The sequence below is a fragment of the Bos taurus genome, chromosome 21 (assembly GCF_002263795.3).
Source record: "Bos taurus isolate L1 Dominette 01449 registration number 42190680 breed Hereford chromosome 21, ARS-UCD2.0, whole genome shotgun sequence".
Classification (NCBI taxonomy): domain Eukaryota; kingdom Metazoa; phylum Chordata; class Mammalia; order Artiodactyla; family Bovidae; genus Bos; species Bos taurus.
Window position 1 is genome coordinate 2,754,075 of NC_037348.1, and position 288,358 is coordinate 3,042,432.

The following is a 288,358-nucleotide window of genomic DNA, read 5'->3' on the forward strand; positions in this document are numbered from 1 at the left end:
TTCTTTCTGCAATGAGACATTAAAGAACCCGAGCTTCAGTAAGTCCTGAGACCAGGTGTGTGATTTCAACACACACAGTGGGTTGAAGTCCCAGTCTCGGTTTTGGCTGGCTTCAAGTCCTGGCCGGTGGGTTCAAGTTGCATCTGAGGTGCACAGTTTCAATATGTGTAAGGAGTGATAATTTGGCCTCTAATTCCAATATTCATTCTTTTTAAAAGTTCATATCTTATTGCATTACCTCAAAATTCCAGGAAATATTAAATAATACTGGATTATAACAGGAAACTTTCCTTTGTTTCTAACTTTCTAAAGGAATGCCTTTAATGTTTTAGCATAAACGTTAGTACTTGGAGTCATCAAACATTTCTTGAGTGCGTTCTAAGAGTTAGGTTCTGTGCTAGTGTCGAGGGTGTAAGGTGAGAATGACATAAGATCTGACCTCCAAGAACTTAAAATTGGTTTGGCTCAGACAGTAAAGAATCTGTCTGCAGTGCAGGAGACCTGGGTTTGACTCCTGGGTTGGGAGGATCCCCTAGAGGAGGGCATAGCAACTCCAGTATTCTTGCCTGGAGAATCCCCATGGATGGAGGAGCCTGGCAGGCTACAGTTCAAGGGGTCAGAGTCCGACAGGACAATGTCAAACACTTGGTCCAGCCATTTTGTCACTAAGAGCAGAGGCAGCCTCATTTTGGATTTGTGAATAGGATTGGGTGACATGACATGTATTTCCTAGGACTCTTTATTTATTAATTTATTTATTTCTGGCTGCACTGGGTCTTCGTCGCTGCCAGTGGGTTTTCTCCAGGTTCGACAAGCAGGGGCTACTCTCCGTTGAGCACACAGGCTTCTCACTGTGGTGGCTTCTCTTTCTGCAGAGCACAGGCTCGAGGCACGCAGGCTCCGGTAGTTGTAGCACGTGGGCTCAGTAGTTGTGGCACAAGGGCTCCAGAGCACAGGCTCAGTAGCTGTGATACATGGGCCTAGTTGGTCTGCAGCATGTGGGATCTCCCCTCACCAGGGATGGAACCCAGGCCTCCTGCATTAGTAGGCATATTCGTAACCACTGGACCACCAGCGAAATCCTCCCAGGGCTCTTTTGAGATAATCATGGAGTTCATCTCTAGGATGATTATTTGAGATCAAACTTAGCTATTTGCAATGTATTATTGCTTCCCTTGAGAGTCCCTTGGACTGCAAGGAGATCCAACCAGTCCATTCTGAAGGATATCAGCCCTGGGATTTCTTTGGAAGGAATGATGCTAAAGCTGAAACTCCAGTACTTTGGCTACCTCATTCGAGGAGTTGACTCATTGGAAAAGACTCTGATGCTGGGAGGGATTGGGGGCAGGAAGAGAAAGGGACGACAGAGGTTGAGATGGCTGGCTGGCATCACTGACTCATTGGACATGAGTCTGAGTGGGCTCTGGGAGTTGGTGATGGACAGGGAGGTGGCACCCCATTCCAGTACTCTTGCCTGGAAAATCCCATGGACAGAGGAGCCTGGTGGGCTGCAGTCCATGGGGTTGCGACTGAGTGACTTTACTTTCACTTTTCGCTTTCATGCATTGGAGAGGGAAATGGCGACCCACTCCGGCGTTCTTGCCTGGAGAATCCCGGGGACGGCAGAGCCTGGTGGGCTGCCGTCTATGGGGTTGCACAGAGTCAGACACGACTCAAGCGACTTAGTAGCAGCACCAGCAGGGAGGCCTGGCGTGCTGCGATTCATGGGGTCGCAAAGATTCAGACACGACTGAGCGACTGAACTGATTGTAGGCTTCTAGAAACATTCCTTATCCTTTGGGCAGCTAACAGCCAATGCCCTTTATGATGCTTTTTCCTCTGAAATGGCCTTGATAGGCATAGTCACACACTGTCTTTCTGGATCATTCCATTTCCCAGGAGGAAGTATCTATGGAGGTAAAACGTCTTTATTTTTGGCTCTGCTGGCTCTTTGCTGCTTTGTGGGAGCTTCCTCTAGTCGCGGCGAGCAGGGCGACTCTTTGTTTCGGGGTGCTGGCTTCTCACTGTGGTGCCTTCTGTTGTGGTGAAGCACAGGTTCTGGGCACACAGGCTTCAGGCAGTTGTGGTGCATGCGTTCAGTTGCTCTACAGTTTGTGGCATCTTTTCAGACTAAGGATCAAACCCATGTTCCCTGCATCACAGATGGATTTTTACCCACTGCTCCACCAGAGAAGTCACGGTAAGATGTCTTTGGAAAGAAGGCAATTCTGAGGGCAGAAAAGTCTGGAAGTTGAGATTTTGAACTCTCAGATACTGGTGGCTCAGATGGTAAAGAGTCTGCCTACAATGCAGGAGACCCAGGTTCGATCCCTGGGTTGGGAAGATCCCCTGGAGAAGGAAATGGCAATCCACTCCAGTACTCTTGCCTGGAAAATCCCATGGATGGAGGAGCCTGGTAGGCTACAGTCCATGGGGTCGCAGAGTTGGACACGACTAAGAGACTTCACTTCAGTTCTTCTTGTACTTTGTACTAACAATCCTTAATTGAGGAAACAGTAGAGTTGTGCATCTTCCCAAGGAAATTCTTTTCATATGTGTTGCTCCAAAAACAGATCAAGTAACCTCAGGCATGGGGGTGGGGATGGGTGAAACGGGATCACTTGCAGTCCTGGGCATTGATGGCTGCTGAAATCCCTCCCCTTCCTCTCCTCTCTTACCCCTCTAACAGACTCAGATATTACTGAGTATCCACATAGGCAGCCCTGGTAGCTGGAGGGAAGCTGACCTCTCTCCTAGCTCCAGCTTGGAGCCCATCAGGACATTCCCCACAATTTGCCAGTAACTGGCTTAAGACTGTCCTGCAACCCAGGAGAGGTCCAGAAAACCATGTCTGCTCAGTATGTGGAGAGTGACGCCTTCTCCCCTCTGGAGCACGATGTGAGCACTTGTCCTGGGATGGTTCTAGCCATGTTATCACAAGGAACAGAGCCAGCCTCGGGATCGCGCTGTCCTCAGAGAGCTGAGCACTGGAAGGAAGGGGAAACCGAGGTCTGAGTTGGGTGTCCAGTTGCCTGGGGGCCCACTTCTCTGGCCTTGCAGACGAGCCATCTTCCTTTCCATCTGATCAGATGAGGCATGTTTTCTGCCTTGTGCAATGAGCCACATACACTGGAAATGCCATTCTACCTGGCATGCTATGCTCAGAAACTGCATAGTCTTGAGATCCTCCAACCTCTGCACACCGCTGCTCTGGGAACAAGCTCCGCGGGGCCCTGAGCAGGAGCACATCTTGCTCACTTCACGCCCCAGAGCTGAGCAAGCAGGCAACTCACAGTGGCTGCAGAGCCAAAGAGAAGGTTCTGAAGAGGAAATACTACATAGCTGCCTCAAATTCTTATCATCTCCTCCTTCCCTTTCTCTCTGTTTAGAGAGATGGCAGTAGTGACTCATAAGACAAAAAGGTAAAAAGCCCAGCCTCTTGGCAGGAAGCGTCTTGTAGGTGCTGATGCTGGTGCAGGTATAGCCCGTGTCAATGTCCCAGTGTGCAGCCTGCATGTCACCCAGCTGTTTCCTTCATGGAATCTAAAAGAACCTGCCATGAAGAAGTGTCCCAGAGTACTCAGAACATGTTCTGTTAGTGCAGCAAAGAGCAGGACCCTACAGGGTCTTCCTGGGATGGACCCCTCCCCATATCCTCTGCTGTAGCTCCTCTCTGAAGTACTTAGATAATAGTATCTGATGCATATTTCCTGAGTTTTTCAGATGCTGGAACCACCACCAGATGGAAGAAATGAACTGCTTGATGACCATGAGCCTCCAGACTTTCTGGCACCTAAGGACTGATCACCATCAACCAATTAGGGAATTGTCACAGCTGATCACAGACCCTGGGATGCCCCTTCCTCACGTGGCCTTTAAACACGTTTTGTGGAAATCCTTAGGGGTGTTCATGGTATTTTTGAGCACAAGCCACCTGATCTCTTTGCTTGGTCTGGCAGTAAACATTTCTCTGCTCCAAACTCCAACATTTTGGTTTGTTTGGCCTGCCTGCGTATTGGGCACATGAACAGGTCTTTAGTAACATTAGGTAACATATTAATAACATCACACAAAAGTGGCAACTGGACTTATCTCTTTGCAAAGTGAAGGCTGTTTATTGCTTATTATGATTTTAACAGGCAAGAACCTACATATGAATTATAACACCTACAGGTGATCTTTACCAAATGCCTGCATAGAAATGAATGTTGGAATGAATTCTGTGTGTGTCTGCTATCCCAGAATTCTCAATTTCCCTTTCCTGGTGAAGCAGAGATCCAACCCTCCTAGCAGTGGGACTGACAGACAGACAGTGAGGATCTCCGCCAAAGCCGCGTGTGTGCCCGTCACCTCCCCCCACCCCATCCACACTACCCCCCAGGGTTCACTGTGCTCATACATGTTTACACTCAGGGAAAGCAAAGGTCACACATACTGAAGCAAACCAAACAGACCACATTTTCTTTAATAAAATGAGATGAAAAAATAAATATAAACACACCTTTTCAAGTGTCACCCTTCTTTAAATTTTTATATAAGATAAAGCTCTTATTTTTCTTTTCAGTATACTCTACTTAAAATTTTTAAAAAATAAACTTTCTTTTTTCGGTACCTTTCATTTCCTGTGTCAGCCTCGGAAATATATAAAATATACCTCACTAGAACTCTGTGCAAATAATAAACATAAATAATATTAACATCTTTCAAAAAAAAAAAAAAAGAGCATTTCAAGGTTTTCCCTCTGCATTGCCAGCCGTGCTTCTTGGAAGGGGATCCTAGAAGCAGTCTGTGGTCTGCCCGCTCAAGTCACACAGGTCCTGGTCGGGCGGCGCGGAGCCGGGCAGGAAATCACTGTCGCGCTTGTCCATGGGCAGACCGCTCCGGGAGAACTGCAGGACGCTGCCCAGCCCACTGACCAGAGACAGCGAGGACATCCAGTTGAGGGAGCTGAGGCCGGGCACGCTGAAGACGGATGGCAGGGGGGCTGGCCGGCTGGCGCTCATGGGTTTCATCCTGGAGCCCCCCGGACAGCCCTCCACGGCCACCGGCCCTGGTGAGGAGGACCGTGAGGGCTGACTGTCCAGCCTGTCCGGCAGGGTGCCCTCTCTCCATGGCATGCCCATGTCCACCGCGCTGGGCTCCCCACCAGCCTCGGGGGAGCAGGCCGGCTGCCACGTGCCCTGAGACACCTGTGAGCTGCAGTCCCGTGAGACAAACCGCGCCACACTGACGCTCCTCTGTCCTGGTAGCTTGGTCCTTGCTTCTTCTGGGATATGCCCCTGAGCAGAGGTCTCTCTGGGAGCCCTGAATTTCCCAGGGGACCGCTTGGCTAACTGGCGTCCCAGCTGCAGTGGGGTAGGGAAAAGGGTCCCCTGCAGGGCTTTGAAAAACAACCTGGAAAGAACATACAGAACACAGTCAGCTACTGCTGCCGCGAAGCCTTTGAGCTTCTGAGATTCGAATGGTGCAGGAGCACAGCAAAGACAGTGTTTTCCGAGCCCATGTGGGGCCAGAAGCCCACTGTCCCAGACACCTACCTGGGCAGCAGAGCAGCCACGGGCGCTAGCAGACAAATGGAGTAAAACACGGGGTCGCCCATTAGCGTCTGCATGGTCCAGTAGGGGTTGGAGGGAGGGTAGCATGTCGCACAGGAAGCGTTGTAAATCAAAGCCACGGTGAAAAATAAAACGACACTGAAGCCACAAGCCGTCCAGTTGAGCCAGGTCTGTGGGGTAAAGAGTAAAACAGGGCTTCTGTTTCAACAAAAGTGCACCGGTCCTCCTAGAGCAGGCGCAGTGTTCTCAGAGGGCACAGTGGGAACAGGGTGGGTCAGCGTGAACACAGGCTGGGCGATGGAAGCTAGGGGCCAGGGGAAGGAGGGTTAAGCAGAGCTGGGTTGAGGGGCTTGGGTGGGCAGGAGCCCAGTGCTGCCTAGGACAGGCACGGGCTTAGGCTGGAGCTGCCCCCAACCCAGGCTTGGGTCCATGTGACCGGCCCGGGAACCCGGTTTGTTCTCATCACAGAGAGGCTGGCTTTGCAAAACCCTGCTCAAGCTAACGGACTGGGCATGTCAGTGAGGGCTCACAGACCAGCCCCCTTCTGGGTCAGTCCCACGGTTCTCACCCAGGTCTTGGTCTCGATGCCCAGGTGCAGGAGGAATGTGAACAGGGCGACGGCAGTGATGGGGGTGCCCCAGGTGAAGATGTCTGTGTCGGAGTCGTAGTAGGCCTGAAAGACAGCGGGGTCATCTGTCTGCATGTCACTGGATGAAGCTGGCGGGAAAGGCCTGGCCAGGGCCCAACTTACCAGGTAGGGAATGAAAAAGCACACGAGGCTCTGGAAGGCAGCATCGGCCATGTTTAACCAGAATGTGCGAGGCCGATATTCCTGAGACACAAGAACAAGCACAGGGATTACAGGGATGGCCTCATCCCTTCACACGGTTTTCTAGTCCCCCCCGGGGCTTGTGAAGGCACAAGCCGGGCACCCCAGGGACACTTGCTAACTCAGGCCTTGGACAGGGAGGTCCCGAGGGCTGGGGCTTGGTGGAAAAACACTACGGAAAGGCTCACAAGGGCCCTTGAGGCTGAGTCGGTCACTGACAGCCTCTGGGTCTGCAAGGCCCATTACAACAGGAAAAAGAGGAAATGCATTCTAAAATCCCACGAGGAATTTCCCTAAGCCAGGGACTAGAGCATGCAATTCGGGCAGCCTCTCCAACCTGAGTCCTTCTACTTTGCCAGGGCTTTGCTTCCCTCTGTTGGTGGACCCCCTAGAATGTTTCTTAAACATGAGTTGTTTTAACATTAAATCACGGATGTCTCCTAATGTTAAAATCAATTAGCTGCATAGAAAAGGCAAAAATGACTTTGAAATGGACTAATCAAGTCTTCCTTGTCTGGGTGCCCACGTCTGTATCTGACCCTGCTGAATTCTGAGCTGCAAGAGCGAGCACTGGCCCACAGGACACTCAGAGCAGATAAGACAAGGGTTTACCAAGCATTGAGGAAAGGCAGCCCCTTCCTGTTAGTCCCCAGAACAAACTCACCCAGGAGGTGAGACCTGGCTGAGTACACGCGTGCCTCCAGGTGACGAGCAGAGACCCTCATCTACCTGACCCTCAGGAGCCCCCGTCCCAGGCTGCCCATAGGAAGTCTGACTTCAGCTGTGTCTGACTCTTTGCCATCCCACGAACTGCAGACTTCCGGGCTCCTCTGTCCAGGGAATTTTCCAGGCAAGAATACTGGAGAGGACTGCCAGTTCCAACTCTAGGGGATCTTTTCCACCCAGGGATTGAACCCTTATCTCCTGTGTTTCCTGCATTAGCAGGTGGATTCTTTACCACTGCGCCACCTGGGAAGCCCAGTGGGAAATCAGCACTTCAGTAAATCAGGTCTGAATTATTTATAGACCACTGTGGGAGATGCAGGGCTCTATTCCCTGGGCACATGTATAGTTCCAATCAGCCCAAGAGAAGCACTGACGTGGCTTTCTTTACTGACCAGCAGGGACAGCTGGGAGTCAGCATGCTAATCTATGCAGTGTATTGATGGAAACATGTTTTTACATTATCTGTTTGTGTTCACTTGGTTTTCCCAGGGTTTCCCTATGGGTTTATCTTCTCATTAATCCCTATTCAAAGGAAATCACATTTCTTTTGGGGATGTTTTAGAAAAATCCCTGCTCTTCCTACAGTCATCCCACATGTCCTTGACTTGGATTTCAAATGGGCTTTCCTTGGGCTCCTGGAACCTCTTAGTGTAAAGACAGTTTTCACCTTGGTATACTTTCATAAGAGCTTCCCAGGTGGCTCTAGTGGTAAAGAACCCGCCTGCCAGTGCAGGAGACACAGAGCTGTGGGTTCGATCCTGGGTGAGGGAAGAGCCCCTGGAAGAGGGCATGGCAACCCACTCCAGTATTTTGCCTGGAGAATCCCAGGGACAGAGTCCTGTAGACCTTGGCAGGTCATATAGTCCATAATGTTGCAAAGAGTCCGACATGACTGTAACAACTTAGCACACATGCACGCATAGTTTTAAAAAAGTCTTTTCTTTCTCTCTTTTTTTAAGTAAGCTTTAGGTAAACTGATATATAGAAACTATACACAGTTTTAATGTAAACATTTTGATGAGTTTGGGCGCATATATACACCTCTGATACCATCACAACCAATCAACTCTTTCTACTTAAATCCATTGTCAAATTCTATAGACAGAATTCATTGTTTTCCTCTCACTGGTCAGATTCTAGAGTTTTAACTCCTTCAGTGTCCATTTTTTTTAGAAGATTTTATTTTTAAAATTTTATTGGAGTATAGTTGTACAATGTTGTACAATGTTGTGTTAAGTTTCAGGTACACAGCAAAGAAATTCTGTTTTATATACACACACACACACACACACACACACATTCTTCTTCAGATTCTTCACCCCCATAGGTTATTACAGAATACCAAGTAGAATTCCCTGTGCTACACAGTAGGCCTTGCTGGTGATCTGTTTTATATATAGTAGTATGTGTATGTTAAGGTCCCAAGCTCCCAATTTACCCCTCCATGCCGTATTTCTCCTTCGGTAACAAAAGTTTGTTTTCAAAACCAGTGAATCTGTTTTGTAAATAAGTGCATTTGTATCATTTTTAAGAAGTGGATTCCACACCTGAGTGATCTCATACGGTATCTCCCCTGCTCTGTCTGCCCAGGGTGTCCACGGAAAGGGCGGCGCGGGCCGGGGCTCACCTCCATGTTCTGGCCGCTCCGGTAGAGCTGCGGCTCGGCAAGCAGCACATCGGCTGGCACATCCTTGTCCAGCACCCCAGTCACGAGCTGGGGGAGTGACGAGAAGAGCAGGTTAAAGAATATCAGGTACCACTGATCAATCATGGCAGATGCAGAGAAGCCACAGTAGAACTGGAACCAGAACAGGAGGCCGACGAACATCTGTGGTCAAAGGAAGGGTGGGATGGCAATTCTCATCTGCCCGCGGACTCCCATCCCAGGGGCCCAAGAGCTGCCCTTGGGCTCCCGTGATTCCCATCCCAGGCAACCAAAAGCCGCCCGGCGGACTCCCTTGACTGCCATCCCAGGGGACTGAGAGCCATCCCGTGGACTCCTGTCCCAGGTGGCCAAGAGGCTCACCGAGTCTGGCTGGAAAGACTGAATCTGTGCTCGGAGACTGTCTCCAGAAACGGCTCTCACCTTGGTGCCCTGTCTCTCCCTCCCCCCTGCATCCCTCCAGCATCCAAAGGGCAGCAACAGCAGCTGGGGATTCCCACCAATAGCCCTCGGAGGGATGCCGTCTTGTGGTCAAAAGGCCACAGATCATAAGAAAACAAAATAAAGCTCTGGCAGAGTCTAGGGTGGCTCACGTCAAGAGGGCCAGCCGGGTACATCACCCACTGCCAGGCTTCTTTCCCTGTGCTCCTCTGGGACCACACCCTGGATGCTGCCTTCCTCTCTTTAATGAGGACAGTGTACAGTTACTGACTTCAGTGGAGGGGAGGAGGCACACACAAGCAGGGTGGTAATCGCGACTTTGACTGAGCCCTGGCCTCTGCCGGGTACTCTGCCGTCAGGGTGAGCTACAGGCATTCCTGCTGGTCCCTACGGCTATCCCAAACAGGAAAGCAAGGTCCAGAGAGGTGGAGGAACCTCCTCCCATGCCCAGCGTGAGGACCTGGGTGAGCCTCTTCCCACTGTTACTGAACATCCTGATACTACATGGGGGGGGCGGTGGCGCTGGCAGCTTAGCGACTGCAAGGCATTCTGACACTTACTAGCTATGCAAGCTGGCACAGATAATTTAGCCGTTCTGCCTCAGTGACCTTGTCCACGACACGGGCACACCAGCGGTACTCAGCTGTGGGCTGTGGTGAGAATTAATGACTAACGCACCTTGAAGCACTCACAAGAGCTCCCTACATGCTGAGATGCTCATCAGCGTCATCTGTGGTTGCTACTGTCAGGAGAACAGCTATTTCCTTCGTCTGAGGCTCAAGCAGGGCCGGCGTGCTCACCCCATTTACAGGAAAGGAAACTAAGGTCCAAGGTGTCAAATGACTGGACAGTGGTCACTGAATGAGTAACAAACCCATCTTGATCAACCACTCGAGGGTCTTGGCCTGGAGGAGCCACGCTGGAAGAAAATTCTCTGCTGGACACCGCAGACAGTGGCCTTGGGGTGGGTTCTGGAGCTGCTGCTGTGCACATTTCTGACCTTGAGGCAGTCACTTAACCTCTTTGAGCTAGATCTCAGAGACGTTTCTTGACCTAAAAAATGGCTTGTTCCAATGATCAGGAAAAAAAAGTCTACACTGGTAACACCTCTAGTGACCCAGATCTTCCAAACCTTGTTTCAGTCTTTGCCCTAATGCAACTCTTCCCCTCCACCCTGAAAATTGACAAACTTGGCTTCTTCACTAACTTTCTTCCTTTTTTCATACCCACACTTGCTTATGGCTTGTCTATCTCCTCAGGTGCAGCCTAGTGACTCATCAGTAAGCAAGTGGAGTCAAAGAGGAGAAAAAGTACTTAGATAATTGAGATTTTTTTTTTTTTATGTAGTACCCAAAGCCTTCTCAAACCACTGTTACTATGGAAACTTTCCTTCTCTACTCCTTACTGGAAGGCAGGCGAACTTATTCTGAAAATAAATGAATTTCTCAATTTGGGAGGCAGAGTGATTATTTCTGAACTTCTCAAGTAGATTAAGTGCCTGTTCACAGAGGCCTTGAATCTGACACAGAATAAAAAGAGGCCCCTTCTCCTTCCTTCGGAGAAGGCAATGGCACCCCACTCCAGTACTCTTGCTTGGAAAATCCCATGGATGGAGGAGCCTGTTAGGCTGCAATTCATGGGGTCACTAAGAGTCAGACACGACTGAGTGACTTCACTTTCACTTTTCACTTTCATGCATTGGAGAAGGAAATGGCAGCCCACTCCAGTGTTCTTGCCTGGAGAATCCCAGGGACGGGGGAGCCTGGTGGGCTGCCGTCTATGGGGTCGCACAGAGTCGGACACGACTGAGGTGACTTAGTATCTCCTTCCTTGCCCCCTTCCAGAGGGCAGATTCGCTGCAGCAGACAGGAGGCACTGTCCATTCCGGTAGCCACTCTGGGTCTCTTCTGCAACTGAAATATTGAATGCCTCCTCCTCAGTCTGAGAAGTTTTTGTTAGGAATTACAGAGAGCAGAGTTCAATTCCTATGTTCTGTTTTGTTTTCAGATAAAAAAAAAAAACAAAATCCAAAGGAGGCAAATAACTTGCTCCAGATTGCACAGCTAATGACTGAGAGAAACGGGGCTGGGATTCCAGCCTGCCCAGCCCCACTCACCTTTACTCAAAGCACCACCTACACCTTCGGGGGCTGGGAGCCTCTCGGTTTGCAACTCTGTGCGAGGAGGGGTAGGTGCTGGGGAGGCAATGCCAGGGAGTCAGTAGCAAGGGGATCTGATGAGGTCAGGGACAGCATAGCACAGCACAGCACAGCCCTGCATGGACTGTGTCCCAGGCAGAACCCAATCTGAATTAATTTCCAGGACCTAACCTATAAAATTAGACATGCTCTTGACTTTGGAGCTATGGATCCAGCAGGGCAGATCTACAGGACTACTCTGAAGAGTCAGCTACCCCAAGAGTTTACTTACTTTGTCTCCTTGCCTCGTATCAGAGGCAAGAGGGACAAGCAGCAATCCAGCAAGTTCTCAGCAGAGTGTCTATACCTCACAAGTAGGGTAGGGTCCTAAGATGGCCATGTGGTCCATCCTGGAGGCTATTGCTGCCACACAGCTGTCTGCCAAGGACACAGTAGTGAAGGAACTAAGAATTAAATATTAGGGTCAGCAGGAAATAGACCAGGGCCCTGAATCAGAGTCCCTGAAGAAACAGAACTGTCCTGAGCCAAAGAGGTCTGCGCACAGCCTGAAAGGTCAAATACAGAATGAGTGGGCCTGAGGGGCATCTACCTGCCAGCACAGAGGGTGGCAGCCCCCTCTTGCTGGCCCAGGGTGGGCCTGATTTTTGCCATTTATTTCTACTTCATTAAATCTGGGCCCAAAGCTTCAATGTCATAATTGCTATATCAAAGTCCATTTGTATCTGAATAAACAAACTGCTATGAAATCAGTTTAGCTCACAATAAAATTTTTACCATTTCACTACCTCATTGACTGGTTCTGTAATCCTAGATTTATAAGCAAAAGTATTTTATTTATGTATTTATTGAGATGGTGCAGCGGGCTCGGTGTGTAGTAGAGTGTAGCAGAGTTGTAGAGGAGTGTCAGTGTCTAGTGCGGAAGTTTCCTGAATAGGAAACTATGGTAAAACATGTTGACGCCTGTGGTTGATGAATGAACACAGAAGCAACGATGTAGCCATAGGCATATGTACACTCATGGCGGCCAGAGGGATGAGGAAAGGCTTCTCGAAGACAGTAGGCAATCTCAACAGCCTGCTTATCATCAGGGTCACAGCCCAGCTGAGTCCTCTCATGCTGACCCAGGACTGCCAACCACACTTCCACTCATCAGATGAGCCCATGTGCTTTGAGAGGGCACCGATCAGAGCATCCTGTCTGTGGGCACCTCAGGAGACCATTCCTGAGAGAGACAGGGACAGAGCAGTAAAGGGCCTGGAAACTGGAGTTGGCTGGGTGGAGGCAGAAAGGAGCCTCGATCACTCACTGACTGAGGACTTCATGCAAACCCCCGGACCCCACGGTCACTCTACTTATTATAAAGCTGCAAGTGGACTTCCTCCTTGGATCTACCTGCTTCCATGCTCAGAGCAGCAAGTGAGTTAAGACTTCTGAGACTGAGGGTGCAAAGGCAGACCAGGCCTGGGAAAAATCCACAGAAGCCAAGTGGGGTGGAACCAACGGGAGGCTGTGGGATGGCCTGCAGACCACGTTCAGTTAACAGTCCTGTGAATCTCATGGATTTCACATCAAAAATCCTCGACACTGGCATCAAATACATACTGTGTTTTTGTAGAAGAAGTACAGCACCATGTTGGCAAGCCGGGAATAGCACCAATGTCCGTGAACGATCAAGAGCCTCTCGAGGTATCGGAACTTGGGCACCGCGAAGTCGCTGGCCATCACTGCCTTGAGAGGGAGAGAGTGCCAGTTGTTGCTGCTGCTTCACTGCGCCTGAGGTCCATCTTAACTCCCCCCAAACACAAGGCGCAATGGGGATGCAGAAATCCAGTCTGAGCTGGCTGTTACCACTGTCTCCAGGATGAACGCTTGCATTTAAGAAAAATCCAATACCGACTACACTGTAGTTTAGGGATACTGCTCTAGAGGACATATTTAAGATTTCAAATATATGTAACTGATGGATTTGTAAAGTTTTGCTTTTTCTTTCCCATGTTTTTTTTTTTTTTTTTAAGCAAATTAAAAAAAAATGTGGAGATGTATGAAATTTCCCTGCTTTTTCCACTCTCTGATGTTTTATTCATCTAAATCATATTAGGATCCCAACCCAAAGATGAACCAAAGCTGCCCCTAAGGTATGCCTCAGGGACAGACAGACAGCTGTCCTGCAAGGTGTCCTCTGGGTCATTCTCCCCAAGAGCCACGGGTGATGAGCAAGGCCAGGTCCATGGCTGCCCTGCCTGCCAATCAGCCCAGTCTCAGGATTCCCACTGTAGGGCACTGGACATGGTCTAAAAGGACAGTGGGATGGACGGCAGGCTTCCTCTGCAGACAGGAAAGAGCCCAGGGGAGGAGGCTTGCCTTTACCTCACTGAACACCACATTCTATACAATTAAACTAACTGAGCCAGACAGTGCCATCCTAATGACAATGTCTGTGTCCAAAATAACTTGGAATACATCATTATTTGGGAATGAATTTTATTACTTTGGGGAAAAATCCACAAAAATGTCAAAGATACATTTTTGCTTATCTTTGAAGGTTATTCCACACAAACATTTAAGTCTGCTTTTCAAATTTTACAGGCTTCCCTTAAATATCACTTAGAAAAGAGCAGGTGATGATACTGTCCCATTTGCGAAACAGAGAAACATCATTACACATGACAGGAAAAAATGAAGCCTTAGAATGTCTTCTTTCTGAACCCAAAAGTAAGGATCTGAAAGCAAACAGTATCTTTACCCCTCTTCCTGTCAACATGTGGGAGCCTTAAGGGTTTTGTGCATCTGCTCTTCCTTCATTTATTCCACAATTCATCCTCTCAAAAATCATGTATTAAGACCCTCCAGTTGCCAGACACAGACTTGGAGACAGATACCGTCACATGTGGTCCCTGTCTTCAATATCCTAACACTGAAGGGTTAATGTTGAGTCAGAGTTAAGGAGAAGCCCCGGGGGTGTTTGGGAAGCAGCCCTGACCTTGAGAACCGCAGGTATGCCCCTCCTTCCAGGCCCCGCTGGCCTTTCCTCCACCCTGCGGCCCAGCTTCCCGCCTCCACACCCTGAACACACCACTCGCTCCCCCAATCACAGTGGCCTCTCCAGTGTTCCCAGCTGTGCAGAGCCTCCCATCACATCCTCAGCAGGGAAACTCATGTTGCTCTTTCACAGCACTCACAACAACTCAATTATGACCCCTGGTGTAAGTTAGAATACTTTTCTATCTTCCCTTTCTGATCTTTCTGAATATTCCATGAGACCCTGCATGGTAGACGCTGTGATCACCCACAGCCCTGGTTCCCAGTCAGCACCCATGGAGTGCTCAACAAACATGGTTGACCAGATGACTCCTCAAAGACTGGGTGTATGAGAGCCACAGAATTTCTTTTGTCCTTTCTGTTCCCCTGCCTGGGACACCTTTTTCACCCTGGCTGAGCTGGGGAGCTACAACTACCATCACTTTACCTCAGACACTCAGCTTGGACTCCTCGGGTCCCTACAGCCACAGCGCCCCACACAGTGTGTCTTCCAGGGAGCTCCGCACAACGTCCCCTTGCTTACTGGACTGACTAACAAGCAAGCGGGGCCACATTCCCTGGGGAACCTGAGCCCTTAGAACAGTAGGAGAACATGTCGAGTCTTACCATCACTTTACATGATGCGCCCTCAATAAAGAAGTATGCTGCTGCTGCTGCTGCTAAGTCGCTTCAGTCATGTCGGACTCTGTGCGACCCCATGGACTGCAGCCTACCAGGCTTTTCCGTCCATGGGATTCTCCAGGCAAGAACACTGGAATGGGTTGCCATTTCCTTCTCCAATGCATGGAAGTGAAAAGTGAAAGTGAAGTCCCTTAGTCGTGTCCGACTCTTAGCGACCCCATGGACTGCAGCCTCCCTGGCTCCTCCATCCATGGGATTTTCCGGGCAACAGTACTGGAGCTTCAAGTAAATACAAGTCATGTCCACTCAAAGCTAAGTCTCAGTAAGATCCCCTACAGTCTGGCTGATCCCCACACCTCCTTCATGGCTCACTGAATCCTCTAGCTCCTGCCCTGAGGCCCTCCAGTGGATACAGCTCATGCCCTTCCTCACCAGCATGCTCAATCTTAGAGACCCTGATACAAAGTGGACTGGCTGCATTTCTCTGCACGTGTGGTTTACAAGCACTGCCCTGGGTAGGTTTTCATCCTAGGAAATGAGTGCAAAGGAGGCCATGCTGAAAAAATCAGATGGAATTAACTATTTTTCTCATTCATTCAATAGACATTTTTGAGCTCCCCCATGTGATGTCACAGAGAAGGCAACGACAACGCATTCCAGTACTCTTGACTGGAAAATCTCATGGACAGAGGAGCCTTGTAGGCTGCAGTCCATGAGGTTGCTAGGAGTCGGACACGACTGAGCAACTTCACTTTCACTTTTCACTTTCATGCATTGGAGAAGGAAACGGCAACCCACTCCAGTGTTCTTGCCTGGAGAATCCCAGGGATGGGGGAGCCTGGTGGGCTGCCGTCTATGGGCTTGCAAAGAGTTGGACACAACTGAAGCGACTTACCAGCAGTGGCGGCATGTGATGTCACTGGGAGGAGGGGCAAGGATGAGTCCCAACTGGGTTCCATTTTCAGTTTTATGGAGGAAGAAAACATGTATAGTAACATAACCCAGGTCAGACGAGACGCAGGAGAGTTATGTGCTGAGGAGGAGCCCAGGATGGAGCAACTGTGCTTCTAGCTCAGGAATTTCCAGCAAACTGTGATTTCAGTGTCAAGTGAGAAAATCAATGAACCTGCACAAGCATGGCACATATGTGTGCTCAAAAGCTAGTTACAGGGTGAATACATCAATGAACAACTGATGACCAAAGAGTGAACAACGTCTTGATTTTTAAAAGAAGACAACTGGATAGACTGTTCCCAAAAGTTTCCACCAAGTTAAAAATACTGTGATTCAAACTTAATCAAATGTAGAACTGCTACATCCCAAAGAAGTACATTTATAATGAACCCATTTATTCATCATCTGGATCACGTGAGGAGAACCAACACAATGGCAAATGAGAAACACAGAGATGAATTTTCACATGAGTGAGGACGGCTTTCCTCCATCTTCATGGTGACACCAAGACACAACAGTCCTATGGTAAAGCCCATGGTAACACTGATGTTCAGGAGCAATAAAAAGTGCCTTGCAGAGACGATCCACTACAGGCCACCTTTCCACAGAAACAGACTGACAGGCATATTCACTGCACGGCTTCACTAACATGAAGAGCCACGTGCCACCTGGTCTACTGCCGGCTTAGCAGCAGGCGAGCACCAGCTGTACTAAGATCCAAGCCTTCAGCTCTGCAGGACGGCTCACAGGGAGGCCAGCGCGGCTCCCAGTGGGAGCCCTTTGGTTGCCCAGGACAGCCCCCTGTCCTTACCTGCATGCCCTCCTGGCCTGAAATTCCCACGCCCACGTCTGCCACCTGGATCATGCTGACGTCATTGGCTCCGTCTCCTAGAACAGCACAGGCAGGGAGAATCGTGAGCTGAGATGTACATGATTAAACAGGCTTGGTGGATCTTCCCGGGACTCTGGTGTGAGCTGCGAACTGTGGAGGGTCCTAGGGAGGACTGAGGAAGAGGCAGTGCAGCCCCTGCCCCAGGGGAGCTGGGTTATGCAGTCAGAGCAAACCTGGTGGGAGGCTTGGACCCACCAGTCACACCAGGAAGAATCTGAGAAAGCAGCAGCCAGCGCCCCTTTCCAGTTAGGACACGTTCCAAGCTACTGGCTCAGACACCAGTAGAGCCCTTCACGGGGCATCTAGCACAAAATAGGATCACCACCTTCACTGTTACTTCCTGACCCACTCTAGGCTTTGTCACACGGCAGTCAAGGCTACTTCTATTCATACTCCTGTGAGTGGTTTTCTAAACTGCATAAAGGAGGTTAAATTCTGCCCAGCAACTGTGGAACTCTGTTTGCACACTCAAGTCTGGCTAGCTTGTTAGTTACTGTGCCCACCCTTGGGCTCTCTGAGCATGTAATTAACGAGACCATCTATGTATTTAGTCAAATTGCTGATAGAAAGTGTGTAGGAGCACAGGGTCAGAGCTCTTAACATCTTTGGGGAAAGACAACCGGAGACTTAAAGTCATTATCATTCAGTGAGAGTGACTGTTCTTGGAACAGGGTGGCAGAAGGGCCCACATCACAGAATACCTCCCCCATTTCAAACACTTAAGAAGTATAGGTATATAAAGTCAGAGTGACTCAGATGGATGTCTTTCCTCTGTGTTTCCTCTGTTCTTTACTGCACAGGGCCCAACCTGGAGAATCAGTATTTGCCCAACTGAAATTCTGTGAAGCAATAACCTCTGCAGCTCTTCCCAGAATGTCCCATTTAAAATGAGATGTGTGGGCAATGATGCTCTCGGGATTATTAATTGCTAGATATCCAGGTCTAGGTCATATTCATGCCTTAACTCATAGAAAGAAATAAACTAAAAATTGATGGGTCTTTACCTTTCCTTTCCCTTTTGAGATTCTGTTTTGTTTTTTCTTTCTAACCAGCCTTTTTCTTTTCCCAGTTTCCTAAGTGAATGTCACACACCAGTGATGTGGTGGCTGAGTGAGCCAGGCCCTGACCAGGCAGTGAGAATGTGCTGTATCATGTTCAGGGTCTCACACCCGGCCCACTGGGGGATGCTGACCTCATGTTACAGTTAAGGCTGGAGCACAGAAGAGCAAAGTTACCGGTGAGGGCGCAGAACCAGACTCAAACTCCTCAGCTTTTGCCTCCAAACACCTGCTCAGAGAGACGTAAAGGCCTGTCTGGGCACATGAGGGCAAAGGTGGTCCTGGCACAGCCTCCCTGAAGAGGGGCCATCCTAGAAGATCTGCCTGTCTTATCTCAGCTGGAACCAAGTGGCTGTGGGTGAACACACCTCACCCCCCTCAGCAGTTACCATGCCCTGGGGATGTGCAGGTCCATCTCCATGACAACCATGCTAAGGCCATCACCAGCCTCAACTATCCTGATGAGGTGACAGGGTGGCAATTCCTACATCACCAAGGGTGGGGGGCTACCACAGACCTCCTGTAGAAAATATGGTAATTAATACTGATTGGTGAAGAAGCTTTATTTCAGAGCAAGCTCTCATTTAGGTGTGCATTCTATATGCAGGAAGACCAAACTATTTGATATCGGGGAATCCTGGGGACCACCCCTTTTCCTAGGCTACCTGCAGTCTCTCCCAGCTCTCCCCAGCAGGTGGGGCTGCCACGTCCCTGAACCTCCCTGGAGATTGGACTTCAATCAGAGTGGGTGAGGAGACAGGTGGGTGCGGGTGCAGACTGGAGAGGAGCCTAGGAGGCTTGCCAGGCCAGCAGTCTGCAAGGAAAAGCCACCATCAGACACACAGTCCTTAAGGAAATGATGCAAAATTCAGCAACTATTCAGAGCTTAGGAGGAATGTTTTAAAATTAGATGCTGGTCTTGAAACAAAATCATCTCCCAGGTGGCTCAGATGGTAAAGAATCACGCTGACAATGCAGGAGACCTGGGTTCGATGCCTGGGTGGGGAAGATCCCCTGGAGAAGGAAATGACAACCCACTCCAGTACTCTTGCCTGGAGAATCCCATTGACAGAGGAGCCTGTCCACTGGCGGGCTGTAGTCCATGTGGTCACAAAGAGTCGGACACAACTGAGTGACTAACACTTGAAGCAAAGTTCAGCAGACAAGAAGTGATGGGAATTCCGATCACCATGGAGTCTCTGGGTCCTGAAGCGTGATGAAGTTGGACCCCAGGTGGCTCATGGCCATCAGAAGCACCTACAAAGGGCCTTCTTCCTAAGTTGGCCTGGGGTCAGGCTTAGAGTGCAGGCCTCTGCTGAGGCCAAAGCCACAGGACAGGACTCTCCTGTCTCCCCGGAGACAGTAAGAAGCTCTAACTTTTTAATTTGACACTGAATTACTGACTTCATAATATGTAGCTATATCTGTTGCTAGTGTATTTTGTGGCTTTCAAATCCAAGCTTTATATTTGGAACAGACTGCCAATTTTATTGCACAGAGTGTGATTTTATAAATAGGAAAAAGAGAAAGAAAGCGTTTTCCCACCCTAGAGTATAGTATGGAAGGGGTAGGAAATTCAAGATGCTTCAAGAGGAGGCAGCTGCACAGGAGGAGGCTGTCCGGCCTGGATACTTGCCTATGGCCAGGGTCATGGCCTTGAGCTTGCTCCTGACCAGTTTCACCACCATGCTCTTCTGCAGGGGGGTTGAGCGACAGCAAAGGACAGACCGGCACTGCTTAGCAAGGAAGAGGAATTTGTCCTCCAGGTTCTTCTGGAGGGCGTAGGCCAGACTTCTCCCATCGATCACGAGGCTGGGGCCAGAGGCAGTGGCTTCGGAGGGTGGACATAGAGGGGCGAAGCCCACGCTGAGGCTGCCAGCGGTCCTCTGGGGGCTGCGGGACTGCACATAGCGCAGGCACTGGTCCAGCAGGGCCTCGCACGCCTCCTGAAGTGGACAGAAGAGGAACGCACGGGTCACTCATCCATATCACCCCAGCGACACATCTGAGACTCTGCCGGGACCCAGGCTGCAGTCCTGGCCCAGAAGGGCACCCTCCTGCACCTGGAAAGTCAGAGGAAGTGGTCGACTTTCAGCATGAAAGAGTCTGGGTGGGTTTAGGGTTCCTATTAGGATTCTACTTGATTCCATTATACCGCGTAGAGCTAAGCACAGAGAATCTTCACTTTGGGAGGCCTAGCCAGACTGTGGTGGAACTGCTAGCTGGTCAGGCCATGGGAGCTTTCCAGGCACTTCCCCACGGTCCTCAGAGGCCCTTACTCAGAACTTCTTGTTTTCTAGTGAGCTACCAAGAAGAGCTTCTGCTGTGATTAGCTTCAAAAGAAGTGTAATCAGAGTCCCTTTAAGCTCTCCAGTTAACCAGGGGAAAAAAAGCCTAATTTCTGAGGCTTTGAATTGGCAGTGCCCTTCCAAAGCTGTATCTGAATCCCAGAAAGGATAGGGAAACTTCCTGGGGAGACTGCAGGGTCAGGGCACAGAGGCATGGGAGGGACAAGTGTTTTTAAGAATGAATAAACTCCAGGAACTCCACTGGTTCCTGCTCCTCCATGGACAGAGAGACCCAGGTTAGTGAGCAGCTTCACACATGGCACTGTGGGAATCAGGTGTTTCCGATAAGCACTTACTGAGCACGCTTTATATTGAGAAAAGTGGGCGAGACGCAGAACAGAAGCCTGAAAAGATGCAGCCATTGACTTTGGGTGATGGGCCAAGAAGCGGGACACACACATAACCCCACGACCACAGCAAGTCACTGTGCGGGACACACGCATAACCCCATGACCACAGCAAGTCACTGAGCAGAATGCACAGTGTGCCGGATACGGGGCAGGGGGAGCCTTGCTCTAGGGTGGGGCTGGGGGGTTGGTGGTGCCCGGGAAGGCTTTACGGAGAAGGCGGGTCCCCACAGCAAGACCAATCCGGACGCTCAGGTCCTAGCACAAAGCCCTGGCAAGGCAGAACGGAACAAGCGGATCCTGCCCCCACCCCGGAAGCCCGCGGTGGCACCCGGACAGAGTCACCGAGTGGCGCTGAGGACTCAGAGTAAACGGCAGCGGTCAGGCTGGGGAAGGAGACCGGTACTCTAAGCACGCGGACGTCTGGACAGAAGCTGGAAGCGGGACAAGAAAGCTCCAGTGCGAGGAGAAGACCTCTACTTCTGGCTTGAAAACCAGAAAAGAGAACTTTCCGTGCTCAGGGCAGAGGGAGGAAACCCCATTTTTATTTATTTTCCTCGATTCTCTTGAACGCAGCGCCAGGCGACTCTGCTCCAGGGCAGCAGCAGGAACAGCAACAGTGGCAGGGCTGCCTGTCGCTGGGGACTAAAGGAGGCTTCCCTCTTCTCAGACCAACTGCGGCCCCGGCGGCAAGGCGGCCGCTGCCCTCCTTCTGTCTGTCCGACCACCACCTTGGCCCCGGAAGTCAGTGCTGAGACACAAAGCAGATCAAGGCAACTCAAACACTCGCCTTTCAGCCAGAGGGAGTCCCAGAGAATCAGAAAGTAGTGGAACATTGTTAGGAGTCAGGAGCTGGGCAAAAATATGAGACAGATTCTAACAGCTTGGCAAAGGCTAAACAAAAGCGACACTGAACCCAACACCCCCAGGCTGTTTGGAGCCTGCAGCCTGCACCCAAGAAGACTGATTACCGGCCTTAAAAAAATACACATTCTCCATAGAATTTAAAGTGACCAGAGGGCCATCTGGGGCTTCCATGATAGCTCAGTTGATAAAGAATCCGCCTGCAATGCAGGAGATCCCTGTTCGATTCCTGGGTTAGAAAGATCCCCTGGAGAAGGGATAGGCTACCCACTCCAGTATTCTTGGGCTTCTCTTGTGGCTCAGCTGGTAAAGAATCTGCCTGAAATGCAGGAGACCCCGGTTTAATTACTGGGTTGGGAAGATCCCCTGGAGAAGGGAAAGGCTACCCACTCCAGTATTCTGGCCTGGAGAATTCCACGGACTGTATAGTCCATGGCGTTGCAAAGAGTCAGACACGACTGAGCAACTGTCGCTTTTACTTTCAGAGTGCCATTTAAAATACCCACAATGCAACTCCAAATTTATCAGCAGATAAAGAGCTAGGAAATTCTCAGTGCTGTGGAAAAAGAAAATCTACTGAAGTCAATGCCAAGATGACACATATACTGGAATTATCTGAAAGAGACTGTGAAACAGTCATTAAAAAGGATTCCAAGAAGTAAGAAATAATTCTAGAAATGAATAGAAAGTCTCAGCAAAAAAGGTAAGATGTAAAGAATAATTAAATACAAATTTCAGAACCCCCAAAACACATTAATCAAAATGTAAAGCTCACTGGATTCCACTTATGTATCCATCATTGGATTACATAAATAATTTATGTAATTTCTCTGTGCTCAAGGAGGGGTATTATAACCTCACATTCTGTAAGTGGGAATATGCACAATGACTTTCTTTCAAAGAGGACAGTGTGAAATGGGTGAAAAGAATTGGCTTATGGTGGAAAAAACCAGACAAAATTAACATCCACAGTAATACGCCATGTTGATAGAATATGCTCTTGACATGATGTGACGAAATGAAGAAAATGACCTTTTGTCTGTGGTCTTCTTCCCCAAAGCTCGTAACTTTAATCAAGAGAGAGACATCAGACAATTCCCCATATAAGACATTCTACAAAACATCTAACTGTATCTATCCTCAAAACTGTCAAGGTCATCCAGAAGAAAGCCTGAGAAACTATTGTAGCCAGTAAGAACCTGAGGAGACATGGCAACTAAATGTAATGTAGGTCCCGAATGAGATTCTGGAAAATAAAAAGGACAATAAGATGAAGATTAAGACAATCTGAATACAGCACAGACTTTAGTAGCAACTGTATACCAATCTCCATTTATTAATTGCAAAGATGTTAATAATAGGCAAAATTAGGTGTAGGTGAAACAGTACTATCTTCACAATTCTTTTGGTAAATTTAAAACCATTCTATATAAAAAGTTTATTAAAAAAACCCACTGAGTGAGCTCAATGGCAGAATAGAAATAACAGAAACAAAAGCCAGTGACCTCAAAGACAAGAGAAATTATCCAATTTGAACGAGAGAAAAAAAATTAAAAACTGAAGAGTGCCTGTGGGACCCTTGAGAAAATATCAAAAGACATGTCATCAGTCTTTGAGAAGAAGAGGAGAAAGTGCACTGCAGAAAAAGTGTTTGAAGAAATAATGGCTGAAAACTTAACAAATCTGGTGAGAGACACAGCCCCAAAGATTCAAGAAGCTTAGCAAATACCAGAGTATAAATCAAAAGAAATCGATGCCCAAACATATCATAATGAAGCTGCCTAAAACTAAAGAAAAACACTGGAAAGCAGCCAGATAATGCTTCACTAGCTATGATTCAAATGACTGCTGATTTCTCACTGGGTACCGTGGTGAAATAAGACATTCTCTGATGAAGAAAAGCAGGAGCATCTGCCAGCAGTGGACCTACTCTAAAAAACAGATGAAGTTCGGGAGTTTGGGATAGGCTTATACACACTGCTGTATTTAAAATGGATAACCAACAAGGACCTATTGTATAGCACATGGACCTCTGTGCAATGTTATGTGACAGCTTGGATGGGAGGGGCATTTGGAGAGAATGGATGTGTGTATATGTATGGCTAAGTCCCTTTGCTGTTCACCTGAAGTTATCACAGTGTTTATTAATCAGCTGTACCCCACTATAAAATTTAAAAAAATAGAAGTTCCCCCTAGGAAAGGGGAATTGTGCCACAAGGAAACTTGAAACAATGGAAATGTAAGAAGAGCAGCAAAAATTGTAAATATAATTTAAATAAATATAATCTAACTTAAGTAAATATAACAGACCATTCTTTTCCTCTTGATGTCTTTAAAAATCTGCTTTTAGATTGAAATGAAAAAGTATATATCATCTGATGAGGATTTCAATATATGCAACTGTAATATATAAGATAGCTACATTAGGGGGAAGAGTTGAGGGAAACATGGAGTGATAAGATTTCTTCATTCCACTGATTGGAATGAAGTAGACTGACAACTTACATACGCATAGTATGCTGCTGCTGTTGCTAAGTCACTTCAGTCGTGTCTGACTCTGTGCGACCCCATAGACGGCAGCCCACCAGGCTCCCCTGTCCCTAGGATTCTCCAGGCAAGAACACTGGAGTGAGTTGTCATTTCCTTCTCCAATATGCATAGTATAAGCCTAGTAAATACACTAAAAAAGTTAAGTGATGTCAAAACATAAGATAAATTAAAATGGAATACTAAAAAAATGTTCAAATAGCTCAAAAGAAGGTAGAAAAAGGAATGGAAAAATAAAAAACAGAATAATAAAACAAAAGATAAAATAGTAGACTTGCATCCAAACATATTGATAATTAGAATAAATGTAAATGATCTAAGCATACCAGTTAAAAGGAATTGTCTGAATATATGAAAACATGACCTATTGTCCAAATGTAATGCCACATTACATTACAATGCTTCATTTCAAATGTAATGCTACAGGTAGATTAAAAACAGAAGGATCAAACAAAGCATGCTATGCAAACAGAAATCAAAATATATGGAGTGACCATTTGGGGACAAAATAAATTATTTCAGGCTTTTCAGGTCATTCAGTCTCTGTGACAACTACTCAACACTGCCATTATAGCATGAACACAGCCTAAGATTGTATATTAAAACACAGAGAAGGCTGTGTTCAAATACAGCACCATAAAAACAGGCAGTAGGCTGGATTTGAGGCATAAGGCAGTTTTCCAATTCTTATTATAGAAGAAGTACCATCTCTCAACAGGAGTTAATTGACCCACCAGCCAACAACATTATAGAACATACATTCTTTCCACGTGCATATGAACATTCACCAAGAAAGACCACACCCTGGGTCATTAAAAAATGAATATAAAAGAATAAAAAGCACATTCTACACAGTGGAATATTACTCAGCCATAAAAAAGAACACATTTGAGTCAGTTCTGATGAGGTGGATGAACCCAGAACCTATTATACAGACTGAAGTGAGTCAGAAAGAGAAAGATAAATATCATATTCTAATGCACATATATGGAATCTAGAAAAATGGTTAGAATCTATTTACAGGGCAGCAATGGAGAAACAGACGTAGACAACAGACTTACGGACATGGCGAGAGGGGCGGAGAGGGTGAAATGTATGGAAAGAGTAACATGGAAACTTACATTACCATATGTAAAATAGATAACCAACAGGAATTTATTGTATGTCTCAGGAAACTCAAACAGGGGTTCTGTATCAACCTAGAGGGGAGAGAGATGGGAGGGAGGCTCAAATGGGAGGGGATATATGTATACTTATGGCTGATTCATGTTGAGGTTTGACAGAAAACAGAAAAATTCTGTAAAGCAATTATCCATCAAAAAAATAATTTAAAAAAACTGAAAAAAAAAAAAGCATATTCTATGACAAGAATGGACAGAAATCAACAGAACAGGTATAAAATAGAAATTGATAACAGAAAGCCAATAGGAAAACTCCAAACACTTGGAAATTAAACAAAATCAGTTCAGTTCAATTGCTCAGATGTGTCCAACTCTTTGTGACCCCATGGACTACAGCACATCAGGTTTCCCTGTCCATCGCCAACTCCCAGAACTTACTCAAACTCATATCCATAGATTAGGTGATGCCATCTAACCATTTCTTCCTCTTCTCCTCCTGCCTTCAATCTTTCCCAGCATCAGGGTCTTTTCCAGTGAGTTAACTGTTAACTCTTCGCATGAGGTGGCCAGAGTATTGGAGTTTCAGCTTCAACATCAGTCCTTCCAATGAACACCCAGGACTGATCTCCTTTAGGATGGACTGGTTGGATCTCCTTGCAGTCCAAGGGACTCTCAAGAGTCTTCTCCAACACCACAGTTCAAAAGCATCAATTCTTCAGCACTCAGCTTTCTTCACAGTCCAACTCTCACATCCATACATGACTACTGGAAAAACCATAGCCTTGACTAGACAGACCTTTGCTGGCAAAGTAATAAGCTTTGCTTTTTAATATGTTGTCTAGGTTTGTCATAGCTTTTCTTCCAAGGAACAAGTGTCTTCTAATTTCATGGTTGCAGTCACCATCTACAGTGATTTTGGAGCCCCCCAAATAAAGTCTGTCACTGTTTCCACTGTTTCCCTATCTATTTACCAAGAAGTGATGGAACTGGATGCCATGATCTTAGTTTTCTGAATGTTGAGTTTTAAGCCAACTTTCTCACCCTCCTCTTTCACTTCTCTCTGCCATAAGGGTGGTATCATCTGCCTATCTGAGGTTATTGATATTTTTCCCAGCAATCTTGATTCCAGCTTGTGCTTCATCCAGCCCACCAATTCTCATGATGTACTCTGCATAGAAGCTAAATAAGCAGGGTGACAATATACAGCCTTGATGTACTCCTTTACCGATTTGGGACCAGTCTGTTGCTCTGTGTCTAGTTCTAACTGTTGCTTCCTGACCTGCATACAGATTACTCAGGAGGCAGGTCAGGTGGCCTGGTATTCCCAGCTCTTTCAGAATTTTCCACAGTTTGCTGTGGTCCACACAGTCAAACGCTTTGGCATAGTCAATAAAGCAAAAGTAGATATCTTTCTGGAATTCTCTTGCTTTTTCAATGATCCAACGGATGTTAGCAATTTGATCTCTGGTTCCTCTGCCTTTTCTAAAACTAGCTTGAACATATGGAAGTTCTTGGTTCATCTACTGTTGAAGCCTGGCTTGGAGAATTTTGAGCATTACTTTGCTATCATGTGAAATGAGTGAAATTGTGCAGTAGTTTGAGCATTCTTTGGCATTGTGTTTCTTTGGGAGTGGAATGAAAACTGACCTTTTCCAGTCCTGTGGCCACTGATGAGTTTTCCAGATTTGCTGGCATTTTGAGTGCAGCACTTCCACAGCAAAATCTTTTAGGATTTGAAATAGGTCAACTGGAATTCTATCACCTCCACTAGCTTTGTTCGCAATGATGTTTCCTAAGGCCCACTTGACTTTGCATTCCAGGATGTCTGGCTCCAGGTGAGTGATCACACCATTGTGGTTATCTGGGTCATGAAGATCTTTTTTGTATAGTTCTTCTGTGTATTCTTGCCACCTCTTCTTAATATCTTCTGCTTCTGTTAGATCCCTACCATTTCTGTCCTTTATTATGCCCGACGTTCCCTTGGTATCTCTGATTTTCTTGAAGAGATCTCTAGTCTTTCCCAGTCTGTTGTTTTCCTCTATTTCTTTGCACTGATCACTGAAGAAGGCTTTCTTCTCTCTCCTTGCTATTCTTTGGAACTCTGAATTCCAATGGGTTTATCTTTCCTTTTCTCCCTTGTCTTTAGCTTCTCTTCTTTTCTCAGGTATTTGTAAGGCCTCATCAGACAACCATTTTGCCTTTTGCATTTTTTTCTTGGGAATGGTCTTGATCACTGCCTCCTGTACAATGTCACGAACCTCTTTCCATAGTTCTTCAGGTACTATCAGATTTAATCCCTTGAAACTATTTGTCACTTCCACTGTACAGTTGTAAGGGATTTGCTTTAGGTCATTCCTGAATGGTCTAGTGGTTTTCCCTACTTTCTTCAATTTAAGTCTGAATTTGGCAATAAGGAGTTCATGGTCTGAGCCACAGTCAGTTCCTGGTCTTGTTTTTGCTGACTGTATAGAGCTTCTCCATCTTTAGCTGCAGAGAATATAATCAATCTGATTTCAGTGTTGACCATCTGGTGATGTCCACGTGTAGAGTCTTCTCTTGTGTTTTTGGAAGGTGTTTGCTATGACAAGGGCATTCTCTTGGTAAAACTCTGTTAGCTTTTGACCTGCTTCATTCTGTACTTAAGGCCAAATTTGCCTGTTAATCCAGGTAGCTCTTGACTTCCTACTTTTGCATTCCAGTCCCCTATAATGAAAAGGACATCTTTTTTGGGTGTTAGTTCTATAAGGTGTTATAGGTATTCATAGAACCATTCAACTTAAGCTTCTTCAACATTACTGGTCGGGGCAGAAATTTGGATTACTGTGGTATTGAATGGTTTGCCTTGGAAACGAACAGAGATCATTCTGTCATTTTTGAGACTGTATCCAAGTACTGCATTTTGGACTCTTTCGTTGACTATGATGGATACTCCATTTCTTCTAAAGGATTCTTGCTCACAGTAGTAGATATAATGGTCATCTGAGTTACATTCATCCATTACAGTCCATTTTAGTTCACTAACTCCTAAAATGTCGACGTTTACTCTTGCCATCTCCTGTTTGACCACTTCCAATTTCATGGACCTAACATTCCAGATTCCTATGCAATACTGCTCTTTATAGCATTGGACTTTACTTCCATCACAAGTCATCCACAATTGGGTGTTGTTTTTGCTTTGGCTCTGTCTCTTCATTCTTTCTCGAGTTATTTCTCCACTGATTTCTAGTAGTAACATGTTGGGCACCTACTGACCTGGGGAGTTCATCTTTCAGTGTCCTATCATTTTGCCTTTTCATACTGTTCATGGGGTTCTCAAGGCAAGAATGCTGAAGTGGTTTGCCATTCCCTTCTCCTTGAACCACGTTTTGTCAGAACTCTTCACCATGTCCTGCGCATTTTGAGCGGCCCTACACAGTGTTCTCATTGTTTCCTTGGGTTTGACAAGGCTTGGTAGTTTATTTTAATAGTTTTAATAGATTGGTTAATCTGCCCTCTGATGGAGAAGGAAAAGAGGCTTATGGAAGGTTCCTGATGGGAGAGACTGAGGGGGAAACTGGGTCTTGTTGTGATGGGCAGGGCCATGCTCAGTAAACCTTTAATCCAATTTTCTGTTGATGGGGGCACTGAGTGCAGCAGTGCATGCAGGGGGCCTTTTGAAGGAGGTAGCTATTATCTTTCATCACCTCCACCATAGTTTGGCCTCAGGTCAAACAACAGAGAGGGAACACAGCCTGCCCATCAACAGAAAATTGTATTAAAGATTAAACAAAATAATGCCTATTTTAAGACTTATTTAAAAACTCACAAGACAGTATGGTATTGAAGAAGGGATAGATACAGGTATGGAAAATAATAGAAATCTAAAAATAGACACACAACAAATAGGAGCAACTGATTTTCAACAAAGGTTTAACAAAGGTTTTTAACAATTTAGTGGAGAAAAGACAAACTGTCCACAAACAGTTCCTGAATAACTGGCCAGCTACATGCAGAAAAACACAGTTTGATGTAAACCTCATACATTACACAAAATTCTACACAAAACAGATTGTGTCTAAAGGTGAGATGCTACACTATAAACCTTTTAGGAGAAAACAAAGGTGAAAACTCTGTGATAAGGCACATCTTACGTGTGATACCTACATGATCCATAAAGCATGACCCATAAAGGCTGGACTTCCTCATCCCTTGGAGAAGATGTTCCAAAGAAGAGTCACTCTGGAAGAGCCTGTGGGAGGAGACTCACCCTCTACGTGGGGGGATTTCAGTCAAGAGGTGAGGAATGACAACCCAAGTCCTGCTGGGGCATTAATGAGATAACACGTGCTGTCTTGGGAATGCCAATGCCGAATGGACAGCTGCCCTCGCTCCATGAGACCTCATGAGACACTCTGATACTGCTGGCTGGACAGTAGCTCAGGAAAAAGCTGGTTGAACTCTGCATTATAAAGCTCAGAAGTGTTCCTGAGAAGTCCCAGCAAATCCCACATCTTCCAAGACAATAAGAAACACAACACAGGTATAAACAGAGGTGAAGAACAAAGGCCCACCTCACAGCAAGTGCCAGAAATGGAAGGCATTCCTTCCTGCTCCTCTCTGGGGCAGAGGGGTGTGTGGTTTGCCTCGGCAAAGCAGGCTCCCTAACATCCACCTACCTGGGATTCAGCATTCAGGGTGATGACTTCCTCGTCATGGTCCAGAAGTTTGCAGGCATGAGCGATGTTAACGGCCGTTTCCTGTTTGTCGCCGGTGAGAACCCAAATCTGCAGACCTGCTTGACGCAGTTTAGCAATGGTTTCGGGCACTCCATCCTGCAGGCGGTCTTCAATCCCGGTGGCACCTGCTCAAAGGTACCAGTGTAGGTGAGGCCCTGCTTCCGGGCCCCTGCCCTGACCAGCATGAATACTACACTCCAGCTCAGCAGAGGTGCTGGCCCCACCCTGAAGATTGGACCCTGCTGAGGTCCATCTTCTTTGGAAGCACTGGGGTGATTCCTCATTCAGGATATGGGGGTACCTTCACCAACTCTTGACTCCATACAATAGGGACAGCTGGGAGCACTAAACATTAATTCTCTGGACACTGAACAGAACACCTCCAAGGCTTCCTAACATGCAGTGAACTTATAACTTACAGATAGCTTGGAAATAAAGCTTGTGGGGAGATGGTGAGAATGACCATACCCAGAGGGATGAAAAGTTTTCAAGCTTATCCATCCTGCAGAAAGCTTCTGGTAAATGAGCCCACAGTGATGGCTCTCAACAGTGTTTACCATTAGCTGTTGAAACAGACCACAGAGGCCCATTATTTGTTGAAAGCAACATTATCCTGAATATGCTTTTTCCACAAACATAAAAATTAAGGAGCAGATTTTTCCCACGCAAGTCTCAGTATTTTAGGAAAAATACACCACTTAGTGCAGAAAAGTGTCCTCTAGGCCAGCCTGGTTTTCCTGATTCCAGCTTGGTGAGATGGTCTCCATCTTTCTTTTAGAAGTGCAGCATTGCCTGAGGCCTCCTTGTCAGCCTTGCCTTTCTCTTTTATGCATGCTGTTCCCTGTGCTGGGATGCTGCTATGGACTGAAATGTCTGTGTCCCTCCTAAAAGTCCATAGGTTGATGCCCTAATCCCCAGGGTAATGGCACTAGCATCTGCGGCCTTTGGGAGGCAATTAGGTCATGAGAGTGAGCCCTCATGAATGGGATTAGTGCCTTTATATTGAAAGATATGAGAGAGTTGACTTTTATGTATAAAAGGCAGCCCTGTCTGAGTCCAACAGTTTCTGATTGTTCCTGGGATGGAGGGACCATTTTAAGCATCAGTTGTTGAGAAACCTTGCTTCTTATCTCTATTTTTGGTGGGAAAGCAGGGTTTTAGGGGAAGAAAGTCTGACATGGTGCCCAGAAAGGTGGCACAGGGAATCACCCAAAAACTGACCAGAGAGGAGAATGTTCAATGGAGCATAGCCCCGCCCGGGGGGTGTGCTAATGTCAGACCAGTTGTTTTGTTGTTTAGTCACTAAGTCATGTCTGACTCTGCTGCAGCCCTCTGGACTGTAGCCCACCAGGCTCCTCTGTCCATGGGATTTCCCAGGCAAGAATACTGGAGTGGGTTGTCACTTCCTTCTCCAGGGGATCTTCTAGACCCACAGATCCAACCTAGGTCTCCTACATTGCAGGTGGATTTTTTACTGCTGGGCCACAAGGGAAGCCCAGTGTCAGACCAGCGGGGTACTTAATGAAGACCAGTGTGTGCAGAGCTGCTGTGGACTAGAGCCAGGGTACCTCTCTGCCAAGGATGCTGCAAACTCCACCCCGCCCTACAGGACACCAGCCGGCTCGAGAACATAATTACCCAACAAATGCAGATTCGTCTCCAGGCGAATGGCGGACTGAAAGAGGAGCTCCTCCCGGTTGTCCACAGCGGATTCTGCCTCCAAGTGGCTCTGCAGCCAACAGGCATACTCTTCCTTACTCAGAACCTGGGTGAGACCCGCTGATGAGTGCATGGGCCGTGCCCCGCTGCTGGCTCTGCCCCTCCGTGGAGCTGCCTACTCACCCTCTTGGCAATGCACAAGGTGCGCAGGCCCTCCACCGCATACAAGTTGAGGTAATTCTGGGTCTTGCTGCGGATCTTCATTTGATGCCTCCCTCTGGCGTCATCTAAGTTGGAAGTAGGAGAAGAAAAAAAAAAAAGAGTGAGAACAGAGCCCAGTGGAATGCCCTGGTTCCCTCAGATGCCAGGTCTGCTGAAATCAGTCTGCAGTGATGGTCACTGCTGAGGTTTCCACAGCTGAGAGCTCAGCACCATCAGGGTCTAGTTGGGAACTCTTCCCATCCAGGGAGAGAAGAGAGCTGCATTTTCAAGTCTGAATCGCAGCTCACTCCAGTATTCTTGCCTGGAGAATCCCACAAACAGAGGAGACTGGTGGGCTACCATCCATGGGGTCGCAAAGAGTCGGACATGACTGAGCGACTAACACAACACAATACCACAAAACAACCAAGCTCAGGGAGACAGCAAGTAGAAAGCTGGTTGCCAGGGGCTGGGGGAGCAGGGGAGGAAGGAGCTATATAGAGCATCAGTTTTGCAAGATGAAAATTCCTAGAGATCTGCTGCACACCAATGCGAATATACCCAACACTACTGAACTGTACACTCAAAACTGGTTAAGATGGTAAATTAATGTTATGTTGTTTTCTTTAACCATAATTTTGAAAAAGGTATGAAATTAGCTATCAGCTAGTAAGAGATTTCCAAACATTCACCCTTTCCTGTTTTCTGTAGATCCAGGTGCAGAACAGACCTGGCTGTTTATTACCAGACTGCAGAAGTGCTAACCCTGAGCCTTACCACTGTGGAATCCATGGCAAAGTGACATACACCTTCTTAACTCCAATGTGTTCTCGGGTTAATAATTGTTAGTGAGAGGTCAGAAGACTCTTTACTTTGTGCATGATAAGAGTATGAGTGTGTTATGGAGTCAGTGGCCCTCCCCATTCTGTCTCACTGTAGCTGGCTGCAAGCGGAATGCTGGCCAGAATTTTGTTCCAATTAATTAGGCAGGAATGTCACAGGAGTAACCTTTCATTATGATTTACTCCAACACCTCCAGTAAGAGGTGCCCAGAAAACACGTGCACCACTAGATTTAGCAAGCACCTGTTTTACTACTTGTCAATAGTATACACGTTCAACAAACATAAAGTTAGACGTTATTTTAAAAAGAACCTCGTCAGACTTCTGGTTCAAGACGGCAGAGTAGAAGGATGTGCACTCATCTCCTGGGACAGCACCCAAATTGCAACTAGCTGTTGAACAACCATTGACAGGAGGATGCTGGAACCCACTAAAAAAAGACATCCCACATCCAAAGACAAAGAAGAAAGCACAGTGAGATGGGAGGAGGGGCACAATCACAATAAAATCAAATCCCATACCTGCCAGATGGGTGACCCACCAACTAGAGAACAATAATATCATAGAAGTTCTCTCACTGCTGTGAAGGTTCTGAACCCCACATCAGGTTTCCCAGCCTGGGGATCTGACAAAGGGACTGGGGATCCCCATGGAATCTGACCTTGGAGGCCAGCGGGATTTGACTATAGGACTTGCACAGGACTGGGGGAAACAGAGACTGCAGTCTTACAGGGCACGAGCAGAATCTTGCATGCACCAAGACACAGGGGAAAGGAGCAGTGACCCCAAAGGGGACTGAACCAAAACTACCTGCTAGTGTTGGAGGGTCTTCTGTGGAGGCATGAGTCAGCAGGGGCTCCCCACAGGGCTGGGGGCTCCAGCAGCATCAGGCCAGGAAGGGCCCCCTTGGCGTAAACCCTCTTGGAGTTCTCCCTACCATGGAGCCTGTAAAGAGGGCTGGGTTATCTCAGGCCAAACAACTACCAGGGAGGGAGTGAAACCCCACCCATCAGCAGATTCTTGGATTGCAGCTTAGAGCAAGGGCCTGCCCACCAGAGCAAGACCCAGTTTTTCCCACCACCAGTCCCTCCCATCAGGAAGCTCACACAAGCCTCAGCCGCTTCCATCAGAGGGCAGACAGAAGAAGCAAGAAGCACAGAACCAGAGTAACTGAAACACAAACCACATCACAGAAGGTGAATCAGCATGAAAAAGCAGAGAGTTATATCCCAGATGAAGGGACAAGAAAAAAACCCAGAAAAACAACTAAATAAAGTGGAAATAGGCAACCTTCCAGAAAAAGAATTCAGAGTAATGATAGTGTAGATGATGCAGGATCTCAAAGATCGAGCAGATGGAAGAAATGTTACCAAACACTTAGAAGAACTAAAGAACATACAAATAGGGATGAATAATATGCTAGAAGGAATCAAGAGCATAATAAGAGGCAGAAGAATGGAAAAATGACCCGGAAGAAAGAATGGTGGAAATCACTGTCACAGAACAGAATATAGAAGAAAGAATGAAAAAAAAAATATGTAGACCACCTAAGAGACCTCTGAGACAGCATTAAATGTGCCACCATTTGCAGTATAGGGGGTCCCAGTAGGAGAAGAGAAAAAGGACCTGAGAAAATATTTGAAGAGGTAATAGCTAAAAATGTCCCTAACATGGGAAAGGAAACAGTCAACCAAGTCCAGGAAGCAGAGAGAGTCCCAGGAAGGATGAACCCAAGGATGAACACACTGAGACACACAGTAATCAAACTGACAAAAATTAAAGACAAATACAAAACATTAAATGCAATAGGGGAGAAATGACAAATAACGTTCAAGGGAACTCCCATCAAGATACCAGCTGATTTCTGAACAGAAACTCTACAAGCCAGAAGGGAATCACACGATATATTTAAACTGATGAAAGGGAAGAACCTACTACCAAGAATACTCTACCCAGCAAGACTCTTGTCCAGATTTGATGGGGAAACTGAAAACTTTCCAGACAAGCAAACGTTAAGAGAATTTAGCGCCAGCTTTATAACATGTTCAAGGAGCGGTAGCTGCAGGGGCGCAGGAGGGCCTAGAGGAGCTATTCCACATTCAAGGTCAGCAGGGGTGGTGGTGAGGAGATACCCCTGGTCCAAGGTAAGGAGCAGCGGCTCCGCTTTGCTGGAGCAGCCATGAAGAGATACCCATGTCCAAGGTAAGAGAAACTCAAGTAAGATGGTAGGTGTTGCAAGACGGCATCAGAGGGCAGACACACTCAAACAATAATCACAGAAAACTAGTCAATCTAATCACACTAGGACCACAGCCTTGTCTAACTCAATGAAACTAAGCCATGCCCTGTGGGGCCACCCAAGACGGGGGGGATCATGGTGGAGAGGTCTGACAGAATGTGGTCCACTGGAGAAGGGAATGGCAAAACACTTCAGTATTCTTGCCTTGAGAACCCCATGAACAGTACAAAAAGGCAAAATCATAGGATACTGAAAGAGGAACTCCCCAGGTCAGTAGGGGCCCAATATGCTACTGGAGATCAGTGGAGAAATAACTCCAGAAAGAATGAAGGGATGGAGCCAAAGCAAAAACAACACCCAGTTGTGGATGTGACTGGTGATAGAAGCCAGGTCCTACGCTGTAAAGAGCAATACTGCATAGGAACATGGAATGTCAGGTCCATGAATCAAGGCAAATTGGAAGTGGTCAAACAAGAGATGGCAAGAGTGAACATCAACATTCTAGGGATCAGCGAACTAAAATGGACTGGAATGGGTGAATTTAACTCAGATGACCATTGTATCTACTACTGCAGGCAGGAATCCCTTAGAAGAAATGGAGTAGCCATCACGGTCAACAAAAGAGTCTGAAATGCAGTACTTGGATGCAATCTCAATAATGACAAGAATGATCTCTGTTCATTTCCAAAGCAAACCATTCAGTATCACAGTAATCCAAGTCTATGCCCCAACCAGTAACGCTGAAGAAACTGAAGTTGAACAGTTCTATGAAGACCTACAAGACCTTTTAGAACTAACACCCCAAAAAGATGTCCTTTTCATTACAGGGGACTGGAATGCAAAAGTAGGAAGTCAAGAAATACCTGGAGTAACAGGCAAATTTGGCCTTGGAATACGGAATGAAGCAGGGCAAAGACTAATAAGAGTTTTGCCAAGAAAACGCACTGGTCATAGCAAACACCCTCTTTCAACAACACAAGAGAAGACTCTACACATGGACATTACCAGATGGTCAATACCGAAATCAGACTGATTATATTCTTTGCAGCCAAAGATGGAGAAGCTCTATACAGTCAGCAAAAACAAGACCAGGAGCTGACTGTGGCTCAGACCATGAACTCCTTATTTCCAAATTCAGACTGAAATTGAAGAAAGTAGGGAAAACCACTAGACCATTCAGGTATGACCTAAATCAAATCCCTTATGATTATATAGTGGAAGTGAGAAATAGATTTAAGGGACTAGATCTGATAGAGTGCCTGATGAACTATGGAATGAGGTTCCTTACATTGTGCAGGAGACAGGGATCAAGACCATCCCCATGGAAAAGAAATGCAAAAAAGCCAAATGGCTGTATGAGGAGGCCTAACAAATAGCTGTGAAGAGAAGTGAAAAGCAAAGGAGAAAAGGAAAGATATAAGCATCTGAATGCAGAGTTCCAAAGAATAGCAAGCAGAGATAAGAAAGCCTTCCTCAGCAATCAATGCAATGAAATAGAGGAAAATAATAGAATGGGAAAGACTAGAGATCTCTTCAAGAAAATTAGAGATACCAAGGGAACATTTCATGCAAAGATGGGCTCGATAAAGGACAGAAATGCTATGGACCTAACAGAAGCAGAAGATATTAAGAAGAGGTGGCAAGAATACACAGAAGAACTGTACAAAAAAGATCTTCATGACCAAGATAATCACGATGGTATGATCACTCACCTAGAGCCAGACATCCTGGAATGTGAAGTCAAGTGGGCCTTAGAAAGCATCACTATGAACAAAACTAGTGGAGGTGATGGAATTCCAGTTGAGCTATTTCAAATCCTGAAAGATGATGCTGTGAAAGTGCTGCACTCAATATGCCAGCAAATTTGGAAAACTCAGCAGTGGCCACAGGACTGGAAAAGGTCAGTTTGCATTCCAATCCCAAAGAAAGGCAATGCCAAAGAATGCTCAAACTACCGCACAATTGCACTCATCTCACATGCGAGTAAAGTAATGCTCAAAATTCTTCAAGCCAGGCTTCAGCAATACGTGAACCGTGAACTTCCTGATGTTCAAGCTGGTTTTAGAAAAGGCAGAGGAACCAGAGATCAAATTGTCAACATCCACTGGATCATGGAAAAAGCAAGAGAGTTCCAGAAAAACATCTATTTCTGTGTGGATCACAATAAACTGTGGAAAATTCTTAAGAGATGGGAATACCAGACCACCTGACCTGCCTCTTGAGAAATCTGTACGCAGGTCAGGAAGCAACAGTTAGAACTGGACATGAAACAACAGACTGGTTCCAAATAGGAAAAGGAGTACGTCAAGGCTGTATATTATCACCCTGCTTATTTAACTTATATGTAGAGTACATCATGAGAAACGCTGGGCTGGAAGAAACACAAGCTGGAATCCAGATTGCCGGGAGAAATATCAATAACCTCAGATATGCAGATGACACCACCCTTATGGCAGAAAGTGACGAGGAACTAAAAACCCTCTTGATGAAAGTGAAAGAGGAGAGTAAAAAAGTTGGCTTAAAGCTCAACATTCAGAAAACAAAGATCATGGCATCTGGTCCCATCACTTCATGGGAAATAGATGGGGAAACGATGTAAAGTGTCAGACTTTATTTTTTGGGGCTCCAAAATCACTGCAGATGGTGACTGCAGCCATGAAATTAAAAGACGCTTACTCCTTGGAAGGAAAGTTATGACTAACCTAGATAGCGTATTCAAAAGCAGAGACATAACTTTGCCAACAAAGGTCTGGCTAGTCAAGGCTATGGTTTTTCCTGTGGTCATGTATGGATGTGAGAGTTGGACTGTGAAGAAGGCTGAGCACTGAAGAATTGATGCTTTTGAACTGTGGTGTTGGAGAAGACTCTTGAGAGTCCCTTGGACTGCAAGGAGATCCAACCAGTCCCTTCTGAAGGAGATCAGCCCTGGGATTTCTTTGGAAGGAATGATGCTAAAGCTGAAACTCCAGTATTTTGGCCACTTCATGCAAAGAGCTGACTCATTGGAAAAGACTCTGATGCTGGGAGGGATTGGAGGCAGGAGGAGAAGGGGACGACAGAGGATGAGATGGCTGGATGGCATCACTGACTCGATGGATGTGAGTCTGAGTGAACTCCGGGAGTTGGTGATGGACAGGGAGGCTTGGGGTGCTGCGATTCATGGGGTTGCAAAGAGTCGGACACAACTGAGCGACTGAACTGAACTGAACTGAAGTGAACTCATAACAAATGCTAAAAGAACTTCTCTATGCAGGAAACACAGGACATGGAAAAGACCTACACAAAATAAATCCAAAACAATTAAGAAAATGCTAATAAGATCATACATATTAAATTAAATTATTAAAATTAAATTAAATTTTCTTCAATGTAATGGATTAAATGTACCAACCAAAAGACACAGACTGGCTGGGCGGATGAAAACTTGTATGTACATGCATGCACTTATCACATCACTTTGATCCCCCAAACTGTACGTAATTATTTTATATTGTGAAATTAATCATGTTTATATTGTTACGTTAATAATTTCAAGAAATATATATATTAAGAAAAAATTAAAATAAAAATTTTTTGTCTGGCTATTGAATGTGATAACTAATAAACATCTTTCACTATTGTGATCAAGTAACTATCTCACCTAACACCACTGTATCATAATTGGTCAACAGAAAAATAACAGAACTCAATATCACGAAAACTACCATTTAATAGAAAAACCTGTAATCACTTTTTAAAGTCCAGATGCATATCAGAATTATCTGGAAATTTTTCAAAAAATACAAATGGTCAGGTATTGCTTTTTTTTTTTTTCTCCAGAGCTCCAGATATGTTTCTAGTGAGCAGTCATGTTTAAAAACAACTTGGCTATACGATATTTTACTTTTATCCAGTTTGTTTTACTTTTTCTATTTCATAGTCAGTGCTTCCATTTCATTTAGTTTATGTTTTCCAATTTCTCCATCTCTTCTTTTTGTGTGTTCTTTTTAAGCCTTTATCAAGTATAGTAGAAAAGCTTTTGTATACATATATATAAATAATATGTATAATATACATATTATAGAAAACTTCAAATTTTTGCCTAAAAAATGTACGACATTTTGATTTCACTTGTTTGACTTAGTATGAATAGAATGCTAGATTTCTAATTTAAAAAAATAGATATTCAACAAGCAATAAAGGTTTACTGTATAGCACAGGGAACTATAGTCAATATCTTACAGTACCTATAATGGAAAATAATTTCAAAGATAATATATGTGTATAACTGAATCACCTTGCTGCACACTTGAAACACTTAATTCAACTATATTTCAATAAATATATATATTAAGAAAAAATTAAAATAAAAAAATAAAAAGAAACTCATCGTAGTTTTGGCTATTTTTAATATCACGTGTTGAAATGAGAATTTCACATAACAAAACCTCATGAAGAGTAATCAATTTATAACATAGAAAAAAAAATTTATCATCCTAAAAACACAAGGTGTTTACTTATATACAGAAATCCTTTTGAATTTCTGAAAGTCAGACGTTTTACATAAAGCCTTGATCATATAGAAAGCATATGCAAAACATTAAAAAAAATGCTTCAAGTGTCTAGAACTTAAAATTGTTTCATGATCTATTTACAGAAATATTTTTCAAAAGACTAGTAATATAATAGTCTATGGTTTACAGTATTATTTTGCAGTGTTTGTACACTGATTCATAGAATACAATATTTTCCACAATGAAAAATATTATTTGACTTGCCTTTAAAACTATCTGAACTTTATTTTGTTTCATTAGTTGAGGATCTGTGCAAGGTAGATCAACATAACGTCCTAATTTATACAGTGATTTAGAAGACTTTTGCTGTAATAATGAGAGAAACTTGTCAGGTAAAACCTAGATAATTCTACATACTCTGAGGAATACATGCCATGGTTGCCCTTGCTTGTAAATATGTGGAATGTTTCTAACTGCCTATAAGCTTGTATTCAAATGCAATACTGCGTTTACTAGTATATTTGTTTCATTAGTAGGCTAGTTATCTGATCTCTAAGATAATGTTGGATGAATACACTTAACACTACTGGGAAAAAAAAAAGAAATCTAGGACTTCCCTGGCAGTTTGGTGGTTGAGAATCTGCCTGCCTGGGGAAAGCTGACTACAGGCCCAGTCAGCTCTCTGATATAGGACCTGGGAGAAACACTCTTAACCTTCTAGATCTGTGCTCTCCATGGAGAAGACAGTCCCCTTAACAGACCAAAGACTGGTCCCTTGGGGGGGAAAAATCATATTACAAATAAAGCACAGATATATGTATAGTACATAAATAAATATATAGCATATCCATGGCATTAAAATGGAGGAATAGTTAGAAAAAAAAATCTAAAAAGACTCCTTAAGGGGGCAATAATGAAAAAAGAGTGAAAAAAAAGGAACACTGTCCTACATTGCTTTGCTTAGGAATATATATTTCCTGAAAAGATGACATTGAATGTCATGTTAATCTTGAATAACTCCTGTTATTTACTCCTGTAAAATCCATTTACTCCTGTTATTGTGATAGTATTATTCCAGATTCTGTCTATAATTTGAGCAAGGACACGTCTAACCAAGAGACTCTGGAATTAACACTAACAAAGTGCTTGAGCTGTCCAAAGGGCGAGGGGAAGCTTGCACACCAGGGAAGGAGCAGGGGCTGTGATGCTGCTGTTAGCTACAGTGGCCCAAACAAAACTAGCGTGAGAGAAGGCAGGGTGGGCACTGGGGACCCAGGATGCCCTGGACGGGGGTGAGGTTACACACCACACTGACATGTTTCTGTGCAGGCTGAAGGCCCCCCAGCCCAGCAGGGAGAAGTGGTGACTGCCACACCTTGCCCATCCCCTCTCCTCTACACCTGCCCTCGGAGGAGGTGGAGTCATCACAACATCTCCACACAAAGTGATACGTGGACTGAACCTCAGGTAAGTGAACCTTAAGAAAAAGAAACCAGAGAGAAGGGAAGGGATCCAGCTTATACTTTATACCTGGAACACACCAGACACTGTGCTGGAGCCTGGACAGGGGTTCCTGGGAGGTCAGCATCCTGATTTCCTTTGTACAGATGGGAAAAGAGGCACAGGGAGAGTGACATGTCCAGGGTCACCCCAGCCATAATGTAGACTTGGGATTTGAACAGAGATCTGTAGGTAACGGGTGGGTGGAGTCCCTGCTTGCTACCCGATCCCACATAACGTACTGCCAGGGCAGGTGAGATGCAGCCACATCCTGCGAATACGGCACAGTGCCCATCCACAGTCAGCTGAGCCTCCATGTGCCTTTTATGTAAAAGTTCTGTGAGCTCTCTGAAGAAGGTATTGGACACTCACATGCCCCCCTCACTTTATCACGTGCACAAAGTAGAGCAGCCTGGCCATATACAGGACTGCTCTGCTCCATACCCCGCCCACCCCACACCCACAGTGAAAGCAGAACGATTTATGCACAACGTCAAGGTGTCACTGATAACTTCAGGACCACCTCAGAGCCATCCCTTTTCTTGAAAAACCACTGGGGGCTCCGAATATCCTGAATCTTAAATTGCCTGGCATCTGTATGTAGCTATGACCTATCCAAACCTATGTGAAGGGCACACTGCTTGGAAATTCCCAAAGGAAGGCAGAGATCCACAGAAACTGCTTATTTTTCAGGTGCCCCCTTCAATGTCATGGTTTGGGCACCACCGTGATTTGATCTGTTTGCTCCATGGTACAATGTATGGAAGGCTCTGTTTCTCATCTGTGGTTAATGACTCCCAGAGACCCAAGGAGGAGGCTGGTGCAAACAGGAAGGCTACACTGGGGCTGCAGGACCATGTGGAGAGGTCTGGGAAGCTCCTCTGCAAGTCGTCTGCTAAACAAAGTTCTACCTTCTATAACAGTGGTTTCTGAACTACTCTTCTTCAACCTCAATGTAACATGGAAGTCTAGTGTTGCAGAGAAAAGTCAATTCTAACTTCATGTTGGAACTACTTCTTTGACTTGCTTTTTGTTGCTTTGCTGTTAAAATCATACATAATGGCCTGGCTCCAGAGGACCCTGCCCCTCTGCCTGACTGGTAAACTAGTGTCTTTGTTCAGCTCAAGAGAGATAATCTGACCCTGCCCACCGGTGAATGGACACAAGGAACAAGAGATTAACACATCCCTTCCCAGATACTGGCCATTCTCAGAGACATTTTGCAAGACTAATGGCCCTTTAAACTTCTCTTCTTCTCCTCTCTCTCTCTATTCTGCCTTTCGACTTTAGTTCCTTACTGCTTCTCTCTCTGGTTCTATAAAAAAAACCTGGCATCCAGGCCCCAACAACACGGTTATTTTGAGACATTTGTCTGCCATCTTCTCGGTCTGCCAGCTTTCTGAATAAAGTCATAACCCTTGCCTCCACATCTCCTCTTTCGCATTCATTGGCCTGTTGTGCAGTGAGCAGAGCGAGCTTGGACTCAGTCAAACTAGTGCAAAAGAGGCCAAGATGAAGCTTATTGGCCCAAAGTTTTCCCGAGGCCAGCAGCCCCCACTGCGGGCTGAAGTCACCCCACAGATGGCTAAAAATCATGGCCGGGGCCTCACAGATGCCCCAGGTCCAGGCAATGAGAGGCAGAAAGGAGCCTTTTGGGGCTTCTAGTGTCAACGCTCTTAATCTTCATCCCCAGAGCCAGACCTGATGCAGGGCCTCACCCGCAGGAATTTCAGACCTCAGAGAACTTCTGAGGCAAGTTCAGGCTCCAAAGCTCCCCATCCGCTGGATCCTCCCCCACCCTCCATTCTAGCCCAAACCCTTGAGAGCAGGAAAAGGCCCCCCACAGAGGCGAAGCTCCGCTGTGGGGAGGGGCTGGTTTCTCAGGAACCGCGGTAGCGGGGAGCTGCCCGCGGGCACAGGTACCTGTGGAGCAGGGGAGCAGGAGGTCCATGACCACCGAGTCGGCGCCCTTGGTGTACACGTTGATCTCATCCGTGAGGGGGTGCCTGATCACCACCGACATCCTTTTGCGGATGGAGTCGAAGCCCAGCGTGTGCAGGAGCTCGAAGGTGAGCCTGCCCAGGTGGGGCAGCTCCACTGACACCTGGTCGTGCAGCCGGCCCACGAGGGCGCAGCTGTAGGCGCGGGCGGCGTGCACGAGCGCTGCCTCGTCGGGACTCTCGGCCTCGTAGCGCAGCTCCGCCCCGGGCTCCGGCCCCGTCGCGGATTGCTCTGCAGCCCAGCTGTCTGCCGCGCTGCTGTAGCCGTTGCTGGCTAGGCACGGGGCCCCGGGGCCCAGCCTCTCCTCCAGCCTCAGCAGCGCGCCGTCGTTGGCCATCGTGGACAGAAGGCTGGCCTTGGGCGCAGACTTGGCGGCCATGCTCGCGCTCCCGACGCTGCTGCCGCCCAAAGTCAGGCGACTGGGCGTGAACCTCCGGAGGAAATCTTCGATGGTCTTCACTGGGGACTTGAGCTCGAAGCGCACCCTCACCTGGCAGGGCAGAAATCAGAAGGTAGGTGAGGCATCTCCCCAGAGGCCTCACCCCAGCCCCTACAGGGCTGCCCTCCAATTCCCCAGGGGGTGCTGAACGTGGATTTCCCATTTCCCTCTGAAAACTGCAACCAGAGCCAGCATGTCTTCCTTGAGACCACCCCTTGGCTCTCCCCGGCACCTCAACACAGGTTCTGCCACATGCATTCTTTCAAAATGTGACTGATTGTAGTGTAGGCACTGGGCACTGGGTGGCCCGTGATGCCCAAGACTAGACTTTGGAACTGTCCCCTTATGGCGGTTCCCTTGCTCTTCAGAAACTTCCCAGAAGTGGGCCTCCCACTGCCTGGAACAAACCTTGCCTTTTTTTTTTCCAATTAAAAAAATCATTTAACAAAATTTAGACATTCCTTTGGAATTACGTCCATAAAAAATTTAAGTTTACACAGTATTTCCCAAACCCCAAAGAAGCTTTCCTAGAGACACGTTCACATGCAGTCTGAGGAGTCTGCTCCCTGCATGGAGCTCATGCTCCATGTGAGCTCCATGTGCTCCATATGTGACCGTGGGCACAACACTGTTCAGTCACGTTGGAGTTTCTCTTACTTACTCGGTAACTGCAACAACACCTGGGTCAGTCAAGTAGGGTCTAGCCTAGAAACCAGATGCCTCTTCAGCACAGTGCTCCAGAGGAGCTGAGGAAGGTGGAGGAAGGGCCCCATGGGATGCGGACGCTGCTGACAGCTGAGCGCCAGCAGGAAGCTATGCCATCCAAGGCTGGCAGCATAAGCCTGTGGTCTCTCAGTGGCAGAGCCCGTTTGCTTGAGACCCACTGGGCCCCTGGGGCTTCCCCAGGTGAGTGAGGTGTGAGAAGAGCCTGGAGGGGTCCCACTGCTGCCAAACATGCTGCCGCCGCCACAGAAGCAAGAGGTCCTTGTTCTCCCTTTGTCACCCCCAGCGGCTTCACCAGCAGAACCTGCTGGCAGGGCTGGACTGAGGAAGGGGCCTGGGAGAGTCAGGGGCGACGTCAGGAGACAGGCCTACGGCGTGCATCTCACCCAAGAACCTTCACGTGTGTCCACTTAGAGTTGTTTGGCTGTACACGCTCAGCCATGCTTAGGTGCACCCTCCCTCCGGGTCCACCTGGAGGAGTGCTTGGCTCAAAGAGGCGCCTTTCACACATGAAACGCTCCTCTCTTTGGAGAAAATCTTGATGTTAACCCAAACAAAATCCAACTTGGGTGTTGTTATGTTTCCACCACCTTTAGTAACTTACCACTGATTCTCAACCACTTTCTGAACGCTGGTGTTTTAACAACCTTTGTTAGCATCACGAATGTTTCCTGTGTGCCAAACCCTACTCTGAGACCTTTCCCTAAATCCCAGCATCGCCCCCACACCCCAGAAGGGGAGTCTGAGACACAGGAGGGGACTGGCTTATAGTGATGGTTCAAGTCCAGGCAGCTCCTCCCTGGGCCCCAGCCTGTCCTCTGCACACTGAGGCTCTGGTCAGCACGGAGGCAGCCAGCACCCCCACCTTAAGCCCCGCCTGGACTCTCTGTCCCTGTCTCACCCCAGGCTTGGTAGCCATCTCTGGCTGGCTGTCCTCTTCCTCTTGACCACAATCCTGGCGTCTGCCCACCACAGTCTGGGGATGTCCCCACAGAGCTGTGGGGCTGGTGTGCCCCGTCTGAAGCCCTCAGTGCACCCCCAAAAGCTGAGAGTGGTGCGCAGTGACCCAGGCTCCCTCTCAGGAAGACAGACACCGCATCCAGGCCCAGGCCTCTGTGGGCTTCCAGGACGGAAGCTCCCGAACTTGCCTTTTGTCGTGGCTGATCCGGGGACGTGACCACCACTGTGTTGCAGATGGTGAGCGCAATGAAGAAGTCAAAAATGTCAGACAGCTCGGGCGAGAGGTGGTCCAGCGGGTGCTCCTGATGCCTCGCAGAGGCCAGGCACCTGCCGCACTTGTGCACCTTCTCCAGCAGCTTGGGGTCGGGCGTTACGTCCTTCTCCTGAGGAGGACACAGAGGCCGGGGGTCAGTCTGATCCAGGGACTGGCCCACTGCTCTTTTGGAGCTTGACTATTTAGGGCACCTCGATTTTACCAGAAGCTGTAAACAGACCTGCACCTCACACATACCCATCACTTTATAATGACAAATTATATATCATCTTAATTGTGTAAGAATATACAGTCTACAAATAAACTGAAATGCATATATTTTTATATATAAGAAGGTATATATGTTGTTTATAAAAATACCTCCAAGAATATATATTACAAAGTAACATATCTTACTCAGAAATATTTGGAGAAATAAGAGAATCATAGGGAAAATATAGCAGGTCTCTATTACACCACCTCATAGTAATGTATACTTTTTGAAAAACATTCTTCTCTGCTTTTCCTTTGTCTTTTTTTCTATAGATTCACGTTTTAATCAAAATACTTTATATGTAAATGGCAGTTTCCATTTCTACAAAAACATTATATCGCCTCAACTTTACCAGGCCTTTAACAGCCTTTTGAAAACATATTTTTTAACAGCTTCAAAAGAGACATAATTTACTTGACCATTCCTTTATCACTGGGTATATTTCTTCACTGTTTTATTGATGTAAATGACACACTAATAAGCTTCTATGCACAGAAATTATTCACTAAATCAGTAACTACCTAGGTCAAAGAGTTGTTGTTTAGGTGCCAAGTCGTGTCTGACTTTTTGGGAACATTTCATATATTTCTGACCCATACTGCCTCCAAAATTGGTATCAGCAAAGGCTGGGAGAGATTTCCATCATAGTCTCCCTCCTGCCTGGGGTGAGAGCTCCGTGTCACATACCCCATGCAAACCCACCCACCAGTGACCACAAGTCTACCACGAGTCTAGGTGACCTCTGTGGCACCTTCTGTACAGGTTTCCAAGAACATAAAAGAGTAAGGCCACCATACATGAGCAGAACGGATTCTCCCTCACTGAAAGGATCTTTCAGAGGTTGTCACATGCACTTCGGGAAATTTCCCTACCAGAGAATGGTCCATAAATGTTTGGGCGGCTGACAAGGCAAGGGATGGATTTGGGCTCATCTAATTCAAACTCTTTTTCTTAAACTTGGATTTTTTCAGAGCTGTCATCTCGCCCTGCTGTTGTATTCATCTCGTAGGGCAGGACAGACTTCGTGTCCCCCACCCTAGGGGTCACTTGCGGTTCCCAGCCTGAGAAGTCTGCTGTGTCAGTGCTTCAGGAAAGATTCCGTGGAGTAGGGAGAAGACACTGGCCAGAAAAACACTCCCTGACTGAACAGAGGAAACCCCACATGCAAGAGCAGATGCCTTCGGTGACAGGGGGTGGTCACAGGAGGGCAGGAGGACTCACCATGGGGCTGCTGAAGGCTGTGAGCTCGGTCAGCATGCTGACGCGCCGGGCCTCCGCGCGGCTGCCCGTGCGCCGGTGCGCCCTGCTGCTCTGGCTCTGGTGGGCAGCTCGGGCGCTCGGGTGGCCCCCGGTGCCCCCTCGCAGGGGCAGCGAGCCCCCTCTGGGAACCACCTCCTCCTCCTCTGAGTCTGCCTCCTGGTACCTGGCCAGACGCTGGGCTGTGGAGAGAGGGACACCAAGTCACACTTCGTGGGGAGGCCAGGCATGAAACTGAGGGATTTGGGTTCCAACGAGGCACACGCTGGGTGTCCCCAGGCCCTCTCCCTCTTCTTTATGATGGTGAGACCACATTTGACCGGGGTTTCCACTGAGGGATGAGGGCTGTTCTCATTTACATGTACCTTCAGTGAACCCACGGGGCTTACGTTCTCAACTCTACTTCACAGACGAGAAGACAGAGTCTTGGCTCATTAAGGTCACAGGATGCAGGGGTGAGGATGTCGCTCAGGCCCTCAGGTTGCAAAGCTCACGTCCTATCCATGATGGCACAGAGGCCGTCCCATCCCACAGAAAGTCAGATGTGGGTGGAGTCACACACAGCCCCTCTGTTCAACAGAGCCCCAGTGTGAATGGGTTGGGTGGGCAGGAGGGCTGGAAGACCCACAGAGGAGCTGGGCTCCAGGCTTGGACCTTCATCCCGAGACCACTGGGACACCTGCTCACTGGTACCGTCAGGATAGATCATACCTTGAGCACCTGCCTTGTGGTTAAGCAGAAATAGCAATTCTGGGGCTGTGCTGAGGGTGCTCTCCTGAGGAGGCTCCTTGCTCAGAGTTGGGTGGGGAGTGGGCGCTGTACTCACCCCATGAGGATGCGCACTTCCCACTGGGGAGGCTCACACCCTCCTGGGCTTGCCCAGCGGGGACGAATGCTCCCTGAACTCCCCCCAGCAGGCAGCGCTCCCCAGCAGGGAGCAAGAGTCCCTGAAGCTGCCAGGGCTGCTGTGAATCAGAGGGAAATGCACCACGCCGCTGCTTGCCAACACGGGCTCTCAACACTTCTCAGCTTTACCTAGTTAGCTCTGCGTCTTCCATCATGGACGAGCAGCAGGAGAGCATCACAGGGACCAACACAAGCAACCACTAAGGGCGTCCAGGGCAGGCCTGGTGTGGGGTGGCAGCTGGGGGCGGCCTGCGCGAGGAGCTGAGAGAGGCGACCCCATCTGGGCTTGCCAGGGCATGGGCTGTCATGCGGGTCAGGCCCTGAACTCAGCATCTTCCTCGGGAAGACTTTTTAGAGATAAGGAAAGGGATCCAACTAGTTTATTCTAAAGGAAACCAGTCCTGAACACTCATTGGAAGGACTCAGGCTGAAGCTGAAGCTCCAATACTTTGGCCACCTGATGCGAAGTGCTGACTCACTGGAAAAGACTGTGATGCTAGGAAAGATTGAAGGCGGGAGGAGAAGGGGACAACAGATGATGAGATGGTTGGATGGCATCAGTCACTTGATGGACATGAGTCTGAGTAAGCTCCAGGAGTTGGTGATGGACAAGGAGGCCTGGTGTGCTGCAGTCCATGGGGTCACAAAGAGTCGGACATGACTGAGCAACTGAGCAACTTCAACTGTTCTTGAAGTTCAGCAATAGTCTGAACTTCAGCAACTGAAGGAAAGGGAAGTCACCTGCCCGTGGCTGCCTGGCCGTATAACTGCCAACCCCAGGATTCCACTTCAGGAGCTCCTAATCCCAGGATAAGACTCCTGCACACACTGCCTCTGAGCCCACACCGCGGCCACCTGGTGGTGTGGTGCTGAGAGGGTGGCAGGGAAGGGCAAAGCCAGGACCAGGCCTGTCTAGTTCCTGGGCTTGGAAACTACGAGTGTGGTGTCAGCCTCCCGGGGCACACTGGCCTGCCCACGCTCCCACAGCAGTGGTAGATATTAGCCTGAGAGTGGCTGTCCCTCAGGCCACCGCTGATGTGTCTGTGTCTGCCACAGGCAGCAGTGGCTTCAGTGAGGCCCTCAAGGTCCTTAGGGAAGATGGGGACAAGAGGCAGCTGACACTTGACCCTTGTCCTGCACTATCACCAGGACACAAGGTAGAGAGGGGTGCATCTATGGTCTGTGTGGCCAGTTCAAGTACATGTGAGCTGGGCTCATTGCTCAGAGCCAAACTGACCTGAATTCATTTTACTGATCTGAGACGTTAGACCATGGCAGCACCCACTAAGGGAGATGTTGGCGCCAGGGGTCACTGATCATTGCTCTTCTTAAAACACACTTCAGATACACCTGGCTGTTTCTACCTTCCCCGGAAATGCTTTCCTGTGTCTTCTGGGGTGATGGACTGCTCTGGTTTTATGGTAAGCATCTGACAACTCTCAAAATCCTTCTGTAATCTTATGTGGAATTCTGCCCTCAGAGCCCCAGTTCCAGGTTAATGGCTGACTTTAGAACTGGTCCTCTGAGTCCTTCACAACCAGGCTGAGTTCTGCTTTTAGGACTCCAAGCTGTTCTGCACAAGTCTGAGGAGTCCAGGAAAGGACAAGTCAGAGAAAGAGGCAGGTGGGTGGATGGGACACTGTTCCTGACCATTAATTATTGGGTGGCAAATAAAACATTAAACAAATTGGATATGTTTCTATGCCTTCTATAAACTTCCATAAGCCTCTTACCCTTACCCATTAGAGGGCAGACAGAATTAAAACCACAATTGCAGAAAACTAACCAAACTGATCACATGGACCACAGCCTTGTCTAGCTCAAGAAAACTATGAGCCAGACCAGTAGGGTCACCCATGATAGACAGGTCATGGTGAAGAGTTCTGGGAAAACGTGGTCCACTGGAGAAGGGAATGCAAACCACTTCAGTATTCTTGAGAACCCCATGAACAGTCTAAAAGGCAAAAACATGTGACACTGAAAGATGAACTCCCCATGTTGGCAGGTGCCCAGTATGCTACTGGAGATCAGTGGAGAAGCAACTCCAGAAAGAATGAAGAGATGGAGCCAAAGTGAAAACAACACCCACTTGTGGATGTGACTGGTGATGGAAGTAAAGTCTGATGCTGTAAAGAACAATACTGCATAGGAACCTAGAATGTTAGGTCCATGAATCAAGGTAAATTGGAAGTGGTCAAACAGGAGATGGCAAGAGTGAACACTGACATTTAAGGAATCAGTGAACTAAAATGGACTGGAATGGGTGAATTTAACTCAGATGACCATTATATCTACTACTGTGGGCAGGAATCCCTTAGAAGAAATTGAGTAGCCATCATAGTCAATAGAAGAGTCTGAAATGCAATAGGTGGATGCAATCTCAAAAATGAAAGAATCATCTCTGTTCATTTCCAAGGCAAAACATTCAATGTCCTAGCAATCCAAGTTTATGCCCTGACCAGTAATGCTGAAGAAGCTGAAGTTGAAAGGTTCTTAGAAGACCTATAAGATATCCTAGAACTAACACCCCCCCAAAAAAGTCCTCTTCATTACAGGGGACTGGAATGCAAAAGTAGGAAGTCAAGAACTACCTGGAGTAACAGGCAAATTTGGCCTTGGAATACAAAATGAAGCTGGCCAAAGGTTAACAGAGTTTTGCCAAGAGAACACCCTCTTTCAACAACACAATAGACAACTCTATACATGGACACGACCAGATAATCAATACCAAAATCAGACTGATTATATTCTTTGCAGACAAAGATGGAAAAGCTCTATACAGTCAGGAAAAACTAGACAAGGAGCTGACTGTGGCTCAGATCATGAACTCTTTATTGCCAAAATCAGACTTAAATTGAATAAAGTAGGGAAAACCACTAGACCATTCAGGTATGACCTAAATCAAATTCCTTACAGTGAAAGTGACAAATATATTCAACGTATTAGATATGAAAGACAGAGTGCCTGAAGAACTATAGAAAGAGGTTTGTGACATTGTACAGGAGGCAGTGATCAAGACCATCTCTAAGAAAAAGAAATGCAAAAAGGCAAAATGGTTGTCTGATGAGGCATTACAAATAGCTGAGAAAAGAAGAGACGCTAAAGGCAATGGAGAAAAGGAAAGATATACCCATTGGAATGCAGAGTTCCAAAGAATAGCAAGGAGAGATAAGAAAGCCTTCCTCAGAGACAAATGCAAAGAAAAAGAGGAAAACAATAGAATGGGAAAGACCAGAGATCTCTTCAAGAAAATTAGAGATACCAAGGGAACATTTCATGCAAAGATAGGCTCAATAAAGGATAGAAATGGTAGGGACCTAACAGAAGCAGAAGATATTAAGAAGAGGTGGCAAGAATACACAGAACTATACAAAAAAGATCTTCATGACCCAGAAAATCATGATGGTGTGATCACTCGCCTAGAGCCAGACATCCTGGAATGTGAAGTCAAGTGGGCCTTAGGAAGCATCACTAGAAACAAAGCTAGTGGAAGTGATGAAATTCCAGTTGACCTATTTCAAATCCTAAAAGATGCTGCTGTTAAAGTGCTGCACTCACTATGCCAGCAAATGTGGAAAACACAGCAGTGGCCATAGGACTGGAAAAGGTCAGTTTTCATTCCAATCCCAAAGAAAGGAAATGCCAAAGAATGCTTAAACTACCACACAATTCCATTCATCTCACGCTAGCAAAGTAATGCTCAAAATTCTCCAAGCCAGGCTTCAACAGTACATGAACTGTGAGTTTCCAGATGTTCAAGTTGGATTTAGAAAAGGCAGAGGAACCAGAGATCAAATTGACAACATCCGCTGGACCATCAAAAAAGCAAGAGAGTTCCAGGGAAACATCTACTTTTGCTTCATTGACTACACCAAAGCCTTTGACTGTGTGGATCACAACAAACTGTGAAAAATTCTGAAAGAGAGGGGAATACCAGACCACCTGACCTGTCTCCTGAGAAATCTGTATGCAGGTCAAGAAGCAACAGTTAGAACAAGACATGGAACAAGGCAATGTTCCCAAATTGGGAAAGGCTGTATATTGTCATCCTGTTTATTTAACTTACATGCAGAATACATCATGTGAAATGCCAGGCTGGAGCAGAAGCTGGAATCAAAATTGCCAGGAGAAATATCATTTACCTCAGATATGCAGATGACACCACCCTTATGGCAGAAAGTGAAGAAGAACTCAAGAGCCTCTTGATGAAAGAGGAGAGTGAAAAAGTTGGCTTAAAGCTCAACATTCAGAAAACTAAGATCATGGCACCCAGTCCCATCACTTCATGGCAAATAGATGGGGAAAGAATGGAAATGGTGAGAGACTGTATTTTCTTGGGCTCCAAAATCACTGCAGATAGTGACTGCAGTCATGAAATTAAAAGATGCTTGCTCCTTGGAAGAAAAGCTATGACCAACCTAGACAGCATATTAAAAAGCAGAGAGATTAATTTGCCAACAAAGGTCCATCTAGTCAAGGTTATGGTTTTTCCAGGGGTCATGTATGGATGTAAGAGTTGGAATATAAAGAAAGCTGAGTGCTAAAGAACTGATGCTTTTGAACTGTGGTGTTGGAGAAGACTCTTGAGAGTCCCTTGGACTGCAAGGAGATCCAACCAGTCTACCCTAAAGGAAATCAGTCCTGAATATTCATTGGAAGGACTGTTAGTGAAGCTGAAACTCCAATACTTTGGCCACATGATGCGAAGAACTTAACTCATTGGGAAAAAACCCCATCCTGGGAAAGACTGAAGGCTGGAGGAGAAGGGGATGACAAAGGATGAGGTGGTTGGATGGCATCACTGAATCTATGGACATGAGTTTGAATAAACTCCGGGAGTTGGTGATGGACAGGGAAACCTTGTGTGCTGCAGTCCATGGGGTTGCAAAGAGTTGGACACAACTGAGTGACTGAACTGAGCTATGCCTTCTGTTATATGATTCATTTTAACATGCAGAATATGATGAATATCATAATTCTTGATTTTATAAGTCACAAAAATCTCATGCTTCCAACAGATCTTTCCCACCAAACGCCCCTAAAGAACAGCTTCCTATGCCTCCATGTTGTCCCCCTGTTCTGTATCTGCTTCTGTTTCTGTGGCAGGGTTTCTTTGATGTTCTGAGATGCCGTTCCAGGGACGAAGGGGAGTCTTGCTTGCAGAGCAGGTGCCCCCTCTCAGGGAAACATGATGGCCCCAAAGACACTTCTGTGGCATGGGGACCCTTTCCTGATTCAGATGGGTGGCGAGCTGCAGTCACTCCTCGACATAGGAATCAGATGACTCCCTTGTGCATTCAGAGAGGATGGAGGGAGGCAACCAAGGATGAGAAAGCAGGTGGGAGGAGGAACTGACTGCCCAAATTCCAAAGAGAGATGACACTTCTCTCTGGGACATTGTATTTCATTGGAAAGAACACAGCATAGACTGCCCAATACTCTGCTGAGCATTTTCAGCTGATAACAAGGAAATTGATGGGTGGCAAAGGAAACATCTCTTTGCCTCTTGGTATGAAAGAAACCAAGTGCCTCTGATGTGAGTTCCTCAAAGTTTCCCTCCTTGGTTCTGCTTGTCTGGCAGAAAATGAATGTATATGCAGATACCCACCACACCAGACAGTGCAGGGAGCAGGGTTCCATCAGCACTGAAAAGAGGGCGTTTCTGTAGATGATGATCCAGAGTTGCTTTGACAGCCTTTCTGTTTTATTCTCCCCTCAAAATCATCATCCCTGAGGCTCTCTGTGTGTGTATACACGCACACACAAGCACACAGGCATGCAGCTCTGATAGCTCTCTGGTCCTGCCCAGACGGAAGCTCTGTCCCCAGACTCACCATTTGCATCATGAGAATATTCTATGCCAGACACAGTGCATCTTCGGAAAACCATCTTATTCTCAGTTAAAGTGCCCGTTTTATCTGAGAAGATATACTGTATCTGCCCTAGGTCTTCCGTGATGTTCAGAGCTCGGCACTGCAGCTGCGAGTCTGTTTCCTCGTCGTATAGTTCTATATCCTGGTTAATGAAGTACACTTGGCATACTTTAACAATTTCGATAGAAACGTACAAGGAAATAGGGATCAAAACCTAGGAGACAAAGCACACAGAATGAATGACAGTGAGGACCTGCAAGCTGGGGATTTTGTTTTCAATTAAAATGACAAATAACTATAACTGCAAGTAAGTAGGGACTATACTATACCTTTCAGAGCTTAAACAGGCTGGCTTAGAGTCAGTATTGTTAGACTATTAGAGTATTGGCAAAGAGTTTAAACTAGGGCAGCCTATGGTGCCACAGAGAGGAAATCCACTGTCATGTCTGGGAGCATGGAAACCAGGGCTTGTATAGAAGCAAGCATTTTCGTATTACTAAGTTGCACGTGAGAGAAGCTGGGGAAGGAGAGAGAGAAACAAAACAGATGGCACAGTCAGAGTCCTCAAAAGCAAAGTCACCTCACACCCAGGCTGAGCCGGGGCTCCCGATGGCAGGAGCTGCCCGTGCCGCAGACACACCCCACCGTTCAGGAGAGACAGTCTTTTCAGAGGCGGGTTCTGTGCTGGAGGACAGTCTCTGTGATCTCGGACAATACAGAGCAGAGGCAAGAGGCTTGGAGAAGAACAGTTACAGTTATGCTTTGACAATTCAAGAATAACCTTCATAAAACCAACGTTCAATTTTGTCTTTATTTGTGCAGTAACCGTATTATGCTGATACTTACGGGTTCAAACTATCACATCCCGACTAACTGGGTTCTTTGGGTAACTTAAGCATATGTAAATGCAACGCCTACTACAGTACTAACTCAAGGCTAGAACAAAATTTGCATCCATAAAAGGAGACTAATTTGGAAAGTTAGATAAGACTATTGCCCGTTGTGTGAAGCACATGTACAAAAGACAGCAGAGCCCGCCTTTAAGTCAAAGGCTAAACCTTCTGCTCACTCTGTCTCCCTAAGGAGGATGGCAGAGATGCTTGCTGCCCCTGCCACTCCCAGAGGCCTGTGGGCCATAGTTTCTCAGTTAATGACGAGGACTTGTTCGGGAGGCAGGGGAACTAACGATAACAACAACAACAATAATAATAACCAGTGCTGCAAACTGCAATGTGATATCCTGAAATGACTCCTGGAAAAGAAAAAGCACCTCAGTGGAAAGACTGCTGCTGCTGCTGCTAAGTCGCTTCAGTCGTGTCCGACTCTGTGCGACCCCAGAGACGGCAGCCCACCAGGCTCCCCTGTCCCTGGGATTCTCCAGGCAAGAACAGTGGAGTGGGCTGCCATTTCCTTCTCCAATGCATGAAAGTGAAAAGTGAAAGTGAAGTTGCTCAGTCGTGTCCGACTCCTAGCGACCCCATGGACTGCAGCCTACCAGGCTCGTCCGTCCATTGGATTTTCCAGGCAAGAGTACTGGAGTGGGGTGCCATTGCCTTCTCTGGTGGAAAGACCAGTAGAAGCTAAATAATGTCTGGAATTTTGTTCGTGGCAGTCTTAAAGCTGGCTTCTCAGTTTTGATTGTGTACCATGGAAATGTAATACACTTACATTAGGACACATTTGGTGAGAGACACGTGAGAACTCTCTGTACTATTTTTTGTAACTAGTCTGTTGATGTTAAAATTATTCTAAAATAAAACATGGGCTTTCCAAAGAAGTAACTGATTGAAAAAAAACACTGATCAAAAAACCAACCCCTCAGAACCTAAGAATCTTAAGAACAGTAAAGGAGAATTTCAACTTGAAAAACACCCCAGAAAAGGTCCTTTAGATAAGTCAGGCGGAACACAAAAGGCAACACATTCATCAGGTGAATCTGTGCTCCTCCCAGATGCAGAATCTGTAGGAAGTTCTTAGAAGACTATGGTGACTTGAAGTTCTCACCAGAAAGGTAAACCATCTGGCATACGAAACTTAGTATTGTTACCTGCAAAACTATTATCATGGTCAAAAACGAGTAAACTGCAGCTGGGACTGGGGATAAAGAGGTGCCATCAGACTCAGGGACATCAAACAATGATTTCTTCTCTTGATAGCGCTGCACCCACAGTCCATGTCCTGTAGCAAAATTCAAAGAGAAACGTCATCCACCCAACAGAGAAATAAGAGTAGTGCTAGTCCAAGTCACAGCAGCACTTTAGGACTGTCACTCAACATAAGCACACTGGGCTTTGTGAGCCCGACTGGCCACCTAAGAAAGCAAAGCCCATGGTACTGTTGGCACCGCGATCAGAGCGCTGGAAGGCAGGCCCTGGGACTGGGACTCTGCCCTGGACCTTCCCCGCCGCTGGCACCGAACAGCACATGGTCACGACGTGGGAACTGGGTGTGCGCGGGCAGCTGCCAGTGAGGAACTCCAGAGACGAGTTTCCTAACATGTGTCTTGCAACACGCTGGTAGGCTCAGAATACTGCCTATTGTCCCTGCTTGGAGATTCAAAATTCACAGCTCACAGACTGAGAACCAGTGAAGTCGCTCAGTCGTGTCTGACTCTTCGGGATCCCATGGACTATAGCCTACCAGACTCCTCCATCCAGGGAATTCTCCAGGCAAGGGTACTGGAGTGGGTTGCCATTCCCTCCTCCAGGGGATCTTCCTGACCCAGGGATGAAACCCAAGTCTCCTGCATTGCAGGCAGATGTTTTACCATCTGAGCCACCAGGGAAGTCCAACAGACTGAGAAGCCAATGGCAACACACATGATCTCACCATGCCCAGCTGATGACAGAGCCCTTTTGTGCCCACACACCTGTGCCTTTAATAGGCTCTGAAACCCGTCACACCTGGGCACAGTGGCAGCTGAGCAGGGGCACAATGATCATTTGCCTGGAGGCACCACATGCTTACCTGCCAGGCGGCCCCAGGCAGGTAAGGTCTGGAGGCCACGCAAGGCCACAGGTGCAAGAGTCCACTCTCAGCCTAACTGCTAGCCCCTTTCAGAACGCAAATAACGTTTGCCCTGTTTTCCCAGAGTCCCTTTTAGTAGAATTTGTGCTTCTACTGCTCTTTATTCCTGCTATCAGAAGGTCAGTGTCACTTTTTCCACTGGAATCATTACAGTAGACGTGATTAGGCTGTCCTTCCACCCAAGAAATTGCCCATTCCAAAAACACGCTTTGCCAAGCTCATGCACTGAGGCGTCTCCATGTGGCCTCACTGGGACAAACACCCCAAGGCCCAGCCTGGGACAAACGTGTATCAATTGGAGCACCACGTCAGAAGGAGACAGACGCGGCGTGCCTGGCAGGCATGCCTGGGGGCCATCCAGCAGGGCCCGCTCCTCACGGCCCTCCAGGGAGACTTACCGATGGCTGAGAACAGAGACATGCAGATGAGGAGCAGGACACACCAGAGCACGTCACAGTTCATCTGCCTCTCCAGCCGGCTGCGCTTGTAGCGGGGGCCACTGTTGTTCAGCAGAGCCTTGGTCTCGTGTCCTGCGGGGCAGACAGAGGACAGCGACGCGTCAGGGCCAGTGCGGACAGATGGACTGAAGGAGGCTGCCATCCAGCGATCCGCAAGGGACAAGCTCAGTCAGAAAACCGGGTTCCACAATGCATCTCAAACGTGTGACCACCTTGGGGAGATGCAGAGAAAGAAACTGGCTAACATGCTAAGAACACTCCTGGTCCAGATATTATTAAACATTTTGCTTCTGTTCTCCTGGTTTCCTGCAATGGGTTTATGCTACTTTGGTAATCAGGAACAGAACAAAACAATCAGGGAGCCATGTCCAGGAACATCCAGCCCACTGTGGCAAGCCAGCGCCTGTGCCAGACGGGAGACACGCAGCACCCACCTGCATAGATGACAATACCGACGACGGCTTCCGTGTTTCGGAGGGTGCAGCCTCGAAGCAGCAGGTTTTCTTTGTAGAGTCCAGCCTTTTTGCCATTGTCATGTATGCTGTCAGGGAACAGTTGGCATGGGTCAGGAGGGTGCTCACTACTCAAGCAGTACCACCAGGGAAGGCAGGCCTAGGCTGGAAGCTGCAGAGGGGAGGTGCGGAGGGGCCCAGTGGGTCTTGGAAAGAGCGGAGGTGGGGCTACACAAACTTCTAGAAGCCTCCCCAGAGCCTGATGTTTGTTCATTTACTTTGCCCATGAGCTTTGTGGAATAATAAGGTATGTATAATTTTGTCTCTGCTCCTGGTTCCTGACACAGGGTTCCTAACACCTTTGTAAACAGGACTGCTAGAATAACCTTTTATTCTAATATTTAGCCCCAGTACCTGGCAAAGAGCTCCCAAAATTCTTGTAATTTCCTAAGTGATAAGAGCATTAGGAATGTCCGCTGTTCCAATACTTGGTCTTTGAGCCTGGCTGTTCCTGACACACAGGACTGAGCCTGTTACCCATGGGATCTGATACTCTCCCTGCGTGGTGTCAGAATTGAGTTAGACTGTGGGATAGCCGGCTGATGTCACAGAACTGCCTGATGTGGGAAAGATCCACACATCAGAATTGGAAGCAGGGCTACTGTAGGCTTGTCACCACAGAGACTGGCCACAGTTAGAGCGGGCAGAGCCCAGACTGGGGCCCAAGGTAGGAAGCTTGCCTAGGAAGACCCTGACAGGTGGGCTCTGCCCACGGCCTACTCACCACAGAGAACACTGCTCACCAGTACACCTCATATTATCACAAAGTACAAATATTTCTCTAGAAAAAGGGATCACATTGGTTTCAACAATAATGTCTACATTCTGTTCTTCTTATAAAAAGTCATTAGAAACATCAACATGTTAAATTTGATGTGATAAATTCCATGAGACAATTTTTAAATTTGGTTTATTGGGCTTCCCAGGTGGCTCAGTGGTAAAGAATCCATCTGCCAATGCAAGGAGACACCTGAGATGTGCGTTCGATCCCTGGGTTGGGAAGATCCCCTGGAGGAGAAAATGGCAACCCTCTCCAGTATTCCTGCCTGAAGAATCCCATGAATGGAGGACCTGGTGGGCCACAGTCCACAGAGTCGCAAAGAGTCGGACATGCTGAGCGACAGAGCATGAGTTATTTAGATTCAGAGACTATACAAAGTTCAAGCAACTGCTTTTTAAATTCATCTTCTTGACCCATTAATGGCAAGCACACCCTCAGCCCTGTTAGCCAAGACTGTCCTATGCTGGCATGGAGGGGGTCCCAGGAGCCTGATGAATGGGTCGCAAGGGGAGGCTCTGGAGGCTTCCAGAACTCGAGCAGGGGCGCAGCCTGACCTCCATCAACCAGGCAGTAGCCCCCGCCTTCCAGGAAGCCACCCGCTCACAGCCTAGGTGGACAGGCCTCTCCAGTCCTCCTGCCCACCCCCAGCCCCGCCTCCTTCTCTGAGGTACTGAGGCCAATCAAGGACCCCTGCAAGTACCATCCTTCCCACAGCTCCTAGCACAGTGCCCACTGACCAGGAAAAGAGCTGCTCTGGAGAGGAACAAGGTGAAACGGAGCCCATAACGTCTTTTCCTGGTGCAAACAGCACTTCCTGCCACTTCAGTCCCTGGTCACCTGCATGAGGGATGTGTCAAACACAATCCACGTTCTTCACAACCAGGAAAATCAAAATATTTTACGGTGAAGAAAAGAAGCTACACAATAAAGGTAAGGCCAAAGCACATGCTGTGGGACACATTTTCTGCAAACCTGGTATTTACCATCACAGCATCAGTTTCTGCAGAAGTCATGCAAAATAATGTGCAGACCCATGGGCAACCAACCCTGTGTAATACCCTCCTTGTGGCAATTCCAGAACAGAGTAAAGTTTCACTTTAAAAAGAGATTCAAGACTTGAGACCTCAGTGCCAGCTAAGGTGTCAAGAGACCCGCACGTGGGAGATGTCACACATCAAACCCAGCTCCACCACCACGGTTCTCTCTGCAACAGCCAGGCATGGAAACCACTCCTCAGAACAGCAGCCAAGGACATTTCATCTAAACCAAACCAGTTACGTTTATTCAGAACAAGAGATGAACTCAACAGAAACAAGAAAAAGGCACTTATTCCATTAAGCTTCCTTTGACATGACCTACACCTTTTAGCAACTGCTGTGCTTTCTAATGAGACCATGTCAGACCAGAACTGATCTCAGCGGGTTCACTGGCCTGTTTACAGCTCCCGGCCGCCCACAGTGACGATGAGGACTGTACTCTGAGCGATGACCCTGCGTCAGAAGGGGAGAAAGGCTGGAGAATGGTGTCACTTGGCAGGTGCTTGGTAGCAAAAGGGCTGCCTCGGTCTCTGGAGGGGGAAAGTCCCTGCAGAGGGCGGCAGGGTCCCGCAGGCTCAGGCTGACTCTGGGAAGATGCACACGACAACATGAGCCCAGCACACTGCCCTCAGCAGCTCTTTTTTATGGGCTGACGTGTGTTCTCCCCCAGAATTCGTTTGTTCATGTCCTAACCCCAGTATCTCAGAATACTGCACTTGGAGTCAGGTCTTTAAAGAGACGATTAAGTTAAAATGGGGGCATATGGGTGGGGCCCACCCCCACAGGCCTGCTGTCTCTATAAGAGGAACAGATTCGGATGCAGAGTCGGACAAACACAGAGGTGAAGGCGGTGTGGGGACACAGGGAGAAGGTGGGCGTCTGCACGCTCCGGAGAGGAAACTCGGGAGACGCCAGTCCCACCAACACTCGGATCTCAGGCTTCCAGCCTCCAGAACCGTGAGACAGTATGTTTCTGTGGTTTAACCTGCCCAGTCCACATCAGCCCAAGCAAAGAGTCACACCCTTTAACGCTTAATCTGAGCCACGCAGAAGAGCTCCTGGGTGGCGGCCAGTATTCTGAGGTCCCCCGTGGTCACGCAGGCTCTGTGGCCTGCAGGCAGGGACCCCGGAACCCGCTTCACGGAGGACTTAGGACAAGAAACAGGGCCCAGCTTTACAGCTGGAAACGGAACCTTGAATTCGAAGACAAAACCAACTCACCTCTCTGTTTTATTCATTCGTTAGGAGTAAGTGAAAATGGTTAACCAGTGGCTTCAAAGGCCACCATGACTCTGCCCTAGAGCTGTTGGGCGAGAGGAGCGGGGTGCCCTCATGGCCAGAGTCTACATCCACAGCAACTCTCTGGGCTGCCAGGGCCCAGGGCAGTGGAAGAGGTGGGCAGTGGTGGTATTTCCAGCTCCTCTCTCTGAGGATTTCGTAAGTGCTTCACTAGAGGGACGGGGCTTCCCAGCTGTCACAGTGGTAATCCACTTGCAGGGCAGGAGACGCGTGAGAAGTGGGTTCGGTCCCTGGGTTGGGAAGATCCCCGGGAGAAAAAAATGGCAACCCACTCCAGTATTCTTGCCTGGACAATCCCATGGACAGAGAAGCTTGGCGGCTTACAGTCATGAGGCTGCAAAGTGTCAGACAAGACTGAGCAACTGAGCATGCATTCACAGCTAAAGGGACTGCATTCAGGTCAATGAGCAGGGGCTTCCCTGGTGGCTCAGTGGTAAAGAACACCCGCCTGCCAATGCAGAAGACACAGGTGTGATCCCCGACCCAGGAAGATGCCACATGCTGCAGAGCACCTAAACCCGTGTCGCAGCTACTGAGCCTCAGTGCTCTACAGCCTGTGCTCTGTGACAGGAGAAGGCACTGCAGGGAGGTGTCCACACAGCGCAATGAGAGAGAAGCTCCCCTCCTCCAAAACTGAAGGGAAGCCTGCATGGCAGTGAGACCCAGCACAGCCAAAACCAAAAAATAGAGTTATAAAAGCCAGTGGGCGTTAAAGCACACTGGAGTAATGAGGTGCCTAACGCTTTTAACAGCCTGAGCTATGTTTCATATACTGTGAAATTCATCCATTTAAGTGTACAGCCCAGGTTTTTTGGTATATTCACAGAGTTTTTCAGTAATCCCCACCAGCTAATTTTAGAATGTTTTCATCAGAAAGAAACCCTATACCCATTGGCAGTCACCCCCCATTCCTCCCCCATGTCCAACCCTGGCAAACCACAAATCCCCTTTTTGCCTTTAAAGATGTTCCCTACTGCAGGCATTTCACACCAAAGGGACCACACAGCATGGCTGACCCCGCCTCTGGCACGAAGTGCTTCGATTCACATCGGGTCTTTCACTCCATTGTCAGCCACTGTTCTGTCCAGAATTTGCTGGAAGCCAAGGTTCAGAAACACAGGATAACTTTCCTAAGGGGAAGGGGATGAGCTGGGACTGTCTGGAGAAGTCTTGGTACAATCTTAAGCAAGGTTAGTTCTCCAGCTGCGAACAGCTAAGGTTTCACACTTGGATTAAGAGTGAAACCCACTGGCCTGCCTGGTGGCCTGAGTGGGGTTACCGGGCGGCAGCTGAGGCCGGCCGAAGGCAGGCCGCCAGGGGCAGACAACGAGAGCCAGCAAACCAGGGAACTGGCTCCGCAGCTGCTCTGGACCTGAGGCTAAGCCGCAGCTCTCCATCCAGCTCAGGGCAGCCCCAAGCCTGAGCGTCAGGGCCAGAGGCGGGCGGAGGCCCTCTCCCTCCCTTCTGCTTGGCGGAGGGCTCAGGATCTGGAGGAGGACTCAGGACCTGGGCCCAGGCCCCTCTCCGAGGCCCTGCTCAGCTGCCTCCCGCTCCCCAGCACTCTTCCTGCAGACCTCCGCCCGAGTCACAGAGGGAGGCGTTTTCAACACACCGCTGCCAACAGCCAGCCCCAGACCCCCGGCTGGACAGGCCTATCCATGAGAGGGTCCCATCTGCACCCTGACTTCCTTGTAGCAAACCCCAAATACTGCCCAGTAGAGAGAGCAAGGCGCAGCTGCAGGGGCGGTCTAGGTACTCAGGACCTGAGCAGGCCAGGCTCTGGTGGAAGCCGCGGGCAGGACGGCCTGTTGGGAAAAGTGAGAAAAAGCGTGACAGGGTAACAGGGCTGGACCAGAGCGGGAGAGGTCCCTGAGGGGGGCTGCCCTTGCCACGTAACTGGGCGGCGCCAGCGAGGAAGACGCGGGAGTGCCTGCTGGAGGCGTCCGTCTGGGCAGCTGAGTCAGCCTGGCGGCGGGTGCGGCGCCGTCCACTGGAGATATCTTCCCGAACGAGGCCGCTGGGGCTGGTCCTCTGGAGGCGTCTTCCGGAGAAAGGCCGCTGGGGCCGGCGCGGGGGCGGTGCTCGAGCTGCAGGTGGGCGAGGGCCGCAGGACACGCCCTCCCGGGTCACCGCAGTCCCCGCCCATGGAGGGCCCCTGGAGATCTCCAGCCAGCCTTTGTTATTTCTCTCTCCCTACAAAGTGTCCCTCTTCTTTTTTTGAGGCTTTCATTCCCGGCTCGGCCCTTCCTTTTCGAGACCCGTTTCTAGAAAGAGTGGTTGAAACAGAAGTCCTCCTCCGTCTCGTCATCAGCCCCCACAGCGGGGCCCTCACTCCCGGGCTCCCACAGAGTCCGCGCATGGCCGCCTTCCTCCCGAGTCGGGCTCCTGTGCTTCTCTCACCGCGCTGCGCTTGAATGGGCATCCCCGGCCCCTGCTCCGGGCTGTGGGAACCGCCATATGTACCCTTCCTCTCGTGCCCTCTGACCTTGACCCACGCTGGTCTGCTGTATCTCCATCTTCAAACACAATCTACAGAGGCTCCTCAAACCTGTAAATCCAGCTCCTACTCCCCGAACTGTTATCATATGCATTTTTTCTATCAGTTGGGTCATTCCACCAGTTGAACTCGCCAGCTCCTCACGTGCAGGGAATCCCAACTCCCAATCTCTCCTCCACCAGTCTCTTCCCTGATCCTCACATAGGAGACAAGCCCTCCTGCCGGCCTGCTCGTCCACTGGATCTTCCTTCCCAGGGAGTATTTGAGTTCTCCCCTCAGCCTTCCTGCTAACTGGGCTCTCCCTGCTCTATCCTACAACGGCATTAACCCAGAAGCAATGACCATAATAGTGGCCAATGTTTATTAAGCACCACCCCCTTCTGAAAGCTTTCCATATACTAAATTGACAAAGCTTTGCACCCATGACACAAGGGCCTCCTGGATTCTCCCCATTATACAGATGAATAAAGTAGAGTAGTTCACCGGCACTGTCTTGCTGGAAAGCATGGGCTCCAGAGTCTGCCAGCCTCAGTAAAAGCCAGATGTAGTTAATATCCCTGTTTAACACAGAGGTATTAAAAAGCAGAGATACTTTGCCAGCAAAAGTCCACATAGCCAAAGCTGTGGTTTTTCCAGGAGTCATGTATGGATGTGAGAGTTGGACCATTAAGAAGGCTAAGTGCCCAAGAATTGATGTTTTTGAAATGGTGTTGGAGAAGACTCTTGAGGGTCCCTTGGATGGCAAGGAGATAAAACCAGTACATCTTAAAGGAAATAAACTCTGAATATCCATTGGAAGGACTGATGCTGAAGCTGAAGCTCTAATCCTTTGGCCACCTAATGCAAAGAACTGACTCATTGGAAAAAGACCCTGATGCTGGGAAAGACTAAAGGCAGGAGGAGAAGGGGACAACAGAGGATGAGATGGTTGGCTGGTATCATTGACTCAATGAGTTTGAGCAAGCTCCTGGAGATGGAGAAGGACAGGGAAGCCTGGTGTGCCGCAGTCCATGACGTTGCAGAGACTCAGACATGACTGAGCAACCGAGCAACAACCAGCAAACACAGACGGAGCTCCCAAGGGCAGAACCGAGAGCTGTTGACTAGGGACTGAAGCCCCTCCAGCTCCAGTCCCAGTCTTGGGCAGGCAACAATTGTGTGGGGGGTGGTCTGACCACAGGGTGCCTGACACCCCGCATAGCAGGAGGGCACCGGCCACGATACAGCCTGGAGAAGGAGGTCAGAGTTATCACCAAAAGTTACCCATCAGCAAGAATACCCTCAGAATGTTCTCCCTAGAGGCTGCCCCCACCTCCTTCACTGCAGGGTCTGCTCTGTTCTGCCCGCCAGGCCCTGGAGATTTTGGGGTGGTGCCAAGGATGGTGTGACATGTACAAAGTCTGGGGCTAGGGGTGGGTGGTGCACACAGGGGCTGGGAAACCCACACAAGACCGCTTTCAGACAGAGGCCTGAATATCTGCCCCTAAATTTTACAGCTGACATTTTAGGATTTTTCTTAACAGTTTTGCCCTCCTTTAACCAGTTGTTTTAAGGGGTGATCTAACACTTCCAAGTTCTGGTTGATCCTCAGGGCAGAACAGGCAAGCACGGGCAGTTTCAGCAGGCGTGAACATCTCCTGCCCTTTATGGTGCACACTTTTCATTCACTGACTCCCCCATCGCCCCCAACAAGACGGGGAGCCCACTGCACGCACACAGGCAATGATGCGGGACGTGTCAGTGAAGCAGAGGCCTTGAACTCATGCCAAAAGCTCTTGCAGTGGAGCCCCTCCAGGAGCAGAGCTCCAGCCCCGCCTACGTGTCTGTGGCGGCCACGCTGCGCCTCAGCCTCTAAGCAGCATCCTGAGCAGCTGGCCCCGCAGAGCTGGATGCTGCCGGAGGCCCCAGCTCCCTGCATCACACCTGCGGCCCCCGGCTTGGGTCCACACAGCTGCGCCCCGGCGGGGCACCCCCGCCAGCTCCACAAGTCCATGCGACTCCCTGTTCTCTCCCACCTCCCTTTTCCTCACGCCGCCTGTACACAGCCTGCACAACTATTAACACAATTACAGGAATTTCCAACCATTTGCAGAAGCACAAGGGTGGCACTTACTTCCCCCGGACAGCCCCCAGCCCAGCTTCAACAAAGACCACCAGGCAGCTGATCCCATGTCATTCATCTACCTTTCTTGTCTCTCTGTTCTGGAGCAAGGAGCTGGACTATCTATTTAACATGCTTGAGGACTTTTAATTTTGTTTATGTCTCTGTGTTCCCCTGACTACAGTGAAATAATTTGTTTTCAGTTCACTGCATTATCCCTGGAGCCTTAAAAAGGGCCTAGCACATAGTAGGTGCTCAGCAGATACTTGTTCAATGGCTGAGAGTATGAACGAAGGCATGACCTCCCAGGCAGGCTCCTTCTGCCTGGCGTCTGTGCTTCCACTTATGGGGTCACGTGCAGTCACCGTGTTTCTCACCCCCTCACCTTCCCAGGCTGCTGGACGGAGGGGATCTGACCAGCGTCCACGGCCGACAGACTCCTATCAAGCAGCCCCGTGAGCTCAGGGACAGGGCAGTAGTCCTGAAAGGCTGCACTCACACACAGACACACACTGTGTTATACTATACACCGTGGGCCGTCCAACAACATGGGTTTGAGCTGTGTGGCTCCACTTATTCGCAGGGTTTTTTTGGCAAACACAGTATTACATCATCCAAGCTTGGCTAAATCCACAGACGCGCAAGTACAGATCCAGAGGGCAGACTATGGGACTTAAAAATCCGTGGTTTTGGTACCCTGGCAGGTCCTCAATCCACCATGGACACTGGCAGGGGTTGGCACCCCACACCGCAAGCTGCTCAAGGGTCGACTGTACACACTCATATCGTGTGTCAAACAGAAGGGTAAGCCCAGGCAGAGGTCCGATACTCACATGCACCCACGGAACCTAGTCAGGTCGTTGTTGGGCTTCTCACACTCGATTATGCTGGTGAACGTCAAAGGATTGAATTCGGAGACCTAAAATAATAGCACGTACACATTAGAGAGATCTGGGGTCAGCCTTGTCCATCTAAAAGTCACTTGCTTCTTGGTCTCCCACCCGCAGCGGCAGCATTTCATGAAGGACTCTGCGTTTGTAACCTGTGCACGTACCCCCGCGCGCGCACACACGCCCACACAGTGCTTGGCCCGTGCCTTTTTGTTTCTATAGTGAACGACAGCTGTCAGTGAGCCCACAGCACTGCAGCTTTAATGTAAATTAAGCATATATGGTAGAAGAGGGCAGGGATGAGTTGAGTTTCTTGAGACAAAGCCCCACCTTCCAACTTTTTACACGGATTCGGAGAAGCAGCTTCCATCTGAAAAACAGGAGCTTAGAATAAAAATATCATTTCCTCAACATGCTCTAAACATTCTTCACAGATATCTGGGGGCAAACATTTAAATAATCAGTGTGTAAGCCAATAATTTCTTTATCTTGCTTGATGAAAAAGTGAGAGCTCATCACAAAGGAAGCCCTTCACTTAGAGTCTGGCAGCGAGAGATGAAGCGAGGCCTGGCTCGTGTGGAGAGATGCATGCGGAGAGGGAACGGGCAAGAAGGGTGGGTGGCAGGCAGCGAACGAGAGACACTGGGACACACCTCCAGTGTAAACTACTGAGGCCCATCTACAGAGTTTTAAAACCAGCTTGCTTGGATCAGACTGGCCATTCTGTTTTATCCATCAAGTGTCACCACGTGGTTAAAAAAAAAAAAACACATCTGTCTTGGCTCACGCAAGCCTAGCATCACAAAAAAGGGTAACTGGTTAAACATCAGAGGAATGGTAGAAACACTGGTGACCCCCCTCCCAGGTAATGGTTACTCCAGCACAACAGCACCCCCCACTTGGCAGAGAAGATAGCTGTGAAGGTAATGACTCAAAAGTCAGCCCGACTGTTTTCCAGGCTGTGACTGTTTACACAGTAGTAGCTCGATTCCACAGCTGAAAACAAAGCGCCGCTTGAAAGACTCTTCTTGAAGTTTCATCAGCTATGGGCACCTCTCTCCATGGACTGAAATGCCCTCTGGCTCTGCTCCAGAGTACGGCTATGCTTGGAGGAGTGTATTTATTTCAGGCCTTGTGGATCCTCCTGAAGCCAGGCAGTTGCCTTTTCCAGAGCAGACCTCTGCCGATGCAACGCCCAGGACGGCCCTGAAGAGGGTGAGTTCCCCAGCACACCAGGGTTATTCTTGGCAGACAGGGAGGGCGGACTTAAAATACTCTGTCTCTGTTTATGATTCTTTCTCTCGAAGAAAAATGTAACGTGCATGGCTCAGAGACTAGAACATTCTGTCTCTGGAGCGTCAGAGCTGCCTTTGTAACGTTCTACCAATAAGCCTGTGCCCTGGGGAATGTGTGTGCCCAGGCCACGGGATACCTGCCTTCGTCTGCTTGTTGGGGAGGGTTTCTAGACCTGGAGGGATCTGCAGAGACTGTTCTGGGTTGAACTGTGTCTCCTCACTCCCACCCCCAGAATCCACATGTTGAAGTGCTAATCCCTAGTACCCCAGAATGTGGCTGCATTTGGACACAGGGTCTTTACAACGTTAAGTAAGGTAAACTGGGATCATTAGGGTGAGCCCTCATCCCTCATGCGATCTGCCTGGTGTACTGCTAAGAAGAGGGAATCTGCCAGCATTGTGGACACATGCGCGTGCGCGCACACACACACATGCACGCATGCACGTGTACATGTGTTGAGGGATGACTGAAAAGAAAGAGGGAGGAGACACCCATCTACAAACCAGGGAGAGGAGTTTCAAAGAGAGCAACGCTGTGGACGCCTCGACCTTGGACTCTGTGGCCTCCACCACTGCGAGAAAATAAATTTGTTGTTTGGGCCACTCTGTAGCCCTAACAAACCAATATAATATAGAGCCCATCTTTGACTTTCCCATTTAAAAAGAGTTTGTGTCCAGAACACATCTTTTGGATGAGAAAATTCTACTTACCTTGATTGTTTCCAACTTAACTGGCAATCTCTTAGTACCCCCATGTAAGAACTGTGTTTACTTCTCTCTCCACTCACTCATTTACCCGTCTACTTCCTGCCAAACTGCGTTCAAGGTGGTGCCCAAGCCACCTACCAGCCAAGCTCCTGGTGGTCCAGCCCCAGAGCAAGGACAGAAGGTCCAGTCCACCAGTCTATGCCACACATGCTAACTCCATATTTTTAATATGGGGAAGGTGAAAAAGTTCTGGAGATGGATGGGGGGGCGGTCACTGCACAAGACTGAATGTGCTTCATATCACAGAACTGCACATTCAAAAACGGCTACAATGGGGGAATTCGCTGGAGGTCCAGTTAGGACTCTGCACTCCCACCGTGGGGGCATGTCAGGGGACTAAGATCCCAGAAGCCCGTGGCGTGGCCAAAAAACAAAAAGTTCAACATAACAAAGAGGCTCTACCTTAAAAATAAAAAAGACAAAAATGGTAAATTTTGTATTATATATGTTTTACCACAATAAAAAGTTTAAAGAAAGCAAATATAAACAGACACCAACACCTGACTGTGAACAAAGAGATGAATCATCAAGTAACACCTAGCTCAGAAACCCAGAATTTCAGCACAAACGTAGAGCACCTCATGCTTAAGTCACCGCAGACACCTCTACACATACACCACTGGTGTCGTTATCATCGTCATCAGTTACAGCCGCAGTGTCTGATAGCTCACTAAATGCCGAGTACTATGCTAAACGCTGTTCACCACCCCTCACAGCACCACAGTGAGGTCCATTTTCAAACCATTTTTAATGTGCGGTGATGAAGGACCATGCCCACGGTCACGTGGCTGGGGGGTGACTGAGGGAGGCTCCTCAGCATCTCAGACATCCAGCTCAGCAGCCTTGCCAAGACTGCCTTGCACTAATAAGAAAAGATGATGTAGATATGTATATGTATAAAGATGATATATATACATATATGAATATGCATAAGCCAAAAAGTGTACAATTGGTTCGACAGAAAGTGCCAAACATGCCTTAAAGTTTTAATGTTTTCAAAAACATGTGTCAATTAAATGTACCCCCTTTCCATCTTCAGCAATGCCCTAGGATGCAGAATTAGTACCATTCACTCAAAACTGAAGCAAAAAAAAATCAGGAGCCCTAGAATCTACTCCTGGTTCTTCTGATTAAGAAATGGGGGCCTCCTGGCATTTAGACTCGGCTCTCAAGGTCTCTAGAGACCTGTGGAATCACAGGTCCACGACTGCAGAGGTGCTTCTAACCGCCCTCCCCCCCCCACTGCAGCGGCGCACTGCAGGAGCAGCGTGGTCAGCATGGGGTCACGCCGCAGCCCTCGGCCGCCCACTCCTCGCGCTGGGGCCCAGCGCACCCACGCCTCTGCCAAGTGTGTTGCCATCACTCACCGCACAGTCTCCACATCCCAGCAAGAAGCTTATGCTCACAGTTTCTACCTCAAACATTTTCCAAGCTTCTTTGGACCAAGTGTTTTGACCTCATTAGGTGGAAAGGAAGGCAGGGCAGTGATGCGGGCAGAGTCCTGGGCCCTGCCTTTGAGCTTGCATTCCCTAGAAACCGGGGCATCGGAGAGTCTGGTGACCCAGCTCACCCAGAGAGTGCGCCTTCCCCTCCCTGCAGACCCTCCCGAGTCCCTGACGCCTGGCGCCCTCTCAGGCCAACCAGGTACCTCTGGGGCCACGTTCCAGGTCAACCCCACAGGGGAGTCAGGGTCTGACTCAGCAGTGCCCAGAGCAGTCACTGAATGAACGCCTGCTTCATCAGGAAGATTCTCTTATCCATACTGAGATTCCTAAATGCATTAGATGAATCACTAATGAGTATTCCATACAAGTAAACATCGGTATTTTCCACCTTAAAACAGAAGCAGTGATGTCTGCAAAAGGGCATTTATAGTCCACTGAAGCAGACACATAATATTTTATCATAAAAGAAGTTCTTTAAACAGTTTACATTGCTATGCTGTTGGGAAAAGCACGTGTCCAAGCAGGAGCCCTGCCTGGCTCTCGCCCTGGAGCTTCTGGAGTGAGGATGTGTGCCTTGGTTTCTGGGCAGTGTGGTCCCAAAGGAGGCAGATGAGAGGACACCCAGAGCCCGGAGCCCAGACGTGGGCACACGGGGGAGAGAGCACAAGGAGCCGGACGCGGGCACACAGGGGAGAGGGCACACAGAGCCCAGATGCGGGCACACAAGGGAGAGGGCACAAGGGAGCCCAGACGCGGGCACACAGGGGAGAGAGCACACGGAGCCCAGACACGGGCTCACAGGGGAGAGGGCACACGGAGCCCAGACGCAGGCATAAAGGGGAGAGGGCACAGGGAGCCCAGACGCGGGCACACAGGGGAGAGGGTACACGGAGCCGGACGCGGGCACACAGGAGAGAGGGCACACGGAGCCCAGACGTGGGCACACGGGGAGAGGGCACAGGGAGCCCAGACGCAGGCACACAGGGGAGAGGACACACGGAACCGGACGTGGGCACACAGGGGAGAGGGCACACGGAGCCCAGACACGGGCATACAGGGGAGAGGGTACACGGAGCCCAGATGTAGGCATACAGGGGAGAGGGCACAGGGAGCCCAGACGTGGGCACTCAGGGGAGAGGGCACAAGGAGCCGGACGTGGGCACACAGGGAAGAGGGCACACGGAGCCCAGACGTGGGCACACAGAGGAGAGGGCACACGGAGCCCAGACGCAGGCATACAGGGGAGAGGGCAAAGGGAGCCCAGACGCGGGCACACTGGGGAGAGGGCACAGGGAGCCCAGATGCGAGCACAAGGGGAGAGGGCACAGGGAGCCCAGATGTGAGCACAAGGGGAGAGGGCACATGGAGCCCAGAGCCCAGATGCGGGCACTCAGGGGAGAGGGCACACGGAGCCCAGACACGGGCACTCAGGGGAGAGGGCACATGGAGCCCAGAGCCCAGACGCAGGCACACAGGGGAGAGGGCACACGGAGCCCAGACACGGGCACTCAGGGGAGAGGGCACACAGAGCCCAGACACGGGCACACAGGGGAGAGGGCACACGGAGCTCGGAGCCCAGATGCGGGCACGTGTACAAGGCTCTCTCTGTTTTCTGCCTCTGGGACTCTGTCCTGAAGATGCCTTTTGCTGTGTCCTGTCACAAGGCTCCTGCACACAAGGGGGTCCCCTCCACCTTGAGCTCCAACATCACTGCCCCGCGGTGGCCTTCAAAGGCCGGTCCCTCTATACGGCTGCTGCCCTGCACGGCAAGGTCTGCACCTCCACGCAGCAGCCACGTTCTGCCCGGGGGGCTCCAGGCGACCCTGCCAGCTGCCCCCACACCTCCCAAAAGCCATTCCTACACTCGGGGGCCTGGGGGAGGCCCACGCCATTCCACGTGGCTTTCTGTGCCCCCACCAAACTCCACCCCGGCGCTCCAGGAGGTGACGGTCCCCTGGCCGAGGCTGGGCAGGCAACTGCTGCTGCCCTGAGCTTGTGTGCCCCCCAACACCGGCTCCTTCCGAGCCCTTGGATTCTCTGAGGACAGTTCTGTTTCCTCCAGACCAGCACGGGGCCTGATGAACACACGGCCCAGAGGTGACAGATGCTTCTTCTTCAAGGATCTCCCATATCACAAACTTCCAAACAGACCCAGTGCTCCCTGCTGAGTCCTTGGAGGCCTGGACCCCTTGCCTACCAGACATCCCGCACCTGGTGTTGCGGCATATAGGGCTGGCAGGAGGCCTGGGGCACCTCTCTGTGTTCTGGAAAGCCGTCCCTCTTCTACAAGTGTGAATATAGATATGGAGAGGTGAAATACTTCTACAAGTATTTCAGTTAGAAGCAATATCAAAAGACTTCTTCATAGCCTATAATCTGGCTGCTTCCTTACTGACAATTGGTGAACAATACCTGCATTAATTCAGGCAAAGCATTTAACCCAAATGAATGAATAATTATGCCAGCTCCTGCTTTCCATTTTCAGTACCTGTCAGTGCTTCAGGCATTCAAGAGAAGGCAGATAGCCCAATACTGAATGAGGATATGAATGAATGAATTTACTTATTTACTGCAAAGACTGGACTGCCAAATCAATAGTTTCAATCAGCCTGAAATGAAAAAGAAATTGTCTACCACAGTGTCCTCTGGCACACAGCAGGATCACCCTGATGGATCAGTTTTTATTAAACAACTAAAAACGAGAATGAAACCAAAGGCACTCTGGTCCTGGGGGCAGGAGAAGTCAAATGTATGATTCTAACCAAAGAAACTTCTCTCCAATTTGTTTCGTATATTCAGTGTAACTCTGCGAGTTTATGCCCAATATAAACAGAAACTACAGAAATGATGACAAAACATGTTTAAGTAGCTAATCTGTGATTGCAGTAGTGTGACTAAATCATTGAACACGTCTCAGATACGTAAGTGCACAGGGAGGCTGGAACAGCAGCCCGTGAGCGACCCTGGATGGCGGGCGGTCCCGCACGCAGCAGCTTTTCTGAGGCCACCGCAGCTCCTGACCCCCAGCGTCTCCAGGGAAACAGATGACAGCACACAGGCGTCAGGGGGGCCTCAGCAGGCCTCTCAGGAAGCTCCCTGAGCTCAGTGTCTTTGCCGGCTGATAAAGACCTGATCCAGGCCTGTCCGGGCTGCTGCCTTCTTTTTCTAATTGCAAATTTTCCTGCCACAAGTACCTGCCCTGAGATCAAGGGGACCTCCCTTTGTCTTTCATGACAAAGACATGAAGGCTTTTGGGAAGCCTTTCATTTGTTAAATCTGACTTAAAAGTGCAAGAGTCAGCCCCCCCCTCCCTTCCCCCCTTTCATCCTCTGTCCCCTGGCCTCCTTGCTGGTTCACATTCAAAAAGCCTCAAAGCTTTAGGCCAAGTGCAGAGGCTCAGAGTGCTGGGTTTGAGTCTGAAGTCTCAAAATCAAAAGCGCTTCTTTCCCTCTCACCACAAATGCTCCATGCAGTCACTGTAGGCTGTCACTGCCAGCAGAGCTGCATTTTCTTCTTTTATCAAACGTGTTAAGAGTATCTAAGGGCTGGTGGCTATGCCTCAGACAGTTAAGCGATAGAGTTGCTTTTATAGAAAACCAACTTCGAAACCTAAATGAGGGTTGTTCTTTAAAACAGCCCTCTTAAAAGAAACTGTATGTAATTCAACATGGTGCTACCACATTTAACACATCTGAATTGGCGCTACCGAGGTGATTTGTTCTGCCCGCTGACAGGCTAGTCTCATTTTCCAACGTGGACTGAAAAAAAATGCACAATGCAGACGTTGAGTTGTTGCTGTTCAGTTGCTAAGTCGTGTGCATCTGTTTGCGACCCCATGGACTGCAGCACACCAGGCTCCTCTGTTTTCCACTGTCTTCCAGAGTTTGGTCAAATTCATGTCCAATGAGTCAGTGATGCCATCCAACCATCTCATCCTCTCGTCCCCTTCTCCTCCCACCTTCAATCCTTCCCAGCATCAGGGTCTCTTCCAATGAGTCAGTTCTTCACATCAGGTGGCCAAAGTATTGGAGCTTCAGCTTCAGCATCAGTCCTTCCAATGAATATTCAGAAGGGTTTCCTTTACGATGGACTGGTTGGATCTCCTTGCAGTCCAAGGGACTCTCAAGTGTCTTCTCCAACACCAAAGTCCAAAAGCATCAATTCTTTGGTGCTTGGCCTTCTTTATGGTCCAACTCTTACATCCATACATGACTACTGGGGAAACCACAGCTTTGACTAGATGGACCTTTGCCAGCAAAGAGATGTCTCTGTTTTTTAATATGCTATCTAAGTTTGTCATAGTTTTCCTTCTAAAGGAGCAAGTGTCTTTTAATTTCATGGCTGCAGTCATGGTCTGCAGTGATTTTAGAGCCCCCAAAAGAAAATCTGTCACTGCTTCCACATTTTCCCCTTCTATTTGCCATGAGATAACTAAGATAACATGATCTTCATTTTTTGAATGTTAAGTTTCAAGCCAGGTTTTTCATGCCTCTCTTTTACCCTCAAAAAGAGGCTCTTTAGTTCTTCTTCACTTTCTGCCATTACAGTGGTATTATCTGCATGTTTGCGGTTGTTGATATTTCTCCTGGCAATCATGATTCCAGCTTGTGATTCATCCAGCCTGGAATTTTGCAAAAGTTGAGAGTTATGGTTTATTTGGCAGATAGTCTGAAGACTTTAAGGCTAGGACACAGCATCTCAGATAACGCTGAGAAATTTTTTTGAAGAGGTGGAGTGGGGAGGCCAGGATATATAGTAGTTTTTGAAATAAGAGAGTCAAAACATCAAAAGAAAACCAGAAATCTCAAGTTAAGGAATTTAGTGTTTTTCTATGTATGAGAAAAATACAAGTGTCTGGGCTCACTGAAATGGTTCCTGAGATACACAGCTCAGCTAAGCATCCTGGGCTTTCGCATGCTGAGGTTTCCTCGGGGGCACCCGTGGGGTGGACACGGGGGTGGCTGCAGGGCAAGCACTGTTTTCATCCTGGGTTCCCCTGGGTCCGCCGCCCCCAGGTAATGGCTTACTGGTTGCACCAGCCCTTTGTTTACTGGTATGGCAGGTGATATCTTTCATCCACACCGCCCACGGGCCTCCTGTCCCACTTACATCACCGTAGGTGACGGGTGATGTGAGGCACTCACCCCTCACAGGGCAGCATGCAGGGAACTGAAGCCTGGGGTGCGTTTACAAGCAAGTGGGTCCTGAGGGTGGCTCCCAAGCAGAACCATGTTAGGAGAGAGTCATACTGCTGGTGTTAAAGAAAATCAGGATGGAGCACATAAAAAGAGGCCAGCTCAAGAGCCCTTGCACTAACCTGGGAAATGACCAAAAGGGCAGCAGAAATGTGGGATTCTAAAGCACAACCAGACCAGTACACTCACTGGAATTCATGGAAAAAAAAAAAAGTCCAACTTGAAAGATAGGCAATTTAGACCAAATGTCCAGCTTGGAGCAAACAGAAACACAGGCCAAAATATAAAAAACGTCTGCCCAAAGGTGTCAGAGGTTAAACAAGAAGGTGAAGCAGAATCAAATCTAGAAAAGATGAAAATCTGGGGAATTGAGACTGATCTTTGGGGCCTCCTTTTCCTCAGGGGAGTTTCTGGTCTCAAGTGGAGCTAGGGACACCGGTGGTGAGTGGAGGGCCTGAGGCAGTTTCCTTCTTCTGCTGGAACAAATGTGCTCTCTTCCAGGTCTGGAGATCATGTGTTGGAAAGGAGCCTCACTGAGCTAAAGCCAAAGAGTCCAGAGGGCTGTGATCCTTCTAGAGGCTCCAGGAGAGAAGCTGCTGCTGCTCTTCTTCCAGCTTCCGGAGGCCGCCCCTATTCCTATACGCACAGCTTCTCTCATGCCACATCTGACTTCACTGTCCTGCCTTCTCTTTTACTTCTAAGGCTCCTGTGATTATGAGGAGCCTGCCTTAATAGTTTAGGATAATTAGCAATACTGTCCCCACCTCAGGGACAGCTGATTAACCAATTTAATCCCATTAGCAATTTTAATTTCCCTTTGTCATATAACACGGCATATTTCCAGGTTCAGGGGATTAAGACTTGGGCATCTCTTGGGGGTTCTTTTTCCACCACCACAGAATTTGCCAATAGAAGGGCATGGATCCCTAGAGAAAGAGAATGAACCAGAAGAAAGAGCAAGCCTTTGAGCAAACTGCTCCCCAGGTTAGAGTCAACTGGGTGGCCCAGAAAATATCAACACCTAGCATTGGACTGAGGTCATTTCAGATTGTGGGAACTCTTAGATAATGAACAAAACAGAGTCTCACTTAAAAAAAAAAAAAATCTATATCTATATCTATCTATATATACACACACACACATATATAAAACACTAGTCCTCAAATGATTTATAAAAAACAAATTTCCAAATACAATGTCAGACACATACTCAGAGATAATCAATCATAACACAAGATAAGGCATCATGCAATAAGAACCAACAAAAACAAGACTAGGATCAGGCTTATAGGGATTTTAAATCACCACACTTACAATGATCCTGAAGCTAAAAATAGTTACCAGATGATCCAGCAAACCCACTCACAGGCATATATCTGGAGAAAGCTATAATTCAAAAATATACATGCACCCCAATGTTCATAGCAGCATTATTTATTAATACAAAAGCTAAGACACAATAGCAACCTAAGTGTCCATCAGCAGATGAATGGATAAAGTAGATGGGTGTCATACATACAATGGAATATTACTCAGCCATAAAAAGAACAGAATAATGTCATCTGTATCAATATGGATGGATCTGGAGATTATCATACTAAGTGAAGTAAATCAGACAGAGAGAGACAAATACCATATAATATCATTTGTATGTGAAATCTAAAAAAAAAGAAAAAGATACAAATGAACTCATTTACAAAACAGAGACTCACAGACACAGAAAACAAATTTAGATTTACCAAAGGGGAAAGGATGGGATAAATTAGGAGTCTGGGATTAAAATATACACACTACAATAGGGAGGAGGGAGGAGGGTTCAGGATGGGGAACACATGTATACCTGTGGCGGATTCATTTTGATATTTGGCAAAACTAATACAATTATGTAAAGTTTAAAAATAAAATAAAATTTTAAAAAAATAAATAAAAATAAGTTCCTCAGGAAAAAAAAAACATAGATAACCAATAAGGACAGGGACAGGGCACCGTACTCAATATCACTGAATTAATACCTGGTAACACAGACATGAAAGTGATAGAGGAGAGTGAAAAAGTTGGCTTAAAACTCAACATTCAGAACACTAAAATCATGGCATCTGGTCCCATCACTTCATGGCACATCGATGGGGAAACAGTGACAGATGTTAGTTTTTTGGGCTCCAAAATCACTGCAGATGGTGACTGCAGCCATGAAATTAAAAGACGCTTACTCCTTGGAAGGAAAGTTATGACCAACCTAGACAGCATATTGAAAAGCAGAGACATTACTTTGCTGACAAAGGTCCACCTAGTCAAGGCTATGGTTTTCCAGTAGTCACGTATGGATGTGAGAGTTGGACCATAACGAAGGCTAAGTGCCGCAGAATTGATGCTTTTGAACTGTCGTGTTGGAGAAGACTCTTGAGAGTCCCTTGGACTGCAAGGAGATACAACCAGTCCATCCTAAAGGAAATCAGTCCTGAATATTCACTGGAAGGACTGATGCTGAAGCTGAAACTCCAATGCTTTGGCCACCTGATGGGAAGAACTGACTCACTGGAAGAGACCCTGATGCTGGGAAAGATTGAAGGTGGGAGGAGAAGGGAACGAGAGGATGAGATGGTTAGATGGCATCACTGACTCAATGGACACAAGTTTGAGCAAGCTCAGAGAACTGGTGATGGATGGGAAGGCCTGGTGTGCTGCAGTCCATGGGGTCACAGAGTCGGACATGACAGAGCAACTGAAATGAAGTGAACATAAACATGTCTTTAGAACCATCAATAATACTTCTGTTGTACCTAGGTTTACTAGAGGTCAAGTAAGACTTTTTGTTACAAATTTGTCAACAAGAAATGTCCCTCATTATGGAAAATACTTCAGGGAAACTAAGATGTGTTTTCAGTAGAAGAAGGTATGAAAAAAATACTTAAAGAGTTATGCATGATCAGGATTTTCTAAAATTGGATCACAATTAGTTGGATAACTGGATTTTGTTAGGAATGACACAGCCATATGAAAAATGGTTAGAACCAACTAGATCCAAGATAGTGGAATCGACTTCAGAGCCAATTAGGTCCAAGATAGCAGAGTTGACTTTCACCGGACCTTGAGCCTCAGGATATAGGCCCATGGTGACACAGCAGCAAGCTAAGTGATACACTCATCAGCACTGACTAAATCCGACCAAATATTCTAAAAACTTTTGATTGATTCTTTTGACAAAACTTCTTAAATCGAATTCTGTGGAAGTTCTTTGACCTCTAGCTAACTTTGGGATTCTTCAGAGGACCGCTGAAACATCCCAAAGAGAGATATTAAACTAATCATGTTTATTTGGTTGGTTATAAGGGAAATATTATCAAATAAGTAATAAATCCTCTCAGGTTATAATGTATGGTAAATATTTCAAATATAGATATCCTAGAAGTTATATGGAGTTCCTAACATTCTGATAGTCTAATGGGAGTCCTGGTAGTCTAATGGGAAACTTGATGACTTCACAAAAGTCAACAAAAAGACTGAATAAACCAGTGAAAATGCTTATAACTTTTATGGTTTCTAGCTGAAAAATTACAGGTTTGAATCTGTGTTTTCCAGGAGTAGGGAAAACCTTTCCCTAAAACTAGTCATGCCAGTAATTTGGTAAAATTAGATGTTATAAACAAATTAAAACAACTATATTTTCTATCTGACTCTTCCAGAGATTAGAAACTCTTAGGTTCCCAGTAACTTTTATCAGATGAGTTAGGAAGGTTATCTCACTAACAGGTATAGAAATCTCAGGGAATTTTTGAAACCTTGAAAAGGGAAGACTTCACCTCGATTTGATAGGAGAAATCTGTGATAAGCCTTTGACATGACTTTCCCAGCCTTGTTTTATTTTAAAAGTTCAATCTGAAACTCAAAAGTTTCAGCAAAGCAAAAAGTCTATGATCAATTAAATGGTTATACAAATCATCAGGCCAAATTTATTGAGAGCAGATCCACTTTGCAAACAAACTAGCCCTAATATGGTTATATTTGATAAAAATTACGGTAATTTTAGGAAGAAAAAGATGTTTCAATAAATGTTAAATCCCAGTTTGTTAATGGAGGTTTGTATCTAGTAAGACTCATTTCTTGGATAGTTCTTTGCTATTATGTGATACTAAGGTTAAATTTAATTGAATTCTTAAAGAACACCCTAAGTTTGTTTCTGAAGCTTATCTCAGTAATCTATCTTTAGATAAAGATCAGATGCCTTATGACCTGCAATCAGGACTGGAAAAAGACATAATTTAAGGGGCTGTCTCCAGCCTGGATGGAAGAACCTTTTTATCAGACACTCTTAACTGGCTCATGCACAGTAAAATTGAAGGGAAATTGACCCTTGGATTAATTCCCACTTTCAAAGGCCCCTACACTAGACTATTCTATACAGAGGACAGCTGACCTGATCTTACCTTAAAATGATGCTCAAACAGGAGAAATTGCACTATATCAGGACGGGAAGAAGATGACATTAGAGGTAGACAATTTGCCCAAGATTCTGGACCTGATTCATATTATCATTTGCAATGTTTTCTTGACTTCCTGGACCTTTGCAATAAATCAAATGCTTTTCTATCATAGGCCTGATTCTATGCAAGTTTTAGAAATCAATACAATTACCTGTGTCTAGTTCTGGGTCCCTTGGTGAATTTCTCTACTCTCAGGCTCAAACTGGTTGGCCCCAAGAAAATTTACTTAAAAAGAAAAATTGTAATCACATTCAGGTCACTATTGATATTACTAGGTGGGATCCCCTCACCTTGTCAACTAATAATGCCTACTCCAACTCTGGCCATAAATTTGAGTTTTCTTATATTCAGTTCAGTTCAGTTCAGTCGCTCAGTCGTGTCCGACTCTTTGCAACCCCATGAATCGCAGCACACCAGGCCTCCCTGTCCATCACCAACTCCCAGAGTTCACTCAGACTCACGTCCATCGAGTCAGTGATGCCATCCAACCATCTCATCCTCTGGCGTGCCCTTCTCCTCTTGCCCCCAATCCCTCCCAGCATCAGGGTCGTTTCCAATGAGTCAGCTCTTCCCATGAGGTGGCCAAAGTACTGGAGTTTCAGCTTCAGCATCATTCCCTCCAAAGAAATCCCAGGGCTGATCTCCTTCAGAAGGGACTGGTTGGATCTCCTTGCAGTCCAAGGGACTCTCAAGAGTCTTCTCCAACACCACAGTTCAAAAGCATCAATTCTTCGGCGCTCAGCCTTCTTCACAGTCCAACTCTCACATCCATACATGACCACAGGAAAAACCATAGCCTTGACTAGACGGACCTTTGTTGGCAAAGTAATGTCTCTGCTTTTGAATAGGCTATCTAGGTTGGTCATAACTTTCCTTCCAAGGAGTAAGCGTCTTTTAATTTCATGGCTGCAGTCACCATCTGCAGTGATTTTGGAGGCCCCCAAAATAAAGTCTGACACTGTTTCCACTGTTTCCCCATCTATTTCCCATGAAGTGATGGAACCGGATGGCATGATCTTCGTTTTCTGAATGTTGAGCTTTAAGCCAACCTTTTCACTCTCCACTTTCACTTTTATCAAGAGGCTTTTGAGTTCCTCTTCACTTTCTGCCCTAAGGGTGGTGTCATCTGCATATCTGAGGTTATTGATATTTCTCCTGGCAATCTTGATTCCAGCTTGTGCTTCTTCCAGTCCAGCATTTCTCATGATGTACTCTGCATAGAAGTTAAATAAGCAGGGTGACAATATACAGCCTTGACGTACTCCTTTTCCTATTTGGAACCTGTCTGTTGTTCCTTGTCCAGTTCTAACTGTTGCTTCCTGACCTGCATACAGATTTCTCAAGAGGCAGATCAGGTGGTCTGGTATTCCCAGGCTCTTGAAGAATTTTCCACAGTTTATTGTGATCCACACAGTCAAAGGCTTTGGCATAGTCAATAAAGCAGAAATAGATGTTTTTCTGGAACTCTCTTGCTTTTTCCATGATCCAGTGGATGTTGGCAATTTGATCTCTGGTTCCTCTGCCTTTTCTAAAACCAGCTTGAACATCAGGAAGTTCACGGTTCACGTATTGCTGAAGCCTGGCTTGGAGAATTTTGAGCATTACTTTACTAGCATGTGAGATGAGTGCAATTGTGCAGTAGTTTGAGCATTCTTTGGCATTGCCTTTCTTTGGGATTGGAATGAAAACTGACCTTTTCCAGTCCTGTGGCCACTGCTGAGTTTTCCCAATTTGCTGGCATATTGAGTGCAGCACTTTCACAGCATCATCTTTCAGGATTTGGAATAGCTCAACTGGAATGCCATCACCTCCACTAGCTTTGTTTGTAGTGATGCTTTCTAAGGCCCACTTGACTTCACATTCCAGGATGTCTGGCTCTAGGTCAGTGATCACACCATCGTGATTATCTGGGTCATGAAGATCTTTTTTGTACAGTTCTTCTGTGTATTTTTGCCATTGCTTCTTAATATCTTCTGCTTCTGTTAGGTCCATACCATTTCTGTCCTTTATCAAGCCCATCTTTGCATGAAATGTTCCCTTGGTATCTCTAATTTTCTTGAAGAGATCTCTAGTCTTTCCCATTCTGTTGTTTTCCTCTATTTCTTTGCATTGATCACTGAAGAAGGCTTTCTTATCTCTTCTTGCTATTCTTTGGAACTCCGCATTCAGATGCTTACATTTTTCCTTTTCTCCTTTGCTTTTCACTTCTCTTCTTTTCACAGCTATTTGTAAGGCCTCCCCAGACAGCCATTTTGCTTTTCTGCATTTCTTTTCCATGGGGATGGTCTTGATCCCTGTCTTGTGTACAATGTCATGAACCTCATTCCGTAGTTCATCAGGCACTCTATCTATCAGATCTAGGCCCTTAAGTCTATTTCTCACTTCCACTGTATAATCATAAGGGATTTGATTTAGGTCATACCTGAATGGTCTAGTGGTTTTCCCTACTTTCTTCAATTTCAGTCTGAATTTGGTAATAAGGAGTTCATGATCTGAGCCACAGTCAGTTCCTGGTCTTGTTTTTGTTGAGTGTATAGAGCTTCTCCATCTTTTGCTGCAAAGAACATAATCAATCTGATTTCGGTGTTGACCATCTGGTCATGTCCACGTGTAGAGTCTTCTCTTGTGTTGTTGAAAGAGGGTGTTTGTTATGACCAGTGCATTTTCTTGGCAAAACTCTATTAGTTTTTGCCCTGCTTCATTCCATATTCCAAGGCCAAATTTGCCTGTTACTCCAGGCAAAGTTTCTTGACTTCCTACTTTTGCATTCCAGTCCCCTATAATGAAAAGGACATCTTTTTTGGGTGTTAGTTCTAAAAGATCTTGTAGGTTTTCGTAGAACCGTTCACCTTCAGCTTCTTCAGCATTAGTGGTTGGGGCACAGACTTGGATTACTGTGATATTGAATGGTTTGCCTCGGAAACAAACAGAGATCATTCTGTCATTTTTGAGATTGCATCCAAGTACTGCATTTCAGACTCTTTTGTTGACCATAATGGCTACTCCATTTCTTCTGAGGGATTCCTGCCCGCAGTAGTAGATATAATGGTCATCTGAGTTAAATTCACCCATTCCAGTCCATTTGAGTTCGCTGATTCCTAGAATGTCAACATTCACTCTTGCCATCTCTTGTTTGACCACTTCCAATTTGCCTTGATTCATGAACCTGACATTCCAGGTTCCTATGCAATATTGCTCTTTACAGCATCGGACCTTGCTTCTATCACCAGTCACATCCACAACTGGGTATTGTTTTTGCTATGGCTCCATCCCTTCAATCTTTCTGGAGTTATTTCTGCACTGATCTCCAGTAGCATATTGGGCATCTACTGACCTGGGGAGTTCCTCTTTCAGTATCCTATGATTTTGCCTTTTCGTACTGTTCATGGGGTTCTCAAGGCAAGAATACTGAAGTGGTGTGCCATTCCCTTCTCCCTTTTCTTATATTACTCAAGCTCAATCAGAGCAACAAGCAAAGTTTCAGTAAAGGAAAAAATCGCCCACAATTACTGGATGGATTTATATAGATAACACCAGGCTATGGTAATTTAGTTTTAAAGTCTCCTCTATGTTGGAAACAATTAAATCATACTAAGGATAATCAGTCTAGTAACACTAGGAAACCAGGCTATGTGACTTATAGACAGTGCCAATATATAATTTGTCGGGAAGATAAAGATTCATATAGAATAGACTAAGTCAGATGACCTGAGATATACTGGGCTACATCTGATCGAAGTTCTTAGCTTAATTCTTACTTATGACTTTACTAATACTGCTTGCTATGTTATTTGTATTTCACCTGTTTTACAAAACTGCTGCTTCTTACACTGACAAACGTGTGACTGAGGCCTCTGATAAAATAATATATAGTTCCATATGAGATTGATGATGTTAATGGTGTAACTCTAGATATGGGAAGAAGCAACAAGAGGGAATGTTTTCCTGGACCAAGAGGCTAGTAAGACAGGTGGTCCAGAGAATTTTAGATACTGCTTTATGGCCTAGTCCAATAACAGCACATTGAGTGGCTTGTCAGCAAAACCTCTGCCAGAGTTGAGAACAGACATTCTCAGCACCATGGGATCAAATGGTCATGAAATGCCCCCCTTAAAATCATGGTCAAGTTTAATCAAGAAGGGGGTCTGCCAACTGAAAACGGACACTTGCCATCTACCTCTACAAAGATTAAATCATGGCCACTGCAGGTGCTGACCTTCAACTCCTCTGAAAGGAGTTCAGGGTGGAAATCAGGAATGAGGCACTCTGCTCTGGGAGAAACTGGCAGAACATGCCTGCAGGTAGATAGATCTTTTCAGGAGATTTTATGAGTCCAAATTCTTATATCTTCTCATACCTAGAGAAACACTGACATCATTAATGGTGACATCTACTTTGGCTATTAAGGAGAATTTGATAATTAAAAGTCAAAATAGAGTAGCTACGGTTCAGACATCCCAGAAAATAACTAGGTGATTCCATGGGTGTAATTTCAGACTAGACCTTGAACTATGGGTGTAATTTCAGCCTAGCAATACTCGTCTGCTAAAGCAATACTTGCTTTCTGAGTCATGTCAGGCTTGGATGCCACAGACATTCTCAAAACAATGTCTGCAGGCAGCTGCTAACTGCAGCCTTACTTTTTATAAAACTAGGCAACTGACTACAATTCTCCCCAAAGTGCCAGGTCCAGACTGGGTTTCACGCCTATTCTTGTGAAAAGAAATGAGATTTATTTTGTCTATTAAGATTCTGGGCTTTCCTTGTGGCTCAGCTGGTAAAGAACCTGCCTGCCATGTGGGAGACCTGGGTTTGATCCCTGGGTTGGGTAGATCCCCTGGAGATCCCTGGGTTCGATCCCTGGGTTGGGAAGATCCACTGGATAAGGGATAGGCTACCCACTCCAGTATCCTGGCTCAGCTGATAAAGAATCCACCTGCAATGTGGGAGACCTAGGTTCCATCTCTGGGTTGGGAAGATCCCCTGGAGGAGGGAAAGGCTACCACTCCAGTATTCTGGCCTGGAGAATTCCATGGACTATAGCTATGGGGTCACAAAGAGTCAGACATGACTGAGTGACTTTCACTTATTTCACTTACTTTCACTTATTAAGATTCCAGTTGTTACTCCTCCAACTACTTCTAATTGGGTCTGTTACACCAAAATGGCAGACCAAGAGATTGAGATTTTAATCATACAAGACTCGTATCTAGGACTTGGAATTCAGGAATACTTCCAATTCAGTGTCTATTCTCCAAACTCTATGCTCTGCTAGGCAGGCCTACGCCCATGCACAGCAGGAAGAAGTTACAGAAGAAAGAGACCTCCACCCCAGTTTCCAAGAAGTCTCTGGGGAGGGTGGGTGGTGGAGGGGTGTTGTTAGGAGAAGTACACTGTTGAAACCTGTCCTCCCTGGCCAGGCACCATAGTAACCATTTGCAAGAGTTGTCTTATGACAGGAGGTCATGGTAAGGAATCAGTTCAGTTTAATCACTCAGTCATATCCAACTCTGCAACCCCATGGACCACAACACACTAGGCTTCCCTGCCCTTCACTATCTCCTGGAGTTTGTTCAAATTCATGTCCATTGAGTTGATGATGCCATTCAACCATCTCATCCTCTGTCAACGCCTTGTCCTCCGGCCTTCAATCTTTCCCAGCATCACAGTCTTTTCCAATGAGTCAGTTCTTCACATTAGGTGGCCAAAGAATTGGACTCTGTTCTTCAAAGTCCTCCCACCATACAAACCTCCATCCATAGTATCAGATCTATAGATCTGATAGACAGAGTGCCTGAAGAACTACAGACGGAGGTTCATCACATTGTACAGGAGTCAGTGATCAAAATCATCCCCAAGAAAAATAAATGCAAAAAGGCAAATGGTTGTCTGAGGAGGCCTTAGAAATAGCTGAGTAAAGAAGAGAAGGTTAAGGCAAAGGAGAAAAGGAAAGATATACCCATTTGAATGCAGAGTTCCAAAGAATAGCAAGGAGAGATAAGAAAGCCTTCCTCAGTGATCAATGCAAATAGAGGAAAACAACAGAAAGAAAATTAGAGATACCAAGGGAACATTTTATGCAAAGATGGGCTCAATAAAGGACAGAAATGGTATGGACCTAACAGAAGCAGAAGATATTAAGAAGAGGTGGCAAAAATACACAGAAGAACTGTACAAAAAAGATCTTCACGACCCAGATAACCACAATGGTAAGGAACACAAACTAATAAGCCACCACCAACCAGAAGACTTTGGGAAAGGTCAAAAGGAGACACCACGTGTCCGACCACCTCCCAGAATCCTTCTTGCTGGCGTCCATCTTGGCTGCGATGCGTGCACCACCAGGAAGGACTCTGAGTCATATGACAGGCCAAAGACAAACCCGGAAACTAATCCCATCACCGTAAAACCCGAGACCATGAGTCATATGGCAGAGAAGTTCTCCTGGGTCCCCTCACCCTACCGCTCTCCACCTGGGGGCCCTTTCCCAATAAAATCTTGCTGTGTCAGCGCATGTGTCTCCTCGACACATGTTCATTTCCGAGCATTGACAAGAGCCCACTTCCGGGCCATAGAAGGGGGTCCCCCTTCCTGCGACATTGTGATTATATAACTATCACTCACTTAATATTATTGTATCACAATTGGTCAACAGAAAAATTGTAGAATTTTATATCACCAAAACTACCATTAATCACTGTATAAAATCCTATAATCATCTATAAAACCTATAATCACTTTATAAAATCCAGATGCATATCAGAATTATCTGGGAATTTGTTGAAAAATACAAATGTCCAGGTATTGTTTTTGGGGGGCCAGAGCTCCAGATATGTTTTTAATGAGCAGCCACATTTAAAAACAACCAGACTATATGAGGATCTTTTACTTTTATAGTTGTTTCACTTTTTCTATTTCATATCCAGTGATATCATTTCATTTAGTTTATGCTTTCCAATTTCTCCATCTCTTCTTTTGATGTTCTTTCTCAAGCCTTTATCAAGCATAATAGAAAAGCTTTTGTATGCATATATATAAATAATATGTATAACTTATATATTTAGAGAACTTATGAAATTTTGCCTAACTAAAAATTTTATGACATTTTGATTCCACTTGTTTCACTTAATATGAATAATAGACTATCAGATTTCTAACTTAAAAAGATACGCAACAAGCAGCAACAGTTTATGGTATAGGGTAAATATAGTCAATATCTTGTAATACCTATAATGGAAAATAATTAAAAAACTAATATATGTGCATATGTATAACTGAGTCACACACACAAAAAATGAATTTTACTTTAAATGTCCTATGGACATCTAATTATAATATATTAGATATAAAATTTCAAATATATTTGTGTAGGATATGATTAATATACATAATTAAAAATAAATATATATTTAAATTATTAATGACATCATTCAAGATGCTCTTGTTCTTATTTTTTTCGGTACTTGATAAAATATTCTCAGAGAAAGGTTAATGTCTTACTATGATTACATATTTTTTCTTTCTCTTGTATTTCTTCTGATTTTTGCTTTATCTATCTTTGTTTCTTTGTTGTTAAGGTGTCTGGTGGTTTAATATATCTACCTTCTTTGTGAATTTTACCTTTTATCATTAAAAATATTCATCTGTTTCATTAAAAAATTAATTAATTAAAAAAAGAAATGAATGTTTTCAACTCAGTGACCTTACAGGGAACCTTGCCAAACAAAGTAAGCGAAAGATAGTGATGAAGATCAAATTGGAAATCAGTTACAAAGAAAAGGAAAAACAATAGAGAATAATAGTTGAAATCAAAGGACTGTTCTTTGAGAGCCTTAGTAAAACTGATAAACTTCTAACTGGACTGATAAAAGAAACACAAATTACCTGTATTAGGATTGAGCAAGTATGAAAGCTTGTCAATAAATTCAACAAATTACATAAAAAGGGGTAATTCCTTAAAGGACACAAACGACCAATACTCACTGAAGAAACAGGTAACCTGAACAGCCCTGTATCTATTAGGAAAGTAACCTATGATATGATCCTATACACAGAAAGTCTCAAGGAATCCTCAAGTACTATAGCTAATAAATTCAGCAAAGTCACACAATACAAGTTCAACACACAAAAGCCAGCTGTTTCTATACACTAGGGAAAAACATTCTGAAAAAGAAATTAATAAAACAATATGTAAAAGGATAAAATATCTGGGAATAAATTTAACCAAAGAGATGAAAGATTTGTATAGTGAAAAATACAAAACATTGTTGACTTAATATTGTTAAGATGCCTAACCTAAGTGATCTATGGACACAATTTAGTCTCTGTCAAAATCCCAACAACCTTTTTTGCGGAAATGGAAAAGTCAACTTTCAGATTTATGTGGAATCACAAGGAATGCCACATAACCAAAACAACCTTAAGAAGAATGAAGTTGAAGGATTCACACATCCCTATTTCAAAGCTTCCTACTGGCATAAAGGCAGACTAACAGACCAACAGAATGGAAAGTCCAGAAATAAACCCTTGTATGTAAGGTCAAATACTTTTTGAAATGAATGCCCAATTCATCCAATATGAAAAACTGGTCTCTTCATCTCTTCAGTAGATGGTGCTGGGTGTCCTCATGCAAATAAAAAAAAAAAAAAAAGAAGTTGGACCCCTAAGTCATACTACATACAAAAATTAACTCAAAAGGGATCAGTGATCTAAACAGAAGAATAAGGCCATAACATTCTTAGAAGAAAACATGGAATAATTCTTCCCGATCTTACATTTGGCAATGAATTCTTAGATATGATAACAAAAGAACAAGCAAGAGAAGAAAAGACTGATAAAATGGACTTCATCAAAATTTTAAAATTTGTAAATGAAAGAACATTATCATTGAACTGAAAAGACAACCTACAGAGTAAAAGGAAGTATTTGCAATCATACATCTGATAAAGGTTTAATATTCAGAATATGCAAATCAAAACTGGGAAACAAAAATAATCACCTATTTAAAAAATGGGCAAAGAATTTGAGCAGACAACTATCCATAGAATATATACAAAGGGTCAATAAGCACATTAAAAGATGCTTAATATCACTGGTCATTAGGAAGACGGAAATCAGAAGCTCAATGCAATACCGCTTCACGCCTACGAAGATGGCTATCATTTTTTTTTTTAAGGAAAACAACAAATATTGGCAAAGATCTAGAGAAATGGGAATCCCTATACATTTCTGTTGAGAATGTAAAACTTGCAGTCACTGTGGAAAAAGAGTTTGGTGGTTCCTCAGAAATCTAAACATAGAATTACCATGTGTGTGTGTGCTTGTGCTCAGTTGTGTCAGGCTCTTTGTGACCCCACGGACTGTGGCCTGCCATGCTCCTCTGTCAGTACAATTACCACATGGCCTAGCAATTCCACATCTAAGTATAAACCCAAAAGAAATGAAAACACAGACTGTTCACTGCAGCATTATTCACCATAGCCAAACAGTAGAAACAACCCAAGTGACATCAGCAAATGAAGAAACTGCGCTATATATTGAATACAAACAATGGAATATTACACAGTCATAAAAAGGAATTAAGTTCCTTTTTATGACTATAAATTATAAAGGCAGAAGACAGATAAAAGGTTCCAAGGACTGGGGGCACAGCAAGGTACAGCTTAATGATTACAGAGCTCGGTCTGGGGTGATGAAAGGTTGTGGAACTAGATAGTGGTGATGTTTGTAGAACACTGAGTGAAATTTATGCCATTAAACTGTACATTTAAAAAATGGCAAAAACGACACTTTCATGTTATACATATTTTAGCATAAGTAAAACAAAAATATTGGCTGACCCTCACCACACCAAATGTGGAGGAACCAGAATTCTAACACACGCTCATGCGGACACAAAATGGCGCAGTCACTTGGGAAAGCAAGTTAGTAGTCAGCAGTTCTCAGAGAAGTTAAACATACACCTACCACAAAATCCTGCCACTCCACTCCTGCGTATTTTATTTATCTAAGAAAAACGAAAGCGCATTTCCATACAGAGACCCAAACGTGAGCTTTCACAGCACCTTGATTTGTAACTACCGAAAACCATAAACAAATCAAATGTCTATCAACAGATGAATGCATCAAGGTATCTATCTAGTTGACACACATCTACATAAAGGAACACTACTGGCAATGAAGAGGGACAAATTATTATTGCACAGCAACTTGGATCAATCTCAAAATATCTGTACTAAGAGGAAAAGGCCAGAAAAAAGTACACACTGTATGATTCCATTTGTAATTCTCTAGAAAATCCAAAATGATCAATAAAGACTAAAAGATTAATGGTGGTCCAGGAACTCAGGGAAGGATGGGAAAGACAGATTAAAACTTCTAGGAGTGACGACATGTCCACTCACTTGACTGTGGTGATCATTTCCCTGGTATATACATATGTTGTCAAAACTCAAATTGTCCACTTTAAATATGTGCAATGTATTATATGTTATAACATATTATATATATAATATATTAACATATTATATAACATATGTTGATTGCACCTCAGTGAAGCAGTTTTTGAAATGAAAGGGCAGAATTTACAACTGATAATTAAAAAGCAAAAACTGGGGATTTTTTTTTCTAGTGGCATATTAATTTTCTCTAATTTTTAATTTTTTGCCTGAGTCTTATAGAGTAGGTAAAAATAACCACTTAATCAGTTGCCTGTCCTTTATGTACTATACTGTCATCTGACTTCTCTAAGGATACTTTTCATTTTAGGAAAAGAGAAACTTATTTCTGAAAGAAAATAACTACACTTACTTCATTCTCCAACAAAATGAAACTGCCCCGATCAAGGACTTTACTTTCACAAGCCTAAGGTCCCAGTACATGGAATTCTTGAAATAAATTATTTTCACTGGGACTTGGCATCATTTCAATTCTAAATCATTAATTTAACATGAGCTTGTTTGTTTGCTTCTTGAATATCAGCAGCTGGTAAGCGTGACGCATCCCAGATGACCACAGCCAGCCAGGCCACCCTCAGCAACTCCCTGTCCCTGGGCCCCGGGACTAGCCCTCCAGCTTCCTTCAAGCATCGTGCTACCTGCGCCTCCACCACCAGCTTCAGCCTACTCTCCGTGTCCCTCCAAACCTTTCTGTAACCGGGGGCTTAGCTCAGCTCCCGCTCACTTCTGACCCTCAAGAACACCCACAGCGCAGACCTGCTTAGCACCCAAACAGCGCCCTCTCTTTTGCTGAGGACGTGCTATATGCCAGGAACCAGGTCTTAACTTGTCTCCAGTTCCTAAAACAGCATGACCAGAAGAGCATTTTTTACCCACTTGGCACAGATGAAGAAACAGCGACGCCCCCCGGGCATGAGCTGGCCCCGCAGAGTGAGGCAGGAAGTCCAGTCTCTTCACAGTATCATGCCCTCCACGTGCTCCTTTTTGCCCCCGAGGTCAGTGGGGTGAAGGGCTCACAGTGGTGGAGACAGGGCCCTGGTGACGAGGAACAGCTGTGCCACGCGCGCTGCTCTCACGCGCCTCCTCCACGCCTCCGCCCCGGAAACACTGGTGTCAGAGCCGCCCCTTCCTCCGCCAAGCAGGTCAACAGCAGCGGCCTCGGGGCTTATACTGACGCACACACTTAACGGGCTAGCAACACTCTCTCCTTCTGACCATAACCCTCGTCAGGTGGAAAAACCTGAGCAAGAAAAAGAATCCTTTTCCTTACCCAAGGATCTGAAGTCAGACAGCAACTCTCCTCCCCGCTCCCCACCGCCCCTGGGGGCAACAGGGGCACTTCTGGATCTTTCCTCTAGGGCGTAGGACGGAAACTCTCAGTTCCTGCTGAGCAGTCAGCTGGTGGTGCAAGGCACTTAATCCCCGCCAGGTTCCCTCACATGCACAGTCAGGTAGCGAACCTGGTTCCTCTAGATCAAAGCCAAGGAGAGGTGCAAAGCAGAAGGAAGACAGGGGGTGCCTGGCACTCAGACAGATGTCCTCTTTTGCAGGGAGCTGATCACAGTCTCGATCGCTCCTGTCACAGACATGTATGGCCCACCAGTGACAGGGACGCCAGTCTCACCCAGGCTCTCTACCAGCATCGGCCTCCAGCGAGATTCACCGCAGGCAGCAAGTGAGGGCCAGAAGTGCCGTGGAGACTCCTTTACAATCTCATCCTGAAATGTTTATCCTCCTTTTAAATCTCATCCTGAAATATTTATCCTCTGTATTCTATGATGCCCCTAAGGCATTAGTACAGTCCTAATTTGCCCCACACAACAGCAATGGTTCAACCCAATACACAGAATTGAACTTGTAAGTAAACTGACAAGCATACATAGCTGTTTGCAGGCATTGGTCACCAACGAGGGGCAGTGACCTAGTTTGGGAACCAGTGACCCCTCTGGGAGGACAAAGGGCTTGCAGAGTCCACATGGGAACCCCAAGTCTTCCTGCACCAATCGAGTGCCTGCCAGCAGATCACAGCATCTTTCCAGGCTTCTGCTTCCATCAGGTGAAGTGGGCATGACGGTAACGCTGCCTCATAGCTGAGAATGAACAGAGCATCAGGTGTGAGTGGTCACCCTGTAAGCAAGGCAGTGAAGGCCTGTGGGAGTCCAGCCAAGGCAGCCCTCCCGGAGGGGAGACAGCACATGGAGTGACAGGGCCGCAGAAGGAACCTTGCAGAGGCTCCCAGGTCTTCCTTCCTGGAGGAGGCTCCCGAGACATCCACGGCGCCCCTCCTCTGGGCCACCAGGGCCCTTGCATTCAATGCTGTCCCCACCCGTCCTCTGCTGTGAGCAGCTCAGCTCACCGCCTGGGCTGACAGTGCTGCTTCCGAGCCCGGGGCTTCCGAAGTGGCCCAGGGGCTCCTGCCCGCAGCCGCCACACCAGGGAGCACACATCGCTGGCTTCTTTATGCAGGCGCATGTTGCCCACGTTTAACTTAAATCTCCCCCACCCAGGTCTACCTTCCACTGCTCTGTTCCTGACAAAGCTGGGCCTCTGATTGGCATAAGGAGGCAGGTGAGGCCTGTCTCGACCAGAGGCCAGGGCCTGGCACATCACGCCTCGCATTGTACACTGAGCGGCAATGGACTGCAGCATCCCTTGTCGCAGCTGCTGCCTCTGTTAAACGGGAGAAGCAATCGACCCAAACCCCCTGGGTCACTGGGGGTTACCCGAGAGGCCATGCTGGGGGCCTGGCACCCAGCAAACACACCAGCGGGCACTACAGCTGGGCGGGTCATGCCCAGGGCACAGCTGCCTGCCCAGTCCTGTCGCCTCTCCACCCACAGCACTACATGGTCCCTGCCTTTTGTCACGGAAGGCAGTCTCAGAGCAGGGGCATGAGGGGCCTCGGAGACCTCAGGGTCCAGTGATGCCCACTTCTAAATGGCTTGGGGGAAAGTGACTTGGTGAAGGTCTTGAGAACATGTCATGCTCCCACACCCCTCCCGCCGGCATCACTGACCCCTGAATCTGTTCACAACTCCACTCCCTTCCACCTCTCCTGACCTCCTCCTGCGAGACCCCGGGATAGAGTCCTCTCACCCAGGCCATCAGTTAAGGTCAGAAGCAGAAGAGTTCACGCTCAAAGGAGGGGTCAGGGCTGAAGCACCAGTTCTAGAACCGCCTCCCTCTGCCTTTTTACTGTTCACACTCTCTCCAAGGAAAACCCCCAAGATATGAAGTGAGGGCAGGTGGTGGTGAATTTTATGTGCCAACTTGACTGACCACAAGACATCCAGATTAACATGTTTCTCGATGTGTATTTCTGGACGAGACGAGCATTTGCATCACTGAACCTCCCCCAAAGTGGGTGGACATCACCCAACCCACTGAGAGCCTGAACACAGAGATATAAACATGGACAGACAGACACACAGACAAAGAGACTACATATAGATAGAAACTGATGCATCCTTCTATCTATCCATCTATCTGTCATCTAGCCTATTGGTTCTGTTTCTTTGGAGAGCCCTAATACAACGCACCATGACCTTTTAGGGTCTGTCACTTTTTCTGAGTACTCCCAGAGACCTAGTGAAAGTAAAAGTGTTAGGCACTGAGTTGTGTCCAACTCTTTGTGACCCCATGGACCGTAGCCCACCAGGCTCCTCTGTCCATGGGATTCTCCAGGCAACAATACTGGAGTGGGTTGCCACGCCCTTCTCCAGGGGATCTTTCTGACCCAGGGATTTAACCTGGGTCTCCTGCATCGCAGGCAGATTCTTTACCATCTGAGCCACCAGGGAAGCCCCAGGACCTAAGTAAGACACTTTTCAGAAACAGTCTCACGGCCCTGAGAGCACTCAGTGTAAACGAGGCAAGAGTTGGGAAGGACACAGTTTCTGTAAGCAGTTCTGCCTTTGGTGGTCTCTGCCAAAGGTCTCACCTTTCAGATACAGCTGACCTAGCTGGTAATAATACTGATTTCAGGGGCAGGTACCTCATGATGGGAAGATTGCAGGTCTCTGTGTATCTGCCTGTGCGTGCGTGCGTGCGCACACACACACACACACACACACACACACACACACGTGTGCATTCATGTTGGTCACAGGGGTGTGCTCTCTGCCTATAGCTTGTCCTTAAATTCTAAACTTTAAAAGCCAAGAATGCTTGTTATACATAGTATTAACAGTCTTGTGTTGCAATATTTCTGGAGGCCTCAGAGGACAGGGCTGGTATTCAAAATTCCGCCCATGGGCAGAACCTGAAAGGAGGCGGGAACCATGAACAGAGGAAGCCCACAGGACTGCAGGGCACACCCCGGGGAGGACCTGGGGCACCAAGCAAGGAGGCCTGGGATGTGCTGGGAATGTCACCTCAAAGCACAGGGAAACTTACATTCCCACATGTAAAATAGGTGGCCAACGGGAATGTGCTGTTATGTCTGAGGAAACTCAAACAGGGGCTCTATGTCAACCTAGAGGGGTGGGATGGGGCAGGAGATGGGAGGGGATTCAGGAGGGAGGGGACACGTGTATACCTATGTTGAGGTCTGACAGAAAACAAAATTTTGTAGAGCGATTATCCTTCAATACAAAATAAATTTTTAAAAAAAGCCCTGGTGCATCAGAAAGTGTCCCTTCGGAGGAGGCGGCAGCAGGCAGGTGGGGCAAGCGGCGCCCTGACCAGCGGCATCGGCTCAGGGAGGAGCGGCCCCAGGACTCTGGGAACGGCGCCCTCGCCTGGGAAGGGTAGGGACAGGCGGCCAGGGCAGGAAGCCCAGGGCCCTGCACTCGCTGTGCCAGGGCTGAGCCCAGAAGGCGCTGCTCAGAGCCGAGGGCAGAGCAGGTCAGGCCAGCAGGGGCTCCCGCGCACGGACCGAGCAAGCAGTGCAAACAGCACCTCTGAAACGTCATCTATTGTTCACTCATTGGCATTCACTCATCGGAGGCACTCATCGGCACTTCTTTTGTGGAAGGTGATCTGTATTTGTGACTCCAAAAAAAAAAGTGTCAATTAGTGAATTACTGAAATATCTGCTTCCGTCAGGAGAACAAGAGGAACACAGAAACTGATTATTTTCCTACTCGGGTTGGAAAACAGAGGAAATAAAAATAGAAAACTAAGTACCTCCACATGTAAATCAGTACTGCTTGGCTTCTCAGACCTGAATCCCCCATTGATGTCCAAATGAGATCCTGCCTCTGTGGGGCTGACAGGCCTGGTACTCTGCATTTCTCCCTGGCTTAAGACTCCACCCACCAACCTCTGGACCAGGACCTAGGAACACAAGGAGTTACACGCAAATATGATAGTTTTTCCAATGTAAACATTGGTCCACTGTAGGCTTCCAGGACCAAGGATGCCATATCTGGTGAACTTAGCCATCCTTAACTTCCGATAGCTCAGACACATAGGTCACTGCCAAGGATGCCCCATCTGTGACACTGGAAACCACTGGCCACTGCCCTCAGATTCGAGCGGCCCAAGAGCTCCCAGCTCAAGACTCCCAGCTGCAGTGGATAGCTCTGCAGCATGACTGGCACATGCCTGTGAGGAGGCTGCGGACATAAACAAAGTCTTGTTTCTTGATTATTTTCCTTTTGCAAGCTTGGCCTTTACAGCCATCCTAGGATTTGAGGTGAAGCATCTCCAGAGATGAGAGATGCCGAAGAGATCAAGAAGAGATGGAAAGAAAACATGGAAGAACTGTACAAAAAAACTATCTTAATGAATTGGTTAAGGCGATGGTGTGGTCAGTCACCCACAATCAGACATTCTGGAGTGTGAAGTCAGGAGGGTCTTAGGAAGCACTGCTATCAATAAAGCTAGTGGATGTGATGGCATTCCAGTAGAGCTATTAAAATCCCTAAAAGATGATGCTATCAAACTGCTGCACTCAATACATCAGCAAATCTGGAAGACCTAGCAGTGGCCACAGGACTGGAAAAGGTCAGTCCTTATTCCAATTCCCAAAAAGGGTAGTACCAAAGAATGTGCTAACCATCGGACAATTGCACTCATCTCCCATAGTAAAGTCATGCTTAAAATCTTGCATGCTAGGCTTCAGAATTACATGAAACATGAACTTCCAGACGTCCAAGCTGGGTTTAGGAAAGACAGAGGAACCAGAGATGAAATTGCCAACATTTGCTGGATCATAGAGAAAGCAAGGGAATTCCAGAAAAACATCTACTTCTGTTTCATCAACTATGCTAAAGCCTTTGACTGTGTGAATCACAACAAACTGTGGAAAACTCTTAAAGAGAAGGGAATACCAGACCAGCTTACTTGTCTCCTGAGAAACCTGTATGCAGGTCAGGAAGCAACAGTTAGAACCCTGCCTGTATGGAACATCCAACTGGTTCAGGACTGAGAAAGGAGTATGACAGAGCTGTCTGCTGTCACCTCGTTTGTTTAACTTATACGCTCAGCACATCATGAGAAAGACTGCACTGAATGAGTTACAAGCTGGAATTAAGATAGGCAGGAGAAACATCAACAACCTTCAGTTCAGTTCACTCGCTCAGTCATGTCTGACCCTTCACGACCCCTTGGATTGCAGCATGCCAGGCTTCCCTGTACATCACCAACTCCAGGAAATTCAGGTCCACTGAGTTGGTGATGCCATCCAACCATCTCATCCTGTCATTCCCTTCTCCTCCCACCTTCAGTCTTTCCCAGTATCAGGGTGTTTTCTACTGAGTCAGTTCTTCACATCAGATGGCCAAAGTATTGGAGCTTCATCTTTAGCATCAGTCCTTCCAATGAATATTCAGGACTGATCTCCTTTAGGATGGATTGGTTGGATCTCCTTGCAGTCCAAGGGACTCTCAAGAATCTTCTTCAACACCACAGTTCAAAACCATCAATTTTTGGGCGCTCAGCTTTCTTTATAGTCCAACTCTCACATCCATACATGACTACTGGAAAAACCATAGCTTTGACTAGACAGACCTTTGTTGGCAAAGTAACGTCTCTGCTTTTTAATATGCTATCTAGGTTGGTCATAACTTTTCTTCCAAAGAGCAAGCGTCTTTTAATTTCATGGCTACAATCACCAGTGATTCTGGAGCCCAAGAAAATAAAGTCTGCCACTGCTTCCACTGTTTCTCCATCTATTTGCCATGAAGTGATGGGACTGGATGCCATGATCTTAGTTTTTAATATTGAGTTTTAAGCCAGCTTTTTCACTCTCCTCTTTCACTTTTATCAAGAGGCTCTTTAGTTCCTCTTCACTTTCTGCCATAGGGTAGTGTCATCTGCATATCTGAGGTTATTGATATTTCTCCTGACAATCTTGATCCCAGCTTGTGCTTCATCCAACCCAACATTTCTCATGATGTACTCTGCATATAAGTTAAATTAGCAGGGTGACAATACACAGCCTTAATGTACTACTTTACCAATTTGGAACCAGTCTGTTGTCCCGTGTCTGGTTCTAAGTGTTGTTTCTTGACCTGCAACCAGATTTCTCAGGAGGCAGGTAAGGTAGGAGGTCTGGTATTCCCATCTCTTGAAGAATTTTCCACAGTTTGTTGTGATCTACACAGTCAAAGACTTTGGCGTAATCAATAAAGCAGAAGTACATGTTTTTCTGGAATTCTCTTGCTTTTTCTATGATCCAACTGATGCTGGGAATTTCATCTCTGGTTCCTCTGCCTTTTCTATATCCAGCTTGAACATCTAGAAGTTCATGGTTCACGTTCTGTTGAAGCGAACAACCTCAGATGTGTGAATGATACCACTCTAATGGCAGAAAGTGAAGAGGAAGTAAAGAACCTCTTGATGATGGTGAAGGAAGAGAGTGAAAAAGCTGGCTTAAACAGTAAAGAAATTAAGATCATGGCATCTGGCCCCATTACTTCATGGCAAATAGAAGGGGAAAAGGTAGAAGCAGTGACAGATTTCCTCTTCTTAGGCTCTAAAATCACCACGGATGATGACTGCACCCATAAAATCAGAAGATGGTTGCTGCCTGGCAAGAAAGCTATGACCAACCTAGACTGTATTAAAAAGCAAACACGTCACTGTGCCGATATAGTCAAGATTATGGTCTTCCCAGATGTCATGTACAATTGTAAAAGCTCAACCACAAAGAAGGCAGAGTGCTAAAGAACTGATGCCTTCAAACTGTGGTGCTGGAAAAGACTCCTGAGAGTCCCTTGGACAGTGAGGACATCAAACCAGTCAATCTTAAAGAAATCAATCCTGAATATTGGAAGGACTGACGCTGAATCTGAAGCTCCAGTATTTTGGTCACCTGATGAGAAGAGCCAACTCATGGGAAAAGTCCCTGACGCTGAGAAAGATCAGGGCGAAAGAGGGCAGAAGGAGAAAGGACATCAGAGGATGAGATGGTTGGATGGCATCAATGATGCAATGGACATGAACTTGGGCAAACTCCGGAGATGGTGAGAGACAGGGAGGCCTGGAGCACTGCAGTCCATGGGGTCACAAAGAGATGGACACAACTGGGCAACTGAACAATGAACAACATTTCCAGAAAGCCCTGGCGGTTCTGTGGACCTTGGTGATGACGTCGGCACTGCAGCACGGGGCGTTGCATCTGCTGAGATCAGCACCGCGGCTCCTAGGCTGCAGGTAGAGCCCTAACAGTCCCCAGCATGTGAGGCCAGCATCCTCCCTTCCTCTGTAGAGTACTTGCCAATAGCTGCGATATGTGAACAAGGATTCCTTCTAAAAACTGGGGCTTCCCCTCTGAAGCATGTAGCCCTGCCCTGTGAGGCAGTCAGGAGCAGCCCCCAGGATGCTGTGTGTCCAACCTACTCCTGTGCTCCTGAACCAGGGGGGTAGGTTAAAGCTGCAGACCCCGCATCCCAGACCCACAGGCATGCACTCCACACCACACCCAGGCCTCCTCAGGACCCCACACAACCCCCGCCAGCATTCAGTTCTCCAGCTTTCTCCTGCCGCTCTGGACTCATTGAGCCCAAAGCAATGTCTCCCACTTGGGACAGACCTGTTGGGTGTATTATGGGGCTCTTCTACACACAGAGGCCCACAGGGGCTGCGCATGCCCCCCTCAGAGGACTTCCAGGGCAGCCACAGGCAGGGGCAGGAGGGGAGGAGGACTTGATGCTGTTCCCATCTTGCACGTGCTGAAACTGAGACCTGAGAGATTATATGACCCTCAGGTCACCAGCCAGGAGATACAGAACCCAAAGCCTGCTCCCCACAGTGCTCCCTGTGGCCGAGCTTGCCCAGGCCGCCTTCGTGGATCAACTGCCCACAGCATTTTCCTTCCCAGCCCCTCTGAGGACCATGGCCCCTCCTAGAACAGGGCTCTCCTCTGAGTCAGGAAGACAGCGTGAGGAGAGCCAGCCACCACCTGTCGGGTGAAAAGCTGGCATGTCAGGAGGACATGTGCTGCTTCACAGGCCGTGGAAGGTCAGCGTCACTTCTATTCTGTGGCCTGAGGGGTGGAGTCTGCAGTCGGCCTCCCCAGCCCTGCCTGCCTCGCCTGTAACTGGGTTTTCCTTAGAGAGTCTTGGGGAAACAGGGCAGGCAGGGAGCGCGGGCAGGGTAGGGGGCGCTGGGCCAGGAGGGTGGGCAGCACCTTGGCCACTTCAGTCAGGCCGCAGCCTCGTGTGACCGCTTTTCACCCCAGCCACAGCGCAGCTCACCAAGCCTGCTAGCCCCAAGGGGGTGGGGGTGCTTTCTGCCTTCATCACGGTGCCCAGCACATGGAGTGCCGCGTCTGTGCTCAAGAAGGGGCCTTTCAGCGCCTGCGGGTCCTCCTGGCTCCCCATCAGCACCTAGACCCCACGCCCTGTGTGTGTGTCTGTGTGTGTATGTGTGTGTTGGTGGTGGGGGGGATCCTCCCAGCTCCTTATCAGCGCCTGGACCCCATCCCCTCTGTGTTGGGGTGGGGGAGTGTTCCTCCCAGCTCCTCCTCAGCACCTGGACCCCACCCCCCGTGTGTGTGTGTGTGTGTCGGGGCGGGGAGTGTCCTCCCGGCTCCTCACCAGCACCTGTACCCCACCCTCTGTGTGTGTGTGATTGGGCGGGGAGGGTGATCCTCCCAGCTCCTCCTCAGCACCTGGACCCCACCCTCTGTGTGTGTGTGTGGGGGGGGGGGGTGGTCCTCCTGGCTCCCCACCAGCACCTGGATCTTTCGGAGGCAGAGCCTTCTCGCAGCCCCAGAACCCCAGAGGTCACCGTCCACTGGCCTGCCCAGGACCCCGTGTTCAAGCAGGCCTCCTGGAGCAAAGTGAGGGACAAGGGCCATGGCCTGGTAAGAGGCACATCCCAAGGACCCCCAAAAAACCTGGCCAGGTTTTTGCCAATACATCAAAGCAGCAGAACTCCCACCAATCAAACCTTGAATGGAGCCCCCAGATACAAGTGTGTGTGCACACCTCTGTCTCCTGTACCTGTGCATTTGTACAGAGAGACACATACAGACAAACATGCCGCGTCTTCTGCCCCTGGCTTCTCAGCATCAGCAGTTTCCTTAGCCTGGCTGCTCCACCACAGAGCACATTCTAGTCGGGTATTGGGACAGTGATCAGCTTCCTTCCTGAGGTTCGGGCCTGGGGAGCTGTCCCTTAACTTCACGGCGATGCCCCAAAGTGCCTGCCTCGCCATAGGCTTTTGAGCCGGGCGCCAGGGTGAAGGCTACAAGGTCACTTGGCTGTGACTCCCGCTCCGGCACTGCAGCTGCCACCACGCCCAGGGCCGACCTCGGGGGAAAGACGTGCCAGATCCTCTGCTGCACCGGGAAGGTGCGAGCAGGGCCCGCCAGGTGCCATCTGGGGAGCGTGGGTCCAGCCCCCGCAGGCTGAGCACAGGAGCCGGAGCTGCAGAGGTGTAGGAAGAGGTTGCAGGGCCAGCCGTGAGCCAGGACGGGGCCCCCAGCTCTCCGGACCCACCACCTCCTCTGCGAGAGAGGAAGGCAGTGTTCTCATCTCAGGGCCCTGGGAACCTCAGGGAGCACAAACAGCCCAGCACCTCCCCCTACCCCAGGCAGGCAGAGTGCTAGGGTTCCATGTACCCCCAGGGTGGGTCTGGGTCAACCAGAGTACAAAGTGGTTCAGTGCTGGCCAAGAGAGCTGCAGAGACCACCGCCCCAGGCATGTCACTGGCAGAGTTCCCAGTTCTGAAAGCAGGGGAGGGGAGGGGAGGTGCTCTCTTTCAGAGGCATGTATTCGGGACAGACTCTACGGGACAGCTCGCGTGCATGCACGGAAGGGCCCTGGGTGTCCCCACGGAGGTGACAACTCGTGAGGGGCTGCATCCCAGCGGAAGTCGGGCCTAGCGCTGCAGAAGCTTCAGACCGAGGCGGCTTTCTGCCCTCGGGAGGGTCAGCCCAGTGGGCACCCTGTGCACGGGTGGAGACGGCCGGGGGTGGCCGGCCTGAGACTGGGTACAGCGCGGAGGGGCCGTGACGGGGGTGGGTGGGGTGCGGAGGTGCAGAGCGCTCCTCAGGGCTGTGGGACCGGTACGAGAAGGAGGGGTATCCAGGCCGCCCGCTCCTGCCACAGCAGCTCAGCGTGGACCTTTTCTCTGAAAGGTGCAATCAGTGGAACAAACAGCTGCCTCTGCTTAGAATAAAAGCAAACATCTTTTTTGCCTCTCAAGCCACAGGAGTGGAGTCAGAAGCACATGCTCCAAACCGGGCAGGAAGCCCAGCTGGGCCCTGTATGGCACTGCCACCGTGGGACCCCAGACTCACCTTGCCCAACCTGAGCATGGCATGCTGCCCCCCAACACCAACCCAGAGGCTGCACAGAGCACAGCCCAGGCCTCCTCATCCGGAACCTTCCACAGCACTGGCCTGGGTTCCCGGGGGTCAGCCCTGCACCCCGCCTGCCCTCTGCCCACACTAAGCCAAGAGGCTGGGCCGCGCTGTGTGCCACAGGGGATCTGGGTTACTCAGGAGTCCGTGTACCTCCCTCGAGAGAATCAGGAGCAGCAGTGACAGAGAGGCCTGGCATACGATGAGCGCTGGGGGAGAGTCCGCTGGGACCACCACGCAGGGCTGGGGTGCGGGTGGGCTCCTCACGGGAAGGGTCACAGCTCTCTGACCACTGACAGGGCCCCCCGCAACCCCGGTCCCAGGGTATGCGGGGCCAGCATCTCCTGTCCACAGGTGGGCAGGCAGCCATCACGGATTTCCGGGGGCATGATGTGCAGGGTGGCGCCCCTCCCAGAATCCAAGCCCCCCGAGGCTCTGGTCTCTCTGGTGCTTGAGACAAAGTCCTACCCGAGCTCTGGGGCCCCGCCCTGCAGGCACAACTTCCCTGCGCACCTCAGCCTGCAGAGCCTGCTCGCAGAGTGTCCACTCAGGACGCCACACTCGGGACCCTCCAGGGGGTCTCCAGGGCTGAGGGCGGATGCCCCTCAGTCTCGCCCTTGCAGCCTCACAAAGTCCGTCCTCACAAGACTTCCCGCCTGATGGTCAAGGTTCCAGAACGCTCGACCAAGGACAGATGACTGAAGAAGCCATTTGAAGTTCCTTCCAAAACAAACCTAGATCTGCAGGCCTTTGAAGCCGGCCTTCTTCACCACCCAAAAGGGCTCACGTCTAATCACCGGCAGGAGGAGCTGCTGAAAAGTCACTCATCAAAAGTATGTGAGAGTAAATTTTTTCCTTTTTTCTCAAAGACACAAGACTCACACAAAGATATTTGTTTGCATTAGCATTAGGTGTGTGCGTGCATACAACAAAGAATGATTTTGAAGCTTAGGCCCAATTCTAAACTTACAAAAACCCACACAGATGTAGCTCAGAGCCCAGTCTCTGGAAGAGAGAGGAGGATTCCTGGTCACCTGCAATGACACACTTTAGGAGGGGGCAGGGAGGGGAAGGCATCCAGTCACAGCTGCTACCTAGCAAGCGGCTCTACTGGAAACCAACAAACTTCAGCCTGACCTCAGCTGGGTGACAACACCCATCAGTCCCGCTAGGTCGAATCCCAGTGCCTTCTGCAGCACAGGTTACTCATCGGCACTGCTGGGAAAGCCCCAGTGTATCTCAGTATGGTTTAAACCCAGTTTAGATGTCAAGAGCATGGTTTCATCCACACCCAAGTGGGTAACAGTGTAGCACAGCTCCCCTCCCCTTACAGACAGACCCCCTGCAAGTTAGACAGGCTGGGACCTGGGACCCTTTGCTGCAGTGCCTGCACCTGAACAAATGTTTCCTCAAGCTACAAAATATCAAGAACCTATAAGTTACAAAAATAACTGTGTGCATGCACAGTTGGGACAAATTATGGACAAGACGCAAAAAGACCAAAAAAAAAAAAAAAAAAACCACCACCAATCAACTGCCACATCTAAAGAGCCAACAGCAAAACATGGGGCTGGGACAAAAGCAGGGTACTGTGCCTGCCCCCTGCACACAGCACCACCGAAGGGTTTGCAAACCACCTGTGCCACCGCTTCAGCCCGAACCCTGGACACATCCCCCCACCCCCACAAAGGAAGTAACGTTGGGACCAGCTTGCCCTGCACCCCTCGGGGGAGCAGAGGGGCCTGTGGCTTGTTCTCGCCCTCACTGCTGCAGCAGGGGCTCCAGTGAAGACTGGCCTGACTTTGGTGTCTGGCCTCTTTTAATTTTCTCTTGACTGGGGAAGGCCAAGAACCCCGGTGGGCGTGGTTCACAGGACACCGTGATGACCACGAAGAGGTGGGTGCGGACCCCTGCTCTGTTCACATGCATGGGGGCCAGACGCTCAGAAGCACTCTCACCAGTGCAGGTACCTAGCGCTGCCTTCCACGGAGGAGCCCACGGAGACGGAAGGCTTTATATAACGTCCCCTATAATTGTTGCTGAAGTGAGGAACTAGACTCTTTTTTTTTATAAACCACATTTAATTAATCACAAATTCTTATTGATCTTGCTCTTTAAATATTTCCTAAGTATAACTCATCTTGTTCATTTTCACAATTATTGTTCTAATTTTAGGCCATTACCATTTCTTTACTAGATTATTGCAGTATTTCCCTATTGGTTTCTTTGCCTTTAAAAAAAAATATTTTAATTGGAGGTTAATTACAATATTGTGGTAGTTTTGCCATGCACTGACATGAATCAGCCATGTGGGTGTACATGTGTCCCCATCCTGAAACCCCTCCCTCCTCCCTCCCCATTGCTTCCCAAAGGGTCATCCCAGGGAACCAGCTTTGAGCGCCCTGTTTCATGCATCAAACCTGGACTGGCAATCTATTTCACATATGGTAATATACATGTTTCAATGCTATTCTCTCAAATCATCCCACCCTCGCATTCTCTCACAGTCTAAAAGTCTATTCTTTATATTTGAGTCTCTTTTGCTGTCTTGCATATAGGATCATCATTACCATCTTTCTAAATTCCATATATATGTGTTAATGAATGTGTATTAGTGTTTTTCTTTCTGACTTACTTCACTTTGTATAATAGGCTCCAGTTTCATCCACCTCATTAGAACTCAAATGCGTTCTTTTTAATAGCTGAGTAGCATTCCATTCGGAGAAGGCAATGGTACCCCACTCCAGTACTCTTGCCTGGAAAATCCCATGGATGGAGAGGCCTGGAAGGCTGCAGTCCATGGGGTCGCTGAGGGTCGGACATGACTGAGCGACTTCACTTTCACTTTTCACTTTCATGCATTGGAGAAGGAAATGGCAACCCACTCCAGTGTTCTTGCCTGGAGAATCCCAGGGATGGGGGAGCCTGCTGGGCTGCTATCTCTGGGGTCGCACAGAGTTGGACACGACTGAAGTGACTTAGCAGCAGCAGTAGCAGTATTCCATTGTGTATATGTACCACAGCTTTCTTATCCATTCATCTGCTGATAGACATCTAGGTTGCTTCCATGTCCTGGCTATTGTAAACAGTGCTGTGATGAACACTGGGGTACACGTGTCTCTTTCAATTCTGGTTTCCTCGGTGTGTATGCCCAGTAGTGGGACTGCTGGGTCGTATGACAGTTCTATTTCAGTTTTTTAAGGAATCTCCACACTGTTCTCCATAGTGGCTGTACTAGTTTGTATTTCCACCAACAGTGTAAGAGGGTTCCCTTTTCTCCGCACCCTCTCCAGCATTTATTGTTTGTAGACTTTTTGATTGCAACCATTCTGACCAGCGTGAGATGGTACCTCATTGTGGTTTTGATTTGCATTTCTCTGATAATGAGTGATGTTGACCATCTTTTCATGTGTTTGTCAGCCATCTGTATGTCTTCTTTGGAGAAATGTCTGTTTAGTTCCTTGGCCCGTTTTTTGATTGGGTCATTTATTATTCTGGAATTGAGCTGCATGAGCTGCTTATATATTTTTGAGATTAATTCTTTGTCAGTTGCTTCATTTGCTATTATTTTCTCCCATTCTGAGGGCTGTCTTTTCACCTTCCTTATAGTTTCCTTCTTTGTGCAAAAGCTTTTAAGTTTAATTAGGTCCCATTTGTTTATTTTTGCTTTTATTTGAAATGAGGAACTAGACTCTTAAACATTCAGAAACAAAAGGAGGCTGACACAAAAAATTCAAATGCTGTGGCAACTGGTCTCATGTTGTGGGAGCAGGGACCTTCCTCTTGTCGGGAGCTCTTCTCAGAAGACAAGGGAAAGGGAGAGACCCCATCAAGAAATAAACTGCCTCACCACGCACTGTGCAGAGATGGGGCTGCCTGGGCACCACTGCCTAATGCATTCAGGGAACAGAGATGATCGACAATCAGACTGAAAATCCCAGGCCCCTCAGGAGTGAGCTCCTGTACAGGTCAACATGCTGCCGGAACACTACATTTCAGCCCAGCAAAGAATCTTTTTATCCTCTTCTCGAAGACAGTCAAAAGTGGTAACTTGGACATGCTCAGATCATCTGGCTTTATTCTTTGGGATACACACTTTGCACACACACACTCTCAGACACATATACATGCCTACACACACACACACACACCTACATACACATCCATATTCACTTATGAGGAGGAACTTATGACAACTGGGAAGATCTCACATTGTCAGCTCCTGCTGGTAAAGAAATTCCTGCTCCAGAAACATACACACACAGCCTCAAACTTTTTTCAATCACTGATGTAATTCAACTACATTTAGAAAAACTGAAAATAGATTAAATTATTTTTTCAATGAAAACATACAAAAAACACTTCACATTGTACACCACCATAAATAGAACAAAAACCTTATAGCTTTTGTTATCATTTTCCTAGAATAAGAAGTAACTACTTCCAACCATACAAAAAACACAAATTTAAATGAACACAATGTTGAAGTTTTTATATATTGTAATAAGATCTTTTATGATTAATCCTCCACATAAGCAGAATATTATCAATTTCCTGGCATTCAGCTGTTTTCATTAAGATAACAGTGCTTCACTCTCTGTAAAGTCTGCTTTGTTAGACCACAGGTTCAAGTTAAAAAATCCATGGCAAAGTCACCAGGATTAGAAACCAAAGCATCTTATTATACAATCAAATTGACATTCCCCATTAATCAAATACGGTTGATACTATAAAACATGGCATGTCTCAGATAATGATATTACCTACCTAACTGAATTGCTTTGAATATCCATACTTGCTAGAATTAAAATTTGAGTCCAAATATATTCTCAAAATAATTTTCTTTCTCAAAGTCTTTCCTCTTACCTATTTAATATCCCTTAACAAAAGTATATGCTTGTTAAATTTGAGAATAAAAATGTCCCACAGTACATATATATAATGGAATACTGCTCGGCCATTAAAAAGAATGAAATAATACCATTTGCAGCAACACGGATGGACCTAGAGATTGTCGTACTGAGTGAAGTCAGAGAAGGACAAATATCGTACAACATCCTTTATATGTGTGCAATCTAAAAAGAAACGACACAAATCACTTACTTACACAACAGAAAGGGACTCACAGACTTAGAGAACTTACAGTTGCCTCCATAAAGGATGGGCAGAGGGATAGTTAGGGAGTTTGGGATGGACAGGGACACATGCTATACTTAAAATGGATAACCGACAAGGACCTACTGTACAGCACATGGAATTCCGCTCAATGTTACGCAGCAGCCTGGATGGGAGGGGAGTCTGGGGGAGAATGGACACTTGTATTGTATGGCTGAGTTCCCGTCATAGTTCACCTGAAACTATCACAATACTTAATCAGCTACAGCCTAATACAAAATAAAAAGTTTTCAAAAAATAATGTCCCATAGAATAAATTATTAGCTTAATGACTACACTTCATGGTAAAAGAAAACCATGAATCTTTTTGTGAAGGCTTGATATCAACTGATCCAATTAACACACCCAGCCAGCTGTCTTTGTTTTCCACTTGGATGACAGATGGTTTCCTTCTTCAGTCTCACAGCAGAGAATGTAACTAATTTGAAGACTACTGGAAAAGCTTAAGGAAAAAGAAACTTTGTTGCAAGAACTATATCACAAACCACTTTTTCACCCCCAGTTTTCCTACCATAGAGATAATTTGGGGATCATGTGTAGGTAGAAACAAAAAATATTAATTTTGTTTCCTCATATTTGGAATTTTGGTTATCCTTCTCAGCTCCTTGAATTTTATCAAGTAGCTTGGGGGAGGACTGCCTCTCCCTCCTAAAGGAAACTCAGCTTTGTCACTGCCTGAGAGTCTGGCACCCAATACTGGTGGGATTTTAGACAAATCTATGTGCATAAGTGCAAGGAAAGCCACATCACTGACTTAGGATTAGGATCCTGCCAGTCTGGACATTAGGGGGAGGATGGACACATGTATATTCAAGTATATGTATACTTAAAAAGCACTACTTTTTAAGGTAGTGCTTCTCAGACTTTTTCCAGCCTAGGAAATTCCATACTGATGTCATCAGGAGCACGTGCCAGGCACACATGCACACACATATGCACACACCCACACACGCCTGGGCAGAGCGAACTTGGGCAGGCTCGTGGGTTCAGCTCTTCCTACAGTTCTTGCAATCAGCACTTCACACCGCAGGAAGCAGATGGCCCCGTGGGTGTGGGCAACAATCCCACAGGTCCATCCAAGAGACAAACCAGAGGAACGTTTTTTCCCAGGAAACTAGCCCACACGAAGTCCCCTCCTGGACAGCCCTTCCCTGACTCCAATATGCCTTCTGTGCCTCGGGGCCCCACCCTCTGCCAAACTCCATCACTGGGCACTCGGGCCCCGACTGCTGCTTTATCCCTGGTAGTAGCTCTGGTCCACCTCTGCGCAATTTCCTTATTCACCACTAGGGGAAAGAGGTTTGCCTATTTTGATGGGTGCCTAGAATAGCATTTAACATATAGTAGGTGCTCAGGAAATGTTTGCTAAAAGAATGAAACATCACAAAAATGAGTCTGTAAAAAAAAAAAAAAAAAAAATGATCACTGTGAAATCATCAGCATAAGGAAGACCTGAATGAACGTGCGGGATGGAGAGAGAGACGCCCAGAACGGACGGGGCTGGAGCAGCCCATGCAGCCAGACCCGGGGGCGCCAGACTCTCCCGAGTCAAGCGGCGGAGGAGTGGCCTTGGTAGAATCTCCTGATTTCCCGTTCTGCTTCTTGTCTATAAAAGTGTACAACATCATTACCTCACAATTTATATTTAAAAATATGATTTGGAAATGTTTGCACCACTATGAACAGGAGAGGCCCGGTAAGATCTGACTCCCAGGAAGCTGGAACAAATGTGAGTTGCTGGGACAGTTCATGGTCAGCCTTGCTGCTGCTGCTAAGTCGCTTCAGTCGTGTCTGACTCTGTGTGACCTCATAGATGGCAGCCCACCAGGATCCCTCATCCCTGGGATTCTCCAGGCAAGAACACTAGAGTGGGTTGCCATTTCCTTCGCCAATGCATGAAAGTGAAAAGTGAAAGTGAAGTCGCTCAGTCGTCTCCGACTCTTAGCAACCCCATGGATTGCAGCCCACCAGGCTCCTCTGTCCATGGGATTTTCCAGGCAAGAGTACTGGAGTGGGGTGCCATTGCCTTCTCCTGGTCAGCCTTGGAGTCCCTTTTATTTCGTGGATAATGCCAATTTGACAGTTTGATCCAAACTTCGTTTTTTTCATTTTTGGTTTGCAGGATCTTAGTTCCCCAACCAGGGACTGAACCATCGGGCTCTCTGCAGTGAAAGCACGGAGTCCTAACCACAAGGGAACTTACATGACCCCAACATTAAACCAAATGTTCAGTTTGAAGTGCCAATATCTACATTTCCTTCTCCAGAGCCGAGACGGCTGGGTGGCTGGAGGTGTCCGGGAGCCCTGTCCTTTGACCCGGGGATCTGGGCAGGCCACACGTGCACCCCACCTCACTGTCATCATGCTGGGCTTCCAGCCTCTGAATTCTGTATGATTTGGTGAACACTCTTCAGTAAATACAATGCTGTGTCCACCTCTGAGACATCATCTGACCTGTGTCACTGCCTAAAACACTCCCTGGCTCCCAGACCCTCCCATCCTCGCCTTCAGAATGCAGTTCACGGCCTCTTTCTGGATGCCTCCCTGGCCTTCTGGAAGGCCCTTTCCCATCCCGTCCCCTCAAGGGCGTCTCTTCACTGCTCAGTGTCGAGCATCTGCTGGCGAGCAGGCCTGGGCCCACCACCTTAAATGCCCAGACCCTGCAGCGTGTGGACCACTTCTGTCTTTCTCAGCATCCTTCCTGGCAAACAAGCTCTTCATAAACGACTTCAGAAACTGGAAAGGGTGGGAAGAGGAGCCACTTTCTCATTGTCAACAAGGATGGGGGCGGCGCCAGCAGTCCGCTCAGTGCATTTGGCCTCCGGGACTCTCAGCTCAGGGGACCGGGGCCCTAGCCCGCTCTGCTGCCCCCTGCACCAAGTCCTGAGCCCCTCTCATGCACAGGCCTGGGACCCCCAGAGCTGCTGTCCAGAGAGTCACCTCTGGCAGTTGTTCACGGCAGCAGCAGGAGTCACACACAGAGGGGGCATCCCCAGCACCCAACTCCAGCAGCTCCTCTCAGCGGATGGCACCTGCCCCAGCATCTCAAAAGTTACCATGCCCAGCACCTCTCAGTGGATAGCACCAGCCCCGGTATCCCAAAGGCAGCATGCCCAGCACCTCTCGGCGATGGCACCTGCCCCACATCTCAAAGGTATCATGCCCAGCACCTCTCAGCGATGGCAACTGTCCGGTATCTCAAAGTCATCATGCCCAGCACCTCTCAGTGATGGCACCTGGCCTGCATCTCAAAGGCATCATGCCTAGCACCTCTCAGTGATGGCACCTGCCCCAGCATCCCAAAGTTACCATGCCCAGCACCTCTCAGCGATGGCACCTGCCTCAGCATCTTGAATTTATCATGCCCAGCACCTCTCAGCGGATGGCACCACCCTTGGCATCCCACAGGCATCATGCCCCAGTGCCTCTCAGCGGAAGGCTTCCCTACTCCCGTGAGGGCTGAGCCCCTGGGACAGCCCCCAGTAGCTTTCCTACCATCCCACAAGGGACGTCCACGAGCTCGGCCATGAGAGCAAGGCTCAGCTTCAGGGCCTCTTCCCTGGACGCTGTCTCAGCCCCAGGACCACTGGCTGTTCTGTCAGCCCTTCTGGATTCTGGGGAGTCACTTTACTTCTTACTGTGCAACCCCCATGGGGAATTCTTGCTTTACATCAAACTTGCCCTAAATCAGGTGTGGTTTCTGCCTCCTCACTAGACCCTGGTGGATGCACCCAGACCCTGCATGATTGTCAAGGCCCTCTCTTATTCTTCACCTAAGTTTTTCAAATAGCTCTAATTTAAGCTCCCCCAAGGGCCTCCACTTTTAACAGAGCTGTCATCAACTTGGGACAGTATTACTGTGTATTGGACAGGAATAAGCTTTTCAAAACCTGCCTGAGATGCCAGCTGACTCCATCTGTGAAAACCTCATCTCAATACACAGGACTGAAATGTTCCTGACATTGTAGCGTTACAGCTGAACCTTGGTTTTCCAATTGTCAGGCTTCCATGGGGAAGTTCATATATTTCAGAATAATATTGTATAAAGAAAAATTCAGGTACCAGAAAAATGCCTCTGGACATTAGGGAAAGAAGGGGAGAAAAAAACAGAAAGGGGAAAAAATATACTAATAATAGGGACTAGAGTGTGCATGTTGAAGAATCTGGGTGCTAATACAGACCTTTTTTTTTTTTTAATAAATCAAAATGGTTCAGGTTCCTAATTTTGGCTCAGCTCCACTGGCCTCCACAGGCACACACAGGCCCTACGCAGGTAGGTTAAGGATGCATCCGTCTGTGGCCATCCTGGAATTTCAACATCCAATCCATCTTACAAATTACACATTTGTACAAAGCACCAATGAATAGTAAGGTGTTCCAGCTTTCGTTTGGGAAAAAAGTGGGTTGAGGAGGCTTTTAGATATTACTGAGTTTAGCAGCTGAACAAACCAGATGATAGGAAACAAGAAAGTCACTCAGGAGAGCTGACCAAGGAGATGCACCTACCTGGCTCTGCCCCTCTCGCCATCCAAACAGATCCACTCTGCTCTCCAGTTCTGCAGTTTCACCAGATTGTCCCACAGTGTCTGAGCTTTCATCCATTAGATGCTCAGGTGCGTCTGTTTATGTTACACGCACCTTCTGCACACACTGGCCACTTCTCAGGATGGAGCTGGAGTTTGTGTCGTCACCGCCTCCCTCCAATCCAAGCCCATCCTTGCTGACCTCAGGGGTGGTTCCCACGCTGGGCTGGACCCTGGAAAGGGCTCACAAACTGCAGGCTTTGGGGACCAGGGTTAGGCCTGGGAGTTAGGCGGCCTCAGAGCAGAGGCACACGGAGCCTGGGGGAATGTGGGGCAGGGTAAGCTCGCCCTGTGCACTTACTACCAAACCCTGGAGCACGATCAATAAGGAAGCTGAAGCGCACTGGAGGGGCCAGTGCTGGGCCCCGAGGGTGCCCAGCGAGCCCTGCCATCAACTCTTCTGATCTGGGAGGAGACGATCCCGTTTTTAAAAATACCATTTTTAATGTTTATGTATGCTTTGACTCATTGCAAGAAAGATTTGAAGCAACTCACAAAAACATTCTTGGCACAAAAGGAGCCTGAAACGAGGAGATCAGGGTAGTGGATGGAAGCAAGGGCACAATGGTCCGGACATGGTGAGGAAGTTGGGGTCTGCAGGAGGTGTCTGAGCATCAGGCTCAGAAAGTCCTGCCACCAGGGCTGGCGAGGGCCCCAGGGTGTGGGAGGCCATCTGGCCCTTTGCAAATGTGTCGAGGTGGGCACAGCAACCAAGGGCAAACGGCACGGACACTCACAGCGGAAGCCAGGGATACCCCCCAGCCACCCTGCACGATGAACACTGCACCGCAGATGCCAACAGTGCCCCAGGGACACCCCAGGCTATAAAACAAGCCAACTGCTCCAGAACCCCTCGGTGCTGACTGTAAGGCCTGGCTCCTCTGTAGGAGCTCACGAAGACAGGGCAACGACAGAGGAAGAGACCCCTCAGTGGCGGCCTTCCTGAAACACAGGAGCACACTGTCTCAGGTGCTTCCTAAACCTTCCTTCCTTGATGGCAAGGCCCACATGCACAGAGACAGGCAGTGGGGTGTCAGAACAAGGGCCGCCATGATCCTGATCATGATCCCTGCCAGCCCCTGAGGTCGGCGCCCTGTCTCCTCTGCACAGGCCTGGAGGGCAACAGAGGAGGGAGCCTCCTGAGGGCTCTGAGCTTTCAGCCACCGGCTGCTGGTGGGTACCGGGGCTGGGCCCGGCCCCCCGTTCTACCTCTCAGTCCTCACAGGCCTAGCATGTCTGAGCTGGACTGACGCTCCTCCCAGACAGGATCCAGTCAGAGACGGTAACGCAGATGGACCCGGGTGGATGCGGGTGACCTCAGACACATCCCTGAGGAGAGGGATTCCTAAGCCGCATGCTGCGGCCAGGTCGCTACTTCTGCTGTGTCAGAACAAGAGCAACAGGCAGAAATGCGCCAACAGTCGGCCAGGCCCAAGTGTTCCCAGTGACGTGAAGGCCATTCCAAGTCTGAGAAGTGGACAGTGGACCCAGACTCCCAGAGCCAGACTGCTCCCCGCCCCCGGGCAGTCCGACCGCCCCACCCAGGCGCGGACCTGCTCTCGCAGGAAGTGAACGCCCAGACCCTCGCTCCCCCACCCCCCAACCAGGCGTGGACCTGCTCTCACAGGAAACGAACGCGCCCAGAGGCATGGAGGCCCACGCGGGAGACACGGCGGAACGCAGTCCCCGGGCCGGAACACGCCAGGTCCGCTCAGACCCTCGGCCCCACTCAGGCGCGGACCTGCTCTCACAGGAAATGAACGCGCCCAGAGGCATGGAGGCCCACTCGGGAGACACGGTGGGATGCAGTCCCCGGGGCCAGAACGCACCAGGTCACTTACGAGCTCAGAGAAGCCTCGGACCACCTGGCGCCGCTTCAGGTTGGTCTCCCCATCCAGGTTGGCTGTCTCGATGTGGCACAGCCCGTCGGGGTCGCTGGAGGACAGCAGCAGGATGTCCGCAGGGATGGTCTCATTGCAGCGAAGGCGCACGAAGTCTCCCACGCGGATCTCCTTCCAGAACCGGTTCACGTACTGCTCCTCCTCCCTGGCAAAGAGACGGCGGTTAACAAGGCTGGAGGAGGCCAACTGAGGCCACATCTGGGTGGCGGGCACACGCAGCTCGGTGAAGGCTCTGTGCCACGCTCTGGCATGTGGAAAATTTCCATAATAAGAAATGCTGAGAACCCCCCTCCTGGCACAGCAGGTAAAAATCTGCCGGCCAATGCAGGGGACACGGGTTCAATCCCTGGTTCAAGAAGATTCCACATGCCACAGAGCAACCTAGGCCAGTGTGCCGTGACCGAGATGATCATGGCCATTTTCTGTGCTCTACAACAAGAAGCTTATGTACCACAATGAAGAACACCTTCCCCTCCTGCGGATGCAACTACAGAAAGGCTGCACACAGCAACAAAGACCCAGGGCGACCAAAAATTAATTATTTTGAAAAGAGAAGCACTTAAAAAGAAGATTCCTGAAGACCACAACCAGTGTAACTCCAATTACATGAAATATTTAGAACAGGCATCCATGGCAATAGAATATGGATTCGTGGTGGCCACCCTCTAGGGGTTAGGGAGATGAGGAGAAGTTATTTACTGGGTACAGGTTTCCATTTGGGGTGATTAAAACGTTCTGGAACTAGGTAGTGGTCATGGTTGCACAACTTTAAACACACAAAATGCCACTTAATTATTCACTTTAAAATGGTTAAACTGGGGACTTCCCTGGTGGTCCAGTGGTTAGGACTCAGCACTTCCCTGCAGAGGCTGCATGTTCAGTCACTGGGATCCCACTGCCATTACCTGGTCAAAATTAATTAATTAAAAAAAATAAAATGACTAAATTTTCCACTCCTAGGTATGTATCTCTAAAGAACTAAAATCAGGGACTTGTATAGATATTTGCCTACCCATGTTCATAGCAGCATTACTTCCTGTAGCGTAAAGGTAGAAACAACCCAAATGCCCAAAAATAGATGAAGAGATGAGCAAAATGTCATAAATCCACATGAAGTGAAGTGAAAGTCACTCAGTCCTGTCTGACTCTTTGTGACCCCCATAGACTATACAGCCCATGGAATTCTCCAGGCTAGAATACTGGAGTGAGTAGCCTTTCCTTCTCCAGGGAATCTTCCCAACCCAGGGATTGAACCCAGGTCTCCCACATTGCAGGCGGATTTACCAGCTGAGCCACAAGGGAATATAGTGGAATATTATTCAGCCATGAAAAGGAAGGAAATTCTGACTCATTACAAAATGGATGAACTCGGAGATCATTATGCCAAGTGAAATCAGTCAGTCACGAAAGGACAACTATTACACAATCTCACTTTTATGAGGTCCCGACACAAGACAAAGTCACAGATACAGATAGTAGAATCTCTGCACCATCTGCAGGATGGAGCCCACAGAACGGATCTTCCCCATGTCACTCAAGATGAAGTGGATAATCACTCAGAACACTGCCACCACACTCAGCTTTCAGCATCTGTTAGTTACCATTGGTTAATAGATACCAGGATGAAAACATTATGTGTATATTTCTGCTTAGATTTTTTACTCTGGAAAATTGAGCTCATTAATCCTACAAAGGACATTTTAAGAGTTCATTGGAGACAGTCTTGTCCACATTTATAAATAAACAAAGAACCAAGACTCTATCTCAAGATATCATTCTACATGATGGAAACTGCATCAAAAAATCCTCTGGGCTATATTGTCAGGAAAATAAAGAGCCCTAAAACACATTCCACTTGCACCCTCACCCTCTCAGTGGCCCCTGTCTCATAAAGTGACTTTCCTCAGCTGAGTTCTCAGAGACCAATTCAGCAGTGAGTCTGGGTCTCACCTGACTCCCGAGTTCTGGCGACCAGTCCTGAGTGTCAGACTTATATTTTATTCTGAGGGCACCCATGGCAAATGTCCAGGTGCTGAAAACTGAAGAAGCTGTTGTAAAGCCTCTGTTTTCTTGCATTCCTCTAATTCATGAGCACAGTAGTTTGGTTGCTACAGAGCCAACAAAGACAAATTAGATACAACTTTGTCCTCAAAACTAAATGCAAGGTGTACATACAAATATTAAAAGAGGAAGAGAGGTAATGCAATTTTATCAAACATGGTGTGTATTCAAATAATACTTGACCAGCTTATCTAAATTGTAAGATATTATTTTGCAATTTATGAAACTCATTTCTTGTAATTTCTTGTACATGTTTATTACTTGTTCTTAATGCCTTTTACTTTTGGAACGGTGACTGTTGAAATCAAAAAAAGTAAAAGCCAAATGCAAAACCAAAGCACTAGACAGCGCCCCCTGGGGGTTGTGGCCTGCAGCCACCAATGGGGCTCCCGGCCCAGCATCCCCTCCAAGGCCAGGACACTGTTCAGATGAGCGTCCCCCAGCTGGACAGTCCCCCGGCCCGCCCGAGGGCACTGCTCGCTCGCCGTCACAGTCTGACCACCTTCCAGTGGACTGAGACGAAACATCACCTAACTGTGTTCCTATTTTCTCTTCTGAAGGTCAGACTTTGACTTTCTACCATTAGAAACATTCTAACATTAGCTTCTCAGTCTTTCTTCCTCCTCAGGACCCTTTGTCGGCTTCCCACAGAAGCCACAGAGGCATCTCAAGGGCCTGTGTCCTTTCCTGGAGAAAGTATCCAGAAGTTATGTCCCTGTGCAGTCCCTGAGGCAACAGTACACTCTCAGAGAGCTGTGCGGCCCAGAGTGACAGCGGCTGCTGGGAGACTGGGTCCCTGCCCTGGGGATGGGTGGCCGGGGCAGGGAACCCCATCTGGCTCAATTTATCTTCACCATGCTCCATTTACAGAACTTGTCAAACACGAAGTCACTGTCCATCTGCCTTGAAATCTTAGAACATTAGCTTGCCCATTCCAGCAGAGCATGTCTTTAAAACAGCAACTTCTCAAAGTTACTGTGGAGGCTCTGAGTCTGGAGGAGCCCTCACCACCCCCGCCCTGGAAACAGCAACGGCGAGACCTCAGTGCCCGTCCTGGCAGGAGCGGCCCCCACGCCTGCAGGCACGAGAACAAAGCGAGCGGCATCAGGCCACTCTGGGCCTGAAGGAGAGAGGCCCTGCAGCTCACGGGGACCTGGGAAACCCAGGCTCCGGAGGCACCTGGGGCCGAATATGGCACAGAGCTTGTTCTCCTCTGCAGACCAAGACTCCTCACGCAAGCCCCACGGCCCCGCCGACTGCCCCAGCGGGAGCTCCAGCACCAAGCCTGCACCCGACGCTGATCCGGTAACATCCCTGCCTGTGTCACTCTTACTCATTTTCATTATAGATATGTCATATACATCATAAAGTAACATACACGGTATAATGTATATACCGTGTTACATATTACATGTGTATGTCTACACATATATAACAGATACCATACATATAACATACATATTATATGTAAGTAGCCCCAGCAACTGTATTTGGACATACAGTCGTTAAAAGAGATGACTGAGTCTAAACGAGGTCACAGGGCGGGACCCCAGTCCAACACGAACGGAGCACTTCTAAGAGGGGGAGACACTAGGCATCCGTGTGCGGGGGACCATGTGAGCACACGGAGAGACCACCATGGGTGAGCCAGGGAGAGGTCCTGTCAGCGCCTTATCTGGGACATCCAGCTCCAGATAGGACAAGAATAAATTTCTGGTGTGTGAGCCGCCCCGTCTGTGCACCATCGCGGCAGCACGAGCGGACCAGCACCTGACAATGTCCATTCCCTGACTCCCGCTGGACGGGTGCCCCCAGCCGGGAGAGCAGGAAGAGGGGGCAGCAGGGGCCAGGGGACTCAGGGCGTGGCCCCGGGAGCCTCCTGCACAGGCCAACACCCCACAAGCTGCTCTGTGCACAGGAGAAGCACCGCAGGGAAGAGAGAAATGAACCCCAGTGATACAGCAACACGGCCTCCTAAGAGCACTGATGTCAGAAGCAGCAGCTAAATGCTTTAGGACCGGCTTCTGTTTCTTCAGGTCATGGTGGATGCTATCTAGGGTGGACAAGACACGCAACCACCCTTCTGTACAGGAAAAGTCTCAGGAGTGTATACCACCCATGGGTGCCCTGCGAACTCCTGAATTTTAACCTCCACCAGGCAGGCACCTGCACTCTGCCAGGGGCCAGGGCATCCACCTGAGACACAAGGTTTAGACACTATGCATCTGCCTACAGCACCTTACTGCACAAGTGGCCCCGTGCAGTGTGCCCGATGATACTCCTTCTGAGCGCAGGGGCTGCCTCATTGGCTGGCAGGATTCTGAGATGCCCCCAGACCCCCAGCCCTAGTGGGCGTGCCCTGCCGGTCCCCCGAGTCAGCTGGGGTGCCGCAGGAGTCACTCCTACACGTGCAGTGAAGGTGCCCCATCAGTGGGCTACGAGCTCATTAGCAGGGAGGCCATCGAGTGGGCCTGACGGAACCATAGGACCCCTGTACACTGGACCTCAAGCAGAGATGGCGAGTCAGACGGAAAGCTGCAGTGAGCAACGGAGGGGCCACGTGGCCAGAGCCAGGGGGCCACTGGCATTCAGCCAGCAAGAGCAGGGGCCAGGCCGACCAGCACCTGAGCGAAACTCCATCAAGGATCTAGTGAGCCTGGAAGAGGACCAGGCCTCAGAAGAGACATGTCAGGCCAACACCCAGACCGCAGCCGGGCGAGGCCCAGGGCAGAGCACCTGGCCAGCACGCGCCTTCATCCTGCTCCCGGCAACTCTACAGCACACAGCAGAGTTGTCTCCAGTTGCTGGGTTTATAGTAACTCATCACACAGCAGGAGAAAGCTAATGCAGACAATCCTGACCTTCTGCACAGAGGCAGGAGCTAGAGACGGCTCCCTGCCCAGGGGCGCAGTCCTCGCAGGGTGCAGCCAACAAGAAAACCACACTCAGCTTCAGAATACGTATACCTGCGAAAAACTCGGAGCTACCAGGGGAGCCCAAATGAGAAAAGGACTATCTCACAGGAAAAGAATGCAGAGCAAGACTGCTTAAAATCCAACCACAGAGGAAGGAGCCCAACAGAGGGTATGCATAACACATCAAAACGTGGGCAAACCTGAAAACATGTAGTCCACATCATCCCATTACAAACGCGGGGTGGGACCCTCCACGGGAATGACAACCGTCCTTCCGATCAGCTGAGTGCCTCTCTCAGGTGTCCTGAGGGGTCTGCCCCCAAGGGTTCAAGAGTTCAAGGGCCACTGGTGGGAAACTGTGATTCTTCTGAGATGGGGCGGGGAGTGGGGGAGGGGACCGAGCTGAAACGGGGCCTGAGTCTTTTCTTCGAGGGACACACTGCCGCTGGTTTTTCTGCACCAAAGCCCTCACCTCTTGGCCTCTTGTTTGCTCAGCTGTAAAGTGAAAGTGTTAAATAATTTCCAAGATCTGTTCTATGATTAGCTTTCCTCTTCTGGGACAATCAGTTAACCCTGTTTATTATTAGTCCTGCTGAGCTTTGCAGTTCTTATCTGAGCCTTTTTTGTGCAAAACAGTACAATGCAGGGGTGAAGAAATAAGGAAATATTAAAGTGACCAGTGACAAATTTTATTTAAAGACAAGCAGTAAACAAAATTCTAAGCTCACGTCATCGTTTTTGATCTGTTGTTTAGGCTGATAATCTATTTATTTGTGCTAGTTGTGTTTTTAAGATTACTAAGAAAATAATTCCAATAAGAGGAGATAACTGAGTTACAGGATTTACAGGAATTATTTTAAGCAGTTGAAAAGCTTGTTTTTGCCTGAAGATGCTTTGTTACTTTCATGTAGCTCTTTGGATTCAAGGACTCCTGCTCAGAAACGTTCTGTTAATGATTTATGCTTTGAAATGTATCAGAACTCCCACCAGTTCAGCCTCATTCATGGCCCCTCTCCAGTTGTGGTCCTGTCTCTGCAATGGCTAAGGTTTTTCAACAAATCTGACTCCATAGTGGATCTGTTGCTTTAACTTTTGTATTCTATTGCTTTTGCTTCAAGTTAACCACTAAACAGATGTTGCCTGTAAGCTTAAATGATAATGGCCCACCTCTGGAAACCCTGCTTCCCAGATAGTGAGCATTAAGCTAAAATACCTTTGTTTAGCTCTCACAGGAAACATCCTGACTAGGCCCACCTGTGAATGACTGCAGGGAGAAAGAAACAAACACTTCCCCTCCAGAGGTTGACCAGGACCAGGAAATGTTTGACTTTACTTCCTTGTTTAGTATAAAAGAAGCCTCAAATCTAACTCAGGTTCTTTGGGGCAGGAGTCCGCCACCTTCTTGGTCTGCCCGCTTTATAAATAACAGCAATTCATTCCTCAATTTGATGGCCTGTCCTGTGGCAAGTAGTATGAGCTTGGACTTGGTAACAATGTAGAGAAGGAATAAAACCAAACTGATAAAGTTTTTTTTAAAAGGCACTTGTGGGAATTGAGGGAACTTTACTTTGATCTTTACTGTGTTGTTTTCAAATGGATTTGCATTTAGGTTATTAGAGTACCATTTTCCCTAACAGCAAAAGAATATTTTTTGTTTTTTTAAGTTGACAATAGATTCCAAATTTGAGAAACCAGTTAACATCCCTGGTGACCCACTGCCCCTCCGTCTACAGGGACAGACCGGGCTGTCACTGTCCTGCTCTCCATCCCAGCCTATGGCTTTATGAACATACGCGTCCTCCTGGCTGGAAGGAGGAGGGAGGGGAAGATGATTTCTGATTCTGCATAGCAGGTGACTCCTCCCTTGTAACACGACACAACCATTCCAGTTGGAGCCAGGAGGCAGGCTGCCCACTGTTCTAAACATCTCCATGAAATACCCATGCCGCATGCATGGAGCCCACTTCCCAGGACATCTTACTGTTGGAGATGCCTGCCTCTTCCACTTCTCAGTAATTTAGGAAATGAATGAGAAGTCTGTAATGCTTATAACTTGGATACATATTTGACTTAATGATACATTGTCTGACTTTATGTGGCCATATCTTACTGTATACTTTCTTATGTTCAAGAAATACTGGCTTTAATTCAATTGCATATACTTTTCACAACCACACATGGGAAGTCCCCACGTCCTTTCCACCTCACCATGCCCACATGCTGCTCAGGGGCTGGCGATGGGGGTACAGGGGTAGATAAAGCACCTCTCCCTCACCTCCCTTGATGTCTCCCTCCCCTAAACTTGTCTCTCCCTGAACAAGACCAACCAGTGAAGAAGTGTGTCTTGGGTTTGGATGGGCAGGAAAGAATGAGGAAGAAAAATAAGAGATGGGAGGGTTTTTAAGATTTGAGCAGATCCACTTGAAAACAAGGGATTAAAGAAGAAAGTACAATTCTCTCATTTGTATTTTTAAGTACATTTCAAGGCTGAGAGGAAGAACACTTGTTTTGATTAGGCAATCTGGGAGTGCCTCCGGGAAGAGGGGGCATCTGAATTTATCTCCTAAAGGATGAAAAAAATCTTAGGGTAACCCATACCCCACCCCAAGAGGACTACTTATATTAAAGAGTGGAATTTAGGGAGAGGATAGAAGGGCAGTGACCAAACCAAAGCTAAGGCAAGGGATAGCAAAAGAGATCATAAGACTTGGGACACAGAAACAGGAAAGAGAGAGCCTGCAAGGGAGTTTCATTGTACAAGTGATGACTGGACACCACAAATGATTAGAGGAGTCAGTCACGGGGTGTCCAGGTCTCCAGCCTTGGTGTGACCAGCGACCTCACCTTGGTGTGGGCGTGCTATGGAATGGAACACAGTCCAGCTGGGAGCAATTCAGAGTCCAAGTGCTGGCAGGCATGGTGGTGTGCTGGTGGGAGATGCTCTGAAGACCAAGGTAGATAGAGACAGGCCCTCGGGGTTCTCACATGAAGGTGACAGGACCCCCACCCATGGGCGCCATGAGGGTGATTACGGGGGAGAGAGCTGGCTAGAAAGAACAGTGATAAGTATCAGCTCAGACAGGAGTGAGGAGGGAGGGAATGTCCATCAGGGGAAGCTAGTGAGGGGCTGGGCAGGCGGGCAGGGCAGAGGGAGGGGGCTGGAAGCCCAGGGATGAACACGTGTCCAAGACCCTGGAGCCCACCCACTGCCACAGGCAGGGGTTCAGAGGCTGTACTGCCACTGCCAAGTGCTCATACCTAGACAAACAATCACCAAATGTGTGCTCACGGTCACTGTATTTTTCGCGCCTCAACCTCCAGTGGCACACACTTGAATATGGCATAGCCCCTAAGATCAAAGGCCACCATTCCAAACACCCCTGGTCCTTCTTGTTCCCTGTCCAAACCTGTTTACCACTCAAGCATGTTTCCTGCCTGGCTAAGTGAGAGTTCAGTCTCTTGAAAGATGGGGAAATGTTTTCCAGAAGTGGGCCACCTCCACAAGGTTCACAAATGCTTAATGGCTTGGGACAAGGCTTTCAGCCAACACCAGCTGGAGGCTGAGACCAGGTTTCCGTCAGCACCAACATATCATGTTAACATCATGCTAACAACAGAACAGCAGGAGGGGAGGTGAGCCCCCACCAAGTGCAGCCCTCACCAGGAGCAAGCAGCATGCAGGGCACTTATTAACACACACAGTCCTCACTCAGAAGGTAGTGAGTCCTAATATTCACTCATGGATGGACAGACTGGCCTGTCCAAAGTCACACCCAGAAAGAGGCACAGTGAGGACCACATCTGCCCAACTCCAGGGCCCCAGAGGCCTAGGGGAGGTCTGGTTTTGAAAATACACCCAATTGTGTGGCCTGCTTGCGTGTGTGCTAAGTCGCTTCAGCCGTGTCCGACTTTTTGCGACCCTATGGACCATAGCCCGCCCGGGATTCTCCAGGCAAGAATACTGGATTGGGTTGCCATGCCCTCTTCGAGGCAATCTTCCCAATCCTGGGATCGAACCTGTGTCTCCTGCATCTCCTGCATTGCAGATGGACTCTTTACCCACTGAGCTACCTGAGAAGCCCAATTCGGTGGCTTAAGGAAGACAATTTGGCAAAATTCTATGCCAAAAGCTCATTTTTTTCTTATCTTTTAAATTATACAACACATAAACCAATACTGAAAATACTAGGTTGTCCAAAAGGTTAAGATTGAATTATGACAGCTGTCATATTAGCATGCAATTAAAAAAAAATTTATCAAAACTGATTTTTCATGTAGCCATTTTAATAATGAAGATGGAAGAAAAAAGCAACTTTTCTGGCATATTACGCTTTATTATTTCAAGAAAGGTAAAAACGCAACTGAAATGCTAAAAGAAGATTCGTGCAGTGTATGGAGAAGGTGCTGTGACTGATCGAACACGTCACAAGTGGCTGGTGAAGTTTTGTGCTGGAGCTTTCTCGAAAGCTGGATGATGCTCCACGGTCAGGTAGACCAGTTGAAGCTGACAGAGGTCAAATCAATGAGAACCCCGAGGACAATCAATGTTAAACCATGTGCGAGAGAAGCTGACATACTCAAAATATCCAAATCAAGTGTTGAAAATCATTTACAACAGCATAGTTATGTTCATCTCTTTGATGTCTGAGTTCCGCACAAGTTAATCAAAAAAAATCTTGACCATATTTCCACATGCGATTCTCTACTTAACAGTCCCAAAAATGTTCGTTTTTAAAACAAACTGTGACAGGCAATGCAAAGTGGATACTTCACAGTAATGTGAAATGGAAGAGACCATGGGGCTAACGAAATGAACCACCACCAACCACATCTAAGGCCGATTTTCATCCAAAGAAGGTGATGTTGTGCATATGGACGGATTGGAAGGCAAGTCCTCTATTACAAGCTCCTTCCGGAAAACCAAATGATTAATCCCAAGAAATACTGTTCCCAATCAGACCAACTGAAGGCAGCACTCGAATAAAAGTGTCCAGAAACAGTTAACAGAAAACACATAATCTTCCATCAGGATACAAGACTGCATGCTTCTTTGATGACCAGGCAAAAATTGTTACAGCTTGGCTGGGAAGTTCTGATTCATCTGCAGTATTCACCAGACGTTGCACTTTCTGATGTTCATTTATTTTGGTCTTTACAAAATTCTCTTAATGGAAACAATTTCAATTCCCTGGAAGACTGTAAAAGGCACTTGGAACAGTTCTTTGCTCAGAAAGATAAAAAGTTTTGGGAAGACAGAATTATGACATTGTCTGAAAAACAGCAGAAAAAGTAGTGGAGCAAAATGGTGAAGACTTTCAATAAAGGTCTTGGTGAAAATGAAAAATGTGTCTTTTATTTTTAGTTAAAATATCAAAGGAACTTTTTGGCCAACACAATAAAATACTGTTATGCTTGAAAGGGGGTGGACAGGCAGACGGTTTCAGACGCATGTGGTGTCTGACCACCCCACCCAGTAACATTTCAGTCTATCTGCCAAAACACCTGCCTATTTGCAAACAACCAGGGGGGCCGTGTCCAAAGTCAAAAGTCACAAAGTTGTCATCTTGGCTAAAACTGGGCAGTGTGCCTCAATGAGCCTGGGCAAACGGAGGGGCGGCTTGGTGCTCAACACGGCCGGTGGGCAGGACCCCCTGGGGCTGAGGGCGGCGGGCAGGCTGTGAGCAGAGCTGGGCAGAGGGTCACTCTCACGGCTCCGGGTGACGTGGCGGCTCTGACAGGCACTCCTGCCCTGGGCAGGGCACACTTCACACTGCTGGCAGCGAGGCTGTGGGCTGTGGACCAACAGACCTCTTTCAAATAGGGCAGCTCCCCAGTGTGTGTGTCTTCTGCACAAAGGCGCCCACCCTGTTTTTGCAAAATCCCTCCCTCAAAAATACTTGCACGTGGTACTAAGTAGCTGGTTCTGGAAGGATCTAGCTAATTGTGACACCTGGCACTGGGCCAGGGTCTCCATAGAGGGTGCCCAGGTGTACATCCTTCGTCACAGAAGAAAGGACTCCCCCCAGTAAGAGGCACAGCAGAAAGCAAGGCCAGGCTCAGGCTTTGGGTCAGGCCCATGGTTGGAGTTTTGTGTGATTTTGGTGTGATGTTCTCCCTACTGTTACTTTTGAAGGGATTTTCTTTTTTTTTTAACTAATAAAACCAGATACACTACAAATGAACAGAAAAGTTACATTTAACATTTAATTTGTTGTTTGTAACTAAAGCAAGAGCTGAGATTTTGTTTTGTTAACTTAGAAAGATGCAACTTCTCAGAGCAGTTAAGGAGTGGGGCGCGGGGCACGGTACGGGCAGTACTCCGTGCAGAGTCACAGAGAAAGTACGGCGGGTGGCTTGCAGTATCCTGTATGAGGCACTGACACGGAACAGCCCCTGTAAAGCGAACGCTCTTTCCAAACATCAGACTGCCTCAGGTCTCTCAGCTTACCACATCTCCTACTGCTGAAACATCCCCTGTGTAAGAAAGGCAAGCTCCAATTAAGGTCGTGCTTTATTTACTAAGCCAACAGAAATAGAGTTGGCCAGAAATGTCATCATGCATGCATACAGTTGAATGCACGTTCTTTTCCTCCAAACGGTTCAAGGTCGAGGTAGAATCAAATGTAAAGTATCTAGAAAGTTCCACAGAACACATTTTCAAGAAAAAGAGAAGACCAGAGAACTAACCAAACACGCAATCCAACTAGACCAACGTCTCCCAACCATGGCCCTAGGAAAGGAGAGAGCTATTCAACACTTTTTAAAGCTTTTTTAAGCAACAGAATGAATGAGAAAACAGGATGAAGCAAGCCCTCAATGGGAGGTTCACAGCAAGAGATCCAAGAATCTTATGGAATAATTGTGCCAAGGCCTGGTGCCTTGAGGATAAGAAAACCTTCCCTGGATTCATTATTCAGATTGTGGACAAATGAGGCAGTGTGGGATAGTGGGCACTGGGGCGTGGAGAAAGAAAGACAGAGACAGTTTTCACAGCACTTTAAAAAGACCCCTCAAGATTCTGAAATTACCCCAAATTTATTATAGACTCTTTATGAGACAGGCCTGGAGTCTGGGACCCTCTGCTGCCATACCTGCACCTGGACAAATGTCTCCTTGAGCTACAAAATAAAAGAAACTATAAGGGACTAAAAATAACCGCATACATGCAGTTGGGGCAAATTATGGACAAGATATAAAAACACAAAAAGAAAAAACCCACAACTGCCACTTTCAAAGAGCCAGGAGCAAAAGCAGGGGGTGGGAGCAAAGGTGGGCAAACCACCTAAGCCACCCCTTTAGCCAGACCCCTGAACACACCATATAAAGAGCCAGCTTGCTGCTCCCCTGCTGCTGCTGCTGCTGCTAAGTCGCTTCAGTCGTGTCCGACTCTATGTGACCCCGTAGATGGCAGCCTACCAGGCTCCCCCGTCCCTGGGATTCTCCAGGCAAGAACACTGGAGTGGGTTGCCATTTCCTTCTCCAATGCATGAATACACCATATAAAGAGCCAGCTTGCCACTCCCCTAGTGGGGCCCAATAAAGTCTTTGCTGAATTTCCTGTCTGGCCTCGGATCAATTTCTATTGATCAAGGAGGCAAAGAACCCTGGTGCGTAACAATTACACATCAGGCAGAGAAGGGAAGAGCCCAAAATGAGAGAGACAATGGCTTCAAAGCTTCAGCTCCCCTGGTGTCTGGGGCCAGACTGTTCCTTCCACAGAGGGCCATCACCACAGATCCCATCAGCCCAGGTCCTCCAGGAGGACACCACCCAGGTAGAGGACCACTGCTTTTGGGCATCTGGATGGGCATGCAGGAAAGTGGGTTATTAAGTAAACCCTTACAGAACCAACATATTTTGAAAACCATATGGGTGAGGACTCAGCACTGAAGCAAAAGTGGCAAACTCTGCAGCAGGAACTCGACCCAAATCTGTTGTGTAATGTCCAGAATGTGTCCCTTCTACCCTAAACCAAAACAGCTGCTCCTTCGGTGAGACATGCTAATGGATTTGGAATTTCATACTAAATGTCAGAGGATGCTGGCTGTTCTCACCTCAGATTACAGGGCTTCTGGCTTCTTTAGAATGAAGATTGCTGACTTTCCCAGTCCACACTGGACTATGCTGGGACCATGCGATCATTCACTGCAATGTCACACTGCATACACAGAAGGAAGGAATTTTCCCAGGGGATGTGCCAGCTTGTGACAGCACAATGATGCCTAAAAAAGCAAGACCACTTAGGAACCTCTTAACTCAACCTCTTGAGTTACAAAACTTTTTTTGGACAAATCATTTCTATTGCAATCTTTTCTGAGTTTCATGAGACAGTCTCAAAATAGCTCAGGAGACATCAGGACCGTGGGGAGCAAGACTCTTCATCTCAATAATAATACTGCCCATTTGTAAAGCATGTAAAACACTTTGGGGGAACCTGTAGAGTTTCCAAGGTCATTTCTTGCACATTAATTCACTGGTTGGTATGACATTCTCACAAAATGAGCAAACTGTCCACATTCTTTCAGCTGATGCCTTAAAGCTGGGAGAGATCTGGTGTTTTTTAACAATTTTCCTAAGAGGCTGAAACAATCCATATTTCTCCATTGGTACCCAAGAGTACCCGCCCCCTCGTTTCTGTAAAAAGTAGCTACTGCGTTCTCCTCCTTTGCAGCCTCCTTGCCAGTCTAATAGGCAGACAGGACACATTACCTTTTTACAGCTCCCGCCTGCCTCCCATAACCTGCTCTTCTGGAGATTAACTACCTATTTTCCAGCTGTTTTTCCTATTGGTATTCTATTCGTGACAACTTAATTTGTGAGAGCTTTTGTATTAAAACTATTAACCCCTTTTCTTTTACCTAGAAAACAATTTTCTCTAACAACTTTTTAAAAATATTTGCTTGTATATATTTTGTCATATAAGTTTTAATTTTTATGTAGTTAAATGTGTGAGTTTTCTAGGCCCGTTGAGAAAGTCCCGCATGCTCCTAGACTGGACATATTACTTCTTCAGTTTTAGTGAGTGAGTGCAGTGTTCTTTTCTAATATCCAAGTGTTCAAACAAACTGATCTGCATTTTCATATAGTACAATCTGAGGGTCCCAAGGTTGTTTCCTCCAGTCACACAACTGGATAAACACTATTTACTAAACAGTCCTTTCCCACTGAACTTCAATGCCCACTCTACAATTCTCACATGTAATGCCACATATCAGGGGTTCATCCTGTCTTTCTCCTGTCCACACTCTGACACTGGGATCCACTGCACAGTGTGGGGGTCAACACCCCCCTGGGAGCCCCTCTCACCTGCATGGAGGCAGCCCTCTGGCAGACCCTGGCTGGCATGCTGGTGAGGCCGCGTGCTTCCTGCCCTGCCTGTGCCGGCCCCTGCAGGTCACAGACAGTTTCATGATGCAGCCCTGGTTCCACCAACCATGGGAAAAGTCCCTCCTGCTTCATCTTCCTAAAAATATCTTGGAACTTCCCTGGTGGTCCAGGGGTCAGGACTCTGCTCCTGATGCGAGGGAACGTAGGTTCGTTCCCTGGTCGGGGACTAGGATCCCACATGCCAGGCAGCAGATGAATAAATAAAGCCTTGGCTATATCGGGGCATTATAAACTCTAAGGCCATTTTATTCAATTCCAAGAGAACCTTGCAGGCAGACTCACTCACAGACACACACACACACAAGCACCCTCTTCTTGGAGAACTCACTCTCCCACCCATGGCGACAGGAAGCCTCCTGCTGGCTTATTGAATACATCCTTCAGAGATACTGCCGTTGTCATCACGCAGGTTTTGAGCCTTCTTGTGCAGTTCACTCCTAGGTACTTTTACAGGATTTGTTCCTATCTTCAGCTCTATCCTCCCCAGTTCCCCTCTGAAGGTTCACTGCTCCCTGAGCTCCTGTGAGTCATTCTTTGTGGTCCCTTCCTTAGCAGCTGTTTCTCTGGGTATGAGTTCCCTCTGCTTAAACTACCTTCCTTTCCCTGGTCGCTAGGCCCCTGCGAAGGAACGGTCACTGTTCTTGGTTGGCGTGTTTGGGCTCTGCTCTACTTGCTAAAATGACGGCAGGTCCTCATTGCTGACAGTGAGGCAGGCCCCAGGAGAGCAGGAGGCACGAAGCTCCGTCCAGGCTCCTCTCAGCCTCAGGGTGAGTGAGAACCAGCCTGAGGCCAGTGTCAGCTCTCCCCCTGCACACACCAATGCCACCATTCCCGCTGAGGGCCCACAGCCCCGCAGACTCAGGCTCTCTCCGAGATGCTCCGCCCTGTGGGACCCACTCAGGGCTCATGGCTGCTCTTCTCCAAGTGCCTACGGAAGAGCCTGGGCCGCTCTCCATGGACCCGGATGGACCCAGGCCAGTCCAGGCGCACAGAGGCCCATGGCCACCCAGCCAGCACGCATGTTGGATGGGAGACACGTTTGACTTCAGGTCCCCGATTCACCAGAGTCCCCCCCTCCTCTGAATCTGAATTTTGAATATGAGAAGCCTTTACTCACGACAAATCCCCTCGTCTGACATTCGAGGAGACTACAGGCTAGAGAAGTTTTTCCATCCACTGGGGTATGGTGTCAGGGGTGTCTGCTCCAGGGCTTATGGAGAAGCACAGACTTTCGGGTCATTCCCTGACCAACACCACGGCGAGTTCTCCCGCCAAGGAGAATAAGGAATCACACAAGCAACCTCTTATCCATATAAAGTTCTCCTAAAAAGCATCGCAGTAACATTTCTCCACAATGTATTTATTGCAGACGTCCCTCGGTCATGGCAAGCACAGTGAATGACCTCAAACAAGCTCTGTCCTTCAGAAGATTCAGCCCTGGAACAGAAGGGGTGTTAAAATATGAACTATGCTCCAGTGACATTTTTTTTGATGCAGTTTGCATGATGGAAGACACCTCTGGAACTCACAGGTTGGGAGTCTGATCCCAACTGCCTCCAGGAATGGCGCGGTAATGGTGGCAGTAACCTCAGGAAACTGATTTCACCCAATAATTTTCTGAAAACGAGCAACAGTGCTGGAACTCAGAACAGACTTAACCCCTCCTCGGGCAGCACGTAGCAAGCTCAGCCATGCCAACGGTCCCCTTCTCCTTGTGCCACGGGTGCAGGGTCCCTGTCACCAGACGTGCCTGCAGTGCCCTGAGAGGGCAGGCCGCGCCCACGTTAAGAACGAAGATGCTGAGAGTCAAAAGGCGTGAAGCCAACACCCCGAGATTCATGGCTGGAAGAGGGAAGAGCTGCTCCAAAACCACACAGAGAAAGGAAGCTTGAAGCTAAAGTAACCTGTGCTTTCCAGTTTAAGGTTACTAGGGGCAAAAATGCTAAGAAATGGGAATTACTAAATTAAGTGGCACAAATGATAAAGAATCCACCTGCCAACGTAGGAGACGCAAGAGATGCAGGTTCGACCCCTGGGTCAGGAAGATCCTCTGGAGGAGGGCATGACAACCCACTCTAGTATTCTTGCCTAGAGAATCCCATGGACAGAGGAGCCTGGCGTCCTACAGTCCATGGGGTCGCAAAGAGCCAGACACACACACACACACATACATCTCATCTATCTTTATTTAAAAAAATTTTTTTCTTTTTTTTTTTGGGAAATTGAATAGGTTACGTGTTACATTCAGAATATCTTTTGATGCTACACAAATGTGCAAAGTTGAGAAGCACACCTCCTCCAAGGAGCTGAACCAGCTGGGGGTCTCCCCACCTCAGCAGTGCCTCAGCGTCACACGGCTGAGCTCGCTCCACGAGGCCAAGCGCCTCAGGGTGACCCCCACAGGCCACGCAGCGAAAGGACCGCCAGCTGGTCCGGTCCTGAACACGCAACCGTGGCGACTCTGCACTCCCAACGGAGCTTCCTGAGATGAGGGACAGACGGGTCTTCCCTCAACCCACCTCAGTGATTTGTGGTTGAAAGGGCTTGTAAATAGGAACAGAAATCATGTTAATGCGTTTGGACTTCTGCTTATGCCTCTAACAGTCTAAATACCATTGAATTCGATTTCTGATTTTGGCTTCAGTCTTTACTGCTATTGATAGAAATACTTATTTTCCCAAAGACTGCCAGATAAGTACCAGCACTAATATTACTGCCCAATATAACCGGAAATGTTTCTTTAGCCATGTTATTCCTTAACTGAAGTCATGTGTCATGAAATCCGCTGGGAAAAATTTGACCTGTGCAAAGGGTTTGTACTGGAGCCAAAGAACAGGCACAAAGAACAGTGTCACAGGCTCCTTCACACACATGGCCACAGCCACGGCCGTCGGATCCCACTTGTGCAAACAGCCACACCCGGCACGCAGGGCTCCCACGGCAGGGTTGGGGCTCTGACCCTGCACATGTGGGGCTGGCTCACCTCAGAGAGGGTCTGTACTCACCCTTCCGCAGACCACCCTGGTTCTCTCCATGGGGCACATGACCCCCGGCCTGGCAGGCATCCTGGGTGTGGCTGCAGCTACATGTGCCCTGCACAGGTGTCCTCTGCAGGGAACCCACCTGCTGTCCCTGGAATGTGCCAACTGGGCCTCAGGACAATGCCCTCCTGGGTGGAAAGGGCAGCAGCACTCACTCAAACTCACCTTGGACAGGTGCCTAACTCCTTCAGTGGCTCTTGAAACTTTAGTATCGGAAATGTCATTTTTCAGGAAAAAATTCACAGGGTACACACCTGTGTATTAGGCTTCTCGCCGGCACGAGCAGCTGCCAGGAAAGCTGGGACAGACAACCCCAGGCCCAGGGACACCTCTGAGCAGGTCACTGTCAGGAGAAGGGCCGACCCACGGACGTCCCTCAGCAGGCCCTGGGCACAGAGTGGGCAGCTCAGGACACAGCAGGTTCCCATCAGCAGGAGGAGAAAGGCTTTTCTCCTTCCCACAGAATGCCATTCCCATCTGGGAAGACAGCTTCCAGGTCTCCTGGGCCACAGGGGACTGATGACCAACACTCACCAAGAGAACAGTCTCCAGATCATGGGGACAAAACCCCATTCAGTGGGCGTGTCCTGCCACTGGCTGGCACCTGCACCAGGCACCCCCGAGGGCCTCCCCAGACCCTGCAGCGATGCAGACTTGTCAGCGCAGGGCACCTGTCAGGCAGCCCCCCTGCGACACTGGGGAGACTTCCTACGTGTCCAAATACAATTCATTTTATTTCAAACACCACTACATGTCTACTTTAACTATTTCTCACCTTACTAAACTCTACTTTTCAGTTTTATTTTATTCCTAGTATCTCAACAATAGCAGAGCCTACGCGCTTTTACAGAAGTAGAGTCAGCACTTGTGATCTGAGTATCTGAGTAACTTGATGACACACCATCCTCACCCTGCCCCCTTAGAGCTTCGGCCACACACAGGAGGGTGTAGGCATCACTCTGGGTGAAGGGGAAAGCTGTCCCCTCTTAGGGAACTTATTTTAACAAATGAAAACTCTTTGGGGTGACGGCCTCCCCTCAGCCAGGGAGGGCAGTCCTGTGAGTGCCGCGACCCCAGGGGCACAGAGGTGCTCTGGGGGCATCCGGCCACACGTACCGTCCTGCGCACACCGGGATCTTAGGCCACCCAGGCCGCAGCTTCCGGACCCCAGGGTCAACCCCAGGGTCAGCATCTCGCGTTGTACCACCAGGTGCGTGTCTGAGCCTGGGTCCTCATCTGCAGAGGAGGGACAACAGTGGCGATGCTTGCACCGTGGGGCTGGAGAGTGGGCGCAGGACTGAGCTCAGCTCCGCAGGGCGCCAGTCTCCAGAGGAGCCTCGGAACACTGGCTCAGACTCACCTCCCAGGCAGCCAACGCCGCTCACCCTTAGTTCCCCATTCATTAGGCCTCAACGTGCTCATTTTAAAAGGAACAGCTTGCTTCTAAGGAAATCACACCTTTCCGCTCTATAAAGCACCCTGCCACTGCTGCACCTCCGGCGAACCCAGCTGCGGTCCTTTTGCACCACCAGGTGGAAGGGGCACCTCCAACAGCCATGGGGAATGCTCCCTTACTGACCTCTGAACCCCACATGTTGGATACAGAGGCCACGCGGCAGCGCACCCCCATTTCTGGCGAGCAGCACCACTTGCCTGGGCCAAAGGCTGAGACCCTCCCTGTGTTCCACAGGGAGGGATCTCAGGCACACTCTTATACCAGCACCGGGAACACGTGCGCCACATGACCGGGGCGCGTGGCTGACTCTGGCTAGTACCACACACAAAGGCGTCTTTGTTCATCAGGGAAACTTTCAAAGTTATTTTCCTGTTTCAAGTCAGTAAGATGTTGCTTTTGGGCCAAGAGTTATTTGGGAATTCTCCATCTGGATGCTTGTCTCCTGAGAACAGAACAGAAATCGGGCAAAGTGCACCACACAGACATCGCATATGCCCATCTCTGCAGCTCAGGCCACTCTGTTTTAACACTGCAACACAGAGCTGGGCTCTGCTCCTTGACCACCAGGCTGGGAACAGGGAGGCCGCCTCTCTCAGGCCTCTCTCACTGCAGCCGGGGCCGTGTGGACGCCCTGAGTCACAGCCTGGGAGCAAGAAACAGTTTCTTCTGGCAGCAGTAACATATTAACACAAAAGTGGCTTAAAGCCACACAAATTTATCACCTTAAGGTCCTGGAGGTCAGAATCCCAGCACTGGGCTCACTGAGCTAGAGCCGAGGCATTAGCAGGGCCACCTCCCCTTCTGGAGGCTCCTGGGGTGAACTCGTCTCCCTGCCTTTTCTAGTCTCCAGGGCCACTCCCTCCTTGGCCGACCTCTCCTCCACCTTCAAGGCCAAGTGGAATCACTGAGCTCCATCTCTCTGGCTCTCTCCTGAAATTTTCTTCCACCTTAGGATTCCTAGACTTCCCTGGTGGCTCAGATGGTAAAGTGTCTGTCTACAATGTGAGAGACCTGGGTTCGATCCCTGGGTTGGGAAGATTCCCTGGAGAAGGAAATGGCAACCCACTCCAGCACTCTTGCCTTGAAAATCCCATGGACGGAGGAGTTTGGGTGCAGGCTACTATCCATGGGGTCGCAAAGAACTGAGCGACTTCACTTTAAATGTGAGGAGGGTGTGGCCACTATTCAGTGGGATGTGCCCAGAAGTCAGCTCCCACCTGACGCCCTCATGGCCAAGGTACCCTTGTGAGGGGGACAGTTTCTGACACAAGGTAGGACCGAGCCACAGGAACACATCCTCCCCTGACCCTGGAAACAGCAGCCTGTGGTCAGAGGGGAGTCAATGGTGTGGGAAGGTGACCGGGCCACACCTCTGTGGCCTGTGCTTCCCCTCCACTTCCTGTCCCTCAGGTACATCTGCTGCATGGTCCCTCAAACCCTGTATTGCGCCTGACCCACTGGGTAATCTTCCTTTCACTCGCTCACTCGCTCGTTCACTCACTCTGTGTCTGCTGGTTCTGCTGCGCTCTGTGCTAGGGGACGAGGCACGACAGGGAGTGAGGGGCCCAAGCCGCCCTCATGCCCTCTGGGCGGACGTCCGCACGCTTCCTCTCTGCTCCTCAGACATGAGGACTGCATCCCTAGAGCAACGCGCCCACCCTGGAGAGTTCCTGAAACAGAGTGATGCTGCTGCTGCCACTAAGTCGATTCAGTCGTGTCCGACTGTGTGACCCCATAGACGGCAGCCCACTAGGCTCCCTATCCCTGGGATCCTCCAGGCAAGAACACTGGAGTGGGTTGCCATTTCCTTCTCCAGTGCATGAAAGTGAAAAGTGAAAGTGAAGTTGCTCAGTCGTGTCCAACCCCTAGCGACCCCATGGACAGCAGCCTACCAAGCTCCTCCGTCCATGGGATTTTCCAGTCAAGAGTACTGGAGTGGGTTGCCATTGCCATGAAACCCACACAAACAGCCCAAGCTGCTCTGCCTCAGATAGTCGGTGGGAATAAGGATTTGGCCACAATGTGTCCCATGGCAGGTAAAGTTCAGTCCCCACTCCCAAGGGCCCTTGTCACCAGCACCTATTCCATAAAGATGTGACCCTCAGGTTCGAAAGTGCTGCCGTCCTGCCTGCAAGGCCAAGACAAGCCACAGTGAGCACAGCAGCGGTGCTCGATAAACCCAGCAGTGACTCGGAAAGCCTTAGGACGAAGCGCACTCAGCCTTTGACCACATAAGGCGATTCCCAGACCCCCACGGTCCTGGCTTCTGCGAGTGCCGAATGGGGGACACTGACCACCTGGAGGTGGGCCCACGTGCACCTTAACAGCACCCACACGGCTGCTCTGTCTTCACGCTGCCCTGCCCCGAGACGTGGGTGAGCAGGACATGTGTGTGGTGTGTCTGTAGGTGTGGGGGGTGCACACTCCCACACGTGTATAGGTACACACAAACATACACATAAAGGACAGCTGGCATGTGTGGAAGTCAAATAGGAAGAGCCTGAGATCTACAAAGACTGAAGTGTTCAAACCTGCCTCTGTCTCCACTGAGTGCATGTGCCTGGATAAGCCACCCGACTACTATGAATGAGAACGTAAGTCATATTATCTGTAAAATATGGCTAATGACACAGGCGAGTCACCTCTCAGAACTGTCCCTGGGAATAAAAGCAGATTTTTTCCAGTACACACTTTTGAATATTAAATATATAGAGTAAAAAAAAATGTAAACAGTTGAATAATACATGTGGTATATCCTTTAGAAGTATGTTATAAAAATACCAGCAATTTTAAGTACTGGCTTTTTAGATTTGCTCAAATTGTAATACATCTTGGGTTTGGAAAGCAGAAAGAGGGAAATGGGAGAAAAGTAAAGTTCTCTTTTGAAATCTTATCAGGCACCCACAGCAGGTGTGGCAAGTTAATGGTGATGAGATGAGGGAAAAAGTCCTGAAGGAACCAACCTCCATATCCAGGCACAGGCCCACAGGAACCTGCTGGATGTTCGCTTGGTGGGACTTCTCCAGCTAGTTTAGAAGAGCCAGTGGAGTCCCTAGGACTCAGTGCAGATGCAATCTGCCAAGGCCCAGCACACACTGACCCCAGGGCCCCCACTACACCGCCCTGAGTTCCTCCTGCCGTACAAGGGTTCCGATCCAGCAAAAGAGATGCTGCCTCCTTAACAAAAAGCATTTTATCATATTTCAATAGTGGCATTCACCAAAAAATGGTCCCACCCCCTGCAGCACACCCAATATGTACTTTTGTGCTATTTTGGGGTTAGAACAGCAATGAGCTGCCTACTTACAGATTTTGATGGGAAATATAATGCATGAACATAAGAGCAGGTCCCAGATAAAAGTCAAAGTCTTGGAGCTCAACACCCATGGGCTGCGTCCCACTTGAGCACCTCCTGGGACCACAGACTGGACACATGGCCCTTCTGGGGCAGAACACAAAGAAACGCTAAATCCATAGGTTACAAAAGGAAGGTTGGACTACCACCCTTTCCAAAACTCACCGAGCTCTAGGAATCGGCAAACATTTCACAATTTGCTTCATGAAAACAAGTTTCTACCTTTACTAAAAAGAAAAAAAGAGAACCTGAAAAACCCTTAATTTCCAAGCAGAGACTGGAGGGAAAGGTATTTCAGAATCAAAAATGAGAAGCACATCTGCTAATTGTTTCAAATAGCTTTCCCAAGACACTTAGCTGAATTCTTGGAAAATCCCTTTACTGCTTTGAGAAGAAGCAACTGAAAACTGCTAAACATAATTATCTTCTAATTATTTAATAATACAGAAGGAACAGCCGGCCTGATGCACTTTCTGCCCTCTCCCCACCAAGAAAGCCCCTGACCCCAAATCAGGAGAACTGCAGGAACAGACTGTGTTTTCTCATTGCATCTAAATGGCCCATTTCCACCAAGGCCCACCCTTCAAGCCATCCATGTCTGCATCAGACAGACGCCCCTACCCTGGCTGGGAGGTGAGCTTTCAGGAGGTAACAGAAGGCAGGCAAAGGAAAAGCGCTCAGGAGTTTCGAAGAAGGGCCACCTCGTGTGTGAGACCAGGAAAACACCCATTACTTGTCTCTTCACACGGTGGAATCGTCACATATTTCAGGAAGAATCGCCCCAAATGCCATCTTCTCTCCCCCACCGAGCACCTCGGACACTCAAGGGGACCAAGAGCCTGGGCTCGGAGCACCCACAGCGGGCAGGGCTGGCGGGCAGGCTCCTCACCCACTGCAGCCGGCTGCAGGCACAGAGCAGGATGCCCGCACGCTCCTCACGCTCCGGCCAGCCGCAGGTACAGAGCAGGCTGCCAGCAGGCTCCTCACCCTTCGGCCAGCCACGGGCACAGAGCAGGCTGGCCCTCGTGCTGCCGACTCCTCACCTCGCCAGGGCCTGGCCTCTCAAGGGGCAGAGCTGGCTTTGCTAATGGATGGATGCTCTGAGAGTCTTGCAGCGGTCAAGCCTTCCTTGTGGGGCGATGGTTTTAAATGAAGTCCTAATTAACCAAATATTTTTAAGAGAAAAACTCTTACTGGTGCCAGCTGGGACTCTGAAGTGACGTCTTCACAAATTTGCTAACAATAGTAGAGGTGACGGTGAAAAGTGCAACTGAATGATTTCTTTGAGGAAGACCACAGTAGAACATACTAGCAAGAAAAAAAGCAGTATGCAATCACTATTTAAATAATACCGAAAGTTAAATGTGTTCTATTTACTTTCTTAAGTGCCAAATATATCAGCAGGCTGACAGCAGACAGTCCCTAATCTAACTCTCGGTTTCCCTGCTGTACTACAAGGAGAAGGCCTGCTGAACAAGGCCTCCGTTTCACAATATGAAAATAACTCCACCATGAGTCACCTCTGGGTGGCAAGGTTACTTCCCAGTTAAAGGGTCTCTTCTCATTGTAGCATTTGCTTTCTTCGAGGTATCACTATAATCTTACTGTGCTACAGGGAATTCTGAATAAAGCAGCTAGATATAAATTAATGGTGAAATGAGCAAAAAAAGGATGAGAGACTGCCCCCACTATCTAAAAGTAGGGTATTCCTATGCGTCCTTTCCTGATCCGAAATGGCATAAATGAAGAAGCAATTATCTTAGGACATAAATTTTCAAAAAGTGAGGGATACCTATACTGCAGCACAACTGATCCACCAACTCCCATGGAAACACTCTCCTGTTTGTCTCCAGAACCCCAGACGAGAAGACTGCTTATATAAGGAACTGCTGCTGCTAAGTCGCTTCAGTCGTGTCCGACTCTGTGCGATCCCCCAGACGGCAGCCCCCCAGGCTCCCCGTCCCTGGGATTCTCCAGGCAAGAACACTGGAGTGGGTTGCCATTTGTATAAGGAACTAGTGACTCTCAATTCAGGCATTTTTATGCCAGGATTTTCCCCTATTGGGTTACCAGCCTGAAATTATGGTATTTTTATGCCAAACGCTATCTATTCTTTGGGGGAACCTAGGAGAAGTTTCTTGGATGAGCTGGCATTTGGTTTCAGGATTAAAGGTGGGGGGATTCACGAGCACTCACATCAGCTCAGGCTTTCCTGGGTTTGGGGAAGATGGATGTGTGGGAGGACCTGAGATGCTCACTGATGGGCCATGAGATGTGGCTGTGCAGGGAGGGCGGCAGTGGGCAACAATGTCCTTACAGAAGGCGGGGCAGTGGCAGGGAAGGGAGGCGTGACGGCTGCGTGGGAGAGTGACTGCTCATGTAGTCTGAAGATGGGGCCCCGCACAAGCTTCCTGAGCACTGAGACAGTCTGCACTCTGAAGTAAGAGCACTTTGGGCAGCCAAGATGGGAGAGTGGGGAGCAGGGAAGTGGGACCAACCCCCAAGAGAGCCTTGCTGAGTGCGGGATGGGGTGGGCCCCATGTCACAGGGGAGGAGACCCCAAGAGATGGGGTTCAGAAGGCGGTCTGTAAGGCCTGCGCCTCCCACACAGAGTCTAGCGGGAGCAGGATGGGAGGGCATCAGGGGCCATCGCTGCTCGGCAGAGGGATGAGGACTCGTACTTCACTCTGACTTTCTTAAAATTATGGCATTTCTTTTAAAACCAAAGACAAGAAAAAAGTCAAATGAGCAACAAACCACGAGAACTCCATCCACTTCACAAATGTGCTGTGAGTTAACATTAACACAAGGCGTATTTATACAAGAATGGCTTTTTTTTTTTTGTGGTAAAGTCTATCTTCAAGTAGGACATAATTAAATATCTGCTTTCAACATTTTTATTTGCACTCATTTTCCCTTCCTTCTTGGGAAACCCTCAGACTCACGCACAGTCCCACAGACGCACCACATGTGGAGAACAGTGCTCATCACGCGGATGTGGAGAGGCAGGAAGACGTCTCCATGACCTCCGTTCAACTTGAGCAGCACATTCTAATTTAAGCATGAGGAAAATGAAAGCATTAATCAGTCGTGTCTGGCTCTATGACCCTATGGACTGAAGCCCACCAGGCTCCGCTGTCCAGGGATTCTCCAGGCAAGAGTACTGGAATGGGTTGCCATGCCCTCCTCCGGGGGATCTTCACGACCCAGGGATTGAATCTGGGTCTCCTGCATTGCAGGCAGATTCTTTACCGTCTGAGCCACCAGGGAAGTCCGAGGACTTGTTGCTAAAAATCCTGAAATAGAAATGAGAAAAGGAGAGCAGGCCCTCTTTCCCACGGCCTGCATTCTCAGTTCTGCCATCACTGGGCTGCTACCTGGGTGGTTAGATCTGGGCTGGCCGCTGACACAGAAGCGGTCTGCCTCGGGGTCACGTGCACTGCAGACTGTATGCACTTCAAGTAGATCCATCACATGTATGGTAAACCCCTGACGCAAGAAACTAATTTTTGAAGTAACTTTTTTTTCCCAAAAATGACAATGTGTATTTAAAGACTAGTCTTCAAAGTCAGGGTTATCAACTAGAGATGAAGGCTCGATGGCAGTTTCCCCATCACTTTACACTAATTCCCTGTGCGCCGTGTAAGCGTTACGGTGGGGGGTGGTGCTGAGAAACGAGGAGGTCAGGCCCAGAAAATCATTCCTGAACTCATCCCCTGCTCAACTTCTAATGAGACCCGCTGCCAAAAGTCCAAGGACGCGGTTCACATTTCCTTGATTTCCTGTCTGTGCTCACCCAACAGGACAGCGGGTGGGCGGGGGTGGGGGGCCGCCTGGAGCCGGAGGGCAGGGAGGGAATATCACCAAATGGACGACGTAAGCCCTAGCAGGCCGTTCAAGGACAGACAAGTCCTCTCACCTGCATATTTTATGGTTTCTTCAAACAAAAGATGTTCTGGGAAATGCATATATGTATGTACATATATATATATATATATATATATATACACACACACACATATTTATTTGCTTGTTTTCAAAGTGTAACAGTGCCAACAGAGCTCTCAGCACAGACTGTTTTGCAAGTTAAAAATACATGATGGGGACTTTCCTGGTGGCCCAGTGGTTAAGAATCTGCCTTCCAATGCAGGGGACACAGGTTCAATCCCTGGTTGGAAAACTAAGATCCCACATGCCAGGAGGCAACAAAGCCTGTGTGCCCACGCACCACAGCAAAGGTCCCACGTGTTGCAGCTAAGATCCAATGCAGCCAAAAACAAATAAATACTTTTTAAAAATACACGATGAAAGATGCCCAAAGAAAACAGCAGCCAACCTAAATTCAACTTCTATGTCCACGGGGCTTTACCTGCCTACAGCAAGCAATGTTTGTGCCAGTCTGAAAACAGTGCAAACAGTCCTGGCCTCCACCCTGTGAGGCAGGGGAAACTGAGGCCAAGGCTGGGAGATGCCGGTCACACGGGCGCACAGTACCCCGCGGGGCGCCTCTGCAGCAGACATACGTGCCCAGCACGCAGAGCAAACCGTTACAGGAGGCAGCATGACAGCCACCGCGCCCACCCGGCGTGCTCAGACACTGACAGGCAGCAGGCAGTTAAAAAACCCACCGGTGTTCTGTTTCTGACTATCCTCTAACAAGAGCATGGTATCAACCACACTTAAAAAACAAGTCAGGAAACAGGAACCTCACTCAGCTTCTTACCATGTTAAACACTTCTGTAGTTTGGATATCATGCCCTGGGCCGAGTACAAAGCTCAATGTGTTCCTGCTTTGAAATGTAGAGTGTTATGTTCTACTGTTGCTACACAATCACTTTGAGGAAACATTACTATAAAAATAAATAAGCTTCTTTATCCACTCAAAGGGAGGGAAAATAACAAGGAAGCCCTAAGCACACCCACAAACCTTTTCCAAGAACACTTGTATTTGTCCCCAGGCTGGCAAGAATGCTTTGCTAATGATATCAAAGCCTTTTGATTTATCTACAAGCAATCTGACTTGAACACTGAGGAAAAAATACTCATTCTGTTCCACTTCAAATTAAAACAAGCTATTTTTTGAATACTGGGCTGTCTTTATTTTTCTTTGAACACAGGGGAATATGCTGCTCTGAGACCTTGTACTATTTACTCTCTGGCTGTGGAACAGCAGCAAAACACACTATTAATCTCTGCACTGGAATTTTAGGAAAGACAAAGTATAATTTCATTTCCAAAAATGATCATCCATTTCTACTTCTTACCAAGCGGAATAAAGGTATAGGATTTACTCTCCTGTTTGAAACAAAGAAGAAGCTGGGACAAAATACAATTTTAAAAACTGGTTTCCAGGCACTGGACAGAAAGAAGCTGTGAGAGGGGAACAGTCAAGGTGAGCCCCATGCCTGCCCACTTTATTGTCTGAAGGGTGGGGCCGCAGACAGGATGGGGAACCAGGCAGAGACTTCAGTCTCCCCAGGGCAGTGGGGGACAGAACTGAGGGTCCTGGGAGAGAAAGGCTACGGCAGTGTGAGGGCAGAGCACAGAGAGGGCTGCCCAGAGGCCAGCTGCTCGGGAGGCCAACGGAGTGTCCCCTGAGGCTTCCGCTAAGGAAATGACCCAGGGCCAGCGAAAGAACTACCTGGAAAAAAGCACAGAAAGCTCTCCGAGAAGCTCCAAGTGGTCCAGGAACAGTCCTTGCTGTCACCAGCTGGGGTAGAAAGTCTTAGTTCAAGATGAACAAAAGTGTCCAACGGCTTATAAAATAAGATTCACAACACGACCTGGTGAAAAACCACAGGCGTGCAAAGAAGGAGAAAAATAAAACCAGTCACAAAGATAAAAACCAAGCAATGAAATCAGATGCAGAAGTGATACAGATGATAGAATGAGCAGGACATTAACACAGCTGTGATAACTAATCCGCATGTTCAAGAAACTAGAGGAAAGATGAAATTGTTAAGAAGACATTTGGAACATATTTTAAAAACGAAGACCCAAATCAAATTCTAGACTTGAAAACTACAGTCTGATGTGAAAAGACCATTGGATGAGATAAATGGCAGATCCCACATCATAAAAGAAAAAGAATTAATGAACCCAAAGACACAGAAATAGAAACTATACAATGAAAAAATAAAAGATGGGAGGGTATAAAAAAGAGCACCAGTTAGCTCTGGGAAACTTATAGTGGTGGTTTAGTCGCTAAGTCGTGTCTGACTCTTGCAGAACATACAGTTGCCTGAAATAGAGTCGGGGCAGGGTGAGGGAGACAAAGAAAAACAAATGAAGAAATAATGATCAAACATTGTCCACATTTGACAAAAACTATAACTCACAGGTTCAAAACACTAGATAAATCCCAAACACAAGAAACGGGAAGAAAACAGCGCCCCAGGCAAATCTATTCATACTGCTTAAAAAGCAGTGACAGAATCATAAAAAGAGAAAAAATGCATTATGTACAATGATAACCTTGTCATTGCAAACACTGAAGCAAGAAAAGACAGTGAAACTACACTTTCAAAGTACTGAAAGAAAAAACCTGTCCATCTATAATGTGTGAAAACATATTTTGAAAACAAAAAAGAAATGAAAACTTTTTCAGACGTAGAAAAGTGGAAAGAGTTCAATTCAGGCAGATCTAAACTCTCGGAAAGGAAACAGAAACCCTTTGGGCAGAAGGGCCATCAGGCCGGGTGGAAATCCGCCTGCACAGAAGCAGTGCCCGTGGCCTGGTGTCAACAGTGACGGCTGCACAGCAACTCCTCCAGGTCTGCAGTCCGAATCCTCATCTGCCCTTTTCCTCAGCACCACCACACCAACCCAGGCCTCATTTTCCTGTGAATTTTTTTAAGCATCTGTGGAAAATACATATTTCCCTGTAATCCCCGAGGCTTCCACGTCTTCAAACTGGGGGAAGGGAGTCTGTTACTTCAAAAGATAAATGAATAAGCCTTCTTAAATGTAAATTAAGCCACTGTGGAACTACTAAGCCCTCGGAACTATTTCTGATTTGAGAACGCATTTTAGGTATAAAAGGAGGAAACTTCTGTATTTCCAAATTTGAGGAAAGACAGTAGATAAAGGCAGAGCCAGCCACACAGCCCGGCATTGTGAAGTTTCTCAGAGTCTGCAACTACTGTTTAAAAGCTAAACATCTGTGCACAAATATCTCCCCAGGTGGTGTGAGGTGTATCCGTCCCAAACACAATGTCCACCTGGCTTGTGTAGAACAGTAATGTAAGAAGCTTCTCTCAACAAGCTAGAATGTCTTTGCAAGAAAAAAGGATATTCCAGTGAAATTTTCTTCTGTTTGCTAAAATCTGTTTGATGACATTGAACTCTCTCCACCCACCACCAAGTTGACCTTAAACCAGTGGGCTCTCAGAAGTTACATACCATATAACACAGGCAGCTGTGCTCCACCAAAACAAAACCAAAAATGGAAATGAATGCCTATTCACCTAACCCAATTAACCGAGGTTACTATCAGTTGAGATGATCAATATGCAAAATGATTGAACATAACCTCGAATTCCAAACCAGGAAAAATCTGTGTGGCATACCACGGAGGGGACCAAGAGACGTGACGAGACAGCCACACACTGCAGCCACTTTTGCACACGTACGCCTGTTTCCTCATTTCATAACAGCACTGGTTTCTCATGGCATCAAGGAGGGGTTGTGGCTCTGCAACCCACTCAAGGTTCTGTTTTGGACTCTTCTAAAATAGCATCTACAGAGTGAACGCCCGTTCCATGGGAGTGCCAAGGTCTCAAACCTTGGACAACAATAACCACTGCCCTCAGTGGTCAAAAAGACATTTATAAAAATGTCGATGTCTACTTTGTCGGGAAATGCAGCCAGTACTACCTAAATGGGAACCAGGGGCCAGCTGGCCTCTGCAGCGCAGAGCCACCCGTCACAGCATCTTGGGGCCTGCAGGCTCGGCACCTCCTGGGGACACATCCTCCTCCTGGGCACTACCCTCCGCCCCGCCGACCAGCTCCTCTCACGCTCAGGAGTGGCCGGGCAGGAAGAAGATGGAAAACATCAATGCACCAACTCTGCTATCTATTAGCAGATGCTCTTTACACTGCAGAATCCTTGATGGCAAAGAATCTTAGAGCCCACGTCTTCCAACTCTCACCCAACACACCAGGTCATCTCTCCTGGTTATTACAGGACATGGACCAAAACTAAACTCAGGAGTGAATTCTGCAAACATCGTTTATTAAGCTTACTGTAATAATCAGATATTCTACACATGTGAAAAATACCTTTTTCCATGAAAATGATACTATGTCTGAAATGTTAAGAGGCTGGTTTTATTTATTAGCCACTTTAGAGGAAAATGTTAACTTTATCAAGCAACGAGCTTCCCTGCTGAGGATAACACATTTTGTTTTACAGAGTCTGTTTACCTTTATGCTTTAAACTGATGGTCATTTCAGTTCCAACTCTTGCAAATGTAAGCAAACTTTATCTTTCCAATTGTAGCCTGACAATTTGAGGCTTACTCTGACATTTGTGTCTTATGGAAGGAGTTTTAAGATAAGAAGGGAAATTATGCAAATCTTTTTAAACCAGAAATTTCCATCATAGAGGATCTAGAATGACTAAAGTAAATAACTTACAAGAAAACTTAAAATATTTCTAAAAGTAATGATATACCTTTTCCTTTATTATCAATCATTGTTAAAATTTAGAATTTAAAACATTTGAAGTTAGTGAACAGAACTTGCAGAGCAATAAAATTTATGATGAATAAAATGACTAGATTTACGTCACTTTTCTGGTTTCACTTTGAAAACAAAAGGGGAAAAGTACGAAAAATTAAATGAACTCAAAGTTCTTCCTTTCTGACTGTGCCTAAAGAATATAAAAATAAGGGCTTCCTTGGTGGCTCAGCTAGTAAGAATTTGCCTGCAATGCAGGAGACCTGGGTTAAATCCCTGGGTTGGGAAGATCCTCTGGAGAAGGGAAAAGCTACCCACTCCAGTATTCTGGCCTGGAGAATTCCATGGACTGTATAGTCCATGAGTGACTTTCACTTCACTTCAAAGAATAAATTGGTTTTATATAAGACAAAAGTTCAAATTTATGTTAATGATGGGCACAATAAGAATGAACTAAATACAGAATTTTCTTTAAAAATACAAGTTTTTTAAGAATATACATTAGTATTATATTTTAAAAAATACTGCCATGCTTTTAATATCTATTTAAATCTATTTAAAAGCATCAACCATGCTACAGATTTGGTTAGTCTCACTAACCTGCTACATCAGCTATTGTGCTTCACATTTCTGAAATGATATGGCATTACAAAAATTTTTTTAAATGAGAAAAATTGGTATTTTTGTATTATCCATATGAATTTTTGAGATGTGAAAAGATTTAAGTTCTCCACATTTTAAAGCATCATCCTCATTAGAAGCAGAAGAGCCTACTATAAAAACGGGTGTGAGAATTTCTGTTGTAGCTTCCACCTTAGAATTTGATAATCTGATAGATCTGATAGATAATCTAATAGATCTACTAGTCTATGTAATCTATCATATAATGCAATCTTCCCTCACTCTTTTAACAAACAATGCAGTCCATATCCCATTGGAAAGTAAATCCTTATCTAAATAGATTAGCTTAACAGATCAATTTCCAACTTTGAAAGCACGAAGGCTATTGAAATGAAAATACTATTAATTTTGAGAAATGAAATTGCACTTAACACAATCCTACAAAAGTGTCTAAAAACAACTGATAAAATAATTTACTTTGCAAGGACAACTGCCCAAATGCACACACACTATCAGCTTTTTCTTTTCTCCAAACTCTCTAAATCCACCCAGGTTATAGCAAGTATGACACTGTTCATTGCCGTGGTTCAACCAGTTTACCTAGTCACAGATGGAAATCCGGGTGGGTATACATTATTTAATCTTTCCCAGGGTCAGAGTCCTTATCTCTAAAATGAGAACAAGACCAAATAGGGCTCTTTAGAAGAAGGATGCTAAAGAATTTAAAGGGTATTTTTAAATTTTGTAATTAAATGCAACACTACGGTGATGATAAAGTTCTACCTGTAATGTACATTCCATCAGATGGAATAACATACTCATTTTTGCTTTTCACTGTAAATGAGGCAAAGTCACTGAATCTTGAAGAATTCTTCCAGGTGTCCTCCTTTAGGGTCAGTGCCTTTACACAGGCATTCCTCCTCCTTAGAGTCAGAAATTCAAAATACAACATGTCAAATGCTTAAACTTAAGGGACTCAAATACTTGTTTCCAAGTATAATATTTTTTCAAGGAAGTAACTATATAATTTATTCAGAGCACAAAAAAATATTGCTTGAATTAATTAAGCTATCACTGATCCTTAATTTCTATAACGTAATCAGCAAAAAAAAAAAAAAAATTGCCACAGCATAACATAGCTCACAATCCAAACATTCCAATGAATTTATTCTACACATCAGAGCTATGGAAGGGCTGATGCTGTAGCTGAAGCTCCAGTACTTGGCTACCTGATGTAAAGAGCTGACTCATTGGAAAAGACGCTGATGCTGGAAAGGATTGAAGGCAGGAGGAGAAGGGGACGACAGAGGATGAGATGGTTGGATGGCATCACTGATCCAATGGACATGAGTTTGAGCAACCTCTCAGAGATAGTGAAGGACAGAGAAACCTGGCGTGCTGCAGTCCATGGGGTCACAAAGAGTCAGAGACAACTTAGCAACTGTACAATAACAAGAGCTTTGAAAGTAACCACATGGCAATAAGGAAAATTTAAGCTGACTCCTTTTATGATCTTTTCCTATGTCAAAAAAATTTTTAAATAGCTACTTACTTATTACATTTCAGAGGTTGGCAAATTTCTGCAAGGGACGTTGAGAGTAAATTTGTTAGGCTTTGCAGGCTGTAAGATCTCTTTCCCATCAACTTAACTCTGCCACAAGAGTACGAAACAGTCACAGACAACGTATAACTTGCAAATGGTACTCAAAAGAGAGTTGGATTAGCTATACAAATATTAGACTAGAAAACTTAAAACAAAAATTGGTACTAAACCTAAAGGATATTTTATAATGATAAAAGGGTTAATTTGTCATGAAGTCATACCATAATAAATTTAAATCCTCCTAACTACAAGGTCCAAAACTCATGAAGCAAAAACTAACAGAAATGAAGGATGAAATATACAAACAGTTAAGAGTTGGAGACTCCAACACCTAATTTCAATAATCAATAGAACTAGCAGAAACTCAGTAAGGAAATAGAAGATTTGACAATAGTATAAATGAACTAGATCTCTGAGACAACTCCAGAACACGCCACCCAACAACAGCAGGATACACATCTTCCCAATGCACATGGAATAGTCTACAGCACTGATCATAGACCAGGCCACGAAGCAACACTCAGTTCATTCAAAGGATAGATATCATACCAACTATGTTTTCTAATTACAATGGAATGAATTTAGAAATCAATAACAGATGCAAAGTTGGAAAACACAACTTTACGTGGACTTTAAATAATATACTCCTCGTTTTTACTGAAGTACAGTTGACTTACAATGTTGTGTTACTTTTAGGTATACAGCAAAGTTATTCAGTTTTTTATATATACATACATTCATATTTTTCAGATTCTTTCCCATTACAGGTCATTATAAGACATTGAATATAGTTTCCTGTGCTATACAATACGTCCTTGACATTTATCTCTTTTATATACAGTAGTGTGCATATGTTAATCCCAAACCCTTAATTTATCCCTCCCCTTCCTTCCCCCTTTGGTAACTATAGTTTGTTTTCTGTGACTCTGAGTCTTCGTTTTGTAAACAAGTTCATTTGTATCATATTTTAGATACCAAATTTAAGTGATATCATATATTTGTCTTTCTCTGTCTGATTTACTTAGTATGATAATCTCTAGGTTCATCCATGTTGCTGTAAGTGGCATATTTCATTCTTTTTATGGCTGAATGTATTCCATTGTGTACATATACCACATCATCCTTATCTATTCACCTGCTGACAAACACTTAGGTTGCTTCCATGTCTTGCGTGCATGCTAAGTTGCTTCCATCATGTTTTGCTATCTTATAGACAGTAGCCTGTCAGGCTCCTCTGTCCATGGGATTCTCCAAGCAAGAATACTGGAGTGGGTTGCCGTGCCCTCCTCCAGGGGATCTTCCTGATCCAGGGACTGAATCTGTGTAGTGTCCCTTATGTCTTTTGCATTGGCAGGCAGGTTCTTTACCACTAGGGCCATGAAGTGTCTCAGCTATTGTCAAGGATGCTGCTATGAACACGAGGGTGCATGGATCTTTTCAATTAGTTTTCTCCAGATATATGCCCAGGAGTGGGACTGCTGGATCATATAGTAACTGTTTTTAGTCTTTTACAGAACCTCCCACGGTCCTCCATTGTGGCTGTATGAATTAATATTCCCACCAACAGTGTAGGAGGGTTTCCTTTGCTCCACACCCTCTCCAGCATTTATTATTTATAGACTTTTTGATGATGGTCATTATGACTGGTGTGAGGTGATAATGCATTGTAGTTTTGATTTGCATTTCCCTAATAAGTAGTGACGGTGACTATCTTTTCATATGCCTGTTGGTCATCTGCATGTCTTCTTTGGAGAAATGTCTATTCAGGCCTGCTCATTTGTTGACTGGGCTGTTGTTTTGTTTTTTTTTTTAATATTCTACTGTATGATTTATTTGTATATTTTGTAAATTAAGCCCAAATTGGTCACATTGTTCGAAAATATTTTCCCCCACTGTCTTTTCGTTTTGTTTATGGCTTCCTTTGCTTCCCTGGTGGCTCAGATGGTAAAGCGTCTGTCTACAATGAGGGAGACCTGGTTTCAATCCCTGGGTCGGGAAGATTCCCTGGAGAAAGAAATGGCAACCTACTCCAGTACTCTTGCCTAGAAAATCCCATGGACGGAGGAGCCTGGTGCAGGCTACTGTCCGTGGGGTCGCAAAGAGTCGGACACGACTGAGTGACTTCACTTTCACTTTTCCTTTGCTGTACAAAGCTTACAGGTTTGATTATGTCCCATTTGTTTATTTTTGCTTTTCTTCTTTTGTCTTGGAGACTGACTAAGAAAACTTCGGTATGGTTTGTGTCAGAAAATGTTTTGCCTATATTGTCTTCTAGGAGCTTTATCATGTAGCTGTTGTTGTTCAGTCGCTCAGTGGTGTCTGGCTCTTTGCGACCCCATGGACTGCAGCACGCCAGGCTCCCCTGTCTGTCACCAACTCCCAGAGCTTGCTCAACTCATGTCCATTGAGTCGGTGATGCCATCCAACCATGTTGCCCTCTGTCATCCTCTTCTCCTCCCGCCCTCAATCTTTCCCAGCATCAGGGTCTTTTCCAATGAGTTGACTCTTTTTGCATCAAGTACCAAAGTACTGGAGTTTCAGCTTCAGCATCAGTCCTTCCAATGAATATTCATGTCATGTCTTATATTTAACTCTTTAAGCCATTTTGAGTTTATTTTTGTATAAGAAGGGAATATTCTAACTCCATTATTTCCATGAAGAAACTCTTTTCTCCACTGTGTATTGTTGCCTCTCCTGTGGAAGATGAGATGACTGTATGGGTGTGGGTTTATTTCTGGGTTCTCTACTCTGTTTCATTTATCCTTATGTCTGATTTTGAGCCAATACCACATTGCTTTGATTACTGCAGCTCTGAAGTATTGTCTGAAATCTAGAAGGGTTATGCCTCCATCTTTGTTCTTTTTTCTCAGCATTGCTTTGGTAATTCTGGGTCTTTTGTGGTTCCATATAAATTGAGATTGTTTGCTCTAGTTCTGTGAAAAATTTCATGGATAATTTAATAGAGATCACATTAAATCTGTAGACTGCTTTGGGTAGTATGGCCATTTTAACAATATTCTTTCAACCCAAGAGCATGGGCTATATTTCCATTTCTTTGAATCATGTTCATTTTTCTTTATTAATATCTTACAGTTCTCAGCATAGAAGTCTTTCACTTCCTTGGTTAGATTTATTCAGAGATTTTTTTAAATATTATCTTAAAAGGGATTTTTTTTTCCTTCCTCTTACTGATGCTTTATTAGTGGGGGAAAAAAATGCAATGGATTTCTGTGTTTTAATCTTATATCCTACTACCTTGCAGAATTTATCAGTTCTAATAGCTTCTGTGTGGAGTCTTTAGTTTTCTATATATAGCATTATGTCATCTACATAAACCTTATCTATTCTCTTCCAATGTGGATACTTTTCTCTTTTTCTTGTCTGACTGCTCTGATTAGGACTTCCAATACTGTGCTAAACACAAGAAGTAAGACTGGGCATAGTTATCTTTTCCAGATTTCAGCAGGAAGGATTTCAGCTCCTCATTGTTGAGTATTATTTTGGCTATAGGTTTTCATAGCTTTAATTTTCAATAGGTTTAATTACGTTGAGATATGTTCCCTCTAAACCTACTTTGACAAGGGTTTTTACCATACAAACACATACATATGTGCACATGAGTAAAAATGGGGCACCCAGTAAAACAGTCTTAAATAAGTGAGGCAATGGTTAATGAGCATTCTGCCATTATTTGTTCTTTAAAATATACTGTATTGTGGGAGGAAGGCATATGCCCCTCAAGGGACCAGCTGAGCTCTTGCTTCTGTGGACCCTGTGGAGTTCACACTCTAAGGGCCAGGACGGGTGTGTGTGTGGGGCGGGTGCTACCAAACACCAAAGATCCAGACAGGCAGCGTGTGCACGCGGTGAGAGTGGTCGGGATAAACAGGGCAGGGTCAGGGAGGGCTCCGCGAGGACGTAATGCTGGAGCCTGGAAGCCGACGCCGGCAGTGTGGTCCGATGTTGGTGGGGGACGAGGACAGGAGCGGCAGGCAGCGGCTGGGGGAGAGGGCTGCAGGGGGCGCCAGGGCTTCCTCCGGTGCGGGAGAGGTGGGGGGCTTCCGCGCAGAAGCCTGCGAGGTCTGCAGGTTTTATGCATCACTATGACAAGCTGCCGGGCGGAGGGTGTGTGCTGTGCGCGCCGAGGACAGAGGCGGAGGGCGGCTGACTCAGGGGATGAAGACGACAGGTGAGGGGCACGGAGAGGAAACCCCCGGGGCCGGGACCCACCCATCAGGTGAGGGGCGCGGAGAGGGAAACCCGCGGAGCCGGGACCGCCCATGAAGCAGAGGGGCACGAGGGAGCCCCTTCCAGTCCACAGCGCGGTTGCACCGGGGGGCTTAACTGCCGCTGAGGGGGCGCCCATGGGCAGTGCCGGCTCCACGCGCCGATCCTCCCGTCACCTCAGCTCAGCACACGTCCCCAGACGCCACGCCCTGCTCTGCTGAAGGGTATCATTCTGTGGGACCTGTCCACTTCTCTCTTCATGGATTGAGGGTCCCTGGTCTTCTAAGAACTCTAAGTCTATAATTTTTCCACACCCAGGAAGTCAAGACACTGTAAGAGTATCTCTTTTTGTTTTAACTGTTGTTCAGTCACCAAGTTGTGTGACCCCATGGACTGCAGCACAGCAGGCCTCCCTGGCCCCCACCATCCCCACGTTTGCCCAAGTTCATGTCCATTGCATCGGTGATGTTGTCTGGTCATCTCATCCTCTGCCATCCTCTTCTCCTTCTGCCTTCAATCTTTCCCAGTATCAGTCTTTTCCAATGAACTGGCTCTTCACATCAGGTGGCCAAAGTATTGGAGCTTTTCAGCTTCAGCATCAGTCCTCCCAATGAGTATTCAGGGTTGATTTTCTTTAGGATGGACTGGTATGATCTCCAGGCACTCCAAGGGACTCTCAAGAGTCTTCTTCAGCACCACAGTTCAAAAGCATCAGTTCTTCAGCGCTCTGCCTTCTTTATGGTCCAGCTCTTACACTTTTGAAAAAATTAGCTATAGAAGCTTGTCACCTGGTAAGACCTTCAGTATCTAAGAGCTTACAGGAGTCAACATGTTAAATCTCAGGAATCCATTTCCTCAGGTGTACAAAATATACCAGAAAACAATGAGCCAGGTCAGAGGAGCATCCCCCTCCTCCAGCTTCAAGAGTTCCCCATGTGCCAGACTCCCTGCCTCCGACCATCCAGCAAAATCACTTGAAGCCAAAACTGTAATTGGGTGCATGACGAATCCACAGTGAAATGCAACCAGACTCTCCCCCGCCCACCACCCCTACTTCCTGCAGACAGGCTGCAACCTTGGCCCGACTCACCACCCTCCAGGGCGTCTGGACATCTGGAGGCCCTGCCCACACCCACCCCACCCTTGGAAGCCCAGCTCATTCCAAAGCTGTGTGTGGCTCAGGCTGTGGGGACCCGCCCATATAAGGTACTCACTGCAATTACACACAGTTGGGTCATGACTATAACTGCAGCGAGTTCCATGTGTTTATACACCCTCCAAAAAATGCCAGATTTATTCATGGACACAGTTAATCTCCTTGATGACATTTTCCAGGGGAATGCTGTGGGCGGGCACCTCCTAATAGGGGAGGGAACCACTTTCGGGAGTTCTCTAAAAACATACGTCAGTGTGTAGAGATGCGAAAGCAAAGCTGACCCAGCAACATCCTCGAAATACTTGGCAATCAGAGTGTCTTCAAGGATTTTTTTCCAAATACCATATGGATAAAAGTACTGCGTTTTCTGAGTTTCTATTTATCTACAAGCTCCGAGCCATATGACATGCCAGGCACAGTGCCAGGCGGGGAGCCAAGAACTGTGAGGCAGACTCTCCCTGCACTGACAGAGGCGCCTATAGGCACTGCCTAACGGCCTGCTCAGGTTAAGACCCAGAATATAAGCACTGGCAGGGATCTCCAAAGAGCCACACCACACTCAGCTCTTCACAACTCATTATTCACCACCCAAGGGCTTCCCTGGTGGCTCAGAAGGTAAAGAATCCACCTGCAATGCAGGAGACCCAGGTTTGATCCCTGGGTTGGGAAGATCCCCTGGAGAAGGGAATGGCTCCCCACTCCAGTATCCTTGCCTGGAGAATCCCATGGACAGAGGGGCCTGGCAGGCTACAGTCCATAGGGTTGCCAAGAGTTGAATATGACTGAGTGACAAAGCACTCACACATTCATCACTCAGATGGAATCCTTTGCAAACAAAAACCAACAAACCGTGCCAACAGAGACTTACAAGTGTCAGTGAGTGACTATGGCAATTATGCTGCAATAAACAGTGTTCTCAAAGCCACGTCCACTCAGAACCTCAGAGCCTGATGTTATTTGAAATTGGGTCTTTGTAAGTTAACATGAGGCCACACTGGAATAGGGTGGGCACTGATCCACTGACTGCTGTCCTTTGTAAAGGAAACAAAGACACAGAGACTCACCCGGGGAGAAGACAGCCCTGGTAAGATGAAGACAAAAGCTGCAGCTGTGCAGCTACAAAAAAGGCAAACCACGGATGGCCGGCAGCCACTAGGAGCTGCAGAGGCAAGGCCTTCCCTGGAGGCTTCAGTGGGAGCCCGTCACGACGGCAACTCTATTTCATGCCTCTGGCCCCTGGAGTGTGAGGGGGTGCATTTCCATCGTTTTAAGCCACCAGGTTTGTGTCCGGACTCCGCAGCCACAGTACGGAGCCGCGCACACTTCCCAGGCAGACAGAGCCCGTTTCCACAGGCACAGATGTCATGGAGAGGGGACACTGGGTCCCTCAGGGGGATCCCACACCAGCATCTCTATAGCCCAGGTTGCAGACGGGCAGATTCCATTTCTTGTTTCACGATCATGGGAATGACTTCGTATGGGTTCCAGGGTTCTTCCAAGCACATTTCCTTTGCATCAGAGTCACTCTTTCATACACTACATGTAAAGCAGGAAGTAAAACAAAAACGGGCACCCACTAGTGTGCCTAGAGAGAGGAAATTAGAGCACAAAGTACCCGGGCATGACACCTGTGCTCCTCTAAGACCTCACTGATGGGACAGCCATGTCTCTAGAGAACAGAATTCTAGTCTCACATCTGCTAAGGGGGACAGCTAAAGGCCAGTTCAGGCTGACTTTCCTGGGGGATCCCCAATTCTCTGGAGTCGGTTGCCAGTGGAATATTGCCACATTTCTTTTCACTTCAGAGTCAAAATTTTAAAAATAAATAAATAAAAAGAGGCCCCCCTCTTCCATGGCCTCCTCAATCCCCACAGGGGCAGCAAGCCCCCAAAGTGGCCCCCTACGCATCAGGACAGGCACACAGTTCTCAGTCACCAGCACAGGCAGCTGCTCCCTGGGCTGTGGGAGTCAGTGCAGCTTCTAAGGCATGAGCACAATCCAGAATCCTGGGTTCAAGTCCACCCCGCCCTCCCGCCCTCCCAGTCTCTTCTCACCTTCTTCCCCAAAACCCCTTGTTGTTCTGGCCCCACCTTTCCCACTGCATTACTTCACTTCTGCCTCTCTTTTTGCACCTTCTGCTAATTCTATTCCCTTTCTAACCTCCCTCCAGAGGGTTGTCTGAAGCAGCAACCCCGTAAGCGTGGTGGCAAAAGAAACACGCCCTGACCACAGAGGTGGCAGTGCCAACATTAAAAAAGCAGCGTTTAACATTTGTGGTGTGGGCTGAACCACTGTAGACATCAGTAACGCAAGACAACCAAGTTCAGACACATTTTATTAAGTTCAAACCTATCTATTCAAAAACTGAGACAACCTCAAGGCCCCATGCAAACCCCACTTCCTCCCAGAAGTCTTCTCAGGCAGTGCCACCAGGGCTGATCATCCTTCCCGTCCTCTCAGACAACCACGTAATAAATCAGTGCCGACGTGTGCCAAGAACTGTCTCACCTACACTGGAGGTATTGGCTCACAGGAGCTGGTCTCCATAGCAACCCTAGGAAACAGGTACAATCATAATCCCTGACACTCAGAGGAGGAGAGTGAGGGCAGAGTCACCTGCAAAGGACCACATGTGTAACAAAGCCATCTCTGTGAGCACCTGTTCCTCTGGCTTGGCTGTAAGCCCCTTAAAGACAGAGGGCAATGTCTCACCTTCATGTTCACAGAGCGCCTGGAATGGAGCTTTGTACGTGCAGATAATGATGCTGACTTGAGGGACAAAAAGGAAAGGCATAAACTGCATTGCTCTTTAAGCTCTAAGACCTAGGAACTACGCACCTTCACAGGGAGTTGGGTGGAAATCACCTGTCGGCTCCCAGTCAGTAGTGGGGACAGGGGCGGACTTCTGGGAAACAGCTGAGGATGGGGGGCAGGTTTCAGGAAAACTGAAGGGGGAGTCACAGAGCAGGCCTGGTTAAAAGGGCAGCGGGCAGGAGGGAAGCTGGGCAGGGAGGGCTGAGCTAGGTGACACCGCTCTTGGAGGAAGAGCCTGGCGGGGGCACTGTCCTTGGGCCGTGTGGAGGTCAAAAGGAAGGAGGCAGCTGAGGGCACCAGTGACCGGTGCCCATGCGCCAACCCAGTGGCGGCAGCACCAAGCACACAGATGGCGAGCCTGGTGCAGCTGCTGGAGGACAGAGCATTAGGATGTGAACCTCTAACAAGTTACAAGGTAATGTCGAAGATGCTGGCTCAGGGACCACACTCTGAAACCACTGCTCTGGGGGTTCTAGTCATAGCTGCAGCAGAAGCTCTCCCAGTGTTTCTGTGACACACCACACCACTTTGTCATTATGCCCCAAATTCAGCCAAGCTAAAACTGTGTCTGCTTATGTCTCTGAATGCAAACACTACAGATCCAGCTGCCTTCCAGAGAAAGTACCTTTCAGTTGCTACTGCCTTCCTTGATAGACCTCATTCTAGTCTGTCATCAGAAAAATAAACCAGCGGGAAGCAAGCTTGTTTTCCACTGATAATCCTTACAGGAGACCCAACGCTTGCGATGGTTGCAAACCAGGGCACTAAAGGGGGAGTGGAGAAGAGGAAAAATTCACCTAGGGAAGCAAATACACTCAAAAAAAGCATCTCTCCAGTGATTGAACAGTCTCCCCAGGAGGGCTCACCACCCCCCAGAGATTTGAGAGAGGTAATTTGAATAAATTAATGCACTTCACTCACTTAATGTATATAGAAGTAAGACTCATCATATTAAAAACTCAAACATACTGAGTTTTTTAACTTCAATAAATTTCCTTAGATATGAAATAGCCTTCAACTTTCAGAGAAATGGTGGTTATAGAGAAGAATTATTTTGTCATTCAGTTACTCTTAAGTAAAATTTACTGAGTGTAAGAAAATATGTAAAAGTACTAAGATGCAATAAAGAACAGAAATGGTATAGACCTAACAGAAGCAGAAGATATTAAGAAGTAGCATGAATAGACAGAACTATACAAAAAAGGTACTGATGACTCGGACAACCACGATGGTGTGATCACTCATCTAGAGCCAGACATCCTGGAGTGTGAAATCAAGTGGGCCTTAGGAAGCATTATTATGAACAAAGCTACTGGAGGTGATGGAATTCTAGCTGAGCTATTTCAAATCCTAAAAGATGACGCTGTTTAAGTTCTGCACTCAATAGATCAACAAATTTCGAAAACCCAGCAGTGGCCACAGGACTGGAAAAGGTCAGTTTTCATTCCAGTCCCAAAGAAGGGCAATGCCAAAGAATGTTCAAACTACTGCACAATTGCACTCATTTCACAAGCCAGCAATGTCATGTTCAAATCCCTCAAGCTAGGCTTCAACAGTTCATGAACTGAGAACTTCCAGATGTACAAGCTGGATTTAGAAAAGGCAGAAGAACCAGAGATCAAATTGCTAACATCTGTTGGATCATAGAAAATGCAAGGGAATTCCAGGAAAAAGTTTATTTCTGCTTCATTGACTATGTTAAAGCCTTTGACTGTGTGGATCACAACAAACTGTGAAAAATTCCTAAAGAGATTGGAAAACCAGACCACCTTACTTACCTCCTGAGAAACCTGTATGCAGGTCAAGAAGCAATAGTTAGAACCAGACATGGAACAGCGGACTGGTTCAGAGTTGGGAAAGAAGTATGTTAAGGCTGTACATTGTCACCCTCCTTATTTAACTTATATGCAGAGTACATCATGCAGAATGTTGGGCTTGATGAAGCACAAGCTGGAATCAAGATTGACAGGAGAAATATCAATAACCTCAGATGACGCCACCCTTATGGCAGAAAGCAAAGAGGAACTAAAAAAGCCTCTTGGTGAAAGTGAGAGGAGAGTGAAAAAGCTGGCTAAAAACTCAACATTCAAAAAATGAAGATCATGGCATCTGGTCCCATCACTTCATGGCAAATAGATGGGGGGAAAAATGGAAAGTGACAGACTTTATTTTCTTGGGCTCCAAAATCACTGTGGATGGTGACTGCAGCCATGAAATTAAAAGATGCTTGCTACTTGGAAGAAAAGCTATGACAAGCCTAGACAGCATATTAAAAAGCAGAGACATCACTTTGCCAACGAAAGTCTGTATAGTCAAAGCTATGATTTTTTCAGTAGTCATGTATGGATGTGAGAGTTGGACTATAAAGAAAGCTGAGCACCGAAGAATTGATGCTTTTGAACTGTGGTGTTGGAGAAGACTCTTGAGAGTCCCCTGGACTGCAAGGAGATCCAACCAGACAATCCTAAAGGAAATCAGTCCTGAATATTCATTGGAAGGAATGATGCTGAAGTTAAAACTCCAATACTTTGCCCACCTGATGTGAAGAACTGACTCATTGGAAAAGACCCTGATGCTGGGCAAGATTGAAGGCGAGAGGAGAAGGGGATGACAGAGGATGAGATGGTTGGATGGCATCACCGATACAATGGACATGACTTTAAGAAACCCTGAGAGATAGTGAAGGACAGAGAAGCCTGGTGTGCTACAGTCCATGGAGTCGCAAAGAGTCAGACACGACTGAGCGACTAAACAACAATTAAAATGTTACTTGGGGAAGAGTGAATGGATATAGCCAATATAAAAGAAGAAACCTGATGATGTCAAAGGCCAGATGGCGAACATGTTTAACTTTCCTGGGTAGGCATCAGAGAAGCAGACAGGTCATCTTCACTCTACATCCAAGGTCCATGTAACTGGTCCCATGGAAGGTCCTTTCACTTAGTTCCAGTTTTCCTGAGGTTTGGTAGGTTCTCAATTGGCCTGATTCAGACATAACAGAAACCGGGAGACTCATTTCTCAGCCAACACACTCAAAGTGCTTACGACTCAGCAATAAGACTCTCAGAGGCCTACCAGACAACTTGGAATGCACTCTTCTTCTCATGTCAAGTCAGCAGCCTGCAGCAGGCATGCACGGAATACATGCCCAGGACCCCAAACAAGTTCGGCTCCCACACAAGCCTGTTTCCTTCTGGAGCCAGAGCCTGGAACTGCCAGTTCCAAACAGGCCTGTGACAGAGTCACTGCCCAGCAGAGCCAGGCCTGGGTTGGGTGACATGTTCCCAAGTCACAGTGTGAAAGCTCAAGGCAGCTCTGGCTTGAACCAAATGATACAGTGTTCCAAAGAGCCTCAGGGCTCAGCTCTGTGCTCAAGGCTGCCCTTCAATCTCCATTCTAGCACAAATAATATTTTTAAAAATTATTTTATTGAAGTATAGTTGATTGTGTTAATTTCTGCTCTACAGAAGGTGATTGAGTTATACATATATATATAAATATTTTTCCCTATTTTTTCCATTATGATTTATCACATGATGCTGAATATAGTTCCCTTTGTTATATAGTCCTTTTATACAGTTCACGAGGTTCTTATGGCAAGTACACTGGGGAGGTTTGCCATTCCCTCCTCCAGTCAATCTTAAGGGAAATAAACCCTGAATACTCATTGGAAGGGCTGATGCTGAAGTCGAAACTCCAGTATTTTGGTCATCTGATGCGAACAGCTGACTCATTGACAAAGTCCCTGATGCCGGGAAAGATTGAGGGCAGAAGGAGAAGAGGGCATCAGAGGATGAGATGGCTGGATGGCATCACTGATGCAACGAACATGAACTTGGGCAAACATCAGGAGATGGTGAGGGAGAGAGAGGCCTGGCATGCTGCAGTCCATAGGACCACAAAGAGTCGGATATGTCTGGGCGACTGAACAACAACAACATCTGCTATACAGTGGGATTTTGCTATTTATCCATTTAATATATAATGGTTATTTATCTACTTAATATATAATGGTTTGCATCTGCTAATCCCAAATTCCCAATCCCTCCCTCCCCCTCCAGATAATATTATTAATCCAACAACAGGGGTTGTTACTAAAACACAGATCAAGTTTCAATTTTCTGCAGCTTTAAATGCCTCTGCAATGGTGTCCCTTGTGGCCTCTTCAGAGAAGCGTCCCTTTGAGAGTTAATATTCTTAATTAATGATATTGCGTGCAGCACATCCTTAAAACCTATTTCCCCTGAGCAAACAGGGATATGGTGGGCAGGCCTCCAAGATGTTCTAGAAGTAGCCTTTTTTTACAGTTAGCAATCAAGGTAATTTGGGAGGCATTTCCTATTGAGAACTTTCTCCCCTTTCCACAGGACTGCAAAACACCAGCCCATGTTCAGGATGTCTTGTCTCCTGGGAGTGAATGTCTCTGGCTGAAAGCTTGTTAATTTTAGGAACATCCCAAGCAGTGTAGTATTCCTCTGCAGTATATATGTTAAAAATGCATATTTACTTAGGTGTCAACTGTGACAAACGATATGTTTTTATCCAAGACTCATTCTTTCTAGAAGACACTGGCTGTCCCTTAACATCCCGTCACAATCGTGATCTCAAAGGCAAATGTCAGGGACACCCCCAGGACTGAGACAGGGTTAATAAGCAACTCCAGGGTGTGTGCATTAATGCATCCCTTCCAACGGCATTATCTGAATTACTCATAACAGTAAGATAAGAGGGCACTGAGATAAAATCCTAGGAGCTATTTCCAGGTATTAATTGAAGCTAACAGCCCTGAGTGTTTTATATTTTTCTTCTAACCAGAGAACTAAGTCACCTCAAAGTCAGGTCTGGAATAAGAGCAAGATTCTTTGTCCTTGAAAAGTGAAAGTGCAAGCCACTCAGTCCTGTCCGACTCTTTGCGACCCCATGGACTATACAGTCTAAGGAATTCTCCAGGCCAGAATACTCTAGTGGGCAGCCTTTCCCTTCTCAAGGGGATCTTCCCAGCCCAGGGATCGAACCCAGGCCTCCCGCATTGCAGGTGGATTCTTTACAAGCTGAACCCCAAAGGAAACCCAAGAATCCTGGAGTGGGTAGCCTATTGCTTCCCCATGGGATCTTCCCAACCCAGGAATCGAACAGGGGTCTCCTGCATTGAGGGAGGACTCTTTACCAACTGAACTATCAGGGAAGCCCAAATTTATTAGTTATTCACAAGTGGTATACAGTTGTACGCACACCTGTCAGAGAAGCTCTATCTCCGCTGGGACGCGCACTGCCGGACACCGCCAGGAGAAGGCAGCACATCCCCCACTCCCCTGCCGAGGGAAGGGGCCTCCCACCGCAGAGGTCCGGCAGCCTCTCGGCCCACAGCCCATGCCTAGGAATACTGAATTTCTGTGTTTCCTTTCCATATTCAATAATCATAGTACTTAATAACAAAATAATCATTTTCAAACTTTTTATCTTAGTATTAATATTAGAGTCACAAGAAGTTGCAAAGTAATGTAGACGGAGGGCCCATGCCCAGTTCAGCCAGCCTCCCCATGTTAAGAGCCTGCATTCCTGCGTAACCAGAATACAACACCGGAGCGAGGAAACTGACAAGGGTATAACCTGCAGAGCTTATGCAGGTTTCACCAGTTTTAAGTGCTCTGGTGGGTGTATGAGTACTTCTGTGTGATTTTCCAATGTAACCTCTTACAAACACATCAAGACACCAGACCCCCTCAAGCTACCTCTTTGTAGTCACATACACCCTTCCCCATTCCTAATCCTGACAACCTCTAATCTGTTTCATAATTATGTTATTTCACAAATGGTGCATAAATGGGATCGTGCAGCATGTTTCCTTCTGAAATCAGCTTTCTGCACTCCATAAAATGTTCTTGAGGCACTTTCAAGTAGTTATGTGTGAATAGTTCATTCCATTTTACTGCTGAGTAGCATTCCAAGGTGTGGATGGACCACAGTTTAAATATTCACCCACTAAACATCTGGGTTATTTCCAGTTTGGACTATTATGAATAAGGCTGTTAGGTACACTTGTGTTCAGGCTTCTGTGTGAAAATAAGCTCTCATTTCTCTGGGGTAAGTGCCCAAGAGAAATGGGATCATAAAGAAATTCTATTTATGGTTTTAAGGGCTATTTCCCAAAGTGGGTGTATTTTACAATCCCACCAGCAATACTTGAGAGATCCAGTTTCTCTACGTCCGTGGCAACATTTGGTGTTATCACCATTCTTGTTTTTGCCATTCTGGCAGATGTGCAGTAATATCTCCTGGTGGTCTGAATGTGCATTCCTCTATTATCTAAGAATCTAAACATTTTCCCTGTGGGTATCTGCTCCATGTGCATTACTGTCGTCTGCATATCTCCTCCAGCAAAATATCTCCTCAAGTTCTGCCCACTTCCAGATCAGATTTTTTAACGTTCAATTTTTGGAGTTCTTCGTGTATTCTGAACACAAGTGCTTTGTTGAGTATGTGATTTGCAAACATTCTCTCCCAGTCTGTAATCTGGCGTCTCTTTTTCTTAACAGGGTCCTTCTCACAGCAAATGTTTTTAATTTTGATGAGGTCCAATTTATCAACTTCTCCTTTTATGGATGATGCTCCTGGTATCAAGTCCAAGAATTTTGTGCCTAGTCCTAGGTACTGAAAAAAAATTTTTTTTAATATTTTCTTCTAGAAGTTTTACAGTTTCACATTTAAATCTATGACTGTTTTGGAGTACATTTTTGCCTGAGGTGTAAGGTTTAGAGTTTTTTCCTTTCTGTTTCTTTTTTTTTTTTTTCCACCTATGGCTATTGAATTGTTCCAGCATAATTTCTTAAAAGGCTGTACTTCCTCCATTAAATTGCTTTTGGTTCTTTGTCAAAAATTAACTGGACATATTTGTGTGAGTTTATTTCTGAGATCTCTACTCTGTTCCTTTGGTGACTATAGCTTTGCTGATACCAAACTATCTTGAATTCTGTAGCTCTACAGCAAACAGTGATATTGGGAAGCGTGGATTCTTCCCATTTTATTCTTTTGCAAAACTGTCTTGGCTATTCTACAACCTGGTTTTTCTATGTAAATATCAGAATAAGCTTGCTCGTGTCTACAAAAACTTCACTGAGATTTTGATAGGAATTGTGTTAAATCTAAAGATAAATGTAGGTATAACTGATATCTCTCTCATGATGCTTTCTTCAATCCATGAGCATGGTATATCTCCACATTTACCCAGATCTCTTTTCATTTCTTTCATTAGCACTCTGCAATTTTAGCATACAGATCTTGTATGAGCTTTGTTAAATTTATATCAAAGCATTTCCTTTTCTTTGAAGAAATTATAAATGGTATTGTGCTTATGATTTGTTCATGGTCAGTATGTAGAAATATAATTGATTCGTGTATGTTTATCTTATATGCTGCAATCTTAATGAGCTCATTTATTAGTTCTAAGACACCGTTTTGTTGTTTGTTGGGTTTGGTTTGATTTGGTTTTGGTAGTACTGTTGTTGTTCAGTCGCTCAGTCATGTCCGACTCTTTGTGACCCCATGGACTGTAGCACGGGAGGCCTCTCTGTCCCTCATCATCTCCCAAAGTTTGCTTAAGTTCATGTCCATTGCATCGGTGATGCCATCCAACCGTCTCATCCTCTGATGCCCTCTTGTTCTGCCCTCAATCTTTCCCAGCATGAGAGACTTTTCCAATGAGTCAGCTGTTCTCATCAGATGACCAAAATACTGGAGTTTCACCTTCAGCATCAGCCCTTCCAATGAGTATTCAAGGTGGATTTCCCTTAAGATTGACTGGTTTCATCTCTTTGCTGTCCAAGAAACTCTCAGGAGTCTTTTCCATCACCATAGTTCAAAGGCATCAATTCCTCAGTGCTCCACTTGCTTTATGATCCAGCTCTCACAGCTGTTTGTGACACTGGGAAGACTATAGTCTTGACTATATAGACCTTTGTCAACAGAGCAATGTCTCTGCTTTTCAGCACACTGTCTAGGTTTGTCATAGCTTTCCTGTCAAGAAGCAAACGTCTTCTAATTTCATGGCTGCAGTCGCCATCCATGGTGATTTTAGAGTCCAAGAAGAGGAAATCTGTCACTACTTCCACCTTCTCCCCCTCTATCTGCCATGAAGTAATGGGACCAGATGCAATGATCTTAGTTTCTTTTTTTAACATTTAGTTTTAAGCTGGCTCTTTCACTCTCCTCCTCCACCCTCATCAAGAGGCTCTTTACTTATTCTTCTCTTTCTGCCATTATAGTGGTATCATCCACATATCTGAGGTTGTTGATGTTTTTCCTGCCTATATTGATTCCAGCCTATAACTTATTCAGCCTGGCACTTCTCATGATGTGCTCAGCATGTAGATTAAACAAACAGGTGATGGCAGTCAGCCCTGTGGTACTCCTTTCTCAATCTTGAACCAATCAGTTGTTCTGTGTTCCATCAGGGTTCTAACTGTTGCTTCTTGACCCACATACATGTTTCTCAGGAGACAGTTAAGGCAGTCTGTTATTCCTATCTCTTTAAGAGCTTTCCACAGTTTATTATTACACAGTCAAAAGCTTTGGCATAGTCAGTGAAACAGAGGTAGATGTTTTTCTGGAATTCCCTAGCTTTCTCTATGATCCAGCAAATATTGAATTCGATCTCTAGTTCCTCTTCCTTTTCTAAATCCAGCTTGGACATCTGGAATTTCTTGGTTTGCATAATGCTGAACCCTAGCATGCAACATTTTAAGCATAACCTTACTAGCATGGTAGATGAGTACAACTGTCTGATGGTTAGCACATTCTTTAGTACTACCCTTCTTAGGAACTTGGATGAGGATTGACTTCATTCCATTTGGTAGTATATTCCTTAGTATTTTCTACATAGGTAATTACATTTTCTGCAAATTAAGTTTTCTTATTTCTTTCCAACCTGTATGCATTTTGCTTCTTGAATCTTATTGCAGTGTCAAGAACTTCTAGTACTGTATCAAGTAAGAGTGTTGAAGCAGACATTCTTGTCCTCATTCTTTGGAGGGGAGGCATCAGTATTTCACTGTGGGTATGATGCTAACTCTGGGATTTTTGATGTGGGATAAGGGAGTGGAAGGCACATATGTGGGATAAGGGAGTGGAAGGACCTTGCTGAGTTGATTCCCACTGGTGCAGGTGAGTAGCCTGGCTCTCCTTATACGACTAGGTAAAGAACAGGGCATCCCAAGCTATGCCAACGCTGCTCCTGTAGGCACCTTGAGTGCCTTTGCGTGCCTTGTATGGGATGGGGCTCACCTAGGTGTCCACTGGGCTTACCTTTGGGCAAACAGAGACTTTTTCACTTTGTCTATACTTGTTGGCAGTTCTGGTTACAGGAATCTCCATGCCCAGGCTGAAGTACATGGCCAATAAACGGGAGACCTGGAGAATTCACTGAGAATTCACATTCTTCAAGCTCTTAGGTCCCCAGCCAGTCTGCCTTCTTTCAGCTTCTAGTGTTCTTTGACTGTTGTCTGTTGAATTATCTCCAGGATTTGGTTGCAGGAGATGAGTTAGGAAAAGTGAATCCACACCATCTTGTTCTGGAACCAGAAGTCTCTGTTTTTCAATTTTTTTTTCATAATTAATGAACAGTGAGAAACTAAAACATCAATTTAGTTGTGTTTTTGGGATATTTCTATAAGAAATACATCATTTTCATATTGTAATGAACAGAATTTACATATCTATATATATAATTGTCAATAGTCTTTAAGGCCTCAGACACAAACGTCATCTCTGATTTTATAAGGTCTCTTTTACAGCTAAAGTCTAACTCTATTATCAAGTAGTTTTATTTAACTCTTAAAATTGCCTTTCTCTACCATCCAGAATTTCAAAATCTAGTGCTCTCAACAGCTGCAGGAGGTGCCAGTTTAAAGTTGGAGTGGAGGTACAAAGTAAAACTGTGCAAACTCTTGTTCACACACCCCGCTCCACACTCACGCCAGAGAGCAGGTGTGAACCCGAGGGGCAGAAGGCCCGTCCCCACCTACATCAGCCCTCAGTGTGGCCCAGGCGTCCGAGTCATTCCTCACCACCCACACCCACATCAGCACATGCAGAGGAGTCCAGTGGGCCACGCCTTTGCAGACGTCTATTTCAACAGAAAACTGGCAACAGAAGGAAACTCTCTTCTAAGTGAGCAGACAGAAATGCAATTAAATGGCAGGGAAGGGAATACCTTCTCTAAGAAGCTGATGAACTATGCCGCTACATAGACTGATGTTCCCAACTCAGTGCCCAGATGTGGTGCAGAAAAGAGATGCTCCTTTCTATCCCAGGGGGTCAGGGGGGATATGTGTAACATTTGCATCCCCTATGACAAAAATACACGCAAGCGTGCACCTGTGCACACACACATGTGCATGCACATCAGCTCTTTTAGGCAGCTGTGAATGAAGACAGCTTCCTAAAGCCCTGACCCCACAGGTCCCCATCTACTCAGATTTCATGCTGGCATCCAGAGTAGAAAAGGCCCTTTGAGGATGTTCAAGAAGAACCCATCCCCTAAATAAAGATAGGTGCTGGGCCCCCCACATGACACTCCCAGGTCTGAGCTCTCAGAGTCAGCCACGTCAAGGCCACAGCTCCTACCATAGACTCACGAATTCCAGAAGCGATTTCTGGATGCCTTTTCCAGTTGATACCAGAAACTCTAAACTCACAAGCACTCAAGGGACACTATCAGAAATGGCTGGAGTCTCCTTTTCATTTATCTCCTCCCTCCTTGGGCCTTAAAGCACGGTTTTGAAGTATTTGTCTAAAATAACAATATAACTCCCTCTGCCAAACTATGATATAGCCCACCACATTAGAAACGTGTTCAAGACAAATCAAGTGAGGGTGACACCTGACTTTACTACCACTCAAATAAAATGAAGGCACTAAGATGTGAGAGGCAAATGACACAGAGCACACAGGGGTCAAAAACACCTTTGTCGTACACACTGACAGCATGTTTACTATTTCCCATCGGTCGCATGTCATAACATTACAATTTGAATGCTTTCAAATATGGAGAGAATTTTCCGTTCTGTGAAAATGACCTTGAGATAAAAAAAACCTCAGTTTCTCTGTACATCCCACCTCTAGCCAGCTGGACCCTCTACAAAAAGGAGGATTAATAAACTCCAAGTTAAATTATGATAGAACTTTTAGGGTCTAAACTGGGGGTCCTGATAAGGGTAATGAAGCTTAAGATATATTTTTCTACCCATCCACATCCCTAATGTTTGTTTTTATGACGTCCTATTTTCAAAGGTATATATTAATTTCTTAGGTAATCAAAAAGGAAAATAAGCTGTTCACTTTTTAAAAAACACTTATGTTTCTAAAAACTTTGGAGAGGTAGGTAAAGTGAGAAGTTACTTATTAGTAAAAGAAGGTTAAAAGCAGCCTCTTTCAGGGGGGCTTCACAATCACGCAGTGAGTTTGCCCGCACAGCCCACCCGTCCGCTCACCACGCCCTCTACGCCCTGGACTCTTATTGAGGGCGGGGGTCCCTATCCAGGCCTGACAGCCAGCAGGGCGACACGTGAGGACAGGGCAGGCACGCAGGCCCCGCTCCTGCAGTGAAGCCACCAGCGCTGTGGACCTGCAGCCTCCTCCTCTGGGGACGGGCTCATCCCATCTGTAAAACGAGACACGGAACTGCGCCGGGATGGTGTGATGGCCTCGCGGACACAGGTCAATCTCAGCCCCTCCCTGTCTTCAGCGAGATTCCAGGTCCACTGGGCTCTCCCCGCCTTCCTCCAGGCACTAGTCACCACAAAGCCTCTGATCTGACCAAAAGGGACACAGTCCAGAACAAGGGCCCCTTCAAAGGGGCAAAAGTGACCCAGGAGAAAGCCCCAATGCAGGGAGATGGGGGACCTCCATGTGATGGAGTGGGACTCAGCGAGCAAGACCTTGGCCGGTGATTCTCAGGAGCTGTAAGACACCTGGTTTCTGACCTCAGGGAATCATTGTGAACAGGTAGGGGAACTGAACGCCAGCAGAGAGAAGCGCCGAGACAGGTGACAAAGGTGGCTAGGCCCGCTCAAGCCTGTGAAGTCAGCAGGCCCTTCTCGCGCTGACGGCAGACGGCACCCCGCGGAGCGGCGACAGTGACCCACGCTGCGGCCAGCCCCCAGCTGTGCAGGGCAGCAGGCAGAGCCCTCTGCAGCAGAGAGGGGTCTCGAGCTCAAAGATAAAAGGCAGGCTCTCACCTCAGCACATATACTAAAACTGGGATGACCAGAGGAGATCAGCATGGCCCCTGCACAAGGATGACATGCAAATCTGTGAAGCATTCCATTTCTTTTTAATTAAAAAAATAAATAAATAAAGGGTATGATGATATCCAGGCGACAGAAGCAAGAGGAAACACTGGACCCAGGACAAGCTGACATCAGCACCCCAAGCCTGCAGGTGTGGGCAGACAGGTGTGCTGTGGACACGTGGGCCAGGCTCCTGGAGACCCGGCTGTTGGAGCACCACCTGAAGGTCAGGGGCTGAAGCGGTCTCCTTAGCTCACAGGAGCACACAAAACCTAACAATGGGAAAAAGGCCTGCAGCTCATGCTACCCTGACTACACCACCCTGGATACATGAAAACAGCCATGGGAAACCGGAGCATCCAAACGAAATCCATGCAAAATACCCCCATGAAAGTCAAGTGCGAGATGCTCAAGCACATCCTTATACAGCCATGTTTACAGCAGCATTACTCACAAAAACCTAAAGGGAGAAGCAACCCAACCAGCTGAATGAAAGAACACCGTGGGGTCTACACATAGCCCCTCAATATCACTCAGCCTCAGAAAGCAAGGGTGTTCTGATACATGCTACAATAAGGATGAATCTTGAAGACATTACGCTAAAGTGAAATAAGCCAGACACAAAAGGACAAACACTGTATGATTTCAGTCATGAGAGGTCAAAGAGACCGAAAGTAGACTGGTGGCTTACCAGGGCTGCAGGAGGCAGGAATGAGTTATTGTTTAATGAGGAGAATTTCAGTTTGGGAAGACGAAAAAATTCTGCAGGTAGTAATGATGGTTGCACAACAATGTGAATGCAATCAATGCCACTGAACTGTACACTTAAAAATGGTTAAAACGATAAATGTATGTATTTCATCACAATAAAAGTGCTTTTTAAAGGTAAAGCACAGAAAAGAGAACACTGGAGGGCAGGTGGCTGGTGCCCGAGCAGCATGGCTCAGACGGCCCAGTGTCACCTGGCAAGCCGTCTGCGCCCCAGGAAGTGGACACGGCCAGACACCCAGCATCTCGTGAGCCACAACCACCACAGACCCCACAGCATTCGAGGGTGGACTGTCCTTCTGTGGGGCCTGAGGCTCTCTGAAGCTCCCTCAATGGCCCTCGATAAATGTGAGAAATCCCAAGAATGAACTGGACTGTGCATCTGAACGCATGTGATACGCTCAAGTGAACTAAGACAGACAGGAGGCCACGTGAGCAAGCTCCAGGCAGTGCTCATGCACAAAAGCACACTGTCACTGGGGGCAGAGAACACCTCAGTTTCTACTGTAACTGCTCTTTACCTCATTACTATATATCCATTCATTTATGTATCCATGCGTTGCATTGCCTGTCTGTGATTTATACATTAATAAGTCTACCTTCGGTACACACAGACAAATGTTTGCTACTTATAAGGGTGTGAGATCAAAAATGTTTGCAGATTACTGCTCAAATGAACCAGTTACACTAAAAAGAATGTCCATTACGACATTTAAACTTTTCTAAAAAAGCATACATGCTCTTGGTCATTAACCTTTGGCAAATTCTGGGTCCTGGCATGTGTCAGGATAACTTCCTGGTTTCCGACACTTTCTCAAAAACCTGAAATAACTAAACAGCTGAAGTCTGATCCATACCCTACACAAGATGAAAGCGGCCCTGGACACTCATATAGGGTAGCACGTTGCCAGCACACAGCTGGTGGCCCTTGGTAGCATCACCTGGGGTCCAGGCCATCTGTCCCACTCCCGAGTTGTACCCCCTTCGAGCCGAGACCTCCCCCTCTGGGCTACCATTTCCTCAGAGTGTCATTGAAGAATTTACCAGGGCTGGCTGGCAACTTCCCATACAAATTCATAAAAACCCTGAAAAGTATACAGTGCTAGAGACATGTATAATGTCTTATCACTAAATATCTCAACTGAAAAAATAAATAAGTAAACACGTATTTTCCATTCTACCATGTCTTCATGCTGCACTCAGCAAATGTGGAATTCTCAGATATTCTCAGTGATTCATATGGCTACAGATGTTTTTACCTGAAACTAGATAAATCAACAGCAAGACACAAAAGGCTGTGGTTTAAGAATCTGGTATTTGCCAGATCCTCCGGTCCACAGGAATGCATTCATTTCCTGTGGCTCCTGTAACAAATCACCAGGACTCCGTGGCCTGAATCAACACCAAAGAGTTATCTTACAGTTCTAGAGGTCAGGAGTCTGACCTGGGTCTCACAGGGACAAAACCAAAGTCCTGGGAGGGCGGGGACAAAACCAAAGTCTTGGGAGAGCTGTGCTCCAGCGGGAGGGCGAGGCAGGCACAGTGCCTTTGCGTTTCCAGCCCCCAGAGGCTACCTACCTCAAGCCGCGGCTCCCCACTCGTCAAAGCGAACAGCAGCAAGTCGGGTCCTTCAAACACTGCACCTCCCTGCCCTCTCCTTCTACAGTACCTTTAAGGACTGGTGATGAGACTAAGGGCTCACCCTAATAATCGGAAAGACTCTCCACATCCTAAGGTCAGCCAATTAGCAACCTTAATTACATCTGCAACCCACCTTCATTCTCTTGCACCATGTAGCCTAGATTCTGGGGATCAGGATGTATGCATCTCTAAGGGGCTGTTTTTCTACCCACAGGCGTTTATTGTGAAGATACTCGGGTATCCTGAGGAGTCGTCCACTCGTCAGATCAGAGATGCTGAGGCCCTGTCACCGCGGCACTGCACGGACAGTGAGACCTGGCTGCTGCCCAACCTGCCCCAAGAGCAGGGCAGAGCACGTGCAGGGAGGCAGGGCACAGAGCAGGGGCCCCTGCTGCACGGGCGAAGAGCAGCAGGGGGGAGTGCTCCCCAGGCCCTGCAGAAAAGGGGTGGGGTGGGGAGAGGGCTGGGGTGGGGGCTACAAGTGTGGGCCGGTGGCCTCCGCACAGGGGCCAGCGCTGCAGCTCAGCACACTGCTGCACAGAATGCTGGGATTCACCAGGAGGTTCTAAGAGGCGAGACCACGAGAGAGGCGGGGACCGAGCAGGAGTAAGTATTTCAGGAGGAGAAGTCAAGCGCACATGACAAGGAAGTTAAAGGGGGCCAGAGACAGTGGCTGCAGGGAGACAGGCTTTAAGGCAGGGTCACTGTTATTCAGGTGTGGAGGCCAGTGGACCGGGAGACACTGCCAGTGAAAAAGGACTTTATCTCTCACAGTTCCCAAGAGTAGGAGCCGTGGGGAAAGCACCGGGGAAGTCAAGAGGCAGAGGAGCGAGAGGGAAACACGGGCAAGAGCCTTCACTGTGGTTTCCGTGGGAAGGGCAGAGCCAGGCAGGGTAACCAGGCTCGGGAACAACATCACTGGCTCTGGGACGTAGGTCCCCAGCCGTCTGCTACCAGGCTGGTGGCCCTGAGCATGGCAGCCTAATAACTCCTTTGGTGGTCCAGTGGCTAAGAATCCACCTTGCAATCCACCTTGCAAGGGATGAGGGTTTGATGCCTTGTCAGGAAACTAAAATTCCAAACGCCGTGGAGCAGCTAAAGCCACATGCCGTGATCAGAGCATCAGTGCACCGCCAGGAAAGGTCCCAGAAGAGGCAACAGAGACCCTGTGGGCCAGGGTCAAATAAATCAACAGTTTTTCTTAAAAAGGGCGTGTAGGGCGTGGGCTCTGGATTGTTACTTTGCATACAAAAGACACACTCACAGGCCAGTCTCTCGCTCTAGGAACTGGCTGGTCCAGAGGAGTCACCGCCCTTAGAGGATGCAAAGCCCCATGTCAAGGCTTCTGCATTTTGATATTTGGCAAAACTAATACAATTATGTAAAGTTTAAAAATAAAATAAAATTAGAAAAAAAAAAAGAGAAAAAAATAAAAATAAAAACAAAAACAAAAAAAGCCTGAAAAAAAAAAAGACAAGGATAGCATGGTCCCAAAGAAGGGATGTCACCGCCTGCAGTGACTGGGATCAGAGCCAAGAACAACAGACTCGGGGCGCCCCCCTGCCCACAGCACTGTGCAAGAGCTCCCACAAAGGCACAGAGGAATCGATGAGACAGAGGGGACAGTCAGGCCAGAAGCAGGGCGCCCCGGGGAGTGCACACAGAAGCAGAGGACCATCCTGCGGCAGAGCCTGGGCTCAGCTGGGGTGAAGGGCCAGAGCACGGGCAAGGGGTGGCCTGCAGAGACGGCGACACAGCAGCCAGACCAACGGAGTGAGCCAGACTGCCCACCCCATTTACAGCAACAGTTTTTCTTTCTTAAAAAAAAAAACACTGTAAGTGGAAAATGTTACTATGCCAGGGAATGGTCTCACATATCTGATCTGACTAAAATGTATCACAGCAAAATATAGACAGAAAATAAAAGAATGATAACTGCAGTACGAAAGGTGAAGGCCCAGGTAATCACCAATTAGTCGTGAGAAGCAAGACATATCTACTAAACTACCATGCCGTTTAATACAATACTCTTTCAGAAAGTAGACACATGCCATGGGCACCCTGAGGCTGTTAAATGAAGAGAGAACAAACCGCTTGGATGCGTTTACAGATGGCTTCTTTGCTCAGAAAGACAAAAGCTGAGAGCATCCCAAAAGGACACTGCCTCCTTCCAGGCTCACTCTCCGCCTGCTCTGTCTCTGTGCCTCAGATTCACTCCAAGCTTTCTGAGTAACAGGTTTCCTGAGTGACCGGGCCTGAAGACAACCAGGTCAGAGAGAGTGGATGGATTCTGTGACTGAAATGAAAATGACTTCCCACTTGGCTGAGGGCGAAGGGCGAGGCCTGTCTGCGTGTTTGCTCGAAGAACAGCGGGACTGGGAAGGGGCCACGCCCTCTGCACACCCGGGACACCCTGTTCTGGCCGCTCACTGTCTGGATGGGACCCTGCCTCTGGGCACCACCTGAAGGAGGCTGGCAGGACGGAAAGGCTGGGCAGCTCAGGACGGACCCATGGGCCCATGCCGTGCCCCATCTCCATCTGCAGCTGACCAACGCCACCAAGAGTCCCAAGGTCCCATCTGACAAAGGAGAGAACTTGGAACCCAAACTAAACTCTCCTGAACTTGCTTTTCTTTAGCTGTCAAAGAGGCACACAAAAACACAGGGTGGGACAGAAAAGGCCTGAAAAGTGCCTGCGGACAGCTGGAGCTTCCTCCCATTTCATTAAGCTCTCATGTACTGGAGTCCATTAGGGACAGAAGTTGCCATCAGAAAAGCACTGATAAGGCAAAGAAGAAACACAGGCAGGGAGGTGGGGCAGTAGTGTGCTCAGGGACCCAGTGGGCTTTGGAAGGGGCAGACTTTGAAGACTCAGCCCACCTTCCTGTCTTAGAACACCCTGGTGCCTTTCAAGGAAAGTCAGTTTCTGAAACAGGGAAACCTAATGCAGAAGAAAAATCAAGGCAGATCCTGAGCTAACTGGATGTTCCTATCCTTCTAAGCTCTGGGATGTCAGAAAGGGTCATAAAGTCTCTTCTTCCTGCAAGCATGTCACTGGAGAAAGCCACACTGGCCGCTCAAGACTTGTTTTCCTTTTGAAAACCAAGGACCTACTGTAATTGTTGCTGTTTTGCCTTTTATTTAAGGGTTGATAAGCAAAAATGAGAAATTCAAAGACATCACCAAATAGGTCAACAAATTTAATTCATTTGATGTCTTTTAAAAAAGGGTTTGTTACTACATCCAATGGACTTATACACTGCCTTTGAATTATTAATCTAAACAAATAATGCCTTAACATCACAGTGTCCCTATAGGGCTTCTTCAATGAACTGCATTTCTAAGAAGATATCTGAGCCACCAGGAGCATCCCAAAATTACCAGGAGTCCATGAAGTTAGCAATAGGAGTCCGCAAGCTACTTTCAGTATTTGAATATGCTTTCAAAAACCGGTCCATTTACTGAGGATAAAATGACACAGACTAAATGATGAAGGTGTTTGTTTTGACTAAAAGTATATCTACTTCAGTGTAAAATATCATTAAGGAAAAATTTTTAAAGAATGTATACATATACATGAAACTGAATACAACATGGTAAATCAACTATACTTCAATTAAAAACAAAAAAGAAAATTTTAACCAAAAGATCTTAGCGACAATGATCATCAGTAGCAGTTGTAACAACTGTAACACTGAAAGAGAAAGTCGCTCAGTCCTGTCCGACTCTTTGCGACCCCATGGACTATACAGTCCATGCAATTCTCCAGGCCAGAATACTGGAGTAGGCAGCCTTTCCCTTCTCCAGGGGATCTTCCCAACCCAGAGATCGAACCCAGGTCTCCCACGTTGCAGGCGGATTCTTCACCACTGACCTACCTGGGAAGCCCCAGCTGTAATGCTGCTGCTGCTGCTAAGGCGCTTCAGTCGTGTCCGACTCTGTGTGACCCCATAGACGGCAGCCCACCAGGCTCCGCCGTCCCTGGGATTCTCCAGGCAAGAATACTGGAGTGGGTTGCCATTTCCTTCTCCAATGCGTGAAAGTGAAAAGTGAAAGTGAAGTCACTCAGTCGTGTCCGATTAGTCACGACCCCATGGACTGCAGCCTACCAGGCTCCTCCACAGCTAACCATGTCAAACCCTGGCCCGCCTGTCCGGCCTTGGCTCTGCCTTTTTGTGCAGTGTCTCACTTACTCCCCACCGCAGACCAGCAGCCACTGTCCACCCTCTTGTTTAAAGCAGGAGACTGGGCCAGAGAGAGATGCACCTGCCCAGCATTTTACTGCTAGCGAGGGAATCACCTCATTAAGGGTGCTTCAGTTGCCTCTGATTGAATTTAAATGGGCAAAGGAATTCATTACTACCTAATGAAAATAGTTTGCTGGGCAAAGTATTTCAACATACATTATCCCCAGTGGAAGAATAACCAGAGGGTATATTGGGGGGCAACGTGTACTAACTGTGCCCTGGGAAAATCCAAAATAAGTAAACATAGAAAGCCAAGCCAAGTGTATTCTAAAAAACCAAAGACCAAAATAGCTTCTCCATTTTCCTGTAAAGTCTCAGTGCACTATATATAGCAAGGTAAGTCTTGAGCAAATCAGGACTTTGGGCTCCCTCCTTATGGAAATTCAGCAAGAAGCTGGACCACCCCACTGTGAAGGGAGGGACTCTGGCAGACACACAGGTCCCCTGAATCTTCCCAAGTCAAGGAATCCGGAAATGTGAATAGGTTTTGTCTTTAAAATGTCCCCCAGGGCTTCCCTGGTAGTCAGTGGTTAAAGAATCCACCTGCCAATGCAGGAGACACAGGTTCGATCTCTGATTCAGGAAAATCGTACAATCACAGAGCAACTAAGCACCACAACTACCGAGCCTGTGCTCTAAAACCCAGGAGCCACACCTGCTGAAGCCCACATGCCTTACAGCCTGCGCCCTGCACCAAAGAGAAGCCACTGCAGTAAGAAGCCCACACACTACAACTAACAAGTAGCCCTGGATCTCCACAACTGGAGAAAGGCCGTGAAAGCAATGAAGACCCAGAAGAGCCAAAAGTAAAATAAATAAAGAAAATTATTTTTAAAAATGTCTTCCAAAAGTGCTTTTCAATGAGGGCCTGACTGGTCTTGAGGACAGGGTGGTTCTTAACAGTGTTGACTATCCAGAGGCAAAGGCATCACATACCATATTCCACCCTGGCCCAGGAACACCAAGTCCTAGGAAGACTGGCAGTCAATGTGATAATGGAATATTTGCAAATACATCCCACAAATGAGACACCCAACTCCTTCCAGAAAGGATGAAAACTGCAGAATCAGATCAGATCAGTCGCTCAGTTGTGTCCAACTCTTTGCAACCCCATGAATCGCAGCACGCCAGGCCTCCCTGTCCATCACCAACCCTCGGAGTTCACCCAGACTCAACTCCATCGAGTCAGTGATGCCATCCAGCCATCTCATCCTCTGTCGTCCCCTTCTCCTCCTGCCCCCAATCCCTCCCAGCATCAGAGTCTTTTCCAATGAGTCAACTCTTCACATGAAGTGGCCAAAGTACTGGAGTTTCAGCTTTAGCATCATTCCTTCCAAAGAAATCCAAGGGCTGACCTCCTTCAGAATGGACTGATTGGATCTCCTTGCAGTCCAAGGGACTCTCAAGAGTCTTCTCCAACACCACAGTTCAAAAGCATCAATTCTTCAGTGCTCAGCCTTCTTCACAGTCCAACTCTCACATCCATACATGACCACAGGAAAAACCATAGCCTTGACTAGACGAACCTTTGTTGGCAAAGTAATGTCTCTGCTTTTGAATATGCTATCTAGGTTAGTCATAACTTTCCTTCCAAGGAGTAAGCAGAATAGATAATCACAAAAATGAAAGACCATCAGATGAGGATCCAGCTAGGCCACAGCACAACAAAACAGAACAGACATATTGGGCATCTAAAGCCACTCAGTTCAGCTCAGTCGTTCAGTCATGTCTGACTCTTTGTGACCCCATGGACTACAGCACACCATGCCTCCCTGTCCATCACCAACTCCTGGAACTTACTCAAACTCATATCCACTAAGTGATGCCATCCAACCATCTCATCCTCTGTTGTCCCCTTCCCCTTCCACCCTCAATCATTCCCAGCATCAGGGTCTCTTCAAATGAGTCAGTTCTTCGCATCCGGTGGCCAAAGTATTGGAGTTTCAGCTTCAGCATCAGTCCTTCCAATGAATATTCAGGACTGATTTCCTTTAGGATGGACTGGTTGGATCACCTTGCTGTCCAGGGGACTCTCAAGAGTCTTCTCCAACACCACAGTTCAAAAGCATTAATTCTTCGGTGATCAGCTTTCTTTATAGTTCAGCTCTCACATCCATACTGAAAGCTATCAAAGAATTGTATTAAAAATAATAAGACCACTAATCAAATTTTAAAATGGAGAAAAAAATACATGAATAGACATTTTCTCAAAGATATACAAATAGCGATAGATTTATGAAAAGTTGCTTGACATCACTGATCATCAGGGAAATGCAAATCAAAACCACTATGAGATTATCACCTCACACCTGTTAGAATGGCTATTATCAAAAAAGACAAAGAGTGATAACAAATGGTGAGGATGAAGACAAAAAGGAAACTTTGCACAATGTGGTTAGAGTGTAAATTGGTGCAGCCACTGTGGAAAACAGTATGGAGGTTCTTCAAAATATTAAAGATAGAATTACCACATGAGCTAACAATTCCACTTCGGGTAATATTAACAAAGGAAATGAAAACACTATGTCAAAGAAACTTCTGCACCCTTATGCTCATACCCTTACCTTGATGCTTTTGAACTGTGGTGCTGTAGAAGACTCTTGTGAGTCCCTTGGACTGCAAGGAGACCAAACCTGTCAATCCTAAAAGAAATCAACCCTAAACATTCATTGGAAGGATTGATGCTTAAGGTGAAGCTGACTCATTGGAAAAGACCATGATGCTGAGAAAGACTGAAGGCAGGAGAAAAAGGGGATGACAGAGGAGGAGGGATAGTTGGATGGCATCACCAACTCAATGGATATGAGTTTGAGCAAACTCTGGGAGATGGTGAAGGACAGTGAAACCTGGGGTGCTGCAGGTCATGAATTTGCAAAGAGTAGGACATGATTGAGCAACTGAACAACAACAACAACAACAAATGTTCACAGCAGCATTATTTACAGTTGCCAAAATATGAAAATAACCTATGTCCACTGACCAATGAATGAACAAAGAAGAAGTGGTACATATACACAATGGAATACTACTCAGTCATAAAAATATGAAATCCTGCCATTTGCAATAACAAAAATGGACCATAAGGGTATTATGCTATATGAAATGTCAGACAAAGAAATACAAACACTATATGAACTCACATGTGGAATCTGAAAAAAAAAAAAAAAAATCTCATAGTAAGAGAAATCAGATTAGTAGTTACCAGAGGTGTGGGTCGGGGAAATGGATTAAGGTGATCAAAGTTTCCAGTTATGAGAAAAATAAGTACTGGGAATATAGTGCTAACATGATGACTACAGTTAGCACTGCTGTAAGGCATATTTGAAAGCTGCTCAGAGAGTAAATTCTAAGAGTTCTCAACACAGGAAAAAAAAACCTCTTTTTTGCTTTTTTTTGTATCTATATGAGATGATGGATGCAGTCACAAAGAGTCGGACACAGCTGAGCGACTAAAATGAAGTGAACTAGGATGATGGATACTAACTAAACTTATTATGGTAATTATTTCACAATATATGTAAATCAAATTATGCTATACACCTTAAACTTACACAGTGCTGTATTTAAATTATATCTCAATTTATAACAAGTCCTCTTTGGATGGAGAAGTGTGGTTTAAGACTGAGCTTGTAGACAGAATAAGAAAGAACTACAATCCTGCAGACTCTAGAACAAAAACCACAATCAGAGATAGTTAAACAAAACGAAAAGGCGAATGATTATGTTCCAAATGAAGAAACCAGATAAAACTCCCCCCCAAAAAAACTAATAAAGTGGAGCCAGGAAATCTTCCAGAAAAAGAATTCAGAATAATGATAGTGAAAATGATCCAGGATCTCAGAAAAAGAATGGAGAAGATTTAAGAAATGTTTGCCAAAGACCTGGAAGAACTAAAGAACAGAGATGAGCAATACACTAAAGGAATCAATAACAGATTTACTGAGGCAGAAGAATGTATAAATGACCTGGAGGACAGAATGGTGGAAATCGCTGCCACAGAACAGAATATAGAAAAAAGAATGGAAAGAAATGAAAACAGCCTGAGAGACCTCTGGACAACATTAAAAGCACAACATTCGCATTATAGGGGTCCCAGAAGGAGGAGAGAGAGAGAAAGGACCTGAGAAAATATTTGAAGAGATAATAGCTGAAAACTTCCCAAACATGGGAAAAGAAATAGTCAACCAAGTCCAGGAAGCACAAAGAGTCCCAGGCAGGATAAACTCAAGGAGGAACACACCAAGACACATAATAATCAAACCGACAAAAATTAAAGACAAAGATAAAATATTAAAAGCAGCAAGGGAAAAAAGACAAATAACATACAAGGGAACTCCCATCAGGCTATCAGCTCATTTCTCAACAGAAAACCCTACAAGCCAGAGTTTCTCAACAGAAACTCTACAAGCCAGAAGGGAATATTTAAAGTGATGAAAGGGAAGAAACTACAACCAAGAATACTCTACCCAGCAAGACTCTCATTCAGATTTGATGGAGAAATCAAAGCTTTCCCGACTAGCAGAAGTTAAGAGAATTCAGTACCACCAAACCAGCTTTACAACAAATGCTAAAGGAACTTCGCTAGGCAGGAAGCACAAGGGAAGGAAAAGACCTGCAGAAAATAAACCCCAAACAACTAAGTAAATGGTAATAGGATCACATATATCAATAATTACTTTAAAATGGATTAAGTCCATCAACCAAAAAACACAGACTGGCTGGGTGGATGAAAACATGTGCGTGTGTGCACTTCCACTTACCACATCACTCTGCTTGACTCCTCCTCCAAATTGTATGTAATTATTTTATATTGTTAAGTTAATCATATTCCCATTATGGCTTGCAATTGTTTTTTTTTTTTTTTCTTTATTTTATACCTGTGGCAGATTCATTTTGATATGGCTTGCAATTGTAATTATCTTCTCCTTTTTGTCTGGCTATTGATTGTGAACACTGATAAATATCTTTTACTATTGTGATTATGTAACTATTACTCACGTAATACCATTTTATCATGATTGGTCAACAGAAAAATAATAGAACTGCATACCATCAAAACTAGGATCTAATAGAAAAACCTGTAATCCCTTTTTAAAATCCAGATGCATATCAGAATTATCTTGAAGTTTTTTGAAAAATACAAATGCTCAAGTATTGCTTTTTTCTCGAGTCCAGATGTTTCCAGTGAGCAGTCATGCTTAAAAACTAGATTATATGATGATCTTCTACTTTGATCTAGCTTGTTTCACTTTTTATATTTCATATTCAGTGCTCTTATTCATTTAGTTCATGTTCTCTGATTTCTCCATCTCTTTTTTTTTTTGATGTTCTTTCTCAAGACTTTATCAAGTGTAGTAGAAAAGCTTTTATATACATATATATAAATGTGTATAATATATATATTTTACAAAACGTATGGATTTTTGTCTAACTAAAAAAATTATTACATTTTGATTCCATTTGTTTGACTTAGTATGAATAGAATGCTAGATTTCTAATTAAAAAATAGATATGAAAGAAGCAACAAAGGTTTACCATATAGCACAGAGAACTAAAGTCAATATTTTGATGGAAAATAATTTCAAAAATAACATATACATTTGTATAACTAAATTACCTTATTGTGCACCCAAAACATTGTAAGTCAACTATACTTCAGTAAAAATATATTTTTATTTTTCATATATAAACATTTTATTTTTTATTTTTTTATTATAAAAAAAATAAATATATTTTTTAAACTTAATTTAATAGCTTTGTGCTGATGTTAATTTTTTAGTTTTGACCACTGTAACACAGCTAAGTAAAACATTAAAATGAGAGGAATGTTGGTTAAGGATATACTGCTTTTGCAACTTGTCTATAAAGTCTAATAAAAGTGTTTCAAAATAAAAAGTTTATAAACGTTTTAGAAAGCCAATTAGTTCCCAATGGAAGATGTGAGTGATCCAAATCAAACATCTCTCTCTATGAGCTGTGCCACTGGGAAACCAGATAGTAGATGAAAGGAAGTATCTTTTTATGAAAGTATTATGAATAATATTTAATAAATGAAAGAATTAGGCCCACCATCATTTCATAACCTCCAGCAAATTAATGGAGGTAGTCAATGATCACCATGGCTGCTGACATCACAAAAAGACGGACCAAGGAACTCTGTGTCCCTTATGAGGGAAGTGCACCACCGCTAGGTGCAGTTTCGATCGCTCCTCCTCGAAAATCAAAACTGATGAAACTCTGATGAAGCATCAAGACCCACCTACCCCCTCACAAGAATACCGTGGAAAGGAGTGTGTTACCTGATCCACAGAAATCAGCAATATTCAAGCTATGGGAAGCCCTCCAGGATAAATAACGCAGGTTGCAAGGGGAAGAAGAGAGAGAGAAGGGAATTACAAGGGAATTACAAGTAAAGGAGATCTCAGAGACAGATCAGCCAATAGCAATGAGACCTGATTCAAACATACAAATTGAATAAAGAAATACGGCATTTATGAGACAAGTGGAAATGTGAACACTGGTTTGGTATTTAATAATATTAAGGAATTAAAACTAATTCTTTAGGTGTGATAGTTTTGGTTTTTTTTTAAAGTTGTAGCTTTTCTAAAAATAAATGCTGAAATATTACAGAAGAAATGTTCTGAAGTCTGGAATGTGCTTCAATATAAAAGGGGGAAGGGAGTGAGCGGGATACAGATAAACAGTGCTGTCATGAGGTGCTAACTATTAAACTAGGTGATGGAGACACAAAGGTTCCTTATCTATGTACTGCTCTATATCTGTGTGAATAGAATGCAAATGGAAATCAATACCAAAAAAAATTGGGGAAGTCACCAATATGTGGAAATTAAAACACTCCTAAATAAAATAGGTCAAAGAAGAAACCATTGGGAAAATTAGAAAATACTTTGAGATGAACTAAATTTTAAAGTCTTTTTTCCTTTTTAAATGAAGCATACTGCTCTTGGGGGTGGAGATGGCAAGTACAAGAAAATAATGAACTGAGAGTCACAGCAGGATGAGTCTGGACTCAGGCTATGGCTCTGCCATCTCCCAGCAGGCAGCCCTAAGGCGGCTATCAAGCCCTGAAGCTCAGTTTCCTCACCTGTGAAATGAAGGTGTGAAAACAGGACCATCAGGTTACAGGGGAACCGCTCACTAAAGCACTTGGCTCACATTAACAAGTATAAAAAGGACCTTCCCTTGAACAAGACTATCCCCGGAGGGCAAACAAGTTTCTAGGGAAAGAGCGGTTCTGTTTCTATAATTGGACCACATTTATGAAAAAAAGTATCAAAAGAAAAATTATTTCCAAAACCACATGAATGGCAATGTCCAAATATTCCTCAAGAGTCCCCCCACCTAGCACACCAGCCAGATGTCCCTGCGGCAAGAAGACACGTTGTTCCGGTGCACCCCTGTCCCCCGGGGCCTTGTACTGGTATCCCTGCTTCTTCAGATATTTTCTTCCAAATAAGACAAAGGTGCTGTGCTTCCCAGGGGCAAAACGTTTCTGCTGTTGGTGAGGAAGACGCTGGACTCTCCAGGAAAGGCGGGAAAGGAAGTTCGAGACAAGATAAATGGACAGCAACAATGGGGAGACTCTGTCGGGTCCCTTTCAGGATCTTCTGACAAAAGAAGCCGTGGAGCCCAGGGTAAGCAGGCTGAACAGGTGCCCCTGATGAGCTGGGAAAGCCAAGTGAGAGTCAAAGGAAAGGGATGGACACCAGTTAAATTCCAAGAGAAGCATGAGGGCATGCCCTGACTGTTTTCCCAAAAGATGACGGCAGACACCAAAGGGCCAGAGCCCCAGAAGCTCAAAACCTTCAGGGAAAAGTCACCACGGGCTAATTTCAGGCAGAAATGCTGCTGCTGCCGTCATCCTGGAGGCAGACACCGAAAGGTGCCCAGGTTTGAGTCATCACAAAGCGGAGAGGAGCAAAAGGGAAAACGTTACCCAAGAACGTAGGCAGGGCTGGGCGGAAGGTGGGGGCCACAGGACAAGGTGTCGGCTCCTCCAGGTCCACAGGATCAGGGGCATGAGGGTTGTGTGGACATGGGCCAGGACCCACTGACATGCTAGAAACGGGGTGCAGGTGAGGCAGGGGCTTGTGCAGAGTTTGGGCCAGGCAGGGCCTCGTCCGCCCGGAACCCCGTCTCAGCCTGCGCCCTGATGAGGCTCACTGGGTTCCAGCGGCAGGGGCAAGGTTTGCTCCCTTTAACCGGCAACCTCGTCGCTCAGGCTGAACAGGCGGGTAAGCGCTGGAACCCTGGGCTTCCACTCATCCTCTCTCTCTGGCAAATGCCCTCTCAGGAACATTTCTTCTCCAGTGTCCCCCGACCCCTCCTCTGATCACACGCTCTGCCTTCCCTCCACGAGAACCCAACATACCCTCAGCCCCTCCTCTGATCACAGGCTTTGCCTTCCCTCCACGAGAACCCCCCACATCTCCCCGGCCCCTCCTCTGATCACAGGTTCTGCCTTCCCTCCACGAGAACCCCCCAACATACCCCCAGCCCCTCCTCTGATCACAGGCTTTGCCTTCCCTCCACGAGAACTGCCCACATCCCAACCCCTCTGCCGGCCCCTCCTCTGATCACAGGCTCTGCCTTCCCTCCACGAGAACCCCCCACATCTCCCCGGCCCCTCCTCTGATCACAGGCTTTGCCTTCCCTCCACGAGAACTGCCCACATCCCAACCCCTCCGCCGGCCCCTCCTCTGATCACAGGCTCTGCCTTCCCTCCACGAGAACCCCCCACATCTCCCCGGCCCCTCCTCTGATCACAGGTTCTGCCTTCCCTCCACGAGAACCCCCCAACATACCCCCAGCCCCTCCTCTGATCACAGGCTTTGCCTTCCCTCCACGAGAACTGCCCACATCCCAACCCCTCTGCCGGCCCCTCCTCTGATCCCAGGCTCTGCCTTCCCTCCACAAGAACCCCCCACATCCCCCCGGCCCCTCCTTTGATCACAGGCTCTGCCTTCCCTCCACGAGAACCCCTGTCCTCCTCCTGGCTGGCTCTTGGCCCCATCCCTGCCTCCCACCCCCCCATCAGCTCCACCAGCCTTGTGCCCCGTGGTCACTTGCTGCCCCTTCCCCAGCCCTGGGGGCATCAGGCCTGTCCCCGCGGGAGGCTCACTCAGGCCTGCAGGCTAAAGCACAGTCCAAGCCCTACAGCAGGAGAAACCTGAGGCCACGTCCGGAGCGAATGGGGATGGGACTGTCACCTCCTTCTTTCCACCTGTGCCCAGAGGAGATGGCTTTGCCAGCCAGCCGTCACCCTCACAGGAAGGCGTGTGTGACCAAAAATGACTTCAGTGCCTGCCCCATCCCACGCCGCCTGGCCTTCCCAGGGCCGAGGCCACAGGGAAGACCAGAGCTCCAAGCACCAGCCTCTGTGTTCTCGTCCCGCTGCTGCGGCTCAGGAGAGTTTTCCCAAACACAGCCTGAGATCCAGATGACGCCATGGGCTCAGGCCAAGGAGACAGAGGACCTCTGCACAAGTCTGTGTGTGTAAACCCAGGCATGCTGTGGCCACCAGTTCTCCCACCTCCAGGGGCTCAGCAGCTCAGGGTCAGGGAGTGGTAGGGCAGGACCCAGGAACCCGCACTTCCAGCAAGCCTGACGCGGGGTTCCCACAGAGAAGGCACCCAAGGGCTCCATAATGGGGACGTGTGTGTGTGTTCTCAGTCAATTCTGACTCTCTGCGAGCCTTTGGACTGTAGCCCGCCAGGCTCCTCTGTCCATGGGATTATCCAGGCAAGAATACTGGAGTGGGTTCCCATTCCCTTCTCCAGAGCATCTTCCCAATCAGGGGACTGAGCCTGCATCTCCTGCATAGCAGGTATTTTCTTTACCACTGAGCCATCAAAGAAGACCCTGACATGGGGACACACCACATAAATAATGATACAAATAACTAATTCACTGCACACTGCAGTCAGGACACATGGGGCATCCCAGGGAAGCCACCGTCCAGAGACAGTGGCAGGCCTCCCCAACTCAAGTCTGCTCTTGCTGCATGGACACCGTTTACAGAAGGCCCACTCCATGTCCACCAAAGCAATGACATGACACAGGACAGATCCCAGCTGTGCACCGCATCGGATCACTGTCCCTGTGGGTACCAAAGACCCTGAACAAGCTCCGGCCTGACGGTGGGGAGGACGGGGAGGCTCAGACATACAATGACTCACAGCCCAGGACTGAAAACAGCCATCCCAGACTTTTGGGCCTGAAGGAGTTTCTCCCGCAGACGGCCTCCTCTCTGCGCACAGCTGACACCATCTCACACCCAGAGAACCTCCCCAGGAAGAAGGCCCATTCTCTCCCCAGAAAGCATTCAAGGAATTTAACTTGGGAGCTGGGAGGCGCTGGGGCCTGAAAGCACCATTGTCCCGGAGGCCTCCCCACTACCCACACCAAAGACCATACTCAGCTTTTGAGAACCCAGGTCAGGAAAAGAAAACGCTGGACAGGCGGGTCCATGGGGAAGAGGAAGGGTTCAGAATTCCAGAAAGCCTTTTGAGGTCACGGAGACCAGAGGTCGCTCTGGGATTCCACTAGGAGGGGAATGCGGGAGGTCATGGGCATGTTGGGGGTGACGGTAGTTATAAGGGTCAATTGACTTTGTCAGCTGAAAATAAACGGTTTCCTGAGGCCTAAGTATTTCTGGCTACAGGAGTAGCAGCTGAGGAAGAACAGGAGGTGGTACGCATGTAAAGACAGAACCTGGGGCCCCACCAGGTCTCGCGGAGTATACTGAAGTACACAGAGCACACAACAGGCTGGAATGAAGGGCCTCTGGGTTAGGGTGCCCCCTCCCTCCTCAGATGCAGGGGGAACAGGAGCCAGGAAATCCCACGGCCCTGCCCATCGCATCACGCTTGCTGACTTGCCAACGGGCACCCCTGACAGCAAGCAGGCAGCATCACTCAAACGTGGGCCGTGACAGAAACATCACCTCTGTGCTCATTAAATACTCAGACCTCCAGGCCCAGACCCAGAAGAGTCAGTCAGATGTGTTTGGATGGAGCCTGAGAATTGTTGGTTTGTTCAGTTTTTTAATTCCCACTGTTAAATTGTTATTTTTAATAAGCTTCTCAGGCGATCCTTATATAACTTTAAAAAACATAAGCACCAGAATACTGTAAAAGCTATGAAGTTGGGAAGACCTGGGTCAAACTTTAGTGTACTACATAGAAATGTGTGGAAGTTACTTAACTTCTCTGAACCCCTGTTCACTCATTTGTAAAACAAGGGTAATTTGTAAAACAACAATCAATGTTGCCAGGAGGGTCAGAGTTCCTCAAAGGCATTCTTCGAAGCTAACCTAAGAGGCAGGAATAACCGGGAGAGGACAAGGGGCTTCCTGGAGGCTGACCAAGCCTAACTGCCTTCACCTCCGAGGTCCCAACCAGTCGGGACACCAAGGCTCGAGCAAAGCGAGCAGCAGGGAAACAGTGGCTCAGCTCTGGACAGGGAGCAAGGTCATCTGCCTTCCAGAAGGGTGTGGCCGTGAGGTGGACTCTAACACCAGACACAGCTCCGAGGTGGGTCTTCGGCCAAGGGGCTCTCAGGGTTTGGGAGTGTAGGGAGAGAAGAGACTGCAGCGTCCCAGACGGGTCTCTCCTGAGGGTCCAAAACTTTAGGGAGGAGCAGGGAGAGAGAAGGAGCAGGAACCCAGAGAAGTACACTCCCTGGGACTAACTGCGCACAAGGCTCGAAAAAGTCCTCAAGATCTCAGTCTTTCCATCTGGAAACGGGTTAATATTTTAAAACTATGCAGTTAGCTCCGCGGGATGGCACCCGGCTGGGTGACCGGCTCCCAGCTCACAAAGGGAATGGACCCCGCTGCCCTTTTATCTGATGTGTGCCTGGTATGTCAGAACTTGGTGGCAGTTTCACTCTGTTGTCCCGAGAGGAGATGTTACCTGAGACCGAGCTTTACATTCCTGTGTAGGTTGCTTAAGTCGTTCAACACTCTGGCCCTCGGAGCCTGGACAAGATTGGGGCTGGGACTTGAAGCTGGGGCGCCGGGGAATTTCTCTCCTTTTTACTAAGAAAGCAGGAGCCGCGGGATGCCAGCCCTGTGATAGCTAGGCTCAGACGCGACGTCTGAGGGACACTCAGGGACTGCGGACCCCCACGCCCGGACCTCTGCGAGGGCTTCCAGGTCTCAGCGCCCCGGGCCGCAGGGTCCCCGCGTGGGCCGCAGCCCCCCGAGGCTCGACCCTCCGCCCGCCCGGAGTAAGGCGGCCGTCCGCGGTCTCCAGCCCCGCGCCGCGCGCTCGGCTCACCTGCTGAAGACGAGGCATCCCAGGTGGTTGATCTCGTGGTCGGAGCGGTGGCGGCTGTAGTCCTCCCACAGGTCCTTGAAGGCCGTGACCGCCAGGATGAAGAGCACGGGAGCCAGCGCCAGGCCGGGCTGGAAGGCGTTCACCGCGGGCACGAAGTTGAGCAGCGCGATGAACACGAAGTACACGTTGGCCAGACGGTGGAACTGCTCGAACAGGTTCTTGGGCAGGAAAGACAGCAGAGTGTACTTGGTGGTCTTGAGCCTGTTGTCCGCCAGGTGCTGGGCGCCCCCGCGCAGCCGGCGCCGCGGCGCCCCCTTGCCCGCCGGCTCCTCGGCGCCCGGCGGCGGCTGAAGGTTGGAGCACACGGTGCGCATCCGGCCCTCCCGGCGCCGCCGCCGTCCCGGGGGCCCGGGCTCCTCGGCCGCCGCCGCCGGCTCCCGCTCCATGGCCGCGTGTCGCCGCGCCCGGCTGCTCCGTCGCTCGCACCCGCCCGCGCCAGCCTCCTAGGTGATCATCGCCGGCGGCCCGGGCGCGGCGGCGCGGGCTCCCCGCCTGCGGGACGCACGAGAGCTCGGTCAGCGGCCGCCCCGCCCCGCCCCGCCCGCCGCCCGGGCCCCGAGTCTCCGCGCCCGCCTCGGCCTTTCCGCTCGGACACTCCCGGCCCCACCCCACGCCCCGCCTGGGACCCCGCGGAGAGCGGGAAACCAAAAGCCGAGGCCAAGGTGGAAACTTTGGAGCGGCTTAGTTTCGTTTCCCGGAAGCATCAGTGCGGGCCCCGGACTCGGCAAGCGCACCCGCCCCCGGAGGAGACTGGAGACGGCGTGGTGTGGGAGGCACCGCGGCCCCCTGGGAATGGGTCTGTGGGACCCGGCTGGCAACCGCCTCCTGGAACCAGGTAGAATCACAAGGCACATGGGCCAGAGCATACCGATGCTCCGAGTTTTAAAGCTCATTTACTGAGGACATCTGTCCCCGGGACCCCGAGAGGATTCTTCTTAGCCTGGACAATTCGGTACCCTGCCCTTTTACACTAACCTCTTGGGTGAACTAGACTGAACTTCCATGACCATCGCTGCCGTTCCTTATTTCCCTAAATAGGATTTTTTTTTCCCCTTAATTGAAGGGAGGAATATTTCGCTGAGCAAAGGGAGGCTGGTTTGCTCTATTTCAGTCTTTCTTCCTTTCTGGTAAACCGTGAGGGCGAAAATACACCTTTTGTGCTCTGGCTCTCAAGTGGCCTCTCTGACCCAGACGCTGACGGAGCATTGGTTGCTGGGAAGGGAGGGCCCAGGAGGCTGTGGCTGGAGTGGCAGCTGGCGCAGAGGGCGCCCTGCAGGACCCCGGGGGTCAGCGAGGGCCGCCCGGGGCGGGCCGCGCCAGAAGGTCAGGGCGTCCCAAGCGGGCAAGCCCGCAGGTCAACGATGGCCATGAGTCTCTTGTCTTCCCCTTTAAAAGTCCAAGTGTGAGAACTAGGGATGTCTTTCCTGGCAGACCATGGCTGGGAATTCGGGTGAGATTGTCAGGGGAAGCACACTGATTGAAACCGCCCACCCTGGCCAGGCACCATGGTAACTATTTGCATGAGTTGTTTTACCACAGGAGGTCCTGGTAAGAAACAGGGAACTAATAAGCCTCCACCAACCAGAAGAGTTTGGGAAAGGTCAAAAGGTGACACCACGTGTCTGACCACCTCCCAGAATCCTTCTCTCTGGCATCCATCTTAGCTGAACAAAGCATGCACCACCAGGAAGGACTCTGAGTCAGAATGATTGGCTGAAGACAACCCAGAAACTAATCCCATCACCATAAAACCTGAGACTGCGAGCCATGTGACAGAGTTCTCCTGGGTTCCCTTACCCTTCTGCTCTCCACCCTTTCCCAGTAAAATCTCTTGCTTTGTCAGTAGGTGTGTCTCCTCCGACAATTCATTTCCGAGTGTTAGACAAGAGCCCAGTTTCAGGCCCTGGAAAGGGGTCCCCTTTCCCACAATAAGACGAGCACGTTTGGGTGCTGCCTGTCTGGACTAAGGGAACTGTTCGCCTCCTCCTCCTCCTGCAAGTCAGCACCTCATATCTCTCCCTGCGCTGGAGCACTCTGTCATTTCCGAGGGGACCAACTCAGCAGCCTGGCCCAGCCTGGGTTTCTCCCTTGGGTGCCTGCTGACAAGTCACTTTCTTGGCTTTGTGTAAATCACTTACCTCTTCCCTATGCCCCTCTCTCTGGATGGTCCTCACCTCTGTACCCTGGCCTACACCCCATCCAGCCAGGCCAGGGGCCACACCTCTACAGGGAACCTTGGCATGGAGCACAGTATTTACTAGAATCCAGCTTGAGGGAGGTAGAGTGACAGGTACTAAGAAAGTCTGTGTCACAGATCAAGGCTCTTCCCTCCCCCCAATTCCTGGGAGTACCCGGTAGGTGTGTAGAGGCCCAGATTAGAGAAAGGTTTGACTGAAGTGCCTGCATTTTCCGAGAAAGAAATCAGATCTCAGAGTGGGCCAGTGGCATCTCAAATTGAATATTAACAGCCCACCAAGAACCACAGCTTCTGGGGTCTCCAGTGATTAACTTACGGATCCACATTTTCCCTCATCCCCTGGCTTCCCAAGGTCCTAGAGCCTGCTGGCCCTCTTTACTTCCCAGCCCTCCCGGGGCCTGAGAGCGGGTCTCCCTGCTTTCCAGTCTCCAAGCTACAGTTAGTCCCCAGGGGGCCAAAGCAGTTACTTGACCTCCTTGACTGCTTCGCTTTATTTCCTTACCCGGGAGCTTACAGAGTCAAAGGCTGGCTCCTCAGGCAGAGGTTCCTTGAGGCCTTTAGGGGAACTGGCACCAACTTGCTGATTTGACTCTGCCCTGCCCTCGTCCCCACCAGGCCCAAGGGAGAGGTCTCCTTACCCTCCTCAGAACAGGCCTTCTTCATCCCCATCTACATTCTACTCTAAGGTTCCAAGATTCTGTGAGTCACACTGCTCCAAAGGCCTGGAACCTCTCCCCACCTCTCTTCATCAATCCCATTTCAGTATTTCCACTAAGGCCTAGCTCATGTGGTCTCCTGGAAGATTTCCACACTGTGTGACCCATTGAACCTCATGGAATTACTTCTGTTCTGACATGTATGCAGTGGTATGTAAGCCTCTCATAGATGGCTCTGCAGGGGTTATGGGCTCAGATATCTTCTGTCAGCTGAACTCTCAGACTCAGCTTCCTAGGCCAGGACGAGGCTTGGATGGACTCCTGGGATGGCCATCTGGACCCCAAGCTCTAAGGAGGCCCTACTGTTGGCCCCTGGAAAATGTCTTTCATTGTCCTCACTCAGCAAATACTTCTTCATCACCTTGTGTGTGCCTGGCATTGTTCTAGGCACTGACACCACAGGGGAGAATTGTCTCATGAATCTAACATTCTAGTAGAAGAGGCAGTGTGATACTGTGATGGTACCACGGATGGCATCACCAATGCAATGGACATGAACTTGGGCAAACTTGCGGAGATGGTGAGGAACGGAGAGGCCTGGCCTGCTACAACAACAAGACACCATTTGGCTTTGTCTCCATTTCTGGCACAGAGTTTCTAAATCCCTTTAGATTTCCTTATTGATAAGAGCTATAAATGTGTCTTGATATCCATAACAAGCCCCTTTCAACCACACCTGGGTTGATGTTACTTAAGTGACTTTTGGAAAGCCCCTGAGGATGGAGGCTGGTTGCCAGGGAACCATCTGCAGGATTGGAACTTTCAGCCCCACCCCCTGACCTCTGGGGAGGGGAGGGAGCCTGGGGGTTGAATCAATCACCAATAACCTAAGGTTTTAATCATGACTCTGTAATGAAACCTCCATAAAAACCCAAAGGACTGGGTTTGGGGAGCTTCTAAGATGGGGATCATGTGGAGATTCTGGAAGCATTGAAGGCTCTAAAAGGGTGTGGGTCAGAGCTTCCTCCACACCTTGCCCGGTGCCTCTTTCACCTGGCTATTCCTGAGTTATATCTGATTATAATAAACTGGTAATTAGTAAGTAAAATGTTTCCTGAGTTCTGTGAGCCAGTCTAGCAAATCAGTGGAACTCAAGGAGTTCTGTGAGCCACTCTAGCAAATCAACTGAACTGCCAGTCTGTGGCTAGAATCTGCAGCTGAGCTGTTGTCAGGAGTACAGCTGACAGAGGGGAACTTGCGATTGGAGCCTGAAGTGCAGGCGGTCTTATGAGACTGAGTCCTTGCCCTGTGGGATCACATACTCCCTTCAGGCAGATGGTGTCAGAATTGAGTTGAACTCTCGGACACCGGGCTGGTGTCAAAAAACCCCACCCTGCACACATGTATTGGAACCTGTATCCTATGACAGAGGCAGCCCCTAAAGAAGACTCTGGGCACACCACTAAGTCCTGCTCTCAGGAACGCTGGGTTCTCCTGGCGGCACAGGACGTGGCGGGCACAGTGAACCCACAGGAGTCGTGCTCGGCTCCCCACAGCTAGGGCTGTCTCCAGGCAGCCCGAGGAGAGGTGAGGAAAGATGCCGCGTGGATGTCTGGGGGAGGAGACACCAAGTGCAGGACAGAGTGGGTTCCACATCCCGCAGGTTGGCCTGGCAAGGGGGCTGGAGGCTGGGCTGCTGCGGGCCCTGAGGACCCTGGTGAGCATTCTGCGTTTTAGCTGAGTGAGAAGGAGAATGGGCAGGAACCTAATGGAACTGCATTCAACTTTGCAAAGATCATTGGCATCTGTGTGAAGAGGGCGCAAAGGGGTGGAAGCAGCACAGAGGCTGTCAGAGGCTATGGCAGTGACCTCGGAGGTGACTCGGGTTGGGGTGGCCGAGGTGGAGGCAGCAACTTAGCTGCTCAGGCAAGCAGGCCCTGCTGGTGGGGCTGGGTGAGGTCTGAAAGGGAGAAGGGAGTTGGGGGTGTGCAGCTGAAACCTGAGTTCCTGAGGCAGGAGGAGCCTAGATGGGGGCGGTGCTGTAGATGGCCGCCCTACTGGGAATCAGGGTTCAGCAGGCAGAGTGACCTGGTACACACGGCCCAGCTCAGCAGAAGGCCGAGCCAGGGACATCGGGTCACAGAGGAGGTGCGGGTGAGGACAGCGAGTCTGGGCCTGGGCTTTTGGAGGGGATGGATTTCTCTGGATTTGCTTCAAGGGCAGCAGGAAGTCGCAGAGTGCCCCAAGCAGAGGCATGAAATAAAAGAGTCTGACTTGTCTGATTTTCCCTTTTGAAAGAGGGAAGATAGGTTACGAGCCCTGAGGGAGCAGGCAGGACAGTGGATTCACTAGGAGGTGGCTTAGATCCAGGCAGTGGAGGGACAGCAGAAAAACAGCAATTGTGTCTTCTGGGCGGAGCTGATTGATTGGCCAACAGATTGGATGTTTGGATGAGGAAAGAGAAGTGAACCAAGAGTAACACTTAAGAGTTTAGTTGTTAATTACTTGGGGATGAGAGGGAGCAGAATATGCCACTTTGGCACATCGGTTATTTTGAATTAAAGTTACTTGAGAAACAGTCAATGCAAGAAGGACATGCTGACACCTGAAATTAGGAAATAGCCCATGTGAAGATAACCTCCCTGGAACGTGAAAGACTGAACAACGGGAACAACTAGCCATGTTGAGCATTTTTGCGTGTGTCTCTAGCCATCTGTAGGTCTTCTCTGCAGAAAGATACATATAGATCTTCTGCCTATATTTTTATTGGGTTGTTTGTTGTTTTTATATTGAGCTCTATGAACTGCTTGTATATTTTGGAAATTAATCTCTTGTGGGTTACATGGTTTGCTAGAAAACATTTTGAATATATTAATCAGCCCCAGAAGATCTTGAAACTGTTCTCAGAAATCTATCCTTTGAAAGCACCCAAAGAAGAACATTTAACAGACAAACTCTGCTGAAACTTCAAAATAGATTAACTTTTATTCATAGTATAGTATAGAAAAAAAATACTAACACCTTTTAAATTTGTTCAACAAGGCTGGAGTGTGAAGTCAAGTAGGCCTTAGCAGGCATTACTACAATGCATTACTGAGAGCAAAGCTAGTGGAGGTGATGGAACTCCAGCTGAGCTATTTCAAATCCTAAAAGATGATGTTGTTAAAGTGCTGCACTCAATATGTCAGCAAAGTTGGAAAACTCAGCAGTAGCCCCAAGACTGGAAGAGGTCAGTTTTCATTCCAATCCTGAAGAAAGGCAATGCTAAAGAATGTTCAAACTTCTGCACAATTGCACCCATTTCACATGCTAGCAAGGTAACACTCAAAATCCTTCAAGCTAGACTTCAGCAGTATATGAACCAAGAACTTCCAGATATACAAGCTAGATTTAGAAAAGGCAGAGGAACCAGAGGTCAAATTGCTTATATCTGTTGGATCATAAAAAGAGCAAGGGCATTCCAGAAACACATCTACTTCTGCTTCAGTGACTATGCTAAAACTTTTGACTGTGAATCACAACAAACTGTGTAAAATTCTTAAAGATATGGGAATACCAGACCATCCCTGTCTCCTGTGATATCTGTATCAGGTCAAGAAGAAACAGAACTGAGCATGGAACAACTGACTGGTTCAAAATTGGGAAAAGAGTACAACAGGGCTATACATTATCAGCTTGCTTATTTAACTTATATGCAGAGGACATCATGTGATATGTCAGACTGGATGAATCCCAAGCTGGAATCAAGATCACCAGGAAAAATAACAATCCCAGCTATGCACATGATACCACTCCAATGGCAGAAAGCAAAGAGGGACCAAAGAGCATCTTTATGAACATGAAAGAGAAGAGTGAAAATGTTGTTTTAAAACTCAACATTCAAAAAACTAAGATCATGGCATCTGGCACCATCACTTCATGGCCAAAAGATGAGGAAAAAGTGGAAACAGTGACAAATTTTATTTTTTTGGGCTCTAAAATCACTGCAGATGGTGACTGCAGCCATGAAATTAAAAGACTCCTGCTTCTTGGAAGAAAAGCTGTTATAAAACCTAGATAGTGCAGAAAAATCAGAGATATAACTTTGCCAACAAAGGTCCGTATAATCAAAGCTATGTGACTATGTGAGAGTTGGACCATAAAGAAGGCTGAGTGGGGAAGAATTGATTCTATAAAACTGTAGTGCTGGAGAAGACTCTTGAGAGTCCTTGGACTGCAAAGAGATCAAACCAGAAAATTCTAAAGGAATATTCGTTGGAAGGACTGATGCTGAAGTTGAAGCTCCAGTATTTTGGCCACCTGATGCAAAGAACTGACTCATTTGAAAAGACCCTCATGCTGGGAAAGATTGAAGGCAGGAGGAGAAGGGGACAACAGAGGGTGAGATGGTTGGATGGCATCGCCCACTCAATGTACATGAGTTTGACCAACCTCTAGGAGATAGTAACGGACAGGAAAGCCTGGTCTGCTGCATTCCATGGGGTCAGAAACAGTCATGACTTAGAGACTAAACAACAACAATAAGGCTAGAAAAAGAAGTTAAAATCAGAAAGTAGAATTGCAAAGCAACTATCTATAGTTTATTCACAGTTTATTGCCCTATAGTACTGGGCTTTGCAGGTGGCACTAGTGGTAAAGAACCCACCTGCCAATGTAGGAGACATGGGGTTAATCCCTGAGTGGGGAAGGTCCCCTGAGGAGGAGCATAGCAACCCACTCCAGTATTTTTGCCTGGAGAATTCCGTGGACAGAGGAGTCTGGTGGGCTACGGTCCACAGCATTGCAAAGAGTTGGACACGACTGTATGTATGTATGCATACACCCTATAGTACTAGGTATAGGTATAAACATTGGAAAATAAAAAGGCACAGTTTGTGATCTTTGCAACATCACAGTTTATACCCAAAAAAGCGGTTAGTAATATGGCCAACTGCTAGATAAAAACATACAATCAGTAGGTTTCTCATGTATAAGTAAAAGCCAATTTGAAAATGTTACGAATCACCAATGGACTTATCTTTAGGATAAATGTAAGATACCTAATGAAAAATATGAAGACCTACAGGACTTTCTACAACTATCACCCAAAAGAGATGTCCTCTTCATTACAGGGAATGGGAATTCAAAACTAGGAAGTCAAGAGCTACCTGGAGTAACAGGCACATTTGTCCTTGGAGTGCAAAATGAAGCAGGGAAAAGGCTAACAGTGTTTTGTCAAGAGAACACACTGGTCGTAGCAAACAGCCTCTTCCAACAACACAAGAGACAGCTCTACACATGGACATTACCAGGTCATTACTGAAATCAGATTGATTATATTCTTTGCAGACTAAGATGGAGAAGCGCTGACAGTCAGCAAAAACAAGACTGGGAGCTGACTGGCTCAGATCATGAACTCCTTATTAACAAATTCAGACTTAAATTGAAGGAAGTTGGGAAACCCCCAGACCATTCAGATATGACCTAAATCAAATCCCTCATTATTATACAGTGGAAGTGAGAAATAGATTTAAGGGATTAGATCTGATAGACAGAGTGCCTAATGAACTATGAACGGAGGTTCGTGACATTGTACAGGAAACAGGGATCAAGACTGTCCCCATGGAAAAGAAATGCAAAAAAGCCAAATGGCTGTCTGACGAGTCATTACAAATAGCTGTGAAAAGAAGAGAAGCTAAAGGCAAAGGAAAAAAGGAAAGATAGACCCATTTGAATGCAGAGTTCCAAAAAATAACAAGGAGAGATAAGAAAGACTTCCTCAGTGATCAATGCAAAGAAATAGAGAAAAACAATAGAATGGGAAAGACTAGAGATCTCTTCAAGAAAATTAGAGATATCAAGGGAAAGTTTCATGCAAAGATGGGCTCAATAAAGGACAGAAATGGTATGGACCTAACAGAAACAGAAAACATTAAGAAGAGACGGCAAGAATACACAGAAGAACTGTACAAAAAAGATCTTCATGACACAGATAACCACCATAGTATGGTCACTCACCTAGAGCCAGACATCCTGGAATGTGAATTCCAGTGGGCCTTAGGAAGCATCACTACGAACAAAGCTAGTAGAGGTGATGGAATTCCAGCTGAGCTATTTCAAATCCTAAAAGATGATGCTGTGAAAGTGCTGCACTCCATATGCCAGCACATTCGGAAAGCTCAGCAGTGGCCACAGAACTGGAAAATGTCAGTTTTCATTCCAATCCCAAAGAAAGGCAATGCCAAAGAATATTCAAACTACCACACAATTGCACTCATCTCACACACTAGTAAGTTATGCTCAAAATTCTCCAAGCCAGGCTTTAGCAATATGTGAACCGTGAATTTCCAGATGTTCAAGCTGAATTTAGAAAAGGCAGAGGAACCATAGATCAAATTGCCAACATCCGCTAGATCATCAAAAAAGCAAGAGAGTTCCAGAAAAACATCTACTTTTGCTTTATTGACTACATCAAAGCCTGTGACTGTGTGGATCACAACAAATTCTGGAAAATTCTAAGAGATGGGAATACCAGACCACCTTACCTGCCTCCTGAGAAATCTGTATGCAGGTCAAGACACAACAGTTAGAACTGGACATGGAACAAGTTCTAAATTTGGGAAAGGAGTACATCAAGGCTGTATATTGTCACCCTGCTTATTTAACTTATAGGCAGAGTACATCATGAGAAACACTGAACTGGATGAAGCACAAGCTGGAATCAAGATTGCCAGGAGAAATATTAATAACCTCAGATATGTAGATGACACCACCTTTATGGCATAAAGTGAAGAGGAACTAAGGAGCCTTTTGATAAAAGTGAAAGAGGAGAGTGAAAAAGTTGGCTTAAAACTCAACATTCAGAAAACTAAGATCATGGCATCTGTTCTCATCACTTCATGGGAAATAGATGGGGAAACAATGAAAATGGTGAGAGACTTTATTTTTTTGGGCTCCAAAATCACTGCAGATGGTGACTGCAACCAGGAAATTAAAAGACGTTTGCTCCTTGGAAGAAAAGCTATGACCAACCAAGACAGCATATTAAAAAGCAGAGACATTACTTTGCCAACAAAGGTCTGTCTACTCAAGGCTATGATTTTTCCAGTAGTTATGTATGACTGTGAGAGTTGGACTGTAAAGAAAGTTGAGCACTGAGGAATTGATGCTTTTGAACTGTGGTGTTGGAGAAGATTCTTGAGAGGCCTTTGGATTGCAAGGAGATCAAATCAGTCAATCCTAAAGGAAATCAATCCTGAATATTCACTGGAAGGACTGATGCTGAAGCTGAGACTCCAACACTTTGGCCACCCGATGTGAAGAACTGACTCATTTGAAAAGACCCTGATGCTGGGAAAGATTGAAGGCGGGAGGAGAAGGGGACAACAGAGGATGAGATGGTTGGATGGCGTCACTGACGTGATGGACTTGAGTTTGAGTAGGCTCTGGGAGTTTCTGATGGACAGGGAGGCGTGGTATGCTGAAGTCCATGGAGTCACAAAGAGTCAGACACAACTAGCGACTGAACTGAACTGAATTAAAAATATTAAAAATCAGCTTGAAACATAAGCAAATAAGTGTAACAAACCCCAACAACAGCAGCAATAATGGTTAATGTTTGGGGAGCAGGTACCACCTGCTTAGCCTGTTTTGCTCACTTCCTAGACTTTATTTCCATCCTCCTGCCCTGAGGCAGAAGGATTTTCATCCCCATGTTATAGATGAAAAACATGTGAACATGTGGCTGGTCAATGTGACCTTTTACGGAGTTGATACAGAAAGATCCAAATAAATATAGAAGTATCCCTTATCCCTTGGTGCACCTCTCAAATTAACCTGTTGATTTTGTGCATTTTTCAAACTAATTCCAACTGGAGTTTTTTTTTTTTTCCAACTTGACAAATTGAAGATAAGTAATGAAGTAATCGAAGCTCCAAAGCTTTGGCCACCTGATGTGAAGAACTGACTCATTGGGAAAGATCCTGATTCTGGGAAAGATTGAAGGCAGGAGGAGAAGGGGACGACAGAGGGTGAGATGGTTGGATAGTGAGTCCATCACTGACTCAATGGATATGAGTTTGAGCAAACTCCAGGAGTTGGTGATGGACAGGGAAGCCTGGTGTGCTGCAGTCCATGGGATCGCAAAGAGTTGGACACAAGTGAGTGACAAAAGTTAAAAAGCCAAACAATTCTTAAGACCTTTGAGGATGTGAATGAAATTTTTTTTAATCAGTATTTTAAAAATTAAAGTATACCATTTGATGCTAGTGGTAAAGAACCCACCTGCCAATGCAGGAAACACAGGAGCCTGACGGGCTACAGTTCATAGGGTCACAAAGAGTCGGACACTAATGAAGTAACTTAGCATGAACACACACATACTTAATTTGCAATGTTGTGTTAGTTTCAAGTATACAGCAAAGTGATTCGGTTATGTATTCTTTTTCTGATTCATTTCCATTTAAATGTTATTACAAGATATTTAACATAGTTCCCTGTGCTATTTCTAGGTCCATCCTTGTTTTTGCAAATGGCATTATAATCAGTCTTTTTTGTGGCTGAGTAATATTCCATTATATATGTACCATATCTCCTTTACCCATTCTTCTGTCAATGGACATTTAGGGTTAGCAACATTTAGGTTGCTTCCTACTGTAAATAGCACTGCAATTAAAATTGGGGTTCATGTGTCTTTTTGAATTAGAATTTTCTGCAGATATAGGCACAGGAGTAGGCTTGCTCAATCATGTGTTAATTCTGTGCTATGCTGTGCTTAGCCGCTCAATCCTGTCTGACTCTGTGTGATCCCGTGGACTGTAGCCCACCAGGCTCTTCTGTCCATGGGAATTATCCAGGGAAGAATATTGGAGAGGGTTGCCATGCCCTCCTCCAAGGGATCTTCCCAACCCAGGGATTGATCTCAGGTCTCCCACATTGCAGTTGATTCTTTACTGTCTGAGCCACCAGGGAACCCCAAGAATACTGGAGTGGGTAACCAATCCCTTCTCCAGGGGATCTTCCTGGGCCAGGAATCAAACTGGGGTCTCCTGCATTGCAGGTGGACTCTTTACCAGCTCAGCTACCTGGGAAACCCATGGTAACTCTATTTTTAGTTTTTTAAGAATATCCATGCTGTTCTCCATAATGGGTGCACCAGTTTACATTCCCACCAACAGTGTAGTGGGGCTCCCTTTTCTCCATATTCTCTCTAGAAGGAACTGTTAAACATCACCTGCAGGCTTATATATTGGAACATCCACCTTGATTAGTGATTTGGTATTTCATCTGGGATTTTCACATTCAAAGTCTTTAAATCTCAGCACCCTGATCTCTATGAATTAGTCCAAAAAAAAAATTGCTAGTGAACATTTCATTTGTAAATGATGTTTTTGTTCACAATCAGAGCAACTTGTTCCACCACTGACTATGGACAATAATATAGCCACAAAGTGAAAAACAGCAGGGCTAAGGACATAAATAAACTGCAGATATGTGAAATAAAGTAGAGAAATCTTTGACGCCTAATGTTCAGGGAAATAGTAGGTTCAGAAGACCGAATACAGAACATCACTGTTTTTACAGAGCAAAAATATGAGTGATACTGAGCAAAATTATTGCTTGGCACATTTTATATGTAATAAAGCAATTTCTTAGAAAACAAAACAAGTGCTTACCCTGCAGTTCAGCAATTTCTCTCTTAGGCATTTATCCCCAGTAAGTTAAAACTTGCATTCACATAAAACCTGCACACAAATGTTCACAGCAGCAACTTTATTCATAATAGCTGGAAACTGGAAGCAAACCAAATTCCTGTAACAGGTGAATGGATAAACAAATGATGGTACATCTGCATCATGGATTTAATTGCTCACCAATAAAAGAAATAAGCTCTTAGAACAGTCTTTTGGACTCTGTGGGAGAGGGAAGGGGGGATGATTTGGGAGAACGGCATTGAAACATGTATAATATCATATAAGAAACAAATTGCCAGTCCAAGTTCGATGCAGGATACAGGACGCTTGCGGCTGGTGCACTGGGATGACCCAGAGGGATGGTATGGGGAGGGAGGTGGGAGGGGGATTCAGGATTGGGAACACGTGTACACCCATGGTAGATTCATGTTGATGTATGGCAAAACCACTACAATATTGTAAAGTGAAAAAAAAAAAAAAAAGTTGATTCCATAAAGAATACAGACAATATTGACATTGTCCAAAAAATTAATAAATAAATAAAAGAAATAAGCTATTTATGCGCACGACTGCTTGGATGGATCTCAAGAGAATCATGTTTAGTGAAAAAAGGGCCAATCTCTAAAGGGTACATACTGAAGTTTGGGCCTTTTGAGTATGATCTCCCCCATTCTCCTTGTTCAGCTCTGTCTGCAATAAACCTTTCTCTGCTCAAAAAAAAAAAAAAAAAAAAAAATATATATATATATATATATATACTGTGTGATTCCATTCCATTTTTGAAATGACTAAATACTAGAGATGGAGAACCAATGTAGTTGCCAGTAGTTTGGGAGGCAGGAAGGAAAGTGACTTTGGCTAGAAAAGGGTATCCATAGAGGTCCTCATGATGCACCTATTCTGCGTCTCGACTGTAGCAGTGAAAACACGAATCTACACGTGTGACTTTCCACTGGAAAAGCCCTGATGCTGGAAAGGCTGAGGCAGGAGGAGAAGGGGACGACAGAGGACGAGATGGTTGGATGGCATCACCGACTGATGGACATGAGTTTGAGCAAGCTCTGGGAGTTGGTGATGGACAGGGAGGCCTGGTGTGCTGCAGTCCATGGGGTCGCAAAGAGCTGGACATGACTGAGCAACTGAAGTGAACTGAACGGAACACATGCAATGCAATAGCATAGAATTAAATACACATACATACATGCACACACATGAATACGTGTTAAACAGGAATGCATGGTGAAATTTGAATAAAGTTAATGAATTTTATTCATGTGAATTTTCTGGTTGTGATATTGTACTATAGTTATATAAGATGTTAATACTGAAGAGTATAGTAGAACTTCCTCTATTATTTTCTTACAGTTGTTTTGCTTTCTCAGTTTCTGTTTTTTAACTTTTAAAATACAAAAATCTGAACTAAATGTATCAATTTGCTGAGACTGCTGTAAAAAGCACCCCAACCTGGGGTACAGAAATATGTTGTACTATCTCCCAGTCTGACTGAGAGTCCAGCGTCAGGTGTCTGCAGGGCTGGCTCCATCTGAGCGCTAAGGGGACTCTGACCCTGGCCTCCCCAGCTGCTGCCAGCGCTCTGACTGTCTCTGACACTTCTCGTCTTGTAGAGCTCTGCCTTCGTCTTCATGTGGTGTTCTTCTTGTGTGCACGTCTGTCTCCAAACTTCCCCTTTGTGTAAAGACAGGAGTCATCTTGGGTTAGGGCCACCCTCTTTAGTATGACTTCATCTTAACTAATTACACTGCAACGACTATTTTCAAATTAGGTTACAGTCTGTGTTATTGTGAGTTAGGGCTTCAGCATTTAAATTAGGGGCAGGGATGGAGGACACAATTTAACCCGTAGCAACCCCAAAGAGGTGAGACCAATTAATTATTTACTGAGTAAATGCTTGCTTTGACTGGGCCATAAGAGGATGGGCAGGCAATGAAGAAAGAAAGGACACCAAATTTTACATTATAGATTAACCAAATTCATGCTTGGATAAGTGGCATATTATCTTTATGATAGATAATAAATTGACTGATCATTAGATCCAGATAGATAATATGTGGACTGATCAATGAAAAGTGAAAGTGTTAGTCGCTCAGTCGTGTCCAACTCTTTGCGATCCCATGGACTGTAGCCTGCCAGGCTCCTCTGTCCACAGAATTCTCCAGGCAAAGAATACTGGAATGGGTTGCCATTCCCTTCTTCAGAGGGTCTTCCTGACCCAGGGATTGAACCCATGTCACCCACATTCAGGATCTCAAGTCAGATACAAAAGTAATATGCTGCTTTACTGGTGAGGGAATTGTTGAGAGAAAAGTGATTGTCTTATAAGAGAACTACTGTCCCAAGAAGGCCTGAGTCCTCTTATAATTAATCTAAAAATCAACCAGTCCATGCAGAAAACTGTTTCATAAAGTGAATAAATAATTGTTAAGTACCTACTATGTATCACACATTGTTATAACCATCAAGATTACAAGGACACATTGTGCTTCTTAAAGTGTGTTCTGGATCAACTGGCTCACTGTTAATTAGACAAAACCTGCTCAATGAAGAAAGCAGTACGTTGACATCACATTTTCTTCCTAATTTTGTTGCAGACAAGCAACAAACAGTGGTTGATATACTACTAGACAAACGCTGGAATGGGGCTTTGTCTCTGTCCTCTGAAGCCCCTGTTGAACAGGGAGACAAACTACAGAGCATCATCTCCTTCCAGCCACGTTTAAATGCTCCAGCTGACGTTTCTCTTCCACACCTACTGCTGCCCCTGCAGGTACCAAAAACCTCACCTATTCAGGAAGAACATATATGTGCCCTGTGCCACTGAACAGCATTTTGCTCTTTGCCTTGATGTATAGACTTGCTATGCTTAATTGCTATCATAAGTTTCCCAGCAGAGTGTTTTTCCCTATGTCCAACTACTAAGTTGAGCTTGCTCAGAGCTGTCCTAGCAGATTTTCATCCTGTTAAATAGCACAGGCATGTGTATGTCCTTCCAAAACAGAGGTGAGGTTTTTAATACCTACGGGGAAGCAGTAGATGTGGAAGAAAAAACCTCAACCATGGTATTTGAATATGAAATGAAAATTTTACTGGATGAGTTTAACAGAAGATTGACAATGACAGAAGTGTTCTCAGCACATATAGAGGTAGGTAAATATAAATTATCCTGATCTGAATAACAGAGAAAAAAATATTTTAAAAGTAAGGTCAGTGTCATTAATCTTTAGGACAATATTCAGTGGCCTAATACATGTATAACTGGAATTTCAGAAAATGACAGAAAGAAAACAGAGCAAGAAAAATATCTGAGAAAATAGTGGCCAGATATTTCCCAAATTTGGTAAAAGCATAAGCTTCCATGAGCTTACAAGATGCTCAGAAAACTCTAGGCAGGAGGCGTAAAAGAAAAATATAACTAGGCATCAGAGTTAAACTGAAAATCAAGAAAAAAAGATCTTTAAAATCTTGAAAGCAGCCAGAGAAAAACACGCATTACAAATAGAGGTATGATATGAAAGACAGGTACTTCTCTTTAGAAAAAATGGAGACCAGGAGATAAATATTCTAAAGCACTGAAAGGAAAAAAAAAAACAAAAACATACCCTCAATTCAGAATTCTATATCCAGCAGAAATTTGTCAAAATATAGGGGAAATAAACAGAGTTTAAGATAAACAAAAGCCTAAAGAACTCATCACTGGCTCACCTGAATTAAAAGAGAGAGAAACTAAAAGGAATTTTTCAGCCTAAAGGGAAGTGAACCAGATGGAAATCCAAATCAGCAGAAGGCAATGAAATGCATTGGGTATAATAAATGCAAAATGCTCAAGACTCCATAATAGTCTTCATTTCTTAATATCTTTAAAAGGCAAATTATTGTTTAAGCAAACCTGATACCAATTTATTGTGAAGTTTATAACTTAAGTGAATTTAAAATATGCAACAACAGTAGCACAGAAAAGAGACGTTAAATAGGATTACATTATCACTACAAACTTCCAGGCATTAAAAGAGTGATGAGGAAACATTGCAAATAACTTTATGCCACTATAGTCAACAGATTAGATGAAATGAATAATTTCCTTGAAAAACAATTTTCCAAAACTAATACAAGATGAGTAAGAAATCCAAATATGTTTGTATAAATTGAAGAAAGGTATTAAGTTCTCATAAAGAAAACTCCAGGCCCAAGTGGTACAACTGCACACTCACCAGGATGGCTCACTTGAAAGGCAGGACAGCACAGCTGGAGGTGAGGGGGGCGCAGTTCGACTCTCCACCATCGCTGGGGGGCGCGCAAAACCAGGACAACCACTTCGGAATGATACTTGATCATTTTTTAAAATTAATTTATTTTTTATTGAAGGATAATCGCTTTACAGAACTTTTCTGTTTTCTTTAAACCTCAACATGAATCAGCCATGCTAAGTCACTTCAGTCCTGTCCGACTCTGTGCGACCCCAGAGACGGCAGCCCACCAGGCTCCCCGGTCCCTGGGATTCTCCAGGCAAGAACACTGGAGTGGGTTGCCATTTCCTTCTCCAATGCATAAAAGTGAAAGTGAAGTCTCTCAGTCGTGTCCGACTCTTAGCGACCCCACGGACTGCAGCCCGCCAGGCTCCTCCATCCATGGGATTTTCCAGGCAAGAGTACTGGAGTGGGGTGCCACTGGCAACTCTAACCCTGGGCATTTACCCTAAAGAAATGAGAATATGTGCACACACAAAAGACTTGTTGATTAAAACTTTGTTCAAAATAGCTAAAAACTGAAAACCTCACAATGTGATATGCATTGGAATACAGTTCCATACGATGGAATAGTCATCAGCGTCTGCCCCTGACAGTGCTCTCTGGGGTCTTTTACACTTAACCCTCCCAATCTGACATCTTTGCTCTGCTTTGCCAGCAGGCTTAGCACTTGCCTCTCCAGCCTTCTGCTTCCTGATCACACAGTGAATGTGTGCTGACTGCAGCCCTTTCAGAGGGAGCGTCGGCTGCTGCTGATCTTTCTGGATGCCTTGCAGGGGGACAAAATGTATCAGTGGTATCTGTCCTCACTGTAACGTTAGATGCAATACGTTGGATTCTTCTGCAATAACTTGAAGATTTGTAAGCATTTCCACTGGGTTCTGTGAGTCTTCTCAGCAATCAAACTCTGTTTAACTGCCCCTGTCAGTGAAGTAGGTTAAATCAGCTTTCCCAAGGACCTCTCAATACACTGACATTCAAGTCAATCTTTTTATTATATATATTTTTAGCGCTATTAACTAACTGACAGAATAATGAGCTGGTTCCATAGCATCCTCCTCTGATGACCAATCTGGTATTTTCGTTTTGTGTCATAATTAACTCACAGATGTCAACATATCTGATGTTGTTCAATCACTACAGATAGCATTTGGTCCATGAGGATTCTTCAGGCTGATTTCTGAGTCTTTTTGATGTAACTCCAGTCGTGCTTAGCAGTTTCCCTCATCTCCTGGATAATATGGCATTCCAGACTCAGCTCGTACATTTCCTACCTTAGCCCTGGAGTAACCATTTCTCCAAAGAGCCTTGATGGTACAGTGAGGTGTGGGAAGTGATATTCGGCCACTGCAGCCTGTGTGCTGGGGTGTCCACTGCTGCTGCAGCAGTCGCTGCACTCACTTCCTTGCCTGCAGGCTGAGACATTTCCGTCATGTCAGACTCTTTGTGAACCGAAGGACTAAGGACCACCAGGCTCCTCTGTCCATAGGATTCTCCAGGCAAGAATACTGGAGCGAGTTGCCTTGCCCTCCTCCAGGAGATCTTCCTGACCCAGGGATTGCACCCACATCTCTTATGTCTCCTTTCACTTCCTTAATATGCAGCTATAGCTGTCTTTCATATCTTTATGCCAAAAAGAAAGGTACATTCATTAGGAATGGCAAATAAGAAAAACGGTTGTTGGCACACTGATCAAAGAAACTGAGCATCAGATAGAAATAAAAAAAAGCAGTTATGTCACAGACATCAGAAGGTTTTTTATTCTTAGTCAATTATAATATGCTCAAAAGAAGCATTTACAATTAAGGTATGAAACCTTCTCCAGAAAGACTAATCAATGAACAACATTTAGTTCAGATCTCTGTTTTTTAAAGGTTAACAAAGAGAAACTTTGAGAAAGTAAAACAAAAATAAGAGCTCAGGGAGAGACAGAGTTGGCTAGCAATCCTACAGGTTCTTCCCTCAGAATACCTTAACCAGCTCTCCTCACCTGTGCCATCCTTGCTGCAGCGTTCTTGCCCAAGCCGCCTTTTCTCCCTGAAGTTGCTGTCTTAGCCTCCTGCTGCCAGATGGCCCAGAAACCACCACTCTGGTCTATTTTCACAGAAAGATCTTTGTGTGTTAGATGAGGTTACCCCTGTACTTGAAACCCTCTATTGACTTCGCAGAGACCTTTCCATGGTGGAGGAAGCCCCGTAGCCTGCTTTCGGTTGCCTCCCCAGCCCCACGCCACACCTCTCCTCCTGGCTCACGTCTGCACACGCAGTTCTGACAGTGAACACGCTGAGCCTGCTGCGTGTCAGCTCCGGGCGCGCTGTTCCCAGGAGGGATCGTCCCTTGGCACGCACCTCCGCCTGCCTGATCCCCTCTGCTGTCTCTCTAGTCACTCTCCTGGGTTTACTTCAGAGGCCTCTTTGTCACCTAGTGGTCCGTGTGCTGCTTCTGTTTGTTCGTGTCCTTTCTGCACTGGCCCCTGCCTATTTGAACATAAAGTCTGTGCAGACAGGAGGCTGAAATCTCTGATGTTCACGGCTCTAGCTCTGGCACTTAGAACCATGACAGGCACAGAGTATGATGTCAATAAATATTCGCCGAGTGAATAAGGGAGACAGTTGGAAAAAGGCATGAGAAGCTGTTAAACACACACATGTGTGTGCAAACACACACACACACACACACACACATCAATGTGATATTGTCCGTCAGAGGACGGAGAGATAGCAGAACAAACACAGAGGTGATAAAAGTCTGAATAAAAGGGGAAAAGTCAGGACAGGAAAAAGCCAGTGAGAGAAGGTCTGAAGGAGCTCCCTACACCCTGTGCCCCTTGGCCAGGCACTGTGGCCTCTCCTCCCGCCTCCTCCTCTTGGCTCTGGTGTCTGTGTCAAGCCTGCGACGGATTGTGCAAGAGCAATGACTTTTCATCATGAGCTTCCCTGAGGTCTCTACCAGATGGTTTTCTCTGCCACACTATTGTCTGTTTGCAGAACACAAGTGCTAGGTCTTTGTTGCTATTCTGGCAACATCAACATGCTATCTCACCATGCGGACACCCTGGTTAACATCAGCACGCTATCTCACCATGCAGATGCCAGGGTTAACATCAACATGCTATCTCACCATGCGGACACCCTGGTTAACATCAACACGCTATCATCTCACCATGTAGATGCCCTGGTTAACATCAACATGCTATCTCACCATGCAGATGCCCTGTTAACATCAACATGCTATCTCACCATGTGGACGCCCTAAATAACATCAACATGCTATCATCTCACCAGGTGGACGTCCTGGTTAACATCAACACGCTATCTCACCATGCAGATGCCCTGTTAACATCAACATGCTATCTCACCATGTGGACGCCTTAAATAACATCAACACCCTATCATCTCACCAGGTGGACGTCCTGGTTAACATCAACACACTATCTCACCATGCAGATGCCCTGGTTAACATCAACACGCTATCTCACCATGCAGATGCCCTGTTAACATCAACATGCTATCTCACCATGCGGACGCCCTAAATAACATCAACATGCTATCATCTCACCAGGTGGACGTCCTGGTTAACATCAACACGCTATCTCACCATGCAGATGCCCTGGTTAACATCAACACGCTATCTCACCATGCAGACGCCCTGGTTAACAACATGCTATCTCACCATGCAGACGCCCTGTTAACATCAACATGCTATCTCACCATGCGGACGCCCTAAATAACATCAACACGCTATCATCTCACCAGGCAGATGTCCTGGTTAACATCAATATGCTATCTCACCATGGAGACGCCCTGGTTAACATCAACACACTGTCTCACCATGCGGACGCCCTGGTTAACAACACACTATCTCACCATGCGGATGCCCTGGTTAACACCAACACACTATCTCACCATTCAGACATCCCTGTTAACACCAATATGCTTTCTCACCATGCGGATGCCCTGTTAACACCAACACGCTATCTCACCATGCAGGCACCCCTGTTAACACCAACACGCTATCTCACCATGCAGACACTCCTGTTAACACCAACATGCTATCTCACCATGGGGACACCTCTGTTAACATCAGCACGCTGTCTCACCATGCAGGTGTCTGTTAGGAAGTAAAGGGTTTGCTCCTTCCCATCCATCAGGAAAGGCAGAGAACACAGCAGTATGGGAGATGGTGGCGGGGGGAGAGCACGGGGCAACACGAGTGAGGGGAAACTCCAAACCTCCTGTCGAGTCCCTCCACTCCTCTTTCCCAGGACCCTAGTTCTGTTTCTTTCCCGCTCAGTCTTACCCCATTTCCCTCTTCCGTGCAGCAGCCGGGAGCTCTGTCTTGCTTGGGGAAGTGTTTTAGGTGTAGGGTAAGGGGTGTGTGATGGCACCCCACTCCAGTACTCTTGCCTGGAAAATCCCATGGATGGAGGAGCCTGGTGGGCTGCAGTCCATGGGGTCGCTGAGAGTCAGACACGATTGAGCGACTTCGCTTTCACTTTTTACTTTCATGCATTGGAGAGGGAGGTGGCAACCCACTCCAGTGTTCTTGCCTGGAGAATCCCAGGGACGGGGAAGCCTGGTGGCTGCCATCTATGGGGTCGCACAGAGTCGGACGCGACTGAAGTGACTTAGCAGTAGCAGTAAGGGGTGTGGGACCTACTTACATACACGCTAGGGAACCAGCTTCCATGGCGCTTGAAAGCCTGCTATTTTTGTCTTTATATATATTTTAATTTATTAGTTATACATTTCTTTTTGCTGCCTTAACATGCATTTTTATGACTAGTAGCCATTTTTCCAAATGGATCTCATCGTTCCAGACACTCACTATCCTCTTGCTTTGCCCACTGTTGATTTCTCAGCTAGCTTCTTTCTTTTGATGCTTTAAAGCTGGCTTTGGTGCATTTTTCTTTCTTTTTGGAACATTTTCCAATACTTTAAGCAGATTTCTTAAATACCTAATTTCTAATTTGCACTTAACATTTCCTAGTTTTAGAAGGCTGAGTTCTCCTTTGGTTATCTTGTGGTTTGCTGTACCTCTTGGTAATTCCAGTGCCTTACATTTTTAACCTTAGTTCACTGTATTTTTGTTTTGAAAATACATATCCTTTCTATCTGGGGGGAGGTGGGTGGGCTTTGATATATGACTCTTTCTGTAAGTCAGAACTGTGGATCTTCTTGGTCTTCTAGAATGAGAAGGAGGATTTGTGAGACATCCAAAGCCACCTCCTTGCCCATGTCCTCTCTCTGCTCCTGTGATGACCCTTCCATGTATGAAGATAGAGTTCATCCTGAGAAACTGCTGCAGAGATAGAAGCTCACAGAGGAAGATCCCAGGTTTGGTATCTTTTTAGTCAGCCACCCTCCTACGGGTTGGGATCAACCAACTTGGACCAAATGACCAGCAAGGTTAATTGCTGCCTCACAGTTCTGGGCACTGAGTGTGAAGAGCTTTCATCTTGGATGGAAGAAGGCAAATTTTATTACACTTCTAGAATCTTTCTTACATCTTCAGTGCAGAGAAGTATGTGCCAGTTCATCTGGCCAAGATAAGTATATATTTTTTAATGAATTAGACGGTTTTCTACAGGATGATAAAATAGTTACCTTCAATTTACTTCTGTTGAGTTGGGGAAGAAATGAAGGATTAGGTAGCATAAGGGAAATGTGTTTAGGCTAGCATGGAAGTGTTTATTCATACCAGTTACAAATTGGGTGGACCAAGCTCTGAGCCAAGCCAGATTTTATAGGGATTAAAAGTCTTGGGATGGTGAAACTATGCGGCTGGCATTTTAATGTAACATACCTCCCATATGAGTAGCAGTTAACAATTTCCCTAATACTTGTTATTTATAAACACAATCTCCCTTAGTTCTCTTTATTTACAAGGCTGCTTTCTGGTGCTAAAGGACTGGAATGTGTATTTTCTTGTGACATGACATCTAACAGTCCTGCTCAATTTCTGGTACCCTTGCCCCGTGAGCAGTGCTGCCTAGGGACACAGAAAAAGACCTGGGGGATGTGAAGTGCTGAGAAGCCTAGAGGTATCTCAAGCTATAGCAGCAACATTCACATGGCTGCGTGCAGGCCGCCAGGGATGATGCCAGCTGAAGTGGAAGCCGCCTATAGAAGCCAGAAGGGCTGCCAGACTCATAAATTTAAAGAGTGAAAAAGAATTGTGATGGCAACAAAATATTTCTCTGTAATGCAGCCAGGTGTAAGTCTTATCAACAGTGCCTTTCAAAGTTTAGAAACATCCATATTCCCAAATAGAAGGCATTTAGAAACATCTATATTCCCAAATAGAAGGCAAGGGCCTGAACAAGCATGGGCCATCTGTAGGCTCTCGCTTCAGTAGTAGGAAACTAGTCTCTTGACCTTCCTCCATGGCTAATCTGAGGAAAAAAGCAGGGGTAATATTTAGGATTTTATGATGAAAAATTACTTAAATCAATATGAAAGTCAGGAGAATAATTTAACCACCCTAACACAGCCACTGCCCAGAGCCCTCTTTCCTTTTTACCATTTCAGGGTGTACATATTCAATCCTGCTACTTTGACATGCGGGCTATTTCTGGTTCTTTGCTGCAATGAATACCCTTTTGCCTACATCTTTTCACATTTTTGCAACTGTGTCTTTAGATTCTGAGAAGTGTGATTGTAGAATCAAGAGTAAATACATATGTCATTTTGCACCAGATTGCCAAATTTCCCTGTATTGCATTATATCCTGAATATTTGAGAGGGCCTGCTTCCTCGTGGTCGTTCCAGCAATTTGTTGTCAATCTTTTGTATTTTTGTCAACTTGGTAGATGAGAAATGGTATCTCAATTTAATTTTCTTTGGACTTCCCTGGTGGTACAGTGGATCAAATCTGCCTACCAACGCAGGGGACCCAGGTTTGATCCCTGGTCTGGGAAGATCTCACATGCTGCGGAGCAACTAAGCCCGTGTGCCCCAACTACTGGGCCTGCATGCTGGAACTACTGAAGCCCCTGTGCCTAGAGCCCATGCTCTGCAACAAGAAGCCACCACAGTGAGAAAGCCTGTGCCCGCAACAAAGGCCCAGCACAACCAAACAAATAATAGTAATTTAAAAATATTTTAGTTATTAAAATTTTTTAAAATTGAAGTATAGTTGATTTACAATGCTGTGTCAATTATTGCTGTACAGCAAAGTGACTCAGTTACACATAGAGTTAAGTCCCTACATTAAACGTTTAGGTTGTGAACTTTCAAAGACAGGAACACGTGCGTCATCAGTGTCAGGCACGTGTGACATTGCAACTCGCCCTCCGTCTCCTACTGCTGACGACCCTTCAGCTCTAGCATCTCCCGCCTCCTCTCCCTCCTCCGGTCACTAACTTTTCTTGCCTGTTCATTCGATGCTACGCCCTGTGTACCAGCTGCAGTACTGTTGTACTTTTCAAGGCACTATACTGTAAAATTAGAAATGCTTTCTTTATTTTCAGTGTTTGTTTTTATGTATTATTTGCATGAAAAGTATTGTAAACCTGTGATAGTACAGCACTATATAGCTGATTGTGTTAGCTGGATACCTAGGCTAATTTCACCGGACTTAACAAATGTGCTCTTGGAACTGAGCTCATTCATATGTAGGGGACTTACTCTGTATATACACATTCTTTCTTTTAAACATTATTTTTCATTTATGGTTTATCATAGGTTATTGAATACAGTTTTCTGTGCTATATAACAGGACCTTGCTGCTTCCCGTCAACTTAGTTTCCATTTGTATTTCTTCTAGTTTTTTCCTTTGTTCAGAATTATGAGGTCTTAAATGAATTATGAGGGGACGACAGAGGATGAGATGGCTGGATGGCATCACTGACTCGATGGATGTGAGTCTGAGTGAACTACAGGAGATGGTGATGGACAGAGAGGCCTGGCCTGATGCAATTCATGGGGTCGCAGAGTCGGACACGACTGAGTGACTGAACTGAACTGAAATGATTGTACACTGACAATTTATGATTTCTTCTCCTATTTAAAGATTGTATTTGCAAAAGCAGGGAATGGCAATAGGTGCTAAGGGATGAATTGTTGGGACTTGCTTGAACACTAGGTTGGAAAAGTTTCTGCAGTTGAATCCAGATTCAACAATACTAAATGTTCCATGATCAACTAGGGAAGTCCAGTTTGAGTGAGGTAAAGACACTGGTAGTGTGTTTGCCTAATCTCCACTGCTCCTGTTAGAAACAACTCCTGCTTAGGTTGGAATCAGAACAATAAGAAAAGTTCCCTCTGTTTAAAAACAAATATCTTGGTTTGAAGAAAGATTATATTATATATTCAGTATAGTTTTAGAGTTGCATGTTTCAGCTTTCCTAATTCATTGAAATTGATGTTTATATGATAAACACAATCTCTTGTAGAGAAATACAGATTGATGATATAAGTGAAATCTTGAACTTGAATGTCAACATTTATCTCAAACTAAATAATCTTTACATTACTTATTTTAACTCAACTATCTAGAATTCAAACCTTATTAATAACATGTATCTCAAAATTTGTTATTTGCATGTCTTTTCCAAGTTCTATTTTTTTAATTAAGATATAGTTGACATATAACATTATGTTAGCTCCAGGTGTATAACATAATGATTTTATATTTGTATATATTACAAAATGATCATCACTATAAGTCTAGTTAACATCTATCATCAAATATAATTACATGTTTTTGTAAACTTTTGAGATATAGTCTTAGCAACTTTCAATTATGCAATACAGTATAATTGACCAAGTCATCATGCTGTGTATCACACCCCAGGGTTTATACATTTTGTAACAGGAAGTTTGTGCCTGTTGACCCCCTTCATTCATTTCACCACTGTCGCCCTCCACACACACACATTCCCTGTATTTCTCCTTTTTGAGTGAGGTTGGTCATCCTTTCATATCTGCTGTGTGTGTTAAGTCACTTTAGCCCTGTCTGACTTTTTGCAACCTGATGGACTGTAGCCCACCAGGCTGCTCTGTCCATGGGATTCTCCGGGAAAGAATACTGGAGTGTATTGCCATTTCCTCCTCCAGGGGATTTTTCCCAACCTAGGGATTGAACCAAATATCAATAACCTCAGATATACAGATGACACCACCCTAATGGCAGAAAGTGAAGAGGAACTCAAAAGCCTCTTGTTGAGAGTGAAAGAGAAGAGTGAAAACGTTGGCTTAAAGCTCAACATTCAGAAAATGAGATCATGGCATCAAGTCCCATCACTTCATGGGAAATAGATGGGAAAACAGTGGAAACAGTGTTAGACTATATTTTAGGGGGCTCTGAAATCACTGCAGATGGTGACTGCAGCCATGAAATTAAAAGACGCTTACTCCTTGGAAGGAAAGTTATGACCAACTTAGATAGCATATTTCAAAAGCAGAGATATTATTTTGGCAACAAAGGTCCGTCTAGTCAAGGCTATGGTTTTTCCTGTGGTCATGTATGGATGTGAGAGTTGGACTGTGAAGAAGGCTGAGCACCGAGGAATTGATGCTTTTGAACTGTGGTGTTGGAGAAGACTCTTGAGAGTCCCTTGGACTATAAGAAGATCCAACCAGTCCATTCTGAAGGAGATCAGCCCTGGGATTTCTTTGGAAGGAATGATGCTAAAGCTGAAACTCCAGTACTTTGGCCACCTGATGCGAAGAGCTGACTCATTGGAAAAGACTCTGATGCTGAGAGGGATTGGGGGCAGGAGGAGAAGGGGCGACAGAAGATGAGATGGCTGGATGGCATCACTGACTCAATGGATGTGTCTGAGTGAACTCCGGGAGCTGGTGATGGACAGGGAGGCCTGGCGTGCTGCAATTCATGGGGTCACAGAGTCAAACACAACTGAGCGACTGAACTGAACTGAACTGAACTCTTGTCTCCTGAATTGGCAGACCACTAGCGCCACCTGGGAAGCCCTTCTTTTCATATGGTTAAGGGCTATTTTCACTCTATATATCTTGGTTTTTCATAAGGTTTTTGGTATTTTCTTTCATTGCTTCTACATTTTGAATTTTGAGCCATAATTGGGGAGGTTTTCTTACTCCACGTGATAAAGAGGTTTACTCTTGTTCTCTTTGAGAATGTAAATAGTTTAAAAACTCTACATTTAAATTTCTGTTACATGTGTAATATAGTCTGATGTAGAGAGTGAGGCATAGATCCCATTTCACTTGTTTAAATAGCTATCCAGCTGTCACAACATTTGAGCATTCTTCTACTTACTGGCTTATGAAGTCATTTTTATAGTATTCTCTATTTTTCCATTTGTCCTTCAGTCAGTTCAGTTGCTCAGTCATGTCCGACTCTTTGCGACCCCATGTACTGCAGCATGCCAGGCCTTCCTGTCCATCAACAACTCCTGGAGTTCACCCAAACTCATATGCATGGAGTCGGTGATGTCATCCAGCCATTTCATCCTCTGTCGTCCCCTTCTCCTCCTGCCCCCAATCCCTCCCAGCATCAGTCTTTTCCAATGAGTCAACTCTTCGCATCAGGTGGCCAAAGTACTGGAGTTTCAGCTTTAGCATCAGTCCTTCCAAAGAACACCCAGGACTGATCTCCTTTAGGATGGACTGGTTGGATCTCCTTGCAGTCCAAGGGACTCTCAAGAGTCTTCTCCAACACCACAGTTCAAAAGCATCAATTCTTCTGCGCTCAGCTTTCTTCACAGTCCAACTCTCACATCCATACATGACTGCTGGAAAAACAATAGCCTTGACTAGACAGACCTTTGTTGGCAAAGTAATGTCTCTGCTTTTCAATATGCTATCTAGGTTGGTCATAACTTTCCTTCCAAGGAGTAAGCGTCTTTTAATTTCATGGCTGCAGTCACCATCTGCAGTGATTTTGGAGCCCCCGAAAATAAAGTCTGTCACGATTTCCACTGTTTCCCCATCTATTTCCCATGAAGTGATGGGTAGTTTTCTGAATGTTGAGCTTTAAACCAACTTTTTCACTCTCCTCTTTCACTTTCATCAAGAGGCTTTTGAGTTCCTCTTCACTTTCTGCCATAAGGGTGGTGTCATCTGCATATCTGAGGTTATTGATATTTCTCCCGGCAATCTTGATTCCAGCTTGTGCTTCTTCCAGCCCAGTGTTTCTCATGATGTACTCTGCATATGAGTTAAATAAGCAGGGTGACAAGATACAGCCTTGACGTACTCCTTTTCCTATTTGGAACCAGTCTGTTGTTCCATGTCCAGTTCTAACTGTTGCTTCCTGACCTGCATACAGATTTCTCAAGAGGCAGGTCAGGTGGTCTGGTATTCCCATCTCTTCCAGAATTTTCCACGGTTTATTGTGATCCACACAGTCAAAGGCTTTGGCATAGTCAATAAAGCAGAAATAGATGTTTTTCTGGAACTCTCTTCCTTTTCCCATGATCCAGCAGATGTTGGCAATTTGATCTCTGGTTCCTCTGCCTTTTCTAAAACCAGCTTGGACATCTGGAAGTTCACAGTTCACATATTGCTGAAGCCTGGCTTGGAGAATTTTGAGCATTACTTTACTAGCGTGTGAGATGAGTGCAATTGTGTGGTAGTTTGAACATTCTTTGGCATTGCCTTTCTTTGGGATTGGAATGAAAACTGACCTTTTCCAGTCCTGTGGCCACTGCTGAGTGTTCCAAATTCGCTAGCATATTGAGTGTAGCACTTTCACAATATCATCTTTCAGGATTTGAAACAGTTCAATTGGAATTCCATCACCTCCACTAGCTTTGTTCGTAGTGATGCTTTCTAAGGCCCGCCCCTTGGTTCAGGACTTTATGCTGATTCATTGGCCTGCTGCTCTTTCATTTTCCAATACCACCCTACTTTAAAGAAGGAAGGTTTATAATATTAGGATGGTCCAAATATAATTGCAGTTTTGGACCATGAATTTTAGATCATTATAGCTAGGCTCAAACACATCTTTATTAATCAAAATATGAACCATTACAATCAACACATTTTTGCCAATGAGAAATAAGTTTGTTTATTTCTGTAGCATAAAAATCCATGCTTCTGGATTCAAAGAACTCTTGGAAAGCACCTTATGCCTCCTGATGGTTGTGGAAGTGTTTTCTCTGCAGAAAGTTTTCAAGATACATGTAGAAGTGGTAGTTGGTTGGTGAGAGGTAAGGTGAATATGGCAGATGAGGCAAAACTTCCTAGCCTACTACATTCAACTTTTGAAGTGTTGCTTGTGTGACATGCATTCAGGCATTGTCATGGAGAATTGGGCCCTTTCTGTTGACCAATGTTGACTGCAGGCATTGCAGTTTTTGGTGCATCTCATTGATTTTCTGAGCATACGTCTCAGAGGTAATAGTTTCGCCAGGACTTAGAAAGTTGCAGTGGATCAGATGGGCAGCAGATCACCAAACAGTGATTGTGACCATTTTTTGCTCCAAGTTTAGCTTTGGGAAGTGCTTTGGAGCTTCTTCTCTGTCCAATCATTGAGCTGGTCATCACTGGTTGTCATATAAAATCCAGTTTTCATCACACATCGCAGTCTGATCAAGAAATGATTCACTGTTGTTGCATAGAATAAGAGAAGACAACACTTAAAACAATTTTCTTTTTTTAATTTTTGGTCAGCTCATGAGGCACTTATCAAGCTTTTTCACCTTTCCAATTTTCTTGAAATCCCAAACAACCATAGTATGATTGACATTGAGTTCATGGCAAATTCTTGCATAGTTGAAAGAGGATCAGCTTTGATGATTGCTCTCATTTGGTCAGTGTCAATCTCTGATGGCTAGCCACTGTGCTCCTCATCTTCAAGGCTCTCCTGTTCTTTGCAAAACTTCTTGAACCACCACTACACGGTACATTTGCTAGCAGTTCCTGGGCCAAATGCACTGTTGATGTTGCAAGTTGTCTTCACTACTTTATGATCCATTTTGAATTCAAATAAGAAAATTGCTCAAATTTGCTTTTTATCTAACATCATTTCCTTAGTCTAAAATACACATCAACTAAACAGCAAGTAATGGTGGCTCAGACAGTAGAGAATCTGCCTGCAATGCAGGAAACTGGGGTTCGATCCCTGGGTGGGGAAGATCCCCTGGAGGAGGGCGTGGCAACCCACTCCAGTATTTTTGCCTGGAGAATGCCATGGACAGAGGAGTCTGGTGGGCTACAGAGGAGTTAAAGGGGTCTCAAAAGAGTCAGAGACAAGTTTGTGACTAAACAACAACAATTTCAGATAGGTTAAGGTATTCTATATTGTTTTAGTTAAAAACAATATTTAAAATGCCACCAACAATTCAGGGTCCTTTGAGCCTCACGCTTAAAGTTCTCATGGTACATGCCCAAAGTAGGAAAATTTAGTCTGGACTTCTTTAAAAGAAACTTAAATGAGTAAATTTATATCTGACTTGGGTTCTTTACAATAATGTAATGATTCTACAGAATTAGGCCCTCAGAATGTAGAATTTGTGAGCTGATCCAGGTGCCAAGAAAATTGTTTATTTTTCCATGTTAAATCCTAATTCTCTTTTAATATGATTAAAAACTACATTATTTTTAGAAATGTCATCTTCTATACCTTAAAATTCTCAGGGTGCTTCTTTTTTCCCCAAAAGGAATCCACTTTTTTTTTTTTTTTTTTACTTCTGTAGAGTTAGAGGAAAATATGTCCTTTTTAATCTCTTGGTCTCCTACGATAAAATACAGTGCTTCAGACTATAAACATTTATCTCATTTGACTAAGATTTGCTACTTACTGATCATAAAAGTGCACATTTCATTAGAAACTGTAATAAGTAAATCACTGCCTGATTTGGAACTCTTTTCTGGGCCTAAGCCCGAGGCCAACGGCGGCGGTGGAGAGGAGCAACCGCACGACCGAGGCCAGGGGTGGTGGCCTGGAGGACCAACCCCATGTCCAAGGAGCCGTGGCTGTGCGGACGCAGGAGGGCCTAGAGGAGCTATCCCACACTGAAGGTCAGGAAGGGCAGCAGTGAGGAGATACCCCTCGTCCAAGATAAGGAGCAATGGCTGCGCTTTGCTGTAGCAGCCGTGAAGAGATACCCCATGCCCAAGGTAAGAGAAACCCAAGTAAGATGGTAGGTGTTGCAAGAGGGCATCAGAGGGCAAACACACTGAAACCATACTCACAGAAAACTAGTCAATCTAATCACACTAGGACCACAGCCTTGTCTAACTCAGTGAAACTAAGCCATGCCTGTGGGGCAACCCAAGACGGGGGGGTCATGGTGGAGAGACTTGACAGAATGTGGTCCACTGGAAAAGGGAATGGCAAACCACTTAAGTATCCTTGCCTTGAGAACCCCATGAACACTATGAAAAGGCAAAATGATAGGATACTGAAAGAGAAACTCCCCAGGTCAGTAGGTGCCCAATATGCTACTGGAGATGTGTGGAGAAATAACTCCAGAAAGAATGAAGGGATGGAGCCAAAGCAAAAACAATACCCAGCTGTGGGTGTGACTGGTGATAGAAGCAAGGTCCGATGCTGTAAAGAGCAATATTGCATAGGAACCTGGAATGTTAGGTCCATGAATCAAGGCAAATTGGAAGTGGTCAAACAAGAGATGGCAAGAGTGAATGTTGACATTCTAGGAATCAGCGAACTCAAATGGACTGGAATGGGTGAATGTAACTCAGATGACCATTATATCTACTACTGCAGGCAGGAATCCCTCAGAAGAAATGGAGTAGCCATTATGGTCAACAAAAGAGTCTGAAATGCAGTACTTGGATGCAATCTCAAAAACGACAGAATGATCTCTGTTCATTTCCAAGGCAAACCATTCAATATCAGAGTAATCCAAGTCTATGCCCCAACCAGTAACACTGAAGAAGCTGAAGTTGAACGGTTCTATGAAGACCTACAAGACCTTTTAGAACTAACACCCCAAAAAGATGTCCTTTTCATTATAGGGGACTGGAATGCAAAAGTAGGAAGTCAAGGAACACCTGGAGTAACAGGCAAATTTGGCCTTGGAATATGCAATGAAGCAGGGCAAAGACTAATAGAGTTTTGCCAAGAGAAGGCACTGGTCATAACAAACACCCTCTTCCAACAACACAAGAGAAGATTCTATACATGGACATCACCAGATGGTCAACACCGAAATCAGATTGATTACATTCTTTGCAGCCAAAGATGGAGAAGCTCTATACAGTCAGCAAAAACAAGACCAGGAGCTGACTGTGGCTCAGAACATGAGCCAAATTCAGACTGAAATTGAAGAAAGTAGGGAAAACCACTAGACCATTCAGGTGTGACCTAAATCAAATCCCTTATGATTATACAGTGGAAGTGAGAAATAGATTTAAGGGCCTAGATCTGATAGATAGAGTGCCTGATGAACCATGGAATGAGGTTCGTGACATTGTATAGGAGACAGGGATCAAGACCATTCCCATAGAAAAGAAATGCAAAAAAGCAAAATGGCTGTCTGGGGAGGCCTTACAAATAGCTGTGAAAAGAAGAGAAGTGAAAAGCAAAGGAGAAAAGGAAAGATATAAACATCTGAATGCAGAGTTCCAAAGAATAGCAAGAAGAGATAAGAAAGCCTTCTTCAGCAATCAATGCAAAGAAATAGAGGAAAACAACAGAATGGGAAAGACTAGGGATCTCTTCAAGAAAATCAGAGATACCAAAGGAACATTTCATGCAAAGATGAGCTCGATAAAGGACAGAAATGGTATGGACCTAACAGAAGCAGAAGATATTAAGAAGAGATGGCAAGAATACACAGAAGAACTGTACAAAAAAGATCTTCACGACCAAGATAATCACGATGGTGGTGTGATCACTGACCTAGAGCCAGACATCCTGGAATGTGAAGTCAAGTGGGACTTAGAAAGCATCACTACGAACAAAGCTAGTGGAGGTGATGGCATTCCAGTTGAGCTATTCCAAATCCTGAAAGATGATGCTGTGAAAGTGCTGTACTCAATATGCCAGCAAATATGGAAAACTCAGCAGTGGCCACAGACTGGAAAAGGTCAGTTTTCATTCCAATCCCAAAGAAAGGCAATGCCAAAGAATGCTCAATCTACCGCACAATTGCACTCATCTCACACGCTAGTAAAGTAATGCTCAAAATTCTCCAAGCCAGGCTTCAGCAATATGTGAACCGTGAATTTCCAGATGTTCAAGCTGGTTTTAGAAAAGGCAGAGGAACCAGAGATCAAATTGCCAACATCCGCTGGATCATGGAAAAAGCAAGAGAGTTCCAGAAAAACATCTATTTCTTCTTTATTGACTATGCCAAAGCCTTTGACTGTGTGGATCACAATAAACCGTGGAAAATTCTGGAAGAGATGGGAATACCAGACCACCTGACCTGCCTCTTGAGAAATCTGTATGCAGGTCAGGAAGCAACAGTTAGAACTGGACATGGAACAACAGACTGGTTCCAAATAGGAAAAGGAGTACGTCAAGGCTGGATATTGTCACCCTGCTTATTTAACTCATATGCAGAGTACATCATGAGAAACGCTGGACGGGAAGAAACACAAACTGGAATCAAGATTGCCGGGAGAAATATCAATAACCTCAGATATGCAGATGACACCACCCTCATGGCAGAAAGTGAAGAGGAACTCAAAAGCTTCTTGATGAAAGTGAAAGAGGAGAGTGAAAAAGTTGGCTTAAAGCTCAACATTCAGAAAATGAAGATCATGGCATCCGGTCCCACCACTTCATGGGAAATAGATGGGGAAACGGTGTCAGACTATATTTTTCGGGGCTCCAAAATCACTGCAGATGGTGACGGCAGCCATGAAATTAAAAGATGCTTACTCCTTGGAAGGAAAGTTATGACCAACCTATGTAGCATGTTCAAAAGCAGAGACATTACTTTGCCAACAAAGTTTCGTCTAGTCAAGGCTATTGTTTTCCCTGTGGTCATGTATGGATGTGAGAGTTGGACTGTGAAGAAGGCTGAGCACTGAAGAATTGATGCTTTTGAACTGTGGTGTTGGAGAAGACTCTTGGGAGTCCCTTGGACTGCAAGGAGATCCAACCAGTCCATTCTGAAGGAGATCAGCCCTGGGATTTCTTTGGAAGGAATGATGCTAAAGCTGAAACTCCAGTACTTTGGCCACCTGATGCGAAGAGTTGACTCATTGGAAAAGATTCTGATGCTGAGAGGGATTGGGGGCAGGAGGAGAAGGGGACGACAGAGGATGAGATGGCTGGATGGCATCACTGACTCGATGGACGTGAGTCTAGGTGAACTCCGGGAGTTGGTGATGGACAGGGAGGCCTGGCGTGCTGCAATTCATGGGGTCGCAAAGAGTCGGACACTACTGAGTGACTGATCTGATCTGATCTGGGCCGATGGGGACCAAGTGAGCACTGAGTGTCATTCCTGCTGATGGACGCTGCTTGCCGGGGGAGTGGGTGGGAAGGACACAGGGCTGCTCATCCTTGCGCCCTCGGCTCCTGGCCTGCGCTGGAGGACGGGACAGGGTAGAGAGCAGCGGACAGAGAGAAATGAAACACCATGACTGGAAAATGAAGAGAAGCTGCATCTTAATTCAAGCCCTAGGAACTCAAATGGAAATGATCCACCTTTCACTTGGTCATTGCTAGTATCTAGGAGAGTAATTGACTTTTGTGTGTTAGCTTTGTATCCTGCAACCTTGCTGCAATCACGTAATTATTCCAGGAGTAGTTTTGTCAGTTCTGTCAGAATTTGCACGTAGATGATACTGTCATTTGCAAACAAAGACAGTTTTATTTCTTTGTTCCAATCTGTATGTATTTTCTTTTCTTGTATTACTGCTAGCTAGAACTCCAGTGTGTCGTTGAAAAACATGGTGAGAGGGAACAACCTTGCCTTGTTCCTTGTCTCAATGGGAAGGCTTCTAGTTTCCCCCTAGTAAGTATAATATTTGTTGTGGATTTTTGGTAGATGTTCTTTATCCAGTTGCATAACTTTTCCTCTATTACTAGTCCACTGAGAATTTTTTTCTTTCTAATAACGAGTAGGTGCTGCTGCTGCTGCTGCTGCTGCTAAGTCGCTTCAGTTGTGTCCGACTCTGTGCAACCCCAGAGACGGTAGCCCACCAGGCTCCCCTGTCCCTGGGATTCTCCAGGCAAGAACACTGGAGTGGGTTGCCATTTCCTTCTCCAATGCATGAAAGTGAAAAGTGAAAGTGAAGTTGCTCAGTCGTGTCCGACTCCTAGCGACCCCATGGACTGCAGCCTACCAGACTCCTCCATCCATGGGATTTTCCAGGCAAGCGTACTGGAGTGGGGTGCCATTGCCTTCTCTGCGAATAGGTGTTAGAGTTTGTCAAATGCTTTTTCTGCATCTATTGATGTCACATGAGTTTTTCTTCTTTTATCTCTTGGTGTGAGGAATTACATTAACTGATTTTCTAATGTTGGAACCAGTCTTGACTACCTGGGATAAATCCCACCTGGTCATGGTATATAGTCATCTTTATACGTTGTTATATCTGAAGAAGCATTATTGTTAATATTGCTGTTATTATGTTTAACAAACATTGTACCAGTGGATCAGGAGAACAGTGGCTAGGAGAGCCAGGAGCCCTCAGAGACTGAGTCAGGTATGGTAGTGAACAGCAGAAAACAACATAGCAGAGGTAGGAGCTTCCCTCTGAATCAACAGACAAACGTGTATATTTAAGAATGTTAGAGAGGAGTACTGAGAAGCTGTTTTCTATGGGAAAAGAATTTTGAAAAGCCTTCAGGATCTGCACTCAAGCTACACCAAAACTCTCATGCAGGGAGAGCAGGCTCCCCTGGTCTCGTTCTCAGCCTTGGGGCTAGTGGAGCAGGAGTGCTCTCAGGGGTGGACAGAAGCTGGCCAGGGTGCCTTGGACCTATGAAACCAGGGTCCCATACATGGGACAGGGGACTGCGCTATTCTGGCACCCCTGCACCCTGTGGTCTGAGGAGGATGCCCTGGTGTTCCTGGTGAAACCCTGCTTCGTTCACAGTGCAGACTCACTGGGGGTGGGGGCAGAGGAGGTCATAGGATTTGAAAAAGAGAAATGGAAAACTCAATTTTCCCTAAAAGTTCATTAAAATATGAAATGGAATGACAGAAAATATGAGTTGGAAACAAACAGTTCCATATTATTCTAGTTTTTTCATAGTTCCATGTTCCTGCATTTGGGCTAGAAGGAAATATTCTTGATTCTCAGAATCCTGATTCTCAGAATCCCCACACGCAATGTGAGTTCCCTTTCCCCTTTTCCTTCCTTCCTTCTTCCCTGTCTCTGATAAAATCATGATTTCTAGACATTTTTTTAAACTGACATCCATTTTATTATGATGTATTTCATCTTTCAGCTCCATGACAGGATCAAAGAAAGAAAGGTATATTTTGAAACAACCTCCCTTCTCTTTTGAAGAGCTATATACTGACAGTTTAAATCAAGGTCATTCTTTTCCTTTGAAATTTATCAAGATGAACTCTGACCCATCTGCTCTGATATTCAAAATCAGCTTTCTTTTCTAACCACTGACCTTCATGTTAGATCAAAAAGGAAAACTTTTTCCACTTCATTTTAATCACTTGATTTATCACCAATTGATGTCTTCTCATCTTTCAAAGGACAGTAAGATCCGTTCTGTGTATGGCTTCGATTTTGTACTCAGCATTCAGAGGTTACTTCAAAAGCTTTGGAAATACCATGGAAGTCAGCCTCATCATGAAGATGCTATTCTTACTAAGTCTCTAATAGTAGATGAGTGTTAGTAACACTGTAGCTATTTGTTTCTTCTGCACAGAAAATGAAAATGCCTATTACCAAGAACAGGTATTTAAGGAAGATTACTTGGTTCTGAATAAAAGTGAGGTGCCATCAAGGGCACACCATCACACTGTTACCTGACACACAGTGAGGCCAAAAAAATGAAAATGTCAGAGTTTGGAGAAGAGAAAGTTTTATCACAGAGCTAACCAAGGAGAACAGGTGGCTTATGCCCCCCCCCCAAACTCCAAACTCCTGAAGAGTTTCAGCAAAGCATTTTAAAAGGCAAGGTGAGGGAGGGGTGTGGCTGGTTGGTGCAAACTTCTTGGTATGGGAATCCTTTGTCCTTGCAGCTGTCCTTAGGTCAGGTCATGATGTTTCTGTAAACCTCCAACAAGACAAATATTATTCTCTGTTTTGCAACTTTTTATTTCTAAATGAATGGGCAACATTATATCTTACAGGTCAGAGCCTTGAGAATGGGTTACCCTGTATATTTCAGGAAATAGGCAACATTCTTTTAGTGATTAATTTGAAGCAGAAGCAATAGAATACAAAGGTTAGGGTAAATGAAGCAAACCTAATATGGAGTCATATTTGTTCTTCCTTGTTATACTAAGGCACTTAGACAAGCACAAGCACAAGCGTGCGAGTGAGGGTGACGCACACCTCAGGCAGACGGTCTCTCCATCCAACCAACCAGTCAACCCCATCAAAGGCTGGATGGCCTCTCTTTCTTTTACATCAGGTATAGTTCTAATGCACCTGGGGAGTTTTCCTCAGAATGGTAGATTAGCAATTGCAAATTATCTGAGCGTGTGAGAGATGGGTCTTCTGCAGAGAGGACTGACAGCAAGATGCCTGCCATCCAAGGAGGAATCAGCCAGAATGACATGGGAAATTTGTCAGGAAGATCCAAGTGGCATTGAGCCCGAGTCCCTTTGTGAAGAACTCGATTGTCCTCATGTTCCACCGTTTCATGAAGACATTGCCTGGGTGGTGCAGCTTGAACTCCACCACTTGAGAGGCTGCAGCCCAGGGCCACCAGCGGACGTTCCCCACCCCAGCCCCAAGGGATCAGGAGCGGGCTATACTGGTACCTCAGGGGCTTCTTCCTGCTCTGCTTGGTCCTCTGCTGCACTTTACCACTTACTTATCCAGTCAAGCTAGGAAGGAGGGGCTGCTCTTCCCTCTGTATACAGCTAGAGGAGCGGGACTGACTCTCCCAAGGCCAATAAGTTACGGAGGAGGGTCAAACCCAGACCACCCATCTCCAGGATAGCCTGGTTCCCTGAAGCTAGTCTGAGCCTTGCCATCAGATGACCAGGTGCCCTTGCTGAAGTCCTGAACTCATCCTGACCAACTGAATCAGAATATCTGACGATGGGGCCTGGGTTCTGCTCCCCTTGAGAAAGCACGGCAACCCCACACTCCTATCGCGCGAGAACGCCCAGGCCTCAGGCAGCGTCTAAGTCCAGGCCTCCGTGCCGTCTGTCTTGAGAGGAGGTGGTGACAGCCTTGGCAGGACGTGACGAGGTTGGTGCCGCATGTGTGGCCCAGGTAGCTCTGCCCCTCCTGCGGGAGTTCCACTGAAAGGACAGGAAAGACAGTTATGAAAAATAAGAAAATACATAAAATGCAGGAACACAGGGAAGGAGGCGTCAGTGGCTGTGAATTTTGAGGCAATCTTGAGAGAGAGAACGCAGGTGGGGTCAGATTGTTTGAGCAGGAAGAGGTTACAAACTAGGATCTAAGTAGTAATAGCTGAAGGTCAGCAGGCACTGATCCCACCGGAGGGGAGGAGAGAGCAGGGTCTCCAGGTGCAGAGGCGGGGGAGGTGGCAGGCTCCAGGGAATCACTCCATGGGATCACTGCAGCGCTGAGTCCTTACTTTGTACCCTTTGCTCCTAAACAGCGAGGCAGGGGGCCCTTAGCTGAGGCCTTGGTCCTGGTGGGCTCTCACAAAGATCAGCCCTTCTGGAACTGGCTGCAGCAGCCCACGCACCAGCACCTTTGGCTGGCCAGCCTGGAGGGTCTGCCCTGCCCGCCTCCACCTGTACTAACCCCAAAGGCCTCCCTGCAGAGGAAACCCCACAGGTGAGGAAAACTATCAACTGCAGAGAAAGTGAGATGAACGACCTGCTTACACAAGACAGAGAAGCTAAAGAGCTGGAGAAAATACATAGACGATTGTGTGTAATTGGATACAACTATTAATTGAGTGCATGTGTGCATGTTGTACAAATATTGCATGTACATATTACATAGATGTAAATGTGTATATGTATACACACACATAGATAATATGTAATATATAGAAAACTAAGGCATAATCACACATAACTACATATGCATATAGTATAATAACATGTATGCATTCAACATACATGCATGTTGCACATACATACATATAGAATGCATATGTAACTGTTATAAGAAGATACAGCTTTAAAATGACAATAGATTGCTATGAAAAAGCATCATGGGAGAACGTGAATGAATCCTTGGAATTTAGAAACATTGTAAATAAAAGATGATTATAATACATTAATAATAAAAGATGAGGATAATACAGGGGGTGGAGGAAATGGCTGAACACCAAGTTGCAAATCTGGAAGCCTGCACTGAGGAAGTCTCTGAGGATTTACAGCAAAAGGACATAAAGGGTGATCCCTCTGAAGACCTGAAAACCAGCAACCAGTGCTCACCCCTCGGAGTGTGGTCGGAGGAAGGAAAGAAAGACTTTGGCTTTGACTGTGGGCCCTATTGAATCACGTGATTTTTTCCTTTGCCACATGCAGACATTGCTTAATAGATGATGGATTAAAAGTGCATGCTGCCTTGGAGACGGCTGGGAGGCTCTGAACAGGAATATTCAATCACATCTGACGCTGTTCTTCTGGGTCCTCGCTGAACCGTAGACAGAGCTCAGATCTCGCTGCAGCTCCCTCCAGCATCCGCGTCTCCACCTCTATCGCCAGAGCTCCTGTTCCCGCCCTCCTGTCTCGGGACAGCTGCCTCTCGTTTCTGGCGCGTTGCCTGACAGAGGCGGGGAAGAGATCCACCTTCGATGCTCAGCGGGGAGGACAGCCTACTCAGCGTGGAAGGGCCCGGGTGGAGAGCGCAGAGCCCGCATCTGTGCGGACCAGCTCCGCTCTCACAGCCAGCGCTGGGGCCCAGCCCGCAGGGGCCTCCGGAGGGGGCGGAGGGCAGGCTGGCGGCAGACTGTGCAGGACGGGGGCGTGTGTGCATTTGGACTTGCTCCTCCTCTCTAGCTCCAGGTGACACGTGGAGGCCGCACAGGCTCTGAGTGCCTGCACATTGAACACCCACGTGACTGTCTTTGTTTTCAAGCCGGAAGGACCGCCTGCTCTCAGGCACCTGAGAGCGGAGGAGGAGCCGTCGTCAGCCTTGGCCCTGGCAGGAGCTGGAAACCAGCGATGCGGTGTGTGGTGAGCGGGGCTCCAAAGCGGTCCCCCAGGTGCGCGTGTTTCACGTGACTGTTCTACACGACGCCCTCCCCTGGGGCGGGGCCACACGGGGGAGCCCAATGGGCTTCCTCTCTGCACCTGTGTGACGCGGCGTGACATGACATGGAGTTTGCGAATGTAATAAGGCCCCTAAAAAAAGCAGAGACATTACTTTGTCAACAAAGGTCCGTCTAGTCAAGGCTATGGTTTTTCCAGTAGTCATGTATAGATGTGAGAGTTGGACTGTAAAGAAAGCTGAGCGCAGAAGAATTGATGCTTTTGAACTGTGGTGTTGGAGAAGACTCTTAGAGTCCCTTGGACTGCAAGGCAATCCAACCAGTCCATCCTACAGGAGATCATTCCTGGGTGTTCATTGGAAGGACTGATGTTGAGGCTGAAACTCCAATACTTTGGCCACCTCATGTGAAGAACTAACTCATTGGAAAAGATCCTGAAGCTGGGAAAGATTGAAGGCAGGAGGAGAAGGGGACGACAGAGGATGAGATGGTTGGATGGCATCACCAACTCAATGGACATGGGTTGGGGTGGACTCCAGGAGTTGGTGATGGACAGGGAAGCCTGGTGCACTGCGGTTCATGAGTTCCCAAGGAGTCGGACACAACTGAGCAACTGAACTGAACTGAACTGAATCAGCTCACTTTGCATTAATGAAAAAGGGGTCACTCTGGGTGGGCATGACCAAATCATGTGAGTCTATTAGTAAGCATGGGCTTCCCTTGTGGCTCAGCTGGTAAAGACTCCACCTGCAATGTGGGAGACCTGGGTTTGATCCCTTGGTTGGGAAGATTCCCCTGGAGAAGGGAAAGGATACCCACTCCAGTATTCTGGCCTGGAGAATTCTATGGACTGTATAGTCCATGGGGTCACAAAGAGTTGGACACAACTGAGCCACTTTCACTTTCATAAATAAGAAGGAAGCCGTCCTGCTGGCCCTGGAGAAGTCGGCTCCATACCTTGACTAGAGGGGCTGCATGGCTCAGACCTGACAGTGACCTCTGGAAGCTGAGTGGCCCCAGCTGACATGAGCAAGAGTATGCAAATCTCAGTCTCACAGCCACAGGGAACTGAGTTCTGAGAACCAGGCAGCTTGGAAGAGAACTCCAGCCCTAGGTAAGACCACAGTCCACGCCAACACCTTCATCTCAGCCTGGTGACACCCTGAGCAGAGGACCTGCTAACCATGTCCAGAACCCTGGTTCACCAAAGCTGAGAGGTGATCGGTAGGTCATTCTGTTTTCCCACAAGGAGAAGCAAATACAGGAGGGGAGGCCCAACACATCAGGGGAGCTTGAGAATCGGTTCCTTCAGCTCAAGAGGAATCGGATACGAGGTGGAGCCACTGTGGTGGGCACACGTGCCAAGGGGTCATCTCTGAGGGCAGCCCCTCAGGGAGGGACTCCCCCCAACCCAGAACCTAGCTCGCCTCTTATGGACTCTCTTGCTGTCTATGAAACACAGAGAAGCTCACCCCTCCCCCGGAGTTTGGGGAATCAGTAAAGCAGTCCTTAGCTCCAGACGCAGTGCTCTGCCTGGAAGGCACTCAGTAAACTCTGGAGCATCATTATTCTATTCCAAAGGGTCACTGGAGCTCCCTGGATGCGGTCACTGAACATCCTGACTGCCCATGTCCCAGGGGCATGGCTCTGAGCAGGGGTAGACATGTGGGTGCCCTTCCCCAGGGCCAGTGGCAGGGCTGGTGCGGGGCGAGCACTGGGGCCAGCAGTCACTGTGAAGGACAAGGTGACACTGGGTTCCAGGGAAGACCCTGGTTGACAGGAAGAGGGTAAGGGCAGGGCAGATCCTTGAGAACATCCGAACAGTGTGGAGAGCACGTGTGTACATTACAGGGCAGGCAGACCGGCTGCGACCAAGCAGGCAACTGGGTGCAAAGCCCGTGGCCACCCCTGGGGGTGGGCGCTCAGGCTGGCCTGTGACGGGCTCGCAGTTAGGACCTCCACACAGAGGACGCTGCTGGCCTGGCTGACCACGGTGGCTGCATGCAAAGAGAGTGAAACTCAGTAAAACAAACAAAGCATAGCCAACTCCTACTCCAAACCCTCAGATAGGAGAAAGGCAGGTCAGCGGGGTCACCCGTGGAAGTGTGGTGGGCAGGCTCTCTGCACTTGGATCCAGCAGTAACAGACTGGATTCCCATTAGAGGGATAAGGACAGACTTCCCTCAGGAACATGCTGTGGTCCCAGGGAAGGAGCCCAGTGTGAACTGAGCTCCATGTCTATTTGCTTGGAGGTGACTGAGCATTTTAAAGGCAGGAAGAGGGAAGGGGGGGACAGAGGGGCTGCTGAGGGAGGAGGGGGTGGGGGGAGGGAGGGGGCTCCGGAGGGGCAGGTTACAGGAGTGGGGAAGGAGGGCCGTCCTGCAACCCCCTGGTCAGCCAGCAAGGTTAGGCTCTCAAAGACACAGGGCTCTACCTGCAGGATGGAGCGAGCAGTACTTTCCTTTGGCTGGGTTTTCGCAGGCTGGCACACTGGGGAAGGGCCCAGGACTAACTCAGGGAGGCAGCTGGGCTGTTAGAAACTAGGTCAGCCTTCTCAAGGCTTCATCGATGGAGGCCGAGGCCGAGTCCACAGGAAGGTTCAAGGGGCCTGGCTAGAGTTGGTGAGGAAGGAACCTTTGTCCAGAGCAGGTTCTACCCGGTACCGCGCAGTCCTGTGCTGACTGGCCCCAGGGGGCTTCCAGGCTCATCACCATAGAGCCTGAGACCCTGGCCTGCATAGTCACAGCACGTGCTCGACAAGAGCTCAAATAGCCCGAGAAACACCGGTGATGTGGCAGGCTGCTTACCGACAAGACAGCCTCCGGACTCCCCCCAAGCTCTTCGTGTCTGTCCTTCTTGTCACCACAGAGTGGGGCTTCCCCGCTGACCTTCCCGAGCGAGGCTCCCTTGCCGGCCTGGGCCCTTCCGGCTGGAGGCTCCCCCACTGGCCCCACGAGCTGGCCCGCCCAGTCCTCGTGACTGCAGCCATGCTCTCTGAGGGTCTGGCAGGCTGGCCAGTGCATGGGGTGCAGAGTGGCCTGGTCCAAGTGCATTCTCTTCATTTGTTAACTCCACTTGTGACATTACGAATGCTCCTGGCAGAAAAAAGCAAGTGGCCTTTAGGCCAAAAAAACCTCCCAGTCATCACTTTGTAAGGAAAGAGGGTATATATCTTACAGACACCTGCCATATATCCATGTGCATAATATACATGTAAAATATCAAGCCCGCAGGTGAGCCACCTGAGAAGCTGATCCAAATTTGGCACAGTCAGATAGAAAAAGATCAATGTTTCATCTTTGTTTATAAGGACACACTTTATCAACTTCCAAGTTAAGCATAAGGGAAAGGGTTTTGTGTTTTTTTTTTTCCTGTAAATCAAACATTGCTGCTGCTAAGTCGCTTCAGTCGTGTCCAACTCTGTATGACCCCATAGACGGCAGCCCACCAGGCTCCCCCATCCCTGGGATTCTCCAGGCAAGAACACTGGAGTGGGTTGCCATTTCCTTCGCCAATGCATGAAAGTGAAAAGTGAAAGTGAAGTTGCTCAGGCAAGTCTGACTCTTTGCGACCCCATGGACTGCAGCCCACCAGGCTCCTCCGTCCATGGGATTTTCCAGGCAAGAGTACTGGAGTGGGGTGCCATTAAGGTTAGCATATTTCCCAAAGTCAGTAAGTTATAAAACATATTTGTCAGTTCATTCAGTTGCATGTAGCTAATTCCCATTGATCTGGATGAAGTGATCAGGCTTCCCATTAGTTTTGTCTATTGTTACTCAGTCCACTGGTATTATCTAAAGGCTATGAGAAACTTATATTTGTTTTTTAAAGGGAGGGTTAAAGATCTGATTACAATTCTTCTTGGCAAAGGAGCTTAACCTTTCAAGATAACAATATTATAACATTATATCAGGACATGTACAAATTTTAGAAACTTTATATTACTTCAAGAATATCTATATTAGTAACATTTACTGTACAATGTAACCTAATATAATACACTCATTTGACAATACTTCCCATGTAATTTAACATACCAATGAACCTTTCTTTCTTTGGGATGTTTCAGGAGCCCTTTGAAGCCTCCCAAAGTTAGCTAGAAGCCCAAAGAACTTCAACAGAATTGATTTAGGAAGTTTTGTACCCCCCACCCTCACCCCCAATATCAAAAGGATCTAGAACACTAAGTCAGATAAGAACATAGGTCACTGTGAAACAGTAGTTACTTAATTAGCCAAAGTAGCAACAAAAGATTTCAAAAGCAAATACAGAACGAATCGCTTAAAAGGTAAAGAAACTTAAAATCTGTTATTAAAGGCAGTTCAACATTTTGAGAAAACTTGTCCCCTTAACAGAAAAGAAAGCCAAATTCAAGTTTTGCACCAGCTTACTTTTAAAAATTCGTTTACTCAGTTAAGCTTAATCCAATCTCAGACTGACCATGCATAAAATTCCTTTTACTCAAAACATGTATGACACTTTCTTACTGTATAGTGAAATGTCTTATTATTTTCAGTAACTTTACTTAAATATTTAAATTAGAATCCCAAACTCTTAAAAACCAAGAAGCAAGTAATAGTTACCAAAATCTAGAGAGGTTATTTTAAATAATTTTCAAAACATAATTATTCCTATAGAGCTTATCAAAAATCTCTTATCTCACTTACATTTACTTTAAAGCTTCAACATACCAAGTTGTTTTTCCTGCTGAAAAATTTGTAACAGATATAACAAGATTTCATTTAACTTCTATTAAACCTAGGTGCAGTGAAAGTCTTTTACTTAATGTTGATGACTCTAAAGACAGGTGTATATCAATTAGGTCAACAAACTTAAATATTGATACCAAGTATTAATTTAATACTGAATATTTCCCAGTTCACATGAATCTGAAACCAGTTTAGCTTAATTTCTCTTGTATTTAGAATTGCTTGATTTGCAACCTCTTGTCTGGGTGGGCTGCACAGCAGCCCCTCTCTAATCTTTACCATCACCCTGAGGGCCCACATGAGCCTCCTAGGAAGCTGAAGAATAGCTTACAATCAGGTCATCTAAGCTAGTGATTGGCCACCTGGTGCAAAGAACTGACTCATTGGAAAAGACCCTGATGCTGGGAAAGACTGAAGGCGGGAGGAGAAGGAGATGACAAAGGATGAGACGGTTGGATGGCATCACTGACTTGATGGACATGAGTTTGAGTAAGCTCTGGGAGTTGGTGATGGACAGGGAATCCTGGCGTGCTGCAGTCCACGGGGTTGCAAAGAGTTGGACACAACTCAGTGACTAAATGGAACTGAAGTGAACTTTTCTTTAAGCCAATTAAATAGAACTCATTTATAATTAGCCTCAGCAATGTTATCCAAAGACAAAGACATATACAAACATAAAGAAACAGAGATACCTCATTGTTCTTATTTCAAAATTTCAGCCCTGAGTCAGGTACAGCAATGTAAAACCACCAGTTTACGAAAGAAGTTGGATTAAAATTAGGTTTCTGGCAAATGAAACAAATCAAGCTTACTTGTTGAGACGGCTAAATATTTACAGAAAAGAGAATTAGGATTTCTTTTTACTCTTGACTAGTCCATTTCTAAATTACCCTCTTTGCATTAAAAAAAAAAAAAAATGGCAGAGGTGAAGATTCATGAGAATACCAGATAGGCCATTTGTATCTCAAAGATACTGGCAAGTTTCTCCTAGGATGACTTTGTTTCCTTCTCCGGGGTTTCCATGAGCACCATTTGTAGGCTTAAAGTATCCTCTGGTGAGACTCTGATGTCAAACTGTTCTGGGTAAAAAAATTACTTGAGCATTTAATTTACAAAGGATCTTGTCCCAAAAGGGACTGGATATTCTCATATATATAAGAAGCTATATTTCAGGGTGAGGTCCCCTTGTTGGCATTCTAGAAGTTGTAAGAACAAACACTTTTGAACTTCTCCATGAACACTCATTACCAGAATAGACTGAGATGTTTTCCGTGCCACTTTGGTGTTTACCACATAATATGTGTATTCGTACCTATTAAAAAGTCAGTCAACTTGCTCCTCACTGTCTGTTACCTGAGGCTCCTTAGGGGAAATTAGAATTGGATGCTTCAAGTCCAAGGCAGTCCCTCGGCCTCTAACAGAACATTGGCAAAAGGGAAATTGCCCTGCTGCAGAAGTGGTTCCTGGTCGAAACTGGGGCCCTAATGGGCCTTAGATGGTGGTGTTAAACTAGGCCCCTGTGCTCCAGGGTTAATATAGGAACTTCTAGTCGATTCCGGTAGGTCAGTGAAACAGGAGGTGAAAGGAGTGAATACATGGAGGGGGCAGTTGGGACAAGTGCTGGTGTAGCCTGCTTGCTCAGCAGCAGGCCAGGGTTTAGAATCTGAAACAGTATGTCCCGCTCTCACTTTCTCCCTCTTCCCCTTGTCAAACAGCTTCCCCTTCGGGTTTCCTTTCAGACTATTGCCCCATAAGGTGGTAGCCCTCTGACTTCTTTTCCTCCCGATGCAATAGCGTACGGAGAAGGCGATGGCACCCCACTCCAGTACTCTTGCCTGGAAAACCCCATGGATGGAGGAGCCTGGTAGGCTGCAGTAAATGGGGTCGCGAAGAGTCGGACACGACTGAGCGATTTCACTTTCACTTTTCACTTTCATGCATTGGAGAAGGCAATGGCAGCCCACTCCAGTGTTCTTGCCTGGAGAATCCCAGGGACGAAGGAGCCTGGTGGGCTGCCATCTATGGGGTCGCACAGAGTCAGATATGACTGAAATGACTTAGTAGCAGCAGCAGCAGCAATAGTGTAAACGCTCTACATATGGACTCTCATCTCTTTCCCCTGCTCTTTTCCAAAACACTTCTAATTGTGAGATCATACATTAATTTAGTGGACCATTCAGGGGCCATCACGCTTTTGATCCTAACACCCTGTTACAATAGTGTATCATGTCTATTAGTCAAAAGTTCATGGCTATTTTGCCCATTTATTTTCATATACACCTCAAAGGGCTCTCCTTTGGGGTAGATGGAGTATTTCCCATTTTTATAAGTTTGTTGTTTAGTTGCTAAGTAGTGGCTGACTCTTTTGTGATCACATGGACTGTAGCCCACCAATCTCCTCTGCCAATGGACTCTCCAAGCAAGAATACTGCAGTGGGTTGCCATTTCTTTCTCCAGGGGATCTTCCCAATCCAGGGATCAAACTTGCATCTCCTGCATTGCAAGTGGATTCTTTACTGCTGAGCCCTATAAACAGGAAAGCCCTGTTTATAAGTTTAATAATACTAAAAGACAAAAGATAAGCACATTCCAACTCCCAAAGCACAAACATATTCTAACATTGATGCATCACAAAATCAAAACCAAAACCAGCAAACCAGTTCCCAAATCAAGTAGAATCCAACAACAATTCCCTTCTCCAACAGGATGCCCCAATCAAACACATTGGCTTGTACCAAACTGAGGCAAAAACATTTCGTTCCTGGTGTGGACATTGGTGAGACTTACCCTACAAAATTGAGCCTGTCAACTAACAGAAGTTTTTTGGTTCCTTGCTTCAGTTGCCAAGCACTGAGGTAGCTGGTACCACCTCAGGGAATTTTGAAGAGGAGGTCCTTAGGATAAATGGTCCCAGCAGCTGACACTAAGAATTAAAATTCAGAATGTCCTGACAAAGACCCTTGACTTGGCTTATGGAGGCAGCACCAGCAGCAACAGCTTCATGCATGTGAGCAGGAAAGAAGCCTTTGGCAGGCTTCAGGGGGCTTATCAGCTATTGAAGGGTGATTTTAATTTAATTTAATTTTTTTATTGAAATACAATTGACTTACAAGTTGTGTTAATTTTTGCTGTACAGCAAAGTGATCCAGTTATACACACACACACATACAGTCTTTTTCATATTCATTTCTGTTATGGTTTATCACAGAATATTGAATGTAGTTTTGTCAAGGGACACATTGACTGAAACCCCCTGACCAGGCCAGGCTCCATAGTAAACATTTGCATGAGTAAACAGGAGGTCCTGGTAAGGAACACGGAACTAACAAGCTACCACCAACTGGAAGAATTCATGAAAAGTCCAAAGAAGGGAGGAGATGCCATTCCATATGTCCCAGCAACTTCCCAGAATCATCCTCGCAGGAACCCATCTTGGTTGGGCAATATGTGCACCACCAGGAAGGACCCTATGTCAGAACGACTGGCCAGAGACAAGCCGGAAGCTGATCCCATTGCCATAAAGCCCGAGACCGCGAGTCACGTGGCAGAGCAGTTCTCCCGGCTTCCCTTTCTCTCCTGTTCTCCACCTGCATACCCCTTCCCAGTGAAGTTTTTTGCTTTGTTAACATGAGCATCTCCTTGGACAGTACATTTCTGAATGTTAGACAAGTCTCAGGCCCTCAAAGGGGTTCCCCTCCCCACAACAGTTCTCTGTGCAATAGGACCTTGCTGTCTCTCCATCCTATACCTAATAATCTGCATCAGCTAATCCCAAATTCCGAATCCATCCTCTCCTCTCCTCTCTCCCCCTTGACAACCACGTCTGTTCTCTATGTCTGTGAGTTTGTTTCTGTTTCATAGATAGGCTCATTTGTGTCATAGATTAGACTCCACATATAGATGATATCATATGGTATTTATCTTTCTCCTTCTGACTCACTTTACTTAGCATGATAATCTTTAGGTCCATCCATGTTCTTGCAAATGGCATTATTTCATTACTTTCTATGGTTGAGTAAATTGTATATACGTACCACATCTCCTTTATCCATTCATCTGTCCATGGACATTTGTGTCATTTCCATGTCTTGGATATTATGTATAGTGCTGCTGTGAATATAGGGGTGCATGTATTTTTTGAATTACAATTTCATCCATATGTATGCCCCAGAGGGGATTACTGAATCACATTGTTGTTCAGTCACTAAGTCGTGTCCATCTCTTTGCAACTCCATGGACTGCAGCACACCAGGCTTCCCTGTTCTTCACCATCTCATGAAGTTTTCTCAAACTCATGTCCATCGCGTTGGTGATGCCATCCAACCACCTCATCCTCTGTCATCCCCTTCTCCTCCTGCCTTCAATCTTTCCCAGCATCAGAGTCTTTTCCAGTGAGTTGGCTCTTCCTATCAGGTGGCCAAAATATTGGAGCTTCAGCTTCAGCATCAGTCCTTCCAATGAGTATTCAGGGTTGATTTTCTTTGGGATTGACTGGTCTTATCTCCTTGCTGTCCAAGGGACTCTCAAGAGTCTTCTTCAGCACCACAATTTGAAAGTATCAATTTTTTGGCACTCAGCCTTCTTTAGGATCCAACTCTCACATCCGTACATGACTACTGGAAAAACCATAGCTTTGACTATACAGACCTTTATCAACAAAGTGATATTTCTGCTTTTTAGTATGCTGTCTAGGTTTGTCATAGCTTTTCTTCCAAGGAGCAAGCGTTTTTTAATTTCATGGCTGCAGTCACTGTCCGCAGTGATTTTGGAACCCAACAAGATAAATTCTGGCACTGTTTCCCTTGTTTCCCCATCTATTTTCCATGAAGTGATGGGATCAGATGCCATGATGTTTATTTTCTGAATGTTGAGTTGTTAAGCCAGCTTTCTCATTCTCCTCTTTCACCTTCATCAAGAGTCTCTTTAGTTCCTCTTCGCTTTCTGCTATTATAGTAGTATCATCTGGATATCTGAGGTTGTTGATCTTTTTCCTGGCAATCTTGATCCTGGCTTGTGCTTCATCCAGCCTGGCATTTCACATGATATACTCTGCATAGAAGTTAAATAAGCCAGGTGACAATATACAGCCTTGACTTACTCTTTTCCCAATTTTGAACGAGTCCATTGTTCCATGTCTGGTTCTAACTGTTGCTTCTTGACCTGCATACAGGCTTCTCAGGAGATTGGTAAGGTGGTCTCTGGTATTCCCCTTTCTAAGAGTTTTCCACAGTTTGTTGTGATCCACACAGTCAAAGTCTTTAATGTAGTCAATGAAGGAGAAGTAGATTTTTTTTTTTTAATTCTCTTGCTTTCTCTATGAGCCAACGGATGTCGGCAATTTGATCTCTGGTTCCTCTGCCTTTTCTAGATCCAGCTTGAACATTGGGAAGTTCACAGTTCATGTAGTGCTGAAGCCTAGCTTGAAGGATTTGGGGCATAACTTTGCTAGAATGTGAAATGAATGCAATTGTGTGGTAGTTTGAATATTCCTTGGCATTGCCCTTCTTTAGGATTGAATGAAAACTGAACTTTTCAGTTCTGTGGCCACTGCTGTGTTTTTCAAATTTGCTGGCATATTGAATGCAGCACTTTAACAGCATCATTTTTCAGGATTTGAAATAGCTCAGCTGGAGTTACATCGCCTCCACTAGCTTTGCTCATAGTGATGCTTCCTAAGGACCACTTGACTTCACACTCAAGGGTGTCTGGCTCTTGGTGAGTGACTACACCATCGTGATTATCTGGATCATTAAGACCTTTTTCCTACAGTCCTTCTGTGTATTCTTGCCACCTCTTCTTAACCTCTTATGCTTCTGTTAAGTTCTTACTGTTTCTATCCTTTATTGTGCCCATATTTGCATGAAATATTCCCTTGGTGTCTTCAATTTTCTGTATGAGTCAGCTCTTTGCCTCAGGTGGCCAAAGTTTTTAAGGAACCTCTATATCTTTTTCCATAAAGGTTGTACCAATTAACACTCCCACCAACAGTGTAGGTTGGTTCCCTTTTCTCCACATACTATCCAACATTAGTTATTTATAGATTTTTCTTACTGATGGCCATTCTGACTGGTATGAGATAGTACCTTATTATAGTTTTGATTTGTGAAAGATAATATTTTAGATGGGTCTATGACTATATCTCACTATGATTATATATTTTTTCTTTTCCCTTATGTTTCTTCTGATTTTTGCTTTATATATCTGTTTCTTTGTTGTTAAGGTGTCTAATGGTTTATGATGTCTATCTTCCTGGTGAATTATTACTGTTACCTTTTATCATTAAAAATATTCATCTTTGTTTCATTTCAAATACATAAATAAATTAAAAATATTTCAGATGGGTCTTTGGTTTAGCTTTTATAACTGGACACGGGTGAGTGGCACACCCTTCTCTGCTACATGAGGAGTTGTCATGGAAGGAGATGCTGGAGTGGTAGCTGCAGAAGCTGCAGCATGGAGACCTGGGCAAGAAGTTTCATAGTGTACAGAACTTACGGAATTGTTACCTTACAACCGTCTGTACCTCTGCCTTCCTTAGAAAGCTACTGCTTACCCTCAGTGCAAACAGCTTTGGAAAGGAAAGAGCTCTTTTCAGGAAACCTCTCTCATCAGGAAGCCTTCTTGTCACTTTAGCAGAGCTACATTATAATTAACTTTAAACCAGCCTCCCTGATCATGCTCTACTCCTCTGAGACCCAAGCACGTCTTTCAGATCTTGTGATTACGCCACACCTTGCCTGACTTGTTGGTTCTTTCTCTAGATCAAAGAAGTAGAAATGAAGAATAAGTATTTAACAGATGACCAGATCTCTTCCCTAGCTTCCCCTTCAGTAATATTGCAAACAAATTGAACTAGATGGCATCTAATGAAAAATCACAAGAAGTTGACAGCCTGCTTACCAGCGTATACACAGTGGGGGTGGCAATGACTGTGACCCCCATCTCAATGATTAACTGACATGACTTTTCTTTTTCCTTTTAAGAATGTTCATGGCTGGGCAGAATCTTCAGAAGCGATTTCTGGGGAGCTCTGGGCCCACCATCTCCCCTAGATTGCTGGCATTTTGATGAAAAACCACTCTTCTTTCTACCAGTATTGTCTCTCTTGTGTGTTGACTTTTGAGTGGCCAGCAGCCAGACCTAATTCAGTAATGCCAGGGTTAGCTTAAAGGCCTCTGAGAAGAGGGAGCAAAGACTGGTGCAGGTTAAAAGTGTTAGTCACTCAATTGTGTCTGACTCTTTGCGATCCCATGGACTATAGCTGCCAGACTCCTCTGTCCATGAAATTCTCCAGGCAAGAATACTGGAGTGGGTAGCCATTCCCTTCTCCAGGGAATCTTCCTGACCCATGGATTGAACCTGGGTCTCCCACATTGCAGGCATATGAATTTGAAGGGGGAGGGTAGAAGGTAAGTTTTATCAAAGAAAATTCAGTAGAAATCAAGGAAAATGCTGAATATCCCTACTATTAGTGAATAGAAAATGAGCAAAACACACAAAAGGTAAAAAGTAGTCTGACAAATATAAAGAAATTTCTATTCAAATATAAAGATGCAAATAAGAAAGATAAGCATCTTACTGATGTCAAATATTGATGAGGAAAAATGAGATAAGAGCCAGAACTAGCAAGGAGTGTAGGAAAGATAAAACAGTAGCTTCATATCCTGTTTGTGTGGTTGTAGATCATTAAAAGATTATATTTCTGGAAAGCAGTTTGGCAAAATGGACCAAGTATTGTACAAATGCTTACCCTTTAAAGTCATATTTCACTTCTAGGCATTTATCTACAAAAACAAAGCACATGTAAATTTTTTCTACATGGATTTTTAATTTAATTTAATTTTTTTTTATACTTTACAATATTGTATTGATTTTGCCATACACGGACATGAATCCGCCATGGGTGTACATGTGTTCCCCATCCTGAACCCCCCTCCCATCTCCCTCCCCATCCCATTGCTCTGGGTCATCCCAGTGCACCAGCCCCGAGCACCCTGTATCATGCATCAAACCTGGACTGGAGATTCATTTCACATATGATAATTTACATGTTTCAATGCTATTCTCCCAAATCATCCTGCTCTCGCCCTCTCCCACAGAGTCCAAAAGACTGTTGTGTACATCTGTGTCTTTTTTGGTGTCTCGCATACAGGGTTATTGTTACCGTCTTTCTAAATACCATACATATGTGTTAGTATACTGTATTGGTGTTTTTCTTTCTGGCTTACTTCACTTTGTATAATCGGCTCCAGTTTCATCCACCTCATTAGAACTGATTCAAATGTATTCCTTTTAATAGCTGAGTGGTATTCCATTGTGTATATGTACCACAACTTTCTTACCCACTCACCTGCTAATGGACATCTAGGTTGCTTCCATGTCCTGGCTATTATAAACAGTGCTGCGATGAACATTGGAGTACATGTGTCTCTTTCAATTCTGGTTTCCTCAGTGGGATTGCTGGGTCATAAGGCAGTTCTATTTCCAGTTTTTTAAGGAATCTCCACACTGTTCTCCATAGTGGCTGTACTAGTTTGCATTCCCACCAACAGTGTAAGAGGGTTCCCTTTCTCCACAGCCTCTCCAGCATTTATTGCTTGTAGACTTTTGGATCTCAGCCATTCCAACTGGTGTGAAACAGTACCTCATTGTGGTTTTGATTTGCATTTTTCTAATAATGAGTGATGTTGAGCATCTTTTCATGTGTTTGTTAGCCGTCTATATTGATCATAAAAACTGTCCTTACTGGCCACTCTTGCCTTTTGAGATGACCCAACTCTGTTTATGAAGTATGTTTCTAATTAAATCAGTTTCTTATCTGTCACTTTGTCTCTCACTGACTTCTTTCTGAGAGAAGACATCAAGAACCTGAGCTTCATTAAGTCCTGAAACCAGGACTCAGTTAAACCGATCTCAGTTAAAGGCCTATGGGCTCCTGTCCCATTCTGGAGGTTTCAGCTGGAGAGCCACAAAGGGACAGTGATAAAGGCAGAAATGATGAGAGTTAGGTCTTGGCCTGAGACGGGCTTGTGGGATGCCATGAGCCAGGAGTACAGGGGAGGATGCTCTGCCAATGTCTGCCTATTTTCATTGGGCTGGTCAACCCTCAATGCTTCAGGGCTTGTATTGGAAACCTAGGTCCAGACCAGAAGAATGATGGCAATTGGCATAGTTTTCTATAGAAAGATGGTGTTGCATGGTTATGCTTAGGGACATCCTATAGCAGGTCCAAAACAGAATTATTGCTTCAGGCTTTGATAATCTATACTTCTCTCCTTGACTCTGAGTTTTTTCCTCCTATCATTCTACATTCATTTCTTTCTTTTTCTTAACCCCAGAAGACCTGTGTGGTTGAAAAGATCTACTTTAGATTTGACAAGTGCTGACCCTTTATTTCCAGCTTATAGCTAGACCAACTCCCACTCACTGTCAGCACCGTTGGAGATGCACTCTGTGTCAGTCCTTTGCAACAACTCTTTGGACACTAATCCCTGATTGGGAGACTGATTGGCAGAGATGGCATCTAAAATCATAAGTGCAAATCTTGGCCAAAGTGTACAGCTGGAGACGTCATCTCAGGCTCGGGTCTAAACTGTATCAGGCTGCACCAGACCTGGCCAGTGCCCTTCTGGGCCATACACTCTGGGGCTGGGAAGGTTTCAGACAGCAGGAATTAAAAAGGAAAAAAAAATATATGTTATATAATCAGGTTTGTCCACATATGAGTTAGGAAATTTAGGATGGAGTGAATTACCCGATGTTCAAATTTTTATTTCCTTGTATCTAGGCAATGGAATCTGGAAGGAATTTAAGGCTTGTGTAGTTTGGAGGGATAACTCTAGGAAAGAAACAGAGGGCATCTTAGCTGACTGATCCCATGGGACCATGCGGTACCCTGGGTGAGGCATGAGGACACTTCTGAGGCAAACCCATAATGGTATTACCAGGGGATAGAGACTGATGGGACCATATGATTAACTGTTTAATAGAAAATATTGAAACTGTGCACCTCAGATTGGGACTTGAACCCAGCTGAAACCCTGATTGAGACTTGAGCCCATTATCTTTTAATTAGAATCACTCACCTGGTATCTGGTCTTCCCAGGTGGTAAAGAACCCACCTGCCAATGCAGGAGATGTTGAGATGAGGGTTTGATCCCTGGGTCAGGAAGATACCCTGGAGGAGGGCAAGACAATCTACTCCAGCACACTTGCCTAGAGAATCCCATGGATAGAGGAGCCTGATGGACTATAGTCCATAGGTTTGCAAAGAGTGGGACATGACTCATGCCAGAAGCTCAGTTTGAATTCAACCTCTTGAAACTGGTGGGTTTTACATTGCTGTACTTGATTCAGGGCTGAAATGTTTAAATAAGAACTTTGAAGCATCTGTGTTTGTGTGATTGTATGTATCTATGTGTGTTGTAGATGTATGGTATTAGCAAAGCTAATTTGTTAAAAAAAAAAAAAAAAGCTTTACTTAATTGACTTTTTAAAAAAGTAAGTGCTTATATAAGTACTCAGGAATATAAAACTGGCCAGAATGAATTTCAGGTTTATATGATTTAGGAAATATATAACACTAAATTAATATCTGGTATTGAAGGTGGTTTAAGCTTTTTGCTCTGATTAATACAGACATGTCTGTAGAGTCATGCATAATAATTACGATGTACCTAGGTTTATTATAACTTATTATATCTATTGCAAATTTGTCAGCAAGAAAACTAACTCAATGTTACTAAAACAAAACAAAACAAAACAAACTTCTAAGGAAAGTGAAATATATGTTTTCAGTAAAAGAAGATGTGAATAATAATAATAATAATAAACTAAAAAAAGAGTTGTGCATGATCAGGACTTTCTAAGATTGAATTAAATCTATTAATAATTAGGTAAATGAATTTTGTTGGGAATGGGCTAACACAAGGCTGGATTTGATCCCTTCCACAAAAATATTCTTGAAATGCAGCTTTTGACAACAGATTGTGTGAGCTTCTTTACCTTTAAGTAATTTGTATTTGCTTTTGAGATCTCTGATAACTTTGAGAAGTAAGTATTGTTTCACAGTGACCAATGATCTTATTTGACCAAATGTTTAAAAAATTTTGACAAACTTCCAAAATATCCAATTTTAATTTAAGTTCTATTGATTTTCAGCTAATTTTGGGATGCTTTTGAGGGTCCCTGAGGCATCTCAGAGAAATATTTAACCAGGATTATTTGGTATGGTAAGTTAAATGTAATCATTTGTAATTCTGGTTATTGTATCAACTAAAAAAGATGCACAACTTCAGAGTTGTGAGTTAAGTTTTATTTGAGGCAAAATGAGGACTGTAGCCTGGGAGACAGCATCCCAGATAGCTCTGAGAGAGTGCTCCAAATCGGCCATTGGGAAAGGTTTTGGTGAAGGGGGAATTCATTGCCATGAGGCACTCATTTTACAAAAGGCTTTTGTTAGTCATGAGGATCTGATGTCACCATGAAGGGATTTAGTGCTTCTTTAGATATGAAGAGATGCAAGGATTGAGATCATAATATTTGTTTTTAAAAACACCCAACTATCTAAAGACCTGTCCCACCGGATTCCCTGGACCACAAAGTGCCTCACTCCAACCTGAACTCCTTCAGGGGTTGTTGAAGGTCAACAGCTATAGCAGCTTGGGGTTCAACCTCCATAGAGACAGATGGGAAATGCCTTTGTTGTTCAGTCATTGGCAATGCTCTTGGTAAGTGCTAATTTGTAGTTGACAATTGTAACCAAGTTTTTTATCAGCTACACTGTAATCAGATGTTTAACCATGTCTTTTAATTCTTTTGTCATTTATAGATTGTTATTTTTGTACTCTGATGCTGTTACAAAAAAGTGCTGCATCATCAAGGAGATTCATAGAAAGGCTATGGAAGCAGCTACAAGCTGTTTCACCTCAAGAGGAAGGCTGTGTGAGTACTCCAACCCATACTGATTTAAAACAAGGAGATGCCCTGTCCCTGCAGCCCTGGATGAGGCATCTAGATGTTTACTCCCTGACAGCCGGGTCGATTCCCCTGCTCAGACTTGAAGCAGTTCCAGGAGATGTACTGTCACCCTTCTGCTTTCCATAAGAATATGGTAGTAAATCTTCTCAGGGGGAACGACATAGGAGGGAAGCGGGTAGACCAAAACCTTGGAAAGAATGACATTGCCAGAAGACATGACCCAAACAGATGAGAACAAAACAGATCCAAGACGGCAGACCAGTCAGCTTCCACTATAACTTGAGCCTCAGCATATGCTCATTGTAATAATCAGCTAAGACATACCCATCGGCACCATGACAGTTCCAAAACTGACCATAAAAGTAAAAAGTGGGCAGTAGCCCAATTCCTGTGAGTCCTCAGATAGTTGGACTCCTCCTCCCACTCATTGGCCTGTGCAATTACCCACCCCTATAGAAACTGACAGCCCCACAGCCTGCTGCTGCTCTTGCTTTCTGAGATGGCCCTCACGTTGTTTGTGGAATGTGCTTCTCTCTAAATAAATCCACTTCTTATCTATAAAAAAAAATTGCCTTTACCATAACCATTACTTAAATTGAAATAGTATCAGATGGATATTATCCATCCATTTTCAATCTGCATTCTGGGAAAGTTTAATGACATGCCAGTAATGCTGGCATAAGTTATGTACAAAGAATGAGATGCAAAACCTTGCATACAACACACACCTCAAGAGATGAAAAAATCAGGTCCTTGTATTTCCTCTCATCTGTATTTTCTGAATATTCTGAAGAGAACACATTTATAATCTGATAAAATTATAGATGTTAAGGGAGAAAGAAGAAACTTCACCCTATTGGTGAAATGTTAAATTCACTTGGTAAAACTTAACATGACAATGTGGCTTATAATGAGATGATGTTCTTTTCTGAGCTTAATCTAGCTTCAGAATTCCTTCTGAAATGTGGCCTTCAGAGTCTACCATGACCCTCCAGGTGTGGCTGACCCCTGGGTGTGTGGGAGGATTGGATGGAATTAAAGAATCTCAGACTCATCTAGATTGACAGCTTCCCTCACACTTGCATCCTGGTAGCATTTATCCTTTCATCCTCATTTGATTTTCTGTGAGGACCCTTCAGTCCTGTGAAGGCAGCTGTCCTGCCCACTACCTTTATTTTTCAGAGGCTGGGATACCCTATAGCATCTGTCACGTTGTCAAAAGGTATTTTCTCTTCTCAAAAGCAGTGTCTAATTCTTTCCGCTGTTCCCCATATGATTCACTGTTGAATGCTCTCACAATCTTGGACACATGAGTCTCTGCTCTGATCTGATGATGCCCTTTACCAGGTGTCGACCACAGTGAGCACAGAAAGGCTTTGCTGGTGCCCAGCACAAAGGGAGAGCCCCTCTATCTTATCCTTGGAGGTGACACCCTGCCTGGGTTCTGCAGTGGGATCACATGGGCCTGTGCAGACTGTGACCCAGAGCGGTTTGCTAGGGTCCAGGGCAGCCTGAGTGGGTCCCCTACTGGCAGACAGACACCTGACTGTCCCTATGCCTCTAGACTCCCTGGCCCTCCCATCCTGCAACACCATCAGGCTCTCTTCCTTAGATGTGGTTCCCCACTTTATTATCCTGCAGGGTCTCCCAGCCTGTGCAATTGTGTCCAAGGACCTCTGGGGACATTCCTCTCAGTTCATGGCATTGCTCTGACCCAGCTCCCAGGAGCTTCCCTTTCGTGCCAACCCTTTCCTGCTTGGTGGCCACATGGGCAGTGGTTCTCCCCTGGGTAGTGGGTGGCTTGACCCCCATAAGACACTTGCTGCTGTGTGGAGGCAGTTTCAGTGTCCTAACTGGGGAAGAGCATCCAGTGAGTAGGGCCAGAGATGCAGCCAAACCTCCAATGCTCAGGGTGGTCCCCACGACCAGGGATTATCCCACCCGGGTGGACTCTGTCAAGGTTGAAACGCCTTGCCCTAGGGGCATGAGGAGTGAAAAAAGAATAAAAGGTGGTCTTTGGGTCTATGGGAAGCCTTCAATAGAGGATGGCCCGCCTGATGGTGACCCCTCTCAGCACACTTCTCCCTTGTCTTACCAAACTGCCAGTGGACACTCAGTTTCAGTTTACGTGGCCAGAGGCACTCAGACCCCACCCAGGCCGGGCCTCCCAGCATTGCAGCACCTCTGCACAGTGAGTCTCCCACGTGGGGACCCCACACCTAGTGGGGAACCACAGCCGGTGCTTGAATTCTAAAACTAAGTAGGAAGAAAAGAGGTTATTGGTGTGCATTTATAATGAATCTCACAAATTAAAAAATTCCTACAGATAAGTGAATTTAAATTGGCAATAAAGAAAGTATCTCCCTATTCTGTGAGGGAAACACACATTTTTTTTTGTCTTTATGGCAAGTTGACTGGCCAGAGTCAACTTTTCCATACCAGTGGGAGACTTTCTCAGTGAATCTAGAAGTGAAAGGAAGAGTCCAAAGATCTTACCTTGTACCTGTACCTCTTCAGGGTTTCTGTGAAAGTGTGTGATCCTTGCTTGGGGTCCCACATGCCCTGGCAGTGTCAGCTCATGTCCCAGCAAACTCAAAATGCTTACATCAGGAATGCAGCTTTCACACCTGGGAAGTACTTCCACTGGCAAGAAATTGGATGATTGAGGGAGAAGGTTAAATACTGGCCAAATCTTCAGAGCACAAAAGTGACTTTCTTTGACAGTTCTCAGAGCATTCCAGGGTTCTAGGAAATTTCAGTTCTTAAAATAATACTATAGGGATTCCTTTGGCCTTTGGAGCACATGCCTGCTATGGGGACTGGGAAGGTAGGGACTGAGTGTCTGAAATCTGTAAGTTCCACTGAAGGTTGCAGTTGACTTTTCCTTACATGGGCTGCCAAAACCAGCACTTGCTTGGTGCCCCTGCAGGGGAATGTGCTGCAAGTCCCACAGAATTCTCTTGTTTCCCAGTCTAAAAGGGAGTTTGTCTTGGCGTAGGGTGGTTTGTCTGACACGATGTACTGGCTGTCTTATTCCCAAATGTTAGCTGAGCACTGCACCAGGAAAGTCGACATGGGGCTCCCTGGCCAGTGCCTAGCGGGCTCCCTGCCCCTGTCAGGGCTGGTGCTCAATCCCAGGACCAACCTGCAGGCCTCTTGGCCACAGCAATGCCTCCGCTTGATCCATCAACCTTCAGCTGTTAGAAAGACTAACTCTGTTATAGAGTCTGAGCTTGTACTGCTCACACACTACGGATCTATAGATGGAGAGATGAGGCGCTGGGGCAGTGAATAACATGAGTAATGACTTTATTCAGGAAGCTGGGAGACTAAGAAGATGGTGGACTCCTGTCCCAAAGAACCATCTCACCTGAGTGAGTTTGATTCCTGGTAACTTTTATGGAACAAAGAGAGGGAGGTGAGGAGGTAAAGTTAAAAAGGCTCTAAGTTGTTGCAAATATTTCCTGGTTTCTGCCAGACTCCAGACAGGAGTTAATTCGTTCATTTCTTCTTTCCTGTACCCATTCTCATGTGGACTCAGGATGTTTCCTGTGAGGTATCCATTATTCTTGCCTGGTAAAATCCCATGGACAGAGGAACCTGGCAGGCTACAGTTCATAAGGTGACAAAGAGTCAGAAACAACTGAATGAGCACACTTGTGCAAGATAAAGAATTTTTTTCAAACTTTTAATTTTATATTGGAGTATATCTGATTACCAATGTTGTGGTAGTTTCAGGTGGACAACAAAGGGACTCAGCCATGCATGTACATGTGTCCATTCTCCCCCAAACTCCCCTTTACTCCAGGCTGCCACATAACATTGAGTAGAGTGCCCTGTGCTATACAGTAGGTCCGTGTTGGTTATCCACTTTACATAGGACAGTGAAACAAAGGTATTTTAGCTTAACACTCAGCCATGGGAGGCAGGGTTCCCAGAGATGAGCCGTTATGTGCACTTTAAACTGTAGGCCACCTCCCTTTAGCGATTGACCTGTAGCAAAAGCAATAGAACACAAGGGTTAAAGTCAAAGAAGTGGGTCCACTGTGGAGTCAGACCTGCTCTTCCCATCACTAACCCACCAGACTTAGGAGTCAGGACAGGCTTCCCAGGCCAGAGCAGTTGCTGAGGTGCTCTCAAGCTGTGGACGCTCACATAGGCCCGAAGAGTGACGGACCTTTCGTGGCAGCGCGCCCCTCGGAGGAGGCGGGGGCGTAGCCTCCTGCCCACAGCTGTGGATGAGGAGGTGGGTGGTGTCGGCTTCTCATCCGCGCCCCCAGAACACAGCTCTCCCAGGGACTCGCTCCTGCCCCCCTCTCCCATTCCTCCAGGTGGTGTCCCTTCTTCACAGAGACAGATGCCCAGGGCAGCGGCACAGCGCTGTCAGTGGACAGGGCCTCACTCTGCTCCAGGGGCTGCAGTGTGTGTCGTCTGAAGGACGGGCAGTGGCCTGCGTCCTGTGCTGCTGCCACCTGGGGACACAGCCGCTTCGGGCCACCCGCCTCTGGCCTGAGCCCGAGGCTAGCCTCCCTGGCCTTCCCTCCTCCCCTGCTGCGTCCCTCGGTGGCTCCCACCCTCCCAAGCCTGGCACAGCCAGCGGCCTGCTTCTCTCCGCAGCGGTCTTCCAGTCCCCTCGAAGCTGATCCTCTCTTTGGGGAGCTGGTTGACTCAGCCGGCAGCAGGAGTGCCTTCGTGCAGATTAATTAGCATGGGGCGGGGGATCCAATCTTCGCCCACCTTCCAAGCCCTGCGGGAAGCTGCAGAGGGTTCTGAACTTTGCTGACGGCCTCTGATAGGCAGACACGTCTTGAAGGCAAAGGCGTATCTGTTCCTTAACACCGAGAGCAGTACACTGCGGTAGGGGCGGGGGCAGCGCGTGTAGCCGGGATTTCCTTTGCCCTTCAGGGAGCCCAACGGCGCGGCATGTGGAGTGGGCAATGGCTCCCCCTCGCGGTGCGCGCGCAGCCTGCAGGGCCAGCCGCGGGAGCAGGCCTGTGGAAAAGGATTCAGAGAACACGGTCTCGCGTGACTTCCTTCTGAGGTAAACAGTACACATAGCTTAACCCCAAAACACTGCTTTGCTTTTCATTTTGATTCCTTTCCTGGACTTTCAATAAATATATAAATTTTTTCATGTATCTAGCCCTATTTTACACATTTCCCTGCTTATCTTATTTATTAAAAGAAGAAAGCTGCTAACGTTTCTAAAATGAAATCACTCTTCACCTTTCAGTCATTTACCACCTAGACAGTAACCACCACCAAACCCATTCTTCTTATTTTATTGGAAAAACCTCTTAAAGAAAAATCTCTCTCCCCCCCGCCCCCCCCCCCCGCCCTCAATTTGTATTTGATACAAGAAATAAGGAAGCTGTGTGTCTAAACCTACTAGTTGATCATCAAGCACTTGAGGTGTTCAAGAAAAGCAAGGCTGAGGTGTAGGCTGCCTGGCTGGCAGGAGAAGAATGGGCTCCCGGAATTCAGAGAGGCGCTGTGGGCGTGGATACAGAGGAAAGACTTGAGGGAGACGATGCCCTCAAGTCTGATTATCACCCAAGGAGGGGGCGGGAGGACTGGCAGCAAGCAAGGCAGAGAATAGAACCTGGACTTTAAAACAGGAGTCACTGCTTGAATTTCATTCAGGAGGCAAAATATACACTCAGCCCATTGCGAGCAGTCTTCACACCTACATTTTCCAGCCACTTAATTAATAAAAATAGTTCAAACATTCATGCAGAAAAGGAATTAAATTCTATATAATGTGCTTTGTAGATTAGACATAAAGATATTCTCGTTACATTTATTTCTAATAACAGGACACACTCAGCGAAGGAAGGCTTCTTTCCAGAAGCCTGCATTTGCAGTGGGAAGATTTAGAAAACAGACGGGACCTACTCTGGCTCTGGGAATTCTCTAAGAATTCAGGAAAGCAGCTAGAGGGTTTGACATCTTGATGACATGACCATTTTTCAAACGTTCCAAAGAACATTCACTGGCATTCTAAATGTATAACTCATGTGCGTCATGATTCCATTTCCCTTAAAACCCGACTTTCCCACGAACAATTTCTCTTCATAAAAATAAATTGAACTTGACATCCTACAAGTAAGAACAACACAATGTTCTGTGCCAGTGTGAGATGCCGTCATGGAAAAGTCTGTAGTCTAATAGAGCTTTTGACGTGGAAGAGCTATCATTTGGACGTTTACAAATGGAATGCAGTGCCGCCATAGAAGATTGAGCTTTTACCATGCTCACAAAAGGAAAAAGGTAGCCCCTATTTTTCCCAGTTTTGTCTGTATATAGCATCATGGTACCAAAATTTAGTCCAGTAAATTTATTGGGAAATGTATTTTAGTGACAAATGCAAAGAGCTTTGTAGAGACTGAAAATAATAAGTCAAACTGGGTGGGAGATTAATGCAGTTTAGCCAATCAGGAGTATAAATGTCCAGTGTTTCTCCAGTGCTGGTTCTAATTCCCCAAACAGTCTCATCTTTCTTTCCTTTTTTTTTTTTTTTTTTGAGGCAATCAAATCCTTTTTGTTTGAAATGGCTTGGATCTAGAAAGGTCAGACAGGTCAGTCTCACTGCCTCTACCAGCCACCCCTGCCCCGCCAAGCACCTCCACATAAGCTTGCATCACCTTTCTTAGTGCTGGGTCCAAGTCCCTCAGCTACCTCCTGAGTTCTCTTAAGAACACTTTTAGACGAAGTAAAGATCTGTCTTTCATCTATGTGTATTATTTCCTAAGTATCTACAGATCATCTCTAGACTAATAAAATAATTCAAAAGTATACTTGGGTGGTATTTTTTTATGGGCAAACTAATTAAAGCTACTAAAAAAAAGTACAACCTTGATATTTGCTCTAGTATCTAGAATGTTTGGTTTGGACATGTCCCGGCATCTGATTTTAAACACCAGGCCCCCCTATAACATGACCTCTTAAATCATTTTTACAGTTTCTTCCTGAACACTCTAGTCATGCACCCCATTTTCTAGTGATTTTTAACAAATGAATTATTATGCTCATAGATATTCAGTTCCTGGTAATCAGAAACTTACAACTCAGCAGGCCTCTTGGCAGACCTACAGGGTATAAGTGTGGACCAAGCCCCCAGTCCCCGTCAGAGGCTGTATCTTGAAGCATCTTTGGAATCTACGTGTGCTGCTTCACAGAGAAAGCTGATCTAGGCTTTCTCTCTGCTGTTGGCATCTGAGTTCCCTGAAGAGGGTTTTCTGAGGGCTCTTAAGTCGATTGCAAAAGAGCCCGGGATGAATCTACACCTAAAAGTCTGCTGTATTCTTCACCTGGCACAGAATTGAGAGCCAGCTGGAAAGGCAGGTAAGGAGATCACGCCCGAGTGTTTGAGGAACTGAGGAATGTGTTCCCCTTTATAGAGCCAAGGCTCTGCTTGCTGGGGAAACACTCTCTGGAGGAGGTTTAGGGACCCTGCTCCCAGCTATGGTGTGCTTCTTCCCCGTGAAAATGAAGAGAAAAGAGGGCTCTCTTGTAGGTTTGTTGATTCTAGGCAATATTGACACTCTAAGTGGAGATCTCTGAGTAATGCTTTTTTGAAAAAAATTATTTACTTAAAAAATTTCTAGTAAAATGGCCATAACAAAATTTATCATTTAAACAAATTTATTTTATTGAGGTATTGTTGATTTACAGTATTGTGTTAATTTCTGCTTATAGCAAATCAATTCAGTTATACATACATACATATATATATATATAAAACACATATTCCTTCTCATAATTTTATATTCTTTTCCACTATGGTTTATCACAGGATATAGAGTAGGATCTCATTTTGTATTCATTCTTTATATAATAATTTGCATCTGTTAATCCCTAATTCCAAATCCATCCCTTCTCTACCCCAGCCCCCGGTTTTTCATTTTTAAGTGTCCAGCTCAATGGCATTAAGTACCTACACATTGTTTTGCCACCATCACCACCATCCATCCACAGAACTCTTTTCATTTGACAAAGCTGAAACTCCATACCTGTTAAACACTAACTCCCCACCCCAGCTCGCCCAGCCCCTTCACCCACCAGCTACCTCTGCCTCTATGAGTTTAGCTACTACGGGTGCCCCAGAGAAGTGGGTCACATAAGATTTGTCTTTTTGTGACTGGGTTATTTCAGTTAGCATAATATTCTCCAGGCTCCTCTGTGTTGTAGCCTGTGTCAGAATTTCCTTCCTTTTAAGGCTGAATGGTATCCTACTCATGGGTAGATCACATTTAGTTTATCTGTGGATGGGTATTTGAGTTGTTTCCACCTTTTGGCTATTGTGAATAATGCTGTTCTGAACACGAGTGTACACTATCTGCTTGAGTCCTTGCTTTCAGTCCTTTTGGATATATACCGAGAAGTAGAATTACTGGGTCACATGGTAATTATATTTTTCAGGAATTGCCATCCCAGGATATTTCTGCTTTCACAGCTTCTTCCATCCTTCACCTTTCCCCCTGCTTTCAACTGGACTCACTGAATGTGTTCTACCCATGACAAGGACACCAGCTTTAGGAAGCTAGTGAAACAAAAGTCATGAACAAAATTTGCTACGATAACCACCAACATCTGTGCTTTTTAGGAAGTTGTTTTCTTAAGGGCACTACATTGAAAGTATTTAATTCTCAAAGTGAAGACTGCCAGTTCAATAGCAGAGAGGTGACTCCAGTTTCTTTAGATTTGTTTCAAGCTTCTTCCTAATTTGGGAAAAAAAAATTTTTTTTTTAATTTTTTAAATTTTGGCCAACACTAAATTGACAGAGCCAAGAGGTGGCAAACTCTTGGGATGTGCACCTTCTTGGATCTGTCTACATCATCAGTGTGACCTTCAAGTTACTGAGGAAAAACTGTAACCCACAGTTTCCCCACGTCAGCAGGGCAGGCACATTGCAAAGTCCTTTGCAGTGGTCCCCAACCTTTTTGGCACCAGGGACTGGTTTCAGGGAAGACAATGGATTTCCTAAGGTGGGTCAGCTGATAAAGAACCGCCTGCAATGTGGGAGGCCTGGGTTTGATCCCCGGGTTGGGAAGATCCCCTGGGGAAGGGAACAGCTACCCACTCCAGTATTCTGGCCTGGAGAATTCGATGGACTGTATAATCCATGGGGTTTGAAAGAGTCAGACATGACTGAAGGACTTTCATTTAACTTAAGGGAGGGGTGGGGGATGGTTTTGGTATGATGATTCAAACACGTTACATTTACTGTGCCCTTTATTTCTAATCTAATGCCGCCGCTGATCTGATACAAGGTACTGGACCTTGTCCTGGAGGCTGGGGACCCATGCTTTATAGCACAGACCAATCTTGGACGGTCTTCACAAACATCCCATGGAGTGGGGTGGGAGGGCAAGATATTTCCTCCCACTTTTAAAAAAAGTTGTTTTTTTTTTTTTTTTTTAAAGAGCATTTCAAATGGTAACAAAATTAAAAGTGTTAATCATCTCTTTTACCCTGCTTTTGCAACTTTGGGATCCTGCTTCATCCATCTTCATTCATCTTTCCCACTCCTTTTTTTTTTTTTCAGAAACTCATGAAAACAAATCCCAGACATCATGTTGTTTCACCAATAAACATTGCAGAGTGTATTTCTAATCCACAAGAACATAATTTTTTGTTTGTTATTTTTCCCCATATAGTTGCCTTGTTCAATGAAATTAGCAACAGTTTCTGAATATTTTCTTATGTGAATTCTATAATGAAAATGCTACGCCTTGGGAATGCCTTTTACCATTCAGTTGTTCAAATGTGAGTCTAAAAAGAGAGCCAGATGTGGACTGGGTTGTTATGTCTTTATTTACTGACAGAGGGGGAAATCCTCCCTTACCTTTCTTGAGTTATTGTGGCTAGTCTAATATACTACTACTACTAAGTTGCTTCAGTCGTGTCTGATTCTGTGCGACCCCATGGACTGCAGCCTACCGGGCTTCTCCGTCCGTGGGATTCCCCAGGCAAGAACACTGGAGTTCTATGCATGAAAGTGGAAAGTGAAAGTGAAGTCGCTCAGTCGTGTCCGACTCAGCGACCCCATGGACTGTGGACTACCAGGCTCCTCCATCCGTGGGATTTTCCAGGCAACAGCACTGGAGTGGGGTGCCATTGCCTTCTCCTGGTCTAATATACAGAACAGATTAAAAGAAGAAAAAGAAGCATATATAATTCATAGGAATGGAGGGCTCACAGAAATGGACCTAAGTAGTCAAAGTAGGCAGCATTTTTACTTTTTAGACAAAGACATAATAAATTTTTGAGGTATCAACAGAACAAAGAAATTTAGGTTTTGAACGCCCAATTAGAAACAGATTAAAGAAGTAACAAGGTTTACTTATTGTTGAGACAGTCCGAGCACACACTGGGAGAGAATTTCCCGACACAAAGTTCTGTAGAAAGGAATGAATTTATTAAGAACAAAGAGCAGAGATAGTGGGCACTGTGAGCACAGCGGGCCGACAACTCCTGACAGTCCAGGGAGAGTTGACCATTTTTGTGGGTTAATAGCTAATTTTTGTAGCCTTAAGACAAAGAAAATTCCTGCTGACCATTGGTGTTAGGTGATTGGTTGGGGGTGTTATAGGGTGTTTCCTTGAGTGGGCATCTTTGCCTAATTGGGAGTCAGGAAGCTTGTTAGTAACAATCAGGGGACTTTTGCCAAGGTTGCACAGGGGCTCAGTCAGCTTTGGAGGTGACCTTGACTCTGGGATCTGCTTCTGTGGCCTTGGTGCAAAGCCTCCTACCTGTGACCTTGGGGCAGGACTCAACCCTTATTATATAGGCTTTGGGCTGGATGCCACTTTGGTGATAACAGCTGGAAATCTATTTGGTGTTAAGGGTGTCCTTCTACCTCCAGAAGCAGGCAGTCCCCCTTTCATAAGAGAAATTTATTTCTTGCTTTCAGGAAATAAAATGGAGAGGAAGGTCAGAGCATCCCTCTTCAATAGGTCATTTCTTAAGTAACTTAAAAAAAAATTTAGGAGTCCTTTTTAAAAAGTGTTTTATTAATTGAAGTCTAGTAGATTTACAATCGGAGAAGGCAATGGCACCCCACTCCAGCACTCTTGCCTGGAAAATCCCATGGATGGAGGAGCCTGGTAGGCTGCAGTCCATGGGGTCGCTAAGAGTCGGACACGACTGAGTGACTTCACTTTCACTTTTCACTTGCATCCATTGGAGAAGGAAATGGCAACCCACTCCAGTGTTCTTGCCTGGAGAATCCCAGGGACGGGGGAGCCTGGTGGGCTGCCGTCTATGGGGTCTCACAGAGTTGGACACTACTGAAGTGACTTAGCAGCAGCAGATTTACAATATTGTGTTAGTTTCAGCTATGCAGCAAAGTGATACAGATATGTGTGTAGTGTGTATACATAAATATATGTGTATATCAGTTCAGTTCAGTCACTCAGTCGTGACTGAGTGCGACCGCATGGACCGCAGCACACCAGGCTTCCCTGTCCATCACCAACTCCTGGAGTCCACCCAAACCCATGTCTATTGAGTCAGTGGTGCCATCCAACCATCTCATCCTCTGTCATCCGCTTCTCCTCCTGCCTTCAATCTTTCCCAGCATCAGGGTCTTTTCAAATGAGTCAGCTCTTCGCATCAGGTGGCTAAAGTATTGGAGTTTCAGCTTCAAGATCAGTCCCTCCAGTGAACATTCAGTACTGATCTTCTTTAGGATGTCCTGGTTGGATCTCTTTGCAATCCGAGGGAATCTCAAGAGTCTTCTCCAATACTGCAGTTTGAAAGTACCAATTCTTCGGTGCTCAGCTTTCTTAATAGTCCAACTCTCACATACGTGACCACTGGAAAAACCATAGCCTTGACTAGACGGACCTTTGTTGACAAAGTAATGTCTCTGCTTTTTAATATGCTGTCTAGGTTGGTCATAGCTTTTCTTCCAAGGAGTAAGCATCTTTTAATTTCATGGCTGCAGTCACCATCTGCAGTGATTTTGCAGCCCAGAAAAATAAAATCAGCTACCATTTCCACTGTTTCCCAATCTATTTGCCATGAAGTGATGGTACTAGATGCCATGATCTTAGTTTTCTGAATGTTGAGTTTTAAGCCAACTTTTTCACTCTCCTCTTTCGCTTTCATCAAGAGGTTCTTCTTCACTTTCTGCCGTAACGGTGGTGTCATCTGCATATCTGAGGTTATTGATATTTCTACTGGCAGTCTTGATTCCAGCTTGTGCTTCTTCCAGTCCAGCGTTTCTCATGATGTACTCTGCATATAAGTTAAATAAGCAGGGTGACAAGATACAGCCTTGACGTACTCCTTTTCCTATTTGGAACCAGTCTGTTGTTCCATGTCCAGTTTGAACTGTTGCTTCCTGATCTGCATACAGGTTTCTCAAGAGGCAGATCAGGTGGTCTGGTATTCCCATCTCTTTAAGAATTTTGCACAGTTTGTTGTGATCCACACAGTCAAAGGCTTTGGCATAGTCAATAAAGCAGAAATAGATGTTTTTCTGGAACTCTCTTGACTTTTTGATGACCCAGCAGATGTTGGCAATTTGATCTCTGGTTCCTCTGCCTTTTCTAAAACCAGCTTGAACATCTGGAAGTTCATGGTTCACGTACTGCTGAAGCCTGGCTTGGAGAATTTTGAGCATTACTTTGCTAGCGTGTCAGATGAGTACAGTTGTGTGGTAGTTTGAGCATTCTTTGGCATTGCCTTTCTTTGGGATTGGAATGAAAACTGACCTTTTCCAGTCCTCTGGCCACTGCTGAGTTTTCCAAATTTGCTGGCATGTTAAGTGCTGCACTTTCACAGCATCATCTTTTAGAATTTGAAATATGTGTGTGTATAGATTTATAATTTTTGGATTCTTTTCCCACATAGGTTTTTACAAAATATTGAGTATCTCTCTGTGTGTTATACAGTAGATCCTTGTTGTTTACCTATTTTATATATAATAACGTTTGAGTAACTTAGATTCAAAATAATCGATGTGCCATTGGGGCAGCTTATGCTGGGCCCCAACATCACCCTGTTTTGTTTTTCTTTCTTAAGCAGATTTTATTTTTTAGAAAAGCTTTAGATTAGCAGGAAAATTGGCCATAACTCACAGAGAACTTCTATATATTCCTGTTCTTGTCCCCCCTTTTATTCACATTCTACATCAGTGTGGTATAATCGAAGATTAATTAACCAGTATTGACATATATATTAGTCAGTGTTGTTCAGAGAAATAGAGCCAATAACATGTCTATATCTATCTCTGTTTCCTCTTTTTTAACTGGAGTATAGTTGATGTATACCAGGGCTTCCCTGGTAGCTGAGGTGGTAAAGAATCTGCCTGCAATGCAGGAAACCCAGGTTTGATCCCTGGGTTGGGAGGATTCCCTGAAGAAGGGACTGGCTACCCACTCCAGTACTCTTGCCTGGAGAATTCCATGGACAGAGGAGCCTGGCAGGCTATAGTCCCCGGAGTCACAAAGAGTCAGACACGATTGAGTGACATTTTTTTATAGTTGATGTGCAATATAAGTTACAGGTGTACAATACAGTGATTCACTTTTTTTACAGGTTATACTGCCCTTATAGTTATTATAAAAGATTGAGTATATTTGCTCTGTTGTGCCATATAGCCTAGTAATTTATTCTATACCCAGTGGTTTATCCATGCTAATTCCCAACTGCCTATTTTGCCCTTTGCCACTGATAACCACTATTTTGTTCTGTGTATCTCTGAGTCAGCTTCTTTTTTGTTATATTCACTAATTTGTTGTATTTTTTAGGTTCCACATATAAGTTATTTGTTGTAATTTTTCAGTCATCCAGTCGTGTCCTACTCTTGGCAACCCCAGAGACTGCAGCATGCCAATCTTCCCTGTTCCTCACTATCTCCCTGAGTTTATCCAAGTTCATGTCCATTGAATCAGTGATACCATCCAACCATTTCATCCCCTGTTGTGCTCTTGTCCTCAGCCTTCAATCTTTCCCAGTATCAGGGTCTTTTCCAATGACTTGAGTCTTCACATAAGGTGGCCAAAGTATAAAAGCTTCAGCTTCAACATCTGTCCTTCCAGTGAATATTCAGGGTTGACTTCCTTTAAGATTGACTTGTTTGATCTCCTTGCTGTCCAAGGGACTCTCAACAGTCTTCTCCGGCTCCATAGTTTAAAAGGATTAATTCTTCAGCACTCTGCCTTCTTTATGGTCCAGCATTCACATCCATACATGATCACTGGAAAGGTCATAACCTTGACTATACATACCTTTGTTGGCAAAATGATGTTTTTGCTTTTGAATGCACTGTCTAGATTTGTCCAAGCCAGGCTTCAACAGAACATGAACCGAGAACTTCCAGATATTCAAACTGGATTTAGAAAAGGCAGTGGAACCAGAGATCAAATTACCAGCTTCCATTGGATCAAAGAGAAACCAGAAAAACTTCTGCTTTATTGACTTTGCCAAAGCCTTTGACTGTTTGGATCACAAGAAACTGTGGAAAGTTCTTCAAGAGATGGGAATACCAGACCACCTTACCTGACTCCTGAGAAATCTGTGTGCAGGTCAAGAAGCAACAGTTAGAACTGGACATGGAACAATGGACTGGTTCCAAATTGGGAAAGGAGTATGCTAAGGCTGTATATTGTCACCCTGTTTAAAGCCTGGGCTGGATGAAGCAGAAGCTGGACTCAAAATTGCTGGGAGAAATGTCAATAACCCCAGATATGCAGATAACACCCCCTTATGGCAGAAAATAAAGAAGAACTAAAGAGCCTCTTGATGAAAGTGAAAGAGGATAGTGAAAATGTTGGCTTAAAACTCCACATTCAGAAAACTAAGATCATGGCATCTGGTCCCATCACTTCATGGCATATTGATGGGGAAACAATGGAAATAGTGACAGACTTTATTTTCCTGGGCTCCAAAATCACTGCAGATGGTGACTGCAGCCATGAAATTAAAAGATGCTTGCTTCTTGGAAGAAAAGCTATGACCAACCTAGACAGCATATTAAAAAGCAGAGACATTACTTTTCCAACAAAGGTCCATCCAGTCAACTGAACTGACTTGCTGCCAAAAAGCAGTCATCTTCTAATTTCGTGGCGGCTGTCACCGTCTATAGTGATTTTAGAGCCTAAGAAGAGGAAATCTGTTACTGCTTCCACATTTCCTCCTTCTATTTGCCATGAAGATGGGACCAGATGCCATGATCTTATTTTTTTTTAATGTTGTGTTTTAAGCTGGCTTTTCACTCTCCTTTTACCCTTATCAAGAGGCTCTTTAGTTCCTCTTTGCTTTCTGCCATTAAAGCGGTATCATCCGCATATCTGAGATTGTTGATATTTCTCCCAGCCACTTTGATTCCAGCTTGTAACTCACCCAGCTTGGCATGTCACATGATGTGCTCTGCATATTTTTCTGGAATTCCCTTACTTTTTCTATGATCCAGCAAATGTTGGCAATTTAATCTCTGGTTCCTCTGCCTTTTCTAAACCCAGCTTGAACATCAGGAAGTTCTCATTTCACATAATGCTGAAGCCAAGCTTGAAGGATTTTGAGCATGACCTTACCAGCATGGGAGTTGAGTGCAATTGTCCAGAAGTTTGTACATTCTTTAATACTGCCCTTCTTGGGGATTGGGATGAGGATTGACCTTTTCCAGTCCTCTGGTCACTGGTGGGTTTTCCAAATTTACTGACATATTGAGTGCAGCACTTTAATAGCATCATCTTTTAGGATTTTGATTAGCCATACTGGAATTCCATCACCTCCACTGGCTTTATTGTTATATTGGACACCTTCCAACCTGGAGGGCTCGTCTTTTTGTGTAATAGATTTTTGCTTTTTTATACAGTTCATGAGGTTCTCACAGCAAGTATGCTGGAGTAGTTTGCCATTCCCTCCTCCAGTGGATCATGGTTTGTCAGAACTCTCCACATGACTCATCTGTCTTAAGTGTCCCTTCACAGCATGGTTCATAGCTTCATTGAGTTACGCAAGCCACTTTGCCATGATAAGGCAGTGATCCACAAAGGGATATAAGTAGTATCATTCATTATTTGTATTTCTCTGTCTGATTTATTTCACTTAGTATAAAACTTTCCAAATCCATCCATGTTGTTGCATATACAAATTTCATTCTTTTTTGAGGCTGAGTAGTATTTCACCGTGTGTGTATCTCTTTCTCTATCTATCACATCTTCTTTATCTGTTCATGTGTTGAAGGACACTTAGGTTGCTTCCATACTTTAGCAAATATAAATAGTGCTATGAATATTGGGGTGCATGAATGTTTTTGAATTAGTGTTTTTGCTTTTTTAGCATATATTTTCAGGAGTGGAATTGCTGGATCATGTATTAAGTCTATTTGTAGTTTTTGGAGGATCCTACATACTATTTTCCACAGCGACTGCACCAATTTACATTCCCACCAACAGTGTAGGAGGGTTCCCTTTTCTCTACGTTGTCACCAAAATTTGTTGATTTTGCTCTTTGATGATAGCCATTCTAACAGGTGTGAGGTGGCATCTCATTGTGATTTTGATTTGCATTTTGATGATTATCAGTGATGTTTGACATCTTTTTATTTCTTGTCTGTTTGGCAGGGAAGTGATTTCTATAAGTGCTAGATGTACTACTCTTTCTCACAATTTCCTGGATGCAAATTAGCTTCAAAACAAACAAACAAAAATGCTTCTTGTTTCTTCTTTGCAGTATGGCATGGAAATAACTTAATCAAAAGTGGGAGCATAGCTTCAGAAATAGCTTAAAAAATTGGCTTTCCTCTCCTTAAACTCAAGTTCATGTCTTCTTTCTTCAAAAAGCAGCAAAAAATATTTATGTTTGTGTCAGCTAAGATTGGAAAAATTCAATTACCTCATTAAAGGCATTAGATTTAGATTCTATCAACCAAGGCAGCTTCCTGTATTGAAATAGAATTTTTCATTTCTAAAGCTATTGGTAGCACATGTCTTATTATTGATGTAGCAAATGCACATGTCTTATTATTGATGTAGCAAATGCACATGTCTTATTATTGATGTAGCAAATGCAAGGATCTTATAATCCTCTTAGTTCTTCAAGCTGTGGATATGGTCCACTTGTTACTGTGAAATAAATTTTTTCTCAAACAACATTAAAAAAAGAAAGAAATGGAACAGACTAGAAGATATCAGAGTACATCATGTATTAATCTACTCAGTCTGCCATAGCAAAGTGCCACAGACTGGGTGGCTCAAGCAGCAGACATTTCTGATTTTTATGGAGGTCTGATTTGGCAGGAGGGCTCCTCTGAGGCCTCTCTCCCTCCTCGTAGATTGCTGTCTTCCTGTGTCCTCACGTGGTTTCTCCGTGCCTTGTCTGTGTCCTGATCTCTTCTGTGGCTGCCAGTCAGATCACATTAGGGCCCACACTAATGACCTCACTTAATTTAATCATCTCTTTAATTGTTTCCAAGTTTTAATACATTCTGAGGTACCGTGGTTAGGAACTCAAATTTTTGGAGATCTCAATTCAGCCCGTAATATGCCATGTCGCATCTTTTTGGTGAAGCTTTGCCTCAAATGCATGTGTGTTGATTGGGTTGCAATGAAAGCATACTTCCTATTTTATAAGACTTGCTTTTTAAAAATACGGGTTTGGTGATTCACAGGTAGGATGCCCTGCCTTGCCCTCTTTCTCCCTGGGATGAGGTAGAGATTGCAGGATCTAGAAGCCAGTGAGGAAGGGTATGAGTGAGTTATAGGATGAACAGTTTGCACTTCTCATACTCCGTCATTTGATTGTTGCTCTTTGCCTTCAGTTGACAGTAACATCCAGGTTCTTGGCAACTTCCTGGGGTTGTGGGACTGAGGTCCCATTTCCTTGCTCATCACTGGCCTGGGACACCCTTAACTCCTATAAACTGCTCTCAGGTCCTGGCTGAATGCCCCTCTGCATATCAGCAATGCAGAGCCTCTTCTGGTAAATCCCTTCTGTGGTTTTCTCTTCTGCCTTTAAGGGCACATGTAATGAGACCAGGTCTACCTGGGCAGTCTCCCTTTTGATAAATTTAGAATCAATGAATTAGTAACCTTAATTACATCTGCACTATCCCTTTTGCATGTAGCCATTCCATCATGTTCACCATCTCAGTGATTCGGGTGAAAGTCCTGGGGCCATTTCAGATTCTGCTTGGCGCAGGCCCAGAGCCTGTGAGGTGACCAGAGAACTTGCTTTTGGGCAGTAGAGATGCTAACCATTTGTGTCCAGGCGAGATGGTCATGCTGAAGGCTTGAGTGGGCTTTGTTTGTTTCTGTTTGGTCCCATTAGGACGTTAGCCAGTTTTGTCTCTAACTTGGGAAACTCATTCCAGTGGCACTTTTTCTCCTTCCCTCCTGAGGGATGGTCTAGACCTCATTCCATGAACCCTTTGAATCACTCTGCTATCCTGCTGGATCCTTTAGTGCTGAGTAGACAAAGCTCTGACACATGTCTGTTCTATATTTGTGTGGAGTCATGGGTTTAGCTTTTTGACAGGGCAATTCGGTTTTCCAGGAGACCTGAACTTGCAGCTTCTGAGGCTCTCTGTTCCCTCTTTTTCCTTCCATAAACCCCCAGCTGTAGCTTGTAGCTCTGCCTTTTGAACGAAAAGGTATAAAAATCCACCTCAACCATGGCTTTCTGTCATTAAAACTTTGCACAATGAGTGACACCTTAAAATGGAAACTGGTGGAGTGTGTTCTGCCACGTGTGGGAGTCTTTGGAGCAGGTGATGGAAAAGTTGAGCAAAGGGAAAGTGACACACATCACACAGACATGACTTGCGTGTCCTTCCTTCTGGGCCAAGCTGGTGGGCGAAGCTGGTGGGCAGGGAGGGCAGGGCTGGGCCGAGGTCTGGATGACCAGCTGTGGGACTTTCCAACCACAGACAATCTGCAAACCACACTGAGAACGTTTCTTACCTGTGAATCAGGGGAGACTGCCTGCAGCCCCATCCCTGGGCCAAGCAGACCATGTGAGGTAGCAGGTAAGTAGTCTTGCTCTCTGGCCTGGGAGAGAATACGGTGACTCAGCCACACCACCAGTCTACCCCTAGCAGGGCCTTTGTCACCACCCAAGCCAGAGACCCAGCGTGCCCAACTGGAGCAGTCAAGGTCAACATTCATGGGCCCTGCAGTGAGGCTCCACTCTGGCATGTCCCTGGTACCCCAGCTTTGTCTGAAATGCAGGCACAATCTATGGTTCTTGTGCAGGGGGATGTTCCCCTTACCACCAAGCAATTCTGACACCAGCTGAGTATCCTACAATTCAACTCAATTCTGATACTGTCGGAGGTCTTGGAGACAGAAGTAGATCCTACAGGTTAAAGTCTCAGTCCTACAAGACCAGCCCCACCTCGAGTGCCAGCTCCATGTCCAAGTTGTCACTTGTGCTTCGGACTGGCTGAAATCCGAGGTTTCAGGACCCCTTCCTTGGGGGACAGCTAGAGTATCTCACAGAACTCAGAGAAACATTTTACTTACTAGATCACCAGTTGGTTATAAAAGGATATAACTTAGCAACAGCCAGATGGAAGAGAGGCAGAGGGTGAGGTATGGGAAAGCACAGAGCTGTCTGTCCCCTCCAGGAAGCTCTCTAGCTTCATCCTTTTGGGTTTTTGGAGGCTTCCCCCCAACCCTTCCCCCCCCTCCCCCCCCCCCCAAAAAAAAGACTGATTAAATCACTGGACATTGGCAATATATTCACCTCTGTCTCCTCTCCTTCCTTTGAGGTCAGGAGGGTGGGACTGCAAATTAAAACCCTCTAATCACATGGCTAAGAATGCTTTCAAATGTGGTACTGGAGAATCCCTAGGAGAGCAAGGAGATTAAACCACTCCATGCTAAAAGAAATCAACCCTGAATATTCTTTGGAAGGACTGATGCTGAAGCTAAATCTCCAATACTTTGGCCACCTGATGTGAAGAGCTGACTCACTGGAAAAGACCCTAATGTTAGGAGAGATTGAGGGCAGGAGAAAAGGATGATAGAGGATGGGATGCGATGTTTGGATGGCATCACCGAATCAATGGATGTGAGTTTGTGCAAACTCTGGGAGATAGTGAAGGACAAGGAAGCCTGGCATGCTTCAGTCCTGGGTTTGCAAAGACTTAGACACAACTTAGTGACTGAACAACAACAAATTTCATAGGCTAATAAATGGGAGGAGTATTCCAACTACTTTTGGGACGGATTGGGGATTTCTAAGAGTTGGGTTACTGTCCATTTTTTGAACTTTATGGTCAGTTTTGGAACTGTCATGGCACTGGTGGGTATGTCATTTTGCTGATGTGTTACAATGAGCATAATCTGAGACTCAAGTTCTAGAGGAAGTCAACTGGCCTGCCATCTTGGATCTCTTTGGTTCTAATCAGTTTATGTCTGTCATGTCCTTAGGCTACATCATTCTTTTAAAATTAAGGACAGGGAAGCCTGGATTGCTGCAGTCCATGGGATCACAAAGAGTTGGATGCAACTTAGTGACTGAACAACAGCAATCACATGGTTGGTTCCGCTGGTGACCAGCCCTCATCCTTAGGTCACCTAGGGGCTTTCTGAAAGTCACTCATTAGCATAATAAAAATATACCTTTATCATGCTCTTCACTTAGGAAATTCTAATGGTTTTAAGAGTTATGTGCCAAAAACAGGGATGAAGACCAAATTATTTTATTATTATAAAACACAATATCACATTTATCTTCTGGGAGCTTCCCCATATCACTAGAGGTACTTTGAGGCATGGCCCACATAAGAAAGAGGGGAATTCACTCACTTCCCATTTGACAGGGCTTACCTTCTGAATTCTGGTCCTGAGGATATTTCTTTTCTTCCCTGGACCGCAAAGTCCATGAACACATACTTGGTATAGGAAGTGGTGGGAACCAGGGCTGGAGGGAGCTGCATGGAAGAGGGTCTTGGAGGCCAAGTTAAGATGGTTAGGGTTATCCTTTGCCTACAGGGGACCCACAGATGGTCTTCAGAAAGGCAAATTAAAGGATTGGATTTTAGCAAAGCAGAGAGAAGGTGTGAAGGCCTGGCTAGAGGCTAGAGGTATAAGAAGGAGTTGATTTAAGATACTCTGGGGAAAAAAATTGTCTATTGGACAGGATTTCCTAAAGGAAATCAGTTCTGAATGTTCATTGTAAGGACTGATGCTGAGGCTGAAACTCCAGTACTATGGCCACCTGATGTGAAGAACTGACTCCTTGGAAAAGATCCCCATGCTGGGAAAGATTGAGGGCAGGAGGAGAGGGGATGACAAAGGATGAGATGGTTGGATGGCATCACCACCTTGATGGACATGAGTTCAAGCAAGCTCTGGGAGTTGGTGGCGAACAGAGAAGCCTACCATGCTGCACTCTATGGGGTCGCAAATAGTCAGACATGACTGAGAGACTGAACTGAACTGATTGGACTGGAAACTCCTTATACATATGTTAAGGGACAGAGGGAGATAGAAAAAGATGCTGGGGCTTGGTGCTTAAGAATAGAAGCTCAGGAATAGGAAAGTTGGTAAAAAAAACAACAACACAGCTTTGGACAGTACGTTATAAGCCAAATAAAAACAGTACTGGTGATACTAGCTAACATAGCTAGGCATTAGGATTCTAGAAATCCTGCAAGGTCAAATGCTCCAGCTCTGACTGTCCTGCTGGCTTGTGTGGGGCAGGAAGAAGCTCTTCTCACCATGGGTTTCCCCTTCCATCCCCGTGTCACCAGCCATAGTCCTTCCCACACACTCTGTGCCTGTGGCCGCAGGACAGCAGCTAGCCTGGCTCTTTCTGACCTTCTCTGACTGCCTTCTCTGGGCACCTTGGCGCCTTTCTCACTGTCTCTAAATGAGGGTTGTCCCCACCCTGCTGCTTTTGTGAGATGCTTTCCTGGGGGGGTTTTAGTCACAGTTAGGGTTTCAGCCACTGCATACCTGACAGTGATGTCCAGATGGAAGCCTTCAGTTAACACCCTTCCTCCTGGTTCATGCTGAGGAGACCCCATCAGCAAAACGCCAAACTCACACTTCACATGGGACATGTTCTCAAAGGAATTTGTCATCGTTTCTCTCTAAACCTACCTTTCTCACAGCACGACTGGGGATATCTCCCTCTATTTCAGTTGCGCTTGGCCCCAGTGTTTCTCCAGGTAACACCTCTCTCCACCTATGCTCTTACCTGGCAGAGATCCCTCAGAATGGCTGCCACAGACCTGCCAGGCTCTGCCACAGGCTCAGGCAAATCCTCTCGTGTACCCTCCTATGGAAAAGACTCCGGAATGGATCTCTTTTGCCTACAATTATTGTTGTTTGGTCACTCAGTCATGTCTGACTCTTTGGAACCCCATGGACTGTAGCCCACCAGACTCCTCTGTCTATGGGATTCTCCAGGCAAGAAATACTGGAGTGGGTTGCCATGCCCTCCTCCAGGCGATCTTCCCAACCCAGGGATCAAACCCATGTCTCTTGCATTGGCAGGTGGATTCTTTACCAATGAGCCACTAGGGGAGCCCTTTGCCTACAATAGTGATCCTCAACTAGGGCACTATTCTCCCAGGGGAGGCTTGGCAGCGTCTGGAGACATTTCTGGGGGCAGAGTTGCTGGTGGGTGGAATCCAGGGATGCTGCTGAACAGGCTCCAATGCACCCCCTCCATCTACCATACCACAATCATCTGGTCCAAATAGCAATAACATTGAGGTTGGGCAATCCTCACTTAGAACAAAGCCAGCAGGGTGCCCAAGACCCTGGCCTACTCTGATCTGACCACACCTTTGCACCTGCTCCTCTGATGTTGCCTCTTATGACTGGAAACGCAGATTTGCTCATAGTTCCCTTGAGTGGGTGCCTTCTGCATCCTTTCCCTCGCCTTTGCCCTGCTGCCTCCTCTGCTTTTCTTGTCCCCTACCTTGTGGTCCATGGGCTCAGAAAGAGTCGGACACAACTGAGTGACTGAACAAAACTGAACTGACTTTCCTTCTCTGACACCTGCTGTTTGCATCAGTTATGCCTCCAACATCCTTTGAGGTTAAGGCAAGCTGTTCTCCAGCATGAGGCGGTACCTGGGACTCTGGGTCCCCAGCTTGCATGCAGGCTCTCTACAAATATGCATTTTTTCTCTCTATGTACCTATGCTCCAACTAAACTGTGAGATTCTTTGTGACGGGATTATGCCTCTTACAAACCTAGTATGTCTCTTATACCGGGCATATAGTGGGCATTCAAAACATACATTAGACCTATTGATTTCAGTTCAGCAATGAATCTGTGAATAAATGAATGAAATAAGTGAATGAAACCCTCTATTTCAGCATTTATGCTCAGAACATTTTCTACTTTATGATATTGATGCCCCAAGAGTGGGCAACTTACTTTAAATAAGTAAATAACAGCAACTTAAATTAGAAATCACTGCTTTATTTTTTCTGAAAATGTGTGATGCTTGTCAAGGTGTAAGACATTTAATTCATAATTATTCATATAAATTCATAATTTATTAAATTGTCAAGCACATGGAAGCTGTTGGGAGGGAGAACATACAAATGAAATGAAATGTGACCAACTTGGAAATGCTGGATGATTTTCTACATCTTTATAAATCATTATAGCTCTTGGAGCTTCTGTGATAATGAAAGACGCTTGGGTTCCAGGGCACAGGCTCAGTCCTGCAGGCGGTCAGCTGTGTGGTCCTGTACAAAGCTGTTTGTCCTTCTGCTTGTCAGTGTCCTCACTCAAGATGGTCTTTGAAATACTTAAGGCTCCTAATGTTCTTTATTTTATTAAATCCAAAGATTCTTATTAAATACATTGCTTTTCTATGCACAAATCTATTTGTGTAGAGGCTTTTGTGTATTCTCCAATTTCTGTAAGTTATAGGTAGAGATGGAAAGGATATGTGACTTAATCAAGCAATACAGGCATAAGTGGGTGTGAGAGGCATCCTACTGAGAGAAAATTAATGGCTTGTTGTGCAGGGGTCACTGTATTGTCGAACACAAGTTCAAGGTGCCTGATCACAAACAAGCCAAGTTTGGAGCAGAGAAAGGTTTATTGCAGTGAAACAGGAAGCAGGCAGAGCACAGCTTTTTAAAAAAATGATACAGCCTGAGGACACAGGATAAACTGATTAGAGCTAAATGGATCCAAGATGGCAGACCAGTAACTCCCATTGTAACACACCCGCAAACTGTGACACACACATGTGCCAAGATAGTTCCAAGGCCAACCATAAAAGCCAAAAAGTGGGCAGCGGCCCAGTTCCTGAAAATTCCTATCCCTTCTCCAAAATAGCTGGAATACTTAGCCTACACATTAGCCTGTGAAATTACCCGACTCTATAAAAACTGACAACCCGGTACCTGGGGCCTCTCTTGCCTTCTAAGATGGATTATACTCTGGCTACAGAGTGTGTTTCTTCTCTGAATAAACCTTTCACCCTACTATGGATGGCTCTTGAATTCTTTCCTGCGCAAAGCCAAGAACCCACACTTGCAGCCATTCCAGGAATTCAGACGTGATCTGGGATGTGACCATCCTCTTGTGCCCCATTGTATTTCCTGCAACAACAGGACCAAGCAAGAACAGGTGCCTCGTCCTCAAATAGCTCAAACTCTCCATTGGTTTTCAGGGAAGGGTTTTTACAGCAAAATTTGAAGAGGGCTGCAGGGTGTATGGTTTTCTTCTGATTGGTTGGAGGTGAGGTAATAGGGCAGTGCTCCAGGAATCTTGTGCTCAGCCTGAAGTTACTGTCCTCCACCGGATGGGGGCCTTAGTTCATATAGAAGAACTCAGAGATTTGTTTCAGCTTGATATGTATAACCCTTGGTGGGGAACCAGGACCCTGCCAGATCGCTGAACTATTTTTTCTCAACTGCCTTTCCTTTATCTCTGCATTCCTCCTCTCCTCTAATTATTTGAATCTGCCCTTTAGAACTCAAGCAAGGTCTAGGAGGCAGAAACTTTTTCCCTACAAACAAGAAATGGGGGACACGGAAGGGCATTTATAAGAGGAAGGTCTTGTGGGGTCTTGCTGGGTTTCAATTCCCTCTTTTCTCTGATACTTGTCAATCTTGACAGAGTACTGGGTCAGGACAAGAAAGGGAAAAAGGTTTTGGATAGACAGGTTGATCATAAACTTGGCAGAAGGACTTGGTTTCAACCAAGCAGCCAGGATCAAAACCCATCTGACTCACAAAAGGAGAAACCAGCAGTGTCTCTGTATGTGACCAGCTGGCTTGAACACACCTATCAGAAAAGTCAGAGGAACTTCCCAGGTTCTAGGAACTTCAGTAGCCATGCTTAGTCTTCCTCTGGACAAAGCTGGCTTGCCTGGACAGAGCAGCAGAGAGAGTGGGATCTGAGGGCTCGGCTCGGACTCCAGGTCTGAGTTGAATACGGCTACATGTTATCTCCTGGTGTCTGTTGTGTCAGGATGAAGAATTTTCTCTCTAGCCTTCTAGGTCCTTTTGGCTGGTCTGAGAAGCACATTGACATGAGCCCCATTAACAGGAGAAAGTCAAACACAAATTCAGTGCCATGTGAACAAGGGAGAGACTCAGGAACCTAAGTAACTCTCTCCAAAATGGTCAAAATCCACACCTTAAATATTATCTTCAGCTAAAGACAAAAAGGATATTAAGAGTGGGGAGAGTCAGTTATGGGAGGGACCAGGAAAAGCAGAGTAAACCAGGGTGATTGTGATGCAGCTTTAGGCCACCGCATTGACTAGCAGTTTTGAGACTTAGGCATCCTCCTCTTCCAGGTACTGGGAGGTACACATGCTTAAGGAACGGGGATTGCCTTTACAAATGTATATTGCTTCCCAAGTAGCTCAAACAGCAAAGAATCTGCCTGCAATGTCAGAGACCTGGGTTCAATCCCTGGGTCAGGAAGATCCCCTGGAGGAGGGCATGGCAACCCACTCCAGTATTCTTGCCTGGAGAATCCTATGAACAGAGGAGCCTGGTGGGCTACAGTCCATGGGGTCACAAAGAGTCTGACATGACTGAGTGACTAACACACGCACACCTCTCCCAGGTACTGGGAGGTACACACCCTTAAGGAATGGGGATTGCCTTTACAAATGTACATGTTTCTTACAAAAGGATAATTCCTATTTGGTTCCCATGCTCAGTATTTGTGAGAAAAAATAACCAGTTTAAAATAATTAATCATCAGCAGACACACTTTGGGGTAACAAATTCTGCTCCCCTACCACCTCTATGTGGTGATAAACTCAAGGGCCCTTGGCTTGCAATGGCTTTAAGCAGGTTTTTGCTTCCTGGCCAGAGTGAAGTCAGAGAGTGCTAAATCCTAGCCACTAGACTACCAGGGACAGTAGCCAGTGACAAAGCCCTGGCCCATCAGCTTTGTAGAAATGAATTTCCATAAATAGAGGTAAAGTAGTGAAGTACGTAAAGTGTTTGCTAACAGGAAAAAGAGTACATGTGAATAGACTCACAAGTTGGGCTCAGAGAGAAGTATACGCTCACTAATGTGAGGCGTCTCTTCTGGGTTTCCTTTGGCCAGTCATCTTGCTTTGCCTGATTCTGAGTCTGTTTGGTTTACCTTGGGGTCCTACTGGGTGTGCACATCTCTTAACCAAGTTGGACTCTAGTGAAGAGGCCTCTGGGTAGGTTGCCATCACCTAGTCTGGGGTGATGCCCACCCCCCCCCCAACAACCCCCCCCCCCCCCCCCCCCCGCTTTTAGTCCCTGAGAAGCCTTTCTGCTCATAGTTGGCAAGGTCTCCTTGACTTTGAGAATGAGGAATATGTGGTCTCTCTATTTTTGGCCTGGGCAGGACTCAGCTCCTTTCTGCCTCTGCTGTTATATTTTGTCCTGGAGTATATGTTTACAGGGGACAAAGTCCAACTGCTCTGCCTGGGCCCTATCTACCTCCTCCCTCAGGAACATGAGTAGAGGAATGGAGAAACTTGACACTGCCCCCAAATCCCTGTGTGCCATCAGGGGACTCGATAAGTAGGTATGGACCAGTTCAGGGGCCGCTGGACTCAGGTGAGTGGGAGCCATAGACTAGCCACAAGGACAGGACTTTAACACCTGTGATCTTTGTTGTTGACTTGTTACCCACAAGGCGAGCTTCTGCATTTGAAAAAAACGGGAGCATTTATTCTACAATATCTGATGTTTATAGTCATTATAATTTTAAATCAAGCCCAGTGTTAACGTTATTAGTTAAAGCAACTAAGTGAAATTTGTAATGTTTATTTTATATCCTAATTTGCTGATAATTAAACAAGTTTTACTGGATTTTTCTGAACCAAGAAAAGACACACCAAAGGGTGATGATGTAAGTGATTCCAAAGTCATGAAGATAACACCCATGCCTGCCCCTGAGGCCTAAAGGATTTATCTCTGTGTTTGGGCTTTCCTGATGGTGTAGTGGATAAGAATCTGCCTGCCAATGAAGGGGACACGGGTTTGATCCCTGATCTAGTTGCCTCAGAGCAACTAAACCTGTGTGCCACAATCATGGAGACTGTCCTCCAAAACAGAGAAGGAACTGCAACGAGAAGCCCATGCACCACAGTGAAGAGTAGCCCCACAAGTAAAGAGAGCTGCACAAAGCAACGGAGACCCAGTGCAGCCAAGTCAGTTATGATCTCTGTGTTTACTTCAATAGCTGTGCTTCAAGAGCTATTCAGTAGTCAACCGCCCTGAAGAGCTTTGACTTGACCAGAGGAAAGTCCCTACACGTATACGACCTGGAGGTGTCCGTCTGAGAGTTACCTTTACTTCGTTACTATGCTGCAGTCTCCATGGGCGGTAGAGGTTGGGATTTGTACTCTGCTGGGCACAATCCCTGCTGTGTCCAAAGAAGCTTAGAAGACTGGGTGTGCCTCTGGAAATCTTTGTTCCTTTCCTAAATCTATTCCAGGCTTTTTTCATTGAGAAAGTTTTACTTTCTTCTCCAAAATTTCAGATGACTTCAGTAATGTATTGTTGACTAAAAAAAGATGCACAGCATGAGAGTTGTAAGTTAAGTTCTACTTGGGGCGATATGAGGCCCACAGCCCAGGAGACAGCACCACAGATAACTCTGAGAAACTGCTCCAGAGAGGTACTGGGGGAAGGTCAATATATACAATTTTGGTGAAGGGAGAGTTTGATGTGATCAAGCACTTATCTTACAAAAGATTTTCTGCTAGCTACAAGGAGCTGATGTCACCATGAAGGTGACAACCCACTGGACAACCCTCTCCAGTGTTCTTGCCTGGAGAATCCCAGGGATGGGGGAGCCTGGTGGGCTGCCGTCTATGGGGTCACACAGAATCGGACACGACTGAAGCGACTTAGCAGCAGCAGCAGCATGAAAGCTGATTGCAAATACTGGTATTACATGCTGATGTGTGATAGTTATTGAGTAGGAAAGTGCTTTTCTAGACATAAGGATATGTAAGGATTGGGATCATGAAACCAGTTCCTAAAATATATCTAACTCTCTAAAGACCCGTTCCACCAGTTTTCCTGAAAATGTCTAAAATATATAACTCTCTAAAGACCTGTCCCACCAGTTTCCCTGGAGCACAGAGTGCCTCATTCTCCACACTGAACTCCCTTCAGAGCGTGGCAAAGGTCAGCAGCTGCAGCAGCACAGGATTTAATCTCTGCAGAGGCAGATGGCAAATACCCTTGGCAGGCACCAATTTGTAGTTGACAGTAGTTAAGGACAGAGAGATTGATTAGAACAACGCACCTGATTTTCTATTCTCTCCAGTTTCCATGCTTTTTGCAGCTCCTACCACCAAGAAATGGAGTCCGTTTTCTGTCTCTGGGAATTTTTTAATGTATATTGGCTGGTAGAATGCAGGGGAAGTAAAAGCGTGTCCATTTTGACTCTAGATTTCAAGGGGCCTTGCGTGCTTCTCCTCTGGGGCCCTGCAGAGTCTAGGCTGGTCTGACAGGTGGCTGGAGACTCGGGCCTCCATCAGCCCCACTGGGTTTACAGCCTTCCCACTCCCAGAGCTTCTTCCTCCCTGAACAAACAGCCACATTGGGCTGAGTCTGAGCTAGTCAGAACTGACCAGCTGACCAGAAGACTCCAGAGCAGTCATCAAGTTGTTCTCAGCTCTTAAGTTGGGGGATAATTTAGTAGAACCTGTGAATGATAGAAAGGTTAAGGTGATAGACTCAAGATAATTCTTTTTATGATATAATAGCATGAAAGCTTGGAGAAGGCAATGGCAACCCACTCCAATACTCTTGCCTGGAAAATCCCATGGACGGAGGAGCCTGGTAGGCTGCAGTCCATGGGGTTGCACAGAGTCGGACACGACTGAACGACTTCACTTTCACTTTTCCTTTAATGCATTGGAGAAGGAAATGGCAACCCACTCCAGTGTTCTTGCCTGGAGAATCCCAGGGACGGGGGAGCCTGGTGGGCTGCCGTCTATGGGGTCACACAGAATTGGACATGACTGAAACGACTTAGCAGCAGCAGCAGCATTAAAGCTGATTGCAAATACTAGTATTACATGCTGATGTGTGATAGTTATTGAGTAGGAAAGTTCTGCCAAGAATGTTTAAACTTTGGAGTAAATTCTGAGTGTTTCTTAAGATAAGAAGCCAGTTTGGTTCGCTTTTTCTGTGGTGTGACTTGGAGTACCAGATCTGCTTACTTGTCTGTTATCCTCAAGATTTTCAATGATTCTAGTATGTAGTCTTTGGCAAGGAAGGATGGTAATGTGAATTTCTATAGCAAACAAGATTGACGTGCAGAAGTGAAAGAGAAGTGAGAAAGAATAGAGTTAGCAAATTAAAATACAGGATACCCAGCACATTTGAATTTGTGTTGATAAAAAACAACTTTTAGTACAAGTATGTCCCAAATATTGCATAGGGCATACTTACATTATATATATGGAGCTTTCCTGGTGGCTCAGTGGTAAAGAATCTGCCTGCCAATGTAGGAGATGCAGCTTCAACCCCTGGGTCAGGAAGATCCCCTGGAGAAGGAAATGGAAACCCACTCCAGTATTCTTGCCTGGGAAATCCCACAGACAAAGGAGCCTGATGGGCTACAGTCTATGGAGTTGCAAACAGTCAGACACTAGTGAATGACTGAGAACACATGTATGCATATTATATATATATCCCACCTGTGATTTCCACTTTTCCCTGCATGGTTGTTGTAACTCCCATGGATAACACTGGTGTAAGTGACGGGTGTCTGACCCAGAACAGAGGATGTCTGCTGAGGGGTCCACTGTGCACATTGGTTAAGTTCATTCAAATAGAGACTGAGGTCTAGAATTATGATGGAGGGAAAAGGGGAGTGAGAAGGAAATGAATCTGTGCCCTGTAATAAGGCTAAAACTGAACAGGGTTTCCAGAAAGAACCCCTGAGAAGAATCAGGAAAAAATTCATGTGCACACACATGTGTGCATGCTTGCTCCTCCCATGTTGTTTCATGCCTCTTTTAAACTCATACCAATTTCTGTCCCCTCTTCACTTCCCCATGTTCGCAACTTTGTAGATTTAATATTCAGTAGCATATTCCTTTTTCATGATATGTAATGAAAAGAGGGGAAGAAGATTTCATTGAATTTGAAATGAAGGGTTTTCTAAAGGGTTTCTCAGGTGGTGCAGTGGTAATGAATTCTCCTGTCACTGCAGGAGACACAAGAGAGGTGAGTTTGATCCCTGGGTCAGGAAGATCACCTGGAGGAGGAAATATCAACCCACTCTAGTAGTCTTGCCTGGACAATTCCATGGATAGAGGTACCTGGTGGGCTACAGTCCACGGGATTGCGAAGAACCAAACACTACTTAGCAACTGAGTTTGCATGCAACCTTTCCAAAGGATAATGTGATAGCTAACTTAGATTTGCAGGTGAGCAATCGGATGCTTCCTTGGAGACAGGTATATTTTCCACACACACAGCAGATTCTTCAGAGAATGTATGCACATACACATATATACTTTTGTGAGAATGTGCATGTAATACAAATACTTAATTTTTGTGGCATAGAACATATGAACAGAGTTCTTGTACTGAACATAAGTTCATCACTCTTAATTCTCTATTTTGATATTGCTCTGAAAAAAAAATTGTAAGGTCTTTAAAAATGGTATATCTGTTCTCTGAGGTGGAATATGTAGTGAAAAACGTATCTTCAGCTACACATTTTTGCTAATGGTTCTAGACTCTTAAATCTTCTCCACTGGCTGGAAGAAATGCTAGGTTCCCACAAGGAAAGGCCCTATGACATCGTGCAAGGGTATGTATTAATGACACTCCCAGTCCTTCCTCCAAGGGACCTATGACCATTTGCTGAGGAAGCTATCCACTGGGGAACTGACATATCCAGACTGTACCTGCTCCCTGGGCCACCTGCATCCTGTGACTAATTTATAGAAGGTGCAATGTCCTAGCGCTCTTGCCTCAAGCTCGGCAGGGCTAGCCCAGCTTCAGTTCACTGAGGTGTTACAGTTCAATCACCCCTTTGCTCCATCCTGCCCTCCCTTTCAGGAAGAGATTCCTGAAAGTCATCCCCATAAATCTGCTGTACGTGGCTCTCAGAGCCTGTTTCTCAGGGACTCTGACTTTGTGAGCACATCACTACATTTCTATAGATGCAGTGAGTGACTCTCACTTGGATCTGTTAAAATTTCAAGTGTAGCTTAATTTTTCGGTATCTGGTAACTGAATGACGTGTGTGTGTGTGAGTTGCCCAGTTGTGTCCAACTCTTTGTGACCCCATAGACAGTAGCTCCACAGACTCCTCTGTCCATGGAATTCCCCAGGCAAGAATATTGAAGTGGGTTGCCATTCCCTGCTCTAGGAGATCTTCCCAACACAGGGATCAAACCCAGGTCTCCCACATTGCAGGCAGATTCTTTACCATCTGAGCCACCAGTGGTTTATTCACCACCCTGTTGATGACAGAGGACGAGATGGTTGGAAGGCATCACCGACTCGATAGATATGAGTTTGAGCAAGCTCCAGGAGATGGTGAAGGACATGGAAGCCTGGCAAGCTACAGTCCATGGGGTTGCAAAGAGTCAGACATGACAGAGCGACTGAACAACGCTTGACTCAGAAGAGTGCTATGCAGTAGACGTGTGATGAGGTAAAAATCAGTCAACACCCTGCCCCGCCTGTCCACTTCCATATGGTCAGTGTCTAACCATTCTCAAGAGCCCTGGCTAACAGAAGCTGCAAACACATCTTTGGATTTGTGAAATATACTTACTACTGTTTTGCTTAATCTATAAAGGGAGAGCTGGGACGGGAATAGAGGGAGCAGGATACATCTCCTTCCCAGATGTCAGCAGACATTTCTCTGCTACTTGAATTAAACATCTGTCCTCTGTGGATAAAGACACACTATGCCCCCACATGGGCAGGGAGAATGGAGTGGGGCTATGTTCTTGGTGGTGGGGCATGTTGCCTTCCTCAAGGTAGGGGGTGGTGTGGTGGTGATAAGTGTTTTCTTTTGGTGTCTAGGCAACATCCAAGATTTAGCATCTGCCTAGAGTTCCCAAATTCTCTTTACTGGACACAAAACTGGCTATCATGGATATTTCTCACTCAACATCTTCCCCAGGAAACTCAGTCCCTTCTCTCCTAATTGCCATCCCTGCCTGCCCTGTATTCCTCACCTTGGTTATTAATACCTTGTATCCTGTGTCTCATGTTGAGGTCTGGAAATTACTCTTGACCCCATCCTTTCCATATCTTTCTACCAACCTCTAATCAGTTGTCTGATCCTATTGACCCCTTCTCTCAAATATCTCTAACATCAATCCCCTCTGTGCTATTGCAGAGCAATTGTAGATTTTAGGGCCTTTTCCTCCTATGCTTCGGTGATTGAAACAGTCTCTAATTTGGCCAGTTTACTTCTAGTGGCTCCCTTGCAACTCTCCTGTCACTCCTCTACTAGAATAATCTTTCCAGAAAGCAAATCTGATTATGTTGTCTTTTGGTTTGTTATTGAGTGGTGACGTGGATCCTCACCACTGACAGGTCACCAAGGTGATTTTCTAACTGCAATCCACCAAACGGGAAGCAAGTCATCTTTCTTCCATTGTAGATCCTGAGCTTGAAGAAAGTTATTCTTGCCTTGGGAGGGTTTGGAAACTACTGTGATGCAACACTGACTACTTGTATTTCCCCCAAACACTTCAAGTTGCTTCACAAGAATTTTCTCTTGTGCAAGGATGGATCCTTTCTATTTGAAATCCTTGACCATTTTTACAACTGGATAGGTCACCAATTATATTTCAAGTAGAGCTTGGAAGTTGCCTCATCTTTGAAATCTTCCTGAACTGAAGGGTAGAGCCCACTCAGAGACCACATTAGTTTTATCTTCTACCATTTGGAGTTGAGAAGTTGCCTCTTCAAACTCTACAAATCCATGACTTTTTATATTCCATTTTCTTTTAATCCTACTTGCAAGTAAGCCACTTTTTCCCTGAGCTCATATTTTTTTTTGGTAAAAACATTCTAAATGAAACCTATAATAAGTAGAGTAGACTACTAGTGTTCTGTTTTTCAACCTCTTCCCCCTGGGTTATATTTATCTTATGATCCAGCATATAGATTATTGTAGGCAGTGGTTTTACCAGCTATTTTGCCATTGCATTATACAGACTGTGATACTTCTGGCTTCCAGTAATAGTTTTCTCACAAGCATGCTGCCTAGCACTGAAGAACAGGGTCACATATTGTAAATTTTTCATGATACATCAATTCTGGTACTAATTTTTTTGTGTGTTGGCATAATAGGTTAAGTTATGCCGCAGTTACAGCTCCAGAATGTCATGGCTGAAAGAAGCAGACACGTGTTTCTCCCTCACTCCATATGCCTACTCTTGGTTGGGGCTCTCCTTCACATCATTGTCACTTTGGTTCACAGGCTGACAAGGATGTGCTGTCTGGACTGTGAATGGTTTCCATGGCAAGAGGCCACTGCAAATCCCACCTCAGTCCTTAAAGCTTCTGCCCAGCAAAGACATACCTCCCTTCTGCTTATACTTTGGGGGTCAAAGCCTGCTGCATGGCCACACAGCACCCGAAGGAGGTGGGAATGCAGTCCTCCTCTGCGGTGGGGACTGTCTGATGCCCTGCACTCACAGCCACTATGGCACAGCTCACCGATGCTTGGGACTATGAAAGAATTTGCTCCTGAACTGTCTGGACCTAGTGACTTTTTGTGAGCCATGGCTTTGGCTCCCTTTCCAATAGTTTCTAAGGTTACAACTTCATTTGAATGTTTAACCTATTCCAAATAAACTTAGTAATTTATGTATATATTTAAAAAAATATCTCTGAATTGTTAGATTCTTTTTGGTTCACCATAAATTATGGTTTGAAATTTATTTATCCTATTTCTAGTTTATCTAGCATTGCCATTAACCTTTTGGAAAACATGTTTAAACATATTATTTAATCAACATTAAGAAGTAATGAGAGCTCTCACAGTTGCAGAAGGAATGTCTAGGTGCTTTAGAAAACATTTCCCCAGTTTCTCAAAATGATAAATGAAGAGTTACCACATACCCAGCAATTTCATTCCTAGGTGCACTAAGAGATTTGAATAATCTGTCCACACAAAAACTTGTGTACAAATATTCAAGGAAATGTTATTCCTAATAGACAAAAAGTGGGGATGACCAAAGTGTCCATCAAGGGACGGAAGAGTAAACAAAATGTGGTCTCTCCAAGTGACGGGGTATTGTTTACTCTAAAGAAATACTGACGCATGCTACAGTGTGCTGAACTTCAAACATTAACCAGAAACCATGAACACCGACTAAAGTAATCAGAAGGACTGGACCACATAGTGTATGGTTCAGTTTGCATTAAATGTTCCAAATAGGCAGATCCGCAGTAACAGAAAGCAGATGGGAGATTGCGAGGGGCTGGGGAGATGTGGGTTCAGAGAGTGATTACAAATGTGTGTGGTGTTCCTTTTCACGGTGATAAATGTTCTGGAATTAGTGATGATGATTACACATGTCTGTAAATATAATAAAAACCTGCTGAATTATATGGTTTAAAAGGGTGAACTTTATGATATGTTAATTATATCTCAGTAAAGCCACTATTTGAAGAAAAGTAATCAGATCTGTAAGCTTTGTATCCTGAGCAAGACAAGACCTTTAAATACTTCCTGGCTGCTCTCCTTGGATTCAAGGGGCTGGAAAATAAAGACTGTTCCTGCCATTCCGTTCTACAGGGATCAAGTCATTAGCCATTGCAGGAACTGTCCCTGAAAGGAATTCAGGACCAGAAACAGGACAAAGTATGCTGTGTTTTTGGATAAAGGAGCCCCTACATGATTAAGATGCATAGCTAAGGAAGAATTTTAGTGACCCCAGATTCCTGCGTCTTCCCACACACAGAAAAGCACTAAAATCGTTAATCTGAGATGTCTGTTCTTTGTGATTAACCGTAATCTTTTACCAAGATGTATGCTTGACTACATCCAGCCAAGTGCATCCCAGCCGAAAGAATGTATGTGTATGCTGGCTCCTCCTGTCTCTTCCCAGCAGTTCTTGGAGCTGCTGGGTGGCTGTCTCCCATGCTACAGTCCTCAGTGTGCTGTGCTGTTCTCAGTCGCACAGTTGCGTCTTTACAACCCCATGAACTGTAGCCTGCAAGGCTCCTCTGTCCATGGAATTTTCCAGGCAAGAATACTGCAGTGGGTTGCCATTTCCTAGTCCAGGGGATCTTTTTGACCCAAGGATCACACCCATGACTCATTTGTTTCCTGCACTGGCAGGCAGATTCTTTACCACTGTGCCACTTGGGAATCCCACGGTCCTCAGTAAGTTCCTTAAACAAAACTTAAACACATTGTGTACTTTTAAATTTCAGTTGACTGGGTTTTCCACCTACACTGGCCCTGACTCACATTATCCTTCCCATCAAGTTCACAGCCTTGCAAGGTGAAGAAGGCTGTCAGATTTCAAGTCCAAGCTATATATACAATGACACCCACACATTTCAACATATTGTTGGTGAAGACATATGTAGAAACCAAAGAAAGAATGGCAGTTTTAGGGTCTTCGCTGTTACATATTCCTTAAAGCCAGGATTCACCAGGGTGTATGTCAAGTATCCACTTTGTGGTTGTTTATACTTGTTGTAAATGAGGGAAAGTATTATTGTCTGAAAGTTTCAACAGAGCAGAGGGGAAATATGAAGAGGACAATATGATGTTTGAAAAATCAAATTTCAACTATTAACACCATTGCTTTCACTCGTTTTCAGTTATGCTCTTCATTTAGGTGTCCCAGATAAACCAAAGGAGAGCGTGGCTATTTCTGTTTGTCAAAAGGGCTCCTGGGTCAAAGCGCTTTATTCAGTTGCATTTGGTCTGTCATGTGTGTCCCTATAAATGCATATAATACATGAATGTCCTGGTCTCCTGATGGATAACACATCTCCAGGGCATGGGGCCATGTCTGCTGTGTCTTCCACTGGTGTCCTGGAAAGCAGGAAATATACTGATGACATAGCCTTGGTTTCCTCAACCATAAATGCTGATGATAGCCATCTCCCTCACAGCACCCAACAATGTGATTGATTTAAATGAGAATGGGCTTCCCTCCTAGCTCAGATGGTGAAGAATCCTCCTGCAGTGCAGGAGACCCTGGTTCAATTCCTGGGTTGGGAAGATCTGCTACAGAAGGGATAGGCTACCCACTCCAGTATTTTTGGGCTTCCTGTACGGCTCAGCTGGTAAAGAATCTGCCTGCAATGTGGGAGACCTGGGTTCGATCCCTGGGTTGGGAAAATCCCCTGGAGAAGGGAAAGGCTACCCACTCCACTTTTCTGGCCTGGAGGATTCCAGGGACTATATAGTCCACGGGCTGACAAAGAGTCGAACAGGACTGAGTGACTTTCAGTTTCACTAAGTGAGAATATTCAAGAGGAGGAATACAAAGTCCCTGGGTTTGACCCTGCGGTTTCAGTGGCAAATCTTCACTGATAAGAAGACAAGTGAGGAGAAAGGTTGAGGACATGGGGGTCTGCAGTGGAGCACTCACTGCCACTAGAGCTCCAGCGGGTGTGGCGAGGCCCCAGGGAGGACACAGAGCAGGCACGTGGCCAGATCCCTGCAGAGCAACGGCACAGCCAGTGGGGTCAGCATGCCCAGTGACAAGAGCTGAGCCCTGGCAGCTGTGAAAGCTGCAGCCGCTGTGGCTGCACGGTGCCTGAGCCCTGAGATCCCCAGTCACTGTCATGAGGGTCTCTCCACACTCCATCCTGGAGGAAGATGTGGCTGAGCCCATGGCAGCCAACTCAGGTCATTCTGTGGGATGAGGAGGATCCAGGCCAGTGTGGATAAACCTGGGCTTCTGTTGGGCACTTTCTTGCTGTTTGGTACATGGACTATATGGCTGCCTGCCAGAGTTAGGAATGAAAATGCAGGACCCTGTGTTACGTTTGAGTTTCAGGTAAATGACAAATAACGTTTTAGGATGTTGTTAGCTTATGGTGAACGGTTTTGGATTCGTGATCTCAGAAGGAGATTTAGCTTTGGGACCAGGGACCAGGCTTGATCACTCAAGAGCTTTAGTGTAGCAGTTTTATTAAAGTGAAAAGGGCCAGGGAAAGCCTCTGACATAGACAGCAGAGGGGGACAGAGAGTGCCCCTTGCTAGTCTTTGGCCGGATGTTTTAGGTCTGTTAGAAAGCTATTAATCAGATAAGAGAGATACCTCCAGGCTGATGGAGTTCCACCAGGCCCCTGTCCCACAGTGTGCATTTTTGAGATAGGATGGCATGAGGTATGTCATCTCCCAGTCATAAAACAATTGATACAAATACTGGTTTGTTGAGCTATCATCAGCCCAAGGTTTGAGAAAAGAAAAAAGTTAGTCTTAGGTGGAATAATTTTGAAGAAAGGCAAATTCCAAAGCAAATACATAGTTTCATTAACATAGCTTAAGAAAAACATTTCCATAAGAAAAAAAGCATTGTTAGTTCAAGGTTTGAGAAAAGTTTAAGTTCAGGTGGAACCAAGTGTCGTCATGGCAACACAGAATTTTAAGAGAAAAAAATCTGACACTTGTAGTTTGTTTTCTCCTGATGCTTAAGGGAGAGATAAAAAATGTCTGACACTTGCAGCCTTTTTCCTCTGGAGACCCCTGGCCTTCCTGACTGTTACCTTCTCAATGTCCCAAATATTTCAAATTTAACTCGGTGTCCTGTATTTTATCTGGCAACACTAACTGGCTGATATTTCAATATCAGAGATAACCTAAGAATCACAGAGTTAAATGGGACTTTTAGAGTTTATTTGAACTGGACATGGAACAACAGACTGGTTCCAAATAGGAAAAGGAGTACATCAAGGCTGTATATTGTCACCCTGCTTATTTAACTTCTATGCAGAGTATATCATGAGAAACGCTGGGCTGGAAGAAGCACAAGCTGGAATCAAGATTGCCAGGGGAAATATCAGTAACCTCAAATATGCAGATGACACCACCCTTATGGCAGAAAGTGAAGAGGAAGTAAAAAGCCTCTTGATGAAAGTGAAAGAGGAGACTGAAAAAGTTGGCTTAAAGCTCAACATTCGGAAAACTAAGATCATGGCATCTGGTTTCATCACTTGATGGCAAATAGACAGGGAAACAGTGGAAACAGTGTCAGACTTCAGTTTTTTGGGCTCCAAAATCACAGCAGATGGTGACTGCAGCCATGAAATTAAAAGACGCTTACTCCTTGGAAGAAAAGTTATGACCAACCTAGATAGTATATTCAAAAGCAGAGACATTACTTTGCCAACAAAGGTTCGTCTAGTCAAGGCTATGGTTTTTCCAGTGGTCATGTATGGATGCGAGATTTGGACTGTGAAGAAAGCTGAGCGCTGAAGAACTGATGCTTTTAAACTGTGGAGAAGACTCTTGAGAGTCCCTTGGACTGCAAGGAGATCCAACCAGTCCATCCTAAGGGAAATCAGCCCTGGGATTTCTTTCGAAGGACTGATGCTAAAGCTGAAACTCCAGTACTTTGGCCACCTCATGTGAGGGGCTGACTCATTGGAAAAGACTCTGATGCTGGGAGGGATTGGGGGCAGGAGGAGAAGGGGAAGACAGAGGATGAGATGGCTGGATGGCATCACTGACTCGATGGCATCACTGACTCGATGGACATGAGTTTGAGTGAACTCCAGGAGTTGGTGACGGACAAGTAGGCCTGGTGTGCTGTGATTCATGGGGTCACAAAGAGTCAGACACAGCTGAGTGACTGAACTGAACTGAGAGTTTATTTACTAACTGCATCACTTTAGTCCAAACATGTCTGAACACAGATAAGTAGAATTAGATCCTACCCCTCTTAATAGCTGTTTTACTTCAAGGAAATTCTTACTTCTATCTTAAGTTCACTGTTGTGATATTGTTATTATTTTCTAAGTTTTTGTATCTCAGTTTATTCATCTGTAAAACAGGAATATTAACATCCACTTCCTTGATTTGCTGTGAATCTTGAAATTAATTAAAGTATACAAAGTGCCTAGCACAATATCTGGCACATAGCAAATGCTCAAAACATTTTAGACCCCTCCATCTGTGAGGGGAAGCACACTGACTGAAACGGCCCACCCTGGCCAGGCACCATAGTCACCATTTGCATGAGCTGTTTTATGACAGGAAGTCCTGGTAAGGAACACGGAACTAACAAGCCACCACCAACCAGAAGAGTTCGGGAAAGGTCAAAAAGAGACACCACGTGTCCGACCACCTCCCAGAATCCTTCTCTCTGACATCCATCTTGGCTGAACAAGGTGTGCCCCACCAGGCACGACTCTGAGTCAGAACGATTGGCTAAAGACAACCTGGAACCTAATCCCATCACCATAAAACCCGACTGTGAGCCTCGTGGCAGAGCAGTCCTCCTGCGTCCCCTTACCCTCCTGCTCTCCACCCGGGCGCCCTTTCCCAGTGAAATTTCTTGCTTTGTCAGCATGTGTGTCTCCTCGGAGAATTCATTTCTGGGTGTTAGACAAGAGCCCACTTCTGGGCCCTGGAAGAGGTCCCCCTTCCTGCAATACATCCATTAGGTTCTTGCACTGAATTTAGCAATGTCATTAAAATTAATCAGTAAAAACATAACCTCCATCCCCTCCAATTCTCTTGTGATATTGCTAATCCTTGTGTGTGTGTGTGAACATGTGTGTGTTCATGTATATGTGTGAGCATATGTACATGTGGGTGTGTATGCTTATGCATTCATGTGTATAAGTCTAACACACGTATAACACATGAGTATGCATGTTTATGCATGTGTGTGTGTGCGTGCACACCCAGCTGAGCTCCATCCTTCTGCAGAACAAAGAAGCTCACAGACTTGGGTTAGGTCCTGTGTTATTTTCTTTTTTTTTTTTCTTTCTTTTTTTTTTTCTTTGGTCCTGTGTTATTTTCGTCTTGTCTTCTGCCATTAGTGAGCACTGGTGAGTCACAGGGTCTGGCCGAAAGGGACGCTATGTAACCGTCTCAGAGAATAGAAGATGAGTTTAAAAAAGACCTATTTATTCAGAACTCTCAAGCTAGACCTGTTCAGAAAATGAAAGGTAGGATGACAAAAACATGCCAAATGATATTTTTAAAGACAAGAATATTGTGTTTCTTGCATCTAAGCTTATAATTTACTGGACTGAAATGTCAGTCACTATAAATGCATGTGATCACTCTTTTTGAGGTGCTTAAACATTCTAAAAAGAGAAATGAAGGAAGCACTCATAAACAACTCATGCCAGAAGTCTGTTTACCATGAAGTTTATTTTGCATGCTGAGGTGTGGCCACTACTAAATTTGATAGAAGTTGTCTTATACATTTCATGGCAAGCTTCTATGTAAATTATGTAACTTGTTCTCAGGAACAGCAAGGTGGTCTGTTAATATTCTGTTTCCCTTGGTTTAGGTCCAAGATTAAGATTTTGATGCAGCTGAATGGAAAGAACATTTTCTATATTACCTTCTTCAGGTTTTTATCCATTTTAATAATTTTCCCCAAAGAACAGCAAAGAGCGATATAAATCATTGACTGGTTGCAGTTGACTCTCCAGCTATTTCTGTATCTTCCAGTGCAGTAGGAGGGATGTATGCTCCTTAGGATCACCTCTTCTCCCCGCCTCTTAATTAAGTTAGATTTAAAATAAGGGAGTACCTTTCTTCTAATTCAAACGTGATGTTTCTGCTTTGAATTTCTGCAAAGGCAATTCCTCATTCTCCCTGCACAGACTGTGGTCTCAATGTCTCTTCTCTCCTGGAATTATAATATTTAAATAGCATTTTGAAAGTCTTTATTTGCTAAATTCAATATCTATCATCTCTGAATCTATTTATTTTGACCCTCCCCACTCCAGTTTTGGATTATATTTTCCTGCTCCTTTGTATATATAGTATTTTGTTATTGTATGCTGAATATTGTGCATATTCTGGTGTGAGTCTGAATTATGCTGATTTCCTCTAAAGAGTGTTGAATTTTGTTCTTAAAAGCAGTCAATTTAGTAGCAGCTAAACATCATCCATTGGGATTTGGTTCTGAGCTTTATAAAGTTAAGCCAGGTCTAGAGAAGTAGAGTTAGAGCAAGGCTTCTCAGCAGTGGCATGACTGAATTCTGGACTCAACTCTTTATTGAGGGGGCTTGTCCCAGCTTCCCTAATCTCTACTCGCTAGATACAAGTAGCATCCTCACAGTTGTGACAACCAAAAATAACTCTGAATATTGCTAAGTGTCCCTGAGGAGATAGAACTGCCCCCAGCTGAGCACCATGAAGCTAGAGGAACACTATACCATATTAACTACTACACTTCAGTAACCTTTTTGGGTTCTCAATGGAATGCTTGAAATGTACAGCAGACTGGCTGCTCTGGATGTTGGAACTTTAAAGTCTCCATTCAGCTCACAAGCCACAGAGTTGTTCCCTGAGAGGCCTCAAGGGGGGTCTCACTCTATGGAAGATCTGCTTAATGTTTGGCCAAAAATTCAGGGGGTCCCTCAGAAAGGCATATAAAGCTTTCTCCTTGTGAAGCTCCCCTTCCCCCAGTATTTTGCTCTGCATATATTATTGTCCTTTCCAGCTTATAATTCAGCTTTCTCTGGGTGCTTTATCCTTTCCTGGATTTTGAAAATTGCCCCAAGCAGAAGCTTGAATATATGTAGAGCTCAGCCCTTGAATTTCTCTTCTCTTAAGGATCAGAGCCCTTTGTGAATTTCTACTCAGGCCTGAAAACAGAAGTTTCATACATTTTGTCTATTTTTATAACTCTTTCCAGTGGGAAGTAAGTCTGATAATCATGATTCCATCTTGGGAAGTTTCTGGGCTGTCTCTTCACTATACTTTTCAATTGATGATTAATTATTTAAATGGACACAGTTACGCTCATGGATAAAGAGAAAAAGATGCCAGACAAAAACAACACATAACTGAAAAAAATCCAATATTTTATACATTTGAAGTACTTTCAATGAACAGCTCTAATATTTAAACCTCTTTATTTAAGATTTATTTTGACTAACTCAGGAACTGGCACTGTATTACAACATAATTGTCATCTGTATGCCATGGAATTGAGTTCTATTCAACTATTTATCAAATGCTTATCACTACAGAAAACAGATCATCTGATAATCCAAACCTCTTTTCTAAAAAATTGAGACCCAGTGAAGGCTTCGCAAGGCCACATGGAGGGTAAATCTCAGAGCTGGATGTTGAAGTCAGATTTCTTTCTCAGCCACTCCTCTGCTCAGTTAATCAGGCTCGTACCCTGGACCTCTGAAGTCCTCTCCCGACCCATAAACATGCTGTTGCTGTTCAGTCGCCAAGTCATATCTGACTCTCCGCGACCCCATGGACTGCAGCATGCCAGGCTTCTGCGTCCCTCACCATCTCCCAGAGTTTGCCTCTGGGTACAAAAAGGGAAGAGCTTGGAGTCTCCTCTTTGTTCCTTTTTCGGTTGTTTCAATATACTTTCTATAACAAAGAGGTCTTTTGCTATAACGGTATAATGGAAAGCACTTTGGCTTGGGAGATGAGCGATATGGATTCCATCTTTAGTGTGATGGTTCCATGATTGGGTAAGTGATTGAGTCATTACTCTGGATTTCAGTTTCCTCACACCTGAGATAAGGGACTGGGTTATACAATTTCTAATGTTCGTACCAGTTCTAACACCCAATAGATTATTGGAACTTGGCTTACGTTTACTTCTCGGAAAAAGATAATAAAAGTGGAAGGAAGTGAGTACTGTGTTTTTCCTGTGACTGAATAAGTAAACAGCTATGATTATGGGAGAATTTTTCCTTCCTGGTGTGTGTGTGTGTGTGTGTGTGTGAAAGTCTGTATATTTGTTTTGGGAAGAATAAGGAGGGAGTGTTAAGCAGCATTATGGAATTTTTAAGGGTAATTTGGGATGTGCTTAAGAAAGCTGACAACATGTAATGTTTAAGGTAACTATTGGGACAGTAAACTGTCATGGCCAAGAGAAGCTATGATTATTTTCCCTTTTGAAACTTACACAATTTTCTAAAGTGTCTGCTTATTAAAACTATGGCCTTCTGTATTTTTCCTTTCTGCTTTCAGGAAAGAAACACATTTTTAAACACCTTGAGTTCTTATGGAAATGTACTGTGTCATGTTTAAAAATACTCTTAAAACCCTTTTCAGGCATCTCCTTTACGTTCTTTTGCCTTGTGCTGGGTTACCTTGCACATAAATAGTAGATCATACTGATAACACTGGTGAGGTTAGAAGTGCCGAAAGTGAAGTCAGGGCAAGAAGCAGAAGCAGTGCCATTGAAATAGAAGACTTAAAGATAAAGAAATATTCCCTTTGTATCTTGGTGTTTCATTTATAAGTTATTTCCCCAAGCAATTCCAGTAGATATAACTCTGTGACTTCCATATTCAGCCTAGCAGTTAATATAAGCTTGTCTTCTTCAATGTACAGGGATAGATTTATTGAGCTGATAATATTTGCTCACCCTACTTTTCAGGGATGATTTATTTAAACTCTCCAACTAATTTAAATTTAATGAAAAAGGAACTTTGCATGTTGTTTTATTGAAACTAGATTCATCATCTCCAAAAACACTGCAGTATTCAAGATTAGTGCAAAAGGGGCAATAAACTGTTGCTGGATTTAATTAAAAACAACAAATCATTTGGTCAGTAGTAATGGATGCTACAAACAACCCATCAGGTGCATGGCTATTTAAGGAGCCAATATTTTAATCTCAAAACATCCAATTAGATGAGATCATGAAGCTGATGACTCTTCAATAAAACAATGGCTTTCCTTTGATGTCAGGACCATGAATGCTGGTTGGCAGGGTGGTGAGGGGGACAGAATTGGTTTGTGCTGCCCTTTAATTGCAGAGTTAGAGAAAAAAAAACAGAAAACAAAACCCAGGATGCATTCTTTCTGGATGAAGTTCAGTAACAGGGGATTTTCTGGGGAAGCCATTTCCTACTAATTATAGAATGTGCCCAGACCTCTCCATGGTAACATGAAGCTTTCACTCAGCTCTGTCATACAGGGCAGGCAGCGGAAAAGAGTGTTGAATTTCTGTGCAGCTATTCATAGCAAGACGGCCATTCATCTCTCCTTGGAATTTTCACAGGGCACAGCCTCAAAGGCATTCTTCTTGTCCCCTTCCTCTCTCCTCCTCCGTTGGCTCAGAAAACAGCTTAGGATTCGATTATCTCAAGAATGAGCAGGGTGAAGGACGCAGTGAAGAAGGGAACCTGCTCACACACGTAAAATGGCCTTAAGAGGAATATCTCACTTTGAAATTAATGGGGTCTTTAGACTATTTGAACTAATAGGTGCTTCTTCAAATCCTGAAGAGAAAATTTATAATGTCCATAAAAGTGTCTTAGAAACCATACTTTGTATATGTGTGTGTAAAATATATGTGCATTCTAGATACGTAAAATATATATCCATACATAGTGCATATACACATATGCATTATACACAAAGGTAGACTGATTATTTTATGTAGGTTGGGTTTTACAGGGAAGTTTTGCTAATACAGCTCAGGCAGATTGGCCCATGGGCACAGAAGATCGTCTTGCAGCAGCCTTCAGCAAGCTCCATCCAGAACACATCCTTTCAGGCAGGTGCCTCAGAGGGGCCTGGGATTGTACGTGAGAACTGTCCGCAAGTCCCAGGCACCTCCCAGGGCCCACCTCTTCCTACCCCTCCTGACTTTTAGGCATCGTGTGACACTGTTTTCCCATATTTTTTCATCTGTCTGATAAAAGCTTAATTGCAAATGTCTTAGTGTCAGCTGACTTGTAACCTCCTTGGAGATACCTGCTTTTAGAATAATACATAATTGTAGGAGACATGGTGCCTTGTGTTTTAGGACATTTCAACCCTTTTCCTTCAGCTAGAACTCCAGTGGGAGCACAGGAGAAACAGACTCCACAACACATCTCCTGCTGGATAGAGTTATTTCAAAGTCAGAGTTCCTTCCTAAGAAACTGGAGGGGTTTGTATCCCAAGTTTTTTTTTTTTTCTACAGAGATATACACTTTTGAGTAAATACTACTTATTGTAAAGTTTGGCAGTTAAAATGGAAAGGATGTGTGAATTTTGCCAGCCTACCTGTTTACTCTATGAAGGTGGAAATAGGTAACTTAATATTAGGATGCAACTGTAAATGTAAATCTGAAAGAAAAACGGGAGGTTGGCCTTTGCAGAAAGCTTTTTGTTAATGCCAAGAGTTTGTAACAAAGGCACAATTCCCTTTTTGCTGGGGCTGGGTAATTACAGAAAGTGAATTACAACAGATTTCTCAAGCAGGACTGAAATCGATGGTGAGGATTCAGAGGACAGCATTTGAAATTCATGGATTTCTAAACGTACAGAGTGCATTCAGCATCTGATACTGCTCAAACAGTATTTTTTATTTCTCTTTTGTAGCT

The 288,358-nt window shown here is 46.0% G+C and overlaps 1 protein-coding gene and 1 non-coding gene across 6 annotated transcripts; one reads left to right on the forward strand and one right to left on the reverse strand.

Annotated features, from left to right (window-relative positions):
• Window positions 1-4,435: 4,435 nt before the first annotated feature.
• On the reverse strand, window positions 4,436-188,651 carry ATP10A (ATPase phospholipid transporting 10A (putative)). Of its 5 annotated transcripts, none has more exons than XM_015459144.3 (22): window positions 188,477-188,651; window positions 185,718-186,269; window positions 113,087-113,303; window positions 66,044-66,129; window positions 57,418-57,524; window positions 56,924-57,055; window positions 55,546-55,676; window positions 53,460-53,712; window positions 46,684-46,901; window positions 45,124-45,318; window positions 42,736-43,303; window positions 31,721-31,824; window positions 31,517-31,643; window positions 29,819-30,003; window positions 19,573-19,882; window positions 16,798-16,874; window positions 12,975-13,100; window positions 8,738-8,824; window positions 6,307-6,387; window positions 6,124-6,228; window positions 5,538-5,725; window positions 4,436-5,394 (listed from the first exon to the last, which is right to left on the reverse strand). In XM_015459144.3, exons 2-22 carry the CDS (start codon window positions 186,161-186,163, stop codon window positions 4,776-4,778), a joined length of 4,362 nt encoding a protein of 1,453 aa, XP_015314630.1. In that variant the 5' UTR covers window positions 186,164-186,269; window positions 188,477-188,651; the 3' UTR covers window positions 4,436-4,775. The 5 variants fall into 5 exon arrangements, with proteins under 5 accessions (XP_015314630.1, XP_059735228.1, XP_010815185.2 ...); XM_059879245.1 differs by having other exon boundaries at window positions 8,738-8,938; window positions 188,477-188,650; XM_010816883.4 differs by having other exon boundaries at window positions 8,738-8,938; window positions 113,099-113,303; window positions 188,477-188,649.
• On the forward strand, window positions 166,701-166,803 carry LOC112443372 (U6 spliceosomal RNA). Its single transcript, XR_003031703.1, has one exon. It is a non-coding gene; the product is annotated as a U6 spliceosomal RNA (small nuclear RNA).
• Window positions 188,652-288,358: the final 99,707 nt, after the last annotated feature.

Excerpts from the sequence above, each read along its gene's own strand:
- ATP10A (XM_059879245.1), bottom strand. The coding sequence starts at position 186,163 with ATGGAGCGGGAGCCGGCGGCGGCGGCCGAGGAGCCCGGGCCCCCGGGA. Across the intron at positions 57,056-57,417 it reads CGGTATTGTCATCTATGCAG|GACACGAGACCAAGGCTCTG; the intron begins GTGGGTGCTGCG and ends TCTGCCCCGCAG. Across the intron at positions 31,644-31,720 it reads CCTTGTGCATTGCCAAGAGG|GTTCTGAGTAAGGAAGAGTA; the intron begins GTGAGTAGGCAG and ends GGTCTCACCCAG.